This window comes from Leopardus geoffroyi, chromosome A1 (genome assembly GCF_018350155.1).
Source record: "Leopardus geoffroyi isolate Oge1 chromosome A1, O.geoffroyi_Oge1_pat1.0, whole genome shotgun sequence".
Classification (NCBI taxonomy): domain Eukaryota; kingdom Metazoa; phylum Chordata; class Mammalia; order Carnivora; family Felidae; genus Leopardus; species Leopardus geoffroyi.
The window spans coordinates 137,500,901-137,746,404 of record NC_059326.1 but is presented as its reverse complement, the minus strand read 5'-3'; the positions used below and the strand labels follow the sequence as shown (position 1 = coordinate 137,746,404).

Here is a 245,504-nt window from a genome sequence, read left to right as displayed (position 1 = left end):
CATCACGAGTTTTAGGTCATAGGCCCTTTGTGACTTTGATAAAAGTATAAACCTCACACCATAAAACAAAACTGCACATGCACAGAAGATTTTGCCCAATTTTGGAGGGTTCATGGAGCCCCCTGAAGCCTATCCAAGGACCTGTGGTTAAGAATGTCCATCCTGGGGGCACCTGGGTGGCTCAGTCAGGTAAGCGTCCAACTCTTGATGTCGGCTCAGGTCATGACCTCATGGTCATGAGATCAAGCCCTGGTTGAGCTCTGATCAAGCTCAGAGCCTGCTTGGGATTCTCTCTCTCTCTCTCTCTCTCTCTCTCTCCCTCTTTTTGACCCTCCTCTGCTTGTTCTCTCTCTCTCTCACAATAAATAAGTAAACATTTTTTTAAAAAGAGAATATCCACTCTAAAGGACATTCCCTAAGGGGAGTCCACAAACAGGCATGATGAGCTGGGTCCTCAAAAGCCTGAGTAAAGGCTTACAGGCCACTGTGGGATTTATGGGACTTCAGGGCACAAGGAGGGAAGCTGGGGATACAAGAAGGGAGGATGGAAACAGGTCCCGCTTCCAGTTTAGTTGGAAAGACATGACTGCGTAGGAAGAAAGATATGAGTTCAAGGCAGTTTATGGCAGGCCCACACAAGGGTCCAGGCCCTGCTGCAGTTCAGCGAGGTGAGGCTGTGGACTGTGGGAGCGCCAAGGGTGGGGAGGCGAGGGCTGAGCCTTGGAGGAGCCTGGCCTGAGCTCAGCAGGGAGGAGAGAATTCTAGGCAGGGGGAGCTTAGTGATGTTTGCGGGGGGGGGGGGGGGGGGCCGGAGGGGAGAGAGACGCACCCAAGGCAGAGACCAGGAAAACCAGTCCTTTAAAAAAAAAAAAAGAGGGGCGCCTGGGTGGCTCAGTCGGTTAAGCGTGGGACTTCGGCTCAGGTCATGATCTCACGGTCCGTGAGTTTGAGCCCCGCGTCGGGCTCTGGGCTGACAGCTCGGAGCCTGGAGCCTGTTTCCGATTCTGTGTCTCCCTCTCTCTCTCTGCCCCTCCCCCGTTCATGCTCTGTCTCTCTCGGTCTCAAAAATAAATAAAAAAAGTGAAAAAAAAAAAAAGATTCTGCTTTCTAAAAGATGAATTTCCCTCCCCACCCCTAAACAGGAAGGAAGAAAGAAAAGGATAAGAGAAAGATGTGCTTAACAGAGCGATAGCCCTTGTAATCATTTTAAAATATGTTACACTGAACAATTAAGCCCTTTAAACACAAAACGTAATGCTAGATTATTATGCTTTACAGTTACAGAAAAAATATAATTACAGAATAATTACATACTTTACTTAAACTATGTTAACTTACAGTTCCCCACAGATAATGTGGCCCAGGAACAGGACCTCAGATAAAGTTGCATGGGAACCTCTGTCCGTTTATCTCTGAGACTCTGCGCGTAGCACCATTTGCAGATTACGTCAGAAGTCTAAATTTGAGGCTCTTTGTAAAGGTGAAGTTTGAGCCAAAGGCATTCCTGCCCAGTGACAGACCCTTTCACAGTGTGCTTGAAAATCTGCAGGGAAAAGTGAGGCGAATAGGTATGTGTGGATCCCATTGGAGCAGCCCCGCTGAGTTTCCTCCTTTGTCCTGTAGGGGGCGCCGCCGCAGTTTTAAGGGAAGTAAGGTGGAGTCCCAGTAGGGCAGAGGGCAGAGGACTCTGGGTGTGGGAGAAACTGGAGGCTGGGAGACTAGCCAAGAAACAGGTGCAGAGAGGCAGATGCAAGGAGAAGAGCCTGGACAAGGGCCAGGGAAGGGCAGATTCCAAGAAGGCAGGATCATCTTCCCCAGCGGCCTGGAGGAGAAAGAGGAGGCAGAGAGGAGTTCTGGTTTTGCCTGCGAGTGACTGGGCAATGGTGGCTCCACAGACAGAACCAGGATTCACAGGGTCTGCAGTGTGAAGTTCTGGCAGGAGGCAGGGAGGCTCACCCCATAGATGATCTCACGTGTGCTTCCTCCCAGTAGGAATGTCCTGATAGTTCCTTAAAAGACAAATTCTGCAAGCGGGGTTCCCTGCTGGCCTGACACTGTGTTCCCTGAGGGGTGTGCCGATTCTGGGGAGCACTGCTTTCCGGCTTGGGAGGTCCCTCTGTTTGCTCTGCCCAGAACCTGACACCATAACGTGAGATTCGGGTTCTTTAAATAGACAAGGGATTTCAGCAACTCCAGGGCAAGATGCCTTGCAGGTATCTGCAGAACGTTTTAATGACAAATGGACATAGGAAAATTAATAATAAAAAACAAAGTCAAGAGTGAATCTGTAAGGTTAGGTGGAGGCAGAAATAGGGGAACGTGCAGGTTGAGATGGACATTTACTCTTGTGTAGTATCAGGAATTAACAGTGAACTAAAGCTTACAAGAAAGTAGAAGGAAGTGTGGAATCAGATAGCTATTTCCCACAGTGGTTCAGTTCTGTGCAAAGAACCATGGGTTTCAGAAATGTACGTTGCCACTGTCTGGGATAGTGAAATGATTTCTTAGACAAATAAAGTAGCTTCCTGCTTCTGAATGCAATTTCTTTGCATAACTACCAGCTTACTAAACACACCCAGAAATCGTTACAAGATTCTTTAACCCATTAAAAAAAAAAAAGATTGAAAACATGTTGGGAATCTGATTTCCCATGTTTAGACAAAGCCACACATGACTACTTTTAAAGAACAATTGCAACATAAAGATACATTTAGCTGTATTCTAATTTAAAAGCACCCCTTGCAGGGACACGTGACTAGTTATAGCCAACAAAATGTGAAATGTCTTCTCTCACCAGATACTGAATCTGCTGGTGCCATGATCTTGGACTTCCTGGCCTCCAGACTGGGGGAAACAAATGTTTGTTGTTTATAAGCCACCAAGTCTAAGGTCATTTCGGTATAGCAGCCAAAAGGGAGTAAGACAATGGATGTTTGCATTGTTTCTAGTTCTTCCCTGTTGTTTACAATGCTGTGGTTGACATCCCTTTGCACATAATGTCTTTGTGCTCCTGCCTCCGAGTTTCTTCCAAGAATATAGCAAGAAGTGGAGTTACTGAGTCATAGTGAATATCCATTTTCAGTGTTGCTTGATACTTGCCAAATGAATCTGAAAGAGGGTGGACCGGTTTGTGATGAGAGCAGCTATTTTTAGAGCTTACATTTTTTTTAATTCTATTTTTTTAATTAAAAAAAATGAAGTTTATTTCTTTATTTTTAGAGAGAGAGAGAGAGGGAGCACACATGAATGGGGAAGAGCCAGAGAGAGAGGGAGAGAGAGAAGCCCAGGCAGGCTCCGTGCTGTCAGTAAGGGGCCCTACACGGGGTTCCATCTCACAAACCATGAGATCGTGACCTGAGCAGAAATCAAGAGTCGAACGTTTACCTGACTGAGCCACCCAGGCGCCCGGAGAGCTTGCATTGTATGCTCGTATCTTTGCCCTGTGTCCTCAAACAGTGTCATGCATTCACGTTTAGAAATTTTCTAAACTAACCACTCTCCTCCTAGATAATTGCGTTTTACAACATTTTCAAGGTTTTTTTTGTATGTTTTTTGTTTTTTGTTTTTTAAGACCTATTCTTTCAGCGCCTGGGTAGCTCAGTTGGTTTAAGCCTCCGACTCTTGATTTTCACTCAGGTCGTGATCTCATGGTTGTGACACTGAGCCCCGCGTCGGGCTCTGTGCTGACAGCATGGAACCTGATTAAGATTCCCTCTTTCCCTCCCTCTTACCTTCCCTGGCGAGCACACGTGCACGCTCTCTCTCAAAAAAAACTAAATAAACAAAATAAAAAAGACATATTCATTGCAAAAAATTAAGACGATTTGTAAAGGTATAAAGGACAAGGTAATAATCACCTGAAATCCAAGCCCCCAAAGAAGACCACTATTAACATTTTGGTGAATATGCTTCCAAATATTTCTGGTTCAAATGGATATGTGCGCAACATTACAGAAATGAAATCAGGCGGGATGTTGATTGCCTGCCTTTTCACTCAACGGTCTGTTATGAACATCTCGAGACAGTTTTCCAAATCTGTAAAACTCCTTGATCTCCTCTGGCTTGGAGTTGCTTTGGGGTTAGCAGATGAGAGAAAGGGAAAAGAGGAGAGAGAGCTAAACATGGCCAAGGGCTGGGTACGTGCTGCGTCTGATTTCCCCGTCCCTACCATCCCGGGCAGTGACGGGCCTGTCACCCATTCCACGGATGGGGAAATTAAGGTCATAGCAACGGAAGCAGTGGAGTTGGAATTCAGTAAGGTCTCCCCCTTAGTCAACTGCATTTACTCCACCCACCTACCCCTCTCCATCTCCCACGGGGCTCCGCAGTTCTCCACAGGTGCAAAAGGTGAAAGGCACTTGAAGACCCAGAAGATGGGAGGCCGTCATCTCACCACAACCTTGGTGAAGACAACAGGGGTGAGAATATTCGAAACTTGCCTCAATGCGGTAAGCGTCTGTTTTCCCCTTTCCCACCTCAGGTGGAGGGGCAGCAGGCCTTCGGAGGGGCATTAATCTGGAAACATCTCAGAAGGGAGGGTGAAGAGCCATGCCTTGACTAGATGGAAGCAGCCAGATCTGGAGAAAGGGTTCTAACTTCTCCCAGGCTTGCAAGGGGTGGGAGGGTCGAGGAACATGGGGAGGCAGAGATTGGGTGGCTAGTGGATGCCAGGTCTGTGGTAAGGGAGGAGGAGAGCTCTGAGGTCCTCTCTGAGTTGCCGGGAGGGCCCAGAAGACAGATGGTGAGGGACTGGGATCAGCTGTAGCTTCATGTAGCCAGAGGAGCAGTGGTAAAGAGGGATACCACCAGGGCCCAAAGACACAGCCTCCCTTCCTACCCCTGCCACTGGGTAGTGCCATATAAGCCCACATTTCTTGTAGGCTCCCAGGATAGGGGAAGGGAGCACCCTAATTTTTTTGGCTGCTACATTTCATTTTGGAGAAATAAGGGAATGTGACATTCCTTGAATTCGATATGGTGGCCTGAAATGCAGGGCTAATGATATGGCTCTGTGACCTGTCCAGTCACCCAGGACCTCATACTTAAAAGAGCCCCCTGCACTTCAATGCCCTGCCGTCACCATCTTGAAACTCTTAATACGTTTTGGACGAGGAGCCCCCAGTTTCATTTTGCACTCACGTGCCGATTGTATAGCTGGTCCTGTGAAAATGCATGGCTGCCGCATCCCCATGTGGCAGACGCTTCAAAAGTCTTGCATCTTTAGGAGCACTCCTCGCCGAGGGCTGGGGAACTTACTGAGAATGCTTACCACCAGGCAAACCCACCGTACGTCCACATGCATCATGACCCCCTCATGCCTATTCATGCTGTTGTGTTTCTATAATGCTCATTCACCAAAGGAGTTGGTTACGTTCGTCTCTCCCGTGAAAGTAGGGCTAAATATAAACTTCATATGTATTATTATGACGCTATATATGGGTGCATAGAAGGGGTCGCCAAGATGAAAGCAAAGCTGCTGGGAGTGCGGGGTGGGGGGGGGCATTTTGTCAGCGGGTTCCAGTGGAGCAGGCTCGAAAGTCACATGTGTGTGTCAAGAGTCCCAGCCTAGTCCCAGGAATGAGGGCTTGCCTAGTGCTGACAGTTTGGAGTATTTCTCCCTGCACAGCCCCCTCTTGTTTTTCGGCCTGAAATTTGCACAGATCTTCAGAAGCTGTACATCAATCTGGACTCTTTGTATATATTTGGAGCTGAATAATGTGCTTTTGAAGCCATCAGATCCTGACGTTTATGATGTCTTCCAGTTGGTCCCCAGGATCTTGGGACTTAAATGGCTGCTTTATGGAGTGAGGACACTTTTTTCCAAGGTTCTGAAATTTGCACAGCTCTAGCCTGAGGTTTCCAGAAGGACCCGGCCACTACCTGGGTGTTTGTGGATGCTGGGCGGAAATGTCCCCCAGAGATGAGGGGTATGACCAGGGGCTAGGAGACTGGGGTGCAGCGCCCCTCTGACACAGACTCTTCCATGCCCTTACTCTCTCTCATTGCAGTCCGCTTTCTCTATAGTTAGCACAGGACAGCTGCCTCCATTTCCTTACAGGTAGCTTTAATCACCTGCCACGGGGGTATCAGGCACAGACCAAAGTGCTAAGGAGAAGGAGATGTTGTCAGGGGCTTCATGCCAGGTTTTATTACGGGCTTGCAGTGTTCTGGGCATTGCTCTAAGCCTCTCTCATGGGTGATTCTATTTAACTCTCAAAACTACTCAGTGAACCAGGCACTCTTATCATCTCCTTTTAGCAGCCAAGAAAAATGAGACATTGAGCGGACAAAGAAACTAAGGCAAGCTAGCAAGTGTTAGAGCCGGAACTCAAAGCCTGGTGAGCCTGCCAGTGGGATCCCATGCACGCTCACCCAGCAGGCTGGTAGAGGGAGGAGACTAATTACAACAAGGACCCCAGAGCAAAGGTGCGAGCTGACACCCCTGAGAAATGTGGGGTGTTTGAGCATGAGAGAGGCCAGGAGGCAGCAGCTTCATGGGGGAGATGGTGCTACCAAGCAGTGGAGAAGCAGGGCGCCCTTCGCTTACCAGACAGTGACCGGATACGGGGGGGGCCCCACCCCCATGGTGCCCAAGCCAAGCCAGTCACATAGGTGAGCAGTTGGTGAAGAGGGGCCGTTCTGAGTACTACCCGGTACAGGTAACTCAGATTGTCTTCGGGTGTGGTGTCCCCAAAGACACTTGGGCAGCCTCTACAGGAGAAGGTCTTGTCACCTGGAAGAAAGGCGAGGTTCAGTGAAAGACCTCGCCCACCAGAAGCTTGAGGGACGCCCAGAGGAAAGCTTGTTTTGCTTTGTGCCCTAATGAAGGAGCATGAGGCAGGCGGGTGGGTCTACTCCAGGCACTGGGAACAGCTGTCAGAGCTCAGCAGAGGAGCGGTCACATGGAATGCAAGAGTGGGAGTATTTGGGTGAACCTCAGGAAAATGCCACGGAAGTAGGTCAAAAACTGGAGAATATTGGCAATTTGATTTGTTAATTCTAATCCAACCCAGCCAGCAGCTAACTGTCAGCTATGGCCAGGAGAGGATAGGTGCTCACAGTGGACAAGTTAGTGCTGGGAGCAGCCAGCACGGAGAGGACAGACACACTGGGTCACAGAAGAGGACAGATGGGACACATGTGTGAGGCATCCAAGAGCACCCTGGAACCTGGAGACAGAAACTTGATGTGGCTGCCGAATTTCCACGAGCAGAAGCTGGAGGTGGGGGCCAATGTCCTGTGAATATCATTCAAACCCTGTTCTGAGCTGGTGTGGCCCAGGAATGAGGGTCACAGGCATACAGGCAGAGGTGGCCAGGCTGGCAGTGTCAGCTAAACATCACTGCCACCCATGGTCTGGGTGATCAAGGGAGGCTTCTTGGAGGAGGTGAACCTTGAGCTAATCCTTCAAGGGTGGGTGGGAATTAAAAACACGTGCGGAGAAGAGGAGACGGTGAAAAGTGGAGAGATCTAAACTTCAAAAGATATTTTAAAATGGGGAAAGTCACAAAATAGCATGGATGCTGTGATTCCTTTTTTTTGTTAATGTGAGGGAATATATACCTATATGCATATAGACACTCGTAAATATTCAACAAATGATATATGCAAGAGTATTTATTAAAATAATAACTATGCTACCATTATTGGGTGGTTTTTACTTCTTTTTGTTCACCTGTATTTTCAAATTGTTCTACGATAAGCATGTAGTACTCATGTAACATATAGAATGTAGGCTGCCTTAAGTCCTATCAATATGCAAATACCTCATGAAGGAAGCTCCACCTGACTGTAAGTTGCAATGCACTTACGGGCATGTACTCTGTGGGTTTGATTCTATCTCCACAACTTACTAGCTAGTGAAATGGAATAATGATAGTACCTACCTCCTAGGCTCTTCTTTTTTTTTTTTTTTTTAATATAATGTATTGTCAAGTTGGCTAACATACAGCATATACAGAGTGCTCTTGGTTTTGGGTGTAGATGCCCGTGATTCATCGCGGCAATACCCGGTGCTCATCCCAACAAGTGCCCTCCTCAATGCCCAGCCCCTATCTTCCCCCTTCCCCCACACCCCCCGTCCTAGGCTCTGTTTGAACTCAGTAAATGTTATCATTGGCTTTTCTCTCTCTCTCCTGAATACCACTTTCAACCATGCATGTGAAGGTGGTATAGACCGGAGGTGTAAGCCTAAGATTCTGCATTTCTAACAACCTCTAGGATGTCACATTGCTGACTCATGGACCACACTCTGAGGCATGAAGGTAAGGATGTGTTAATGTCTTTCTACAATGTCCAGGAACAAAATGCCCTTACGTGTGTTCAGATACTATCTGTCATATGGATTCTCTTTTCTCTTGGGCAGTGTTATGCTTTCTGTCCATCCGTAAACATAAACAACTACCTCTGTGTGTAAGACTCTGTGCTCAGTTCTGAGAAATATGGTATCTGTTACAGGACAGGGCCGCTGCCCTTAAAGAGCTTATATTTAACACCTAAACATCAAAACGTAGGCAGCCATGAAAAGAACCTATCCTGGGTGCTAAGTGAGGGCTACAAACAACGAATGAGAGCAAGGTTCCAAGGTCTATTTTAAATTCTGTAAAGAACTAAAGTCCAAATACTTACTTTGAAACGTTGAGGATTAACACATGTTCCAGATGCAGGATTGCGTGAATACGTCTTAACAGTTAATGTGAGTCGTGTCTCTCTATATAAATATGTGCTCCCATAGGATATGTGAGGTTGTGGTGTATTATTTGCATAGTTGCAAATCCTCCCCATTCCTTGTTGAATGGAAGAACCAGGGGTTGAGATATGGAAGTCATCTGGAACATAAATGCATAGGCTTGCGGCCACACCACACTATTGTATCCATTGTTTAAGGAACATGTTTGTCTCATTTGGCTGCATTTTGTGGGGCTTTCAGTTCCTGCTGTATTCCATTTGAAGATTATTACTTACTATGGAAACAGTGATGTCAAGTTGAATGTGGGTGGGGCTCAGGCCGTGAATAAACACAAAATAGTTCATCGCACAGGGTGCAAGTTATTCTTAGGTTTAGGAATAGCCAGTTTGTGCATGCACCCCTCCCAAGCCCCGTGTTGGCATGCAGCAGCCTGGCAGGCCGTGGGGTGGCGCGCTTGGGAGAAAGTGTCCATTAAAAAAAATTTTTTTTTCAACGTTTATTTATTTTTGGGACAGAGAGAGACAGAGCATGAACGGGGGAGGGGCAGAGAGAGAGGGAGACACAGAATCAGAAACAGGCTCCAGGCTCTGAGCCATCAGCCGAGAGCCCGACGTGGGGCTCAAACTCACGGACCGCGAGATCGTGACCTGGCTGAAGTCGGACGCTTAACCGACTGCGCCACCCAGGCGCCCCAGAAAGTGTCCATTTTAAATGGCACAAGTGTCTTGGAGTAAATATGTCGGCTCTGCTGAAACAGGACACAGTCCACCTACAGGAGCAATGGGAAAGAAGAGAGGTGACTTAATGGGGCACATCGAGGTACGTGATCCAATGTGGGAAGCGTTTCTTGAGTAATGATTGCCCTAGGAGGCAAGAACTCTATTTTTGACATAAGGAAGTTCTATCGGGGGGGACACTTTGGAGTGGGAACTCCTGGAAAACGGGGCTCTCTGGGAGTACTTGGAGTTAAGCAGGACTGAGGTTGGCAGAAACTGCTGTGGAAAGCCATGGGGCCAGAGAGCCATCAGCCTAGCTCGAGAGGTGCGAATAAGACTGATGGAAAATATCAGCTGCTTTTATCAGGTGCTAGTTATGTTCCAGACATTATATCCTTTGGTTCCCTCCATAAACCATATGTATGAATATGGTGGCTTCCATCTCATAGATGTGGAAACTGAGAGAGAGAGGGCAAGTACTTGTCACGGGTCAGAACAGAAGGATGGCACGAGATGAGCCCATTCTGACTCCAGAACGTACTTTTTTAAAACACTGTTCCAGATCCTTAAAGAAAAAGACCAAACCAGGGGCGCCTGGGTGGCTCAGTCAGTTGAGCGTCCGACCTCGGCTCAGGTCATGATCTCACAGTTTGTGAGTTCGAGCCCCGCGTCGGGCTCTGTGCCGACAGCTCAGAGCCTGGAGCCTGCTTCAGATTCTGTGTCTCCCTCTCCCTCTGCCCCTCCCCTGCTCATGCTGACCCTTTCTGTCTTTCAATAATAAATAAATGTTAAAAAAAGGAAAAAGACCACACCACAACCTTAGAGTTTACTGTCTTCTGCTGGAAGTGTTTTGTTATCAGTGGATCCATGAAACACACACCACGGCCTGGTGACAGAGCACCTTCAGATCAGGGGTAGGGTAGGGTAGCTGGAGGGTGACCAGTTCCCTCTGCTGACTTTCCCTGGTGAAGGCAATGAAATCTTAGACCCGAAGCCTGGGCAGGAATACCATTGCCTTCATTTACAAAGCTCCTACCGGGGCTCTGGGCACATGATAAGCACTGAGCTGGGCCTCATGGCCACACTAAGAGGCACAGACTATTCCACTCAACAGATACAGGGGGCAGAGGTATGACAATTTTCTCAGACATTCCCAAAGTTACTCGGCCAGTAAGGGGCCAAATCCTGTGACTCCAGGAGTCAGCCCTTGGCTGCTCTGCTCTACTGCATGTGGTCCAGAGACCTGGTGACTGCAGGTGAGTGCAAGGGCCCCCTGAGGTCCTGGATTCCCTGCTGGCTCACCAGGACAGTGTAGCAGGCCCCTTTGACTCACTGCCTTTGACAAGGCTGAGGGGAGGCCCTCAGCCAGATTCATAGCTATTTAGCACTCCCTTCTGCTGGTGATTGTCTCCCTCTCAGCACCCAGAACTTTCTTCTCCTAGCATGGTTTGTCCCTGCATTATTCACCTATGCCCATGTTCTACTAAGCACCACTGACTGTTTCCCATGTGCGAAACATGGGGCCTTTTGGTGGCGGGGAGGGGTCAGCGGGGCCACCTGATTTGAGGCCCCAGCCCGAGGGAGAAGTCTGGCGAGGATGAGGCTTCATCACAAGCGCTGATCTCCCTTGCAAAGTCCATCTTCTAAATCTTTCTGTAGGAATCATAAACTCGAAGAAGAAAACAAGAAGGGAAAAAAATTCCCAGCAGACAACGTAAGTGAAAAGCCTCTGTGTAGAGGCTGTCACACCCCTGCCCAGGGCTGTGATGTGAGTCTGTGCAAACTGTCCCCAGTATAGCTGCAGGGGACACCATTCGCATCAAAGTCTACGTGAGTCAGACCATTGGTTCTTAAACGTGGTTGCACATTGGAGTCACCTGGGAGGCTTTAAACGTTATTGGCATCTTGGTCCCTCCTCTAGTGTCTGATTTAGTTGGTCTGAGATGCAGCCTGGGCTTTGGAATTTTTCAAACTGTTCAGGTGGCTCTAATATGCAGCCATGTTTGAGAACCACTGACTTAGACTATGCTGTGAATGGCATCCACCGGGGGGGGGTGTGGGGTGTACAATCGGCTAGCCCTTCAAATCGGCCCTGCCCACACACATATGCCATCTTCAATGACCTTAACTTGCTAGTAGGGGAGATCACAGATGAAATACATACTTTTCTGCCTTTTGAGTCCCAGTTTCCCTTGGGTTGTGATTGAGGCTGAGGAGAGCATAAGTCTCTGCTCTCTGAGTCTTCGAAGGCTCTCTTATACTTCTTGCATCCTTCTGAGGGATGAGGGAGAGGCAGGGGTCTAATCCTGCTGAAAACAGGGAGTTTGTCAAGCCCAGTTTTGGAGGCTGCACAACTCTGGTGCTCTGCCCAGGGCAAGCATGCTGTTTTGATCGCCTGGCTGAGTGATTTAGGCCCTCGGAAGAATCTGGCTTATTTCCCCCGGTGCCTAGGTTATAAATCAGCCACCGTTAGCAGCTGCATTTTATTCTCTGGGGCCACAAGGAAACTGTAGTCATTTTTACTGAATTAGCAACTTAATTGCACTAAATATAGCTCTAATGCCCCAAAGAAGTTATGGCAGCTCCCAAAGGTGTCTGGCTTCCTACACTCTCCCCTCTCCCTCCCCACCACAAACTCAGGGAGCAAGTTAAACTCCGAAGAACTCAAGTCCTTAAATCCTAGCTTCTGGAATGAATGCACTTTGTTTTGATTATGTCAATACCATTAAATCCTGCCATGTGAATTTAATGTCCCTGTTTCCATAACAACTAATGTCCTTCAAATGTGAGGATAGGTTACACTGAAAATCCCACAAAAACTGAGAGAAATGAGACAAATATGTGACACAGCAAGTCCTTGGTGTTGTGGTTCAAAGCTTGCCTGTTGTACAACTTAGATGCTCTGTAACTCATTGATGCCTCCCTGCTGATGAGTTCATCTGTCGTTCTGAAATTATAAGTCAAGCTTCTTTGGCCGAAACCTTGCTTCTGGCATGTGTATTTATACTTGGCATTTCAAAGTTAATATTTTGGGTTCAGCAGAGGGATTCAAAACAAACATTTTCTGAAATGTTCCAAATTCTTGAGCAGATAGTTGAATCTAAACCGAAGCGAGTGAGCGAGAGAGAGAGAGAACCAAGTATGGAAGAGGCTGCAGTTGCTTGCCCAGTATCCATTCTACAAGTTTCCCCCTTGTAATAGAACAACAGTAACAGCGAACAGCTGTGTTTCCCAGAATTCCTTTACAGCTTGGGGAAGCCACAGGACCACATTCCGGTCAATGAGGTGAAGGTTTTAAGAGAATCGAATCAGGTGTGAGGTATGCCCTTTTTTCTTTTCTTTTTTTTTTTTTTATGTTTTGTTTTATATTTGAGAGAGAGAGAGAGAGAGAGACAGAGCGCAAGCAGGGGAGGGGCAGAGAGAGAGGGAGAGACAGAATCTGAAACAGGCTCCAGGCTCTGAGTCGTCAGCACGGAGCCCGACCTGGGGCTCGGACTCACTAGCAGTGAGATCATGACCTGAGCTGAAGTCAGACACGCAACTGACTCAGCCCCCCAGGTGCTGCCCCCCCCCTTCTTGTCTTTTTCTACTTCCTTCCACCTTCTAGGATGTAGACATAATGCCATGCTTCAGCAGCCATCTTGGACTATGGGATGACTGAAGAGGAAAGCTGGCTGGTGACTAAAGATGACAGAAAGATAGGAGTCTGGGACACTGATGATAGGGATCTGCCCTATACTACCTACCTTTGGGCTTTTCACATGGAGGAGAGAAATAAACTTACCTTGTTTAAAGTAATGTCATTTGGGGGATTTAGTTATATGAAAACACATCTAATTCTAAAGTGATAGATTATGGCAGGGAAAAATTAATAGAAAAGTCATTTCTCCAGCTATGTTAGCACATTTTGGTCTGTTTGTCCACCTCCTAGAATGAACAGCATTGTCTGAGAACACGTGCCTAAACGTGTTCTCTCACGCTCAGCGAGGTTAAGCAACTTGCCTAAAGTCACCTGGCTAGTAAGTGGCAGAGCTGGCGTTCTAGTTCAACCTAGGCTTTTAGTCCTCCCTGCTTTCCCCATCAGGTTAGCATGACTTACTAATTACAAGTCTGTGGACTTTGTTGTTTTTAATCAATAGTATCATCGTGTTTAATACTCAGCAGGCTGTGCAATGGTCAGGTCTGGACCCCAAACCCAAGGAGCCTGGAAGAATTTTGGTAACCATGAAGATGCTGTCTCCTCTGGAATCTTCCAGCCTTCATGAGTAAGGCTTTTGTATATCTCTTCTTTACCCAGTCCCCATCTGTAATGCTCCCAGTAAATGGTAATAGACTTTGTACAACTGGAGAGAAGAGACTGCTTTTAGGTTCCACAAAAAGTTACCTTTGCTTAGAAGAGTTTAGTAACAGGTGGTTCCTTGGCCACCTTTGTTGGCCTTCTACAACGGTATTTCAAATCAAGCCACTTACTATATCAACCGTGTAGCATGAGGGAGCACTCAATAACGGACATGGCTAATCTTGGAAATGAGATTTGTCAACCCATCAAAATTAAGGACAGGGGAGAAGGAAGCCTCTTTGTTTATTTGGGCCATTCTGGTTCAATGAGTGTGGGTGACAATGAAATTTACTCATGAGAATTTTAAGTCCTGCCCCAGAAACACCAATTAAGTGACAAGCTGTCTGCTTCTCTCTTCATATTGAGAATAGTCTTAACTTATCTTAACATGGGACCCACAGCAGAGCTGTGAGGGCAGTACCAGTTCCTGGAGGGTGGTGGCTCCCTCCCTGGACCACAAGAGCTCTGAGGGCATGTACACCCAGTGCCTGGCTCACTGCATGCCAATACGATGAGCCTCCAAATGTTTGTTGCTTAAAGGGTTGAATGAATTTCTGAGAGCCTACAATGCTAACCGTGACTAATGTTACCTTAATACAATGGTTGTCATGCGGATGAAACCCAATCTTAAAAATACATGAGAAATAGTTATAGAATCCATGTAAAGCTGGGTCCTTTGTGGCTAATCTTAGCACATTGTCACACTTAAAGAAACCAGTTAGGTTTCCCTACATGTAACCGTAAAGTCAAAATAATAGTGGCTTAAACAAGATTTAAAACTTTATTCTCTTTCATTTTAAAGAAATCTAGAGTAGACAAGCAGGCAGCACTGTAATAGTCACTAAAGACCCAACTTTTTTTTCTATCTTTCTCCTCTTTTTTTTTTTTTTTTTTAACATTTATTTATTATCAAGAGACAGAGAGAGACAGCATGAGCAGGAGAGGGGCAGTGGGAGGGGGAGACACAGAACCCAAAGCAGGCTCCAGGCTCTGAGCTGTCAGCACAGAGCCCAACGCAGGGCTCGAACTCACAAACCGTGAGACCGTTGGCCTGAGCCGAAGTCGGACGCTCAACCGACTGAGCCACCCAGGCGCCCTCTCCTCCATCTTTATAATAAGTAGCTTCTTTTCTCAGGGTCACCTCATGGTCCAAGCTGGCTGCTAGATCTGCTGTGATCACATGTAAGTTGTAGTCTTTCAGGATGAGTAAAAAGCAGGAAGTCAGAAAAGGAATTCCCCTATGTATTTTCCACATAGTCTTTCTGGACGTCCTATCCCAAAACTTCTGCTTACATCCAGTTAGCCAGAACTTAATCATATGCTCATACTTAGCTGCAAAGGAGGCTGGGAAATGTAGTGTTTTAGGAAGACGCGTTAACAGTCCTTCTTTTCTACCCCTGTAGTATAGGCCAGCTGTTCTCAACACTTAGGCTCTTGAAAACCTTTTATACCCTTAAAATATACGGAGGAACCCAAAGAATTTTTGATTATGTGATATATATTAGTATTTACCATATTAGAAATTAAAATAAGAAAATTAAATATTGTTTATTCATTATAAAATTAGTATATTTTATATCAAATATATTAATATATTAGTATATTGTATATCAAATCATCACATTGTACACTTTAAAATCTTATCATTTTACTTGTGAATTATACCTCAATAAAGCTAGAAAAAACTTAAAAGCGCTCCAGGGTCTTCAAAAAACTTAAAACATAAAGATAAAAATTACAGGGGCACCTGCCTGGCTCAGTTAGAAGGGCGTGTGACTCAGTCTTGGGACCGTGAGTTCAAGCCCCACGTTGGGTGTAGAGATTACTTAAATAAATAAATAAACAAATAAATAAACTTTTTAAAAAATTAAAAATAAATTAAAAATTAGTTTAATTTTTAATTTAATTAATTTTAAAATTAAAATAAATAAAAATTATAATTATATACCCTTTATGTGTTAAATAACATATTTTTTCCAAAGTGGAAAAGAAAGGTGAGAAGAATGGTATTTCTTTTCAATTTTGCAAATTTTTATAAAAGTATCCAACTGAACAGAAGACAGCCAGATTCTTGTATCTATTTCTGCATTGAATCTGTTGCAATGTGCTGTTTGGGTTGAATTATATGGAGAGAATCTGGTTTCACACAGATGTGTAAGTTGGAAATATAGAAATATTTCTAAAGCTTTTCAGATAATTGTAGATATTATTCTTTGACACGACACCAAAACTCACATGGCAGTTTCTTAAAGGCTAATTGCAATATGGAATCTGAAATCATATCCATGATTATTTTGCGGTCTATTCCATGAAAAGCCATTGGTCTATCTAGTGTGTTGAATGTATTTTTTACACGCACATGATTTTGTAATATCATGTAGTGCTCATGTGGAAAATATTCATTCACTGAGTTATGCTGACCTTTCAAATGTTAACATTTCATTATATAATAGAGTTTAAAATCATATTTTTAAATATTCTTTTATGTTTATTTTTTGAGAGAGAGAGAGAGAGAGAGAGAGGGAGAGAGAGAATCCCAAGCAGGCTCCACCCTGTCAGTGCAGAGCCCGACGTGGGGCTTGAACTCAGGAACTGTCAGATCATGACCTGAGCCGAAACCAAGAGTTGGACGCTTAACAGACTGAGCCACCCAGGTGCCCTTAAAATGACATTTTTAAATACCACTTTGATCTCAAAAATAAAGTCCAGTTTTAGGGAAGTTGTCAAACTCATGATGACAAATAAAATTTTCAGAAATTCTAATTTTCGCTTGACAGGTTCAATATTATCATTAGCACTAAATGCTGTCAGTTATTTCCCTTGAAGTGACAAACTGACTTTGTTCAGTTTTGAAAGAATATCCGCCAGGTACACAAGTCTAAGTAGCCATGGTGCCTCCTTCCACGGGCCTTTGAGAACCACAGAATAAGCTGGGAGGTCAGCCAGGGTGTCACTTATGCACAGGGACCAGAAAGGTGACCCCTGAAGGTGAGCCCCCAGTGACCTCTGAGGGGCCAAATGAGGCAGAGACACGCTCTAGTCTAAACCTGTTCTCTTTGGAGCTTTATAGACAGAGATTTTTGTTTTCCCTTTGCAGTCTCTTTGCCTTCTGAAAAATTCCAAGCATGTTTTCGTGGCTCCTGTTCAGACTGTTGAGGGATCAGGGAGTCCTTCCTGGCTGACGGGGCGATCAGACCAGCCCCAGAGGCCCAGAAGGAAAAGCCTCAGCTGGAATGCAGGAGGGACCAGGAGGGAAAGGGCCCGTGGCTGCTGCAGGCGTTGATGTCCTTGCACGGACCCATCCGGAGTGGGAAAGAGTAGGAAGGGGGGCACAGTTAATCCTACAGCTCCTTCTGATGAGGAAATCGGGTAGCTAGAGTTACTCTCAGTTTCATCCCCAAAGGTCCCAAGGTACGTGAATTGCTGCTGTGGTGAGCAGTTTTTCAAGGTGTGGAGGCAGAGGCTGGGTTGAGAAAACTATCAAAGAAAGAACCTGTGGAATCTGACTCATGACTCTCTGTGTGCCGTTGTTCCGTTGACATTGGTCACTGTTTACCTAACATTGAACATTAGCCAGCAGAGGACTTTAGCAACAACATATATGTGTGAAAAATCTTTCCCACACAGGGTGAGTGACGGACAATGGAACACTCTGTTCTCTCTCCCGGGACCTTATGTGTGTATGTCCATGTAAAAGTGTTATTCATATCACAGTATAAACATACCACATTTGCATCTATGTGCCTTGTGTGTATATCTGTTGCGTATATAAGCAGCGGTGGCAATGAAAATTATTTACTCTAGGACTCAAGAAGATGCTGTTAACAGTAAAAGTACATGGGGAAAGATCATTTCCTTCTCTTCTTCCTCTTTCTAAAAATAATTTTGTGAACAGATAGTAAATGAGCATGGTAAAAAAAAAAAAAATCCATTAGGGGCACCTGGGGTGGCTTTGTCGGTCGAGCGTCCAACTTTGGCTCCGGTCATGATCTCATGGCTCATGGGTTCTGTGCTGACAGCTCAGAGCCTGGAACCTGCTTCAGATTCTGTGTCTCCCTCTCTCTCTCTCTGCCCCTCCCCTGCTCATGCTCTGTCTCTCTCTTTCTCTCTCTCTCTCTCAAAATAAATAAACATTTTTAAAAAATCCATTGATTAGCATGGACTAAAGTGAAAAATGACCTTCCCATCCTCTGCTCCAGAAACAATTATTACCAGTCCTTATGTATTCATTAAGACATATTAAATCTATTTTAAAAACTGTAGGGGCGCCTGGGTGGCTCAGTCAGTTAAGCAGCCGACTTCACCTCAGGTCATGATCTCACGGTCCGTGAGTTTGAGCCCCGCGTCGGACTCTGTGCTGACGGCTCAGAGCCTGGAGCCCGTTTCAGATTCTGTGTCTCCCTCTTTCTCTGACCCTCCCCCGTTCATGCTCTGTCTCTCTCTGTCCCAAAAATAAATAAATTAAAAAAAAATTTTTTAAACTGTACACATACACACATTCCATCTTTTAAAAATTTTTTTAAACTAATAAATTGGAATATTCAAAGAGGAAAATCTCTGACTTCTTACACAAGCTTCACTTTCAGCCCATTGTGTGTAGACATATTTGTGTCTATGATTTACACACGTGTAGGTTTTGTGCTGGAGGACAAATTCTTTGTTCCAGAAGAAAACTTCTGGAACCCAGAAAACTGATTTCCTTCCCAGTTCATCTGGTTATTAATCTTCTTAAAAGCTCAAGGCAAATAAAATTCCCCTATCTGAGACCTTTGTGGTATCCCAAAGGCAGGTGAGAATCATTCCCATGGAGTTGTCTTCACTTTCTGATTTGTCATCAGTTCTTAAGAGCAATCCAGTAACGGTTTATTTAGTACGGCTCGCTGTTGATTTTATAACCAACTGCTGACTGCCTGGGACATAAAACTCTTGATGATTTACTAGTAGTAAATGGGCAAGAAATCCATAAATCACATTCTATAAGAGGGTATAGGTGAACACACACACAGACACACACACACACACACTTATCCACCTTCAAAGGAAGAGTTGTAGGCATGTCCAGAAAATATATTCATTTTTAACTTGAGGAGAATTGGGAACTCACTGGTGAGAGGTCCACAATCAATGACCTCTGCGAGTTAAATTGTACCAGGTAATATTTTAATGTTCAGCAAGAGGTTTTGCCAATTATTTCTTAAAGAGAGACTCTGGTTTCCACTTCTGAGATGTTCCAAGGAGTTTTTATGATTTCTGAAGGGAAGAACTTTTTTTTCCTAAAAAATTTTGCCTAACAAGTCAAAACTGCTAAAGGTTGCCAGAATTTTCAGATACTCTTGAAAATATTCAACAACTCATAATTATCAACAAAACATTCACTTAAAGATCGCTTTGTGTTTTCACGTATATATTTTTTCTAGGCCTATGTTTAGAAAAAATCTCTAATGTGCAAAAATTAGAAGAAATAAGTTTCTTCTTCCAGGGAAGTCTTAGAGTTTCAGGGAAGTGACAAAGGAGGAGATATAAAGTGAAAAATCTTGAAAAACATTTTTGGTTGGAAAGTGAGATTTAATAAATATGAATCTGCTACTATGAACAATTTTCTGGTTGTCTGCCTCCCAAAATACAGTATAAGGTAACTAGAAACTTAGGATGCATTTAGCAAAAAGCTAATCTCATTTGGTTTTTGAATGAAGCAAAATGAAGAGGTAAAAATAAAATAGAGAAGATTGGGAGTAAGTTGAGTAGTGATTTAGATATTTGATGACCTTAAGGAAGTGTACATTTTTTAGGTGTAATCATGGCATGACTCTTTTTTTGAGTCTTTACCTTTTAAAGATACACAATGAAATATTTTTAAGATGACGTGATTTACTTTTTAAAAATCCAGTTGGGGATGCCTGGGTGGCACAGTCAGTTAAGCATCGGACTCTTGATTTTGGCTCAGGGCATGGTCCCAGGATCATGGGATCAAGCCCTGCACTGAACATGGAGCCTATTTAAGATTTTCTCTCTCTCTCTCTCTCTCTCTCTCCCTCTCCCTCTACCCCTCCACACCTCACACTCTTCCTCTGTCAATCAGTCAATCAATCAATCAATCAATCAATAAAATATCCAGTTGGGTTATACAACTGCTAAATCATTATATTGTACACCTGAAACTAACATAATGTTAGATGTCAGTTATACCTCAATTAAAAAAAAATCTTTACAAAATGAAATAAAAAGATGAAAAACCCTGAAAAAAAAAAAAAATCCAGGTGGGGGGATTGTGGGTGGGGGTGTCAATGAAACAAGATCGGCCATGAGTTTTGAGGTTGGGTAATGGATGACCCCGCAGGGTTTCATGTACTATTCTCTCTACCCTTGTAGTTGTTTGAAATTTTTCACAATGTAGAAAACAGCAGAACAGCTAAGTTGAAGTGGTCATGTAATAGCCATTTGGAAAGCTCTTCATTTATTTATTTCATATTTGTTACTCAACAGGGGCCGGGTGTTGGTTGTGCAGAGGGCTCTGCATGAGGCCTTTGGTGAATGCCAAGTGGTGTGAGTTGCATTCTGCAGACAGCACCCTCGTTATCTCTACGGGCAGGGACACTACTGAGAACTAGGTGGGAAGCTTTCTTTGTTGATAAAAGGAGTATACCTGACAACGGTTACTGGTTACTATGAGGAGCTTCTGTTTGGGGGAGAAACATCAGCCGCCTGGGGTGCAGGGTTTCAGCCAGCCCTGCTCCAGGGATCCAACAGTAAACAAGGCCCATGAGGCGCTCCAGAGGTCAGAAGCTGAAAACAGACACCCACAACCAGCTCTTCACAAACAAGAGTCTTTATTTTTATGATGTACCCCGCCCTCTGTAAAAAAAAAAAAAAAAAAAAAAAAAAAAAAAAGTGGGGAGAGCATTATTTAAATGGCTGGTTTTGTAGCAAAGAGCTTGAAACTCAGATCGGTGCCCAGCACAGTGGAGCCAAAGGGAAAGGATTGATTGATCGCAGGCTCTGGGAAGCCCTCCACCTCTGCAGGACCCCTCCCTCTGGAGTTCTATAGAAGGGAGGAAACACACACCCAGATTGCACAAGAGATCCAGTCCTTGGTTGGCCCAAATGGATCAAGAAGAAGTCCCAGGAGCTCTGTGAAAGCTTCTTCCCCTTGGTGGCTGGGCCTCACTTCACAGGCCTAGATAATCCCTCTCCTGCCCTGTCAAGATCCTGAGGTGTTATCAGTCTCTCCAGCCAAAAGGCCCAGCATTACATTCTTCAGAAACCTGTCTCCTTTGATTAACAAGACCTTTTAGCTTTCTTTTGAATTCTATATAGATGGCCAGAACGCACCCACACACGGTGTCCCGCTAAAGGCTGAGGATGGAGAAGTGTCGTCTCCTGGTGTTGTGGTAACCTAGATCTGAGCTTTGCCAGCAAAGTCAATGTTACACCCTATGTGACACTGGGTTTACCTTAACTAGTAAGTGTTCAGAATCATATCACAGCTCCCTCCTCATTAAGAGCATTCAATGGCTTTCCAATTGCTCTGCCAAGACAGACTACAATGGCTGACAAGGTCCTAAAGGTTCTGGCCTGGGCACTGAAACTTTGAGCACGTTCCCAAAGCCAGGGCCACTTTGCACACTGATAATCTCAGGGTGGATAGCATAGCAGGGGCCGGACAGACTCTGATTCACTAGCCCCACATCACAGTCCTCCATTCATCCCTCATAAGATACTGACAGAAAGAATGATAAAAGGCAAATATCCAGATGACAAACTAAAAACTCTTCCAGTCAAAGAGACCGAGCACAGACTCAGTGTTGGAATCCAAAAGCCATTCAGTGGGCTTCCTATCATGCTGGCACCTGCAACCCCCGAGTGAAGACAGAGACCATGGTGTCTTGAAGCAAGAGAGCAGGTGGATGTAATTCTCGGGTAGCAGAAGGCCCCTCTATTTGGTGCCCTGCAGTAGCAGAGGAATACTGTTTACACAGCCTGTAAGGTGCCCCCTTAATACTGCCTCCCGCTTAGGGGGGATTGCCAGGCATCTCCCTCCTTCTCTTTGACTGGGTATCAGCTACTGTTCCCTCAGCTACCAGGACAGTCCTCAGAGGTCAAGAGACATCAGTCAAGAGACAGTCCTCAGAGGTCAAAAGACAAAGCTTTCCTGTGTGAACAGTGCTCCCTGGGGTTCTGCAAGGCAGGGGCCTTGACTTCACTTCCTCAAGCAAGCCCTCATGATCCTCCTGACCGGTCCAGAGCTATGAGACCCCTCCTGGATGTCAGAGAGTAGTTGATCAGATCTGTCTCCCCTCCTAGACTAGAAGCTCTGCTCTTCTGTTGGTTGGGTTTCTCACTGTTCTATCCCCACTTGGCCCATGTCCTACCAGGGAGTAGAAGTTGAATGAACAGCTTCTCATTTTCCCACCCCCTGACTATTCCAGGCCTGCCACCCACCTCGAGCTCCTGACACTCTGATGCACAGTCTTTGGAGGCATCGATGATCTCTGTGTTGGCACTTTTTCTCTTTCTTGGAACAGAGATGGTGCTGAGTAATTTTGTTGCCTAGAGCTAAAAACTCCCCAAGGCCACTTCCCTGCGTGTGGGACTCGTGGCATCACTGAGATAAATCGGCTTTCCTGCCTGGCCTGCTTCTACACATGGGCACCCTTTCCAAACATCTTTTTGTGATTTGACCTTCCCTTGATGCTCATTATAACTGAAATCCAGGAATATAGAGTTGTGGGATGGGGGAGGATGAGCAGAGCAAGGGGTGAGGGAAGCAGGCACGCAGGGCTCCAAGTGTCACTGCCAGTAGGCATGCCACAGGTGATGCTCAGCTGTGTCCCTGTCCCCAGACTTCCTCCCCAGAACCAGTGGCTCTCAGTTAGGAATCCAATATTTCATGACTATTGTTTCTGTAAACAGAATCACATTTTTCCATTACTTTCTATCATCACACATCAAAACAAATTCTCATATAAAAAGGTTTTGTTCCTAAGATATAATACAGATCAGAATAACAATAAACCAAGCATATTTTAATCATATCCTTGGAAAATGAGATGTTTTTGATAAAAATTAGTAAAAATCATGAACCTGGTACCAAAACTTTAAGGAATTGCTGAATCCTGTCTTCCTCTGGGATGAGCCTCCCTTATCTCGAGTGACAGGAAAATATTTTCTTTTAAAACTCAATGGTCGTAACTGTCTCTTCTAAAGTCTTCGATCCGTGGTGGTGGTTTATTACACAGTTCAGACTCAGGGAGATTAAAGCCACCAACTTCTTTTATATAGAAGATGAGCTTCTGTTGACCATAAAGATTGTTTCCATGATCCATGATTTTCCGGGTATGGACACGAGGCTCGATTTTGTCTAATTGAGCAGAACTCATCAACAGGTACTTATAGAAGCACCCATGTTCTGTTGGTCCCTGGGCCCAGGTGGCTTGTGTCCAGCAGAGATCCTAGCCTGGGTAGACACATCAAGCTTTAGCCTTGCCAGTAGTCCTTGTGACCCAGTGATAACTTAAGGATTTATTGACATCATTATCCTATTATTATTTATTTTGTATGGTTATTATTTTATTTTGTAGCCAGCTACCTAATACTTTTTGAACAGGAGACGTTATTTTACTTTATTCAGCTGTTAAAATGTTTTGCAGCCGTTAAGATACCCAGAGCCCTCAGGGGACACCAGATGGCAACCGAGTTGTTTGGGGATCTGCAAACCCCCTTTGAGGGGCTGAGAACCGGCACTGGGAAATCTCCAGGTGAGCCTATTTTCTCTTGCCCACCTGCTGCCCACCCCCCAGTCTCACTTCCATGGAAACTTCCAGAGTCCCAGCAGCCGTGATGTTTCCCTTGGCTTCTGGAGCTAAAATTGAGACACCAGTGCCTTCCTGGCAAAGGGTGGGTTGTGGACAAAGAAATAAAATTTCTGCCCATGAACCATATGCGGGGATGTCCAGCTGTACCAGAAGGAAATATCCCCCCACCCCGGGCCTAATTTTTACCAATCTGAGACATGTTGGTTCCCATTTCCCCTCCCACCGCACCCCCTTGAACGGTCTCCATCAGGCTGCCTAGGCTGTCCTACTGTCTAGACTCTGAAAGTCACGGCATCCGGCACCTCATTCGTCAGCAACGACTTAAATGCTGTTCCCTCAGCATCATGGTCTAGCGAGGAAGGGAGTATATTTCCTCATAGGGAGGAGGAGAGAAGCAGGTGGAGTCCTCTTCTCCCAGCTGTGTCTCTTCCAGCTGGTCAGCATCAGGGCCGGACCTGGCAGTGGGAGCAGAAAACACAGACCCATTACAGCCCACGACGCGTGTCTCAGAGCTGACGCCGCCATCCTGGGAAGAGGCCACACAGACCTTCGCATTCTCCTGACACCTCCCTTCTAGACCGGACAAAGCCACGGGCTGTGACTGTGACACCCGCAAGGGGAGCGTCCCCCCTCCACACCACATACCTGTCATTTCCACCAGCCACGATCAAAGAGTAGTCTTGCTCTCCAATAAACGTGGCGTTGTCTGGAGGGTAGATGGCGTAGTACTGAGGAGGACTTGGCGTGGCTGTCACCACCCCTCCAGGTGATATGAGACCACAGGTGTTCACCACTGGCTGCAGGTAGGCGGCGTTGATCCCAAGGGGCTCTTGAGAGCCATAGGGAGGAGGGATATATTGCACCACAGTGGCCCCATGGAAGGTGATGGGCTGGTTGATACCAGTGAAAACAAATGATTGTCCTCCTGCCGTCTGCTCCGAATCCATAGCCCTTTCCTCACTTTCTTTGCACACCTGGCAGGAGAGCATTTTGAACTTGCACACAGCAATCAGGATGAATGTCACTCCGACTGATAGCAGGATGGGCCCAAGGAGCTGGGTCCATTCAAAGTGAGAGACACCTTGGTATTTGATCCAGCCCATGATGGTGAACGTGATCCCTACTAGTCCCAGGAAGATGCCTGAGAAGAGCAAGGTGGCCCCTGCCTTGTCATCATCGGACACCTGGATGTCAGCGGTACTGGGTGTGTAAGGAGTGACCGAAAACATGTTGAGAGGGAAGTTGTCCAAGCGGCTGCGACCCTGCTCCATCGTCCACACGCAATCACCCCGCTTCCCAGAGGGGAAAGGGATTATGAGAGCTCCTCAGAGCACAGCAAAGCAATCACAGGCTCCGATTAGTTATGGAAGAACTTTGGGCCTCTGTGGTTAACAGAGTATAACAGGCAGAGGCCTGAACTTTGTTTAGAAGAGTAAAGGTCTGAGAAATGAAGCTTGAAGTTTTCTTATACATTGTCCACGATTGGCGGGCCTCTGTTTTACAATTCAATGACAAGCCCTTTCTCATTCACATTCATTCATTCATTCATTCATGAATTCAAAAAGTGTTTGAGCCTGTCCTTTTGTGCCACGAGGTGCTTTTCCAGATGCTAAAGGAACCACTCCCGGGCCCTGTTTACATCCTGCCAAAACCAGGATTCTAGAAATGGCAGAGGGACCTCCGGGGCCTCTGGCAGAGCAGGGGCCCTTGATGTACCCATCGCATGATCAGACACCTAACCCGCTTTTCCTGCTGGGTCAACTCACTGGAAGGGAACAGACACACATTTCTTGACTGTGTCATCCTTCCCACGTCAGGGGGCTCGACCTATGATGACCCTTAACCACCCACAGCCCTCACCGAGCTCTTAGGCGCTGCTGTCTTCTGGTCAGCCCATATGCCTTTTGCTTTCAGCCTTGGGGAACAGTTCCAACTAGGGGTGAGGAAGGACCCCCTAGGAAACCTTCCTATGCACCACATCAGTGGCAAAAGTTGAATGAGCATCAGGTATGACCTGGCATCTAGGGGACACCTGCTGCAGACCCTCCCTCTGTGGTGGCAGCACAGTCCCTGGTCTCCAAGGTGAAGTCAACACCGGCTCTTTTTTTAAAGGGAACATTTTTTTTTTATTAATTTTTTTTTTTGAGGGGAGGGGTAGAAGGAGAGAGAGAATCTCAAGCAGGCTCCATATTCGGTGGCTTTTTAAGCCTGCTGTGTTTGCAACCAAACTCAAGCTAATTCAGAGAAGAAAGCTTGACCTTTAATGACATTATTGGTCATTCATGATTGCAGAACTCGAAAGCGGCCCCATAAATTTGTTCCTCCACAGAATAGTAACTGTAATCCCCTTCCTTTCCTGGACAGGCCTTACCCAAACAGATGTGTCTCTTCAGTGGTTAAATATTATATTAGCTCCCTTTCCCATTAATAAGCAGAGGTCTGGGAAAAGAGTTGCCCTCTTGCCCTAGACAAGGCTTCCAAACTTTCCTAATGATACAAATCACCAGGGCCACTTTCTTTAAGGGCAAAATCTAAGTTCCTAACTCAGACCAACAGAATCAAAACTTCCAAGGAAGTGTGAATGCCCCGAGTGGCTTTTATCATCGGAATCTTTGTTAACCTACTCCAAGTTAATCCCAAGTGCTGCTGGAAGACCAGTGGACTTTGTTTCCCACCAAAAACACCTCCCCTCTGCTACAGGACAAGGCCTGTAATCTCTAACTTCATTTCCAGCTGGGAAAGCAAGAAGGTGACCCCCCTCGGATATCGTCCCAGATGTGTCCTTAAGCAGCCAGATGGGCTGGTGGTGCATTTGAAGCGCTCTGCCGCTTTTCCCACTGAGCTAGATCAAAGACCCAGAGAAGCCAGCTTTTCTCTCTAATCATAAAAATTCTGATCAGCTAGCCTGACATTCTTTTCATGCTCTTAATCCCTGAGTTAACAGTTGAAACAGTCCTTGGCATTTAGAAAAAGCTAGGCTCTCAAAATTCTTCTTCTAAATCACTCAGTTTATATTTTTCATTTGTCTGTAGCTATGTCCACTTGCAGCTAAGAGAGTAACTGGGAACACTGAAGGAGCAGGGCGGAGGGATCGCCTTTATGAAAATATCCCATGAGAGCAAAACTGGAATGACTTTCACAGCAGACAGTCCAGGAAATTCTCTTGTTACACTTTCAAGGTCACCTTGATTTAGCTTCTCCCTCCAAAAGCTCAAACTCTGTGTATATGGTAAATAACAATTAAAAAACAAAACAAAACAAACCCCTAACAAACTGAATTCAACAGCATATTAAAATGATTATGTGCTATGACAACCAAGTGGGATTTATTCTTGGAATGCAAGGATAGTTCAACATTCAAAAGCCAATCAATGTAATACATGAACAGAATGAAGGGGGAGGCGGGGAACCCAGTGCTAATATCCGTAAAAAAGTGTTAGGGTTCATTGGACATATTATGGACCAGGCATGATTCTGGATATTTAATATGCATGGTATCATTTCATCCTTTTAACAACCAGGTTATAGTCAATCAAGAAAATGATGCTGAGCTCCAGGGCCTGGGGTCACTTGCATATTTGACCACTGCAGCTTCATGGCAGCGGGGCCCTGGACACCCACGACCACAAAATAACATCTGACTCTGCTTTTCCCTCTAAAGTCATTTTGACTTTAGTCATTTCTTAGTTTAGATCCTACTTAATTAATGATGTGCTTAATTTAATTCTTATATATACATTATTTGCATATGTAGATAACGTCTAGAATTACGTATGGTGTTACGTTTACATTTGAGTAGATTGCCTGTTATTTCAGCCATTAATGTATTTCAGCATGGAAAGAGACATTTAAAACAATAAGATTATTTTAGGATGAGAAAAGAAAAGAACCCTATGCTGGTAATTAAGCTCCAAACCATCCTTAGGTACTCTGCTTTAGCGAAGACTCTACCAAGGAGATTTTTCCTTTGCCAGGTGGCTCCATGTTAGGCTCTGCCCATAGGGCGCACTGGAGAGAGACTGCAAGAGAAAGAAATTACTATTTCCTGTTTTCCTTGCTGTTACTGTCAGTAGATTTCATCATTCTGGCTGTGACAGTTCCAATTTCTAGGCGTCCCCCTGCAACACACCCAGACCAGCCTCACGGTGCCCCTTCAAAAATACCAGCAATGTATTGTATATTTGCAAGGTGCCAAGAGAGTACATCTTAAAAGTTCTCCTCACAAGAAAAATTATGTAACTATCCATGGTGATGGACAGTAACTATGCGGTATATGTGAAACTAATACAATGCATGTTGATTTAAAAAAAAAAAAGGCCAGCACCAGCCAGACAGTGCTTCCTCCCCAGAGGTTTTTGGTTGTTGGTTTCATTTACTAGATCACTGGTTTATTATGAAAGGATATAACACAGAAACAGGCAGATGGTGTGGGGAAAGGGCGGAGCTTCCACGCTCTCTCCCTCCAAATCTCCATGGGCTCACAATCCTGGATATGTGAACCTCTCCAGAGGTTCTTGGCCCAAGATCCTCAGATGCCAGCACTAGCTAAGCACCATTTTCTACTCAGAAAGCTGGGTCCCGATTCCATGGGGTCTCTTCTCCAAGCTTCTGCGTTGTAATATAATTCCAGCCTCTTCCCTTTGCCCCCCAACCTGCTACTACCTGAGTTACCTCAGTGCTCACTTTGTGCTTTTTCAGTCCCCCAATATCTGTTTAATTTCCTATATGAAATCTTTCTATTAAAATAGCTCATAAAGTTTCTGTTCCCCTAACTGGATCCTGACTGATACATAATATTAACAGTGGGGTTAGGAAACAGACCTACAAGAATGGGATTATGGGGTTGGTTTGGTCATTTCTTGGCCTCAAAGATAGTGCTGAGCTCCGTGTCGATGAAGAATGGGATGTTAGTAACCTATGGCATGCAGTAATATCAAAACTAATCAAAGCATCACTTGTAGTAGGCTGTGAGGAAGTTCCTGGTGAAGAAAGTGATGTAAGGACCAAGTGGCTGCTATATTTAACCACGGTAGTAGCAACAATGGACTATGAGGTCTGTGGGAGTAGGGTGGCTGCATTGGGGTGCCCTAGAATAGTTAAAAAGAAAATTAACGAGCTCAAGGCTTTAAACTCTCAGCTCAAGTAATGGTCAGGAAACCAAAGAGCTTCTACGGTGGCCCTAAAAGAATGTCTTTTTTTTTTTTCTAGTACCTGCAGGGCTGACCTCCCTAAAAATCAAACACACAACTCAAATATGCAGGTTACATAATTACGACAAAAGTTTAATTTGAAGCCTCATCAAGTATGTCATATGCAAGTTCAGGGGCTTGTGAAGGATTGAGCTCCTGAGATTTAGAAGGAGGACACCCATGGAAACTCAGATGAAGTTGATAATCTTGAGCCCCCAAGTCATTCTGAGCCATCCTTGTTAGCAGAAGCAACTGTGTCCTCTTACTCTTTTTGGAGACACTATGGTAACCTCAACTGAAGTAGCAAACGATGCCTCGTTTCCTCAAAATTCCTGCTAACCACCCCTCGTTGCCTCTGAACATAATGGATCAGTTTTCAGCACACTCTAGGGAAGTGGTACAAGGTTCTGACACAGGAGAAAAGATCTTACAGTCTCTGTGATCGAGGAAGTCTCTCCCTTCAATTTTAAAGTTTGATTTTCATTGCAGTGACATTATATGCAATGAAAACATCCAACTTCCACCTTGCAGCTGTTCAAGAATATTTAGCATTGAAACTTGACAAATACTTGGTGACTAAGCCAACTTTGTGAGCCTTTTGTCATTAAGGTGAGCAATTCATTCATTCATTTTGTACAAAATTTGACCCTTTGTAGGATATTTCTTATTCAATGACTAAAAATAAGAATAATTCATAAAGCAGTGGTTCTCAAAGCATGATCTCCAGATCACCAGCATCTAGCAGCTTGTGAGATGTTAGCAGCATCTAACCCCCCAGAAATGTGAATTCTTGGGGGTGCCTGGGTGGCTCAGTTGGTTAGGCAACTGACTCTTGATCTCAGCTCAGGTCTTTTTTAAAAATTTTTATTTTAGTTTTTTTTTTTTTTTTTTTTTTTTTGACAGAGAGAGAGAAAGAGAGATGGAGAGAATGCACAGGCAGTGGAGAGGAGCAGAGGGAGAGGGAGAGAATCTTGAGCAGCCCCATGCCTGACTTGGGGCTCTGTCCCACAAGCATGAGATCATGACCTGAGCCGAAATCAGGAGTCGGATGCTTAACCGGTTGAGTCACCCAGGTGCCCCCCCCCCTCAGGATCCCATCTTATCGAAAATTTCTGTGTCAGTTATTATCCGAGTACCTGGGACGTGTCCTCACAGACAACATTATAAACCCAAGCTGTCCCCCTATGGGTTACCCTCACTCTTCCCCTTGCTCTCCACTTGCAGCAGCTGTGGGATTAAACGAACCAGAGGCAAAATGACTTTCCTTAAGGTGCAGTTACAATTAAAAAAAAAAAAAAGTAAAAAGGGGCACCTGGGTGGCTCAGTCGGTTGAGTGTCCAACTTCCGCTCAGGTCGTGATCTCGCAGTTCGTGAGTTCGAGTCCCACATCAGGCTCCAGCTCGGAGCCTGGAGCGTGCTTCGGATTCTATGTCTCCCTCTCTCTCTCTCTATCCCCCACCCCGCACATGCTTTGTCTCTCTCTGTCTCAAAAATAAATATTAAAAAAAAATTTTTTTGAAGATGCAGTTACAACGAGAAAAGAAAGCTAATCAACTAAAACTACATACTTCCAAGAAACAACTAAGGTTAGTGAATCTGCCATTTAGCAAATTAGTTGTTTGGGAGATCAACCCAGATCCATGACTCTATGTAGAATAAAGACTCGGTACATCATCAACATCTATACTTGTGTCAAAACATTAAAAGTTGATCTCAGTCTTTTACTAATTGTTCAAATATGGCTTTTTAGCACATTAAAATGTATCTTTTGCGGCCCCTGAGTGGCTCAGTTGGTTAAGCTTGCAACTCTTGATCTCAGCTCAGGTCTTGATCTCAGGGTTGTGAGTGCCAGCCCCAAGTTGGGCTTCATGCTGGGTATGAAGCCTACTTCAAAAAAAAAAAAAGAAAAAAGTCTCGTTTGATAAAAGCACTCTTTTTGGTTTGGCTAACTCTTTCGACCTAAACTTTTTTCAGCCACATCTATAGACCAGACCCACCTTCTTCTGAGGCAGTCATGACACTGACCTTGCAGGAAATTTCAGGTAGTGTTTTATTTGCTCGTTTGGTTGTGGCTTATGATTTTATAGAAATGGAATCACGTTAATCTTTGGCTCTTTTTTTACCTAGCAGCTCATACCATCTTTCCCAAATCCATACAATTTATTTTTAATATTCTGACGAAAAGGACTGCTTGATACGGTTACAGCTGAGCATTTCTCCAACAAGATATATCAAGATATGAAATTGAGATCAAGGATTAACCTCATTTTTTGCCACAGTAATAAAATCCATAACCTGAATAAGAATCCAGGGTAAAAAAAAACATTTAAACTTTGGTAGAGGCACTGTTGTGGCAAGAGTGTGGGAAAACAGACAACTTTAAATTGTGAGAACCTAACTGGGTACAATGTCTTTTTTTTTTGGAACAGAGTGATTTGGCAATATCTATTACAATTGAAAATGCACATACAGTTGAATTCAAGAAGATGCAAGTGTTTTCTTCTAGGAATGTAACCTACATATATATTTTACACAAAAGAGTGTCTTAGCAGAATAGACAATGAATGTCTGCACTGTCGGTGCACAGCCTGCTTGGGATTCTCTCTCTCCCTTTCTCTCTGCCCCTCCCCACCCATCCCCCTCCCCACAAAAGAGCAAGCAGGTCTATAAGAACAGGTATGAGATGATCTTTAAGATGTGTTGTATACTGCTGTATAGTATATTTATTATGCTACCATTTGCAAGGGGAAAGTGGTATATGCTTGTCACTGAATGTATGTGCTTAAAATATCACTGAAAGGATACACAATAAATTGGGAAAGAGAAGTGGCTGGGGGTTCCAGTTATCTATGTATAACAAACAGTGATCTATATAACAAGCCACCCCCAAACATTGTGGCTTGAAACACAATTCCGTAGGTTGACTGAGTTTTGCTGGGCAGCCTGCTAGGAATGCAGCCATCTGTCAGCCCAAGACTTACAGACAGCTCAACATCCAAGATGGTTCACTCACACGGCTGGGAGTTCTGCTGGCTGTTGTTAGGAGCTCAGCAAGGTTGTTCACCAGAGCTCCTACCTGTGGTCTTTCCATGTGATTTTTCCCAGCACGGTGCCTGGCTCTCAAGAGGGAGTGTCCTAAGAGTGAGCATTCCATGGGTCCCAGGTGGAAGCTGCAAGGATCTTATGACCTAGCTTGGAAGTCTCAGAATATCACTTCCATTTCATTCTGTTGCTCAAGCAGACCACTAAGCCAAGCCAGATACAAAAGGAATGGAATTAGATTCTTCCTCTCTATGGGAAGAGTGTCAAGGACATAGTGCATGTGGAATAGGAGATAATATTGCCATCCTCTGGAAATACAATCTTCCATAGAGAGATACTTACTTTTTTACCGTTTAGTCTGTGATACTTCTTGAACTTCTGTCCACATGGACATCCAAGTGTGTTTCAAGATTTTAGATCAACCGCATTTGTAGTTGTTTATGGTCGGTTAGTAACCTCATCCTTCTTTACAGACAAGTTCTCGGGGGGACTCATGAGGGTTCCACTGTCACGGCCCTCAGTAACATCAAGTTCTGAATTGTCCTGAGTTTCTTGCACATTTTCACTGCTTGTCAGGCTTACCCATCAAACTTCCTGTTTTTAACCACCAACCCACGGTCTTAGTTAAAAATTGTAATTTTGAAATGATTATAGTTCAAAGAGATCAATGAAAAGTGACACTGAAACCACAAAAACAGAGTTATCAGAGAACTCTTGTGGGAAGTGAAACTAAGCATGGTCATGCATTTGTTACCAAAACATTTGATTTCAGCACATTGTGGTGGGAAGGAAACTGCTTTGTGGAAGCCTGTGAGTGTGTGTGTGTGTGTGTGTATGTGTGTGTGTGCATGAGATATCAAATGCCTAGAACATCACCCTTGAGAGAGAGGACTCTGCGCTTAAATAAATGTCAGGTGTCTATAAATCAGTTGGAGGTGGATATTTGAAGGAAATCTCAATATTAAGAATTATCTACTAGCCAACTTGTTTCATTTACTTGAATTTTGTCTGTGACCGCAGTTTATATTCCTCTTTTACAATAATAAAAAAAAAAAACCATGGTGGTTGAATCATAGCTATATAGTAGTCATGCAGAAAGTCAAAATTGTCCCTGTGTATTTTACTTTAAGAATCACCAAATATTTGGGGGGGCGGTGAGGATCGCTGTCGTATGGACTCTGAGCATTCATCCCAGCCTCTTGCTTGAGTTTCCTAATACCCATGTGAGGGGCACTGCCTCAGTTTTACAGGTGATTAATCTCAGCCACAGGAAAGGGTGTTATCTGACCAACCAGCAGGGCAGGAGGGCAACCTGTTTTCCTAAACTGTTTTTAAACCGCTCTTCCATGAAGGGCACGCGCCTGCTGACAAGCGATCCCTCTGTGTTCCTGAGCCAGGCTGCGTCTGCTGAGGGTCACTGGGACAGGCGGTTCTTAGGATGTTCTCTCCGACAACCTTTACATTTCTTTTTTCGACTGAACTGAATGTTACCTTGGTGATGCTAGAATGTAAGTCACAGCCACTGACATTTCCAGCAGGCAATAATAAGGGGCGGAGCTCGAGGCCTGAGGATCTTCTGAATGGGGTAGGTCTGCATCAGGCAGTAGCTCCCTTCCAAATTTGGAAATTTAGGTACTTGTGTTTACAGCCATAAGAAGTTCTGGGCTCTTAAGGGAGCCGTGTAATTAGATTACACTCACCTGGATAATCCCTTTTTGCATCAACTGTGTCATATAACATAATGTAGTCACAGGAATGATATCCCATTCACAGGTTCAGGGGGATAAAGGGTATGGAATCTCTTGTGGGAGCAGGTAGGGCATTTTTAGAATCCTGCCTACCACATTCTGGTTCTGCTGCTGGGAGTCAAGAGAGCATTTAAGAACAAGTGATCAGATGAGAATGACTCTCCTAGGGATATGTTTTCCCAGGCTTCGTTGGCATTAATTGCTAAGTAGGTTTAGATAACATTTGCAGTGGGTCTTATTGTCCTTAACGTGTACAATTTACCCTCATGCCATGGTTCTCACAGTATGGGCGCAGGACCAGCCTCATCAGCATCATCTGGGACCTTGTCAGAAATGCAAATTTGGGGTCGCGTCCCAAACCTACTCAATTAGATGCTCTGGGTTTGTGGTCCTGAGATGTGTGTCGTAACAGGTGATTCTGATGCTACTCAATTGAGAATTATTTTTCTAAAGTAAGTCCCCAGTTTCTTTCTTTCCTTCCTTCCTTCCTCCCTTCCTGCTTTCCTTCCTTCCTTCTTCTTTCCTCCTTCCTCTCTTCTTTCCTTCTTTCTTCCTTCTTCCTTCCTTCCTTCTTTCCTTCCTTTCTTCTTTCCTTCCTTCCTTCATCCTTCCTTTGTTCCTTCATTCCTTCCCTCTCATTTCTCTGTGTGTGTATGTGTGCATGTGCATAAATCAGGCCATCTCTAGTGACTTCCGTTTCCAACAATCTATGATTCTGTGAATGTTATTAAAATGATTACAGTGTATAAACCAAAAGGCACATGTGTGCGTCATCTGTGTGTGTGTGTGTGTGTGTGTGTGTGTGTGTGAGCTTACATACACACAGTGGCTGAGAGCACGGGGTCTAGAGGTTTTTCTGCAGTCAAATCCTGGCTCCACTAATTACTAGCTGCGTAGCTGGGGCGGCTGCTTAGATTCTCTGAGGCTCACTTTCCTCATTTATAAAAGAGGCTGCTAATAGTACCTACTTCGGAAGGGCACGAGGATCGAGTGAGATGACATGGAATGAGTCCAGAGCCTAGTAGCTCAGTGACTGTCAGCTGTAGTTATTTTATCTTGCTACATTTAAGTGTTCCCCTTGGGTTCTTGAGGAGCTGGGTCCCTAGTAGGGCTGGAGTACCAGGCCCAAGTCAGGAGGCCCTGAAACCACTGCTCGGATACTAAGGATTAGCTGAAGGTCAAGATGAAACTTCTCTGATTCTCAGGGTCAGTTTAAGTCATCCCACTACAAAGGGAGTCATTTGGGTAGAGTGTGTATGTAATCCTGTGGCTGCCTCAGTGTCCTCCCCTGGGAAGCTTGAAGAGATCACATAGCAACATAGAATCAGCTGAAATGTGGAGAAAAGAAGCTGCAAACAGTGGGCCTCTGTTATCTGTGTGTGTCTGTTTATATGTTTGTTTATTTTTGGTTTTTAATTTTCTTGTTGCTTTTCTTTGTTTTGCATCTTGAAAGGAGCAGAAATAGTTAAGGCCTGGAAGAGGGTCAGGATGTGCCTCTGTGAGGAAGTGTGTCAGGTGGGACACCCCTCATCCCCTCCCCCCCACCCGACTTCAAGGGACCCTCATCCCACCCCAACTTCACGGGCCTCACCAGTCAGGCTTCGAGGGATCTCCCCAGAGCTCGCAAAGAGGCCTGAATAAAGATGAAGACCTCGTTTAGCCAGACACAGGGAGAGAGAAGAGGCCCCTCAGCAGGGTCTGCTTCCTCCAAGGGGAGCTCCGCACTCCTCAACCTTCTGGGTCATCCTCCTGTGAGCTGATGTGGGAGGGAAAGCAGAGGCCACCCAGTGTGAATTGCTGCTGTCTGAAATGGAAGCCATTCTCCCATGCGTAGGCAGGCAGTGACATGAGGGGCTGAGCCCCACAGCTGCTCCCCACCCGCAGCCTGTTCCCAGGCACCACATGGCTCCTTTAAGCTTCGATGCCACCAAGAGAGTGGCCCAGCCTGGGAGACACTGCTCTGCTAACAACCGCTAATAACCACAGGAACTCTCCCGGTGGGATGCGGATGCTGGCCTGGTCCTCTTCAGCCCCAGGAAGAGGAGTTAGAGCTTGCCGATATGTGTGCTATTCGAGGTGGGTCTCTGGCTGAGGTCTTAAGCGGCTGCCATATGTCCACCAGTCTTATGCAGGAGGTGAGCTCCCCCAGTGAGAGCTCTTAGGACTGCAGACCGGCCAGGTTCCTGGAAGTCCTCACCATTCAGAGTTAGAGGCCCAAAGGTGCACTCATAACCGTTCTTGCCATCCAACACTTCTCGTATTCCCCATTAATGTGTCTGCATATTAATCCACTTGGTCCCCTTCATGCAGACCAAAGTTGGCCAATGTGGGGAGTGATTACAGATACTGCCTTCTCCCCTCTGTTGCTCCAGAAAGCCCGTCAATAATTTGATTCCAGTTAGCTGGAACCCTGGGTAACAGAACATTCTGCAACGCTAAACAATGTTTATAAAATGTTTATAAAAAAAATTTGGAAACCAACACCCAGCATCCTGAGGATATATTTTTTAACTGGTGCTGGGTAAAAAAGTGTTAGAAAAAAAAAAAATGAAGTCTGTAGCGCAATATAACATATGAAAATAAAAGATCCATACACAAAACAATACTCCTAAAACTACAATGATATTTTTCACATTGATGTGGTTGCCTGTTTGGAGTAAAGAGATTAGCGCTAGGAATGGAGAAAGCAGGGAGAGGGGAGGAGAGGGGGTGGAGCGGGGAGGAGGGGAGTGGGGGAGGAGGGCGCAAGGGAGGGAAGAGGAAAAGGGAGGGGGAAGGGGCGGGGGAGGGGAGGGGAAAAACTTGTAATGATGATAGCCAACTATGTCTCAAGGAGTATGAGTAACTCTATCCTCTAGAATGAAGTTACAAAACAAAAGGTAAGAGAAGCAAGCCCTCGACTTGTGATTTCACTTGACAGATGGAGAAACCAAGGCTCAGAAGCATGAATTCTTTGGCTCTGAGGTTTCACGGCCATCAGGGGCAGAAACCAGGTATTTTGACTCCCCCTTCACTGCTCTTTCTACTATGTCACACTGCTGCACAAGTATTTACAATACCTTGATTCTTGCCCTTCTAATGAGTAATTAATTCAGTTACAGTTTTAACAAGAGAGGTTGATCATCGCCGGTCCAACTCATACCTTCTCCTCCCGGAAGCTACCCCAGGCTGCACGAAGACAGTAGCCCTGCTGGCCACCAGACGACCTAGCCCTCCTCCTCTTGAGGTGGGCATCTGATGCAAGGACAGCCTTTCCACAGATAGGGGGAAGGCTGGCCAACCATTCTGGTTTGTGTTGGACTGGGGGGTTCCCAGAAGGCAGGACTTTCAGTGCTAATTCCAGAAAAGTCCTGAGCCAACTAGGACAAGTTGTTCACTCAGGCAGGAAGGGACTTATGACCTGTGAGCTCGGGTTCCAAACCACAGAATAGGCAATCAGGTTCTCAGAAACTGGGAAACTAAAAGACTGGGCCCGTCACCTGAAATAGAAGGGCCATGGTATAGAAAAAGGGCAAGGAGAGTTGAAGAGCTGCCGTGTTGATCACATGGAAACAAAACTTACGAGCAGAGACTATGAGCAAGGAGAGGACACTGACCGTATTTTAGGAAAACTGACTTTCAGTAGCTTCTTCCTTAAAAACCACCGTGGCCAATTGCAGATCCTTGTGGAGACTCTTTCCAGATGCTTCTGTCTGTCTGCTGCTGCTGCTGCTTCTGCTTTCATTGCCAAGGAAAGGGCTACAGCAGACTCTTCCGTATGAAAGCAAGTTCTCTCCCAATCATGCTGCTTATCTTCCGAATTGAAACGAAATGAGCAAAATCCAGCACACTTAGAAATTTCAAGTTGGGAAACCCCAGAGTGACTCTTCTTGACTCCCACCTCACATTTTTGGAGCTCAGTAAGCTCTTAATCAGCCAAAGCTGAGGTAGCAGACTGTTTTTCCCAAAGAGAGCCGTGACAACATTTCCCATCTCTCATCCTCTTCTTACACCGTCTTATTTGACACCTTGTGGCTACTATGAATGTTGGCTGCTGATGGCTCACAGCTGATCCCAGTCCAGAGACGTGCCCTTGGCCCATGGGAGCCTTCTCTCCCAGAGGAATATGCCGACCCCCAAGGGAACACCCAGCCCAAGCCAAGCTGACACAGGGGTACAAAAGGCCAGCCTCATTGCGTCACAGAGGACCAATCCAGTGGCACGATTCTTGCTTCACTACTTGTTGGGATCAGGCTGTTTCTCATCTCCAGCTGAGGCCACATCCTTGCTGAGCGTGCCCCCCACCTTGCACCCCTTTTTTCTTTCCTCTCTCCTTTCCCCGTGTAAGTACTTCCTTAACTAAGAATCCCCCACTCAAGGGTATTTCTGGAGATCCCAACCCAGGACACGCTTCCGGGGAAAGTAACAATTGTGCACTTTCGACTGAAATCTATGTGTGATTTTTTTGTGATTGGCTATTAGCTTCATTTAACAGCATTTATTGGCGACCCATGATACACATCAAGTGTGGAATAAGGCCTGGCTTTTACAGTCAAGGAATTTATATTGTAGTAGGGAGAACTTACAAGTAACCACAAACTCTATTCCAAGATAGAATTCAGTATGAACGACAACAAAGTTAAAAACCTAATTCTGGAATGTAGAGAAAGGGGTGCTTGATTTTGACCTGGAGAATCAGGAAAGAAATAGGCACGGGGAGGTGGCATTTCAACCGAGACTCCAAAGGCGGTAGCATCTTGGTAGCCAGAAGACACAAGGAAGGACATTCCAAAGGTGGGAACAGTGTGGAAAAGGCACACATTCCCGGGATGCATGCTGTGCTCTCTACACACCGGAGAAGCAGTCTGTCTGCTACAGTAAATTTGCTTATCTCTGTTCTGTCCAATACGTGTTGAGCCGATCTTTTTTTTTTTTTTTTTAAGTTTAACTCTCAGAAGGCAATATTATTTCTCTTATTTGTGTGTTTCTGGAAGGAAGCCCTATTACAGCCCCAAATATTGATAACCGAACCACGAGGTGTTACTTGCGGCAGCCACCAGAGGGACCCCCTAATGGTAAAAATGGCTCTACAGGGATGACCAGAGCCTTCTGCTGGCCTCATTACCCTTAAGTTAGCATCATCCATCGACAGGAGAAGCCCAGTCTGACGTCTACTCTAAAGCGCCTCCCTCCAGGTAATCACTACCTCTGAGCCCCAAACCGAATCTACTTGGACATCTGCCTTTGAGCCTGTCGGCCATACCCCACGGGAGCAAGACCCTGCTACAGCCTGCATCCAGGTACCATTTTGTCCCAGAGCCTTTCTTATTCATTTTCACGTATGCATGCGTACTAAGTTGGGGCTTTGCACAAAGGAATTCAAGTTGTAAAATGAAATTTTATCTCCCTGCTCTGCCAGTCTCTTCCCAACGAGAATGGATCCCAGTCAAGTTAGAAACTTTTCAAGCAGGTGTTCAGGACCAAAATACATGAGTTGGCTCCAATGGCTACAGGCCTGTGACTTCTTCACAGCCCTGCAAGGAGACCACAGCAAGAAACTGAAAAGACCCTAAAGGAGGGTATTATCTAGGAAAGTCGGCGATTCACCCAGAGGCACACTCCCAGTCTGCTTTGCCACAGAAGGGTCGGTGTGCGTGGACGACCTAACTGTCCATCTCTCCGGGAGATTTCATGTGATCTTCCTTGGTATCTTTCTCCGCTTTGCTACTTTTTCTATGCCTTTCAGTCATTTCGCGGCTTAACTTTATCCGCCATCTCAGACTCCTCTCTTTATTCCCTCCTCTTCAGACTTTCTTCCTGAATTAACTGACTAGAAGGAGGCCAAGATCCACATCTACGCGAAAATGAGGTTTAGGTTTTTTGCTTTTTTTATTGACGTATAATGGATCCACCACATTATATTCGTTTTCAGGCATGCCACATAATGATTTGACATTTGTGTACATTGCAAAACGGTCACCACAATAAGTGTACTTAATATCCATCACCATACATCGTTACAAATGTTTTTCTTGTGATGGATTTACTCCTAGCAACTTTCAAATATGCAGTACGATGTTACCAAAGAAGTCACTCAACTCCAAAGCTGGGAAAGTACCATGTGTGGTGGGCAACTGGCTGAGTGATGCTGGTATCTTACTATTTCAAAACACCCCATATCTTTGTCGCAGCTCCCCCACCCCCCACTGTTGCCTTCCCTCTATCTCAGAGAAGTCTCTTCTTGCTAAGCCCCTTTCCACCTGGGTTATAATCTTATCTCTTCCCTTAACTAGCCTGTCTCCCCCTACCTAGCCTCTCCCCACCGATCTCCAGACACTAAAACCCTCTCCTTTCTTCCCTACCTCATGCTGTCTTCCACAGCCATCCAACTATTGCCCCAAACTTCGCGAAAAATCGTTGGCACAGTGTGCCTCCATATCCTCCCTCCTGCATAATCCCTACACTACCCCCCCCCCCCCCCCACCATTCCAGGGGAAATTTCTCTGGCCCCGACAGTCTGATCCAGGGAACTTTCTACAGCCCTTAACTTCCGGCGGGGGGGGGGGGCGGGGGCGGTTCTGTAACATCTCACACCATCTATGGCACCTCAGCACCTGAGAAGGCACAGACTCCTCCCCTTGAGACTCTGCTCTCCTCTCTTCGCTGGCTCCTCCCCCTACTTGTGAAAGGCACGCTTTGCGGAGAAAGAGATTCCAGATTTCTTACCCTTCCCTCACCATCTCCAGGACCTCACTTGCCAAAGCCCTGGGCAGTGTGTCAGGGTAGGTCCGAGGGAGGCATTTTTATGCCGAAATGTAGCCTTTTGTAAGACGTGGGTAGCCTTATATAAGGTGCCGGTGTAAACCAGGTTTTCGCTGTTTAACAAACAGGGTCACCTGGGCCTTGTGTTCCTCGCCGCACATTTGCATTTGCTTTAAGACTTGCAGGGAGAGCCTCGTGCAGGCTCAGAGAAGGTTCACCAATGCAGGGTGGGTAACTAGTTAACCATTCAGCTCCCTCCTGCCAAGGCCAGCAGAGAGGTGGCCCCAGCCCTGGTGCTCCTGACACACGTTTTGAGAGTCTCCCTGCACCAGCGAGCAGCCAAAGAAGCCAGAAGGCAAACAGGTATTCGTAATGCTCTTTGTTGCTGGGATTCTGTTCAAAAACAAGCAGTTAGAAGAATTCAGAGAAAATCACGACTCTCGCCCTGTCCTCATAAGTATCTATCTGGGTCTAAGAAAAACTTGTAGACTTAAGAGGAAACCATAACACCTCAACATTAGCTTCCCCTGCCCCCCCCCCAACCCCCAGTGGTTGTTGTTATTGTTGTTATGATTATTGTTATGTAATGCTGAAAAGTCAGAAACGTCGTGTTCAAAGGTCAACTGTCTGTTAAAATGTTTGCCCTTTAAAACTTGGGTTATTTGTTACTGATGTGTGCCTAAGTGTAGTCACCAGCTGTCACCATACAGCCTTATTACAATATTGTTGACTCCCATATTCCCTATCCGGCACTTTTCATCTCCGTGCCTGATTTATTTTATACTGGAAGTTATAATCTCCTTCACCTGTTTCACCCACCCTCTCACCCCTCCTCCCCTCTGGCAACCACCAGTTTGGTCTCTGTATTTATTAGTCTGTTCCTATGTTTTGTCTGGGTTTGTTTTGTTTTTTAGAGTCCACATAGAAGTCATATATTTGTCTTTGTCTGACTGCTTTCTCTTAGCATTATAGCCTCAAGTTCCATCCCTGTTGCAAATGGCAAGATTTCATTCTTTTTAATGGCTGGATAATATTCCCTTGTGTGTGTATACCACATGTTTATCCACTCCTCTGTCAATGGACACTGGGATGCTTCCATATCTTGGCTATTGTAATTAATGCTACAGTAATCATCTGGGTGTATATATCTTTTCAAATTCGTGTTTCTGTTTTCTTTGGGCACATAGCCACTGGTGGAATTACTGGATCCTATGGTATTTCTATGTTGAATTTTTTGAGGAACCTCCATAGTTTTTCAGAGTGGCTGTATCAATTTACATTCCCACCAGCAGTGCTCGGATTTCCTTTTTCTCTACATCTTCACCAGCGCTTGTTATTTCTTGACTTTGTTATACGAGCTATTCTGACAGGTGGAAGGCGGTATCTCATTGTGGGTTTGGTTTGTATTTCCCTGATGATGAGTGATGTTGAGCATCTTTTCATATGTATGTTGGCCATTTGGATATCTTCTTTGAAAAGATGCCTGTTCAGATCCTCTGCTCATTTCTTCACTGGATTGTTTGGGGGGGTTTTGGTATTGAGTTGTGTAAGTTCTGTATATATTTTAGATGTTAACACCTTATCAGATGTGTCATCTGCAAATATCTTCTCCCCTTTAGTAGATTGCCTTTTCTTTTTGGTGATGGCTCCCTTCATCGTACAGAAGTTTTTTATTTTGATGTAGTCCCAATACCTTGCTTTTGTTTCCCTTGCCTGAGGAGATGGTGTTGCTCAGCAGATACCTGAGAGATTACTGCCTGTTTCCTTTTAGGGGTTTTATGGTTTCAGGTCTTACATTTGGGTCTTTAATCCATTTTGAGTTTATTTTTGTGTATTATGTAAGAAAGGGGTACGTGTGTTTGTTCTTACTGAACCATTGGCAAGTAAGTGGTAGCCGTCATGATATTTCGATCCTAAATACTTCAGCTAAGAATATACCTAAGAATAAGGACATGCTTCTCTCCAACCACAAAAACATGATCATACCTAAGAAGATTAACAATCATTCTGTAATATTTTCTAAGAGCCATGCCCTATTCAAAATTTCCCAATCATCCTAAGAATCTTTTATAGCTTTGTTTTCACCAAATTAGAATTCAGCTGAGATTGACACATTACAGTTTCTCATTATTTTTTTTAGTCTACTTTTTAAAAGTTTTTACTGATGTAAAATTAACGTAATTTTAACATATCCATTTTAAGTGTGCAGTTTGATGAGTTTTGGAATAAATATATATATTTTTTTTTTTTTTGAAATATATATGGGGCGCCTGGGTGGCTCAGTCATTTAAGCATCCAACTCTTGGTTTCGGCTCAGATCATGATCTCACAGTTCATGAGATCCAGCCATGCGTTGGGCTCTGTGCTGTTAGCACAGAGCCCGCTTGAAATTCTTTCTCTCCCTCCCTCTCTGCTCCTCCCCTGTTCATGAGCATGTACATGCGTTCTCTCTCCCTCTCTCAAAATAAATAAACATTTTTTTAAAAGAAATACACACACACACACACACACCTTCACAACATCCACTCCAAACAAAGTATAGAAAATGTTCCCTGGGGCACCTGGGTGGCTCAGTCAGTTGAGCGTCCGACTTCAGCTCGGGTCATGATCTCACGTTTCCTGAGTTCAAGCCTATGTCGGGCTCTGTGCTGACAGCTCGGAGCCTGGAGCCTGCTTCAGATTCTGTGTCTCCCTCTGTCTCTGCCCCTCCCCTGCTCATGCTCTCTCTCTGTCTCTCAAAAATAAATAAAGATTAAAAAAAATTTTTTAATAAAAAAAAAAGAAAATGTTCCCTCATGCCATCTTTGCAACCAATCACCCATTCCCACCCTGCCCCAGGCAACCACTGATCTGAATTTTATTACTGTAGATAGCTCTGCCTGATCAAGAACTTCAGAAGTCCAATAATACAGCTTATATTCTTGTGTATCTGACTTCTTTTGCTCAGCATAATATTTTTGAAATCTACCATATTGTTGGGTATATGAGTAGTTAGTACCTTTTTGTTGCAGAGTAATATTCCATTATATGAATATTACCCGTTTATCCATCCACCCATTGATGAACATCTGGGTTATTTTCAGTTTTAAGCTATTATGACTAGCTACTATGAACATTCATGTATGAGTCTTTTTGTCGACCTATGTCTTCATTTCTCTTGGGTGAAAATCTAGAGGTAGAACTGCTGGGTCATGTGGTTAATGAACGTTTAACTTTATAAGAAACTGCTGAAGTGTTTCCCAAAGTGTTTCAACATTTTACGCTCTTACTGGGAACATATGAGACTTCTAGTTTCTCTACATCCTCACCAGTGCTTAATACTATCTTTTGCTTTTTGGCATTTTATTGGGTGTGCAGTGATCTCAGGGTGGTTTAAAAATTTTTTTTAACATGTATTCATTTGTGAGAGTGAGAGAGACAGAGCATGAGTGGGGAAGGGGCAGAGAGAGAGGGAGACACAGAATCCGAAGCAGGCTCCAGGCTCTGAGCTGTCAGCCCAGAGCCTGACACAGGGCTCGAACTCACGGACTGCAAGATCATGACCTGAGCCGAAGTCGGACGCTCAACCGACTGAGCCACCCAGGCGCCCCCCTTTTTTTTTTCTTTAATTTTTTTTTTAAACATCAGCACGGTTTAATTTGTATGTCTCAGATCGCTAGGGAAGCTGGACATCTTCTCATGTGTCTATCGCTCATATATATAGTACAGCTGACCCTTGAACAACATGGGCTTGAAGTGGACAGGTCCACGTTTATGCAGATTTCTTACAATATAGTAAATGCATTTTCTCTTCCGTATGATTTTCCTAACATTTTCTTTTCTCTAGCTTACTGTATTATAAGAATACAGTACATAATACATATAACATACAAAATATGTGTTAATTGGCTGTTGATGTTATGGGTTAAAGCTTCGGGTCAACAACAATAAGCTATCGTAGTTAAGTTTTGGGGGAGTCAAATGCTATACACAGATTTTTGACCACACAGGGGATGGCGTCTCAGCCCCCATGTTGTTCAAAGGTCAACTGTCTGTTAAAATAGTTGCCCTTTAAAAATTGGGTTATTTGTTACTGATGTGCGCCTGTGCATTTTTGCCAGGTTTATTCATTATTATTTGTTTGTTTGTTTGAGAGAGAGAGTGGGAGTGCAAGCTAGGGAGAGGGGCAGAGACTTAGACAGAATCTCAAGCCGGCTCCATATTCAGCATGGAGCCCACTGCAGGGCTTGATCTCACAACTATGGGATCATAACCTGAGGCATAATCAAGAATCAGACACTCAACAGACTGAGCCACCCAGGCTCAGTTGTATGCATTATTGCCCCCTAAATGCCCCAGTTTTATGTGTGATTAATATTTTCCTCCATTGACTTGGGCTTTTCATTTTCTTAATGGTGTGTTTTGAGGAGAAGTTTTTATTTTTGATAAAGTCCAACTTATCAATATTTTCTTTTAAGATTGGTACTTTATTTATATCCTGTCTATGAAATCCTTGCCTACCCCAAGATTAGAACGATTTTCTTCTTTGTTTTTTTCTAGAAATATTGTAGTTTTAACTTTTACATGTAGCCCTATAATCCATTTAATTTTTATATATAGTGTAAGACAGGAGTTAGGATTTTTTTCATACATATATCCATATCTTCTAGCACCATTTCCATATATTCTAGCACCATTTGTTGAAAAGAATATATTTTTCCCATTGGATTACCTTAAAAAAATAAATTGGGGACACCTGGGTGGCATAGTCTGTTGAGCATCCGACTCTTGGCTTCAGCTCTGGTCATACTCCAAGGGTCATGGGATTGAGTCCCACATCAGGATGCCCATCAGCAGGAGCCTGCTTGGGTTTCTCCCTCCCTCCCTCCCTCCCTTTCTCCCTCCCTCCCTCCCTCTCTCCCTCTCTCCCTCTCTCTCCCCCTCTCTCTCCCTCTACCTCTCCCCCTCTCTCTCCCTCTACCTCTCCCCCTCTCTCTCCCTCTACCTCTCCCCCTCTCTCTCCCTCTACCTCTCCCCCTCTCTCCCCCTCTCTCCCCCTCTCTCCCCTTCTCTCCCCCTCTCTCCCCCTCTCCCTCCCTCTCTCTCCCTCTCCCTCCCTCTCCCTCCCTCTCCCTCCATCTCTCCATCCCTCTCCCTCCATCTCTCCATCCCTCCCTCTGCTCCTCTCCCCCACTCATGTTATCTCTCTCTCTCTCTCTCTCAAAAAGAAGAAAAATAACATGTAAAATAAGTAAGTTGACCATAGATATATGGATCTACTTCCGGACTCTAACCCGTTGTCTATCCCATGCCAATATCACAACAATTACCAAGGTGTTATAGTAGCTCTTGAAATCAACGTGTAAGCCTTCCATATTTGTTCTTTTCCAGAATTATTTTAAATCTTCTGGTCCTTTACATTTTCATATAAATTTTATAATAAGCTTCCTGGTTTTTATTTTTTTAAATGCCTGTTGAGATTGTAAGTGGGTTTACTTTGAATCTATAAATCACTGGAGAAAACTGACATTTTGCCAACATTGATTCTTTGAATCTCTGAACATGGAAAATCTGTCCATTCATTTAGAGCTTGTTCAATTTCAACAGTGTTTTGTTGTTTTCAGTACACTATGTGTGTGTGTACACATATATGCATTTATATATAAATTTATCTGAAACATTTTTTGACATTGTAAATAATACTTCATTTCCCACTTGTTTGTGCTGAAATACAGACATACAGTTGCTTACTGTATATTGACCTTGTGTTTTCCATCCTTACTAGATTCACTTTTTGGTTTTCATAGCTTTTCTATGAAATTCTGAGGGTTTTCTATGTTCACAACCATGTTTTACTTCTTCCTTTCCAATGTGTGGGCTCTTTCTTCCCTTGCCTGTTTGCCCTGGCTAGGACCACAGCAGAACGTTCACTAGAAATGGTGAAAGAAAACTTCCTTCCTTGTTTCTGATCTTAGGTGGGAGATATTCAGTCATTTACCAAAAAGTTTATTACAGAAAAAGAAAAGGATTCAGAAAAAATCATTTTACAAAACTCAAAAAATCCATTCATGATTAAAGTTCTTGGTAAACTTGGAATAAAGAGTCAAAGGTATCTATCCTTGTTGTCCTCTTTAAATACGGTTAAGTTTTGTTTTCATGGATAGTTAATTTATACATGGATTAACTTGATTCATTGAAGACCTACTTTTTTTTTTTTTTTAATTTTTTACTTTAGTTTTTGAGAGACAGACAGAGACAGACCGCAAGCAGGGGAGGGGTAGAGATAGAGGGAGATACAGAATCCAAAGTAGGTTCCAGGCTCTGAGCTGTCAGCACAGAGCCCAACGCGGGGCTCAAACACTGTGAGATCACGACCTGGGCTCAAGTCAGACGCTCAACCGACTGAGCCACCCAGGCACCCAGAAGACTTACTTTTAAGCTTCGTTGAGATAGATCTAGAGTAGCCTGTTAGTCCTAATCCTGAAGTGTGGCCTTTTTGATAGTCTACTCAAAGTCCTTGGTGTTCTGGGAGGCCTTTCCCCTCTGGCTGGTCAAAACTCAAGCATCTCCCAACTCTGTGTGAGCTCCAGGAGTTGTTATGTTTATGGCTCCACGGTACCCTTTCTTTCCTGGATGGTGGTTTTTTGGCCAGGCTGGTGCTGTCTCCCCCAGACACATGCACGACCTGGTATTTAGCCAAAGACTCAGAGAGGATCCTGTGGCCTGAAACCCCTTCTTTGGTTAGTTTCTTCCTCAAAAAATATTCACCGGTGGAAATTCCAGCTGCCTCAGCCTCCCCACTCTCCAATGATCTGTCTCGTCAGCTCTGTGAGAACTCTGTATTCTGTTTGTGTCCCCCTCCCTGGGTTGGGAAATGCAAATGCCTCTGGTAGAAAGCCTGGATGACTGTAGACTCACTTTGTTTGTTTCCTTTCTCAGAAAGCCCAGCCCTGTGCTGCCAATTATTTCACGTCTGAGAACAATTATTTAATATGTCTCATCTGCTGCTCTAATTCTGTGTGACAGAGTGGCTAGCCAGGACTACTTACTCTGTCATTGGTTGGAGTAGAAGAGTCACTGGTCTCTTAATTTAGAACAGGGGTCAGCTAACTTTTTCTGAAAGGGCAGAAGAGTAAACACTGTAGGTTTGTAGGCCACACTGTTTCTGTTGCAATCACTCAACTGTGTCACTAGCACAAAAGCAGCCACACACACTACGTAAGCTAATAAGCATGACAGCGTTCCAATAAAATTTTATTTACAAAAATAGACCGCTGACCTGTGGGTCATAGTTTGGCAGCCTTTGATCTAGAACAGGACCTTGGCCTGTTTTTCCCTCCATGACATAGACTCTTTCAAGTGTCCAAGCCAGTCATCTTATTGAATTCCCCCAATTCTGGGTGCATGTAGTTATTTTCTCAAGGTATTGTGTGACACATTCCTTCATCCCCTGTGTGTGTGTGTGTGTGTGTGTGTGTGTGTGTGTGTGTGTGTGTTTTAAATAAATTGTTAATAATTAGGTCAAGAAGCTTCATGAAAGGGTAAATGTTTTTTTGGCAAGAATTTGTCTTAGGTAATATTGGGAAGATTAACTTCTAAAAAAGCATCGTCAAAATCAGTACAACGGTGCTTCGATGAGTGATGAATTCCTCCACTCACCCATTCATCCTCCATCCATCAGAGATCCGTCGTGGGCTCACCCTTTGCCATGTGCATCTCTGAGTGCCCTGAAAGGTCCAGTGAGGTGGTCCAGCCTGCCCTCAGCGGGGTGGGGCAGGACAGGACTGTTGGGTGACAGAAACCACAGTGCTGAAAAGCCAATGCCTCACTCTGTCTTTCTGGGCCAGGGCCAAAGGGCTTGCTTGATCGGAAGTAGCTGTAAAAATTCACCAGCCCCTCAGACTCAGTGAAATAGAATCTCTTGGTGAGGTCCAACCTGCATTTTTAACCAGTTCCATTGTTAAAAATAGGTCAAAGGCAAGTAGATGTGATGAAAGTCCCTTCCTAAGGGGTGGGGAGCCATCCACCTGGGAGGTGGCTGCATTTCCCAGGACTTACCAGAAAGGCAGGCACGCCTTCCAGCCCAGGGGTCAGGCAGCCCTTTAGGTATGGGAGAAGAAGCCTCTTGGCCTCAGGGACAGTGGCGATTTAAAAATATGTCCACAAATTCTCTGAGACACCTCCCTTGAAAAGGTGGAGTTAATTCCTCTGTCCTTGAGTGTGGGCCGGCCCCAGTGACTTGCTTCTCACAGACAGAATGGGGCAGACATGACGATGTTTGGAGTCAAGACAAGATCCTGAAAAGCACTGAAGCTTCCTCCTGGCTTTCTCTGAAATCTCTTGCTCTGAGGGAAGGCAGGCATCACATTGCAAAGACACTCCAGCAGCCCTGTGGCTGTCCCCGTGGAGAGGAACTGAGGCCTCCTGACAACAGCCAGCATCAGCCCTATGAGAGACCATCTCAGAATTGGGTTCGTCAGCCCCTGTCAAGTCATGCCAGAGGCCTGTGACCCCGGCTGACATCTTGACTGCAACCTCAGGAGAGGCCATAGGCCCAAACAACTCAGCTGAACTGCTCCTGAATTTCTGACCCACCGAAACACGAGAGACAATATATTTTTATTGTCATGGTAAGCTTGTTGTCCTGGGGTAATTTGTTACGTGGCAACAGGTAACTATTACAGGGGCTTTGCACACAGTTCTGGACTGCTACTGAGTGAGCCCCACGTGCCACTCCGGTTGAGGCAGCCAGCTTGAAAACAACACCATGCAGGGTGGTGCATGCTGTCCCGTTTGATGCGTGTGTCTTCTCAACTGGCTGCTGACCTCACAGTGAAATTCCCAGGCAGAAACCTACACCGAGCTTCCAAAGAATCAGGAATTGGGGCATCCACTCCCCCGGGGGGACTATGTTTGGAGATGACGCCATTGCCCCTTCCTTACCCACAGAGTGTTCTTTTGAGACTTCTGTCTGAATGGAAGGCAGCTGGGCAGCCCCACTCCTGGCAGGGGAACAGCTTTTCTAAATGTAGAGCCGACGGCACATATGGGTATCAGAACCAGCACCTTTATTTCATTAACACCATGTTCCAACAGAATCAACTGACTGGCCATGATTTTGAAAAATAATGAAACGATGCTTTGGTGCCAAATTACCCCAGTCAACTCAACAGGAACTATGAGGACAGGTTAAAATGTAAGTGATCACTAGTACTTTTTGGATTAGCGTGAGTTTGGGAATGAGGGAGCAGAGGACAGTCCTAATGATGACTCCTTGTTGATGGAGTTTGTATCTGACATCTCTGTGGAAGGTAAGAATGAAAAGTGACTTTGCTCGAATCAACAAAGATTTGAGTTAAAAAAATTTTTTTCAGTTAGGCTAGAACCCAGGAAACAATGGGCAACGTACGGAAATAGTTCACAGAAAAGAAGATTCAAAAAGCTCTTGATATTTGAAACAATTCCCAATTCCACTCACAAAGAAATGTAAATTAGAACTGCCCTGAAATAGGATCTCTCACCTTTCAGATGGGCCAAAATCCAAAAGTTGGATTTGGGTAACACATTCTGGTGTTGAAGTGGAAACGAAATAGGCGCCTGTGTATGTTGCCGATCAGAGTATAGAAGGGCACACACCTCGTGGAGGAAAATGTGGCAGCATCTAACACAATGACCTACGCATTGACTGTTGAGAATGGCACCATTCCTCGAGGCTGGCACTGAAGACATACCTTCTCTGGTCACAAGCACTGTAAGCACAAGGTCATTCACTGTGATATTACCTCTAACATTAGAAGATTAGAAACCATCTAAATGTCCATAATTAGAGGAATGGTTGAATAAACTACAGTGTATTCACACACGAGGGGGCCATGTAGCTGTACCAAAAAAGGAGAAAGATCCCTACGTATGGAGTCATTGTCAGGAGACCTTGTTAGATGAAAAAAGCAAGATGCAGAGCAGCGTATGTTTGTGTGTGTGTGTGTTGTGTGTACATATATATATACACGTCTATAAAATTAGCATATCGTAAACTACATGCTATAGTATTTTATACCATATATATTGGTACATATTTTGCAATATGTATTAGTATTCATATATAAAACATATATATAAATATGTATTGCAAAATATATATCAACAACAACAACAACAGAAAACACTGGAGGGGCGCCTGGGTGGCTCAGTCGGTTAAGCATCCGACTTCAGCTCAGGTCATGATCTCGCGGTCCGTGAGTTCGAGCCCTGCATCAGGCTCTGTGCTGACAGCTCAGAGCCTGGAGCCAGCTTCAGATTCTGTGTCTCCCTCTCTCTCTGCCCCTCCCCTGCTCATGCACTGTCTCTGTCTCTCAAATATAATAAAGTTTAAAAAAAAACAAAAACTAACCCTAAATGTCAATGGAGATTAGTGACCCAAATTGTATATCAAATTAGTGATACAAAGAAAAATAATTATTTAAGTGACTTCCAATGTACTGCTCTAAATTTACATTTGTGCTTAGCGAAATCTATTTTAAGGATTTCAACGTTTATTTATTTTTGGGACAGAGAGAGACAGAGCATGAACGGGGGAGGGGCAGAGAGAGAGGGAGACACAGAATCGGAAACAGGCTCCAGGCTCTGAGCCATCAGCCCAGAGCCTGACGCGGGGCTCGAACTCACGGACCGCGAGATCGTGACCTGAGCTGAAGTCGGATGCTTAACCGACTGCGCCACTCAGGCGCCCCTCTATTTTAAGGATTTAAAAAACTTCAAAAATCTTTTAGTTTATTCATTAGTTTCATTAGTAGTAATACCGAATGACAATTCAAATGGAGAAAGAATCCCAAAGCCAGGAATCTACTATGGAAAGAGGAGACACTTCTAGGAGCTGGACTGCGATTCTAGTTCCCTTCTGGGGCTGAAGGGCACCCCCTGAAATGGGCCAGGGCGGGAACAGAGCAGTGACCAGCCGACGGCCACATATAACTGGGCATCAAGGTCCCTTTAGCAAAGGTGCACAGCCATAAAGGGCACAGGCGTCGTGAAGGACATCAGGCTCTGCCAGCCTGCACCGGCGGGACCTGAGGTAACCTGTTACTCCTCACAGGGTAGCAGGGAGCAGACACAGGAGGGAAGCAGCTTGGCCTGGCCTAGCACCTGTCAGACCCAGGCTTCTGCCCCAACCCTGCAGGTCCCCAGGAGAGAGCCGACGGTGGGGAGGCTCCTTCCTAGCAACTTTACTGCCTGAGCACCAGGAGGGAGGAGGAAAGTTCCAGAGCCTGAGAAGAGAATCTTGGAGGCACGTTAGTGCCTCACGGCCTTTAAGTAAGTGTCGTCTGAGTGGTTTGGCACACAACAGCAGTGGTGGCTCATCTACCCCCATTCACCCTGCCGAACTTCTGGCCCCTTCAGGCCCAAGCAGCCTCCAGAAAGCAGCCAGAGTGGTTAAATCACTGACCCCATCTCAGCCCTGGTGGGGCAGGGGCACTCCCCTGAGTGAGGTGGGGGACAGATGTCCTTTCCAAGCAGTCACATGCTTCACCCAGCTGGAATCTCCCCCATCCCCGCAAAGCATTTCCTACTAGGGGAAAGCTGCAGGCAAGCCTTCCACTCTGTTCTTGTTGTGGCCCTCAGGCTGGTGGCAGCATGCATGATGCTCCAGGAATCCAAGCTATGCAAGATCCCAGGAGCGCGCGTGGCATGAAGCAGACTGACCATGCATGGTTCCCCACCAACAGTCAGAGGACATTTCACCCCTCCGGCCCGCCCACCACCCCCACAGCATGCTTCCCAGCTCGTCTCTTCTTTGGAGAAGTTCCTACAGCAGAGGCTGGAAGATCAAGGTGTCCCATGTCCAGCGTGGCAGCAGGGCAGAGCCCAGCCTACCACACTGCCCGGGGAGCTCTCGTAACTGACCCATCAGAGGCCGGGAGGCCCCTCGAGGAAGCAAGACTCCTATTGTTCTCCTACTATTTCCCACTTGGACATTGTCGAGCATTTTCCATTTCAACCTGGCTACCTTTTACCTCCACTCTGCCTCATCTTGACAGACATCGTTGATGCTTGCAGTTGTAGGCACCCAGCAGTCCTGACTTCATCCAACACGAAGAAGCAAAGATAAACCCATGCCTTCCCTAATAAATGAGTCCAAGGTCCCCCAGTCTGGAACTACCGGAAGTCTCCCTACATGAAAGAAGCAAGGGCCTCTGACGTCGTCTCCCCACACCCTCGGGGTTGTCTCCCGAATCACTGGCTGGGCTGCCTAGAAGCCTGGGCTAGGGAGACCGTGTGCAGCCCCCGTCAACACTGGGGGGCTGATGGTAAACCCGCATCCTTCCCTTTTAGGACCCTCAGCACGGGGACGGGCTCTGTCAACAGGCCTCTCTGGAAGGCGTAGAAGTCACAGGGGCTCATAATCCCAGATAATCCGGCCCACTAGGTATTGTGTCTGCAGTTTCTGTGGTCCCCATGGGCAGTGTTTTCCAGATCCCGAGATGATAGATGTTACTCCCCTGGAGATTTGGATTTATTGGCCCAGTCTGGAATGGAACCCGGCTATTAACCTTTTCAATAGTTACAGGGGTTCTTATCCTTGTGGACCCTCATAGATCCCGCCAGACTACCGTGTCTCTTCTGCCTGCCTAAGGCCACCTTCCAAGGTTCCCTTCCTATCTCTAGATCCATTCCTTTACTATGACCTGCCCTGGAATGATATCCCCCTTCAGGGGATATCTACCACCCACATGGCAATAGTCCTCTGCCCAGCAACCAAATCAGAAGGCCAACAGTCACATGACACCTGTCCCAGGGGCCTCGCCCCACCCCACTGCCGCCTCTCGGTTATAAATTGGATGAGCACATCCTTGCTCCCCCCTCAGCTCTCATCCTCTGAAAAGCTGCTTCCCATGGCCTGCCTGCTGCATTCCTCCTTAGTTTGTAAAGTGAAGAAATAGCAAAGGGACCTTACCTAGTCCAAAATTTGCTTTAGTTTTAGTAGGGGTTAGTCCACTTAACTGACCCCCGGAGAAGATGAAGAATCCACAAGATGAGGTTTTCATGGCATGGAGGCAGCGTGGAAACAGTGTACCTTGTGTGGATCGTCCCACCTGAACTTGCAGAGCCCGTCACTGTTTGCCAGAGGGTGGCTTTCACACCTCCCGCCACCACAGGAGGGAGATCAGGAGTGAGATTTTCTGTGCCACTGATGATAACGTTTTGGTATTCAAAAACAAGTGACACCCTTGGAAAGATGTTCCATGTTATCGGTCACTGGAGAAATTCAAACGAAAACCGGAATGAGGTACCATTTCATACTAACCAGGGTGGCGATGATGATGATGGTGATAATAATAATAACAAAAAATAACAAGCGTGGGTGAGGACGTGGAAGAATTGGAACTCGCACACATTGCTGGTGGGAACAGAAAAGGTCCAGCCTCTGTGCGAAAAGGTTTTCATTTAAGTCAGCATGGTCCAGCAATTCCGTTCCTAGGTATATGACCAAAAGAATTCACACAGGCACTCCAATAGATGCTCGTACTGATACGGACGATGATGTGGATGAATCTGAAAAATATCATGAAATACCTAGAAAAGGTAACTCTACCAAGACCGAAGCAGATTGGTGGTTGCCGGGGGCTGGGGAAGAGGGAGGCAACGAGGAGTGACTGTTGCGTGGGGTTCCTTTTGGGGTAATAAAAATATTTTGGAGTGAGATAGAGGAGGTGACTATGGAACGGGTAAATGTACTAAATGCCACCGAACTGTTCACCTGAAAAATGGTTCGTTTCGTGTTATGTGAATTTTACCTCGATTTAAAACAATGTTGATACATACGCAGGAAAAAACGAAACAAGTAACAGTCCACTAGGTGGCTTTTCAGAAGCTGTAACCCTTTGCCAGAACCTGGATAGGCAAAGGATGTATCTTCCGTGACTCAATGATTAGCCCCAGCTCCACTGTGACGTCAGTCCTTCAATAAACATCTTCACCCCGGGGACCTGTCTCAATGCTCTGTCTTCTTCAGTCTCCACCTTCCTCAATGCCGCCGAGAACAACAGAGGTAGAAGAGACTTCCTAACTAGAAGGTCAGACTTACACCCAAGAATTTCTAACTGCATTTCAATCATATTAGCATAGAAAGGGAAAATACCCAGTTACAAACCCCAGCTTTGAGCCACTAAAAGGTCTTGGATATAAGGAGAACTCATACGTGTTCAGTATGAAGTCTACCTAGAAATTTCAGCTTAATCGTTTTAAACAAATAACAGCAGAAGGAAGTGGTCATAATCTACCCTTGGCTCTAATTTTAAAATGTGAATAATTAACCTTCCAGGAAAAAAAAAAAAAACACACGGAATTTTAAGAGTAGTTCAATAAACGTCCAATTCAAAAATAGATCGTTGCTGGTACCCATGATTTATGGTGGTGGCAATTCCCACGGAATCAGTCATGACTTCGGTTAAGCTACTGGAGCATTAACGCCCTTAAATTCTGCTTTCAGGCATCTCACTGCTGGGTAATATGGATTTTTTTTTAATGTTTTTTTTTTTTAACTTTTATTTATTTTTGAGACAGAGGGAGACAGAGCATGAACAGGGGAGGGGCAGAGAGGGAGACACAGAATCTGAAACAGGCTCCAGGCTCTGAGCTGTCAGCCCAGAGCCCGACGCGGGGCTCAAACTCAAGGACCGTGAGATCGTGACCTGAGCCGAAGTCGGACGCTTAACCGACTGAGCCACCCAGGCGCCCCATGGGTAATATGGATTTTTTATGGGGGTTAGGCTTGTGTAAAGGCATAAAAAGTTCACGTTTTTGTGTGATTTCATTATCACAACAGTGCTGTTACCACAGATTTTTATGTTCCAAAAGTCACTTTCTCCCGGGTAGAACTGCTAATACTTAGTGGTGATTTCTGGTTTATACCTAGAATGAAATACTTACCGTCGCACCCAACAGTACAAAAGCTGTTGTTCGTCAGTAGCCTTATAAGAATAAAAGCCAGTGGTCCAGGCAGCCTAGCACCAATACGTTGTGACTGAAAGGCAGGTCCTTCCACGGGCATCTAGCTACCACAGTAGCCCAAGAAATCTCTTTTCTGACGGTGTCATTCCACAATGAGGAGGCTTCAGGATATCAACGTGCTGGTCACTGTCCCGGTGTAAATGACCTAATCACCTTCTTGCCAAATGGAAGAAAGAAAAGAGGAATAGGAGGAGGAGGAAGAAGGAAGACAGGGAGAGGGAAGGCAAGAAGAGGAAGAAATAATAAAGAACTTAGGAGAGTCGTCTAGTTTCTCTGCTTCCGAAGCAGTTAACATTGGAAATAGAATGGGCCAGGCTAAACATTAACAGCTGCCTCCGGTCAGCCTTTGACAGAAACAGGGTAGCCACAGGCTGGCCTTCAGAACCCAGCTAGATGGGTTCAAAACCCAACCTCACCACTGAGAAGCAGTGTGACCCGGGGTCACTTAATTAGCCTCTTGGAACCTTTGCTTCTTCGTCTACCAGCTTGAATGTAGTAGGTCTAAATGGGAGAATCAGCTTATGGGCACTTTGCCTCTCCCGTGGTCCAGAGCGCTTAGTGCAGAACGTTCGCTATGGATGTTGATACTGAAAGGCCAGGGAAATCAGAACAGAGCCGATGCCACTGTATTTTTTTTTTTATTACAAAACAAATTATATAAAATAGTGATTGATTTTATGTACAATTGAACTGGAGTCACGGTGGGGAAGGCTCAGAAGATGGGGATAAGGATGTGGTTGCCGCGATTTCTTTTTCTTCGTATCTGGGAGGCAGTTCAGAGGAGAGATGCGGAGTGTATGAGATCCCAGCGGATGAAGGAGACCCAGAAATGGTGTATATAGATTCACAATCTCTCTCAGAGCCCACACCTTGGCCCCCAGGAGTTGGGGTCCTACTAAAAAGAAGGAAGGAGAACAGAAAGGAAGGAGAGAATAGTGACACACATTAAATATGAGGTTCTTTTCAAACGTTTAATTATATGCTTTTAGGAGCATTTGCAAGGGTCTCAGGAGTAATTTCTTCCATGTTGTATTTCTTATAGATATATCTCGATTCCTTACTCCCTATTTTCCTTACAGCTGATTGTAACATTAAGAGAATTTTACCCTGTTTCGTTTTCCTTGACATTGAGAAGACGCGAGGTAGGAACGTATAGGTGCCATCCAAAATGAGTATACACACACACACACACACACACACACAGGGTTATTACTCTTCTCTGCCTGACTCTTCTCTGTTTCGGTCTTCCGGGACAGCTAGCATAAGGCAGACAGACTGAGGCAAATAGAAAATTAAATCAAACCAAAAACTTGAAGGGAGGCAGTAAAGCATACTGGTTACTGGAGTGAGTTCTACCAGGCAGACCTGCCTCTGAATTTCCACTCCGCCGCTTTCCAGCCGTGTGATCGTGAGCAAGTTATTTAACCTCACTAAGCCTCGGCATCCTCATCTGTGAAATGGGGATGAGCAGAGTGCCTACTCTCCTACCCATGAGAATTACATGAGATAATGCAAGTAAAGCCAGACTGTGGCACACAGAAATCATGGTAGTAGCAAGTAGGAGTTGTTGTTGTCGTTTTTTAAGTTAATAGACATTTATTTAGGGCTTGGGGAGGTTCATCATTGGAGTAAAGAATAGAAAAATTCACTAACAGAATTCTACAAATGCCCGGAACGTAACCTCCCCTTCATCCCTGCAGGACGGTTCCTATATCCGTCTCTGGTTGGATCTCCAGCTCACCACCCAGTTTGAAGCACAACAAGAACATGGGCCTTAAAACACGAAGGACCAGGTAAGGCAGCACCCATCCCCAGCAGTGGGGGTTTCCAGACATCCCCGTGGCCATGAAAGTCAGCCTCCCAACCAGTCTGGCCGCCTCCAGCCTTTCCCCATTATGAGCTGCACCAACCACCGCTTGCATCCCATGGCCATGTCTCTAAAACCTTCAGCTGCGTCCCTCTGCAGGAAGGAAAGACACCTAGATTTATGTCGTTTAATCTAACCCCAGGTGTGCGTCCTAATTTGTGGCATATGGGGAGCAGGGCGGAGGGGAGTGTGAATCTTATATTTCTCTTCATTCAGTCTGAGAAGGTTCCGAGGCCCAGGGAACAACTGAATATTGAGAAGAGAAGCCAAACTTGGTCAGGTCAGGGTGCAAGCTGATTTTAGCCAGTCACCCAAGTACCTCCATGAGGTACTGAAAACCTGTGTACCTGTTGGAGGTCGCTAGGGGACTCCCCATGATCTAAAGCAGCAAAGCCTAACACAGGGGGCCTCGCAAGCCCTGTCCCAGGGCTCAGTCTGGCTGATGACGTGTTAAACATTTGGAGGCTCACCCATGCTAGGAACACATAAAGATACCTGGAGAAGGCTTCATATTAACCCGGCATAACCACTTTTACAATTTTTCACGTATGTGCTGCCTGCAGTTTCCTGAAAGGTACTGTTACTATTAAGGCAATAATTCTGATATCATGTCAGCAAAAAAGATCCTCCCACTCTAATGTTGATTCCTGTACCGCAGCCTTAAAACTAATTTGGCCTGAGCTGAGCCACAGACCCGAGAAGGTTAAACATGCTTACTCTTGAAGTGCAAACGCAAAGTCTTACCCATAGTTAAAAATACTGTAATACGAAGGTGGATTTTCATTTGGAAGCACACCGTTAGCCCCAGGACTTCGGGTTACTGCAGAAGCTGAAGATTCAGGAAAGTAAGGTGGTGGGGGAGGTGGGAATATGATCACGGCATCACCTGAGGAAAGACAGTATTTCGTTGAAAACAGGTGAGAAAGAAATGCAAGCACATCAGCAAGAGCGAAATAAGTTAATGTTACATTTGGCCCATGTATGTAAAAGGTCAAAACACCTCTGCCGACTCCAGGATTGAAAAGTGGGACTATCAAATTCACAGAGACCTAGGGTGGACGTAGCCAGGGGCTGGGACAAGGGGGAATTGGAATGAATGTTTAATGGGGGACAGTTTCTTCTTGATGATGAAAAACTTCTAGAACTTGGTAGTGGTTATGGTTCCAAACACCGCGGATGTACGTAATGCCTCTGTGCACTTAGAAACGCTTAAAATGGTACACTTCATGTGATCTATAGTTTACCACAGCTTTTTTCAAACAGTGGGCCACTATTTCCTAGCAAGTCTGAGCTAAAGCGTTTCTGTGGAGCACTCGCTTCCTGGGGTTGTCTCCTGCTGCAAAAGCTTACTCCTTCTCAATTTGAAATTGTGAGTCATCGACACTGAGCTGTTGGATGAGGCGCCTTGTTCCTTACGTGCGGTGTTAGCCTCTGAGCAAATGACAACAGGCTAGGCCACAGCCGCTCTTTCAACTGCCAAAGCTGTGCTGCGCGCCCTTCTACAGGCTTTTATTCACCCTTTCACCCAAGCTTTCCAAGAGAAAGTCACACTCCGGTTAAGCTTGTTTTTCTGTTTTCAGTTTTGGTTTCTGTGTCTGCCTTTCTGTTGCTGCTGTTCATTCCAGAACACATCCCGTGTTGTGGGGAGGAGACAGTGGAAACCAGATGCAAACTCTACCTTGTACTCCAAATCCAATACAGAACATCCCACGTGGGTTGTCCAGATCATTCTGGCTCTGCGGCAGCACCAGAGGTCTGCCGAAATAGAGGTCCGAGGGCAGCCTCTGATAAGCTGGCAGCACCAAATGACAGCTTAGGCAACATGCAGGAGAGAGGACTTTGATATACCACAGGGAGGCAACCGGTTTGTACGGGCAGCAGACCCGACACCCGTCTAGGTCAGGACAAGGTTCGTTACCGCTGCCAGGGTGCCATTTGCCAGTTACCAGCCCCGGGGGGGCCTGGGCTGTCACATCTGTGACCGGCAGGCCATCCCTAACTGCACCTGCCTCAGAGAACGGGCAGGAGGGCTGGGTTCTTGTGTGCTGGTCACACAGCAGACTGACTCAGCTCTAACACACCCGCGAAGGTGCTTAAAGCCCAGGCCGCCAGCAAGTGGCACCGATCCACGTGTCAGACAAAACACTCCCGGCTGGCCACTCTCCGCCGTATTACCTCAACTGCTTCCCCGAAGCGGACTTAGCCCTGCCAAAAATGTGTTAAGTCTTTCTCTCCCTCCGCGAGCACGTGGCGACTAGAGCTTAAAATGTACGTCGCTAACCTAAACTTGATAACATATAATGGTTATCTTGGGATCCTCATGTAGTTTTTTTCGCAAGTCTTGGTAGGTCAGAGGAAGTAAGGCTGACTGTGCACTTTAATTACACAGCGTGGAACAAAGGCCCCGGGAATAAGCCTCTAGAGCAGGCCGGTCACCTGTCCAATGCAAACAAGGAAGTGCTCAAAGCCACCAGCTGTCTCTGGGGCTTGTCCAAGCCTCTGCTTGTCCTCCCTCTGCAAGGGAGGCTCCCCGCCCTCCCCACCCTTGCAACCTGCTCTCCCTGAAAGCAGCCCTATCCCCCCTGGATTTCCCTTTCACTGTGTCCCCCAGGACCTGATGTCTTCTGGGAGGTGACAGCAGACATCCCTCAAGGGAGGCCTAGCTCATAGCCCTGCTTGTATATCCAGGACCCGGCACTGAGTGTGCCCACAACGGGGATATCTCGTGTGTCTGGGGAGGAGGGGCTTCCATTCCAGGAACAGCTGAATTCTGGGACTTGGCCAAGGACTGCCTCTTATCACCCCAGTCCTTCATAAGGCAGAACTGAGCATCAACAGACAATGTCTATGTGGAGTCTTAGCAATTACACCAAAAGGCATGGCTACGGAAAACGTAAACCCTATCCCATAATATCAAAGGAGAGAAAAACAAGGAGTTAGGCTGCCAGACTTTCACAGGGGTGATGGTACTGAAAGGGTTAAGCGGAAAAGCCAGCATCAGGATGAGATCATCCAGGAGTCACTGTGTCGCAGCACCAGCAGCCCTGCTTTCTGCTGCCCCTCAAGTCCAGCCACCAGGAGGGAGGCTGAGCCCCAAAGATCCCCCGATAGTAAACCCCAAGGGCATACCTTGAAACGCTCCCGAGTAAGTGGAAGACTGTAAGCATCAAACGCGTGTGTTTACTTAGACCCACCGTGTTCCCCAAAAGGACTGAGCACATCTACAACATGGGGTAAGCCCTTTAGCCATGTAACGGCTGCCCAGGACCCTAGGCGAAACCAGTGCTACGTGGGGGCCACGGTGTGTGCGTGGCTGCCTGCCTGGGTTGGGATCCTGGCTCTGCCACTTGCTGGTCTGTGCCCTCGGCAAGTTACTTGAGATCCCTATGCCTCGGTTTCTTCATCTCTAACGTGGAGATACTAAGAGTAGCTGCCTCATTGGGTGGTTGTAGGTGTGAAAGAATTTGACAGAGTAGGTCCTTGAAGAACACTTGGATGGGTATTTGGTCCCGGGATGAACCCTGCGTCTGTGTTAGCTGTTGTGAATGTATAACTGATATTGGTGTGGCCCCCATAAATACATAAATACACAAATAAGTAAGCCGGGAGCTTCAACCATGGCTCAAGGATGCGTCTGTAAACCCACGTGCCCTGCTCTCCAAGGCCGCGCCATGCGAAGCTGGCAGGCCAGGGCACCCCCCCCCCCCGCTGTGAATACCGCTGCTTCCACCAGACCCCGCCCCCCCCCCCCCCCCGCCCCGAACACGAGAAACATGCACCACACTCCTTCTCTGCTCCTGTCCCATAATGCTCTTTGCCGAGCCTTGCAGATGTCAAGGCTATGGCTTGAGAGCTTTTCCCTTTCCAAAGCAGGAGACTGAAAAAAGAAAAGAGCGATTGGCGAAACTGAACAGCAGTGGGGTTTTTCATTGGTCGTGTGAAACTGAGGCAAAAGCTACTGATGTTCTGTAGGGGGCCTACTCTGGGAGCTATTCCTCCATCTGTTCTGCAGAACCCAGAGAACTCAGAAGTCCTGGCTGGGCATTCCATGGGGGAAAGAAGTGACAGGTGCGATCACAGTTCAGTTTCATCGGTGCCACTATTTCCAAACTTCGCCTCCATCCTGAAGCCACGGATAAAATGACAGCAAACGAAGAACGATGTGAGAAACCTTGCAGAAAGCCGCCTCAAAACATCGAAGATGGCTGGCCTTGGGTCAGACAGGATCCTAGAATGTTAGTGCTGCAAGGAATCTCAGCAATGCAAGGCTCATTTTATAGATAGGTAAACTAAGGCCGGAAGAGGTTAAGGACTTCCCAAGGACAGCCAGCCAGTGATAGCCAGGGATGAGAGTCTGCATGGCCGGCACAAAGTGCCATGTCACTTGGCAGGTCTCTAACGTGACAGAAGGTTCCCAGGCTCTCCTTAGCAGTTTCTGTCACTTTCCTCTTAACTTGCTCTGTGACCTCAGTCAAGGTCACAACTTAATGTCCCAGTGCTTTTGCTAAATAATAAGGAATTGCTGGGAGGAGATGAGGTGTACAAGGATTCTTCCAGGGCTTAACACAGCAGCAGGACTGTGCACATGTGCGTATGCATGCACATGTGTGTTAAGAGAGAGACACAAAAAAGAGAGACTCTGGGCCAGACCCGAGGGCAGCCCGGTGAAGCCTTGATGCTACAGCCACTGTGCTATGAGCATGCATAGGAATGACAGCCACCTACCTACAGTGACCTGGACAGGCTCCGTGTTCTGGATCTGTCTGTCTTCAGCTTCAGAGGCCTCCTGGCCCACATTCAAGTTGTTTCTCTTCTTAACATGGGCAACCACAAAGAAACACAATCCCATGAGTACAATCAAGGGTCCCATGATCTGCAGGGATAGGAATCCACAGATCTGGGGCTCCACGTCGGCAGTGTCTGTCTCATTCAGGGGTTCCTGTGCCCAGTCGGAGCCACATCCAGGGACCCAAATGCCAAGTATGCTGATGAGCATGCCGCTTGTCAAGAACAGAAACCCAAAGATGAGGCACTGGGCAAACTGGCGGCTCTCTCCACAGAGGAAGGCTCTGTCGGGGTCCGCCTGACTGCCTCGCAGGTGCCCCTCCCGGAGCTGAAGCCGTGCCCGGGAGCGGGCCAGGATCACAGCCCCAAGCCCAACGGCGGCACAGGCAGGCCCAGCGACCTTCAGCACCATGCTGCAGTCTGGGAAGGTTTTGTATTGGCATGTCTGGAACCCAAAGATGGAGAGCAGGACTCCCACGCACAACAGGATGGCACCAAAGACGAAAAGGAAGAAAATGACTTTGCTGACACTCCTGTCTGGCTGGACCCCATCTGGCTCAGCAGCAGCTACAGGAGACATGGCCAGAAGAGGCCCCTTCCCCAGAACCAGGCAGAATGGATTTCCTTCCCTCCAGTGGTTGGTTTCAACAGCTCTGAAAATGTAACCAAACACCAAATTAAAGTGGGCACAGGTGTTCCTGACCCGCCCTGGCCATTTCAGAAATCACGCTAGGATGAAATCATAGGAACAGAACTTTATGCAAGGGATACACTGGGGAACAATGAGCTGGTTTATGAGTCAGAAGCACCGGCATTCAGAAACTCTTGAATATGTAATTTTATGAAGATACTCAAGAAGAGGAAATGGAATGAGCATGCACCTAAGAGTATCTTTAAAAAAACAAAACCCATACAATAAACGTAACTGGGTGTGGCTTTTCCTGTTATGAGTCTTACAAACTCACTTTCCCAAGCAAAAACAAAAACCAAAAAAACAAAAAAACAGTGGCGAGTGAGGGAAGAACTACTGGGATTATTTCTGATTTACAGACATCCCACGTTTCATCACAGCTGCTCCGAACATTTCTAAGTCAGTAAATTTTCGTTCAGTTACTAACTTTCCATTTCCTGTTTTAGACTGTGGCAATTTTCCATTCCCAGCCCTTTTCTAAGGCTGTCACATCTCCAGGAGGCCCAAGGTCAGCAGTTTCAATTGAATGGGAAGGCAGTTCAGGAACAGAGTGGATTTGGTGGATTTTAAGTGAACTGTGTCAAACTTCGTCCCTTGAGTTCTCAAACAGGCACTGGGGCTGCGCCGGCCTGGCTGACCGGGCTGGGATGACCCAGGGGTGTGTGGCACAGCGGGTCAGGCGAGGCCTTGCCTCCCAGGCGTGCAGATGGCCTCTCACTCACCCTCCTCCAAAGTGCCTCTCACTTCCACAAAAAAGGTGTAGGCTCAGTTAAAAATAAGCAGCCAATAAAACCACCAGTTACAGAGCCCTAAACAGCAAGAGAACTTGACTTTGGAAGAAGCGGGTCAGTGAAATCAAGTGGGAGAGTACCTTCCACAAGATTACCAAGCCTCGCGCTTACATTATCCTATATGAAGGGTACCCTATGCCGTTGTGAAAAAGTTGCCTAGTTTACTACGTTGACTTGATCGTCCGTCTAGTTATCTCTTCTTACTCTAATGAGTGGAATATTTTACCACGACCCTTCAAGTTGAGGCACTGGAAAAAGCAACCTAAACGTGAACACCATTTTTACTTGCTCAAGGAAAGAAAACTTATAATGCTTTGTGCCATTTGTATCCATGATCATATGAAGGAGATTGAGATTGAGGCTCTAAAGCCAAGGCCATCTTGATAGATCCAAATGACGCCCAAGGAGGGTCAGCTAATTTAGGTAACGAGAGCAAATAGCTGGTCTTACACTAGGAAGTACTTTTCCAGGAAAATGTGCACTGAAATCAGAAGGAAGTTGGGGCGAGAAGGAAATATTGGAGGGAAATACGTTTCCATTTTAGACCTAGACAAACTATATTTATGAAGATGCAATAAGCTGAGACAAACGCTTAAAGACAAGGTTGCACTAATTGAAGAAAAAGAAATCTAGATCATGTAATCTCTTTTGCTGGTTCCTGTGATAAGGGTGATTCTCTGTTACAAAGTCCTATCAGGAATTTCTGGTACCTTCAACTCTGAAGCGAGTCACAAGGCTTCAAATGACTTCAGGCAAATTCCCAAATACTAGGAAATAGAAGCCTAAAACTGGACTTGTAGCTCTTTTTCCATGGACTAGTGGACTAAACACCTGCCATATGTATTAATCCCTCATCCAAAATAGCGTGTGGGTAGTCTGTCTCGTATACATGCACTCACAAACGGACACAAAGACATCGACACTACCAGAAGAGTAAACCTTTTTTAAATACCAACCTACGTTTAATGTCCCCAAAGCCGAATCCACCTCCCCAACACAATTTTTCAAAGGACATTTCCAAATCATCGGCATCTCGCCCAGCCTAAAACTCGGGTGCATCTGGGGATCCAGGCAAGGGCAGCCAGAAGTCTTTTACAGGGAATAGTTTCGTGGGTTTTAAGGAGCCGGAGCGCAACAACAGCCCCGAGCGGTTCCGCCTGTGGCTCCCACCCTTGCAGGTTTAGCTCGGGATCTCCATCTCCCCCCAAGGCTTGGTCCCAAAAGCGCAGCGCCAGACCCCGCGCGGGAGTGCGGAGAAGCGCGGGGACCCGAGCCGCTTACCTGAAGCTTCGTCGGGCGTGCGCGCTGCCTGCGCCGGGGCGCGTCCCGGGAGCCTGGCCCGGGCCTGGGGGAACGCGCTCTGGGAGGCGGCGCTGGCCGTGGGCACCCGGCTGGGCGCGGCCTCCCTGTGGCGGCCGGCACCGCACGCTCCTACCTGCGCGTCCGGGCGCGGAGGGCTGGCCGCCACTGTATTTACAGAAGGAGGCGGTGCCAGAGGGGGCGCGGCGGGGCAGGGCCGACTGGCGGGAGCTGGCCGCCGCCGGGTGCTGCCCTTCGGGGCCGGAGACGCGCCCGGCGCGGCAGTGGAGGACGGGGGACGGCCTTGGAGCCTCGGGGCGGGCAGATCTGGCTGCTTCTACGCCCGTGACCGTGCGCGCAAGGAATCCAGGAAAAATGGGCACCCCCGCCACTTCGCTGGCCCACAGCCGTGGGAGGTAGGGGGCGGCGAGTTGAGGTTCTCCTCCCGGCTGTCCGAACTGCGCGCTGCGAGATCCAGGCAGCAGGAAGGGAGCCGGTTCCCTTCGGGGTCCTGGGCCCAGAGTTGGGGCAGGGGGAGACGCGGGAAGGGGACTCGCCCGCTGCCCTCTCCGATGTGCTGGTGGCCCAGGCAGGACGGGGCCCTGCGTTCCTGAGGCCGCGCTTTCGGCCACGACGCCGGTTAGGGCTAGTCTACCGAGCGGCGTGTGCCACTCCTGCCCCTCCGGAGACCTTGAGGGGGGGGGGGGGGGTCACTGGAGCAAGTCCCTCGCTGCAAGCTCCCCGACCAGAAAAGGGTTATGGAGACACCAGGTCCCTGAAACTTGCGCTCTATTAGAATGTGAGACAAGGGTCCTCCGTACCTGAGCCATCCAGGCAGGAGCTCCTAGCTCCAGTACTGAAGCAAGCCTTGGGCAGGTCAGCTCTGTCCCTTCCGCGCTCACACTTATGCTCCGTCCGCCTTACCACAGAACCCCCTTTCGGGTTCTTGATTGTTAATAGTCTGCCAGAATTAAACTGGTAACTTTCCCTGCCCTTGAACCAGTCCTTTCCTTTCGGGATGGGTTTGCCAATCCCCATGCTATTTGTAAACTGCCCGACGACACGTGACAGGGACCCAACCACGCCAGTTTCCACACCAGAGGTCAGGGCGCTGTGGAAGGTGAATCAAAGGCTCAGACCAAGTACAGCGGGGAGCCCTGGGGACTTTCCCCAGCTCCATTGCTTCTCCCCACTTCCTGTCCCCTTTGCCTGAAGCCCAGCCTGGAGTTAATGCCAATTGCTTTAAGCTTTTTAAAGTGTGAGCACTCTGCATATCTAATACAGCAAGTTGTTCTCTAGGTCTCACTCTGCTTAGCTGATTTCAAGGCATGAGAAGGAGGGGACAGAGGGAGGCAGAGGGAAGGCCGCTTCCCTGGGCTTTGAGTGAGGGACCCCTGGGTCGGAGACATGAGGCTTGGGGAGGAAGGCATACTGGACACTTTCCTGCGTTGGGACTTGCTGGGGACAGTTGTCCCGGTGGCCAGATGTCGCCTTTCTCCCAGCCAGAGTGCCTTAGCCTCTGAGAATCTCTGCCCTGACTGAACATCACTGATTGTCATGGCAATGCATAATACTGATGACACCACCACCCCTTGTTCTGTGCCAGGCCCTGCGTTACCCACTCTACCTGCAGCCTCCACTTGTTTAGTATGTCTCCAGCGCCACAGAGAAGGCTGGAGCCAAAGAGGATGGGGGGCTAAAAACCGGTCCGTTTGCAGTCGTGGAAACCAAGACCCAAGGGCAAAAATTGACCTCCCCAGCTGGCTCGTGTGGAGCAGGGACCTGAACCAGATGTTCTGGCTGTTCCTCCTAGGTACACCCGTCACCCAGAGGACACACAGTGCCATGAACTCAGAATGTGGCTTTTTATTACGTGGCTTTTTAATCAGTGTAATAATATAGACACCATATCCCAAGGACATTGCAGCAATCCGTGTCCCGGGTGGGGATCCTGGTCAAAGTGTCAGGATATTTCCAAGGTAGAGAGGCCTCAAAGTACACCTAGCTAACAAGCAGAGAGCCAGCAGGGGTGATTTCACAACAGCAGTGGACACGAAGCTTTCTAAGAACACAGGCCCTGAATACAGAAAGTGCTCTCCCTACGCAGGCCTGCTAACAGCTCTTTTTTGTACAAGGGGGTTTCCATCTGCTTTCCCCGCTCGTGCTTTCCTTCTCCTGTATTTGAAACTCAATCTCTGGTCACGTCGTGTGCGGACCTGCGAGGGTCCTGTTGACACAGCTGCCCCCCCGCCCCCCCCCCCCCGGTGCCACATGACTGCGGGCTGGCCACACATGACGGACTTGAATGTACTGGCACCAAGGACGATCAGATTAGCCTCCACTTGGGATATATCTGCCGCTTGGACTGTTTGTCTTTTGGAGCCTGTTTGACTAAATTAAAATCCTTAGAAACCGATCAGTACTCAAGTATGAAAGACATGACCACCAGCCTCCAAGGTGCTCGTTTTCGTAGCAGACCTACTTTCAGGAAAGAGGCTGGGTCACCTCCTGCCTGTGTAAAACCAGGTGGCCTTTTCCAGCTTGTGTGGTAGTGAAAAAAGACAAGACCAGACAGACTCCTTAGAAAAATAGCTGCAGAATGAACTATTAAAAACGGATGAATCTTGCATTCAGGAAGTGAATCTGGACAGCGAAGACGTGGCATGCGTTCATTCATTCATGCGGCAAATATTTAGTGAGTACTGAACACATGCCAATAAACAAGACACAAAATCCTTTGCCCTCCTGGAATTTCTATTTTAATAAGGAGGAGAAAGACAATTAAAAAAAAAAAAAAAAGACACGTACGCTATCCGGAGTATTAGGTGGCAGTAAGTGCTGTGGGGAGTAAGAAATCCCAGGAGGAGGCGGGGGACATTCCGCTTTCAGCAGGGTGGCTGAGGAAGACATCTCTGAGAAGGTGACACTGTGGCAGAAACTTGAAGGGAATGGGGAAGGGAGCATAGTGATGATCTATTATTGCCTAACAAATTACCCCAAAACTTAAAAGCTTAAAACAACAAAGATTTGTTACCTCTCACTGTTTCTGAGGGGCTAGAATCTCAGAACAGATGGGGGAGGGTGGTTCTGGCTGGGGACCTCCCATCAGGTTGTGGTCAAGCCATCTGAAGGTGACTGGGGCAGGTGGGTCTGCCTCCAGGGTGGCTCACCCATGGCTCTGGGCAGGAGGCTTCAGTTTCCAACCATGTAGACCTCTGCAGAGAGCCGCCTGATTGTCTTCATGACGTGGAAGCTGACTTCCCCTAGACTGCGTGATCCAAGAGAGAGCGAAGGAGGGGGAAGACGCAGTGCATTTCGTGATGTGGTCTCTAACGTCCTACACCATCACCTGGCTTTGCATTGTTCCTTCGAGTTGGGTCAAAGGGAGGGAAATTAGTCTCTACCTCTTGAACATATTATAAAACATATTATAAACATATTATAATATTTATAACATATTTATAACATATTATAAAACTATCACAGGGAACAATAGTGATATTTATTACTATTTATCACTATTTATAATAGTGATATTATAAAACTATCACAGGGAACAATAGTGATATTTTGGCAAAGGTGGGAAGAACACTTCAGACAAAGGAAAGAGCGGATGCAAAGGCCCTGAGGCAGAAGCAGGCATATTGGAGGAAGAACAAGAGGGAGGCGAAGGTGATGAGGTAAGCAAGGGGATGAGGAATAGGAGAGGAAGTCAGAGAGGAAAGGTGTGAGGTGAAGGGGGGGGGGGCACATGCACCAGATTACGAAAAGCTTTGTGGTGCTCTGAGTGACATGAGAAGTCTTTGGAAGCTTCTTTAGTGGAGTGTGTCGTAGTCTGACTTTTTTTTTTTTTTTTTAAAGGAAACAGTGGCTTCCAGGTGAGAGTCACATGAGGTTCTCCTCAGACTCAGGAAGGGTAGAAGGGAGACATTTAGGAGGCTAATAAAATAACCCAGGAGATAAATGACTGTAGCTTGTGTTTCGAGGTGATAAGGCAATTGGACTCTCTATATGCCAGGAAGAGAGAGTCAACGGGGTTTTCCTTGGACTGGATGTGGGTTTTGACTTTAAGCTTTTGGGCCTGGAGAACCAGAAGGATGGTTCTGGCATTGCCCCAAGATGGGGAAGAATGGGGGCACCTGGGTCGTTCAGTTGGTTGAGTGCCCGACTTCTGTTCAGGTCATGATCTCATGGTTCCTGGGCTCGAGCCCCACGTCGGGCTCTGTGCTGACAGCTCAGAGCCTGGAGCCTTTTCAGATTCCGTGTCTCCCTCTCTCTCTGCCCCCACCCTGCTCGTGCTGTGTCTCTCTCAAAACTAAATAGAAAAGAAAAGAAAGGATGGGAAGAATGAAGGCAGGACCAGTTTGAGAGGGAAGCTTTGGGGCCTGTTAACTTTGAGGTGCCCAGGAGACATCTGAGTGGAGACCTTGAGTAGGCAACTTTCCTGTGCTCTGTCGGTTTGTTGGTTAAATCAAGAGGCCTGGGGTCCCTCTCACACGTGCATACGTGGCTACACCCGCCGGGTAGCAATCAGTGCGACTGAGGGCCCCGAGCAGGCACGGAGCCGTGGGCAGTCTGGGGCTGACCGGTGCGGGGGTTCCAGTGTCTCCAGGGGCCGCCGGCAGCCAGCGTGGCCAGGAGGGAGCGCTTTCTGCCAGTGCGGCCACGTCCGCTGCTCTATTCCCAGAGCAGTGCCCTGGGGAACCCGTGTCCTCCACTCCCCCCCCACCACAGGCCACGTGACACTCCCTGGAGCACTGCCCCCCGCTGAGAAGCAGCTTGGGGCGGGCCAGCGGTGCAGATTGGCTTCTGGAGCTCAGTATCACAGTTTCGGGATTTACAAGACTGCAGAAGGACAGGGAAGCAGCCAAGTGTGCCACATTCTTGTTTCTCTCTTCTGCCCCAAATTAACCTCAGCAGCCCGAAGCATGCTTTTCTCTTTCCCATATCTGACGTTTCTCGGGACTCTGATGGAATTTGCTCTCGAGCACTTGGTCTCGGGTCCGTATTTCAGTGAGTGCTCCCAGGACAGCTGGTGACACCTCTGAACCTAGGTGGGTGTCCTACAGCTGCCGGCCCCGGCCAAGCTGCCGCGGTCAGGGGAGGCCGAGGCTCCCGGGGCATCTCCTTCCTCTGCGCCTCTGTGTGGGACTTAGAATAGGCCTGACAGGTATACCTGGGTAGGATGGACTGACTTGGCGGGCTTGAGCCGAGGGCTTTTATTTGGCCCCTTAGCTGACCCCCAGTGCAGACTGATCTTTTGCAGAGTCATTTTATTGCCTGGAATGGTTCTGTTGACTTTGACTGGCGATAACAGCTTGGCAGGAGTGCGGCGAGCTGAAGCCAGGGCTCCGGAACTTGAGGGGCTGTTTCGGAGAGAGTGAGTGAGGATTTGCAATGGTCTTGGCCTCCGACTGGCCAGAGAGAGAGGGCACTTCGATAGTGGTGGCAGCCTGCGGGCAGCGGGCTGGAGGACAGACCAACACACTGACAGCAAGAAGTTTCTGGACATGTGGCCGTTTCCTGGCACCTTGCCTTGCCTCCATCAAACACCTCGCGCTGACTGGCTGGCAAAGAACAGAGTGTTTCTCCCCAGCATGTAAAAGGGCGTGAGTGGACCACAGTTTAGATCCCGGCTTTGCCACCGAGTAGCTGTGTGACCTTGGGCAGGCAAACAACTTTTCTGTGCCTCAGTGTCCTCATTTGTAACACGGGGAATAAGCAGACCTACCTCAGACGATGTCTTGAAGAATAAACTTCTGGCACGTGACCGGCCACCAACGATGTATTTCTGGCTAGTCACCTCATCTTCCATCTGTGCCTCCTTCCTGGCCCATAATTTTCACAAGGCTGATCTGACCAATCCTTGGAGAAGGTTAAGGGACGAATGAGGACGGAGATCAGGAGCTCTCTCTCTCAGAGCAAAATGAATCGTGTCGACTTCTCTCGTGGAATTGCAATGGTCTGAACCGCTGCTAACTCAACGATAGCACATTTCCCAGTTATTTCTAGGGGTCCTCAAAAGTATTTATGATGTGATTTCAAAAACAGCCTGTCCAGATGGCCACCCTGTGTTGTCTGCCCTGTTGTTCCGCCTCTGCTCCACCACCATCCCCAGCCACCGAAGCTTCTGGAAGGGGCCTTGCCGCTGTTGGTGTCCCCGGAGGAATATGTGGGGACCCATGCAGGCTGCTCCCCCAGCCCGTCGGTGGCCGGGGTCCAGGGTTCTACCTGCCATCCTCTCCTGTTTCCACCTGTGCATCTTGGGCCCATCACTACACCCTCGGTTCTGGCCCTCCACTTCCTGGTTGCCCCCGATGATTCCAAAGAGGAGTCAGTTCAGCTTATAGTGCTCCAAAAATATGGCCAGGTGAAGTAGATATGAAAGTAAATGAGAAAAGGAAAGGAAAACGAAAGGTTGGGTGTATTTCCAACCTGATTCACACAGCTCGTGGTGATGGATGGTATGGTCTGGTGTGGATGCCAGGATCAGGTGTGGACGCTTGTCTGAGACACGTAGAGATGGCTCTCTGAATGGCTCCACCACCCAATGGAGCGGGCCACCCAATGGCGGAAGTGGCATCTGTGGGGACCCCAGCCCCCAGCTGGAGCCCCGAGGCAGGGTGCAGCGTCCCCGGTGGTCCCTCACAGCCACACACTCGAACCCTTGGCTTCTCCCATAGCGACTGTGGCCTAAAAACTGAAGCGGTAAGAACCTGAACACCTGAGAGCCGGGCATCTGAGAGATTAAAAGGCAGTTTGGCAGGAAGCCACCTCCTAAGTGCCCCAGATTTTAACAAAAGGCCCCTTGTCGCAGCAGCAGAATGCAGGTTAAGGCCAGGGCTTGAGGCGGTGTTGATCCAGAAAGAAGGAAAAGAAAACTGCTCTTTGGGGTTTTTTTCTTGTTAACCTATCTCACAGGCTTATTGAAAGGATGAAATGAATACAGAGAGAAAGACCTGCTGTAATTTAGGCTTGGATGCCATCCCCGAAGAAATAATTTCTCCTAAATAATAGTAATCGCTAACTCCCACATAAAACAGACTCTGTTTGTGGTGACGCACACACCTGACTCATTCGCACTTCCTGACAAGCCAATGACATAAGTATTGTTGTTCCCCATTTTACGTGTGCACGGAGGGGGTGAGCAGCCCCAACCTGAGCTTGCAGGGAAGCGGCAAGGCTGGATTCGAGGCCCCGTGCTTCTTCCCTCTCCTAAGTGAGCCTGAAGCTTGGCCCACGGCATCCTTTTTCATCGCCCACCGGAGGTAGCCGTGGCTCTTTTTCCGTGTCCCTTTTGAGTCACTCAAGGGCAAGCTCACAAACTCCCTTTCGTCTTTTAATTCGCCAATGAAATGCCGTTTCCCCAGATAGACCCTCCAGTCTAGATCAGCCCCGACTCCCCACACCCCCCCTTGTTATTTTCAGAACACCTGGTATTTTTTCATTCAGGGCACTTGTCACAAGCATAGTTTATTATCCCTCTGAGGCCACCCATCCCCCACCCTTGACTGTTGAAACCGCTGTGTCCCCCTCTCCCTTCTTGTCGCTGTCATCTGGGACCTCCCAGACCTCCCACCGTCCAGCTCAGGTTTTGGCCCCTGCTGCTCAGGTCCCTCCCACTTCAAATCCTGCCTCAATCCTGGGCACCTTAAACCTCACGTGAATGACCCCGGGGATGTCCAGGCCTCCACGCCCATCCACCTCAACCCACACCTCCCGCCAGCACCTTTCTAAGCCAGGACCTCTGTGGCCGCATGCTGCCGGTGAGAGACACAGCCCCAGAGTCAACCACCGTCTGCATAAATCAGTGTCCCCAAACGGAAGGGTCCTCGGCAACCCAACCCCATTTTGCTCCTAGACTCACTTCACTTTCCGCAAGACTGTGTCAGCAGGTGGCCCACAGCCCAGGGAGCCCTGTCCTCTGCTGTGGCGGTGCCGCTGATGGTCACGATCCCTGCCTGGCCATCATGGTTCTTCAAGGGCAAACAACCCTTGGCCGAGTGTGCCCCACCTACCATGCCCCTGGCTCAGGGTCCCGGGGTTACAGCCTCTTTAATTTGCTCTCAAGGGCCTACCTCTTAAAGCATAATGGCTTCTAGGCCCAGTCAGGCAGCCTTAGGTCTTAGCCTCCTGCTGTGCCAAAGCCAGTTCTCCTGTCGAGGTGACTTCACCCTGACATCGAATCCAAGTCACCATTCTAGGCTCCCCTCTAGAGCGACCTCTTCCGTGGGGGCTCTCGACACTTGTTGCCAAAGGTCTAAGTCAGAACCGCCTTCATCCATCACCAACGTATTGGAAAGATAATTTTCCCTCTACTCTTCTGAATTCTCAGCTGAAAACTTTCAATAAGAGACCAATTAACCAGAGACAAACAGAAATTTACTAACATGAACACCACGTATACCTGGGAGATACGGAGGAATGAGTAACTCCCCAAGGTGACCTAGAATTCAGGCTTAATACCATCCTAATAGGGAAGCAAGATGCCTGATGGCAGCCTCTTGGGGAGAGTAAATGACTTTTAGGAAAGATGAATGAGTCCTTAGAAGATGAGATGGAAGATGTAACATTTTGTGACCAAGCCTGGGTGTGGTATCAGCTTCTGCGTCACCTTCCAGCCTGCTTTCCTGTGGCAAGAGTTAACCTTCCCTGGTTGATGAGACCCCCAGGGAGGAGATTTGTGACAATAGGGTTCCTTTTGGAGAACTTGTCTTCAGGCAGACAAGGGGGGGTCAGAGGAAGGCTCTCTGCATTTGCTCTTTTTCAAGTGCCTGCAGCTCAAACGGTTTGCCAACGTGCCACATTTTGGGGTGTCGTATTCTGCTACCCTTCAAAGGCTTAAAATACAGTCGGTAAAAGAGCCAGAGATTATGTAGTTTAGGCTTGTAGGACATTTGGTCTTGACTGCACCTGCTCATCTCCACTGTCATAGCGGGAAGGCAGCCTTGGACACAGATAATATGTAAACAAATGAGTGTCACTGTGTTCCCATAAAACTTTACTTATGGACACTGAAACTTGAATGTCATACAGTTTTCATGTGTCACAAAGTATTCTTTAAAAATTTTTTCAACAGTTTAAAGCATAAAAATCAGGGGGGCCTGGGTGGCTCAGTCAGTTGAGCATCTGACTTTTGATTTTGGCTCAGGTCATGATCCCAAAGTCGTGGAATTGAGCCCTGAGTCAAGCTCCACACTGAACATGGAGTCTGCTTAAGACTCTCTCTCTCTCTCTCTCTCTCTCTCTCTCTCTCTCTCTCTCTCTCTCTGTCCCTCCCAACCCCCCATCCCTCTCTGCTGCTCATGCTCTCTCTCGGTCTAAAAAAAAAAAAAAAATGTTAATAAACCATGCTTAGTTCATGAGCCACACAAAAATAGGAGGCAGCCAGGGGCGCCTGGGTGGCTCAGTCGGTTGAGCGTCCGACTTCGCTCAGGTCACGATCTCACGGTCCGTGAGTTCGAGCCCCGCATCAGGCTCTATGCTCACAGCTCAGAGCCTGGAGCCTGCTTCAGATTCTGTGTCTCCCTCTCTCTCTGCCCCTCCCCCCATTCATGCTCTGTCTCTCTCTGTCTCAAAAATAAATAAATGTTAAAAAAAAAAATTTTTTTTTTAAAAATAAAAAAAAATAGGAGGCAGCCATATTTGTCCTGCGGGCTGTAGTTTGCTTATTCTGTGCCAAGGTGTTGACCCTGTCCTACTTTCTCTGAGCGTGCCCAGTTAACCTGGACAAGGGTAATGCTGAGATGGATCTAAGCAGGAGGCTTCCTGATGGCTCTGAGTTCAGGCCATCTTACCCCAGGTGCCGTGACTGGATGTTGTCACCTTTCCCAGTCGATGGTCCGTTGGGGTCACAAGGGGCCTTTTTATATATAGTTGAAATTCTTTTCCTCTGAACCACCCTCTCAACACTTTTTTGCAGCACAACTCCCTCCCCCAAACTCTGTCAGATTCATGTTAGAGCTATTATTTCTAGTAATAGTTTGCTTGTGTACTTAATGATTACCCATATTTCTAATATGCTCATATCTGATCAATTAGTGCTAATAATAATTGTGGTGATAGTCCAATCCAAAATCATTTTAATTCTTACGGTTATAGGAAACGAAAAACAGTTACATATGTGTATATTTTCTTGCAAAGCAAAATATATGTATCTTAGAGAAATGATATGGTTAATAAATGCTCTTGCATAAAAACATTACACTAGGGATAAAATTCTCTGGGGGGAGGTATACAGATTTAAAATTTTAACATAAAATTATGTAAAATGTATTAACGTTTTAAAAAAGCTGGCTAATTTGGGGGCTGCCTGGATGGCTCATTCGGTTAAGTGTCTGAATTTGGCTCAGGCCGTGATCCCACTGCTGTGAGTTCCAGCCCTGCATTGGGCTCTGTGCTGACAGCTCAGAACCTGGAGCCTGCTTCAGATTCTGTGTCTCCCTCTCTCTCTGCCCCTCCCCCACTTAAGCTCTGTCTCACTCTCTCTCTCAAAAATAAAGAAACATTAAAAAGAATTTTTTTTTAAAGCTGGTGAATTTTAAAAAATAGATTATGGTTGGGGTGCCCGGGGCAGCTCAGTCAGTTGAGCATCTGATTCTTGGTTTCGTCTTGGGTCATGATCTAGAGGTTCATGAGTTCAATCCCTGCGTCGGGTTCTGTGCTGACACTGGAGATCCTGCTTGGGATTCTCTCTCTCTCTCTGTCTCTCTGTCTCTCCCTGCCCCTTCCACTCTCACTCTCTCTCTCTGTCTCTCATAGTAAGTAAACTTAAAAAATAGATTATGGTTATGTCATGAACTAAGCTAAATCAACTTAATCATATAACACTGCCCATACTGTTTTCAGTAGCCTCCTAAAGATGTCTGAATTACCTGAAGGCTCGCTACTCCCACACAACCTCACCAATGTCTCAAAACCCTCACATCAGGTCTACTGGACATACAGACCTTTATTAAACATTTATTAACAAACTGGCACAAAGCAGTTAATATGGCTGTTCTGTTCCTTGAGCTTGATGACCTTGACTTGACTGGAGTCAGCCCCGTGACATTCCAGAGCCAGGTCTCTGTGGTACTCAGGATACACCAGGCCACCGGACATCTTTGTCACATCAGTGGCCGCTGACTGGCCTGTGAGGGGATGAGATGAGCCTCAGATGCCCTCCCAGTGGATGAATTAACCTTGCCCTGAGTTCATATGAGGGTAAGGGATAGTACCTTTAAAATCTGTTAGCCGACCCACATGTCTTAGATACCTCCAATACCCGCCAGAAAAAGCCTGCTGCTGCATTCCTTGTGCCACTTTCACTGCAGACCTTTATGCTAATTAGCAGAGGTCCAGGTATGGATGGTAGCACCTGTGGAAGCCCCTGGCCTGTGGCCTTTCTGACCTTAGCTCCCTTCCCAGGCTCTGTGGTCTTGGAATCCTAGCTGACCTGGTTTTAGTTTGACCTCAGTAGCACAATATCACACTTTGGCTGCAGAATTTAAAAAAAAAATTTTTTTAATGTTTATTTATTTTTGAGAGAGACAGAGCATGAGCAGGGGAGGGGCAGAGAGAGAGGGAGACACAGAATCCAAAACAGGCTCCAGGCTCTGAACTGTCAGCACAGAGTCTAACGTGGGGTTCGAACCCATGAACCATGAGATCATGACCTGAGCCAAAGTCAGACCTAACCGACTGAGCCACCCAGGTGCCCCTTGGCTACAGAAGTTTAAAGTATGGCCATTTAGCAGTGAGTGTCAAACCACTGATGTATTTTATTCCATTAGGCATCTTTAAAAATGACATAGGTTTTGTTTTTAAATGTCGGTACTTACAACATGCCACAAATACCGGTTCTTTCTATTTAAATTTACGATGGAAATTTTGAATGTCAACTTAATTTTTTTAGTTTATTTTTTATTTGTTTTACATGTCAACTTGCAAATGAACAAGAGGGTAAATAGTTTTTACAAGTCATTTCAGAGGTTACTCTCAGCAGAGCGGTCCTTGGTGGTGGGAGAGAATGTATCCTTGGTTCTTCGTGCACATTTGCTCACCTTCTTCCCAGAGCCCTCAGGGTGCTGCATTCCAAAGGATTAGGTGGAAGCCTTTACAACACAGCCAAGTTTCTGTGACACCTTCGCCCAGGGAAAGGGTGCCTTCTGGCCTTTTGGTTTATAGCTCAGTGAGGTCTTGGGAGATTCTTCCAGAATGAAGACGATTTGCCCCTAGGTGATTTGCTTATTCCACCTAAACTGAGAAGCACTAGGAACTTAACATCTTCTTTCTTTAAAATGAAATTTTACTTTATCAGCACCCTCTTCACAGCACAATTCTGTATTTATTTAAGGATTTGTGTGCCTTATTAGACTATAAGCACCATGAAAGTAGGGATATGCCTGACTTGCTTACTGCCATGACTCCTATGCCTGGCAGAGTCCCTGGCTGGCCCATGGTAGGTGCTCAGTAAATATTTGCTGAATGATGAGGTGAGATGAGATGAGATGAGACGAGACAAGACAAGATGCTGAGAGACGGAGACAAAACAGAACCAGAAGATGCCCTGTGTCAAAATTGAAGATGGAACAGGAGCTAGGCCATCAGTCAACCAAGAGGATACAGCAGTCCTAGTGAAACTGGAAAAAAGCTTCTAAGGATAAAAGACAGAAGACATAGACCAGCCAGGTCTGGATCCAAGTAAAGCAAGGCAAGAGTCCTGGGCTTCATAAGGCTGACCCTAGGTATGAATTTACATGACTGACCTATAACATAAATAATAATTTCACTTTATTTGTCCCTAGTTGCTCATGCGGGACCTTAACATTCCCTTCACTGCCTCGTTCCAATTCTTTCTTTAGCTCTGTCAGTTCATCTTTCATTTCCTACTTTCTTACTAGTCTTATCATGAGCTCTTGTTTGTCTTCATTATGCTCTTGTTTCGTGGAAGTAATTACTTCATGAAATTTTTAAATTCATGATTTTATATTTGGTCTCATTTTTCATCTCTTTCATGGAAAGATACTTCTCGTGAGTATATTTCATCTGCCATTTGTTTTTTCCTGTCATGTTTCTCAATCTTTTGTTCTTTCTCCTTTTTGCTTAACTGTTACTATACAGACATTTTAATTTTTTTTAACGCTTATTTATTATTGAGAAACAGAGACCGAGCATGAGCATGGGAGGGGCCTAGAGACGGGAGACAAAGAACATGAAGCAGGCTCCAGGCTCTGAGCTGTCAGCACAGAGCCCGGCGCAGGGCTCGAACTCACGAGCTGTGAGATCATGACCTGAGCCGAAGTTGGACACTTAACCGACTGAGCCACCCAGGTACTTTAAAATGACCCTTTTATACTGACATTTTAAAATGACCCTTCTTTGGATAAGATGAGTACTTCATGGGCAAGACACTTTTAGGAGTTGTGTGTGGGGAGAGGTCAGGCCTGTGTTCCAGACCATAACAGGAATTCTCCTATGACACGAGGTTAGGTGCATGACTAAGTTCTTTTAGACTTTACTTCTCCCAAGCCAACCAAGATTGCAACTATAGGGTTCTTCAGATGGACCATGTAAATATGGCTTAAACATGTGATTCCACATTTGGTCCTTCTTCCCTTGCATTATCTTGGAGACAAATGGGGTCCAGAGTAACTCCTGCTGCCAGGCACTTGCTTGTTCTCATTGCTAAAGAGGTTTTTATTTTTACCCCTCAGAATGGTCACCAACTTTTGGAGAACCGTGTATTATTGGTTTCAGTTTCATTTAGGACTCTCGCCAGCATTCCAAAAGGCACCCTTCTTACTTGAGATGTTTGCTTTTTCACCTGTTAATGAGGTGGGGGAGGGGGGAGGGAGTAGCTAGCCTACTCTCACTACAACCTTCAGTACTCTCAGGATCTTCTCATATTCTGTTTGCCATTGTGCAGACAGCTCTACATCATGTTTTGTGATTTTGCGACATAAAAATCTTCTAGTTGTGTCAAATAGGGAATTTGCATTTCTGTTTCTCATTGTCATGGTAGATCTTCGTGGGCAAAGATCAGAGATTTGAAGAGTGCTTTGGAAATAATTAACAGACTGATACAGGCTAAAATATTGAACGAGGTCAAGGGAAGTAGGAGGGAAATTTACCTGGAAAAGCCAGAAGGATGATAATTTTGAAATCCTTCAGTACCAGATTGGGAGGGTTTTACTCAGTTCTATGGACAAAGGAGAACCAATGAAAGTTCTCCAGTAGAGAATTAGCAAAGTCACAGCTTACGGGATAGGTGGCAAGTGGAGGGAGCCTCGGGCAGCAAAGAGAGCAGTGCTGACATTCAGAAGGGAGGTGTTGAGGAATCAAACTTAGGAACTTATAGTTTCCTTTATTTATTCACACACTGTATAGTTAAACTGGTGTACAAAGTACATAGAATCTAACCATATAAAGTGAAATAACAAATATCGTGCTCGAGTAGAACCCTGCCGACCTCCTCCACCTGATTCGAGTTCCTCCAAGGCCAGAGCAGTGTATTTTGTTGTCTTTCTCCTCCCTATAGAAGGAGGATGCATAAGAGTGAATAGAAGAAAGGAAGGACAGGTCTAAGGGGTGCTGCCAGCCATGTCTTTCCTGCACAGTCCTGGGACAGTAAGGTACGAGTTCTGCTACAAGCCATCAAGTAATTGGTTGCTTAGCAGCAGAGAGCTTGGCCGGGGTGGAGCTGTCTGGAAGCCCGAATGTTTCTACAGTCCAGGAAATTTAGGGAAAGTACCGGGGCGCCTGGGTGGCTCAGTCGGTTAAGCGTCCGATTTCGGCTCAGGTCATGATCTCGCGGTCCGTGAGTTCAAGCCCCGCGTCGGGCTCTGTGCTGACCGTTCAGAGCCTGGAGCCTGTTTCAGATTCTGTGTCTCCCTCTCTCTCTGACCCTCCCCCGGTTCATGCTCTGTCTCTCTCTGTCTCAAAAATAAATAAACGTTAAAAAAAAGAAAGAAAGAAAAAAAAGAAATTTAGGGAAAGTACCAGCCACAGCTGTACAGCCTCCTAGGCAGTCAGCTCAACCATCGTCTCTGTACAGAGTCTCCCAACGCTGGTCGACTGTGGCGATGAGCTCTCCATGGCCCTCGGGGGTCTAGTGCTCCTGATCCACTTCTGCTGGCTCAGCGAAGAGACTAGACCAGGTAGAAAACAGAATGGCCTCAGCTAGGAACATGCTCTGCTGATAGGCCAGGTGTGTGTCTATCAGATGATGTATCTCACTGGTCTGGAGACAGAATAATACAGTCAGTTCATACTTCTGATAGTCCTGCCTAGTCAGCTGTGCAGTTTATGACTCCAACAAGGAGGACTGCAAGAGGGAAAAAAAGCATCTTGGAAATAATTGTACAGCTTCACAGATCATTAGCAAACCTGACTTCCCATTACCAACTCGAGAGTTGTAGTGTGAGTTTTATTTTCATCCAACCTTTGGCTATTATTCAAAATGAAAAAATTTACCCTCTGATCTTTGTGCTCTTTGTAATCAAACCCATTTCTCTTAACGCCGAGAACTGGAAGATGTCAGAGAGAAGTACCCATTTAAAACATAAAGCATAAGTGAATTAAATATCCATATAGCCATCGTAAAAGAGAATATGTATGTATATGAAGGGGCATTCCCCATCAGGTACATTCTTAGAGATACAGTAGCTGGCCATTAGGTCATGTTTTCAACTCTCCAATATTCCTAGGGATTCTAATGAATATTAAATCACACTCCTCAGAATAGGCCATAACTATTTGTAATCTCAGCGTTATAAATAAAAGCTCACTAATTGGAGAAAAGAAAATCTATTCCTGGGAAGGCTGAATTAAAGGTTACATTAAACACACACACACACACGCACCTGGATGGCTCAGTCGGTTAAGCGTTCGATTCTTGGTTTCAGCTCAGGTCATGCATGAACTGACGGTTCATGAGTTCAAGCCTTGCGTTGGGCTCTGTGCTGCAGCATGGAGGCTGCTTGAGATTTTTTTCTCTCTCCTTCTCTGCCCTTCTCCTGTTTGCTCTCTCTCTTTCACTCAAAATAAATAAGGTTAAAAAAAAGTTTTCTTTTCCTCAACCAAGCAGTATTTATCGATTCAATCACTTGTTGACAAATACGTTTAATCCCTACATGCCAGGGCATGTTCTAGGTGCTTAGGGTGCAAAGGTGGCAGAGACAGATAGGTCCTGCCCTTGGGTAGCTCACCTTCTAGATGAGGAGGCAGAGCACAAACAGGCAAATCCACAAGTCTGTAATTTCCAGCGGAGATGAACACTACGAAGAAAACAATTGAGCCGTGTAATGGTGGCAAGGGCACTATTTCAGAAAGAGTGGTCCGGAACGGATTCGCTGAGGAGGTGACATTTGGACAGACATCCAAGTTAAGTGAGAGAGTGAGGTGTGCAGAGACCTGGAGGAGACGTCCAGGCAGAAGACAATGCCTGCAAAGGGACATGCACAGTGGGAATGTGCGTGGAGGGTGGGATATGCCCGGGGAACACCGAGAAGGCAAGTGCAGCAGGGGCAGAGCAAGGGAGGAGTGACAAGAAAGTAGGCACGAAACAGTCATCCCAAGAGAGCAAAAGAGGGGCTCCACTCTATAGGATGGTGCCCACATGGATGGGGCTACCGGTGGCTGGTGGTCATGAATGAAAAGCAGGCTGGGCAATGTGTGTCTCTTCTGTGGCGATCGGAGCAGATCAGAGCAGTGGGAAAGTAAGCTCCAACCAAGACTAGTGTTTTTTCATCCCAATAAGAGGGGTAACAGGGTTGAGAATATTGTAAGGAGTGGTCGTGATGGGCAATAGCATCCGAGGTGGGTAACAAGGGAATGGGGACCACAAGGAGTGGGGATCAGTAAATGGCGATAAGATCAATGGGGTTGAAGAATGTTGTGAGGTACCAGATGGAATGATCTGGAAAGACAGAAAGTGGTGGTTAGAGAGTGGGATGCCTAAGATTAAGATTATGGAGGGGTTGGAGTTGTCATGACAAAGTCTGGAGTATGATCATGGCGGTGAGTAGCTGACTGATGCGAGGTCAAGGAATGGAGAGGCCAGTATGCCGGCCAGACAGCTGACATGGCTGTTGAAATCAGCATGGCTGATGAGGAAACGCAGGCGGGAGAGAGAGAGGCAGCAATGAAGGGGTTAAAACCGGCAATGAGCAGAGTCATTGGGAGGGTAGTGAACAGTGGCAACAGGGGAGACTGTGTGTGTACATTCCAGGAGGTGGGTTTGCAAGGGCAGGAGGAGAGAAGGTCTGACAGTGGCTCTGGGGAGCATGGTCCTCTGGGAGGATGTGGGGAAAAGCAGCTGTATCATTCATCACATCCAAGTGAGCCCTTTCCAAGATGGCAAGATCTGACCGGATGGCTCTTTTCCCAGCATGTCTCTCTACAGTAAGTTCTCCCCTTGTTCCCTCAGGCAGAGCGAGCTGACTCTTCCTGTCCATCTTTCCTGTGCTAGTCCCATGATCATCTTCGGGATGTGCTGGGAAGCTGACCAGATACCTGAGAGCCAGGTCTGCCTGATGGGAGAGTCCATCCTCTGAGGCTGCGGGGTGGCTTCCTGAGCCTCTCCTGACAGGTGGGCCCACAGCACCAGGTGGGATGCTGGCTCCACCTGCAGACCTTGGAGAGGAAGTGGCTAACGCCACATCGGAGAGATTTGGCTTCATCTCCGGGAACATCTGTGCAAAGGGTAGGCCAAAGAAGGCCCACAGAAGCAATCTCTGAGGAAGGCAGTGGACTTTCCAAGAAGGGACTTTAGGATGGGGCAGTGGAGTCCCCATGACATCTCCAGGCCTGATGTCATAAGGACATTGCCCAGACTCATGAAAGCTGCTCTAGGAGTTGAGGGGAAGAGAGGCTTTGGACACTGAAATGCACGCTCAGCAAAGGGCAGCACACCTGATGATCATGGGGTAGGGATCCATCTCTGCCCTGGGCCCTGGCCAGCAGAAGGCATCCTCCCTTCTCTCTCTCTCTCTCTCTCTCTCTCTCATATAAGCAGATGAGTTTCATTTCAGACAGTATCTCTCTACCCCACCTGGTGAGTGTTTATCCCAATGGGGGTCGTCTCTCCTCAGCTGCGTCTTAACCTGCTTAGATCTTTCTGGCATCTTCAATTTGGGAGACCTTTTCTTTGCCCATGTGGCAAAGAACCCTTATGTGGGATGCCAGCTGGAGAACACCAGTGATACCTGGGGGAGTTCCCTTTGCGGCCAATAAAAGGAACACGGACAGGAACCATGAGACTGCGTCCTGTCTTGGCTTCGTGTCTCAGTTTCCCCTCCGGCTAGAGCCGGGACAGACAATAGTGCTAGGAAGGCGGAAATTAGGACGTCTCTGACAAATAGTGGTGTTTGGTACTGAGATCTAACTGGAGGTTTTATAGCAATAATTGGGGTAAAAAAAAAAGTTAATAGCACCTAAAACTGCATATCCACTTGATAAGTGTAGGAGAAAAAATAGGTCAACAGAAACGGCCACATGTGCTTGATTGCCAACTAAAAGTGGATCTCCTGCTGAGCCTGTCCCTGCCCTTGCTTCACATCCTCATGACACAAGTAGCGGTAGAAATGATGGTGGAAGACATCACACACTTACATTATTTATTCGGGGGAGCGCTGCTACATCAGGCGCTCCAATTAGCGGTGGAACTAGCCAGTTTTCAAGCTTTCCAATGATAATAGGTCTGTGAAAGAAAAGGACTACGAACGTGCAGGCGGTTACAGTTCCGTACCCTGTGCATTTGATCATCTCCTGGTGAAGCTCCAGGCTGACCTCGCTGGGTTTGGATGGAAAGGCTTAAGACAGTACCTATTCCAGCTCAGGTGCCCCAAACAGGTGTAGAGTGGCAAGATGTTTATGGTTTGTTGAGAATAATTGGTGGTTTATGAACATTGGTGAGATGGCTGAGCAAGCGCTAGATGGTAAATCTAAAGACAGAGGTTGAGTCTTCTTTTTACCAAGCCCTATAATGAATAACATTACAAATGGCAAATCCAAAGAAGCAGCTTCAATTCTGCTGGGGCTCCTCCCCACTTCAAAGCATATTGTGATTTTGAGGTTCAGTCTAACCAGAGAATTGAATATATGGCTGGGCTTGATACGGCTAATGTATATAGTCCATCCAGGTTTGTGTGGATTTTTGGATATGGTATGGGTAATGGAATTCGTATTGTTGGGGCCAAAGTGAGGGCTGGGATTGGTGCTGTAACAGATATTAATGACAATGGGTGTAATGGTTCTTTAACAAACAGCATGATGGCTTCAACAAGGGGATAGAGCAAACCCTGAGGTTTCACTTTGGTCCCGTAGGGAGTTGTATATACCCTTGTACTTCTCATTCAGTTAGTGTAATGAATGCTATGGTGAGTAGAAGTGGCATAATTAATACGAGAACGTTAATGATAAACATAGTTAAGGAAAGGAGTCGAACTCTGGAAAACTGTGGAGGTTCCTCAAAAAATTAAATATAGATTGACCCTACAACCCAGCAATAGCACTGCTAGGAATTTATTCAAAGGATACAGGAGTGCTGATCCATAGGGGCACATGTACCCCAATGTTCATAGCAGCACTATCAACAATAGCCAAATTACGGAAAAGAACCCAAATGTCCAGCAACTGATGAATGGGTAAAGAAGATGTGGTTTATATATACAATGGAATATTCCTTGGCAATGAGAAAGAATGAAATCCTGCCATTTTCAGCAAGGTAGATGGAACTGGAGGGTATTATGCTAAGTGAAATAAGTCAAGCAGAGAAAGACAGATATCATATGTTCTCATTCATCTGTGGAACTTGAGAAACTTAACAGATGACCATAGTGGAAGGGAAGGGGAAAAAACGGTTTCAAAGAGAGAGGGAGGCAAACCATAAGAGACTCTTAAATATAAAAAACAAACTGAGGGTTGATGCAGGGTGGGCAAGAGGGGAAAATGGGTGATGGGCATCGAGAAGGGCACTTGGGATGAGCACTGGGTATTGTATGTAAGTGATGAATCATGGGAATCTACTCCTGAAGCCAAGAGCACACTGTATACACGGTATGTTAGCTAACTTGACAATGAATTATATTTAAGAGAGAAATAGAAAGTTTTGAGTATAGATGTATCTACTGAGAAGTAAAAAAAAAAAAAAGAAAGAAAGAAAGAAAGAAAGAAAGAAAGAAAGAAAGAAAGAAAGAAAGAAAGAAAGAAAGAAAGAAAGAAATTTAGGTGTGCTTGGGTGGCTCAGTCGGTTAAGCATCAACTCTTGATTTTGGCTCAGGTCATGATCTCCTGGTTCATGGGCTTGAGCCCTATGTAGGGCTCTGCACTGACCATGGGAAGATTGCTTGAGATGTATGCACTTTTTTTTTTAATGTTTTATTTATTTTTGAGATAGAGGCAGAGTGTGAGCAGGGGAGGTGCAGAGAGAGAGAGGGAGACACAGAATCCGAAGCAGGCTCCAGGCTCTGAGCTGTCAGCACAGAGCCCGACACGGGGCTCAAACTCACCACGAGATCATGACCTGAGCCGAAGTCGGTCGCTTAACCGAGCCACCCAGGCGACCCGAGATGTATGCACTTTTTAAAAAAGAGTGTGTCTGGGGCGCCTGGGTGGCGCAGTCGGTTAAGCGTCCGACTTCAGCCAGGTCACGATCTCGCGGTCCGTGAGTTCGAGCCCCGTGTCGGGCTCTGGGCTGATGGCTCAGAGCCTGGAGCCTGTTTCCGATTCTGTGTCTCCCTCTCTCTCTGCCCCTCCCCCATTCATGCTCTGTCTCTCTCTGTCCCAAAAATAAATAAACGTTGAAAAAAAAAATTAAAAAAAAAAAAAAAAAAGAGTGTGTCTTACATTTTACTTTCTAATATCAAAGCATTATTTCTATCTCCATAACTACAAATCTTCAAGATTATTTTTAATACCTACATAGTATCTCACCAAGTGCAAGTAATCCATTTAACCAGTCCTCCCAATTTTTCATATTATAAATAATGTTGCAACAAACATCTTTGTGTATACACCGTTGGTTACTTCTCTGATTATTTTCTTAGGACAAATTATCCAAAGTGATGAATTACTAAGTTAAACAACAGATGAAAAAAAATTTTTTTACTTTATTTTTAATTTTATTTTTTTTAATTTACATCCAAACTAGTTAGCATATAGTGCAGCAATGATTTCAGGAGTAGTTTCCTTAATGCCCCTTACCCATTTAGCCCATCCCCCCTCTCACAACCCCTTCAGTAACCCTCTGTTTGTTCTCCATATTTAAGAGTCTTTTATGTTTTTGTCCCCCTCCCAGTTTTTATATTATTTTTGTTTCCTTTTCCTCATGTTCATCTGTTTTAACTCTTAAAGTCCTTATATGAGTGAAGTCATATGATATTTGTCTTTCTCTGACCGACTACTTTCACTTAGTATAACAGCCTCTAGTTCCATCCACGTAGTTGCAAATGGCAAGATTTCATTCTCTTTGATTGCCGAGTAGTACTCCATTGTGTGTGTGTGTGTGTGTATATATATATATATATATATATGTATATATATATATACACACACCACCTCTTCTTTGACCATTCATCCATCGATGGACATTTGGGCTCTTTACATACTTTGGCTATTGTTGATAGCACTGCTATAAACATTGGGGGTGCATGTGCCCCTTCGAAACAGCACACCTGTATCCCTTGGATAAATGCCTAGTAGTGCAATTGCTGGGTCATAGGGTAGTTCTATTTTTATTTTTTTGAGGAACCTCCCTACTGTTTTCCATAGTGGCTGCACCAGCTTGCATTCCCACCAGGAATGCAAAGAGATGCTCTTTCTCTGCATCCTCGCCAACATCTGTTGTTGCCTGAGTTGTTAATGTTAGCCGTTCTGACAGGTGTGAGGTGGTATCTCATTGTGGTTTTGATTTGTATTTCCCTGATGATGAGTGATGTGAAGCGTTTTCTCATGTGTCGACCATCTGGATGTCTTCTTTGGAGAAGTGTCTATTCATGTCTTTTGCCCATTTCTTCACTGGCTTATTTGTTTTTTGGGTGTTGAGTTTGATAAGTTCTTTAAAGATTTTGGATACTAACCCTTTATCTGATATGTCATTTGCAAATATCTTCTCCAATTCTGTCAGTTGCCTTTTAGTTTTGCTGATTGTTTCCTTCGCTGTGCAGAAGCTTTTTATTTCGATGAGGTCCCAATAGTTCGTTTTTGCTTTTGTTTCCCTTGCGTCCGGAGACGTGTTGAGTAAGAAGTCGCTGCGGCCAAGATCAAAGAGGTTTTTGCCTGCTTTCTCCTCGAGGCTTTTGATGGCTTCCTGTCTTACATTTAGGTCTTTCATCCATTTTGAGTTTATTTTTGTGTATGGTGTAAGAAAGTGGTCCAGGTAAATTCTTCTGTATGTCGCTGTCCAGTTTTCCCAGCACCACTTGCTGAAGAGACTGTCTTTATTCCATTGGACATTCTTTCCTGCTTTGTCAAAGATTAATTGGCCATACGTTTGCGGGTCCATTTCTGGGTTATCTATTCTGTTCCATTGATCTGAGTGTCTGTTCTTGTGCCAGTACCATACTGACTTGATGATTACAGCTTTGTAGTATAGCTTAAAGTCTGGGATTATGATGCTTCCTAATTTGGTTTTCTTTTTCAAGATCGCTTTGGCTATTCGGGGTCTTTTCTGGTTCCATACAAATTTTAGGATTATTTGTTCTAGCTCTGTGAAGAATGCTGGTGTTACTTTGATAGGGATTGCGTTGAACATGTAGACTGATTTGGGTAGTATCGACATTTTAACAATATTTGCTCTTCCTCTCCAGGAGCATGTAATCTTTGTCCATTTTTCTGTGTCTTCTTCAATTTCTTTCATAAGCTTTCTATAGTTTTCAGTGTATAGATTTTTCACCTCTTTGGTTAGATTTATTCCTAGGTATTTTATGGGTTTTGATGCAATTATAAATGGGATCAATTGCTTGATTTCTCTTTCTGTTGCTTCATTGTTGGTGAATAGGAATGCAACCAATTTGTGTGCATTGATTTTATATGCTGCAACTTTGCTGAATTCATGAATCAGTTCTAGCAGTTTTTTGGTGGACTCTTTAGGGTTTTCCATATAGAATATCATGTCATCTGCGAAGAGTGAAAGTTTGACCTCCTCCTGGCCAATTTGGATGCCTTTTATTTCTTTGTGTTGTCTGATTGCAGAGGCTAAGACTTCCAATATTATGTTGAATAACAGTGGCGAGAGTGGACATCCCTGTCTTGTTCCTGACCTTAGGGGGAAAGGTCTCAGTTTTCCCCCCTTGAGGATGATATTTGCGTTGGGTCTTTCATATATGGTTTTTATGATTTCCAGGTATGCTCCATCCCTACTTTCTTGAGGGTTTTTATCAAGAAAGGATGCTGTATTTTGTAAAATGCTTTCTCTGCATCTATTGAGAGGATCATATGGTTCTTGTCCTTTCTTTCATTGATGCAATGAATCATGTTAATTGTTTTGCAGATATTGAACCAGCCCTGCATCCCAGTTATAAATCCCACTTGGTCATGGTAATTTTTTTAATGTATTGTTGGATCCGATTGGCTAATATCTTTTTGAGGATTTTTGCATCCATGTTCATCAGGGAAATTGGTCTATAGTTCTCCTTTTTAGTGGGGTCTCTGTCTGGTTTTGGAATCAAGGTAATGCTGGTTTCATGGAAGGAGTTTGGAAGTTTTCCTCCCATTTCTATTTTTTGAAACAGCTTCGAGCAAATAGGTGTTAACTCTTCCTTAAATGTTTGGTAGAATTCCCCTGGAAAGCCATCTGGTCCTGGACTCTTGTTTTTTGGCAGATTTTTGATTACTGATTCGATTTCCTTACTGGTTATGGGTCTGCTCAAATTTTCTTCCTTCCTGTTTCAGTTTTGGTGGTGTATATGTTTCTAGGAATTTATCCATTTCTTTCAGATTGCCCATTTTATTGGCATATAATTGTTCATAATATTCTCTTATTATTTTTATTTCTGCTGTGTTGGTTGTGATCTCTCCTCTTTCATTCTTGATTTCATTTATTTGGGTCCTTTCCTTTTTCTTTTTGATTAAACTGGCTAATGGTTTATCAATTTTGTTAATTCTTTCAAAGAACCAGCTTCTGGTTTCATTGATCTGTTCTACTGTTTTTTCGGTTTCAATAGCATTGATTTCTGCTCTAATCTTTCTTATTTCCTGTCTTCTACTGGCTTTGGGTTTTATTTGCTGTTCTTTTTCCAGCATAAGGTTAGGTTGTGTATCTGAGATCTTTCTTCCTTCTTTAGGAAGACCTGGATTGCTATATACTTTCCTCTTATGACTGCCTTTCTGTGTCCCAGAGGTTTTGGGTTGTGGTGTTATCATTTTCATTGGCTTCCATGTGCTTTTTAATTTCCTCTTTACCTTCTTGGTTAGCCCATTCATTCTTTAGTAGGATGTTCTTCAGTCTCCAAGTATTTGTTATCTTTCCAAATTTTTTCTTGTGGTTGATTTCAAGTTTCATAGTATTGTGGTCTGAAAATATGCACAGTATGATCTCGATCTTTTTGTACTTGCTGAGGGCTGATTTGTGTCCCAGTATGTGGTCTATTCTGGAGAACATTCCACATGCGCTGGAGAAGAATATATATTCTGCTGCTTTAGGATGAAATGTTCTGAATATATCTGTTAAGTTCATGTGGTCAGTGTGTTATTCAAAGCCATTGTTTCCTTGCTGATTTTTTTTATTAGATGATCTGTCCAATGTGAGTGGGTGTAGAAGTCTCCTACTATTATGGTATTACTGTCAATGAGTTTCTTTATGTTTGTGATTAACTGATTTATGTATTTGGGTGCTTCCACATTTGGCACATAAATGTTCACAATTATTAGGTCTTCTTGGTGGATAGACCCCTTGATTATGATATAATGCCCTTATGTATCTCTTGATACAGTCTTTATTTTAAAGTCTAGATTGTGTGATATCAGTATGGCTACTCCAGCTTTCTTTTGTTGACCATTAGCAAGATAGATGGTTCTCCATCCCCTTATTTTCAATCTGAAGGTGTCTTTAGGTCTAAAGTAGGTCTCTTGTAAACAGCATATAGATGGATCTCGTTTTCTTATCTATTCTGTTACCCTATGTCTTTTGATTGGAGCATTGAGTCCATTGACGTTTAGAGTGAGTACTGACAGATATGAATTTATTGCCATTCTGTTGCTTGTAGAGTTGGAGTTTCTGGTAGTGTTCTCTGGTCCTTTATAATTTTTGTTACTTTTGGTATTTGTTTATTTATTTGTATTTTCATCTTTTCTCCCCTCAGTCCCCCTTAAAATTTCTTGCACGGCTGGTTTAGTAGTCACAAACTCCTTTAATTTGGGGAAAACTTTTTATCTCTCCTTCTATTTTGAATGACAGCCTTGCTGGATAAAGAATTCTTGGCTGTATATTTTTCTGATTCAGCACATTGAATATACCCTGCCACTCCTTTCTGGCCTGCCACGTTTCTGTGGATAGGTCTGCTGCAAACCTGATCTGTTTTCCCTTGTAGGTTAAGGACTTTTTTTCCCTTGCTGCTTTCATGATTCTCTCCTTGCCTGAGTGTTTTGGGAATTTGACTATGATATGCCTTGTTGATGGTAGATTTTTGTTGAATCTAATGGGAGTCCTCTCTGCTACCTGGATTTTGATGTCTGTGTCTTTCCCCGGGTCAAGAAAGTTTTCTGCTATGATTTGCTCACATAACCCTTCTACCCCTATTTCTCTCTCTTCCTCTTCTGGGACCCTTATGATTCTGACGTTCCTTTTTAATGAGTCACTGATTTCTCTCATTCTTAAATCGTACTCTTTTGCCTTAATCTCCCTCTTTTTTTCTGCTTCATTATTTTCTGTTGGTCCTCTATATTACTGATTATCTGTTCTGCCTCATCCATCCTTGCCACCGCAGCATCCATCCATGATTGCAGCTCAGTTATAGCATTTTTTATTTCACCCAGGCTAGCTTTTGCTTCTTTTATCTCCACAGAAAGGGATTCTAATCTGTTTTCAAGAACTCCAGCTAGTATTCTTATTATCGTGATTCTAAATTCTGGTTCAGGTATCTCACTTGTATCTGTGTTGGTTAAGTCCCTGGCTGTCGTTTCTTCCTGCTCTTTCTTTTGGGGTGAATTCCTTCATTTTATCATTTTGAAGGGAGAGAAGGAATTAATGAGGTAGAAAAATTAAAATAAAATTAAAAATATTAAAATTAAAAAATTACACACACACACACACACAAAATAAATGATGCTAGATCCTAGGTGTGTTTTGGTCTGGATGTTGAAAGTGGCTTGATAGATTAGAAAAAAAAGGGGGAGAAAAAGAAAAAAAAAAAAGGAAATTGTTTGAAAATTTGAAAAAATGAATACACTGAAGTAGACTAAAACTAAATGATGGAAGTAAAATAGAATTTTATTATTTTTTTTTTTAATTTTTTTTTTCAACGTTTATTTATTTTTTTTGGGACAGAGAGAGACAGAGCATGAACGGGGGAGGGGCAGAGAGAGAGGGAGACACAGAATCGGAAATAGGCTCCAGACTCTGAGCCATCAGCCCAGAGCCCGACGCGGGGCTCGAACTCATGGACCGCGAGATCGTGACCTGGCTGAAGTCGGACGCTTAACCGACTGCGCCACCCAGGCGCCCCTATTATTATCATTTTTTAATGTTTATTTCTGAGACAGAGACAGAGCACGAGTGGGGGAGGGGCAGAGAGAGAGGAAGACACAGAATCCGATGCAGACTCCAAGCTCCGAGCTGTCAGCACAGAGTCGGACACGGGGCTCGAATTCACAAACTGTGAGCTCGTGACCTGAGCTGAAGTTGGTCGCTCAACCAACTGAGCCACCCAGGCGCCCCTAAAATAGAATTTTAAAAGATTTACCCAAAAGTAAAAAGTATAGTAGAAAAAATATTTTAATAAAAATTGAAAATAAAAATGAATTTTTTCTCTTTCTGTAAGAAAAAGAGAAGAGAAAAAAAAGAAAATTGAATAGTTGGGCCGGTTAACAGACTGAAATACTACTGAAATTACTTCGTTTTCCCCTGGAAGTCAAACTATGAAGTGCTTTATAGTCCATAAACTAAGGCAGTGAGACTTGTGTTCTTGAAGACTGAGGTTGGCCCCGTTGGATAGGGTTTAGTGTAATGGTTCCGTTCTCCACTAGATGGCACTGCTAAGCCTACTTGGGGGATTGTTGGTGCGTTCGTAGGTGCATGAGCACATGCGTGGGAGTGGTGAAAATGGAGTCACCCAGCTACCCAGTCTCTAGTATCAGAACTCTGTTCTCCCTGATCAGCAATCACGCACCCATTCTTCGTCTTCAGCTTCTGTCCACTGCCTGCTTCCACACGGTCCGTGACCAAGCCCCAGGCAGTACCTCTCTCCCGAGTTTTGTCTCAGATGTGACTGTTTTCCCTGCCCCCCCCCCCCCCCCACTTCTGAGGGACTGGGGCTTTGACCCGTTCTGCCCCTCTGCTGAGGGTCTCACGGAGCAAACGGCTGAAAGCCGGCTGCACCCAGGAACATTTGTGGGACCGTGCTGCTGCCGATGCCTGGAGACTGCAGGCAGGTACCAGCCTGCCCCAGAAAAAGTTCGCAAGCAGCGTTTCAGGGATTATGGAAAAGCACAACACATCTGGCACTAAGCTTCAACCCCAATGACCTCGATCCAGCACCAGCAAATGTGGCCGTTCTCTGGGGTGTGCTGGGCACAGGTGGCCTCATAGCCTCTACCAAATGTCCTCCCAGCAATGGAACTGCTTCTCCCCGTGTGGCCCAAGAACCTTCCGGACCCCGCTCTGCTCCTGGAGATTTGCCCTTCTTACCAGGGCACTGCCAGGTATCAAGCTGCGGAGTTTCCGACTGCGCTCCCCATTTACGGTCGTAATGGAATTTAAGCCCTCTCCTTTCTCCCTTTTTAGTTTAGTCCCTGCGGCTGTTTCCAATTTTCCACTGTCTCTCCAGCTGCTTTTGGGGAGGGGTGCTTTTCCTATAATCTCCCCCCCATCTCCATCCTCTCTCCTGATGCAAAAGTGGCTCCCTGTCCTCCGCTGCTTCTCTCTCCCCAAGTTCACCTCTCCGCGTGTACCTGCTCAATTCTGTGGTTCACGTTGTGCAGATTGTTGTGTTAATCCTCAGATCAGTTTTCTAGGTGTGCAGGATGGTTTAGTGTTGGGCTGGCTGTATTTCATGGGTGCAAGACGCACAAAAAACTTCCATGCTGTTCTGCCATCTTGGGTCCTCTCCAGATTTTTTTTTTTTTTTTTAAGGCTTTGGTTTCTTTTAATTCCAGTTTAGTGAACATACAGTGTTAAAGGCTTTGGTTTCAAAGTACTCAATACAAAGGTTATACTGATACACTCTTACTAAAGATAAAAACAAAAGATTTTCAAGTTTTCCCTGCTCACTGCTGAATTTATTTTTAAAAACGGGTGGGCGGGGGGTGGGGGGGTGGGTTGGGGTCTGTCTGTATCAGTCAGAAAAATCTGTGGCTGACTTACTGGCCAGCTCACCTTCAGCCATTGCCAGCCTCTTCTCCTTTGGCCACTTCTATTATAAAGGCTACTTGCTTTGTTTGCTTCTCACACACAATTCTGGAAGACAGGATAGAAGCACAAATGTGGTGAAAGCTTCCGGAAAAGCTTTTACTCTCCTGACAGAAAGGACAGATAAACCAGGAACTGCCCCTTCCCCAGCTTTGGATGTAAACATACATTCTGGACCTGCAACAGCCATACTGTAGCATAAGGAAAAGGCCAAAAACCCCACTTGTTCTGACCAATACCAGCAACAAATGAAGAGTAGGGTTGCTAAGCAGCTATCTGGAGGAAAGTCTTTGGTAGAGCTTGACATCAATTTAAATATATTTAGAAACCATACGTGAGAAAGTGTATTTAAATATGTTTAAAAATCACTTTCAAAAAATTTCTGCATCTTGGGGTTATAATGCAAATGAAGTTTTCCTATATAACCAGTTGAACTAAATTAACAGAGCAATCTGTATGCCTGTCAAAATGGTGATACCATGTTCAAAACCATGTCCTAACCATAGCTATTACTATCAATAGGGGTACAAAGACACATAAACCAACTGATAAATTATATATTACATGTTTATTAAGGGCACAACTTTTATGTAAAATTTACATTTTATGAAAAAATCAAAAATATTTACAAAATTGTGTAAGATAGATTTGCATTGTTCTAATTACAACTCAAAGTAGTAAATAACATTTCTTAAAAACTCACATTTGTTAGAGTTCTTTGTTTACAAATTCTTGGTTAAAGAGGCAGCTACAAAGTTTATCACTATACAGCAGCAAGAACCAGCTTGCTAAATACATTTCCCATTGAAAATCTACTGGTCTTTTTTACACCATTAGTGGATTTTTAAATGAAAAAAAAAATCAATATAAACTCATATGGCTTCAAAATTGTAGCCTGCGCCTAATACAAATGTAGGTATTGACACTTGGCATGAAGACTGTGGTAATCAGAAAGTGCAGAAGTTTAACCATTTTACTAATCTGTACATGTTTTAGGTAATACTTGATTCGAAACAAACCTGGTGAGTGTAACTGTGTCTGAAGTCCAGTAATAAAGTATTAACTGCCCACAGAAAGCAGTGTAATTGCAAAGCAGTTACATTTAAGATTCCAGTAAGAGATTGTAATTGGCATTTAAAAGAGCACAACATAAGAGTTAGAAATTCCCATTTTGCTATTTAGTGAAGATGAACATTTCAGCAAATTGTCTTAATATGCTGCTTTAGTCAAATCTAAATGTCGAATTGGGCTAATACTGAATATACTTAAAAAGCACATACTGTGTTCTATGTATTGCTAATAAGTAGATTTTCTGCTGTATTTAGTAGAACAAGATGTTACATAAATGTCTAGTAGTAGGGGTTTTAATGTTCTGTAAAGCTTAACAGAATAATTAGTGGTTTTATATAAATTATCATATATAACAATTTATCACTTCTACGTAAAAGGCAGGACATTGGTATTTATAAATAAAATTCCCACTTGTAAATTATGAAACTGTCCAAAACATTTTAAGTCCTTCAATTAGGATTCGCTATAAAGTTAGGTTTTTTTACTATTTAATATTAGTAGTTCAAGAAATGCTTAACCCAATCCATCACTTCAAATCCTCTCCCAATTTCTAGCAGTTGGCAATTAACCAATAACATACAAATTGGTAACTGTCCCAATTGTTGAAATGAAAACAAACGGCAGTACTTCTCCAATGCCAAAACTAATCTTCTCTAAAATGTGTTCCTCACGAAATACAAAACTCATGCCCCCAACACATTCATTAAATGTATAAATTTCCAATGATAAATAGAATGAAAGGAAGTGTCAAATTGAGGATTAAAATAGCAGTTACCAAGTTACCTTTAGTTTTTCATATTGGTTTTATGATTTACGTACTTAGGTGGAATATCTGAAGGTAACTTTTCTTCCCCTGTAAACATAGGCGATTAGGTGTATTTCTCTTTCTATCGGCTACAGTGTATCACTAAAGAAGTGAGCCAGGATTTTTAGGTACAAATTAACCTTTAGTTACTCTGAATTCCCTTCCCAATTGAGGTCAAGATATTTACAAAATGGCAATTATCTTGTAAAAATGCTTGACCACTCTAACACTGAATAGAAGAGCCAGACTGTGAAGGGAAAAAAAGTGAGGCACATTAACGAACACAAACCTGGATAGGCACATTTCTGGCTTTTGTTATTGTTTTAAAAGGCACACATTATGCAATCCATATAAAAATAAATTAAATCTACAGCATTAATTCTTAAAAACAATCACAAATTCTATAAAGTTAACTAACTGCAGAAGTAAATTTCTCTGCTGTCTTTTGCAAGCTTATTTTAAAACACATTGCACTTGAGAATTAAAAAAATCATATAAAACACCATTTACACTTTATTAATGTTTCTATGAGATTCAAATTATACATTTTTTGCGTACACCTTGGACTCTGGTCTGATTACTTTATGGCACATAACTCAATTTGATTGAGTGTTCAGAATTAACGTTATCCAAAACTTAGAATTCACGTTCTGTCTCCATTCAATATCAAGCTTAGGAAATTTCAAACCTATCTCTGACTCTAAAAATTTATGGAAAGCTGAATTATTTGGTGCTTGCTCTCCTGAAATTTTAGGTCTGATAATACACTATATAACTCAACATAGACACTGAAGACAATATGAAATTTCAGCCTAGGAAAACTTCATTTTACTGAGAATCTCTACAAATGTGCTTCTGGAATATTGCAGTTGATCATTAACAGCGATGAAAATCATTTCAGTGCTATTGCTTTTGATGACTCACTTCAAAAGTGCAATTTAATGTTTGTAATCAGTTCTCAAATGTGTGTACGTTCAAAGGACCTAAAAGAAGATAGAATCGTGTTGGAAAGAACAGACAATGCAGGATGTCAGACTTGTGCTTCTGTCTCGAGCCAACCCGTTTCCCAGGTCCATCAGCAATCTGCCAGGTATCGTCCTGAAAAACACCAAGCAGACCCATGCAATTACAATTTCAAATGAACTCAAAGGACGACATTTTCACTGTGGTTTCAGACACAAAACCCTAGTTCCCATCTGCTGTTTATGACACATGAGAATCCGATCACAGGTGTCCATGTATACTGACCACAGTTATTCTCTCCCAGGTGTGTCTCTACCTGGCACTTTGTACCAAACGTCGAAGAAGAAATTTTCCATGACTAGATGATAAACTGCTTGACAGTTTATAAAATAGTTGCTTAGCAGCACACTGTTAGAATGTTCCCAGGTACACTAAAAACAAAATCTCTCAACTTACCAGTGGCAAACCGCTTCTTTACTAAGGAAAGCCTATAGCCAGTGCCTACAAGTTCAATATCTACTCCCGAGAGGGTACTTCCCTCGCTGAGGAACTGCACTGCAAGTGTTGTGGGTTTACTAGGTCCTTCTGAAAGATCAAATTTTGCTCTGAGGGACCCAGAACCTACAAGGAAAAGAATAAAGAACTTACCCAGGGCAACATAAAATTAACAGAAAAAACAAATAAGATAAACTATGTTCTATGCCAAATGCATAAAATGTATATAGTAAACACATCAATGTCCTGTGTTCAAATCAGACTTGATTCAAAGAATCTGAATTAAGTCGTCTTTTTTTAATTGATTTTTTTAATGTTTATTTATTTTTGAGAGAGACAGAGGATGAGTGGGGAGAGAGGGAGACGGAATCCAAAGCAGGCTCCAGGTTCTGAGTTGTCAGCACAGAGCCCAATGTAGGACTCAATCTCACCAACTGTAAGATCATGACCTGAGCCAAAGTGGGATGCTTAACTGAGCCACCTAGGCACCAGTGAATTAAAAGTACTCTTAATCCTTGCTTTTCTTTGACTTAAAACACCCCTGTAGATCTGTATTGAGATTCAACATGATACAGACACATGTTGAAGTAAAAAAAAAAGTCAATGTGGGCAGTTCAGAGGAAAGAGCTTAGAGTAGTAGTGCGAGTAGGAATAAAGTCCAAAAACAATGATGACAGTCAACTACCATATTACAGGGATGGGAGAAGTAAAGAAGGAAAGATAGCTAAGATTAGGAAAGCTGTATCAATATTATTATTTTCTTTTCCCCTTCTTAAAATTTAACTTGCCTATCATGCCAAATACAGCTGACCTTTGAGCAACATGGGTTTGAACTCTATGGGTTCACTTTAACAGAGATTTTTTTCATTCGGTGCAGTGCTCTTAAGTGTATTTTTTGTTTTTTCTGATTTTATTTCCTTTTATCTAGTTTATTTTAACAGTACAGTATATAACACATAAAACCTACAAAATACCTGTTCATTGACTGTTTATGTTACCGGTAGAGCTTCTGGGTAACAGCAGGCTGTTAGTAATTAAGTTTGGGGTGGGGGGGCAAAGTCATACATGGATTTTTGACTACACAGGTCCACCAGGGTGAGTGGTGTGCGGGGGCTTGGCACTTCTAACCCCTGCATTGTTCAAGGGTCAACTAGATATTTGAGATGTCTTCTTTTCAGTCTAACCATTTATTCTACATACCTCAGTCTAACAGTATGCCAGAAACTGTAAAGCAAAAAATTGTGATGAATATGAGAAATGCTACAAAAGTGCTCTGAATTGCTATGGGCACAAAAGCACATAAAATGATGGTGGAGAGGACAGTGTGAATTGAAGGCAGGGGTAACTACAGGTAGAGAGGGGAGAGAATACAGTGCCTTTAAGGGAACTGCATGCATATCAGAAGACCTAGAGGATAGGATACAAGAGGGGCAGAAGACTAGAATGGTAGGAAGGAACAAGCTCCAAGTATCTTTACATGCCACGATAAAAAATAATCATAGGAAGTCACTAAAGATAAAGAAGACAAAAACAATTCAGATTAGGGTCTTAAAAGGGGACAGAGGTACAAGGTGCCAGGTAGGGAAACCAACTGAAAGTCAATAAAATAGTGTAGGATTCTAGGTGACAGTTGAAGTGGATCTCAATCAGGCTAAGGGAAAGGAAAGAAGAAAATGCATTTGAAAAATATTTCAGAGTTGGAATCGAGAGGGGGAAAGGAGGAGGAGTCTCAGAGTGTGCCCAGGTTTCCAGTCAAGGAAAACAGAACCGCTAGGTAGCAGGAGCAATATTCTAGGATACACAGAAGTAGAACAGCACAGCATAACCCTGATCCATCCTGCACTACTGTGCCTCATGGCACAGATCGGCTGGGAGGATGAAATGCTGCCTAATTCTTAACCACCGTCCAAGCCCAAGTCCTCCTTAGACTTGCACAATTCTCTTGATAGGCAATTCAATTCTGTGAAAGTTCTACAGGCCAAGAGCAGCCACCTTGGCAAATCTTAAACTTGAAAATTATTTCCTGTCCCTCTTCTGGGCATAAAGCCAGAGCAGAAACAATTTCTATTGTACAGTATCCTAATTTGCATATTTCTTTTTAAAGGTTAACCAAATCAGAACATTTATAGTATTTTTCCATTTCCTCACATAGATATCCTGATTCCTGAACAGCAGAGGAAAAGTATTCATCTATCTGATTAGAAAATTTGTACCCTGTTTTTGAGGAAACAATTTCCCTTGTTAGTACTTACAATAGTATAGTTTCATTAAGTAGGGGGAAATATGTATTCTCATTTTCCTGCTAGCTGGTTACATAAGCCCTCAGTTCAAACAGGATTTCTGGTTTACTTCCAGATTTAACTAGGAATTTCAGTTTTGTCCCCCCAGAAGCGATACAGCTCAAGCAGAAGTCAGCACCTCTGGCACATGAAAATAGGCAACAAAGGAACTGTAGATCAGCTTGGTTATTTCACCAAATAGGTGGTTCTCTAGTAAAAGAGTGATTCAGCATGACATGTATAAACAGCCACTATAGATATATTCCTGCTACTTGATACAGAAATACATAGGAGAAAAACCAGGGATATGATTTATGTTTTGATCACATTACGCTTAAAGTGTTCAAAGAGAAAAAGCTAAGCAAAATTTGAAAAGCTAAAAAAAAAAAAAAGTCCTACTTAGTAATAGGAAAAGTTATTGGAGGTTAAGTAGGCATCCAAAAAAGAGCAAGAGAATTCTCTTATTTTTTTTTTTAATTTTTTTTAATGTTTATTTATTTTTGACAGAGAGAGAAAAAAAAGCACGAGCGAGGGAGGAGCAGAGAGCGAGGGAGACACAGAATCCGAAGCAGGCTCCAGGCTCTGAGCTGTCAGCACAGAGTCCGATGCGGGGCTCAAACTCAGACTGCGAGATCATAACCTGAGCTGAAGTCAGAAGCTCAACCGACTGAGCTCCCCAGGTGCCCCAGGAGAATTCTCTTAAGAGAAAATAGGAATAATTAATGTTAAAGACTTGATTGTCCTGGAAATTACATTCTAAACTGAGTTAGGGAAGACAAGACAGAGACCAGCCAGCAGAGATTTTTCCTTTGCCTTGTGAGCACAAACAGATACAGACTTGGTGGGAGTAAGCAATTAACTTGTTTCTCCTTAAAATAATTAGCAGAGAAGTAAAGGCTGTTGATGGTTAGTTTTACTAAGGAGAAATGACCAGGAAAAGTTCTCTTGGAAAGTGAAGTAGGCAAACAAAGAGGCTTTTGAAAGCCTGCAAGCTTCTACATGATTTCTGGGAGGACAGGAGGACCCCAGGAACAGAATGAGCTAAATGGTATATTAAATCAGTTTCAGTTATCAGGTCACTTGAAAATACCTAATAATATTCTCATGTGAATGTATGCATTTACATAGTATTTATAAAGTTAGAGCAAAACAAATCATTTTTCTTACAGAGAAAGCATATTCAATCTAGAGGGGAAAAATGGGTTCTGAATGTCAACTGGTCCACTCTTATTTAAGGTATTAACTTCCATCTAGTGGTCAATTCTAGAACTGAAGGCATGAAAATCTAGGAAAAAACTGTCCATAAAAATGCCTCAAAAATCAATTTTCATGGACACTGAATTACAAACAAAAAGGCATACACACACACTTACCTCCATTTTCTGATTTTTCTGAAATACCAGACAGTTTCCAAAAGGCTTTCATTTGTTCTGCATTCCTATAAGAACAAATATCTTCTGATTAAGTGTCTAGTATAGGGGCTTAAAAATGGATGGGCTGTCAATAAATGAATACATTGTAAGTATTTCACCAAAACAACTATAGGGCTAAATTTACTTTCAGTAGTATCACCAGGTGATAATGTGTTTACGATGTAAGTAAATATAATGCTATATCTTAATGGAAGTTTACTAAATTACATAATTCTTCTAGTCAGAAAAAGGAACACTGAAAATATATGTGGTTCAGTACCTTTATTACTGAAGGACAACAAACTTTTATTAAACAGTGAAGAATCTAGAGTGTTAGTCTATACTAATTCAGGGAACAAGAGAGGTAGTTAAGAGATGAGAATTCCTAAACTATTAAGACAGGTGTTCTTACAGAGATGATAGATGCTATATTTACCCCTCTAAAATAATAAGTATTATTTTTTAGAAAACTAAAGTTGATGGAGGTTAAGTGATTTACCTAAAGGCAAAGTTTACTGAGTCATTCAAGCCTGGGTGGTGAACGCAAACTTACTTTTGGATTGAGGCTATTGTGATTTGACTAGTAAGATGAACAGCATCTTTTACACCACAGTTTTTATGGTAAAATGCACGAATACTTTTCAAGCTTACAACTTTGAAAATGGGTTCTACGAGTTGGAGCTTGCAGCAAAATTTAGCACGAATTCAGAAAACTCAAATTTACCATATTGCAGGGGGAAGGGACTGCATATTTGTGACTCCTCCATCCACTGGTACCACCACCTGTATGTTTGAAAGCACGCTCGGTGCCACCATAGCTTCTGGGTTGTACTTATAATCCACTCTAAGATCTGTGGTGCCAGCACTACACTTCCAATATGTTGCAAGATTTAGAGGAGTGGACTGAATACCATTTGATGATACCTTTAAAGAGAAAAAGAAAAAAGTTAGTTTTTGCCCAAAAAGTAAACAAGTCATGCTGAAGACATGTATGCTTGAACACAACGAGTTCTCAGAATCAAAAATAATGATGGAAATATCATTAGGCAGAAGAAAGCAGGCTTATCTCCGAGGAGTAAGAGCCAGTCTCACAGTGTGGATCTAGGACTACCCACATCAAAATGTCCATGACAGTTGTGCAAAATACACATTCCTATAGGTCCAAATGCAGAAAATCTGACTCAACTGCTTAGGTGCTAGGTCCAGAAAGAAGTATGTCATCAGGTGATTCTTCTTTATGCATGTTAACTTAAGAATCCCTTTCAACATCCAACACAGAATTCAATTCTAAGATTCCTTACGAATTAGAAGAATTTAAATTAAAAAAAAAAAAAAAAAGGATAAGTCACCAGGCAATACTGCAAGTCTGGAATTAGAATACTTCCGTACTTCAAGTGTTTAATTTTAATCACATGACCCCTAGTAAATGGTGCAATTCCTTCCCATTCTTTAGATCCTTGCTCAAGTTAACTCCTTTTTAATGAGACCTACCCTGATCACCCTGTTTAAATGTACACTAACATTGCATTTCCAGTTTTCCTTATTGTTTAACCAACTGAGCCACCCAGGAACCCCTCAGTTTTCCTTATTGTGAACACTATGCCTTTTTTCCAGATAACAAAACATACATACATACTACCTCTCATGCTATTCCTGGCAATTAGCAAGCACTGAATAATAAATGTTTACTGAATTAAGAATAATGAATACCCGGAATAAACTCTAAGCCTACTTAAGTCGCACCACTTTCTATTCCTTATTTATTTCCCAAAAACGTAAGCCATATTAATACAATTACTCTATTAAAATTTCACATAATACATTAAGTATATGAATTAGGAAATTTATCCCTTAGCATTCTTACTCCCCATTGTTAACACTGTAGGCACGCATGCACAGATCTCATTATTTCTTTTTTTTAATTTTTTTTTAACGTTTATTTTTGAGAGAGAGAGAGACAGAGCATGAACGGGGGAGGGTCAGAGAGAGAGGGAGACACAGAATCTGAAACAGGCTCCAGGCTCTGAGCAGTCAGCACAGAGCCTGACGCGGGGCTTGAACTCACAGACCGCGAGATCATGACCTGAGCCGAAGTCGGACGCTTAACCGACTGAGCCACCCAGGCGCCCCTAATTATTTCTAATGGCTGTAGTAATTCATTTAATCATTGTCTTCTATAGATGTGTGCTCACATGGTTTCCATACAGTGCTGCAGTGAAAATCCTTTGCACCTTATCTTCTTTTTTTCCTCCCATGTGTGCTATTTTTGACAAACTGATTTCTTGAAGTGGAATTAAAGGTTTGACTATTCAGCAGTTTAATCCAACAGCTATTCAACAATCTAACAGAACTGCTTTCTAAGAAGTTCGATTAATTTGTATGCCTACTAACAAGTGGTCACAGCTCTCTTAATACAGTCTTTCCCATTTTTGTTAATCTGATGAGCTAAAACTGCTATCTCATTGTCACCTTAGTATCCACTGCTCTGATTACTATAGATATGAAACATCTTTCATAAGTTACCTATCTTGAGTTAACCATCTTTTATTTAAATTTTTTTTTTCCAACGTTTATTTATTTTTGGTACAGATAGAGACAGAGCATGAACGGGGGAGGGTCAGAGAGAGAGGGAGACACAGAATCGGAAACAGGCTCCAGGCTCTGAGCCATCAGCCCAGAGCCTGACGAGGGGCTCGAACTCACGGACTGCGAGATCGTGACCTGGCTGAAGTCGGATGCTTAACCGACTGCGCCACCCAGGCGCCCCAACCATCTTTTATTTAAAAGAGCTCTTCAGAGTAAGCCTTTTGGTCTGTCTTATTATATTATGAAAACTTTTCCCTCAGATTAGATACCAATTCTGTTTAAGACTTTGTTTTAACAAAGAATTTATACACATTTATTTATTGTCAAATATCCCTCTCATACCATGGCTACTGGGTTCTGTATTACACTTAAAAAGGTCTTGACACTTCAAGATCAAAATATGTAAAAACATATACATATTAAAAATATACATATATACACACACACTTGCACACTTTATATTCATCCATGACTTTACCCCATTAAAACTAAAACATTACTCCACATTACCATTTAAAACATTTTTACTCCAAGCTTTATTCTTCCGGAAAACTTGAAAATGACTGTCCAAACACCAATATATACACACTTCCACTGGATTTCTGATCAGGATCGCATTAAATTTCTAAGTTAATTTAGAAACACCTAAGCTTTTTACAACATGACTCTTCATCTGAATAAAATATACCTTTATAACTATATTCAACTCATTAGAAATAGTGTTAGGTTTCTTCCTAATTAGTTTTTATTATGTGTTCATTGTGATTACAGGAAAGGATAGTTTAACATGTTTTTTAAATTTTACTGCGGTATAATTGACATGAGTTTCAGGTGGACTACATAAAGGTTCAATATTTTATATACTGCAAAATAATCACAACTACTTTTTCTCGTGATGAGGATTGAGATTTACTCTTTTAGCACCTCTGAAATATGCAATATGGTTTTACTAACCTTAGTCATGATGCTGTATCTTCCATCCTCATGACTTATTACTGGAAGTATATACTTTTGAATCCTTTCACCCACTTTGTCTACCTCCCTCCAAACCCTATATCTGGAAACAGTATGTTCTCTGTTGCCTCTGAGCTTGGCATTTTGTTTTTTAGATTCCACATAGAAGTGGAATTATACGGTATTTCTCTTTCACTGTCTTAGTTCACTTAGCATAATGGAATTGCTGCCTCCTCTTCTATTTTTTTTTTTTTTTTTTGGAAAAGTTTGAGAACGATTGGTAATAATTCTTTGCTGCAAATTGGGTAGAATTCACCAGTGAGACAGTGTAGTCCTGGATTTCTGTTCCTGGAAGGTTTTTGATTACTGATACAGTCTCTTTACTAGTAACTGGTCTATTGAGATTTTCTACTTTATCAGGATTCAGTCTTAGAAGGCTGTTTCTAAAAATTTATTTCTTCTAGGCTGTTCAATTGTTGGCATAAAATTGTTCGTGGTGGTTTCTCATGACCCTTTGTATTTGCATAGTATCAGTTGTAAGGTCTCCTCTCTTATTTCTGACTTTATTTGCACCCTCTTTGCTGTTTTCTTGGTAAATCTGATTAAAAGTTTATCACTTTTATCTTTTCAAAGAACCAGCTTAGTTTTTTCTATTGTATTTTTAATTTGTATTTGATTTCTGCTCTTGGTTACTTCGTCCATTCCACTAACTGTGGCTTTATTCTTCATTTTCTTAGTTCTCCGAGGTGTAAAGGGAGTTTGAGATTTTTGTTTGCTGGGTAGGCATTTATTGACAGGAACATCCTTCTTAGCACTGTTTTTGCTACATCCAGTAATTTTGGCATATGTCCATTTTCATTGGTCTCAAGATAATTTTTCATTTCTCTTTTGATTTATTCATTGACCGAATGGTTGAGTAGCATATTGTTTAATTTCCACACATTTTTTTAATTTTCCAGTCTTCTTCCCATAATTGATTTCTAGTTTCGTATCATTTTGGTCAGAAAAGATGCTTAACAGGATTTCTATCTTTTCAAATTTATTAATACTTGTTTTGTGGCCTAACCTATGATCTTCTCTAGAGATGTCCCATGTGCACTTGAAAAGAAGGTATATACCGCTTTGGGATGGAATGTTCTGTATATATCTTTTAAGTCTATCTGGTCTATCATGTCATTTAAGAAAAACGTTTTCTTATTGATGTCTGTCTAGATGACGTAAATAGGGTATTCCCCTTTTGTATTGCTCTCAATTTCTCCCTTTAAGGTCTCTTAAAAGGTAGATTTAGGTGCTCCACTGTTGGGTGCATAAATATTTACAAATATGACATCATCTTGGTGGAGTGACACCTTTATCACTATATAATGCCCTTTTTTCTTAATGCCTCTAATTTTAAAGTCTATTTTGTCTATTAACCTACCCCAGATTTTTTTTTTTTTTTTAATATTTATTTTTGAGACAATGCGAGAGACAGAGTGCAATCAATGGAGGGGCAGACAGAGGCAGACACAGAATCTGAAGCGGGCTCCAGGCACTGAGCTGTCAGCCCAGAGCCCGACACAGGGCTCGAATGCACAAACCCCAAGATCATGACCTGAGCTGAAGTTGGATGCTTAACCGACTGGGCCACTCAGGCACCCCTAACCTACCCCAGCTTTTGATTTCTATTTGTAAGGAGTACCTTTTCCATCCCTTCATTTTAACTCTGTCCTTTTTAAAATTTTTTTTAATGTTTTATTTATTTTTGAGAGAGAGAGCATGAGCAGGGGAGGGGCAGAAAGACAGGGAGACACAGAAACCGAAGCAGGCTCCAGGCTCTGAGCTGTCAGCACAGAGTCCGATACGGGGCTCGAACTCACGAAATGTGAGATCATGACCTGAGCCCAAGTCGGACGCTTAACCGACTGAGCCACCCAGGCGCCCCATTAACTCTGTCCTTCTATATGAAGTGAGTCTCTTATGCACAGCATTATACATGGGTGATACTTTTAACCCACTCATCCATTCTCTTTTGACTGGATAATTTAGTCCATTCATAGTTAATTATTGACAGGTATGTACTTACTGGCATCTTCTTAACTGTTTTCTGGCTGTTTTTGTAGTTCATCTTTTTTTTTTTCCCACCTGTGCTCTTCCTTTGTGGTTTGATGACATTATTTACTGATATGCTTAAATTCCTTTTCATTTTTTATGTATTTACTATACATTTTTATTTTATAGTTACCATGAGGCTTACATATAACAACCTATATTTATAAGTATTTTAAGTTGAGAACTGAAAATTGAACATATTCTAAAGCTCTACATCATTTTTAGTCTCCCTCCACTGCACATTTTATGTTTTTAATGTTACATTAAAACAATCATTTTAATGTTTATTTTTGAGAGACGGCACGAGCCAGGGGGAAGAGGGAGAGGGAGAGGGAGGGGGGGAGAGAGAGAGAGAGAGAGAGAGAATCCAAAGCAGGTTCCAGTCTCCAAGCTGTCAGCACAGAGCCTGACACAGGGCTCTAACCCACAAACCAGAGACCATGACCTGAAGCCAAAGTCAGATGCTCAACCGAGCCACCCAGGTGCCCCTGAGATCACATTTTATATCTTTTTATCTAGCGTATCCCTTAACTGATTATTGTAGTTAATTTTACCACTCTTGTCTTTTAACCTTCATCCTACCTTTTATGAGTAATTAATCCATTCCACCTTTACCATATGTTTACCTTTACCAGTGAGATTTATACTTTAATTAGTGCCCTTTACAGCTTAAAAAAGTTCCTTTAACATTTCTTGTGCGGCTTGTTTATTTGTAATAAACTTGTTTAGCTTTTGCTTTTCCAGAAAACTCTTTCTCTCTCCTTCAATTCTGAATGAAAACTTTCCAGGGTAGAGTATTCTTGGTTGGAGATTGTTTTCTTTGAGCACTTTGAATGTATCCTGATCTCCCCTTTCTGGCCTACAAGGTTTGTGCCAAAAAAAATCTGATAGCCTCAGCAGATATATAACAAGTGGTTTTTCTCTTGCTACTTTTAAGACCTCTTTACCTTTGACTTTTGAAATTTTAATTATGTCTTGCAGAAGTCTCATTAAGATCATCTAATTTGGAACTGTCTGGGCTTCCTGGATCTTGATGTCTGTTTCCTTCCCCAGGTTAGGGAAGTTTTCAGCTATTAGGTCTTCAAGTTGTCTGTGCTTTTCTCTATCCTCTCCTTCTGGAACACCTGATGCAAAAGTTAGTCTGCTTGAGGTTGCCCCTTTAAGTCCCTTGAGCTTTCCTCACTTTTTTCATTCTTTTTGCAGCTCTGATTGGGTGAGTTACACTGTTCTGTCATCAAGTTCACCAATCTCTTCTGCTTCATCTAACCTGCTGTTGAACATCACTAGTTTTTCAGTCATATATTATATTCTTTGGCACTGTAACTTCTATTTGATACTTTCTTATATTTTCTGTTTCTTTGTTAAAATTCTCACTGGGTTCATCCACTGTTATCCTGAGTTGAATGAGCATCTTTATGGCCATTACTTTCAATGTTCTATCAGGTAAATTACTTACCTCCACTTCATTAAGGCTTTTTTGTGAGGTTTTATCTTGTTCTTTGATTAGGAACATATTTTGTTCCTTTATTTTGTTTGACCCTGTTTGCTTCTATGTATTAGATGAAACAGCCACCTCTCCCACTTTTGAAAAGTGGCCTCATGCACATGACCCTTTATCATTCAACCTTGCCTTAGATGTTGCTTGTCTTTTGAAACTTTGTGATTACCAAAGAAGCCTATTCTTTAATAGCTCCCAATTGTTGAGGGTGTGCCAAGACCTGTCAGCACCTAGACTGAGACTGACTGGAAGCCAAACCATCAGGCAGCAACTTTTAAAGAATGCAAATATAACTGGTCTTGCAAGACCACAAGCATGAGCCCTGCTGGCCACCAGACCAGGCAATCTAGAGGTGTCCCGCTAGGCAACAGTTGAAAAAAATCAGGGCTCCAGACAAGTGTATAAGCTCCCTTCTGGGAGATACCACAAGCTGCAGCAAGGCAGGAGAGCACAAAAAATGACTCAGCCTATGTTCCCTGGATCATAAAAATGGCACCCTTTTAAAGAAAAAACAAAATCTGGAGTTAATATATAATATATAAATTATTTTAATATACATATTAAAAATCTGGGGGGGGGGGTGTGTGTGCGTGTGTGTGTATGGCACCTGCCAGCTTTGGGCACTAAAGTGCTGCCTACTAGCTCCTCTATCCCTGGAGAGTATCTCAGTAGGCCTCTGCCTCACTGGTTCACACTTTATGATAAGCCAAATGACTCTCTTTTCTTATATAATGTGGTCACCTTTTGATTGGCTGCTTCTGCATTGGTCCCTAGACTGAGTGAGTCTGTGTGAGAATCCTCTAGAAGGTGTTTTTCAGATCACCATAGCCCTTGGGTATCATGGCCATGGGCTCTGGTGCTTTTCAAAGCCAGAAGTTTTGGGGGCTCTTCTCTCAGGTACAGATCTTAAAAGGTGGGATGCCTGATATGAGGTATGAACTTTTCACTTGGGAATTAGCTCCAGGTTTGTGAGTTCCCTTCTGACTGTGGGTCACAGTGCTGGTGGTGGAGTTTGTGGGGAGAATGGGTCTCACCCCTCCTGCATGCTTCCACGTGACCCTCTGCTTGTTTGCTAATGTGATGGAGCTGTTCAGGTGGTTTTCAGGTCTTTTTCAGAGGAAACTGTTCCAGAGTAGCTGTAGCTTTGGTGTGTCCATAGGAGGAGGAGAGTTCCAGATCTTCCTATATTGCCATCTTCTAGCACCTCTCCAAGTCTGATAAGTTTGTCAAAATTTTTCTGCATTAATATTCCTAACTGGATATTTAGAAAGCTACTAATCTTTGCATTAATTTTTAAACTCACCTCTTTATTAAAAACCCCTACAGCAAATAGTTTTTCAGTTCATTCTTAGGTTTCCAGGACTATAACATCACCTGTAAGTAACAGTAATTTGGGTTCCTCCTTCCACTATTACTGCTTTATTCTCTTGTGTAACTGTACTAACACATCCAGAAAAATCTCTTACAGTTAATAACAGATGTCTTTGCTACTCCAGACTTTAACTGCTTTGTGTGTTTCATTATTAAGACTGATGTTGCTGGTCTTTTCAGGTTAAGGACATATTCATGTATATTTACTCAGTATTTGAATCAGGAATAGTGAATTTGATCATCAATTTCCTTTGGTTTCAATGAGTTTCCTTGAATTCCTGGAATAAAACTCATGAGTCCATAACACATTACTCATTTAATCTATGAGAATCTATTAATATTTTAATTTATGATTTTTACAAGGATAGAACACTTACCTGATACTTTAATACATCTACATTATAATAAGAAGCAGCTGGATTTTGCTCTGATAGCTTCTTGAGGTAGACAGTAACAGCTTGCATGTTCATCCAAAAATCTTTTGTGTTAGAATCACACTGTGATGGATCACTGTATGCATAAGAAATATTTTTGTTATTTTATTTAACTTAGCTTCATCCTTTGCCTCTGTATTGTCACTTGGTGACCTGGGAAAGACTAGTAGAAATAAACCAAAAGGTGGGATGAGGGAAAACTAAGGGGGATAAAGAATAAAACATAGCAGAAACTTGTTTGAAAAATGAGGTAACAGAAGAGAAGGACTTAACAAATACCATCACCAGCAAAAGCACAGAGGGCAGAAGGCTGTTTAATCTTAACTTCTGTATTGTCATCCAACTGAATTATTGCTTCAATGAAGCAGGAAAAATTTAACTTCACCTTCAAAACAAGAGTACACGAACCTGAACACAAGTTGAGCATTTGGAAGAATTTGCTCTAGTCTGCTGATGTGTTTCACCCTGAAACACAGCACAGCTGGAGATGGATTGCTAGTGAAGACTTTAATAATTCCACTCGGAAACGATATTGTCATGTCACCAGTGATCTTCACAATACACCTGAAATTAGGGATTTGGAAAATTTTAAGTGGTTTAAATAAGGCGCTTTAATAATTAAACTCCAAACACAAATGTAAGAGTAAAGATCACATCTCTTCACTTGTTTAGAAAAACCACCCCCTGGCTGTCCCTTAAGGAGACTGCTTCCCTGGTAACACCATCCTCAGTTGGAGCTATTTTTCACTGAAACCCTACTAAATACAAGGCCTGAGTGGCAGTGGGAGATGTCTTCCTAGTTCCTCATTGCCTCTTCCAACTCTATATTCCTACATCCTTCCTAAAAACCTCCAGCCTCCTATCTAACTCAATATACTACTTGCTACTCCATCCCTTTCAACACTGTTTGATTTTTCTGAAAATGTTAGCTCTTTGCCTGCTGTCAGTCTGTCTCTGTATCATTACTCCTATCACAATCTGTAGTGATTTCAATATCCACACAGACAATGCTCTTGATATTTTGGGCACCTAGTTCTCAGCCCCTTGTCTCCAAACAATCCTGTCTTCCAGCCTACTTCGGTCACACAGCAGCCCCTCCATAATCTTGATTTCAGCCTCCCCATTCCTCTATTGGCCACTTCCTCTTTTCCCAACTTACTCTGTCTAGTACCACATCTCCAACAATTCTCATCAAAGCCTCCACAATCCATTGTTCCTACTACCTTTTCACTCCACTCATTCCTTCAAACCCTCCTTTCCTCCTAGGATTTCCTGGTCTATCATGCAATTCTACCTCTTCTCATACCTTCCTTCTTCTCCAGTCTGAAATATTCCTTCCCTCTACTCGCAGCCATCGACTTTAAATTTTACTGAGGAAATAAAATCAGTAAAGAACTTCCTTACAGTCTCACAGGTGAACTCCTACTTGACTCTGTATCCATACCTTTCCTCCTGTTTCAAGAGATCAGTCTATGCACGTAAGGCCGATCTCACTGCTTCTGCACTGAAGCTCATCTGTTACATACCAGAGACTTCTCTAATGCAACTACCCTGTTTCCTGAAATTTCCTACCCAATTTTTTCCAAAAATATTGGATCTTCCCCATTAGTGTATAGACATGCTGAAATGTGTATCTTTAAAAAACTCACACTAAAATTAATAAAAACTTCCTCTGACTCTATCATTTCTCTATCACTACACCTCTCTGCTTTCACTTAGAGCAAAACATCCTAAATTTTTCTATACTTGCTCCTTCCAAATACAGTTGTATCTGCATCATCTCCTACTCTTGTTTTAGTTTTTATGTTTTATATTTGAGGGAGACAGAGCACGAGCAGGGGAGGGGCAGAGAGAGAGGGACACACAGAATCTGAAGCAGGCTCCAGGCTCTGAACTGTCAGCACAGAGTCTGATGAGGGGCTCAAACTCAAGAGCAGGGAGATCATGACCTGAGCAGAAGTCAGATGCTTAACTGACTGAGCCACCCACATGCCCCCTCTTCTCCCACTCTTGAAAGCATGCTTAGAGGGAGTTCATCTCTACCACTTGACAAACTGCTCTTGTGAAGGTCACCAATGACCTCCATAATGTCAAAATTCAATTTTTCTTGACGAATCAGAAGCATCTGATACAGCTTCACACCATCCTTCACAAAAGGGTTTTATTCACTTCGTTTTGGTACACTGCTCTTCTGATTCTCTCCTCACCTCTCTTGTTGCTTGCAGTTTCAAACTCCTTTACCCAATCATTTTGTCTTTCTGTTTTCTAACCACTGAAAGGAGCCACAATTCTCATCAGATCTCTTCCTAGGCCTTGTGGTTTTAAGTATTGTATACAAGTTAATGACTACTAAGTATTTCATCTCTAGCCTATGACCTAGGCCCTGAAATCCAGTATCATGTATTCAGTTGTCTTTTTTTTTTGTTTTAGAGCGAGAAGGCACAAGTGAGCGAGAGGTAGAGGGAGAGAGAAGTGGGGCTTGAGCTCACCTGAAGCAGGGCTCAAGTCCCCCCAGTATGGGACTTAAACTCATGAACAAGGAGATCATGACGTGAGCCAAAGTCAAATGCTTAATGAGTGAGCCACCCAGGCACCCTGTATTCATTTGTTACCAACCGACTCCCTTAGCAAATCTTGACAACTGTTTTCAAAATGAATTCAATATCTCACTATTACTCATGACTTCCTCAGTTAATCACCTTATATAGGCCACCATCACCTCTCACCTGGACTGCTGCAGTTAACCTTCTCTCTCTCTCTGCTTGTACTCTGGCTCATTCTAGTTTATTCTCCATATGGCAGCCAGAGTACTCCTTCAAAACACTTATAAGTAACTTTCTCTGCTCGAAGACCTTCACTGGTTCCCACCCTGCTCAGAATAAACTCCACACTCTTTACCATGGTCTCTAATTCCCAACCTGATCTGGCCCCTCAAAGGACTCCTCTTTGACCACTCCCCTCCTTGCTAACTCCAACTTAGTGACATAGTTCTCTTTCCTTTGAATATGTCAAGCACGCTTCTACCTCAGTCTTTTACACTCACTGGAATGCTCTTCCCTCAGACATCTGCATGGTTGGCTCCTCAATGTCTTTGAAATATCTGCTTAAACTTAACATCAGAAACGCTTTCTCAGGGCACCTGTGTGGCTCAGTGGGTTAAGAGACTGACTTTGGCTCAGGTCACAATTTCTCAGTTCATGAATTCGAGCCCCACATCAGGCTCACTACTGTCAGTGCAGAGCCTGCTTCGGATCCTCTGTACCCTGTCTCTCTCTGTCCATCCCGTGCTCGTGCTCTCTCAAAAATATTTTTTTTCTAGGGGCACCTGGGTGGCTCAATAAGTTGAGCATCCGACCTCCACTCAGGTCATGATCTCACATTTCCTGAGTTTGAGCCCCGCGTCGGGCTCTGTGCTGACAGCTCAGGACCTGGTTCCTGCTTCAGATCCCGTGACTCCCTCTCTCTCTGCCCCTCCCCCCCTCACACTCTGTCTCTCTCTCAAAAATAAAAAAACATTAACAAAAATTTAAAAATATATTTTTTCAAAAAGAAAGGCTTTCTCTGATCATAAAAAGAAAAAAGAAATTAGTTTGGTGCCTGGGTGGCTCAGTCCATTAAGCTTGACTCTTGATTTTGGCTCAGGACATGATCTCACAGCTTGTAGGTTCAAGTCCTGTGTTGGGCTCTGCGCTGACAATGTGGAGACTGCTTGGGATTCTCTCTCCCTCTCTCTCTCTGCTCTTCCCCTGCTCATGCACACTCTAAATAAACTGGGGGTGGGGGGGAACCCCACCAAAACACTTTCTTAAAAGAAGGAGGTTAAACCAATTCTACAAGAGTCTCATAAATGAAACATACATTTTAGGTCTCTCCTACAAACATTACACATTCCCCAAAGATACACATTAAGCCAATAGTCAAAGTTCTACCCCACTTCTAGGTCAGCTGCCATCATCCTGATCTTACAGATATATCACACAGCAGATGGCGCACAAAGCTTGGGCAAGAATGTAAATAAATTGGGGAGAAAAGCCATCACCACTGCTGATTATAGTGATTTGTTTTGTTTTGTTTGGAAAGACAATTGCTAAATGACTATATTTGATAGCAAAAAAAACCAGGTAAATAAATAATAGAAAACTCTAACCTATAGAGAATCAAAATGTAACTCTGCAAATATATTACCAAGCCCCCTCCCCACCAAACACACACACACACACACTTTTTTAAAACTAACTTGGTAGGGTCTGCTCCTTTAAAGTAGGCATTAACAGATTCTGTAAGGGCAACTGCCACAGGTAAGGTGTCCTGATTTCCAAGGCTGACAGGGCTGGGACCTCGTGACACACCTAGAATACATATGCAATTTATTTGTTAAATCCTATAGAAAGAGCTTTATAAAATATCAAGACAGGTAAAGTCACAAGGTTAGCTTGTCACAAATGCTATTTGACACAAATGACTCTATTATTGGTTCCATTGATGGCCCAGGTATAAATCTGGAGGTTAAAAAATAGGGCAGAAAACAAATTGAAACATAATACAGAGGACAAAAAAAATCACGAAAACATGTTATACTGACTTTTCTTTTAAATGAAATGACACTAAACGCTTGGGTTAAGGAGTGTCAGAAGGAAAAAGCCCTTCACCTGAAGAACAAAACTACTAAAATATGTTTTCACAACCATTCAGATGCTAAATTGTTTCAAGTTCTACCAGTCAAATACTTCAGGGCATTAAGCTGGATTTTTGTGTTTCAGCTATTTCCATCCGTCAGCTATTTCTAACTGAATAACATAATGTTTCGGACACTACTCACTAGAATTCTTTTACCTCTTTGTCTAATGCATACATTATATTCCCATATATTCCCATTATCTTGATAAATAGGACAAATAATGTTAATTTTAAACATTCCTGACACAAAGTTCACTTAGATAACACACCTTTAGAGTTAAATAATATAAACATCAGTTATTTTAAAGCATAATAAAATGTAAACAAATTTTTTTTTTCAACGTTTATTTTTTTGGGGGGGACAGAGAGAGACAGAGCATGAACAGGGGAGGGGCAGAGAGAGAGGGAGACACAGAATCAGAAACAGGCTCCAGGCTCTGAGCCATCAGCCCAGAGCCCGACGCGGGGCTCGAACTCACGGACCGCGAGATGGTGACCTGGCTGAAGTCGGACGCTTAACCGACTGCGCCACCCAGGCGCCCCTAAACAAATTTAATCTATGCATGTATTCAGGTTTTTTTAACCTAAGCAAACTTTCTAGTTTATTTCATTATAGAAAAGTCCCTCAAAGCAGTTCATTGTCTTTCTTGACAAATGTACTCTTCCCACTCTTCTCATGTGGTAAGGTTACCACAATGGCTACTGACTGGAAAGTGGAGCATTTTATTTAATATACAATAAATGATGCAATTTTATATTTTAAAAAAGGCCAATAGCATAGATTATTCAGATTTTCTCATAAGAATAAATAATCTAGGTCAACGTAGCTCTGAAATTTGAAAGTATGCTTTTCTGTAAATATTACACAATGCTCATAGCCACCAGATAGTTCTATTTCAGCTAAGATTACCTATAGTGAAAGGGTGAGTTACTTTTGAAATACCTAAGATACTAAGCCTGACAAAAATCAGTACTAGTTCTCTCTGCCTCACAAGTAAGCCCGAGATTCTACACACAGTGAGAAAAAGCTTTTGTTAGCTGTAAAGGCCAGGAAGATTTTGTGGTATTTAATATTTTGAAGAATTCTGACTTGGAAGGTTCTTCACAGTTAGAAAAATAGCTCAGGGATTAAAAGTACATGGAAACAAGAACTGCTGCGAGGCCAAAGGGAAAAGTAAGTGCTCCCTCTGACTGCAAAAAAACTTAAAATTTCATACGAAAATTTAAAACTCAATAAATATAAAAATTTATTCAGAAAATCACAACAGCTACTATTTACTAATTCCAACAAATGTCTAGTACTGACCTAAGGAGGCATGAAAAAAATGCTGCCTTTTGGAGCCACAAGTAGTTTTGCAAAGCGGGAACATACTTAGTGGGTAAGGGATGGCTGGAAAGATGAGAGGACATGAAAATCTGTCTAGAGAAAAGTTTAAGGCCCAGATCATAGCACAGGGGACATTTAATTTTATCTCTGTGGCACTAAAAACTACTAAAAATGTTCAAGAGAAACATGGTTACATTTTTCATTTCGTGAGATCACTCTGAACACAGTGGATCCTAGAATGAAGAGAAAAATGTCTGTTGTCAGGGATTCAAATTTGGATCAGGGGACAGATGATGAAGTGAAAGATAAGGGGCTGACCAAGAGGCAGAAGACTCATGTATATGCATAAGAAAATGTTAAGTGAAAAAAGCAGACTAAGTAGAGATTAACTGAATATATCTATGCTGACACATGTTTGCACAATGGGAAAATTTCACTGTATGTGTGAATTAGTTCAGTGAATTTTTAAAAAAAATATATTGTTCTATATAGAGACTCACTAGAAAATCATAAAAGCATATGTTTTCTTGGGGAAGATGAAAGCTATAATACTCTTTATTAAAGAAAACTATATTCTCAATTATGAAATTAACCTTTCCCCTTAAACCACCTACGATAAATGGATATTTACACACAGTCATGGGTAACACTAATATCTGCTTCTACTGTGACATTAAAAATCAAAAGAAGCCTACATGTTACTGTTTTCACTTATCCAACTGGGCATATAAAATGAGAATTCTTGAAATAATCTGTATGAATTGTTAAGCCCATTACTGAAATACTGGCAAGAAGAAAAAAGTAGTGAATAGGAGGGGGGGAAAAACTCAAAATCCACTTAATATTTTGGCATATGTCCTTGCGTATTTTCTATTCTTGTTTTCAAGATTATATTGTACATACATAGTTCAAAAAAATGTTTGCATATTTCCTGTATCGAGTCCTTAAACTAAGTATAAAAGTCTAAATTTATAATGTATTATTCCAAATACATAATTTCTTAGAAATAAAAAAATCACCTGTATTTATAAGAATATTATGTGTTCTAATTTTGGTTTAATTGTTCTACATTTAAACAACCGTATGTTCTGAAAATGCAGAGCTTATAAAGTTGAAGAAAGAGGTACCTTCCTGTAATAATCAATGGATATTTTTGTAGAATTATTTACAGCCAGGAGTAAAAAACACTCCCAACTATTTGATACCTTTTTGCCTCTAACTTCACCTCACTATATGGATGGCTTTCTTAGGAGAGCATTTGCTCTGGTAAGTTAGGTATTTAAACTAACATAGTCTTTCTGCTGCTTTTCTAACCACTTTTTCTCTGATTCTGACAACTTTAGGGGTAAGATTTATGGACATTTATTAATGTTGAGAAGGGAAAAAAAGCAAGGAGATGAAGAAAATGCAAAAATACTGTTTTTATAATTGGGGATTTGATATCAATAAATCCTATACAGCAACTGGACATAATTAGTACAAACTGAGAAAGTTAAACCTTAGAGTTATTCTTGACTTCTGAGACACCATACATTGCTGAAAAAGGAAAAAAATGAGATAACAAAGTATTTTAGATACACTTTAGGATCATTAGTCAACACACATATATTGCTTTTGATACAATACCTTGTGAAGTGTCACAGTGCTTTTCAATTTCAGAGAGTGTCCCAATCAAATTATCATCTTCTATCATATTTAAATAAAACAAAATATTGTAGGAAAAGAAAATATTTGCAAGAAATAAGAAGGATCAAAAACTTAAAGAGAGCTGAATAAGCATCATAATTTTTAAAAAGGGAACTTTTATGGTAGATTTAAAGTATCTTTGTTGCACAAGATCCACATTATATCCAGCCTGCCTGTTTCCTCCCTCACCTGTGGTTCTACTATTGCCTGCCCTGGCCCAGACTAAAAACAAGTATGTACCTACTCAATCAAAAATATATTCTATTAAATTCAAATCCCTTTAAATAATTTAGAGAAAATGGGAGACCTAAAGCTAACTCTGTTTACTCAGACCACATGTCTGACTTCTAAAAAGATTCATCTATGTTTTTTATGACTAAAATACAGAGTTTGCAAAAACCAAAATTAACAAAATCACATATACAAACAAAACACAAGAATAAAGTGCTCATTATAGCTTTTTTGTTATACTAACAGTGGGTGAGAAAAGTAATAAGAATTTGTAGAAATTAGATAAAAGTGAAGATAAAAAAATGTCTTGAGCAAAATCTAGATGTAATAAAATAATGGACTTACTTGCTAGGGTTTAGGTTTATATACCTATGTCCTAATATCTACTACTTTTAAATCTTTAGGTTTAGGTTTACATACCTATGTCCTGGTATCTACTACTTTTAAATCTTGAGGATTTAAATTCTTATAGAAATATATAATTGCAAGCACAAAACTCCTTCCTTAAATTGAATAGTTATTAAAAGCTCTTAGGAGTATAAGCATCACTTCACATTAGAAAGGCCTGCATTATATACAGCCTTCAATTATTTATACTGGTCAGTAGTTTATAAATTTGATGCATTCTTAACAGTGTTAGAAAATTCTCCTATTCAGATAGGGAAAATGTGGCTAGTTTGACAATGCCAGGTGTGTCTACAGAAAACTGAAGTTTCTTAATGTTAAATTTTTCACGAGCTCATTAAAAAACAAAATTCAGCCTGATCATACTTTGGATGCTAACTTTCACATATAATCTATGATAATCACTTACCTACTGTTGGAGTATTGGCAGCACTTAATGAAGCCGAAGAGGAGATAGAGGAAGAACTTTCCGCCCGGGCTAAAGGAGCTGCAGGAGGTGGGCTGGTATTGGAAGTTACAGGTGGGCTGAATGGCCTGGGCTTAAAAACAAAAAGTTATTTACCAGAATGGTAAAACAATTCCTCTGTTATTAGAAAAGATATTTAGGTATGTTAAGATTAATTTTAATATAATCAACCAAATTTATTTTCTATTAACTAAAAAGTTAAAAGTGTTTCTTTTAACTAAAAATAGAGATGGCATAAGTCAAATCATTTTCAAGAATATGTTAAAGGCGGAGAAGGCTATTTTAAAATAATGCTGTCAAGAGAACCTTTATACATTAAACATTTTCTCTATTTCAATAAGTATACTTAAGCCAGAGTTTCAGAGGTTAAATTATAAGCTTAAACACCATGAAGGCTTTTCTTTCATACATACTGCCAAACTGCTTCCCAAAAGGATTATTCACTTTACTCCTATAAATAGAATATTTCTCTGCACCTTTGTCAGCAATGAATGGATGAGCCTTAGATGGAAAAATAATCTTAAAATAGATAAAAATAAGATGGGCATTTTACCTTTTAGGAGTTGTCTTTGTTGGCTTTGTCTAATTTAGTTTCGGGGGAGCTTAATATTACCTGAGCTTTCACTAACCCTTTGCTTTATCTGCTGCAAACACTTTGTCCCTAAATCTTGCTTGCCCTTTATTTTTGGTGTTTACAAATCTGTCCACATTTCCCTTTATAATTCCTTGTAACGCTTTCTCATTGAGACAGTTCACTCAAAAAAGACGTTTGAGGAAATCTTAATTCTATTGCCTTCCCACTTTTCTAAACATAAAAATACATATGAAAATTTGAACTTCTGTTCATTTCTTTTACTTGGGTGAATGGATTTTTTTTCCTTCCACATTCCTAAGTGTTCCAATAATACATGAGCAACACTTCCTAAAGGGTTTCATTTTTTTAAATAAGGCATATTTAACTTAGTTAAAAATAACATTTTCCTGCTTGTGAAAGTATTACGTAAATGAATATAATACTTATTCAATGCCTACTATGTGTCACTATGGGCCAAGCCATGGGTTAGATACACTAGATACAAAGCAGTGAACAAGAAAGATCCTGTTCCTGTCTTCAATTATTTGAGGAATATGAAAAACTAAAGACAAAAAAAACAAAAACAAAACACCCTATAAGCACTCCTACACTAAAATTAGTCAACTCTCTATTGTATGAATATAAATTTACAGATAGACACATAAAAATTAGGTACCATCCCAAGTGTTTTATACCAAGTAACCTCCCACTCCCTCAATTAACTATTTTTGAACTATTAGTTCCAGGGAATAGCTTTTTGATGACTGATTATAATAACTACTAGATTTAAAAAATATAGCAAGGCATAAAAATGCAGCTCTGTATACAGATGGAAGTGGTGCAAGGCATGAAGTCAAACACATATTAAACTCAACAGCTATGTGAAATCTATAAGCTTAGAAAAAATCTTGACCATGTACTGTGGGAGAAATTTCTCCTGTAGCAACATGGCCTCATGACCATACCATGTGGCTACATTTTTACAATTTACAGTTTAGAATGCACATTTTATAACTTTCTAGGAAAAGACAAAAACAGCTCTTAAGTGGTTTTCTGATTTTGGAATGGCACTGTCCAGTACAGTAGCCACAGCACTTGAAATGTGGCTAGTTCAAATTTGAGATGAGTTCTAAGTATAAAACAGACAGATTTTGAAGACTTAGCACACACAGAAAAGAAACTCTCCATCTTTACAGTGATTGCACTGTAAAATGTTTTTTTTTTAATATACTGAGTAAAATCAGTTAATTTTACTGTTTTTAATGTGGCTACTAGAAAAACTTCAGTATCTGCTGCGTTATATTTCTGTTGAACAGCACTACTTAAAAACAGCAGTTCTTAAACATGCATCAGAATCACTTGGAGGGCCACTTCCCAGAATTTCTGATTTGTCTGGGATGGAGACAGAGAAACTACATTTCTCCCAATCCTAGGTGATGGTAATGCTGCTAGTCTGGGGACCAAACTTTGAAAACCACTGCTCTAAACAATGAGGCAATCCCAACAGGAATGTGAAAAGGGTGTGTGATTATAGACCCTTTGAGCATCTAGTGAAAGGTAGGTGCCCTCTCCCCAAAAAAGTGCACATCCAAGCAGGCAAGGAAAAGGGCACTTCGATGTACAGCTGGAGAGAATTAAAATCAGCATAAACTTTCTGGTGGGCAATACAGTAATAATCATCAAGAGTCTTAAAAAAGGTGCATACCCTTTAGTTCATGAATTTCACTTTAAAATTTACTAAACATAAAGTCTGCGAAGAACAAAAGGATATTAAGACATTGTTTATAATGAAATCATTAAGACAGTGCTGACTAATGAAAACTTGGAAATAAACTAAATGTCAAATCACGTCTCTAAAAACCTTTGGAAATTTAATGCTGACAGTGGTGTTACAAGATACAGCATTTATGCTCTGCAGCGGTTTCAAATGGTGCTCCCTGAAGCCCTCAAAGGGTGGTTTCTTGAAGGCTCTCAAGGCTGCGGTGGGAGTAAAGGATGAAAGATTCAAGTATAAAAGTCCCAATTTTACTTATTTAATACACTTGCAACTTAAGATTATTTGACAAAAGATTCTACCACTTGAAATAAGTTTGAAATCTAAAGAGTAATTCATGAAATTGAAAGGTGTTCCCAAAATATTTTCAAGTGAAGAATAAAAAGTATGTATGACATTAAAAATGTACACATATCATTCACAGTAACTTTTCTGAGCAATTACTTCCACTCCACAATGTTCTAAGTATCTAACACACAGTAACTCACTGAAGTCTCATACCACCTGTTATCTTTATACTTCTTTACCTATAAGGAAATAAGAGACTCCAAGTACATAACTTGACTAATGTCGCTCAGGTAACTATTGACTAATAAGCTTGTGCTTTTAACAACTATATTTTACTGAGTCTGAATATTTAAGCACTCAAAACTTAATGAAAGGATATATATAAAAGTGTTAACTGCATATCTTTGAGTCATGAAATATGGAAGGGATTTTAATTTTGTTTTCTCTATTTCCCAAATTTCACATGATCATGTACTGCTTTTGTAATCAGGAAAAAATCCCATGTTATTAAGAGGTAGTCATTTTTATATTCTATGAAAAATAATTATCTCCTTACCAGCTTGTATCTAGTCTTTGATCTCATTTCCTTAAGTCTGTTCGTTAGGGTAACAAAAGAAAGAGGTCACTATTTCAGGACTTGGTGCTGAAGCCTTTTAGATTTTTCATGAAACATCTCCTATGTGACAGGCATTATGCAAAGTACTAACATGGCAAAGGCATAGTCCAGTGAGGGGAACACACACAAAGAAAGTATATACAATGTAATTTGTGCACTAAGAGAAATATGAGCAAAGTACATGGGTGGGTATAAGGAAGAGAGTGATTAAATCCACTTGGGGAGAAGTAATGATCAAAGAGGGATTTAGCTAGATGGTATTTAGCTGGATCTTAAAAAAAAAAAAAAAAAAAAAGAGGGCAGTTTCCTATATAAACAACTGAGGGGCATTTCTGTAAAGGCTGCAAAGTAAGACGTGGCTACATAAAAGAGCATGATGTGTTTGGGGACCAGTGGAAAGTTTCAAATGGCTAGAACGTTAAGTTGCAAAGAGGAGAAAGTTGGACAGTTAGTCTGGTAATAATGCAGGTTGTTAAGGCACCTTTTTAAAGAACCTTGTACATTCAGCTAAAACATTCAACCACATGGACTACAGACAACCAATGGAGAGGTCTATCTAGAGAAAAAGAAGATTAAGCTTGACTTTCAGAAATTTAATAGTGGCAATTAGTGTAAAACATGACACACAGTAGGTAAGAAGCAAGAAGACTCGTTTGGGAAAGTCTCTCTCTGAATATAACTCATACATTTTCTTTTGTTATCTGACAACTTTTGTAGACCAATGTTTTTTTCTTTAAGCAACATGTACTTTCACAAGCCAGTTAAGTAACATCACCTCCAGTCTCTTTATACATAAAATAAAGCTGGACTAGATTCCCTCCAGGATTCTCCTGGCAGTACACTTCTAAATCCTAGGAAAAGGTCACCATCTCTTCCATAATATTTGACTTACAGCAGAATTATATGAAAATTGCTTCTTAATTGTGAAAGAATGGGTACTAAATGGTTATTCTTATAATGTGCTAACTTTCTTCTAATCTCCTAATCTCTCTTTCTAATCTCCTTTCTTCCCGAACAATGTCTTGCTCCATGTAACATGAGGAAGTAAAGGAAGTGTTGGCTAGAAAAATTTTCCTATAATTTGAAGACTCAAGTAGGTAATTCCAAGCATTTAATGGTAAAGGGCTATATAGAAAAATATTTGCATCTTAAATCAAACAGTTATAATTAAAAAAAAAACAAAAACAAAAACCTGAGTACATACTATTTCATTAATCCCACTGAGTTTGCCTGAAGTAAGCTTTGGTCTGGAAGCAGGCCTTGGAGGTGGGACAATGGTGCCTACAGAAAGAGGAGTTGTGGGCCTGGCTGGTAGGGGGAAAAAGAGAATTTGAAGAAAACCATTAGTATGTAACAAACCTTACATAAATACATTCTATTATAGAGGAATTCTTAGGACTCAAAGCTAATTTTTCAGGAGTTTTGTAATATACATATTATATATCTATAATATAATTATAGATACTTGTTGAAATACTGGAAGTCTATCAAATATGCTTTTCTTGAAGCTAACAATATTCCTAAAAAACAAAAACATTGACTTTTCAGTAGAATTGACACACGATATAAAGTGTATTCCTGTTTCAATTCTTTACACGTATAAAAAGATAAAATGATAAATTAGCTAGTAAAAATACACCAATTTCAGGCCTAAGGTCTTTAGTTTATTGCCAATACATCTACTTACAGAAATGCAAGACCAAGCCTTTGAAGCAACACCTTCACATGAACTCTAAATAAAACACTTACCTTAATTAAACTTAAAGGTCAAATTACAAGTTGAACTACACTGTAAAGTTTCTGGTGATAATTAAAAGTATTAAAAATACCTTATTTATGAAAAAATTCCTGTTCCTAAATCCTACATAAATTTAATGTTCACTGTTTTTCAATGCCATTTACAAATTTTGCCATTTTATAAATCAGATACTAACCAGAGTATTTCTCATTAAAAATAACTCCATCATAGTAGAAATTAATGAAATTCAAGTGTACATCATCACAATTCACAAATGTATTAGCATAATCAAAACGAAAGTGAAGAATGGAAGCTGATATGTTTAAATCATGGTATTTTAAATGATTTTCAAATCCCTTTGCTTCAATCTAAAAGATGGGACTGTAATTCAAACTGAAGAAGAGAATATGGATGGGAAGAATATAATTCATTAAGTTAAGTTTGCAGATGTGCAAAGTTAAAAATATATGAATGGGCCTAAGTATATCCATGGAGAAACAAAAGGCTGAGGATCCATGGTCACTGTCAGAGGAATGCAGGTGTGAAAGGAAGGAGAATAGAGGTGACAGGAAAAGAGCTAAAGAAAAAGGCAGTCACACAGGAGTGAAAGTAAAGGCATGAGGGATATGGAATCATTCAGAAAGCACATACAATGAAGGGATAATAGATACAAGCATAGTTCAAGCTGCTTGACGAAAACAATAAAAAGCTGCTAAGAACCCCTATGTAGATTCCAAGGCTGTTGCCTTCTTCCAGTGAACACTACTTTTTTTTTTAATGTTTTTTTAAATTTATTTCTGAGACAGAGAGAGACAGAGCATGAGCAGGGGAGGAGCAGAGAGAGAGGGAGACAATCTGAAACAGGCTGCAGGCTCTGAGCTGTCAGCGCAGAGCCTGATGTGGGGCTTGAACTCGTGGACTGTGAGATCATGACCTGAGCCGAAGTTGGAGGCTCAACCGACTGAGCCACCCAGGTGCCCCATGACATACTTACTTTAAAGACAGGTTCGTTATCAATGAAACCAGCACTCATCACTACTCAAGGCATTTCAAGCTTATGAGAATGTAACATAGTAGAGATAGGTATATATACCTGAGCTTCATCACTGACAAATGGATTGTCAATGTATTAAGACTGACTCAAACCAAGCCGGGTAGAACTGTTAACATTCAGCTCTTTTAAATAACCACAATTTGCTTTTTCAAAGTCCAAAAACATGCTGGTTTCAAGGAAAGATTCAATTACCATACACTCAAATCAGTGGGAGACAAAGAGTTTGTGTTGCGTTCTTTCTAAGTTCAGTGGAAGAAGGAGAAAGCAGTTGAAAACCAGAAGCAACAGGAAAATTCTAGAACAAAAATATGAATCTACATAGCCAAATAGTTTTCTCATTTCAGGCTAATGTTATTTTAGTCCCTCAAAACTAGAAAAATATAGTAATACAGGAACAAAAGCAGGAGCTCAAACTTTCTATTAACCGAGGAAATTAAGTATGAGCATAAGAAACTTAAAGAACATAAGAGTAAAACTCAAGGTCAAAAATATATAAAGCCACAATTATTCCTGTTTGCCCAGAGAAGTAAAAGGTAACTCTTAACAGCTGGTAAAAGTATAAATATTTATATATAAACAAACCCCTCCTCTGATAAACCTTACTATAGACTATGTCTTCTCTGCCTGTAGATTAATTGAGCTCTGGTGCTCAGCAAAAATCCCTGAAAATAACGTTTTGAAAAATATTACGCTTTTTTTTTTTTTTTAAGGCTGGTTTTTTGTATTAACTCCAAAACTGATTTAGTCTATCTTACCTCCTAACATGTTGGGAGTTTTACTACTAGCCAGTTAGGCACTTGTTGAGTAACACAGCACTATCACCTTTACACCTTTTTAGACTTGTATCATCATCTCTTTTCAACACGACTAACATTCCCTGAAAGGCAAAGTAATTTGACATCATTTTTCAGACTATATAGAAAGGTTTAAAAATGCATACGAAAGTGAACTTAAAAAGTAGCAAACGGTTAATAAATGTTTTATTTCCTAGCTACTGCACATCAAATGGCCACTAAATGAAAATGAATCCTTTTTGTCTGAAATTAAAAGTAATGGAGGTGAAACATTCTTCAGACAGTTAGCAAGAGGAAAAGAGAACTTTTTTGAAAAGTAAGAAACTGTGTTAAAGAAAAAGAGAGGGGTGCCTGGGTGGCTCAGTCGCTTGAGCGTCTGACTTTGGCTCAGGTCATGATCTCGCCGTCTGTGAGTTCGAGCCTCGCATCGGGCTCTGTGCTGACAGTTCAGATCCTGGAGCCTGCTTCGGATTCTGTGTCTCCTCTCTCTCTGCCCCTCCCCCACTCATGCTCTGTCACTCTGTCTCAGAAATAAACATTAAAAAAAATTTTTTTTAAAAAAAGAGAAACTAAGGGCAGAGTTAGGAAGAAATTTCTGTATCATTAAAGCCTCTGATTTTCAATGTGAAAATTTTCATTAAGGATTCTGAAAAATAATTCATAAAAGTGTATTAACAAAATTAAAATACACTACTTATGACCTTCTTCATTCTAAATACAAAACACCATTCTGACATTTTTACTAAACAAAAACAAGACCTAGGGGTGCCTGGGTGGCTCAGTTGGTTGAGCGTCCGACTTCACCTCAGGTCATGATCTCACGGTCTGTGAGTTTGAGCCCCGCATCGGGCTCTGTGCTGACAGCTCAGAGCCTGGAGCGTGTTTCAGATTCTGTGTCTCCCTCTCTCTTTGACCCCCCCACCCCCGTTCATGCTCTGTCTCTGCCTCAAAAATAAATAAACATTAATAAATAAATAAATAAACAAAAAAGAGACCTTCATGACAACTTCAGTTTTGCCTGTACAATTAACCTTCCTTATATAATCTATTAAGTTTAGTTTTATAAAACTACTAACTGAGGAAGGCTGTAATGCCACTTCAGAATATGTTCAACTGTCTTTTGTTCTTTCTTGCTATTTTACAAAGTATTAGATACAGAGCACTTTCCCTTCAAAATTCCAAATTGGAGTTAAGGTTGCCTAAAATCTACAATTTCTTTTAAAAATTGGTTTATAAATAATCTAATTTTAAATACTAGTGTTTATTTCATTAGTAGTAAAATGGTTCAGCATGGATTATTGTTTAGTTAATATGTCAGAGTGCAATGAACAAAGACTTTCTAATTATAAGATCCAGATTTGATCAGATGCTTCATCATTTCCAATTTATATGCTCTTACAGAAGTTCCTGATCGTCTTCGAGCTTTACGTTTTTTCATCTACAAAATAGGGACAATAAAATGGACTTCATGGAGCAGTTAATGAACTTAAATAGACGATATGCAGCTCCTAGCAGAGCAACATGACAGGAACTCAGTCAATTCAAGTTCTCTCCAACCATTCTACCACTCTCCTAACCTCAAATACTGAATGGCATTTCTGAAATCCCAGAGAAGGCAGAAGATCAACTTAAAGTGAATTTTGTTTTATTTTTTTGCTTTGAACAAGCAGTGGTTTTATTCAACAAGCATTTGGATGCTTGCTTTGATTGTTGGCTAATCGGATTTTATATTTTGAAGAAAAGAGAACACATTCTTGTCAAAACACCAACTAAAAAGCATTCATCAAGTTCTTTTATATATTGCTTGGGAAGCACTAACACCTTTCTGGAAAGCAGTTTGGCAATAAATATCAATGGGTATATCTTGGGATTCAAACGTTGTACTGATAAATTATAAGGATATTATGAAACATGTACACAAAATGTGTTCTATTCATGGATGTTCACAACAGTAGAAAATTGGATGCAATTCAAATGTCCAATAAAAAAGGACTGGTTACATTAATGCACATTCATGCAGTGGAATTATCTATAAACATGTTGTGGGGTGCCTGAATGGCTCTGTGGTTGGAGCATGCAAGTCTTAATCTTGGGGTTGTGGGTTTGAGCCCCATGCTGGAAGTAGAGATTACTTAAGAAAATAAAATATTGGGGAAAAAAATTATTTGGGCACAGATAAGGGAATGATGCATAGAAATAAATACATGAATGAAAAAAAAAAAACTGGTTTGATGTATTTTTGTTTAAGCCATAGGGTCTTTCAGCTAAGTTAAGAGAACCAGTACAAAATCACTTTTACCTGGCAATATGCGAGGACAAGTTAAAAATATTTTTGATTGTTAAGAACAACACACAAGTAATGAACAAATTAGGAAAAAAGTAACTAATGCATTCCTCACTTTAAATATATATATATACATATATATATATATACATATATATTTATAGACATTTACCTGATGATGACGACGAAGTTAGTGAAGTAGAAGAAGATGAATCAAGAGATGGTCCAAACAGGGGATCCCAAGCAAGTAAATCGCTGGTCCCCTTCCTACCATAACATTTAAAAAACAGATTTAATTAAGGAATATTTTATTAGTATAAAATCTAGTCACTTATTTTTATATCACAGAATTGGAATAGCTAAATATATATGATTTAAAAGTTGGGCATTCTACCAATGGAATATGTGAGGAAAGTTTAAATTAAAATTTTATATTAATAAATAATTCGTTAACTGCTATAAGCAGACCCTCCAATAACATTATGTGAAATCGCTAGGGTGGAATAGAGAAGATTAACTCCCATCAATCACACCTTGTTATACTCTAGCAATCTTTGGGGTTCTAAGAACAGAAATCATTTCAGCTTTACAAGAAAAGCAATAAAAGGGTCTAAAACAGCTGCCTAAGGACAGAAAGGTACTTCTTAATTAATCCTACAATAGTGTCCTAGCCCCAAGTCATGGATAGAAAATTTCTTTAAGTGATAGGAAATCAGGTACAAATTTTATAAGGTCATATTTAAGTACTTTTTAAAAAATCTTTAGGGGCGCCTGGGTGGCTCAGTCGCTTAAGCATCCAACTCTTGATATTGGTTCAGGTCATGACCTCATGGTTTGGTTCCTGAGTTCAAGTCCTGCATTGAGCTCTGAGATGACAGCGCGATTTCTTTCTCTCCCTTCCATCCCCAAAAATAATTTTAAAAAATATCTATTTATCCTTTTCTTTCAAGTACAGAAATAAGCCCAACAGCTTACTTGATATAACCCTGATATAACCTTCAAAGGCCTGATTATTATAGTAGATCATGCAAGGGCAGGACTTCTCCCTGGGCAATCCACAGCCTGGGTCACTGAGGCAGTCTAGTGAAATGTTTGGGTCACTCAGGTCTTTTTATGAAAGGTAACCAAGACTATGGACAAAAGCATCAAGAACACCAAAATTCAAGTTTCAAAAAAGTCAACATGCTGCATAACCAAAGATTTCCCTCTACTGACCCCTTGAAATCCACTGGCCTAGTTACTCTCAAGATTGAACTTGCAGCTCTTTACTTTAATAAAAACTTTTAAATCAATGTTTCTTTTTTTTCATTTTAGTCATACACCTTTTAAGATGTCTCATCTCTAAGATCCTATAGTACCTGAACTTTGCCACTACCTCTTTTTTAAATTTTTTTTCCAGCTTTACAGAGATATGACTGACAAGTAAAAATTATATATAAGATGTAAAAAAAAAAAAAATTAATCCCATTAAAACAGTATTTTAACGTATCAAACAGCCATTAATTTTTAACATTATGTTCTCACATCTTAGAAAACAGGCTCATTACAATAAAAATGGTACAGTTATCTATAAGCACATATCTAGTACCTCAACACGCACTTACATGGAAGCATACCACACCTTGTATTTAAAACCTAGGATCACAACTGCATAAATTACTGAAAATAAAATTTTAAAACACTGAACTTTACCTTTTAAAATGATAAATGAATACCACCACTGTGCTCATTAATGCCTAACTTTAAAAGTATTAAATAATTTTAAACTCTCCATTTAATGAAGACTAATTTTACTTACACAAAAGAAAAAAAACATTAAAAGAATATATTCTTACTGACAAAAGAAATGAAAAAAAAAAAAAACGCATGAAAGAAACACTGGCTTAAAGTATTTTTTCCTTTTTAAAAAAAGCTAGCAACATGGTTTCTAGCCCTCTCCTTTTTTAACTTGAGACATCTTCTTGTTGAAGTTCATTAAAAGTGCAGTATATTTTACACGGTTACAGCCAATAATTGAAGGAAAAAAATGAGAAAATTTCCATGAGAATAACTAGTTAAAATACAGACATATATGAACTTGGGACACTACCATTTATTTAGAAGTAGTAAAGCCACCAAGGCCAAATGCAGTTAAATGGATTTTTTTAAAAATTATAAAAAATAGTGTCAAGTGAGAAATAATTTAAAACAACCAGAAACCCCAAAGAACAATTCATAGCTTAGAGGATGATAAACAACACTGTACTCTAATTGAAACTGCAAAGATAGTAAAATTTTCTAGGAAAAAAGTATAAAAGAATGATATCTAAACACATTAAAGAGGGAAGGATGAATAGGTGGAGGGCACAGTTAAACTATTCTGTATGACACTATAATGTATGGAGACACACGTCCTTGCCCATTTGTCAAAACTCATAGGACATACAAGACCAAGAGTGAATCTTAATGTAAACCAAAGACTTTGGGTGACAATGATGTGTCAGGGTAGGCTCAAAAATTTTAACAAATGTTTCATTCTAATGGGGGATTATGATAGTGAAGGAGGCTGGGTATATGTGGGAGCAGAGAATATACATGCAAAAACTGTAACCTCGCCTCAATTTTGTTATGAACCTAGAATTGCTCTAAATATAGTCTATTTAAAAATTTTAAAATGTGAAACTTACTCATTAGATCCAGCACATGGCTTCGATTTTGTTAGCTCTTCACCTAATTAAAATCAAAATATGAAACAATTCATAATCTGAGTAATAAAATACTTAAATGGAAAGAGACACTAATATATCTCATTACTATGAACAATTTAAAAATTATGGAATTGATAACATAAATCGAATTTTTTTAATTATGAAGAAAAGGAAAATAAGCCTTTAGCAAGTTTTCTAACAGACTTAAGAATATCAAAATAATAACTGAACTTCTGCTATATCTTCATTTCTTTTAACACCTCTGGTAAGAAATTACTTAAGTCAACTAAACTGTCATAATCATGAAAATAAAATTGGTGTTCAGATGAAAAAAATATGGGCTAGAACTTTAAAAATTAGAACGTATGTTCAAATACTTAAGTATTACTCAAAAATGATAAGTGATGATTCATGAAAGCATTTTTCAAGCTGTAAGAATATTATTAATGATTATACTGACCAAAAGTAGTTAATTCTTGAAGGATGTCGTATCTCGGAAAATTAAAATTTTTATAGCACTCTAAAGCAACAGTCTTTATAAAATAGTCTGTTTTGCTCCCTTTTGCATTAGTAATGTGAACCATTTCATTAGCAACTATTGTACAAAGAGGAAAGCACCAGTAATATGCAAAAGTCATGTTAGTTCATAAGCAAATTTCCCTGTACTTTGATGTCTTGAATCACCAACATGTAGTTGATGAATGCAAAATGTATCAACATAGGTAACTGCAGCAAACTACAAGGAATACCACACTGTATATGATGCCCCTTCATGTCACATTGTCCCATCTGGCTCAATGTGGCCCTTTTTTTGGTCTCAAAGTACTTACTGTGCTGTTCTCCTCCATGTTTCTACAATTTGCCCTTATCTCCATAACTCCATAAAAGGAGCCCACTTTTATCCTCATTTTCCCCACATCCCCTATCATCAAGCTACTCACCATTTTTTTTTTTAAAGTAAAATCCTACTTTTAGTTTGATATAATGCATTTAATAGGTCTTTTTCATTGTGCTAGAATTTTTAATAGGATTGATGTTACGGTTTATATTAACCATTGTGTTTACAAATTGCATAACTTTTGAGTAGGAGGCCTTAACTCCATTTTTCTCACCTTTGTTATTTTAATGCATGACTCTGCATAAGATGTTAACAACCCCCTAAATTTTTTTAGTATAATTAAGTTACTATACTAAAAACCATGGAAATAGGGTGGCTCCATAGCTCAGAGGTTAGATCAATGGTCTTGTAAAAACCATGGAAGAGAAACTGCAATTGTGATAGGACAAATAAGTAAAGCTAAAGCTTACTCATTCTCATAGTCCCTTCTGGCTCATGAGGCTGAGTTATGTAGGTTACATTCTCAAACAGAAGCTACTATCTGGCTTTGTTGATTTCTGAAAAATGTTGTAGCCAAGTATTAAATTTAAAGGCATGTCTAAATGCTAAAATAAATAGTATACTTAAGTTGTCTCCTGTTTAAAGTAAGTATCCATCTAGTCTGTTGCTAACAGTCATGATGAGAACAAAGCATTTATTTCTATAACTATAACAACTATAACTATAACTATAACTATAACTATAACTATAACTATATATATATATATATATATATATATATATGGCTACAATAAGCTCAGCAAATTGCCTGATAAATTTTAATAGATATAAAATAATCAATTTAAACGTCAAACTTACTAGATGAATTCCTATTCATCTGCACCTAAAAGAGAAAAGCAAAAACTAAAAGTTGTTAAACAAATAATTTAATTTGGTAATGAAATACTTCATAAAAATTTTTCTTAATATATTTTTTATTTTTTAAGTAGGCTCCACACCCAACACAGGGCTTGAACTCACAATGCAGAGCAAGAGTTGCATGCTCTGGCTGAGCCAGCCAGGAGCCTACTTCAAAAAATATTACTGGGAACCTAACTTTAAGTTGTTTTCAGTATATCTGCTCAACTCTAAACTACATAAAAATTGTTAAAAATGCAATATTTTTTATAGTAAAAGATAATACATGTATCTTTAAAACTCAAAAGTTTTAAAATATGAAAATGTTAGTGCCTACAGCAAGATACTTTGATCTGCAAATTTAAAAAACTTAACACAAGTATTCTGAAAATCAATGTTCGAACATTAAAATGATTTTTTTAAGACCATAGGTAATAATATAAAATCTTGCACTTACTGGGCTGTGTCTCTAGTAGTACATGGAAAGAAAAAGAAAGACATAGTGTACATTTTAGAATTTAAAACAGCTTATTTTCTTGGTTTCATAATTTGTCTATTACCTTCTAAGCCATACCTAAAAATCTATACACCTTAAAACACATACAGAGCATCGTTTGGGGTAGGGGACATGAGCTAGATGAGCACACTGCTCAATAAAATATACTCAAAATATCCTCTTTTCAAACCCAACATTAACTATTAAACTGTTCTCATTATTATTTATTTTCTCAGTATGAAACTAGAATGTTCAGCTTTTTAAAAAATAGAAGAGAGAGAAAAGTACAAAGAAAATTTAAAACCACTAATGCTTTCACTAACAAGAGCAAGGTGCTTAACATTCTGGTATATATTCCTCTAGGCTTTTGTTTTATTTACACCTATTTTTAAAATTAGTTGTATTCTTATATAATAAAAATTTTTAGTCATTTCATAGCTTCCTACTTCATATATATATGTGTGTAGATATATATGTATGTGTATACATATATGTATATATGTGTAGATATATGTACACATATACATGTATATATGTGTACATATATATATCATAATTTAATTTGGCTGTTAATCTTAAGGTTAAATAGCAATGGGAGAATAAAACCTCACTTCAGAAATCAGTCTTTTTTGTACAAAAAAATAAATTCTAAAAGTGCATGACTGAGAGAAAAAAACTTTTTCCCAAATACAGACTTCTTAAAATATATAATAACAATATATAATAAAAAAATATGAAATGGGTAATACTTATTCTGTATTATCAAGGACAACAGGTATAGTATCAGTTATGATGAGCATATACAAATAGACTAAACTGTCATTCTAAGACATGCTTTTCTCTCATTGTTTAACATTCCTGAATTTAGACTATGACATCAATGGAAAGATTAGTTATGGTGATTTTTTTTCTCCTCCAAAAGCCGTTAAATATGGGATCTTAGAATTGAGGAACTAACCATTATCACTAAGAATTCTTATATTTGCCTTTTTTAATAAAAAGTATGAAAAAACAAATATTGCAGTTGCAAAAGCATGCAGACACATAACTTAATGTTTAAATCCATTTTTACTGAATTCCTGTTCATATAAAGTTCATAAAATATGGATGAAAAACTTTAAAATTGGATGAGGAAAAGATTAATACTGCCAGTTCAAATTTCTGAAACATACAGACTGGAAAATAAAATAAATGGCAGAAATAGATTTTCTACATTTTTGTTTCCCAGTAAAACTTTCAAAAGGAAACAAAACTAAGCCAAACTCAAATTCATTTGCCTATATAAAAATCAGACACTGGAGACCTCAATAAAACTGACGACAAATTATAAAATATCTTCTTATCCAATATGCTTAATTAACTATTCCTAATGATATTTTATTTTATTATTCCTAAAATTAAGCAGATGCAAGTAGATAAGGTTAAAAAAAAAATAAGGCTTCTACATGAAGAGTACGAACTTGCTCTTATTCTTACTTACAGATATTGCTGGGGACAGTGTGATATTTCCTATAGATACTTTTAATTCATCCAAGGAAGCCATTGTGTGATGTGAGTTATTTGGATGCACAGGTTTGATTTCTATCCGGTATTTCTTTGGTTCTTCATCTTCAGAATCAGAATCACTAGATGAGTAGAAATGGTTCTCTTTGGTATGTGAGTATCAGTTAAAGAATTCAGTTCTTAAGTGATTTTAATGCATAACCAGTTTTCATACATTTACAAAAAGGAATATAAAACCTTTAAGAGATATGGTAGACTTTCACAGAAACAGAACTACTAACTCATTAGTAAAAACATGTCAAACTATTATGGAGTCACATTTTATTATAATTAAAAATTTGAAGTTTTTATTAAACAACAGGTCATTTTGTTATAACTGTCTACTTATATGCCAACACAATCCATAGGAATATCCAAATGATGAAAGGATATCATTCTGATTTGCTTCTGGTTTTATACTATAGCCTTCTTCATCTACATCAGGAATGTTCTATGGGAAGAAAAATAAAAACTATAATCATGGATCCTACTACAGAAATACAAAAGATTAGCAAAATAGCTTCAACTATTATAGGGGCTCTGTCATTTATCAAATACCAACAGGCTCATACAATAATTAAGTGGAAAAGTTACATCTTTTTGGTTAAGTTAGCTTCAGATCACACTTTATGCTTCAGATGTCTGAAAGAGAAAAGCACTATAAAATTACGTAGGAGAAGCACTAAAAGGAAGAGAATAGGTGTTTGAGCAGGAACACCAACAGTTCTGTAGATAACCAAATTTTCATCCCAGTCTTCAAAGTGGGAATGAGAGATGATGAAATCAGAGGGCTGACAGTCTCAATAAATGGAAATATTTATCAAAAATACAGAAAAAAACAGAAATTAAAGATGACCAAGAAAATTAAAACTATACTAAAATAATCATCTTACCCATGAGCCAGGCAAAATTTCAAAAGCTTGAAAATACATTCTGTTGGCATAACTGTGGGAAAATGTACTCTTAGGCTTTGCTGGTATAGATAAAAAATAGTACAATCTCTAGAGAAAGAAATTTAGCATTATCTAACAAAAGTAGAAACATATTTACTCTCCCACCCAGGAATTCAATTTCTAAAAATTTACCCTGAAGATACACCTCCAACAATTTAAAAATATGTATATAACAGATCAAAGATGATCTGTAACTCAGAACTGCTGGAGAGCATCTAATGTCCAAGCATAGTTGAATAAACTACAGTACACACAGAAAACAGAGTACTATATATCTATTAAAAAAATCAGAAGTTTTGGGGTGCCTGGGTGGCTCAGTCGGTTAAGCATCCGACTTCGGCTCAGGTCATGATCTCACAGTTCGTGAGTTCGAGCCCCGCGTCGGGCTCTGTGCTGACAGCTCAGAGCCTGGAGCCTGCTTCACATTCTGTGTCTCCCTCTCTCTCTCTGCCCCTTCCCTGCTCATGCTGTGTCTCTCTCTGTCTCAAAAATAAATTAACATTAAAAACAATTTTAAATAAAAAAAAAAATCAGAAGTTTCTATGAACTCATAGCGAATAACTTCCAGGAAAAACTGCTAACTGAAAAAAGCATATAAAGGAACATATATATCGTTTACGTAAGAAAGAAGGGAAATTTTAAGAACACAGATCTCTTCTTTATGGGGGAATAAAAGCCACTGGAAGGATCAATCAGAATATAATAAAGTTGGTTACCTACAAGGGAGGGTGATGAAGTATAAGAGATAAAGGATGGAGGAACACTTCTCTAAGTATGCTATGTTAAGAGAATAATCCCATTTTTAAGAAATACACATTTAGGAAGTTAGGGATGAAGGACCGTAATGTATAGAATTTATACTAAAATGATCAGAAAAAGAATTATATACACATACATAAACACATGTGTGTAGGGAGAATGCAAATAACTTCTTACTTACAAAAAATATACAAGAATAAAATAGTTCCAAAATAATCTTTATATGAAAAAAAAAAAGATCGCCAAGAAATGCCAGTTGGAACTGGACAGCCAATATTCTTGTACTGGTAAAGTTTACTATTCTTCATCCATTCACTTACTAAGGCTCAGCAAGAACAGTATGAAAGATGATCTCAGTCACAGCATAAGGTCAAGGAGAACAAAGAGCAGAATTAACATGGCTATAGCTTCCAAACTGAATAAAAAGCCTACTGTAGCCAGCAGTGAGTTAACAGACTGGCTAAAATCTAGAAATGAAAAATCTAATACAGAGTGAAGAGTAGATTCTATAGATTAAAAGATGAAAAGGGGTATGTGGGTGGCTCAGTATGTTAAGCATTGGACTCTCAATTTTGACTCGGGTCAAGATCTCACGGTTTGAGAGGGCGAGGCTCCAAGCTATCAACATGGAGATTATCTCACTCCCTTTCTACCCCAACCCTGCTTGTGTGCTAGGGCCCTCTCTCTCTCCAATAAACATTAAAAGAAAATGATGACAAGTGATACACTTATAACCCCTAGAAATAGAGCACTTTAAGTTCTGCATATTGTTTGCTAATATGTAAATAATACTTTAAAATACTTTAAGCTTTACCAAATTGGATCCATTAGAAATTAGAAAGTTTTTATAAAATACTTTATTCTTATTCCCAGTACCCTAAAAACATACAGATATGTAATGTCCTAGAAGTTGTAAGAATTTGTTGATACCACTTTTAAATTTGTTTACAATACACTATACAGTATGATGTAATAATTTAAAATAATGCCGAGCTGTTTTCTACAGTACTGAGTAAGCTGCTTCTGGACTGACCTCTTAAAGATTACAACTATAAATTCTGGCTAGAGAAGCTACCGGGGGGCACCTGGGTGGCTCAGTTGAACATCCAACTCTTAGTTTTGGCTCAGGTCACGATCCCAGGGCTGTGGGATAAAGCCCCGCATCGGGTTTTGTGCTAAGCATGAAGTCTGCTTAAGATTCTCTCTCCCTTCTGCCCCTCTCCCCAGTTTGTGCTCTCTAAAAAATTAAAATTTAATTTAAAATTAATTTAAAAATTAAAAAAAAAAACTATCTGAAGATAGTGAAGAGTGAAAACAGAGCCATATGTTCAAAAACTTTATAAATAAATCATAATGCAGTTCTAAAAAAGGTTCAAATAACCCTCAGGGAAGGCAGGAAAAAGAAAACAAAATGAAAACCAAAGATAAAATGACACACATAAGCCCTGTTATGTCAATAATTATGGTAAGCAGTCTCTATCAAAATAATACCAGCATTCTTCACAGAGCTAGAATACCAATATTTGTATGGAACCAGAAAAGACCCCATATAGCCAAAGCAATTCTGAAAAAGAATACCGAAGCTGGAGGCATCACAATCCCAGACATCAAGATGTATTACAAAGCTGTAATCATCAAGACAGTATGGTACTGGCACAAAAACACTCAGATCAGTGGAACAGAATAGACAACACAGAAATGGACCCACAAACGTATGGCCAACTAATCTCTGACAAAGCAGAAGAGAATAGCCAGTGGAATAAAGACAGTCTCTTCAGCAAATGGTGCTGGGAAAACTGGACAGCAACATGCAGAAGAATGAACCTGGACCACTTTCTTACACCAAACACAAAAATAAACTCAAAATGGGTTAAAGACCTAAATGTTAAATGGGAAGCCATCAAAATCCTAGAGGAGAAAGCAGGCAAAAACCTATTTGACCTTGGCCACAGCAACTTGTTACTCAACACCTCTCCGGAGGCAAGGGAAACAAAAGTAAAAATAAACTACTGGGACCTCATCAAAATAAAAAGCTTCTGCACAGCGAAGGAAACAATCAGCAAAACTAAAAGGCAACCTGCGGAATGGGAGAAGATATTTGCAAACGACATATCAGATAAAGGGTTAGTATCCAAAGAACTTATCAAACTCAACACCCAAAAAAACAAACAGTCCAGTGAAGAAATGGGCCAAAGAAGACATCCAGATGGCGAACAGACACATGAAAAAATGCTCAAATCACTCATCATCAGAGAAATAGAAATGAAAACCACAATGAAATACCACCTTACTCCAGTCAGAACAGCTAAAATTACCGACTCAGGCAATGACAGATGTTGGTGAGGATGCAGAGAAAGAGGATCTCTTTTGCATTGCTGGTAGGAATGCAAACTGGTGCAGCCACTCTGGAAAACGGTATGGAGGTTCTTCAAAAAACTGTAAATAACCCTAGGACCCAGCAATTGCACTACTAGGTATTTACCCAAGGGATACAAGTGTGCTGTTTTGAAGGGGCACATGCCCCTACAGCAGCACTATCAACAATAGCCAAAGTATGGAAAGAGCCCAAATGTCCATTGACGGATGAATGGATAAAGAAGATGTGGTGTGTATGTATGTATGTATGTATGTACACACACACACACACACACACCACACACACACACACACACACAGTGGAGTATTACTCAGCAATCAAAAAGAATGAAATCTTGCCACTGGCAACTATGTGGATGGAACTAAAGGTATTATGCTAAGCAAAATAAGAGAAAGACAAATATCGTATGACTGCACTCATATGAGGAATTTAAGATACAAACAGATAAACGTAAGAGTAGGTAAGGAGAAATAATATAAAAACAGGGAGGGGAACAAAACATAAGAGTCTTAACATATAGAGAAGAGAGGGTTGCTGGAGGGGTTGTAGGAGGGGGGATGGGCTAAATAGGTAAGAGGCATTAAGGAATCTACTTCTGAAATCATTGCTGCAGTATATGCTAACTTGGATGTAAATTTAAAAAATAAATAAATAAATAAATAAATAAATAAATAAATAAATAAATAAAAAACTGCCCAAAGATAACAAAAGACAGATTGGTAGAATGGATTAAAAAACATGACCTAACTAACTATATGCTGTCTATAAGAAATTCACTTCATATATAACACCATAGATGGGGGAAAGTAAAAAAAAAAATAGAAAAAATATACCATATAAAAGTTAATTAAAAAAAAAAAAGATGGGCAACTGAGTGGCTCAGTGGATTAAGCATCCAACTCTTGGTTTCGACTCAGATCATGATCTCACAGTTCATGAGTTCAAGCCCAGGCTGGGCTCTAAACTGAAAGTGTGGAATCAGCTTGGAATTCTCTCTCAGCCCTCTGCCCCTTCCCCAGCTCATGCACACTCTCTCTTAAAATAAATAAACTTTAAAATAAAAAAATTAGGGCAGAATGACTGTCTTGTTAGATAAAACCAGACTTCAGAAAGAAAATTACCAGGGTCAGAGGGGACATTGTGTCCATAGAAAAACCTGTACATGATTGTTCAAAGCACTTTTCTCTAATAGCCAAAAACTGGAAACAACTAAAGGTCCTATGATAGGTGAATGGTTAAAACAAATTTTAGTGCATCTAAACCATGGAATACTACTACTTAACAAGAAAAAGGAATAAACTATTCATACATGCAAGAACCTGGGTGGAACTCAAGAGAACTGTGCTGAATAAAAAAAAAAAAAAAAAATCTGAAAAGGTTATGGTAGGATTCTAATGTTATTTAAAACATTCTTGAATTGACAGAATTATAGAAATGGAGAAAAGATTATTGGTTGCCAGAGGCTAAGGAGGGTGGTGATGGAAGAAAAGTGGCTGTAAAAGGGCAATCAGCACAAAAGACCAAAAGATCCTTGTGGTCATGGAAATGCTCGGACTGCATTAATGTCATCATCCCAGTCATGATACTGTATTTCTGCAAGAAATTATGAGGAGAAAACAGGTGAAAGGCACACGGGACTGCTCTGTACTATCTTTGCAACTTGCTGTAAATTAATTCTTTCAAAATAAATTAGGATTCTCAGTATATTAGATATTCAATGTTGAAACTATTCATAGAAACTTGGGATTAAGAAAAATTTAGACACTACCTGTTTACAATCTTTGTTCATTCAATCCATGATTTCTATATTATGGCCCCACACTGTTGGAGCAAAGCATTAGGCCAAAGTAATATGAAAAAAAGAGCAGATAACTTAACCCACTAATCTTAAAAGACAGGTTTGGATAGTGGTGGTAGTGATTTTAAAAAAATATATTGGAATAATTAATTAATTGGAGGGGCACCTGGGTGGCTCAGTCAGCTAAGCATCCAACTCTTGATTTCTGCTCAGGTCATGATCTCATGGGTTGGAGCCACACATTCCAGCTCCCAGCTGGCAGTGTGGAGCCTGCTTGGGATTCTTTCTCTCCTATCTCTCTGCCCCTGCCCCCACACGCTCACTCTCTCTCTCTCTCTCTCTCTCTCTCTCAAAATAAAGAAACGTTAAAAAAGGTTAAAAAAAAGAAAAACTAAAGATGTAGTCTCTCAAAAGAATTTAATTACACAGACCATTTAGAAACGGAACAGAAATTAAATGGTAATTTCCCTACCAAGACGTCTAGACCATGGATGCTTTTTAAAGAAATCATTAAGAGTACCATAGGGCACCTGGCTGGCTCAGTCAGTAGGGCATGCAACTTTCGATCTCAGGGTCATGAGTTCAAGGCCCATGATGGGCATAGAGCCTACTTAAAAAACAAAACACAACAACAACAAAAGACTAGCCATAAAAAAGTCATAAATAGGCCATAAATAAATAATAATAGGCTATAAATAAAACAACAAAAGAAAGCCTCTTCTCCCTGCTGACCACCACTGTAATGCTGCTCTCCAAAACTAACCACAATTAAGTGTCCAGTAATACATTCTCTAAAAAACAAAACAAAAAACACCCAAAGATATCTGCTCATTTATATTTTTAAAACAGCAGTTACTTAAAAATCATACTTGCTGCGTCTCTTTCCATATCAGCAGGCACGACAACCTAATTCTGTAACATGTGACTATTAGAGTGAATGTTTAATAATTTTTTTAACCAATCTCCATTTTGATGGATGTTTCCAGTTTTTTGTTAATATAAACAATGTTGGAATAAACATGTCTCTACTTCTCTCTCCCTCCCCCTCTACATACAGTAGTCCCCCTTATCCATTGAGGATACATTCCTACACCCCAGTGGATGCCTGAAACCAAGGACAGTAATGAACCCTATGTATACTAGGTTTTTCCCTATACATACATACCTATGATAAAGTTTAATTTATAAATTAGATACAATAAGAGATTTTTTTAGACACCATAACATTAACAACAATAATAACAAGAATTACAACATACTATAATAAAAGTTACGTGGATGTGCTCTCTCACTCGCTCTAAATATCTTACTTTACTGTACTCAACCATCTTCTTTTGATGATGTGACATAATAAAATACCTATATGATAAGATGACATGAGGTGAATGATGTAAGCACTGTGACGTAGTGTCAGGCTACTAATGACCTTCTAATGATATATCAGAAAGAGGATCATCTGCTTCTGAACCACAATCAACCGTAAGTACCTTAAATCATGGAAAGAGAAACAGCAGATGGTGGGGAGGGCTACTATATGCATATATCTTGACCAAGTACATATAAAACCCTAACAGTAAGTGGCAAGCAGTAGGAATAGGGAGTCAAAAAGAACATGCATTTCTTATTTGAGAAGATAGTGCCAAACTATCCACAAGACAGACTGTACCAATTTACATTCCTGTTAATACAAGTAAACCAAAACTTTTGCCAATATGATAGATAAATAATTTTAATTTGCATCAGAATGAGACTACCATTCTGAGCAACATTTCTATGGTTATTTACCACTTTTATTTCTTTTTATGGAAACAGCCTGTTTTTATCATAATGCCCCTTTCCTACTGAGATGCTTGCTCACCTTTAAAAATGATCTGTATAAGAATTGATGGTACAGTATTACATGATTCTTACTATGATGAAGTTAAAGCTCTGTTGCTGAATTCTGAATTCTAATAGGGAATTCAAACTCCAGGTGTCCTCAGCTGGAATTCTAATGTTACTATATACATGCTTATGTCTCCCTCTTCCTCAGCACATGAGGCTTTTCTAATCACATAGTGAATGTCATGAATGGTTTTAATTTGTGAGTTAGATATTTTCTAATTACCACAGTAAATGTTAAACTGGTTCCTTATTGATGAAATTAAAAATATTCAAGATACATGGATTGGTGTGCTTCTTATACTTGTTCATCCTTTTGAGAACGGTATGTAAGAATTCAGCAAGGTGTAGACTCTTTATTCTTAGAGATGATGACCGAGCTCAGTAGTATATAATCACCTTAGTTTCAGAATCCATGAACATTTATTGAAAATTCCCTGAGTATATATTATGAAATTGAAAGTAAAATTAAAATATTTATTAATTTAAAAATAGTGATAAAAGTATTGTGTTAAACATAAATATTTGTGAAAAATAAATTTATTTTTAAAATAAAAAAATGGGAAGAGTAGCATTGTTTAACATTTTTGAAAATCTTTTTAGTGTCGAGTTTAGAAGAGGACATGATTCTCACATATTTCTGCTTTCAATCTGTGAGATATTTTGTTTTGGTGGAAACATATAAAGAAAACATGACTTCATAACTCATCTCACTTATTAAACTGAAAAAAAAAAGTAGTTTAAAATTTCTGCAGATACAGTAAAACCTTGGTTTGTGAGCATAATTCATTCCAGAAACACATTTGTAATCCAAAGCACTTGTATATCAAAGCAAATTTCCCCTTAAGAAATAATGGAAACTCAGATGATTTATTCCACAACCCAAAAATATTCATATAAAAATGATTGTAATATAATATAATAAATAAAATGCAAAATATAAAGAAAAAGAAACAAATTAATCTGTATTTACCTTTAAAAACCTTCATGGCTGGTTTGAGGGAGACAAGAGGGAGGAGGGTGATTGTGTAGGACGACTTTCAATATCACTAACGGAATCACTGTTATCTATTGGTTCAATGGAATCTTTTTCTGCATGGGGGCCATTATATATGCTCACAGGGATGTTGACTACAGTGCATATTAATAAACTCTTGTCATATACTGTACTTAATGTAACTGACAATAAGACAGTGGAGGGGAGGATCTGTATCTGCAGGCAGCCTAATCTAGAGTGAAGCAAAGCATCCCTAAGCTTACTCTTGTATGGAAAAGCAAAGGACTGTCCGTTGGTGCCTTGAAGTGACAAAAAATACACTAGGGCCAGTTGTGAGCACCTTCCAATGTTCTGAAAAATCACTGGTTTGTGCCAAACACCACAGCCTGAGACCAAGCATCTGAGAATGGGAGATGATCACCCACAATCCCGTAGTGAGAGAGACAGAGACAGAGAGAGAAGAAGAGAAGAACCACTGGCTCAGTTGTGATCATGTGACATTCAGCATCATGTACTACTCCTATTGCAAGACATTGCTTGTTTATCAAGTTAAAATTTATTAGAAATCTTTGCTTGTCTTGCAGAACACTTGCAGAACAAGTTACTCACAGTCCAAGGCTTTACTGTAATTTGGATATATATTTTTGGTACTAAATCACAGCATAAGAAGTGACGGTTTATTGAAATTCATTGCAGTGTGGAATCTGAAATAAAATCCGTTAACATTAAAAAAAAATGATCTATATAGAAATTTTACAAAGGAAATTAATTAGCCCCTTGTTATATGTCTTACAAACATACTCTGCCAATTTATCTTTACTGGTTCATATTCTTCTAAAATTTTTTTTGGTAATTAAAATGACAAAACATACTGTTTTTGTTTTCTTTCAACACAAATTTATGAATCATTTCTTATATGACATTAGACTTATGCATCCTTTTTATAAGTGCTTTTCTAATTCCAGACAAGTACTGACAACAGTTCAAAATTGGTTAACACTGATCATTACAGAACAGTATCAATTAGCTGAGATTTTAACCCTGGATGACACTAGAAATCTATTTCTTTCTTTTCACTCTACATTTATCAACAAATCATAATCTTCTTATTTTAAAGTTGAAATAGACAGCAAAAATACTAATTTTATTTTAGTTAAGTTACATAAAACACAGTGTTTCACAAAATATCTTTATCTTGGTATATACACCATTATGCTGTAAAAGATCAAAAGGTTTTTGGGCCAAAAAAAAGAGTAATTATGCAAGCAAGAACAATAAGCAAAGGAGACAGGCAGCTTGATCCTACTGCACTTAGCAACATGACCACTGCCTAATGAACAACTTGAAAAGTGTGTCTGTCTACACAATACTTATACCATTTGGTAAATCTACTCTCCCACTGTAACCACAAGGAGCTCCATTTAATGTCTTCTTTAATTACATATAAAGAAATATATTTAAATACGAAATATAAACAAACTTTCTTCAGAACAAAAAGCACAGAGAAGTACTAACCATGATTATTACTGCTATGTTTTCTAAAATGATAACCTCTAAACAAAACTCAAATACTTGAATAAAATTTTAATAATCAGGAACACATTTTTATTTTTTTTTTTAATTTTTTTTTTTCAACGTTTATTTATTTTGGGGACAGAGAGAGACAGAGCATGAACGGGGGAGGGGCAGAGAGAGAGGGAGACACAGAATCGGAAACAGGCTCCAGGCTCTGAGCCATCAGCCCAGAGCCTGATGCGGGGCTCGAACTCACGGACCGCGAGATCGTGACCTGGCTGAAGTCGGACGCTTAACCGACTGCGCCACCCAGGCGCCCCAACACATTTTTATTTTTAATGCTTACTTATTTTTGAGAGAGCATGAGCAAGAGGAGAATGGATAGAGAGAGGGTGAGGGAGAGAGAGCAACTAAAGCAGGCTCTGCACTGACAGCAGAGAGCCCCTTGTGGGGCTCGAACTCAAGAACCATGAGATCATGACCTGAGCCAAAGTCAGACACTTAACCAACTGAGCTAGCCAGGTGCCCCAGGAATACACAATTAAGAGCATCACGTTTTAAAGTATGCAGATTTGAGATCTGGCATATTTCTCAAGAAAAAGCAATATGGTAGGGTACCATTCAAATTTTTAAACTAAAATGTCCACTTTTCAAAGGTAGGTAGAACTACCTTTTATTTAATATAAAAGCATCTAGTAATATAAGGCCAAAATTTTATCTGTAACTTTAATAGTGAATTTACAATAAACTGGTTAGTATTTTTCTTAGAAAGATTTGTGAACAACTCAACCCAAATATGCTGGGTATTTCCTAATCAAAATAGCTGATTTACATGGTTTATATCAAAGTAAAATCTACTTACAAGTGAATCTGCATCAGGGCATTCCCTATTAAAATAAACAAAATATTATAAATACTCAATTATTACAACTATCCAATAATAACTGTATACTGAAAGTGATCATCTTGGTATTTAAATGTAACTTTTATTTAAACTTAACAAAAATATTTAGAAAAAATCAAATCATGAAGATTAAAATATACTAAATGATTTTAAAATTCAAAAGAAAGCATTCCTATATCCATAATACATGACAAAATGAAACTCACACAGCTTACAATTATTTTAAAAACTTGTACTTCACAAGTACTTCTTTTCCATTAACACACACACAAAACTTATAAAGGAAGCTATCAGTCCTACAAGGATTTCTTAGTAGCTTTTAATTCTTTAGGCAGAGAAAGCTAAAAAAATTTCTAAGAGGAAAGCTCGACTTTTTTTTTTTAAGTCTGTACTTGTATTAATTGGTAAATACTAGTAAATAACATTTTACAATATATTTTTGTTAAAACTTCAGTTTCACTTGAAGTACATTCCATAGCTAGCATATAAACAAAAGCCAAAAAAGCTATTTTTCTCCATATATGTTAAATGAGTAGCCAGACTTCCACTTGAAAAGCTTTCTAGTCTACTAAGTTGTTGAAAATTGTTAATTTTATCACTTATTTAACTGATAAATATTAATTTGGACATAAACTAGCAAAAATATATTTTATTTATTTTTTTAAGTGAGCGGGAAGCAAGAACTTTATCAGAGTATAAAATTAGAAAGTAAGAATAGTAAGAAAGCTCTCTTTACAGAGAGGGGCATTCGAAAGTGAATGCCCCCCCCAAAAAGTATTTTATATGCAAAACCAAAACATAAAGAAGATCAACCTTCTCAAATAATCAAATAAAGACTTAAACATATAAAATTAAAGACATTGAGGCCATGAAGAATACGGTTAGAAGAATTTCTGTGTACATATTCTAGATCAAATTCACAAAAATCAGAGTGCATACTGAAAACATATCTAGATTAGTTGCATAATTCTTTGACTTTAGACAGTTAATGCACGCAGTATCAGAATCTGCCACTTTAATAACAGACTAAAAACATACACATTAGGTATACCTTAATGCCCAATGGACAATAAAAAGTACTATATTAATATACAGGATAAGCAGGTCATCTCTATCTACCCAAAGACTAAGCACAAATCAGAAAAATCTACAGAGTGAAGAATTCTGTTAGGGGAAGACAAAATGGAACAGACTGAAATAACGGAAAAAGAGGGAGATGACTACACTGCTCTTAATCCAAACTCCAGCACCAAAGCAGGTAAATGCAAACCTCTTGTGTTTTTATAGCCATTTAAATGTCACTTAAGATTGCCAATTTTGAAAAAAGAGCTCCCTTATTACTGATATATGAGGGGTATTTATCAAAAATCCTACTGCATACTCTGAGGAAATGTTCCAGAAAAGACAATATAATCATGAATTCAATTCCTCTACAGAATCATTTAAAATGTTAGAGCACTTCTACTTTCTTCTTTTTTTAAAGATAAAGTTTAAATATCAAAGTGTCAAAGTTCCAAACAGTTTATTCTCTGGCTTTAAGCCAGAACTGTCCAGTCTTTGTGGGAAAGCACTCATCTGTTTGCTTTCACAGTGGGCTGTAATGAGACCTGCAGATGAAGCCCCAGGAAGAGCAAGCTCTGAGCAGGACTCCTCTTCCACAATCACTGGCATTTCAAAAGCCTTCAGGCTGTTTAAGAAGCAGCATGCCAAGAGCCTTGGGCATTTCAAACAAAGAGGTGTCTAATATTTTTCCTGCCTGAAAGTGTTGAAAGAAGACAATCATGATGCAGTTGTTTAAAGCACTGATTTTCTGCCCTAGTATTCTCAGTGGTGAAAAATATTCCAATATCCAAGTGGCCTAACGATGGTACTGGGAAATTACTGATCATGCAAAACAATTCTAAAAACACAGAATACACAAAAATATTATAAGCTCCCTGAATTACCAGCTGTGAAAACCACATATTATAAAAATAATTGAATTTAAGGCCTTTCGGTCTATAATATACTAACAAAGTGGCTACATTTCTAATTTCATGTATGAATCAACTGTTTAGACTTCCTTAAGTATTTCCAACGTTACAAAAATAGTTTTGATTCCATCTCCTTAGCAAAATACTCCCTTCATAAAGCTGAAAAGACATCTGCAGATGAGATGGTAACCACAGATATAAATCACTTCCCAATCAGTCTTAATTTGTTAACCAAGTGAAACTAAACTTGGGAGGGGGTTAGAAACAGACATTTAGAATGGTAGAAACTCAGATAAAATGAATTTAACTAGATAGAAGGTAAGAACACCCAAAGCACAAATCGTTCTCTTACATTGAAAATATGAGTGGCCATGAAAGTTCTGCTAATTATGCTGGAGAAGCAGGGATTTTAAATAAATTTCAAGCCAGTGTTACTGGCTTAACAAATCATTTAAGACTTGATTAGCGTCTTGTCAATCTATATAGGTTGAATAATTACAGAAACAAAGATTCCTTTAATTCCAGTTTGTGTCTGGTAAATCATAGCTCTTAAGAGCTTCTCAACCCCAGGTGTATATGAGGAATGACAGAGGCTGCTTAAAAGCAAACCAAACTAAACAAAACAAAAATTATGCTGTGTCTCACACCCTGCAAATCTGTAATAATTGGTCTGAGGTGGGGCCTGGCATAGATATATTTATGTTAATTTTCCACGTAGTTCTAATGTGTAGCCAAGACAGAAAATTTCACTTACCCATTATCTGTTGAATTTACTATATGCTAATTATATATTCTTTGTATCCTAACTTAATTTTTTTTAAAGGTAAATCAGATTTATATTCCATCCTCTAGCAAAAGCTGATGACCTAGCATAAATGTTTAAAACATGTTAGGGCTTTTGTTCTTCCCCATTTTGTTTACGGATGCATATATCGCTATGAGCCTATATGTTTAGAGTTGTCTAGAAGGATTTTCATCAAATTGTTGACCATGGGTTTTTTCTTAGGCATTAAGATTTAGAAGAATTTTTAGTTTCCTTTGCACTTTTTTTTAAATATGCATGTATCATTTTGTAAAAAGAATGTCTTTAAAGTTTAAATTTCAAAACATAGAAGCCTTTATCTTAATATTTTAAAATAGTAAGAAATCTAATACTTTTAACTTAACCCAGAGGAGCTGGCAAATGTATTCAGAAAAGTGTATTTTTTACACCTCAGACATACATACATTGAGTTATTTCTGAAGAAATTTTTCTTTTCACATTCAAAACAACAGTCTTATTCTTAGTTACTTAATAACAAAGAATTGTGACAATATTTAATATACTTACACAGACTCTGCATCCTTTTCCTTTTTAATTATTCCTGGCAAACCAAAAGTCTTTCTTTTCCGTGGTTTTATACCTTAAAATAAATGTATATTGTCACAGAAACATAACTGCTGCTGATAAATATATTACACTTGTATCCTGACACATAATTTGCTTATGTCAATACTAAATCTGGATGAAAGAAATAAAAGTATCAATTGGTAAACTCTAATGTTTAAATCATAGTCATAGTCTGTTTAGATTTTTCTTATGTTAATTTAATAAAGATTTATCACTTGATTAATAAAATTCTCTTTTCCTCTAAGTCTTTCCTAAATTACCTCAGACAACATAAACATTTGGAGAATCTTAAAACTTCAAAGAAGGGACATTATTCACTATATTACATTTTCTTATAAATCCAAGTCAAATCATGTTTCCTGTCTGGAAGATCAAAAAATACGAATGCGGTGTTTTAAATAAAAAGATGACACAACAGATCCATTAACAGTAAACACAGAAAACTTATGGCATTCTTTTGCACACATATTATCTTTAATATAATGAATGTTGTAAGTTGATTGTACCATAAATGAGTATCATCTTTATTCTGCCTAATATGGCAGTTCTTCCTCCTCTTCCTTCATGACAAATTATTTCTTAGAAATCAGCCATACTATTAATTGTTGCTGGAATTCAGCACAAAGCTTAGCTGCTTACTCGGACAACTATAGAGCATACCTAAAATAACCTCTCACCATATAGATGAGTAAACTCAAGGGTATTTTTTGGTTTTGTTTTTTTATCTCAGTATTATCCAGCTACTAAATACTATAGCCAGGATTAGAAACCAGCTGTTTTAGAACAAGGTACTTGCTTCCATGCAAAACTAAACCATACATTTGTACAGCATGTTATATCAAATACATTTTTTTCTCACAGAGTATTACTTACTATCCACATTTTACAATAAAGAAAGCTAAAGAACAGAGAACTTGCATAGTTACTGCTCTCAAACAGCTAGTAACTGTAAGAAATCTAGGCACGAGAGCCTGACTCCTCCAATGATAGCTTTACACACAACAGTAAACCTTTTCTCTGAATTCTCACATAAATGTTGAGAGAAAAATAAATAGAAAAGATTGCTTCCCAAATTATTTCTAGTAGCTCACAAAGTACTTAAACAGGAAGGTAGGTGCCTGGCTGGTTCAGTCTGTGGAACATGTGACTCTAATCTTGGGGTTGTGAATTTGAGTCCCACATTGGGTGCAGAGATTACTTAAAAATAGAATATTTAAATAAACAAACATGAAGGGTTGTAGACCCTTTCTCCAAGTCACATCATCACTCCTCCTGAATGAGGGGAATATTAATATCAATATATAACCTTCATTAATTACTGAAATGTTTCTCACTTTAAAATAAATCTTATACATTAACGTGTAGCAATGATTTTCATATTTATGACATGAGAATGTTTAAAGATGGATGTCAATAAAGAAAACAATCTCGATGTGTATTTGAAAATAAATACATGTTATATTTAATCTTTTAAGATATATATTCTAACACACTAATATTCCTTTGGGCAAACCTACTGTTTACTTATTAAGTAAAGATTAAAAATCTATAGGCCTTCAAACTACATTCAGATTTTTTATATCACTCCACAAACATGCTGACATCAATGGATAATAGCCACTCTTTATTTGTTCAATAAACAGAAGATATTAGCTAGTTACCACACATTACAACTAGTCAACTTACCTTCAACTGCACTAGCAGGGTCACATTCTTCAAATTCAATAAGGCCTAAAACAAAACAAAACAGATGAACAGCTCTTAGTAAAAAAAAAAAAAAAAAAAAATTTAAAGCTGATGGAAAACAATCAGATCAAATCACATTACATCTTTTTAATCGACCTGACATGTGTTCCAGTGTTATCTGATAGTGTTATTTAAAATATCAATAATTTTAAAAACCAAATAACCCTAACACTGACAAAAACTGACACTAGTCTATTATTATGATCACAGTTAACTGAAAACCCTTTATATATGATACTGTAGAACTGGAGACACCTACTGTGTACTTTCTGTTTTCAAGGAGCTTGCAGGATACTAAAGAAAAAAATAAGCACAATAAAAGGCAGGTGCTGAATCCCTGGTTGTGTTCATGGGGAGGATGGGGGACCAACATAGTAAATACTACTAGAATGTCAGCTTGGGAACTTGTCCCTCTCGTAGACCACTGTGAACTGGCAAACAATAGGTCTTTAACAAATATTTGCTGAACAAATAAATGCATTAATTACATCGTAGCTAAGTGGTGATCCTCTAACTGTAAAGCAGGTCAAGGAATCTGAACTTTTAGTTTGCAGGTAATGGGAAGAGTTTTCATGAGAGGTGATACATACGTGCCCCTATAAAGTGGTCTTAAAAGAAAATTAGCACTGGTATGAGGGATAGACTACAGAAAGAGAGGAAGAAGATAAAATAGAAATCAGTTGAAAAACATTTTAAGTAGCTCTAAAATGACAGATCTGCTAAGACTAGCCTTAAATGTCATAAAATAGATTTCATGTACATGGGATACTAAACTATTTAGGTAGTAAAGAAACTAGCAAAAGCATGAATCACTGTTCTGCTAAAATGTCCCCAAAAGTAAATATCAGACTAAAAAATATCTTCTATTAAACAGTCATTTCACCCCTGTTTTATAATACTTAAATGTATGCAAGTTCAGCATTTTTGTGAAATAAATTTTTATTAATAGTAATAGTTTCAACATGCTATTTCAAAAAATTTAAAAATCAGCCTTGGGGGCACCTGGGTGACTCAGTTAAGTGTCCAACTCTTGATTTCAGCTCAGGTCATGATCTCACGGTTTGTGAGATGGACCCCCACGTTGGGCTCTGTGCTGACAGCTTGGGGCCTGCTTGGGATTCTCTCTCCTTCTCTCTTTGCCTCTCCCCTACTTGTTCTCACTCTCTCTCTCTTTTAAAACAAATAAACATAAAAAAATTAAAAAAATAAAAACAAAGCTTGAAGAGTGGAAAACAGAAGATTTCATTACTGGTTCTTCTGAGACATTAAGCTAAACTAAAACTATGAATAAGTTCATCATCAGAGTTCTCACTGATCGTCTAATTATAAAAGAAAGCCACTAATTAGTAAGAAATATTTCTCTACAAGAAAGAACATCTAAAAATATTGGTGGATCAGTCAGTTGAACGTCTGACCCTTAATTTCAGTTCAGGTCATGATTCTAGGGTTGTGGGATCAAGCCCCACGTCAGGCTCCATGCTGAGCAGAGAGCCTACTTAGGGCTTGCTTGCTCTCTCTCTCTCTCTCTCTCTCTCTGCCCCTCTCCAACACTCATGTGCTCTCTCTCTAAAAAAAAAACAAAACCAAAAAAAAAACAAAAACAAACGATTGGCTAAAATGTCCTTCTTAACCCCAAATCTAAGATCTACTTTTTCAGTTCTGGTTTCTATTCAAATAGAGTACATTAACATTTAGTGATAAGCAAAATAACAACAACAACTGAAAAAAAAAAAAAAAAAAACTCATAAAAGTGAGTTGATAAACAAGGTCCTAATTAATTAGTGATACCTTTCTAAGTATTCTTATAATACACATGTGACTAAAAAAAATAAAATACATTTACTACTTCCACCCCAAAAAGCCTTGAAATCAGAAAATGACCCAATTAAAAATTTAAAAGACTTCAAGTTCGGTTTGCAAATCTGGAAGCTAAAAATTCATTAAATGAAAGGGTAATGAACTCATTGTTAGAATTCTTTAGAGGCATGCATTAACAGTTTACAAAGAGATTAGAAATGAAAGATCAAGAAAGGTAAAGAATTTTAGTATGTGCATCTAATAATTAACAACTACTTGGTGTAAAAGAATGAAAAATTTCCACCGAAATTACCAATAGTTTATTATGTATCATTAGCTTTATAACTTACTAATAAACCTTAAGAGACTATGACCACCTGTCAAATAAATCTGAGAGTTCCTACAGCTATACATGGCATAATCTGTGCTCAGTAACTTTTCACATAATCTCAAATAATCAAGCTATGGGCTTAGAGAGGAAAAACAAAACATCAATGCCAAACAAACTGCAGGATTTTAAAATACATAAAAATAGAGTATCTAAGAAGACTTCTGTAACATCACCTTAGCAAATATGTTATTCTTTTAAGATCTTTGGATCCTTCATATATGTGAAAATACCAAAGGCATCCCTTAACTCTACAAAAATTCCCTCTCAAACCAAGTTCTACATTTTTTTCTCTCAAAATCTTTTTCCTATACCAGACATACCTCTATTGCTTTTCCCTTTCCCTTTTCTAAACATCCTCTTAACATCTATTTGAAACAGGAAAATGTCCAATAAAAACAAACTATTCAAAATCACACTTTTGAAACCGAAGATGCCAGATCCTTTCAAACTGTAAAATATATCTAAAAATTTTAAAGTGAATACCTTCAGCACATAAGCTTTTCTATTAAAGACAGAAATATCAACAGTTTCTGGTATAATAAAACTAAATATGCCCTTTAAGAAGAAACATTATTAACTCATGCATGAAAAAGATTTCCAAATGGCATATGCTCCACACGCCACTTCCCATGGCAAAGCTTTGCGTGCCTGGCTGTGTGCCAGTTGACAGCTCAGCTGGATATCAGTGCACACTGTGACCCCCTTGCATCACGTCACTTCTGAAATGTTTCACAAGTAGAAAGTTTATTCAGCATCTTCCTCAAATGCAGTCCACTGCCCATCATTCTGCTATTTAATCCTAAGACAAGTTACTTTTTTTGACAGTCCCAAAGCCAGGGTAAGAGTCAGAAAGAATAGTTTGCTACAACTGGAATTTCAACTGTTTTAGGCTCAATTAATTCTGTTGTCAAAATAAATAACTGCTCTTAGCGCTTAGATTTTATACTGGGCCACAAGGGCAATTTAATTTGTATAAAAGCAAGAAAGACCATTTTGGCTCTGTCTCCTGATGCTCTTTTACACATTATATAAAAATGCCATCATGAGTTCAAAAAGCAGAAGAAATTAAAGGCAGACCCTCCAAGAGGTCAACAATAAAGTAAAACGATTCTTACAGAGGATGCTTTCTTTAATCATCAGGTAGGAATAAATTATTGCTGAAAGAAAAGAAAACAAAGAAAGAGAAAGAGAAAAAGAAAGAAAAAGAAAGAGAAAGAGAAAGAGTCAACAACGTAAAGAATTCTACTTTGAATCAAAACTTTTAGGAAATGCTACAGGAAGAAAGACAATTTAATAGCAATATTTAATCAACACATTCTGTGGTTGAAGTACAGTATTAAAAAATATAAAACATTTAATAGTTGCCATCATTGTGAATCAATTCTAAATCTCAGGCCACCAACAGGGCAAATCTGCAACTTAGTCTAGTTAAGAAGTGGCCTCAAAACTGAAATAGTAAGTCTGGGCCACGCAAATCAAGCCTATCTCTGTATTTACCCAACTCAAAGAACAGAACACTTGGTTCTAATTAAAAGCCAAAATAAAACATATGAACATGCCCAGATCCCAAAGTCTAACAAAAAGAATGGTGATAACTGGGGAGAGTGGAGGGGTGGGGGTAATGACACAGGAAAGAGGGAGGGAAGGAGCGGAGGAGAAGGGGGTAATGACTCATAACAATGGAAGTCAATGACTACATTTTCAAGCTTGCTCCTGGGCAACACAGCCACATTCCTGGGTGTCTGGGATGGTGAACCAGGCAAGCTAACATGAAAAAGAACATCAAACTCCAGCCTGTAGTAATGAGCAAAGGGCATGCAGGCTCAAGTTCTGGTTTTGCCACTTGCTTGCTGGCTAATTACTTTAATCTAGTTACCTTCTCTACTTGAACCTAAGTCATATCATTTTTATAAATATGCTATGGCAGAACAAAACCTTTTGCCATACCTGCTTTCCCTTTCTCTACAAATACCCATACACACATACAGTTCTTTCTTTTTTAGTTTGCTAAATCATTTGAAAGTAAGTTGCAACGTCAATGCTACTTCACTTCAGGGGTACTTATTTTAATAAAGGGCTTGAAGATAGAACTCTCTCAATCCAATGGTTCCAAATCCCAGTGCCTAGCTGAATCTCCTAGTGCAATGCTTCCTGCTTAAGAATCATCTGGAGAGGGGCGCCTGTGTGGCTCAGTGCGTTAAGCATCAGACTTGAGCTCAGGTCATGATCTCACAGTTCATGAGTTCAAGCCCTGCATTGGGCTCTGTGCTGACAGCTCAGAGCCTAGAGCCTGTTTTGGATTCTGTGTCTCCCTCTCTCTCTCTCTCTCTGCCCTCCCCCACGCATACTCTGTCTCTCTGTCTCTCAAGAATGAATAAACGTTAAAAAAAATTTTTTTTGAAGAATCATCTGGAGAGCTCATTAAACCACAAATCACTGGGCCCCAGCCCCAGAGTGTCCTATACAGAAGGTCTAGGTTGGTGCTCAGGAATGTGCATTTTTCACAAACTCTCAGGTGACTGCAGATGGTCCTGGGATCATACTTGGAGAACCACACTCTTAGGGAACTCCTGGGTCCACTGCCAGATACTCACTAATTCTACTCTACATACAATTTTTTACTCTACATACCATTTTACTCTACATACAAACTGCCTAGGTGTGAGAAGTGAGATGGTTCATTTTCAGGAAAACCAAACAAAAGCTGTGCTAATTAACAATGGGTTTATAACCTATTGGAAATATGTACGAAGCCCCCTTACCATGATGGAGTACCAAACCCTAAGACACATCACTTCCTGGTTCTTCCTCCCCTCTCCATTTCGCAGGCTTATTTTTTGCAGGCTTTGCAATAAGCATGCGCCAAAGAACTGAAGTCTCTGTGTCACCTCAAGGAATGTACATTTGTTCCAATCAGACTACTTTTTCCCTTACATGAGCAAAGGCAACCTCCTGGTAAGGCTGTAACCTCTTAGTACTCAGTCAATGAGCAATCAGGGGAAGGACTTCCATACTATGAGATAAACTGCCTGCTGTAACTGCCCATCAGACACCCGCTCTTGCAAGGACGTTGAGTAAAGCCTAGTTTCACTGTGCTCCAAGTCTCCATCACTCCTTTGACCGGGTCAGTGGGCTTATTTCTCACACTAGAATCTTATTAAAATGCAGATTCTTAAAGGGGTGCCTGGCTGGCTCTGTAAGAAGAGCATGCTACTCTTGATCTCAGTTCAAGCCTCACATTGGGCAGTAGAGATTACTTAAATAATTTTTTAAATGCAGATTCTTAAAGCTAAACAAATACAAAAAATGCAGATTCTATTTCGGTAGGCCTAGGGTAGAGTTTGAGATCCTGCATTTATAACAAGCATCCAGTGATAAAATGCTCTAGTTACTGAACAATGGCTGTACCTAAGACTCAGATGAGGAGTTTTAAAATATAGTGGTACTGAGGAACCACCCTAGACCACTGCAGTCAGAATTTCTGGGACAGGGAACTGTCTGTACATTTTTTAGAAAAGAGATAGAGAGGCAGGGAGGGGGAAGAAGGGAAGAGAGAGTAAAAGAGAGGGAGAAAGAAAGAGAAAGGGAGGGAGAGAGAGAGGAAGGAAGGAATGGAGGAAGAAGAGAAGGGAAGAGAAATGAAGAGAAATGAAAGGGAAAGAGAATAAAATTTCTACTGCTGATTCTTATATATATCCAAGGCTTGAGAATCAGTGATGAGGCAAACTTAGGAACCATGCTCTTAAATGAAAAAAGCAGGGGCGCCTGGGTGGCGCAGTCGGTTAAGCGTCCGACTTCAGCCAGGTCACGATCTCGCGGTCCGTGAGTTCGAGCCCTGCGTCAGGCTCTGGGCTGATGGCTCAGAGCCTGGAGCCTGTTTCTGATTCTGTGTCTCCCTCTCTCTCTGCCCCTCCCCCGTTCATGCTCTGTCTCTCTCTGTCCCAAAAATAAATAAACGTTGAAAAAAAAAATTTAAAAATGAAAAAAGCAGGTTTTTCACTATGAAATTTCAATCACTGTAAAACTTCAAAGTCCAAAATTTCATTTAGTTCTCCAAACAAAGAATCTTAAACATTGACGTATAATCACCTACATCCAAAATCTGACACTACCTCTATACTTCCAGATTGAGTCATTTTTTCACCCTCTGTGATACTGATAAAACCTTACGTGATTATACCCAATTCACTAAATCTCTTTTCGCTGGGAACTTCCCTCTTCACCACCAGTGGTGAAGAAGCCTGTTTATACTACGTGATCTAGTCAGAAATGACTAGATTAGAAAGATTACCTGGACCAGATTCTTTCTCCGAGAAATTTGTAAAGAGAACAAAACCTGGGTTAATTCTGAGCTGTGGCTTCAATTAAAGAACCAGTAAAAATACCTAGAAATTACAGAGAGGTCACCTTATGTCCTATGCCTGGAAAAGCAAAGAAACCATTGTGCAATAATAATAATAATAATAATAATAATAATAATAATAATAAAGCAGTAGAAATAGATCAAATGAAGGAAAACTTATTCCTAGTATTACTACAGGTTTGAGTTTCCCTCTGCAGCCTGGCTACACTCCTGATTTTGGATCCTTGGGATAACTGTTTCTTTCTAATCTCCTTTTAGTTCAAACTGGTTTAAGTTAGCTTCTTTTACATACTGCAGAAAAAGCTAAAACTCTGTTCTTGTTATTATGCACATGTAAAAATTATAATCAGCTTACTTTACTTTTTTACCTCTATTCTGCTGTGTTATACATTTAACATTTTTAACGGCTACTTCAAATTAATGGAATAAGTTGTCCTTAGACAAAGCCTGCTCAAAACAGCTTAATTTTTACTTCGTAATTTAGGATTATTATTATGAGAATCAGTTACTATGCTGTGATATGACTGCAGATGTAGTTAGGGCAGGGTGTCAGAATAAATTTTTTCTGAACCGAAGAAGAGCAGAACCAGCTTTTGAAGAAAGATTACATACTATCGTGGGACACACAATTCTCATGAACTATATGACATACCCGCTACTATACTACCCAGGAAGTATATTTTCTAACAGTTCTGTAAAGAGTAAAACAGTAAACATATTAGATTTTGTGGGCCCTAAGTCCTGTCACAACTACTGACCTCTGCTCCTGTGGTACAAAAAGTACTATAGACAATACATAAGTAAACATGACTGTTCAAAACAACTTGCATCAACAATGACATCTGAATTTTCTAATTTTTGTGTATCATAAAATGCTACTTTTCTTTTGATTTTTTTTCCCCCAATCGTTAAAAAATGTAAACCCAGGGGCACCTGGGTGGCTTAGTCAGTTAAGCATCGACTTCAGTTCAGGTCATAATTTCACAGTTCATGGATTCGAGCCCACGTCGGGTTCTGCGGTGACAGCTCAGCCTGCTTCAGATTCTCCTCTCTCTCTGTCCCTCCCCCACTCGTGCTCTGTCTCTCTCTCAAAAATAAATAAACATTAATTAATTAAAACTGTAAACCCAGTCTTTGCTTGTAGGCCTCTACAAGCTGCTATAACCCAACTTAAAAATAAGCAGAGCTAAACTTGACTCAATGGCCATAGTTTGCTGATTCTTGCTCTAAAAAATATAGAAGAGGAGCAGTATCAGGTTCCATGTACATCCCATAGGGCTGAGTTTTATGTCACTGCAACTGAGTGACTAGGATACAACAGGTAAAGCTGTACTTCTTCACGTATAACCTTTTCTTTGTTACTTTTTTGGAGAGCTCTCCTCTTTTACTTTCTATTTGTGCTAATCTACATTATCCTCTTCCCTAATCATCATCCTGAAAGGTCAGTTGCTTTTGCTATCAAATAGAAAAACCAAGAAATCACAGCTGGTGTAGTTTATGAGTCTATGTCTCTTCTCGGCTTTTTAAATTTTGCTTTTGACACTAGGGTTTCTTCTCTGATTCAAAAAAAAAACAAAAAAACAAAAAAACAAACTTTGGTAGGGAGGAGTGGTAGGAAGCTCTATTTGTGCATTTGACATTATTCCAAATCCTTGAAAGCTCTAGAAACATGATTTTAGATTTTTAAAAAATTATTTGTTTTACCCTACACTTCAAAATAATACACATAGGGGCGCCTGGGTGGCTCAGTCAGTTAAGCGTCTGACTTCAGCTCAGGTCATGATCTCACAGCTCATGAGTTTGAGCCCCGCATCGGGCTCTGTGCTGACAGCTTAAGAGCCTGGAGCCTGCTTCAAATTCTATGTCTCCCTCTCTCTCTCTGCTCCTCCCCTGCTCATGCTCTGTCTCTCCTTCAAAAATAAATAAAAACATTAAAAAATTTTAAAAATAAAATAAAAAATAAAATAATACACATAATGTAGAAGCTAAAAATTTCCAAATATCCAATCAATTTCATTTAGGCAGTATGACCATAAGAATCTTAGTTTTCCTTTTTCCTTTGTGGCTGATTGTTTTTCATGTGTACCTTTCTCAAGATTTTCATATTTTTATCTTTAAACACAGTATAATCCCTGGAAGTCCTCAAATGAAAGCTATAAACCTATATTATCATATAATTAAAATACAGCTAAGTTTTATTTAAACATATTATATACTGGCCTACCAACTTTTTAGGTTATTTATCCTTTTGTTTCTTATAAAAAGAAACTTAACTTTTATGAATTATAAAAAGTATACAGCAAAATCAGCAGAATGACTGTAAAACAGGGAACTCCAAATATGGTTATAATCTCCTTTGGCAATTAAAATACATGAGAATTGACAGGAATACTAGGATGTTATTTGAACACAGAAAGATATTCACAGTTAGAAAACACCTGTTTATTCATAACCCTTTCAGACCACAGGTGCTTTGATATTCAAAGCATCTGCTTACAGTGGTGACTCCAATTCCAGAAAAGTCAAGCAGTATAACACTCAAAAAGTAATGATAGTAAGAGTATAGAGGTTCCTCAAAAATTTAAAAATACAACTACCATATGATCCAGCAATTCCACTTCTGGATATTTATCTGAAGAAAACAAAATCACTATCTCAAAAAGATATCTACATGCCCAAGTTCACTGCAGCCTTATTTACAATAACCAAGATGGGGTAACAACCTAAGTGTCCACTGATGAATGAATGGATAAAGAAAATGTGTTGTATATATACAATGGAATATTATTCAGCCATTAAAAGAAAGAAAGAAACCCTGCCATCTGCAACAACATGAATGGACCTTGAGGATATTATGCTGAATGAAATAAGTCAGAAAAAGACAAATACTACGTGCCCTCACTTATATGTGGAATCTAAAGAAAACCAAACTCATAAATACAAATAAAAGATTGGTGGTTGCCAAAGGTAGGGGTTGGGAGTGAAGGGTAGGTGAAATGGTTAAAGATGGCAAAAGGTACAAACTTCTACTTATAAGATAAGTAAGTCCTGGAAATGTAATACACAGCATGATGACTATAGTTAACAACACTATGCCATATATTTGAAAGCCACTAAGAAAGAGTTCTTAAAAGTTCTCATCACAAGGGGTGGATGCTAACTAAACTTATTTGGTAATCGTTTCTTATATACATATATCAAATCATTATGTTGCACATCTAAAAATAATACTATATGTCGATCATATCTTAATTTTTAAAAAGGTAATGACAAAAAAAGCCACTTCATATAATAAGTAGTATAAAATAGTCTCAATGAATGGTGAAAAAGTTGTAATGCTCTCAGTGCTGATTTACATAGGATAATTGGACACAAAGTTAGAGGTTGTATCTTTGAACAGGTAACTGCTAAAGGAAAAAAAGGTCATTTTTCAGCACAACAATAACAGGTTAATTTTTAGATATACAAAATTTTTACAAAACTGGGCCTCTTGTTTTCTTTTTAAAATAATATATCACATAGGACAAAAACTAGTTTAAGAAGGAATTCATCCACCAGAGGGGGCCCTTACAAAACAGGAAAAATAAAATGTTAACAACAATCAGCAGTATATACAATTCAAGGTTAGAATACATCTCACAGATATCTATGAATTCCATACAATCACATGCAAATTTTTTGAGTACACTATTTTTCTGAGAAACACAAAATTTTTATCATTGCAATGGGCCCCCAGGCTCATTTGTTCAGGTGCCCGTAAGCTGCACAAATACACAGAAAGAGCTGTGACTAGTCACCCATAGCAAGCCAACTAGAGAAGTAATATTTATCTCATCCACTCCACTCCGACACCATTCTTTTTTTTTTTTTTTTTTTATAGTTAGCTCTAGGACCACTTTTTTGAAAGTTAGTCATTTATAGTCACTGTCAACCCTAGAACTGTCACCTAACTCTGGACTTAGTGATTATTCCTAGGAAAGCCCATGTCATCACCATGATGTGGCCTCTGTTTTACCTCCTACACTTTAGCTACATAGGAATTTTCTACATGTCATAGTATATCTTAAGACCAGAAAATTTAAATTTAAAAGGAAACAATATTCATTAGTAGCCACACACTAATCAGAAATGTATTAATTTTTTAACGTAACATTTATTAAGTACTCAACAAATGTTACATTATCTTATGTAACCCTCGCTCACAACAACCTCATGAAGCAAATACTATTATAATCCCTACTTTACAGATGACGGCAATAAGGCTTAAAAATCTCGCTGCTGGTAAAGAACCACCACAAACTACAGGGCTAAGTACTGCGCTATATCACAGATAAGAAAATAACTGAAATTTTTACTGAGATAATTGCAGATTCACATACAGTTGTTAAAAAAAAACAAAACAAAAACAGTTAAAGGGAGACTCCTGGTATACTTTGCCCAATTTCCTGTCATGATAACATTTTGCAAAACTACAATGTAACATCGCAAACAGGATACTGATAATAGTACAATTTACCAATCTTGTTTAGTGTTCTAAGGCACTTTTAACCAGCCAATACATCTTTGCTTTTATCTATCAATACTTCTAAATGTTCTATATAAAAACTGTATTTGTTCTCCAATTGTTTTTAACCTCTCTTAACTGATCTTCCCTCTAATTTAATCTCTTTATAAAGAATTTTATAGTTTCATACTTTTCTGTAGTTATATGTCTCAACATCCTCATTCTCTTTATATTTGTAAACGTGCTCAGTTCTAGTCTATTTTCTCCAAAGCATGGGCCCTGGGGTCAAGAATTCTGGTATTTTAGTATCAGCTCTACCATGTACTAGCTTAGACAAATCATTTAACCTCTCAACATTTCCCTCATCTTTAAAATGAGAATAATAGTACCCACTTCAACAGTTGCTAAAGATCAAAGTTTTCCTGCAAAGTGTTTGGCTCGGTACATGGCAGAGAGTAAGGCACTACATTTTAACCATTATTTACTATTCCTCACCAAGACTTTTCTAACAGCAAATTCATTCCCTGCAACCTCCTTAACATCCTTTACTAGTATATGTCCATTTGTTCATTCACTCAACAAAAATGTACTATTACACATAAACAAGATAAACAGATGAATCAAATATAGAGCTTTTCTTCACATTTGCACAATTACTAAAATTTAAGGTAGACAACAATGCCAAAAAAAAGGAGGAAAAAAAGTACAGTTAAAGTTCTATGGCACTTTCGATGGAGGAAGTAGCAAATATCCTGGGTCTTTAAGAGTTCATTCACTCGACAAATAAATGGAAAGATACGGGGAAAGACAGGAAAGAAGTAGGATATAGCATTTCCTAGAATAAGAACATAAGGACAACTAAAGCACCAAGGGGAAAAGGGACATGTATAGGAAACAGAAAGCAGTTCCAGCTGACAGCAGTGGAGGGTAATAAAGGTAAAAAAGACTAAAGACTAGTCAGGGCCAGATCCTGAAAAGCTCTGAATCTAAATCCGGAGTCTAAATTTCATTCTGTCTATAATGAAAAGTCAAAGATTTATGAGTAATGCATGTAAAAAGGATTTGAGCAGAAATGTCTACTGTGCCAGTATTTAGAAATCTGCTGCAATTGATCAGGTAGGTAGAGAAGCATGAAAAGAAGGTATGAAGGGGAAAATACTAACATATGTGGACCAATGATTTCAAAGTTAATAAAATGTAAAAGAAAAAGTGAAGAAGATTTAGGTTACAAGCCTTAATTCTGGTAAATGCACTAAAGAATACCAGCTCCCAGACTTCCCTACAAATCACTTATCCATTCTCCTGAATTCCAAGCCACATTTTCTTTAGTAGATTGAATTATTTTTACCTATAGAGTAAAACAAATATCTTACAAGAACATGGTATGGTAACTAATAAACAAAATCAAGAAATCTGGAAGACTCTATGCTGAGCAGGGCAAGAGAATGGGCTACTGACTACATGTGACATATCATAACGTTAATGCTTATTAAAAGTAAGATTCAGGATACTATAATTATTCATTCATAAGACAAAAACCAGAATTCCTGTATTCATTTGTTCAGGGATATAACCTCAATGTCTAAAACACTGTCTGAAATACTTTTAGCAGCTACAAATACATTTGTTGAACATGTATGTCAATAAGAAAATTTTTAAAGCTATTACATTTTACAAAAGGTTTTCTGTTGGTCTCAATGCTCTGAGGGCTCAATATTCTCTCCTATTTGTCCTCTTACTAAGATGGCCTTCTGTTCATAGAGAAAATAGACAATGATATTGTAATAGCATTGTATGGCAATAGATGGTAGCTATGCTTGTGGTGAGCACAGCAAAAACCATAAAGAAGGTGAATCACCATGCTGCATACCTGAAACTAACATTATGTGTCAATGACCATGATACTCAAAAAACTTTAATTAAAAATAAAAAATAAAAATAAGCTGTTACTCTTTGAAAAATGCAAATAAACTGCAGCATATTAATTTACTAAAGGTTATAATAACCATTTTAATATTAAATTATTAACCACTAAAGACCAGAATAAAAATATCAACTTAATATATTATCAGACACAAAACAAATGCTATCTAATATTCTACACATATTTTTAGATACCTTGCAAGCTACATTTTGCAGGCTGGGAATTCAAAAGCAAATATATTTGTTCCTAGATGGGAAATTTGAATACATTTCCTTACAGAGTTTTATTATCTTACCAGGTCTTTCCTTCCCAGTGCCTTTTGACTCAGCAAATTTTTGTATCAAGCTTTCAACTGTAGTGTTAGCCATGTTATTTATAAATTCTTCATGGACCTATTAAAATGAAATAAAGAAATTTTTTTTCCACTAAAAATTCTTACTATACTTCAGACAAAACTTCCACAAAGAAATTAATATTCATTACACCAAAATATGTGTTTTTTTTCGATCCAAAGCCATTGAGAACTTTCATTTACCTAGCATGCTCTTTTACCTCACAGTGTTAGTAAACCCGTGGGTACCAACCACTGTTTACATGAATCCCTCAAGATATAGCCTCCCAACCTTAGAAGTCCAGGGAGTTTCCTGTTCTCATCTTTGAATGTTTTAGACACATAATTCCTAAGACTAAAACTTATACAGATCTCTAATAATTTTTAGATCTTTAATAAAAAATAACAGACTTCATCCTTCCCTATTTCAATGCACTCCAAACTGTCATCATTAAACTGCTTTCATATTTTTGGAAAAAAAATTTTTTTCTTAAAGATTTTCTTAAGTAATCTCTACACCCAATTTGGTCCTTAAAATCACAACCCTGAGATTAAGAACCGAATACTCCCCCAACTGAGCCAGACAGGCATCCCTATTTTTAGAAAATTTCTAAGCACAAGTTCTATAATTTATTGCTGCTCTAAATTATAAAACAGCAAAACCTAAAAAAAAAAATTTTTTTTAAACTGGTAACTTCAGAGTTTTAATGTAAAAGACTGAGCTACAGTTAATCTTTTTTAATGTTTACATATTTCTGAAAGAGAGAGCGCGAACAGGGAAGGGGCAAACAGAGAGGGACAGGATCTTAAGCAGGCTTTGTGAGAGCCCGATGCAGGGCTCAAATTCATGAATCATGAGATCATGACCTAAGCCAAAGTAGGACACTCAACCAACTGAGCTGCCCAGGTGCCCCAGAGCTATAATTAATTTTAACAATTAATTTGAATTATCATCCTTGGTAGCCAATCAAAAATCCATTTTATTTTATATTTAACACATGTAAGTACATATTCTTTATATGCAATAAGTCAGTATCATATTGAGTTTTGCATTTTTTAAAGAGTCCTATATGAACATAAAATTTTCATGAATCTGTTCAACAAAAGGAAAAACTTACCTGGCCTATTTGCAAATGAATTTCCTTTATAGCATTTGACAAGGATTCTATAATTTCCTTTATGTGAATGACATGAGCTTCTTCAATATCTTGAAATTTCTGGGTAACAAATATGAAAAGTTATATATATACACACACACACACACACACACACACACACACACACACACACACACATATATATATACACACACATAAAAGAAATATACACTCTCTCTGAAATCAAAGAACTTTTTTTATATAATTTATTTTTTTAAGTACTCTCTATACCCAATGTGGGGCTTGACTGAACTCATGACCCCACAACCCCAAGATCAAGAGTCACATGCTCTACCAACTGACCCTGAAATCAAAACACCTTTTAAGTCATCTTAATAGAGCTAACCAAATTTAGTGAGTTACCATTATTACATAATGTTTAACAATACTTCTAGACAAATGGGTCTAGTAAACATAATGAAATGTTTAACTTTTTATTATGTTAATTTTTTGTTATGTCATTTCTCAGGCACATATGAACTTGATTTTGAAGATACCACAAATTAAAATCTAAAATCATGGTCAGAAAATTAGAAGGAGACCTAAATGAGAAGTGTCACAACAGCCAAGCCAAGGTAGAAGTGTTTCAAACCAAAGAGCAATTAGGTGACAGAGCAAAAACTACCGTCTACTTCTGAAGACTTTACAATCTAACCCAAAGACTCTAACAGTATGTTTTTAATCCTTGAAATGTTAACATGTAGCCTTCAAAAGAAGTAATTCATGGTCAAAGAAATGTGGAAAAGCCTGTATACTCGATCTCAGCAGTTCTAAACTGAAGGTGGGGATATATCCAATCACCTGGAAAATGTTTTTAAACTACAGAACACATAGATTTTCTACAACTACCCACAGAAGGGAAGTGCAAAAAGATGAAAATGTTGTTTGGAAAAATTCCCCGGGTCATTCTGAGTATTTATTCCCCAGGAAGAAAACTTGGCTAGACTTGGCTTCCAACACACAGATTAAAAACCCCGAGAAATACTGAAATAAAACATGTTTTCATTTTGCTTAACCCAGTGTTTTCTAAATTTCTTTGACCACACAACCCTTTTTGTTTTTCTTCTTCTCTTAATATCTATTAATATCTCAAAGAACAATAATAATCCTCAAAACAGGATTTGGGAAATGCTGAACTAGCTTTCTTCAAACAAAATATATTTGTCATTTCTACTGCACAAACCTGATTACCCTTGTTTTTTTGTGGGTTTGTGTGTGTGTGTGTGTGTGTGTGTGTGTGTGTGTTTTGCCAAATTAAATCAGTTCTAAGAAATAGGCCTAAATGCCATGTCATTTTTCTCTGGTTAGTTTAGCAAATTAAATTCCCTTACCCTATATTTAATATAAAATTTTCTTCAGCAGTGAGTCATAGGACCAGAAAATCACTAAGCCAAATGATCATACATATAAAGGGTCTGAACTTCTCTAAAAAGAATCAATAATGGCGAAATTATAGTTTTGGCAATAAGGCAACCCAAATTCACAAACTTAAATCAAGTTTATTCATAAAAATGGCAGAGTTAAAATGTCTTATCTTGACTAATTCTGACCAAATCAATGAGAATTACAGTATTTCAAAACTGAATTACTCTCTTAGGAAGTAAGGAATATTCAGCAGAAGCATGATTCTTGTTTATGTTCATATTCTAAGAATTTGCCCTGAGCTTAATATTCTGCAATTAATCAGAAATTTTCTCCTTAAGACAGACCCAAATCCAGAAAACCTACGTCAAACATCCACGAGTTTCATATGGATAATCTCTAATTGCAAGAAAAGTATGCCACCTTCTCAGCTACACTGAATAAGACATATCCTTAATGACTTAAAAATATCTTGACGTCACACAAAAACTCAAAAGTATGATTCACATTTAGATATTGTGCTGGTTTTTTTTTTTTAGTGGGTGGGGAATGTGCTAAATATCGCAACGGCTCAGAATTAGTGACTACTAAACTCAGAGTAATGCAGCAATGGGACTCCTTTCTATAAGGAAACGTAAACCCTACTAGAGCCTGCTCCTTGCCTATCTCTTTAACCTCACTTCTTACCACTATCTCTCTTCACTTAGTTTTATTAAGCACTCTTTGCTTTCTACAATGTGACAGCTCTTTCATACTTCTGGGTCTTATACCCATGGGTCCCCAATGCCTGGAACACTCATGCCCTGGAATACATCCCTTTACTCATTCAAGTCTCAGTTTTAAATCCCACTTCTCCAAAAAGGCCTTTCCTAACTCCCAAATCCAAATTAGGTTGCTCCTATTATTCTATCTCATAGAATCCTTCTTTTCCTTGTAATAGGTATAATAGCTCGTAACTTTATATTTAACCATGTATTTAATGTTTGCCTCCCTCCTCTATATTGTACACTCCACCCAGAGCAGGGAGTTACTCGTTTCGTTTACATATATACCGTATACACCAGCAATTAGCACAGTGCCTACAATATCGCAAGACAGATGCACATATGCCTGCACACAAGCATGAAAGTCTTTTGATTTCTGATATGTCTATCAATCATCTCTCCAAGCAGGAAGACTCCCTAGAATCCAAAAAGGCAGATTAATATAAAGTCCTTCTTCACACTTACTGAAGGCCTACCAAGCACTGGGAAGTATTCTAAATGCTAAGGAAATAATAAATCAATCCCTTTTACCATAGAACTTATCCTTTAGTGGAGGAAGATGAACAATAAAAAAAATATAGGTAGAAGAACTAGTGTGCTTCACTACATTCAAATATGATGACTAAGAATAACGTTCTAAGAAGAGGTTCCTTGGGGCGCCTGGGTGGTTCAGTCAATTAAGCATCTGACTTTGGATTTCGGCTCAGGTCATGATTTCATGGTTCATGGGTTCAAGCCCCACATCTGGCTCTATGCTGACAGCATGAAGTCTGCTTGAGATTCCATCTCCCTCTCTCTCTGCCCCTCCCCCACTTGTTTGCTCACTCTCAAAATAATAAACAAAAATAAAAAATAAAAACTACATTTAAAAAAAAAGCTCACCAGCTTCAATACCAGAGTGAAGAAGACACAGAACAGCTACCACCAGCCCATGATGAGTAAGAACATAACAAATAAACCCTTGCCACTGTAAGCACTGAGATGTGGGTTTTTGTCATCTCAGCATACCCAGCCTATCCTGACAAAGTGCTTAGGAGCAAAACAAAACAAGAAAAGAGTACGAGAGAGTGGGAATAGAAGTTTTAGGTATGATTCATAAAAGGCGCCCATCTTAAACCTAGGCTTTTAATTAAGGTTCTAAGAACATCGAATAGGGTATAAATTATCCCAAGTTTATGGGAGACTTTTTTTTTAATGGTCTGTTTTCCTCAACTAAAATGGAAGTTCTATGAGAGCAGGGATTCTTGATTCTTTTGTTAACGGCTATATTCTCAGCGGTGAATCATTTCCAGTTCTCTTAAGCAGAAGTCAATTTTAAAATTCATACATGAGGCTAACAATCAGCACTGTCTTCATCATCTACCAATTTCCTCACTTTCCCCAGTTCTCTGTAAACAGCCTTTTCTGCTGTATCTGAATAACCCCTTATCATGTCATAATTATTGCATAATTGCCATAATCATTGGTCCTCGATCTCCAAAATAAGATGTGTATCTTTAAAACAGCATTAAAAAAACATACAGATTGTGTATTTTAACATTTCTAATACTAGAAAATTATATGGCACAAAAATCATTTATTTATATCAGTAAATGAAATATCCTGTTTTAGATTTAAAGCTTAAAAATACCAACCTGAGCTGTTTCTGTCATTTTCTGTTCAAAATCAGCTTTCGCTAATGCATATTTTTCCACATAAAGTTTATAGGTATCTGTAGCTTTCTTAGATTTAACAGCTGCCTGTAATAAAACAAAAACATTTTTAACTATACAATGACCTGTTTTCTTTCCTGATGTAAGTTCATATGAAATAACTATTTAAATGCATTTTAAGGGGTGAGGCCTATGGTGAGTTCAATAGGACATAAAATAACTTTAATACCTTTTTTCAAGTCCTCATTGGCAATATTTTTTGTTTAGTCACAGAATAACACAGAAATTAAACACTGATTCTCCTTTCTGTCTGACAGAATGGGCTTTGAAAAGTTAAAATACTCTTATTACATAACTTAGGGTAAGATCATATAACCACATTCTAATGTGTTAATAAGAATTCAATGAACAAAATGTGACAATACCATCAGAATATGCTTGACTCTTCCACACCTGTGAGTCTTCCTTCCTCCCACAATACACACATATCCCATCTAATGTCTAATTAATAACTAAAAACATAGCTCAAAAGTTGAGAAAATCAATTTTCTTTGTTTCTCAGTTTCCATTATGCTCTAACAAATCTACAAACTTGTTTTTAATCACTGCCCATTTTTCAAGATTTCTATTTTTTTGAGGGGGGGTGGGGGGGCAGAGGGAGAGAGAGAATCTTAAGCAGGCTCCAGGTCCAGCATGGAGCCTGACATGAGGCTCAATCTCACAAACTGTGAGATCATGACCTGAGACAAAATCAAGAGATGGATGCTTGGGGCGCCTGGGTGGCGCAGTCGGTTAAGCGTCCGACTTCAGCCAGGTCACCATCTCGCGGTCCGTGAGTTCGAGCCCCGCGTCAGGCTCTGGGCTGATGGCTCAGAGCCTGGAGCCTGTTTCCAATTCTGTGTCTCCCTCTCTCTCTGCCCCTCCCCCGTTCATGCTCTGTCTCTGTCCCAAAAATAAATAAACATTGAAAAAAAAAAAAAGAGATGGATGCTTAACGGACTGAGCCACCCAGACACCCCTTAAGATTTCTATTTCTAAAAAGTTGTTATTACATTATTATAGCTCTAGTTTTATCAAAGTTACTTACTCAATAAAAACTTGATATATTAAATATTAGTGAAGAATATGAAGATAAATTACACAGGGATCTTTTCCTCAAGGACTTCATAAAAGTAGTAGAACCTATTTTTACCTAGAAATCAGTAGAAAGCAACAAAGCCACAGAAGTAAAGATAAATGCTATAGAAGACAGACATTCAGGAAAAAGAAAGATTATGTATAACTTGTAGGGTGGAGCAGACATATGGCTATCAAGAAACAACCATTCTCAAAGGACTGATCAATTTGGATATGGGAAGTTTGGGAGAAGATCAAAAAAGGAGAAGATAAGGATTTCAAGATAGAAATATCTTGATGAATTTTCTTGATGAATTAAGAGATTGTCTGTTAAGAGGAGGAACTGAGGCACCTGGTTGGCTCATTCTGTTGAGCGTCTGACTCTTGATTTCAGCTCAGGTCATGATCCCAGGGTTATGGGATCAAGCCCTGCATCGGGCTCTGCACTGAGTACGGAGCCTGCTTAAGACTCTCTCTCTCCTGCTGTTCCTCTCCCCCATTGGCACGCTCTCTCTAAATAAAATTTTTAAAAATTTTTTCAAAAAAAAAAAAAAAGAGCGGGGAAAAGTAGAGTAGGATACGGCTGAGAGCTTTAAGAAAACAAACAAACAAACAAATTCAAACCAGGGTTGTGGAAGATACAACAGGTAATAACTAGATGAGTACAAGTATTACTAAGAGCCACTGAGGGCTAAGCAAAGCTGGAAAACATGGAATTTGTATGAAGCTAATCTGAATCAATATGAAATTATCTCCTACTATGTTCAAGAATAAGGATTAGAAACAGAAAGTTTACCTGGAGGTTTGGGACTGCCAAGAGATGTAAACAGTCCTACTCTCTAAAAAGGGCCCAATGCGCCTGGGTGGCGCAGTCGGTTAAGTGTCCGACTTCAGCCAGGTCACGATCTCGCGGTCCGTGAGTTCGAGCCCCGCGTCAGGCTCTGGGCTGATGGCTCAGAGCCTGGAGCCTGTTTCTGATTCTGTGTCTCCCTCTCTCTCTGCCCCTCCCCCGTTCATGCTCTGTCTCTCTCTGTCCTAAAAATAAATAAACGTTGAAAAAAAAAAAATTTAAAAAGGGCCCAATGTATACTCCTTAAATTATGGCATCATACATTATATTAAAGACAGATGCTCCATGCTTTCCTGCATTCTTAAATAAATAATATAGGATGCCACTTTATCTTGTAGCATACAGAAAACTGGTTTTGGAGCCAGAAGACTCTGTCTTGGAGCTTTATATAGTTCTCTCATTCCTAAAATGGGAAGAATACCACCTAGTTTTTAAAGCTTTGGCAGTGATGAAATGTAACTTATGTAAAATGAGTGGGACAGGGTCTGGCATATAGTTAAATCTACAAAATAAACAGTATTTGCTATTATTATGATTTCTAAAAGTAATACCAGTAGGAAGATATATCATTGTAAATTTTATGGTTATTGTATCTAATAGTTGTACTTAGTTCTCCACCCCTAGAGTAAGTAGTTAAAGCCTATAATGATTTTCTAGTTGGCTTTATGAGTGTTGTGTTTTTTTTTTTTGTTTTTTTGTTTTGTTTTGTTTTGTTTTGCCCTTTTCCCATTGTCTCAGGCCATTTGACATTAATTATACTATGGTCAGTATAGTTGCTGTAACATCCTGGCCTTGCTCAAACACGTAACAATTAAATGACATAGATATTTAAAATTTACTAAGTATGTTTACAGGAAGCCCAGATTTAAGAAAACATTTCAATGGTGTGATTATCCGAGTTTCCTTTGGATCTTTTTAATACCAACAGACTTCTGTCTCTTCTTCCAGCTACCTAAAGTTTCAGTCTGTGCAAGAATAATGAGCAACTTACAGTCCGTGGAGTGATTTTCAATGACAGAGTTTAGCAAAATAATGTAGCCTCATTGGCAGCCCCTTCTTCTTTGCTTGTTCCTTATCCTAACACCTATTCCTATTTTCTGTTGCCTATTAAGTTACTGCCTAACAATTTATGTGCTAGCTACACAGAAAGACCTGAGTTGTGATCACTCCTAGAGATATATGCAATTTGAAAAAACAAATCATAAAAATGGAAAATTTCTCCAAATATGACTACAATGATTGTGTCTATACTTTTAAAAAGTAATTTATTTCATGAGATCTTCCTGTTTTCTTTTTTACAGGTCCTGTACAAAATAGGTCACTCTGCCCTTTCTAAACTTACCATTAAAACCTCTAACCTCTTGCTCTGCACTATTCAATATGTTTTGGCTCCCCCAAAAGAAGGAAGTTTCATGAATACAGAAGGAGGGAATATGTATTTTAGCCTTTAATAAACTTCATAACATCTAGCATAATGACAGGCACATGGTAGGAACTAAAACATTTACCTAAAACATTACCTACCCACTGCACGCATATTATCACTTTATAATGCAACAATCAGAAAAATTTGAGGGGCGCCTGTGTGGCTCAATGGGTTAAGCGTCTGACTTTGGCTCAGGTCATAAACTCAAAGTTCCTGAGTTCAAGGCCAGCATCGGGCTCCCTGCTGCCAGTGCAGAGCTCACTTTGGATCCTCTGTCTCCCTCTCTCTCTGCCCCTCCCCAGCATGCACGCTGTCTCTCTCTCAAAAATAAATGAACATTAAAAATATATACATGTATTTGAATAAGCCACTTAAAAAGCCAAGAACCTAATCTTCAGCCTGTATTTAAAATAAAATAAACTTTATTGTATTAAGAACAGGAAAAATTCAAATAATATTTTGCTATAATGATTATTTTTCCAAGTAAACATATATGCTGTGTTGCAAAAATATAATGATAGTGTCTCACACACAAGAAATTTATAATCTAACAGAAATAAAAGATCACTGCATGGGGGTCAATTCCTGCTTATAGAAGATCTATCATATTTCTACAATGTAAAGAAAGCAATTATTTTACATTATTCATTACACTTATAGGACTTTAAGAGATGGAAAGAAGTTCCTGGAGCATCATTTCCTCTTCCTAAACTCAGTTTCCAGAATTCAAACTAGTTTTGGTACTCAAATTTTTTACTGAGTCGACAGAGTTAGCAATAATTAATTTTAAAAGTTTAAACCATCATACTTAACTTTCTTTTTTCCTCCCAGAATATTCTCACTGTAAATCTTGGTCTAGCTATTCAACTCAGCATACTAACTTCTTTGTCCATTATTTCCAACCATAATATTATTATCTTCATCTCAAAAGTTCAGAGCAGGATCTAATTCAGGATGTAAACAGATAAGTCTTTTGGAGCCTACTTTCTGATACCAGGAAGCTGTGTAAAATTTCACTTCTCTTATTTGGAGGCATGAAGGAAGAGAGAAGATAGCCTTTAAAGTTCTAACTTTTTTTTTTTACATCAGCCCTCACTCTTCAAAGGTAAAAATAATATACCACAATCTTAAGGAAATTATATACCAACTTAAAGAAGTATCCCGGAAAACTAACAAAAGCAGTACTTAATCATAAAGGAATAAAATGAAAAAAGAAACTGTTGACTCATAAAGTATTTTAAGTAATGACAAAAACAAATTTAAAGAAAAATAAGGGTATTATATAAAAATATGTAGAAGCAATTTTAGAATGTAATTGTACTAGGAACACCTTATTGTTTTTAAATTTTTTTTAATGTTTATTCATTTTTGAGAGACAGACAGAGAGACAGAGCATGAATGGAGCAAGGGCAGAGAGAGAGAGACACACACACACAGAATCTGAAGCAGGCTCCAGGCTCTGAGCTGTCAGCAAAGAGCCCGAGGCGGGGCTTGAACCCAGAAGCTGTGAGATCATGACCTGAACCGAAGTCAACACCTAACAACTGAGCCACCCAGGTGCCTCTTTACTTTTTTTTTTTTAAAGCAAGAAAGAGTACTCATAGGAAACAACTATATAGCAGTATGTAGTTAAGTCAAAACAACTTTCTAAATAGTATATATATATATAGTTAAAAATGCTGTAAATTCTAGGGTAGAATTATAAAAACTGAGTATCCTAGTAGTAATGAACTTGACAAGTTTCATAAAGTCATTATTAAAAAGGGAAGTTGGAACATTTACTCTTAAATGAGGAAATTATGCTTTAAAAAAAACAGCTACATTTCTTCTAACAAATAAAAGATTGGCTTTAACACATTACCTATTGATAATAAAACAAATCCTACATTGTATTGATTTCCTTAGCATTATAAATTTACTGATATACTACAAGAAATATTTAAGTGCCTATAATTTTTATAGTAAAATCCTAAGAAGCAAACATACACATATGAATTAAGTCATATTTAGTCATAGTCCACAAATGAGTGCCTTCTAAATAGTGTTTTATAAAAAATTAAGAGCTTTTAAGTGAAAATCAGAAGCATACTATGTCATAATAGCCATAAGTATTTGTTTTCAAATTTATTAAAGGAAAATGGTTCAAAGATTTAGGTTTTTAAAAATCTATATTCATGTTAATAAAAAGCTTTTTATTACAGGTCAAAATTAATGATTTACTTAAACTTGGATTTGAACATATATAAATCAGACACCCACTAACACATTTAGTACCACAAGCAAAGATACCACCTCTGAGCAAAACAATGAGAAAACGGCACCCCTTCTCTGTGGGTCCGTGCCACCAACTCACAACCCTTGGACACAACTGTATGCTACCATATGTTAATCAAAAAGAAATCTTTTAATTTAATCTAAATCATTACCTTATATGAGGCCTTTTTTGGTTTATATCAAAAGATTCAGACAATCATTTCTTTAAGCATAATCTCTAGTTACCATACATTTTTCAAGTGGTCAGTACACACTAGGTACTATGTTAAATCCACTGGGTTTCATAAAAAAAAAAAAAAAAAAAAAAAAAAAAAGCAAAGAGCAGTATTTAGCCTAGGAGTACCTTAACCCTCTGGAAAATTTCAACTAACTGAGATAGTACACTTTTGCATTAATTATATGGAATCCGTACCAATTTACTGACCTGTATGTTATAGTACGTACTGTAAGGAACTATTCCTATAGCTCACATTTTAAAAACTAATTATCTTAGGGGCACCTGGGTGGCTCAGTTGGTTGAGCGTCCAACTTTGGCTCAGGTCATGATCACATGGGCTGTGAGTTCGAGCCCTGCGTTGGCTCTGTGCTGACAGTTCAGAGCCTGGAGCCTGCTTCTGATTCTGTCTCCCCACTCTCTACCCCTCCACCACTCATGCTCTGTCTCTCTCAAAATCTAAATAAACATAAAAAAAAATAAAAAAAATAAAAAATAACTCTTTTAGTTTGAACTACAGTTGGCTTGGGGTACCTGGGTAGCTTAGTGGTTAAGCATCTGCCTCTGGATTTCGGCTCAGGTCATGATCTTATAGTCCTGAGATCAAGCCCCATGTCCAGCTCTATGCTAACAGTGCAGAACCTGCTTAAGATTCTCCCTCCCTCCCTCCCTCTCTCTCTGCTCCACCCCTCCTCACTCTCACTCTCTCAAAATAAACAAACTTAAAAAAAATAAAATGAAATGAAATATAATTCGCTTTATACTGTCTTTGTTCCTATCTTTTTTATTTTTTGGAAAAAAATTAATTATTACATAGACAAAGGGAGCCCCCTGCCCTTACCAAGCCCATTCCCCACTTGCTCTGCAAAGGTAACTCCCAATATGTGGCACAGTGTTTACTGTCCCTATGTATGTCCCTAATATAGTTAATTATACTTCAAGGCTTGTTTGTTTCTTTTTTGTTTCGGGTTTTTTTTTTTTTTTTTTTGGTTTTTGGGGTTTTTTTTTTTTTTGCAGAAAATTAAAGACTATGTAAAAGGCATCAAAATATACATATTCTTCTGGAACTTTGCTTTTCTTGCTCAATATTATACTTTTTAGATTCACCCAAGTCAATGTTAATTCATGTCATTCTAGCTCACTTTTTTTTTCTTTTTGGCTTTTATGATAAACATTTTAGAGCACACAAAAGAAGTGTAATGTACTCCATTAACCTATCACATAACTTCAAGATTCCATCCATTCTTCCCCCTCCAACATTTTTTTTTTGCTAGAATATTTTAAATCCCAGATCTACTATTTTACTCTATATAATTTACTTGAACTGAATAGTCCCATTATATTAAAAAGTCTTCTGTTGCTAAACACTAACAGTGTTTTACATAATAATTTTTTTCAATTTGAAAATCAAACTATTATTAGAAGTCTAATTCATTTATACATATTATGGTTTAGGTATATTTGACCTTCTTCCAACTTATGTTGATCTTTCTGCCTACCATTCTTTTTTTCCCTATATCCTCCTTCCTTTCCTTATCAATAAATTTTAATATCTTTTCTTTTTGCCATTTTTAAAAGATTTAAAATATACTTCAGTCCTTTTAGGAGTTATGTTTAATGTACACAGTCAATTACTACTAACTCTAACAGACCATTAACTTATAAAATACATCATCCTCTTGTGTACCATTAAAATAGAAAAATGCTATCAACTAAAGCATAAAATAATGCTTTCTTATCACTTAAAATTCTAATTTTATGTTTCAAGACAGAGTGCACCCGAGCAAGTAGGGGAGAAACAGAGGAAGAGAGAGAAAGAATCCCAAGCAGGCTCCACATGCAGCACAGAGCCTGATGGGGTGCTCAATCCCACAAATGTGATATCATGACCTGAGCCAAAATCAAGAGCTGGACGCTCAACTGACTGAGCCAACCAGGCACCCCTAATTTTATGCTTTTAAAAGAGCTCTTTTAGACTTACTTAGGGGTACATTTTTATTCTATTACCACTCCTATGTGATACAGAATAAAAAGGAAGGCAAAAAGAATTCTCTTGACATACTCCTAAATCTTCCTCATATTCAGATTTTGACCCTTCTCACTTGCTTTCCACTTGGGAGATTGCTGAGGTCTGTTTTTTCCCCATACAACATTATCCTCAATATCATCAAGATCATTATTGATATAGCACTTCTTAAAAATGCTCCATTATTATCTCCCAGTTTCTTCTAAACACTGGTGCTCACATTTTCTTAATCTTACCAGGTCTCAACAAATGATTTTCAGTCAATACCAGAACAATTCCTTCCTCAAATGGTCTTAAGATATTCATCATCTTAAGTTGTACTTAAGTTGTACATCAAAATATTGCAGTTGTCCAATCATGCCACCAGGTACTATAACCAAGTTCACATAGGCAATAAAACTACACACAAAAGCCACCTCACCAACAGCAATTATATGATATCATCAACTGAAGATGTATTCTGACTTCAAAGATGTGAGAAAACAAGAAATACCTGGTAGCTTTTTTTTTAGTGCCTAGGTCTGCACAGACCTTTATGTAACCTGCTTAATACCAAGAATGTACTTTCAATCTGGGGACTCTTTTTTTTTTTCTTTATATTTATACAGGCACATTTATTTTTTGTAAGTTTTTAATTCCAATTAACATGCAGTATTATATTAATCTGGGACTGCTGAATTTCTTCAGGTGTGAGAAACTCTGAGCTATTAACTCTTCAAATATTACTAGACCACCATTCTTTCCATTTTTCTCCTGGAATTCACATTAGATGAATGTTGGTAACCTTTACTTCTCTGTATTATCGTCAGTTCCCTCAGTACCATCTTCCAAATTCAGTCTCTGACTATATCAAGTTTAAAATCTGTCTTCTCTAGTACTTTTTTTCAATAACCATATTCACTTTCAAGTTTTGTAATTAGCGGTTTTCCTATCTAGTAAATCTTATTCCATTATGACTCTATATTTCTTAATCTTATTTAATATTTTATATTCACTTTTCTCACTGAACATCCTCAACCACATAACATTTTGTTCTTTTGTTTTATAAATTTAAATTGTATCTGCAGAGAATTCTTTTTTCTAATTGTTAAATTTATTGCTGTCTTAGTGTCAGATTTCTTACATGGGCTTTAGAATTTTGGTTATTCGTTCATTTCCTTTTCTCTTTTTCTCTCTCCCTCCACAAGTGCTGTGTGACAGTTCCAGAGAATACAATGCATATGTTACCACCTAGAATTGTGTTATGTTCTATCCTTTGTGCCCACCCATCCCCACCAACAGTTTTCAGATTACCTCATGCCAGCTCTCCAAGGGCCCAATTTAGTCTTATCAAGTCTTACTTCCTTGGAAGAATATTGGGAATATGGCTAAAATAGTCATTAAATGGTTCCTTAGCTTGATTCGCACTCAAAATTGTGTCCATAAGTTCCCATCTTCCAATAAAGCTTTAGCCCTAGCCAGCAGCCCAAGAGTCTTCTTTTTTCCTACCTATATAGCTTCACCCAGTGAGTGGGCTCCTTGTGCTTTACTGCAAATGGGGAACACACAGTCCCCTTTAGCACACAAGAGCTTGAAGTGCAACAAACCTGCAAAATCAATCTCTACAGGCCATTTTGGGTATCTGTCCCATTTCTGGTTCATAGAGATATTATTCTTCTTTTTTGGACCCTGTTTTGTTTTCCCTTCTTGTATTTTATTCGTAATTGCTGTCGTCTGGAATGGTCTTTTAAACTAGTAACTTATTCTTATCGCCCTCCCAATTTTTATTTATTACACATACATTAAAGGAAATCAGTTATGCCAAATTCCATCAACTGTTTTGATTTTTCCATATTCTCTTCTAGTTTCTGCCCATGTATGTACACTTTTATAATTATTATAATTGCTATAATATAGTTACAATTTGGTTTTCTTTTTTTACTGGATATTTCAAATACTTTAAAAAGCTTTCAAAATTATCACTCCCTATGGCTCATTCCTAAATGAGATACAACACATCAAACAAGTGAATGGTTAAACTGTTTTGAAAGGGGGAAAAATCTACTTTCAATTAAAATGCGAGTGGGGGAAAGGGTTGTGGTTTACCGCACTACCTCATAAATGTCTTCAAAGTCAGCAATAAATCACCCACAACACATATTTTAAAGCTTATCTTCAAGTATCTATGCCTTTCTAAATATACCACTCTTGCCTCAAAAAAAATTTTACCTCACTGTTAAACCTGACACCAAGCAGTATCTTATCAATTATCTTATAAAAATATCTTACAAATGTCAATGACATAGATATCATTCCTTTTTAAGTATTTGCTAATCTATTTACTATACACAACATATTCTGCAAACCCAGTTCTGTTTCACTTAGGTAAATCACTAACACTCAGTGTCACAGTGTCTTCATCTTTAATATGAGGTCATTCTTAAGTGTCTGAAGATCAAATGCAGTCTTATGTTTGAAAGTGCTTTGAAACCACAGAGATATTATTTTTTATTACAATTACCTTTTCTATTTCTCTTTGTGTAGCTCCTTCCTTTTTCAAACGTTCTTGTTCTACACACTTGGCATTGTAATTTTCCTTGGATTTCTGAAGGGCCTGAGTTATGCTCTGAATGGCTTGAACAGCTTCCAGAGTTCCTGCAACCTCTTCTTTAGTCTGTATGGTATGAAATGATTCATCAAAATGATCAAACTGTAAAGCATTCAATATCTGATCGATCAATCCTTTAGCAGGAAAAAAGTGATACCTTTTTATGAGATTTTACTTGTTCTTCTCCATACTTCTGAACTTCCTTTATTAATTCTTGTAATTTTCTAACAAGATCCAAGTGACAGTTTGCTAATTTCTCTGTAGATGTTTTGAACACATCCCACACTGGTGCAAATGTTCTAAGGGAAAGAAAGTACAGGAATTATTTAATAAAAGAAAAAAAAAGTTTAAGGCTCCAAAACAGAACCAATAGAAACAATATTATGCTCAGCAATTTTAATTATGCAAAATAGGAAATTAAAATAAATCATAAATGAAATGATTGGCAGACTGATGCTGATTTTTTAATCCGTGGTTAATTAAAATATTTTTGGACCTCAGTCGGGTACACTGAAATCAGTTAAATATTTATCAGAGGTCTGGCCATGGCTCTCTATTAACCATATCATACTATTTTCTCAGTTGATTTGGTTAGACTTGTCTATTATAAAATTAACTTGTTTCCAAATTTTAATTTTTGACTACTTAGTGTTCATCTAAAATGTCTCATCAAAAATAAAAGTTCCTCTGGGACACCTAGGTGGCTCAGTTGGTTAAGCGTCTGACTTCAGCTCAGGTCATGATCTCACCTATTATGGATTCGGGCCCCATGTCAGGCTCTGTGCTGACAGCTCAGAGCCTGAAGCCTGCTTCGGATTCTGTGTCTCCCTCTCTCTGTGCCCCTTCCCCATTTGTGCTGTTTCTCTCTCACACACACAAATAAACATTAATAAAAAAAATTTTAATAAACAAAAGTTCCTTTGATTTCAAACACGCAAAAGTCAAATTCACAGGATTTTTTAAGATTAGTCACCCTTAATAATCATTTGAAAATATTTTAGAACTGTTAACCTGAAATCTTATTTCAGATAATTTTATCTGCATACTTTAAAAAACACTAACACAGTCCCTTTCTAGTACAGGATACGTGATGCAAGACATACTTTCCTACCACTTTTTCTCAATACTGAGAATTTAGTATTTTCAGTACATTCAAGTATGTCCAAAAGTTACTACATTATTGCATTCTGGATGGTACAGTATTTAGGATGTCAATGGTTAGCTTAAACCAATTTAGTCAATAAGGAATGATCTACAGATAATTTTACCCTATGTTTTCCTCAAGTACTTCCTAAGATATTTTCAACAGCACCTGTTCTACTCTATGACAAAACTTCTAGAAAACAAATAGCAGCACACAGCAAGAGGGTAAAGAAATAAATTACTTATCCTATTATGTACATTTCCTACCAATTATTACATTTCAAATTATTACATTTCCTACCCAGTAGGAATGCTAACACATAATGATCATTTTAAGCAATAATAAAGAAGTTCAAACAGGAAAATTAACATGCTTAGAATAAGGCTGTTCCGATTAGATTTCAACTTAAACTTTAAAATCTAATCAGCTGGCAAGGAGTTAAAAGGAGGAGTTTGAGAATAAAAATAGACAACTGAAAATTATCCACTCACTACAGCACCAAAATACATATATATCACTTCATGTAAACCTGATACATGGTAGTCCGGACTGGACAAAGCAGAAAGATGGGAGTGTACCTTTACCAAAGGATTCTTTACACTGTAAAGGGGTTCAACATAAGATTTCTTTAAATACAGGTTTCCTTAAGGAATGTCAAATTTCTTTACAGTTTAAAAGTTTGATATACAAACCTTTTTTTCTGGTCAAGTAATATATATTAATATATAATAAGCAGTAAGAAAGAAAACTGACAAGTCCAAAGTATTTTTAAATGCAAAAAAAAAATAAAGAGAAAATTCAATTGCTTAAATATCCATCAGTAAAATATTAATATTTAAAATATTTATGATCTTAAGTAATGACACTAACACATAAAATATCATCTATTATTTATGAGAAGCATACATTCCAAAGACAGAAATGTTGTCAATATCTTATCCAGAAACACAGTTGATGTTAATTCATGTTTTTTGTATCTCCCACCTGACAACTAAAAATAGGGTAGAATTTCCTATAATAAAACCACAACCAACTGTTTAAAGACAGCTTCTGCTATTCCAGTTACTTTCTAGCCCTTCTACAATGGTAAATAAATAAATAATGTTTTAGAAGCATGTCAACATAAAGGCTTTAGAAAAAGGAAGCTGCCAGAAAAGTGATGTATCAAGGGAGTGGGGGGTGGGAGAAAGAATTGAAAGACAACTGGAAGAAAAACAACACTAGATGGTCATCAACTAACAGTCCCCACTCTCCTCTGGGTGAAAAAGGTAGCAGCTCCCCAGCCTTCCCAGCCATAGTACAGGGCTACAGAAGGTCCTCTTAGCTGCAACTATCAACACTTAATATAATGGACAGTGTCACCATGATGAGGATGAACTGAGAGTACAACTCTCTACCTAGGCCACAATTTAGCAAGATTTTCATTTAAACTCATTCAACCACACAAAAGAATATTTTCATTCTTAACCAGTTTTTTGGTTCAGGGAACCGTTTGTGAATCTAATAGATGGTATAAACCCTCTTCATCAAGCAGTGGGTGTTGTATGGAAACCAATTTGACAATAAATATCATATATTGAAAAAAAAACCCTCTTCATCAAAAATATGAACTAATACCTATTAAAATTTCAGGGGATTCACAGGTGAATTACTTGTTAAATTATCTTAAAGTATAGCCTTTCCCCAATTCTTAGATAATTAAAAAAGATTAAATATTCCTCCCAGGGTTTTTGTGGTATAAATTATACAATATCTCCTCCCAGAACTACTAAAGCCATGTAGCATATCTTATTTACAATAAATTCTTATTTTATTTTTTTTTAAGTTTATTTATTTTTGAGAGAGAGAGAGAGAGAGAGAGAGAGAGAGCGCACAAGCAGGGGAAGGGCAGAAAGAGAGAGAGACACAGAATTTGAAGCAGGACCCAGGCTGCGAGCTGTCAGCAAAGAGCCTGACACAGGGCTTGAACTCACGAAATGTGAGATCATGACCTGAGCCATAGTCGGGACTTAACTGATTGAGCCACCTATGCACCCCTAAAATGTATTCTTAATATTCATTTTTCAAAGAACACATTTTCTCACCACAAATTTTTAAGAGAAATATTTAATAGTCTATAAAATCATGAGACCTTTTTAATACATTTCAGTCAAGTTTAAGTGAGTTTGTAAAGATCGCTATTCAACATAATTTAAGTGAACTTACAGAAAACTAGAATAACCATGCACAATACATAACATGTATGATCTCAAAATTACACTACCAAATGACTAGGTAGTTAAATAAGGGGGGAAAATGGGTTTCATTTACTCAGACTGCATTAACTGATTAGTTCAATTCTATTTTCTATTAAGTCAAGAATATATTCATATATAAAAACATTTTTCAGTACATTATATATTATTATATTTACCAACAATTAATCTTCAATAAGAACCTAACATTCTCAAGAACTGTACCTAAATCAACACTGAAAAAGAGTTTTTCAAAGACATTAACTCACCCAAGCTGTGAATAGTTGCTTGCGGATTTTGCTAGTTTTGTCATTGACCTGGAGTATGCTTCTTCTATTGTAGCTCTGTTAAATCAAATTTCCGTATGATAAGAGCTCTCAAACACAGAAAAATTATCAAAATACAATTAAAACTGTATAAACAAAAAACTCAAATATATATTAAAAATAAGTAGGTACTGGAGCACCTGGGTGGCTCAGTCGGTAGAATATTCTATTCCTGATCTTGGGGTTGTGAGTTCAAGCCCCATGTTGGGCACAGAGTTTACTTAAAAATAAACAAATACGTGGTCATAAATTTCAGGCCTATCCTTAAATGCCCTTTGAGCACATTTATTTAAAGAACTGGTCTGGTATAGAACTAAAAAAATTTGTATCCCAAAAATTAAATGAAATCATTACTCTTTTTATTTTAACGTATCAGTGGTTATTTGAACGACAAGTACAACAGCACTGCTTCTTGACTGTCTCTCTTTATTTCTCTGTAAACTAATTCAGTGTGAAAGTCATTTGCACTTAATACTTCTCTAGTATAGTTAATATAGATTTATTATTCTTTAATACTGTGATTTCACTATTATGCACATTTAATAGAACAAAAGATTGATGATTGTCATTTGGACAAGCCAAACATAAGTTATCAAGGCTTAATCTATTTTGTGATTAGATCTAAAACACTAATAAATAAGTATTTCACGCTAAAAAACTGTGTTTTATGGGGCACCTGGGTGGCTCAGACAGTTAAGCGTCTGACTTCGGCTCAGGTCATTATCTCCAGTTCATGAGTTCAAGCCCCATGTCAGGCTCTGTGCTGACAGCTGGATCCTGGGGCCTGCTTCAGATTTTGTGTCTCCCCCTCTCTCTGCCCCTCTCACACTCTGTCTCTGCCTCTCAATAATAAATAAACGTGAAAAAAATTGTTTTAAAAACTGTGTTTTATATAACCACTAATTTAGCATATAGGATTTTAGGCTTTAAAAAACATCAACCAAACCATTAAATATGGAAGAAAACAATTATTCCCTTAAACACATAATCTCAAATACAAAATATGAGACTGTATTGGCCTTCTTAACACTAGAAAAGTTAAGTTTTGTCTTATCTCTCCCACAATTACCCTGTCCCTTCTCTATCTGTGCAACCTGTAACAGTGAAATAATCTACAAAACACCAAAGACCTTCCATCTACTTTGACAGGTTCAACTAACTTTTTTTTTTAAATGTTTATTTACTTTGAGAGAGAGAGTGAAAGCAGGGAAGGGACAGAGAGAGGAGAGAATCTCAAGCGAGTTCTGCCCCATCAGTGCAGAGCTTGACATGCAGCTTGAACTCACAAACTGTGAGATCTTGACCTGAGCTGAAACTAAAAGTCAGTCACTTAACCGAATGAGTTGCCCAGGTGCCCTGAAACTTTCTGCTTTTAATGTCCAAATCCAGATCTCCACACTGTTCTTACATCAAACCATCAATTTAATATCTAAATGTCTCAAGCATAACCCTACTTAGGTACCTTAATCCCCTCAAACTCAGAATATTCAAACTAAGCTTACCTTCAAACTCCTCCCCAGCGCCCTGCTCACAAAAACCAGCTAACAAAAAGGAACTATTATTAGTAATTGCCTCTCACTGATGGGACTGTGATTTTTTTTTTTTTTCCTTTACACTTCTGTGTGTCTTTTTAATATACTATATCACAGGGGCGGTACTTTGATCATCTAAAAAGAGTTAATACAGAAAAAAAAATATTACTATCTCAATGGATAAGTTCAACAGCACAAAAGAGTGATTCAATCTCCAGCAATAGTAAACTGATAGAAAAAAACCTCCTGATGAGGAAAGCCAGAAAAATATGGAGAAAGGGGGCTAAAAGGCAACAGAAGCTAAGGAGGCAGTTAAGACTGAGTAAGCCAATAGGGCCCCTGGGTGGCTCAGTCAGTTAAGCATCCAACTTTGGTTCAGGTCATGATCTCATGGTTTGTCGAGGTCGAGCCCCCTGCGTCGGGCTCTGTGCTGACAGCTCAGAGCCTGAAGCCTGCTTCAGATTCTGTGTCTCCCTCTCTCTCTGCCCCTCCCCGCTCACACTTTCTCTCTCTCTCCCTAAAATAAATAAACATTTAAAAAAAAAAAAAAAGAGGGGCGCCTGGGTGGCGCAGTCGGTTAAGCGTCCGACTTCAGCCAGGTCACAATCTCGCGGTCCGTGAGTTCGAGCCCCGCGTCAGGCTCTGGGCTGATGGCTCAGAGCCTGGAGCCTGTTTCCGATTCTGTCTCCCTCTCTCTCTGCCCCTCCCCCGTTCATGCTCTGTCTCTCTCTGTCCCAAAAATAAATAATAAACGTTGAAAAAAAAAATTAAAAAAATTAAAAAAAAAAAAAAAAGAGCAATGAGTAAGCCAAGATTTAAGAGAAGGCTATCCGGAAAAGTAAGTTAGATATGTCGGTCAGCTTTTCCCTGGGGGGCATCTAGAAGCAGCAGCTGAGACTGAGAACTGGAGCAGAGTTGAAAAACTCTCACAGAGCAAGGGAGACAAAACTAGATTGAGACTCCCCAAAGATGTTAAGCATGGGAAATCCCATACCCTTTGAGACTCAAAGAGTAAGGATGAATGTTTAGTAGGCAAGTTCTCAAAGGGACTGCAAACCATACCTTTTCAAACCTTGATATTGGATCCTGTATGGATGTCTTAACATACATTCATAAAACCATCAGGCAAATATGACAAATGAACGAAAACCAGGAGGAACAAATGAGCAATGTTTCAAATGCTGAGATTACAAAGCTTGGACTTTATGAGTTTATGTATTATGTTCAAGGAGACAGTACATTAAATCAAAAGTTTCAATAGAGAAACGGAAATCATTTTTAAAAAGTAAAGGAAATCATAGCAAATTTAAAAAAAGATACAAATTCTATATCTGAAAAATGTAATATCAAAAATTAGTATCTCAATGGATGGGGTTAAACAGCAGATTCAATACACTATAATGAGTATAAATAAACCAGAAGAGGGATGAGAAGACTCTATCTTGGTATAAAGCTCAGAGAGACAAAAGAATGGAAAATAGAAGGACAAAGGACAAAGTAAAAAACTCTAACATATGTGTAAAGGGGGAAAAATGGGTCAGAAGAAATTATTTTCAGAGATAATAACGGACAATTTTCCAAAACTGACAAAAGGTTTCAAACCACAGATCCAAGTAGCCCAACAAACCCTAAGAGGATAAATAAAAAGATACGTACATCTCATCACATAGTAAAACTACATCTACACCTAGTCATAGTAAAACTGCTGAAAATTAAAGACTAAAAGATTTTAAAAGCAGCTAAACACTTCCAAACACTGAATGTTACCTCAAAAGAAGCAATAATCACTGATAGCTGACATCTCAACAGTAGATACTAGAATGATCTTCAATTTTTTTTTAAATCCAGTGAAACACAAAACTGAAACTCCTAGGAAAAGCATAAGAAAACCTAAGAAGACCTTGGGTATGATGTCTTAGGTACTGTCTTTTATTAGATAAACAAAGATAAAATCTATGACAGAAATCAATGATAAGGTGGACTTCATTAAAATTAAAAACTTTTGCTCTGTGAAAGACAATGTCAAGAGAAAGAAGTCATAGGCTGGGAGAAACTATTGGCAAAAGACACCATGTGAAAAAGGACTGTTATCTCAAATACACAAAGAACTCTTAGAATAACATGGTTAAAAAATGGGCCACAGACCTTAACAGACATCTCCCTAAAAAAAGATACACAGTTGGCAAATAAGCATATGAAAATATGCTAGAGATCACGTCATCAGGAAAATATAAATTAAAACAAGATATGACTACATACCTATTAGAAGGACTGAAGTCTGAACCACTGAGAAAACCAAATACTGGCAAGGATGTGGAGCAAAGGAATTCTCATTCATTGCTGACAGAAATGCAAAATGATACAGCCACTTTGGAAGACAGTTTGAGGGTTACTTATGAAACTTAACATACTCTTACTATATAATCCAGCAATGGAGTTCCTTGGTATCCACCCAAAGGAGTTGGAAACTTAAGTTTACACACAAAACCCGCACACAGATGCTTACAGCAGCTTTATTCATTACTGCCAAAACTTGGAAGCAAACAAGACGTCCTTTAGTGGGTAAATGGATAAACTATGATACATCCAAACAATGGAATATTATGCAGTACTAAAGAGAAATGAGCTACTAAGCCATGAAAAGACAGAGGCACTTTAAATGCATATTCCTAAGTGAAAGAAGCCAATCTGAAAAGTCTATTACACACTGTCTGATTTCAACTATATAACATCTGGAAAAGGCCAAACTATGAAAACAATACAAAAGAATGCAAAGAATTCTTAGCAAAGTCATAAATTCACAAATTCTACATAATACTGTAATGATGGATCTATGCCATTATCATGTGTCCAACCCATATAATGTACAATACCAAGAGTGAACCCCAAGGTAAAACAATGGACTTTGGGTGATTATGATGTGTCAATACAGGTTCATCCTTGGTAAAAAATGTACCATTCTAGGGGATGGTGGGGAAATGGAGAAAACAGGTGAAGGGGAGTAAGAGGTACAAACTTCCAGTCATAAAATAAAAAGGTTATGGGTATGAGAAGTACAGCATAGGGAACAAGAGTCAACAATACTGGAAAAACTCTGTATGGTGATAGCCTGTAACCACACTTACAGTGGTGAGCTTTTTGTAATGTATGTAATTGTCAATTCACTATATTGTATGCCTGAAAGTAATACAAATTCATATGTCAACTATATTTCAATTAAAAATTTTAGAAGTCTTTTAAGGGGTGTCTGTGTGGCTCAGTCAGTTAAGCGCTCAACTCTTCATTTCAGCTCAGGTCATGATCTCACGGTTCATGGGTTCAAGCCCTGCAATGAGCTCTGTGATGACAATGCAGAGCCTGTTTGGGATTCTCTCTCTCTGTTCCTCCCCTGCTCACTCTCTCTCTCAAAAATAAATAATTTTTTTAAAAAAATCTTTTAAATATACCATTCTGGTAAATGATGTTGATGACAGGGGAGGCTATTTATGCATAAGTTAGGGCAGGGAACAAATGGGAAATCTCCATATTTCCTCTCAATTTTGTTGTAATCCTAAAGCTGCTCTAAGAAAAAAAAACTTTACCAAAAAAAAAACCTGCCAACTAGAATCCAATATCTGGCAAAAACATGACTGGAAATAAAAAACATTAATGAAATCATGGATCTAGGTGACAATCAATACTTACTAACATAATAAAACAGATATAACCAGATAATTATATGACTCCAGTGAAGTACACAACTCCACCTATGAAGTATTCTTGTCAAAATACTGAACTCAGTCTGATCAAGCTGCTAGGTTTAAACGACAATTTATAGGAAATGAGCAAAGAAAAATACTGAATAAAACTATGGATATGCAATTAGCATATTCCAGGATAGTGGACACTCTATAGAACAAAAAAATAAATCTGGTTTCTAAAATGAAATTAAAAATTATGAAGGTGGTGGAGAGATAGACCTACAGATTAGCATTTGAAAAATCTCAAAAATCCTATCAACCAAACAAAATGTGTAAATCTTCGTGGGATCCTAACTGGAGGAAATCAACCACATGTACTGTGTATATAAGACAACTGAGGAAAACAAAGCACTGACTGGATATTTGCTGATATTAAGAAGTTAATATATAATTTTAGATAACATATTGTGGTTGTGTTTTTTAAAAAGCTCTTTTTATTTTTTCTAAATACTAATGGATGAAATGTAATGTTTCTGAATCTGAGATTTGCTTCATATTTCTACAGATTTTTTCTACAGATACATATGAAATACTAATGGATGTAACGTAAGGTTTCTGAATCTGAGATTTGCTTCACTACAACTCAGTGGTATAAAACAGATGAAACAAGACTGGTTGTGTTTTGCTAAGTATTCATGCTCAGTGATTACAACATGGAAGCTCATTACATTAAGTTCATGACTTCTGAGTAAAGTTTTATATGTGTTTGAAGTTGTCGATAATAAAAAGTTTTTAAAATGAAGATAAAGATATGATCAGACTAATAAAAACTGAGAATTCATTAACAGAAAATACTCATTAAAAGAAATATTTAAGGGGCGCCTGGGTGGCTCAGTCGGTTGAGCGTCCGACTTTGGCTCAGGTCATGATCTCACAGTTTGTGGGTTCGAGCCCTGCACCAGTCACTGTGCTGACCGCTTGCTCAGAGCCTGCAGTCTGCTTCAGATTCTGTATCTCCTTCTCTCTTTGCCCCTGCCCCACTCACGCTTTGTCTCACTTTGTTTCTCAAAAATAAATAAATGTAAAAAAAAATTTTTAAAGAAATATTTAAAATGTTTAAAAAAAATTTTTTTTTTACTGTTTATTTTTTATTTTTGAGACAGAGACAGAGCATGAACAGGGGAGGGGCAGAGAGAGAGAGGAGACACAGAATCTGAAACAGGCTCCAGGTTCCGAGCTGTCAGAAGAGAGCCCGACATGGGGCTCAAACCCATGAACTGTGAGATCATGACCTGAGCCGAAGTCGGACGCCCAACCGACGGAGCCACCCAGGCGCCCCTAAGATGGTTTTAAAACAGAAGTGAAGGGGCGCCTGGGTGGCTCCGTCGGATGGGCGGCCGACTTCGGCTCAGGTCATGATCTCACGGTCCGTGAGTTCGAGCCCCGCGTCGGGCTCTGTGCTGACAGCTCGGAGCCTGGAGCCTGTTTCAGATTCTGTGTCTCCCTCTCTCTGACCCTCCCCCATGCATGCTCTGTCTCTCCCTGTCTCAAAAATAAATTAAACGTTAAAAAAAAAAATTTAAACAGAAGTGAAAAAAGAGAAAAAGGACAAATTATCAGAGAAAAGTAAATAATTGTAATAAATCTAAATAATGACCATCCAAAATACTAAGAATACAGAAGAATAAAATATGTAACAATCTGATTTGAATAAATCAGCTGGATGAGATATTAGAAAATATTTTCTAAGTTACAGCTAATTTTATTAGATGACTAATAATATCATTCTTCATTAAGTCCTTAGGTATTAGAGATACATATAAAAAAAAGTATCCATGAACATAACAATTTGATGCTAGGGAAATGCTTTAAGCAAGACTAGCAAAATAGCAAAAATTGCTGACACTATATTAGAGTTCATTATTTAGTGGTTTATATATTTAATGCATTTTGTACTAAGTTTGAATTTTTCCATAATAAAAAGTTAAAGAAATGTATTTCCACAATAAAAAAAAAAGTTTTTAATGGAAAACTTCCAATATTCATAGGACAAAGTTAAACACATACACACAAATGTCCTATGAGGCATTAAGTCAGGACGTGATAGTATTCTAAGGTTCCGACATTTTCAGAAAGAGGGTAAAAGGATCAATTATTCTTGTAAGTTAACAGCTCAATTAAGTATGTTATAATCTCTAGGATAACTAATAAAAGAACAGTAGAAGAGGGTTTTACTTCTAAGCTAATAAAAAAAAACAAGAATTAAAAAAAAAAAAAAAAAAACAGGCCAAAAGGCAAGAAAGAGGAGGAAAAAATACCAAACAAGTAACACAAATAGCAAATACTAAAATAACACAGAGTTTGGCAATCTACAAGACCATCAACCAAATATGGCCCATTTTTGTCCCCATAAAGTTTATTAGCACAGCCAAGCACATTTATTTACATGTTGGCTATGACTACTTTTGTACTAAAACGGCAGAGCCGAATACCTGCAACAGAGATCAGATGACACACAAAGCCTAAAATAGTGACTTTCTGGACCTCTACATAAAAAGTATGACAACTTCTGGGACAACAGATTTGAACCCAACTATATCTGCAATTCTACTGTACGTTACAGACTAAATGCTCCAATTAAAATAAAGACTGTCAAAGTGCCTTCAAAAATAAGAAACACAACTACACCACAAGAAAACAGCAAAGAAAAGACATATATCATGCAAACACTCACCAAAAGCGAACTGATGACCCTACAAAAACAAAGTAAACTTCAAGGCAAAAAACAATGTCACAGATATAAAGGACATTTCATAATGATAAAAAGTGCAGTTCATCCTGAAGATGTAATAGTTTTAAATTTGTACCAACCCAGAAAATCTAAAGACATTTTTTCAAAGAAGACATACAGATGACCCACAGACAAATGAAAAGACGCTCAATACTAGAAATCATGAGAGAAATGCAAATCAAAATCACAGTAAGACACTACCTCAAATCAGTCAGAATAGGTAATATCAAAAACAAAAAATAAACAAAAAAACAAGAAACACGTGTTAGCGAAGATGTGGAGAAAAAGAAATCCTAATGCACTGTTGGTAGGAATGTAAATTCATGCAGTCCCTGTGGAAAATATTATAGAGGTTCCTCAAAAAATAAAATACCATACAATCCAGTAATTCTACTACTGGGTATCTACCCAAAGAAAATGAAAACACTAACTTGAAACACTAACTTGAAAAGATATATGTACCCTTATGTTTACTGCAGCATTATTTACAATAGCCAATATATGGAAGCAACCTAAATGTCCACTGATAGATAAAATGGATAAAGAAAATGTGGGAAGGAAGGAAGGAAGGAAGGAAGGAAGGAAGGAAGGAAGGAAAAGATAATTACTCAGAATGAGTAATCTTGCCATCTGCAACAACATGCATGGACCTAGAGGGTATTACACTAAGTGAAATAGGTCAGACAAATACCATATGGTTTCACTTATATGTAGAATCTAAAGAACAAAACAAAGAACAAGCAAACAAAAACAAAAACGGACCTATAAATACAAAGAACAAACTGATGGCTGCTGGAGGGAAGGGATGGGGAAGAATATGGGTGAAGGGGAGCGGGAGGTACAGGCTTCCAGTTATGGAATGAATAAGTCATGGGGATGAAAGGTACAGCATAGGAAATATAATCAACAGTACAGTAATAGCACTGTATAATGATAGATGGTAGCTAAACTTGTAGGCATAGCATAAAGTACACAGTTGTGAAATACCTATGCTATACACCTGAGGCTAATGTTAACATTGTGTGTCAACTATACTTCAATAAAAAAAAAGAATTTGGAGGCGTCTGGGTGGCTCTGTCAGTTAAGCATCTGACTTTGGTTCTGGTCATGATTTCAAGGTTCCGTGAGTTCAAGCTCCACATCGGCTCTCTGCTGTCAGTGCAGAGCCCACTTTGGATCCTATCTTCCTCTCTCTGCTCTTCCCCAGCTCACATGAACATGCTATCTCCCAAAAAAAAACATTAAAAAAAAAAAAAAAAAAGAATGGGGCGCCTGGGTGGCTCAGTAGGTTAAGCGTCCAACTTCAGCTCAGGTCATGATCTCAGTCCGTTGAGTTCAAGCCCCATGTCAGGCTCTGTGCTGACAGCTCAGAGCCTGGAGCCTGCTTCAGATTCTGTGACTCCTCTCTCTCTGCCTCTCCGCCTCTCACACTCTGTCTCGCTCTCTCAAAAATAAACATTTAAAAAAATAAAAAAATTAAAAAAAGATTTTGTAGCCCCCTACTAACATGCCTCAAACACATTAAGCAAAAATTGACAAAACTATATGAATACACAGAAATATCACAATCAGAATGAGATTTTCCATATAACTCTCTCAGAAATTGATAAAACAAGCAGGATAAAAAAATAAAAACCAATAGGGATGTATTACAGTTGAACAACAGAATGCACAAACTTACCCTAACAAATACATATAGACAACAAATGCAAAATACAGTCTTTTCAGGTACATGCAGATATTTACCAATACCGACTCTATCCTGGTCCATAACCCAAGTGTGAACAAATTTCCAAATGGTGAAATCATACAAAGTATGTTTTCTAACCACATGTAATTAAGCATGAGCTAGACTATACCTTTAAAATCATCACATATTTGGAAATTTAAAAACATACTTCTAGTGGTGCCTGGGTGGCTCAGTTAGTTAAGAATCTGACTCTTGATTTCAGCAGAGGTCATGATTTCATGATCATGAGATTGAGACCCATGTTGGGCTCCATGCTGGGTGTGGAGCCTGCTTAAGAATCTCTCTCCCTTTCCCTCTCCAGTGCTCAAGCTGTCTCTCAAAAACAAAAATAGTAACAAAAACAAACAATATAAATATATATATCACATACATATTTATTCGTATATTTACTTCTAAATAACCCAGGGAGGCAACGAAGAAAGCACATTATCTTTAAATTCTTTAATCTTTAAAATATCTTTAAATTAAATATAATGAAAATCCTATTACTCAAAACTTGTGAAGCATAACAAAGCAATGCTTCAGGGAAATTTACAGATTTAAATGACTATATCAGAAATGAAAAAAGGTTGGGGCACCTGGCTGGCTCAGTCAGTGGAGCATGGGAGTCTTGATCTCGGGGTTCGGAGTCTAAGCCCCACATTAAGTGAAGAGATTATCTAAAAAAATTAAATCTTGGGGCACCTGGGTGGCTCACTCAGTTAAGCGTCCAAATCGGCTCAGGTCATGAACTCGCGGTTCGTGAGTTTGAGCCCCACGATGGGCTCTGTGCTGACAGCTGAGAGCCTGGAGCCTGCTTCAGATTCTGTATCTCCCTCTCTCTGTCCCTCCCTGGCTCATGCTCTATCTGTCTGTCTGTCTCTCTCTCTCTCTCTCTCTCAGGAATAGACATTTAAAAAATAATCTTAAAAAAAGTAAAAATGGTTGAAAATCATTAAGTCACACATCTATGTCAAAGTTAGAAAAAGAACAGCAAACTGAATACAAAGTCAAAAGAGATAAGGAACACAAAGTTAATGAAATAAAAAACAAATATTCAAAAAGGATCAACAAAACTAATAGTTGCTTCTTTATAAAAACTTTTAAAACCAACAAGTGACAAAGGAGACTGATAAAATCCAGAGAAGGTACAAATAACTGATGTCAGGAATGAAAAGGGGACATCTAGTACAGATCCATCAGATATTTAAAAGGTTTACAAAACAGGGGGCCTGGCTGGCTCAGTTAAGTGGCCAACTCTTGATTTCTGCTCAAGTCATGATCTCGCAGTTCATGAGACCAAGCCCCACAGCAGGCTCTGTGATGAAAGCATGGAACCTGTTTGGGATTCTCCCTCTCCCTCTCTCTCTGTCCGTCCCTTGCTCATGGTCTTTCTCAAAATAAATAAGCATTTTTTAAAAAAACAAAAATAAAACAGTTCATAAAAGGATATTAAGAATAAGGTTTTGGGGCACCTGGGTGGCTCAGTCACAGTTAAGCATCCAACATCAACTCAGGTCATGATCTTGCAGTTTATGAGTTCCAGCCCCACGTCAGGCTCTGTGTTGACAGCACAGAGCCTAGAGCCTGCTTTGGATTCTGTGTCTCCCTCTCTCTCTGCCCCTCCCCTGCTCATACCTCTGTCTCTCTCTCTTTCTCTCAAAAGTAAATAAACATAAAAAAAAAAAGAGTAAGTTTTTGCCTATAAATTTGAAAGCATAAATGAAAAAAATTCCTTAAAAATATAACTTATCAAACTCACAGAAGAACTAGAATATCCAAAGAGTCCTGTAACTATTCAAGAAATTACATATGTAATTGAAACCTTCCTATAAAGGTGATTTCAAGTCCCAGTGGGTCTACCAGCAAAGTTAATGAAACACATAAAGAAGAAACCATAATCTGCCACATATTTTTTTCGGGAAAAAAAAAAAGGATGTATACTCCCCAACTCATTTTATAAGGCCAACAAATCTTGATACCAAAACCTAAGAAAGATAATTAGATAAAGGGAATTTTTCAGGCCAAATTCAATCACAAATATAGATGATAAAATCCTAAATAAAATAGCAAACTGAACCACCAATATACAAAAATGATAATACATCTCCACCTAGTTGAGTTTATATGAGGAATGAAAAGATAGTCTAACATTCAAAATTCAATGTGGGGCGCCTGGGTGGCTCGGTCAGGAGAGCATGCAACTCTTAATGTTGGGGTTGTGAGTTTGAGTCCCATGCTGGGTATAGAGATTACTTTAAAAAAATAAAATAGGGGTGTCTGGGTAGTTCAATTGGTTGAACGTCTGACTCTTGGTTTTGGCTCAGGTCACAATCTCACAATTTTGTGAATTCAAGATCTGTGCAAAGCTCTACACTGGCAGCACAGAGCCTGCTTAGGATTTTCTGTCTCCCCCTCTCTCTGCACCTCCCCTACTCGCCCTATCTCTGTCTCTCTAGAAAATAAATAAATAAAAATTTAAAAATAAAATAAAATCTTAAAAAAAAATTCAATGTTAATTCAGATTTTAACAAGAGAGGGAAAGAAAGAAAGAAGAAAAACATACCGCATCAATGGATACCGGAAAAGTATCTGACCAAATTCAACATCCATGCAGAATTAAAAAAAAAAGAAAGAAAGAAAAACCTTACAAAACAATATAAACAAGGAAATTCCTATAATCTGATTAACAGTAGAGAAAAAAACAGAATAAATATATCATATTTAAGAATGAAATGTGAGACTGGGAATAATAAGACAAGGACACCTGCCATTTCCATTTCTATTCAGCATTATACCTAAAGTATTAGCCAGTACGAGAAGTCAAGAAAAATAAAAAAAGGTATAAGGATTGGAAAGGGAGATGTAAAACTGTCATTTGTACAAGATGACTGACTGTACACATAGAAAATCCAAAACAATCTACAGATAAATTATCAGAATAAGCAAGAACTACCAGGTTACTAGACACAAAATCAATATATAAAAATCAAGGGCATTTATATATAAATTTGTAACACCTTACCAACAAACTGCATCGCCCCCAAAATATATAAAAATTCCTTCAATTTATTTTTTAAAAGGGGAAAAACTAAAAAGATATACAAGTCATGAACAGGGACTTCATAAAAGAAAATGCAAATGACCAGTGAACATATGAAAGGATGCCAAGGATAAACCACAGTAAGATACAGGTATCCCTCACTATCCAAAAGTAAAGCCTTCTGAGGAAACGTTTCATAAGCCAAATGGCATAAAGCTAAGAAACAATTACCATTAATTTATATGGAAATTATTCTGAGCTTTCCCAGACCCCAAAAATAACCTCTCTTAGGCTTTTCTGATACTATAGGACACATCTTGCTAACAGACGCACAAAATAAATTGAAATAAAGTACAGATGCTCAAAGACACAGTTCAACACTATGGCAGCTTGATGCTGAGATGCTGAGTAAAGGTCCCGGGAAAGGAGCTTGGCAGTGCCACCCTCACTGTGCACACTGCTTCCTTATGGAAGGAAGGACTCACTGCAAAACAAACACCGAACGCTATGTTCGCATTTTGCCATTTTTTGTAACAGCAAAAATCCTCTTCGAATTTTTCTTGGGTTAGCAAAAACAGGTACTAACGTACGTCTTTCATAAAAGCCAACTGGCATAACACAAGCTTCTGAAAAGTGGGGGATACCTGTACTACTACTTATCCAATGATTCAAATTAAAAGACTGGCAATACCAAGTGGTGATGAGGACATGGAACAACTAGAACTCTGAAACAAGGCCGCTGCTGTTGTAAACTAGTACAACCACCTGGGAAAATTCTTTGGCATTACCTATTACAGTTAAACATACACATTACTCTATCACCTGGCAATTCTATTCCAGAGTATATACTTAATATAAATATATGTATATGTATACCAAGACACATGTGCCAGAATATTCAAAGCAATATCACTTGTAATAGCAAAAAGAACTGGAAACATCCCAAATTTCTGTCAATGGTAGTAGATACATTTTGGCATATTTAATACTACATGGCATTGCAAATGAATTAAACTAAACTCAGTAGAAATTAATCTCATAAACATGCCGAGTGAACAGAAGACAAAATAACTACTATATGATTAAACTGATATAATTAATACAAAGTTCAAAAGATAGGTGCAACTTCCTTTGACAGATGAATGGATAAATTGTGATATCTATAAATGGAGTACTACTCAACAGTAGCAAGGTATGAATGCAACTACATGGATCAATCTCAACATAATTATACTGAGTGGAAGTACTGGATAACAGACTATACCCTGTATGATTACATTCATATAAAATTCTAGAAATGGCAAACTAACCTAAATGTCAGAAGCAAATGAGTGGGTGTTTAGCAATGAGGGGGAGAGACAGGGGCAAGGAATTACAAAGGAGATGATGAATATGTTCACTACCTTGGTTGTAGTGATGGGTTTCATGAGTATGTGTATATGTCATAATTTATCAAACTATACACTTCAAATATGCAGCATACTGTATGTCAATTATACTCCAATAAAGCTGTTGGAAAGAAGAGAGGAAGGACGAGGGTAGTAAGGGAGGAAGACAGGAAAGGAAGAAAGGAGCAAAGAGGAATACAAGAGGGAAGAAGGGAGCAAACCAGTAGGGAGGAGGGGCTGAGGGGAGGAGAGAAACTGAATGATTGACTTAGGAAATCAAACTTTCTGGGCCCCGATTTTCTTATCTCTAAAATGGAAGTGAAACTTTTGATAGTGAAAGGAGGTAACTAATGTATGCAAAATCCATAGTGTACAGTATATGTTTATGTGTCTATCTTTTCTTCCTTCCTTTCTCGTTCACTCCTTCAAGAAATATGAGTATCTAATTATGCCAGGCTCTGTACTAGGCACCAGGGTAAAGAAGAATACTACATACTTTTCCCTTTATAGGGAAACACAGAGACAAATTAAAAAATGAATCATTATAAAATGTTATAGATACTGCAAAGAGATATATGATGTTGAGAAATACTATAATAGGTATTTCTGACCTAGTCAGGGAAATGAGGAAAAGCATCTCTGGAGAAGTGACCACATTGCTCAGCTCTAAAGAACAGGTGTTAATTAGGCAAAAACAGGAATAAGCATGTATAAAGCCTGGACTGGAAGACGTCTTTCAATAAATGGCCAATGTCTCTGGAAAGGAAAGAATAAGGATTCTGGCATGAACTAAAGCTTGAAAGGTAGCTTGGGATCAGACCAAGATGTTGGCAGACTTACCTTAAGAGTAATGGGAAGATTTCTAAATGACTCAAACCAGAAAGGTAACAAACCTCATTGCAGTTTAGAAAAAGCACTCCAATTACAGTACAAAGAATAAGTTGCAGGGGAATAAGAACGAATGTAGACAGGTCAAAGAGGAGCTACTGTTGGGGCGCCTGGGTGGCTCAGTCAGTTAAGTGCCCAAGTCTTGATTTCGGCTCAGGTCATGATCTCAACAGTTTGTGAGATTGAGCCCTGCGTTGGGCTCTGTACTGACGGCATAAGCCTGCTTGGGATTCTCTGTCTCTGCTCTTCCCCTGCTCATGCTCCCTCTCAAAATAAATAAATAAACTTAAAGAAGAGGAGAAAAAAAAAAAAAAAAGAGGAGCTACTGTTGCAGTTCAGGCAACAATGACAGCTTGGATCAGGGCAGTAAAGTCAGAGATTTATTCTGTCAAAAAATCCTTACTTAGGGCCTACTAAGAGCCAAGCACTCTCCCAAGCTCAAGAGATGGAGTAATAAGCAAAAACAAAAAACAAAACAAAACAAAACCCCTGCCCTTGTGCCTTGTGGGATTTATATTCCAGAGGGGAGAGACAAATAATTAAGTAAAATATCACACACCTCATGGTTTTAAGTGCTATGAAGAAAACATTAAAGTAGGGAACTAGTGGAAAGAAGGGTTGGTTGTCTCACTGCCCAAAGAATCATAAAGGGATTAAATTCTGGACAAGAAATGGTAGATTCTGGACATCTTATGGTAACTGACATAAATAGGCTAAAAGGCCTGATGACAACTGCCTTGAATGTCTCAAAGTAGTTATAGTAGTGATGCAAATGTTGGGGGAAAAGGAAGGCCAGAGGACATGCCAGGAGATGCAGCATTCTGAGGCCTCTTCTTTACTCCTGCCAGTGATGTTGCAGAAGCTAGTGAAGGACAGTTTTATCCATAGCACTTAGAGCTTCTAGATTCTCTCTTACCTCCAAAAGAGAAGTGAAAGCCAGAAGAGGACTGGTCTTACATAAAATAGTTTGTTCCCCAATTCCTATCAGTTGGTAAACTCTATGACAGCAAAAGCTATGTCTTTACCCCTATATTCTCAGAATCCAGACAAGTGCCTGGCACACAGCAAACATGGAATATATATTACTGGAAGAAGAAATGAATGGAGTATTGTTTGTTTATTTTTTTTAAGTAACCTCTATACCCAATGTGGGAGTTGAATGCACAACCCCGAGACTGAGAGTCACATGCTCCATCCACTGAGCCAGCCAGAAACCCCAATGAATGGAGTATTATATCAAAAGGCAAAATATTGGGGCACCTGGCTGGCTCAGTGGGTGGAGCATGTGACTCTTGATCTCAGGGTTGTGTGGTCAAGCTCCATGTTGGGTGTAGAGATTATTTAAAAAATAAAAGCTTTAAAAACAAACAAACAAATGAATAAATAATGGCAAAATAGCCCCATATTACTAAGATAAAGACTTTATTTTTTTTTTTTTTTTCAACGTTTATTTATTTTTGGGACAGAGAGAGACAGAGCATGAACGGGGGAGGGGCAGAGAGAGAGGGAGACACAGAATCGGAAACAGGCTCCAGGCTCTGAGCCATCAGCCCAGAGCCCGACGCGGGGCTCGAACTCACGGACCGCGAGATCGTGACCTGGCTGAAGTCGGACGCTTAACCAACTGCGCCACCCAGGCGCCCCTAGAGATAAAGATTTTAAATGTGCTCATATAGGGGCACTGGAGTCACTCTGTCACTTGAGCGTCGGACTATTGATTTCGGCGCAGGTCACGATCGCAGGCCCGTGGGATTGAGACCCATGTCAGACTCTATACTAAGCACGGAGCCTGCTTAATATTCTCTCTCTCCCTCTGACCCTCTCCCTGCTTGCACTCTCTCTCTCTCTCAAATAAAAAAATAAAAAACAAAAACACGTGCTCGTATAAAAATCACAAACTGGGCCTAGCCACAAAATAGCTTTAATCAAACCAAAATACATTGATTGTAACAGTTTTTAAAGTATTATATTCTAAGAGTCTTAAAGAAAATCACATTTTACAAATTTACAGAATGGAAAAATATATACTTATATTTTTTTAAAATAAAATTACAGGAGCACCTGGCTGGCTCAATAAGTAGAGCATCGGACTGTTGATCTCTCAGTGTTATGAGTTCAAGCCCCATGTCGGGCATGGAGCCTACTTAAAATCTAAATAAATAAACAAATGTTTTAAAAGTTATAATAATACATAATTAAACTACAAATTCAGAAAAGTTTTCAATTTATTTTAGTATGTTTAATGACATGTTTGTTTAAAGAAATGATAATATTTTATCCCACAAAATTTCTCAATTTTTCTATTGTACCACCTTGCTAGCTCTTTCAACGAAAAACAGGTATATATATTCAAGCAGTGATTTGCAAACCAGGAGTGTAGCAATATTATTTGGAGCCACTATTTAGCCCTCAGCATGTAGATGCCAGGTAACTACTACTTTAAAATATAACTATAAAAGTGTACTTGATTATTTTAATGCAAATCTAACTAAAATTTTCCCATCTCTATTCTAAAATTTAATTTGATGATGAATTGTTAAATGACTTACTAAAAAAATACATACCTTTCTCTCACAAAATCTGCTAGTTCTTTCGTTGATATCTGTCCATGTTTCATATTATGGTAAAGGACATCAAAGCCACTATTTTTTTCCCCCTGAAATCGAAAAAGATTTTTAGTTTAACAAACAAAAAAGATCAAAATGACCAAAACGACTTACGAATAACCCTCCATTAACTAATATGCAATGCTAATGCTCAGGTGAGCTATTTCTTCCTAAATGAACCATTACCGCTCCTTGTATGACTTCAAGTTATATGAAAGGAAAACTCTACACTTTGATGAAGTTTACAATTTATTATACATATACACACATTAAACACACATGCACACATTGTATAATCACTCAAAAAAGTATATTAAATGAAATTAAGTCTGAAATTTTAAGAAATAACATGCAGCCTAATTTAGAAAAGATAACCATGTATCTTTTTAAATACATCACCAAATCCCATTTCAATTCCCTTAATACATACTAAGGGATTCCTGATTATGTAACAAAGAGTCCCTGTTTTAAAACAACTAAATCCTGGGACACCTTGGTGGCCCAGTTGGTTGAGTGCCTGACTCGATGTCAGCTCAGGTGGGATGGAGCCCCGGGTTAGGCTCAGTGCTGAGTGCAGAGATTCTCTCTCCCTCTCTCTATCCCTCTGCCCCTGTCCCCTGCTCACAATCTCTCTCTCTCCCTAAAATGAATAAATTTTAAAAATTAAAAATTAAAAAATAAATAACTAAACTTGACTTCTGGGTCAAGATAGCCTATTACTAATCACATAACCATTCAATACCACAAAATACTTTATAATCACTAACGTAAATCTTTCAGTAAACTTAAACAACTTGAGAGGTGAGAAATTTTAAAATTTTAATAAAAGAGTAGTAACACTCATTGGCTAGTCCTCTACTAATGGGAAATTAGCAGAACCAGACCACTACACAATCCTAGAAAACCTTTACTGCCAATTAATCCAATAAATGCTAAATCAGCAAGTCACAGCAAAGAAAACATTAGAAATACCAATTTTATAGATGAAACAAAAGACTCAATAAACTTAGCTCAACAACTCTCTTTACAATTAGTTTTTATTTTGCTCCACTGAAAATAAAATAATAAAGAACTGACTATATTTGTTGGAAATAGAAAGCAATACAGTAAGCAAGAATTACACAATATGAAACCTAATTTTTGTACAGCTCACTGAAAACAGGAAACTGGAATTCCTGTTATACTGAAATGATCCCTACCAAAGTTGTAAACTAATACAGAAAGTAATTATTTTGCCACATATACAATAAAATGTCCTATTTATAATGAGATAATATAAACAATACACTTGGGACGCCTGGGTGGCTCAGTTGGTTAGGCGTCCAACTTTGGCTCAAGTCATGATATGGTCTGTGAGTTCGAGCCCCAGGTCGGGCTCTGTGCTGACAGCTTGAAGCCTGGAACCTGCTTCAGATACTGTCTCCCTCTCTTTCTGCCCTTCTCCCACTTGTACTCTGTCTCTCTCTCTCTCAAAAATAAACATTAAAAAAATTAATTATAAAAAAATAAAAAACAATATACTCAACATTTTGAACATCAATTTCTTTTTACAAGTAAGAATATAACATAAAACCAATATCTTTAATGAATCCAAAGATACCCATTTGGTTTCTATAATTTTTTATGTTTAATATAAAGAAAAAAGTTATTATCTAACTTTGGCTTTTTACTTTCCATGGGTTTTTCATGCAAATTTATTCTAACCAAAAGAAGAATATTCTCTGACATAACCATTATCCCTAGTTTATGGCAAGCAAAAATAACATCATCATGCAGATTAGTAAGTACAATTGCAGACAAAATAATGAAGGACCTGAATCCTCAAAGGGATTCATTTGATTACTTGAATGCATAAATTACACATAATTACCTATCCACCAACTTCCAAAATATAGTCATGAACTCTAAAAACAAAATGAAACTTAAATTCTAAAACCATAAAATCAAAAGTCTGAAGTTCTCATGCCCCAAAGTTCTCAGTAGACATCTACTACTTATCATTTGCATATAAATCTAACAAGTCAGGTTACCTGGGTTCCCAATATGCATTATGCATATTCATTATCATATTCAAATTGGAAGCGAATTAGGAGTAAAAGGCTATTCAAACAGACACACAGACTATTAGAAATACTCTACCAGTTGGGAGAGAGCCAAAGCATAAGAGACTCTTAAAAACTGAGAACAAACTGAGGGTTGATGGGAGGTGGGAGGGAGGGGAGGGTAGCTGATGGGTATTGAAGAGGGCATCTTTTGGGATGAGCACTGGGTGTTGTATGGAAACCAATTTGACAATAAACTTCATATATTAAAAATAAATAAACAAACAAACAAACAAACAAAGAAACTCTACCAGGATTACAAGGTAAAAAAAACAAAACAAAACTTTTTTTTAAAAGAGATAAGAAACTGGACACCATCTAGTAACTGGGGCAACAAGGTCCTGAGCGTTTTGCCTCACTGGAACAGTATTTTTTTATGTTTATTTATTTATTTATTTTTGAGGGAGAGAAAGGTAAGAGACTGGCAGAGAGAAAGGGAGACAGAATCCCAGCACACAGCCTGACACAGGGCCCAAACCCACGAACTGTGAGACCACGACCTGAGCCAAAACCAAGAGTCACTTAACTAGAAGTCACTTCACCAAGGATGTATAACTGACTACGCCACCCAGGCACCCCTCACTGTTATAGTATTATAAACATTTAGGAATCAAGTAAAGGTTAAATTACATTTGGAAATTTGGGTTTTAATCAAAAAGTCCTTTAAAGAGTAAGCTCTTTTTTGGGAACTTCAGATATCCAAATAGCCTACTAGTTAAAAATCCTAATAGAGGAAATTATGAATATTAATCTATTTAATACGCAATACAATATTAATACAGTATCAATAATATACCTTAAGAACAGTACTAACTACTCCATCCCTCAGGTCTTCACTTGGAAAGATAAGGAAAATTCATTCTAATAAGGATGTGATACAGAAGAACCCTGCCTCAAAATGCACTAACAACTGGGGCGCCTGGGTGGCGCAGTCGGTTAAGCGTCCGACTTCAGCCAGGTCACGATCTCGCGGTCCGTGAGTTCGAGCCCCGCGTCAGGCTCTGGGCTGATGGCTCAGAACCTGGAGCCTGTTTCCGATTCTGTGTCTCCCTCTCTCTCTGCCCCTCCCCCGTTCATGCTCTGTCTCTCTCTGTCCCAAAAATAAATAAACGTTGAAAAAAAAAAAAATTAAAAAAAAAAATGCACTAACAACTAAATATAAACATATATTCACATATAATGAATATGCATAAACACATGATTACAAATCCATTTGTCATTTCTTCTTATTTTCGGATTTTTCATTTATTGAGGTCAGAAAACATGAGTCTAACTCCAGGCACTATTCATTAACAATTTCACAAGCCTATTAACACAAATATTTATTACTCATGAACTTTAGCACAAACTAAACAAAAATTTTACTACTTCAAATGGCGCTAGTGTGTAGGGTGATCTCTCTCACTCCACACACACACTTAAATACAAATAGACCTTTTTTCTAAAAAAAAAAAAAAAATTTCAACGTGTCTGACAACCCAAATTGTATTGTCCCTTGCCAAAAACTTACTTTACAGCTTTGATAACAGATGACTAAATAAATACTAAATACATAGACATTTATATGTCAAAAAATACAGCAGAAGACAAGACCCCCGGAGCTGAGGTCTAGGCCCATTTGGCTTCAGTGTCTTCACCTGCACAAAACTGAAAATTCTGGTGAAACGGGGAGAGACCACTCTTGAAAAAGATAATTGTAACTCATTGTAATTCTGCCACCATTTAAGATCACCCCAATTTTTTTTAACCAGAAGTACCTCCACACAGGTTCTGAAATTTTATATTAGTCACCAACGTTTTTAGTAGATGGCTCTAATTCAAAGAAAAGTAAAATAAGAAGTATTTCTGAACTGCATATCCATTTTATCACCTTAGACCTTGAAGTGGATATGTTCTTCTCATTTTCAATACAAATTTTTTTTTCTTAACAAAATCTGTTAAGCAAGCAGAACTGGCTTTTCCTTGACTACAAATACATGAATGTACAAATAATTTGACAACAGACTTTTATTATCAAATAGAATTATGTCTAAAGATGTCTTCTTATCTTCAATATTTTACTAAAACCGTAAATATTCATGCCCTTTGATTCAGCAATCCCACTTTTAGAAATCTATACTACAGAAACACACACACACAAAGATACATGTGGAAGAATATTTACTGAAGTACTATTTATAATAGGGAAAAATGGAAAAAACTCAAAGACACCCATTAATATTACTGGTTATGTAGGGGCACCTGGGTGGCCCAGTCAGCTAAGAGTCCGACTCTCAACTTTGGCTCAGGTCATGATCTCACGGTTCACAAGATCAAGCCCCGCATCAGGCTCTGTGCTGACAGCATACAGCCTGCTTGGGATTCTCTCTCTCCCTCTCTCTCTGCCTCTCCTCACTCGTGCATGCTCACTCTCTCTCTCTCTGGCAAAATGAATAAAACTTAAAAGATATAAAACTGGTTAAGTAGATGACAGTATATCCTACAATAAAATACGGTATTTTTTAAAAGACTACAGTAAAAAAAAAATTGCAGATTTTTAAAATTCTTAAAACGGACAGATACACTGTCAATGGAAAAAAGCAAGACACAATCACCATGACAGCCCAAAATAACCTAATGTAAGGAACAACTTAAATGTCCAGCAACCAGTGAATAAAAAGACAAAATAAGGTACATCCATACAACGGAATATAATTCAGCAATAAAAGAAACAAACACTGATGCATGTGACTTTATGAATATATAATCATCTTAAAGAAATCAGACACGACACCATAAATTCTATGACTCCATTTATATGAAATGTCTAGAATAAGCAAATCTGCTGAGATAGAAAGATTTAGTGAGTTGTTGGGAAGGGGAGGTTGTGAAGTAGGAGGTGAAAAGAGGTACAGGTTTTCTTTGTGATGTAATGAAAATGTTGTAAAATTGACTGTGATGAGGACTACATGTCAAAAAGCACTGAACTGTACACTTTAAATAAGTGAACTATACAGTAAATAAAATATATCACAATAAAGCCATCAAAAAGCTTAGGCAAATATTTTTATCCATTTCAATCAAATTCTTGCAGAGAAATTTTCAGTATTAAGTGACAAAAGCAACTATTAACACTATTACTGATACAAGGAAGACAATTCTTTTGAATATTTACGCTAAGATAGGATCTTTTTTAATCTGCTGGTCTCAATGCACTTTACAAAGAGGTGGCATATTCATAAAAGTCTAATGACTGTGCCCTGGGGCAAACAAAATCTTGTTATAATCTGGTATAAACAAGTGTTAAAAACCTTTGAATTAATTCTTAACATGAAGAAGAAGGAAAAAAGTTTTATTACCCTTTGAAGATGTTTAGTCCAGAGTCATACAAGTCCTTTAAGAAACCACAAACTTCTGGGGAACCTCGGTGGCTCAATCGGTTTAGCTTCAGACTCTTGACTTCGGCTCACGGCATGATCTCATAGTTCCTGGGTTTGAGCCCCACGTCAGGCTCTGTACTGACAGCTGGGGCCTGGAGCCTGCCTGAGATTGTGTCTCCCTCTTCGTCTGCCCCTCCCCTGCTCATGCTCTGTCTTCCTCTCTCTCTCTCTCTCAAAAATAAATAAACATTAAAAAAAAAAAAAAGAAAGAAAGAAAGAAAAGAGAAAGAAAACACAAACTTCCGGAGTGCCTGGGTGGCTCAGTGGGTTGAGTGACCGACTCTTGATTTTGGCTCAGGTCATGATCTCACAGTTAGTGGGTTTGAGCCCCATACTGGGATCTGCACTTACAGTGTGGAGCCTGTTTGGATTCTCTCTCTTCCTCTCTCTCTCTGCCCCTCCCCAACTCATGCTCTCTTTCTTTCTTTCTCTCTCAAAATAAGTTAACTTAAAAAAACAAAAAAGATGGGGCGCCTGGGTGGCGCAGTCAGTTAAGCATCCGACTTCAGCCAGGTCACGATCTCGCGGTCCGTGAGTTCGAGCCCCGCGTCGGGCTCTGGGCTGATGGCTCAGAGCCTGGAGCCTGTTTCCGATTCTGTGTCTCCCTCTCTCTCTGCCCCTCCCCCGTTCATGCTCTGTCTCTCTCTGTCCCAAAAATAAATAAACGTCAAAAAAAAAAAAAAAAAAAACAAAAAAAAACAAAAACCACAAATTTCTCAGAATCTATTGTCTCTTCTTACCACTCTGACTACAGTTAACAGTTTATCAGTCCAGATTCCTTTTCCCATACATATAGTAACATGTTACTTTTTTTTTAAGTTTATTTATTTTGAGAGAAAGAGAGAAAGAGTATGGGGGGGGGGGTCAAAGAGAGAGAAAGAGAGACAGAATCCCTAGCAGACCCTGACACGGGGCTTGATCTCATGAACCAAGAAATCACAACCTGAGCAGAAATCAAGAATCAGACGCTTAACTGACTGAGCTACCCAGGGGCCCCATGTTACTTTTTAACATGAAAATGAGATCACATTATGCATAGTTTTGCACTTAAGGTCACCAAGTCACTGGAAATATTTAGGTTTTTTTCTAGTCTAATTTAGAATCTACAAGTGAGACATACTTGAAATTTCAAGTTAAAAAGTTTGAATACGTCATCAAACCTACTTTGGAAACTCAAAGACATCTTTTTCTGGTTGAATTTATAACATCACTTTATACTTTAAAATTTTTTTAAAGAGATATGAAATACAATCTAACATCTTTCCACTTGAAGAAAAAATAGAACTATTAATGTACCTGGGTTTTTAAGATCCATGAACAGCAATAGTGGAAAAGTACAAAGCTATATAAGTCCTATAGATTTTAGCTAATGGTTTGAAACTTCTCCTTCAAAGAACTTTTAAGAGCAGCAGTAAATTAATAACTAAAAACAAAAAAACTGGATTATCTCTCACTTTTGATGACTCCAAGATCTGGAAAACAGGCAGAAGATGGGGTGCCTGAGTGGCTCAGTCAGTTGAGCATCCGACTTCAGCTCAGGTCATGGTCTCGCAGTTCTTGAGTTTGAGCCTCACGTCGGGCTCTGTGCTAACAAACAGCTCAGAGCCTGGAGCCTGCTTCGGATTCTGTATCTCTCTCTCTCTCCCTCTCCCCTGCTCATGCTCTGCCTCTCTCTATCTCTCAAAAATAAATAAATGTTAAAAAAAATTTTTTTGAAAAAAAAAACAGGCAGAAGATAGTGTATAATCAGGCTATTGATTAAAAAGCTGATTTTACCTAGTTCCTTTTTATTAAAAAAAAAAAAAAATTGGAAGGGGATGAAAGGGTCAGGAGGTGCTATCATGTGAATAGCAAATAACAGGCCTAACCTTCCTCTCAACCTCAAACCGCTTCAAAAGTAATAAATAAATATCATCACTTCCTACCACTCTACATTTTCCTTTTGCACTAGCTCTTATGTAAGCAGTTTTTCTATAAGTAAATAGCACATTTAACCACAAGTTACAAACTCTTTTAGTCAACCTTCTATTTATACATTGAAATTTTCACACATGATCATCAGAACTATTCTACAGAACTACTGGTAAGATGTTTTTAAAGCAGAAAACAGTGATTAAAGATGTAAAATGAGCACTGCTCAGCAGTCAGAGCAGGCAGGTACAAAAGTCACTCAAACACATCTGTTGGTTGGCTGAAGGAAATAAATCTTATTATATTAAAAAAATTATTTTCTAACTCCTCAGATACTCCCTAAACTTTTCAGTTATAATTCACCTTTTCCAGTTAGTTAAATCCTTAAAGCCATCTAATAGATATTATAGGGATTCAACAAAAATAACAAAAGCAAACAGTTGTGAGATAATTTTTTTAGAATTTTCAAATTCTCTGTAATATTCTTTAAAGAATGTAATTTTAATTACCCTCAACATGAAAAAATAAAACAATTTCAGGTTTCTCAAAAACTCTTCAATCTGTGCATTCGAAGGCATTCTTAAAATGACATCTCTCGTTCATGTTGTTAAATCTTCAGTCCTCATAATTCATAAATGAAAAAAAAACTGAAAATAACCTAAATATTCAAAGTGGGAGTAGTTTTAAAAATTACCTATGCATTCCATGAAAACCTATGAAAGTCACCACAAAGTATTTTCAAAGAATACTTAATCGTATGAGAAAAATACTTGATACTTGTTTTCATCTGAAAACACCAAGCTACAGAACAATACAGCAGAACCTATTGTGAATGTATGTATGTATGTATGTATGTATGTGTATATATATATATGTATTTTTTTTTTTTTTTTAGATTTATTTTTGAGACAGTGCAAGCAAGGAAGGGGTGGGCGGCGGGTGGGGGGTGAGGAACAGAAGATCTGAAGTGGGCTCTGCGCTAACAGCAGTGAGCCCGATGTGAGGCTCAAACTCATGAGCTGGGAGATCATGACCTGAGCCGAACGAAGTCTGAAACTCAACCGACTGAGCCACCCAGGCACCCAATGAATGTTGTATTTGGAAAGAAAATCTTAGAGGATACAGGGAACAGCGATACATAATTTTAATTTTCTTCTGTATTCTGTGTCCTACCTATCCCATAATAATGGTCATATAATTAAAAAGGAAAACTATCTTCACTGGTTCTTGTTTCAACCAAATAAAAATTAACACTTAGTAGTTTTAAGATCCAGCATCACCAATTTGCTTTACATATACTGTACCTTCCTATCTTTTCCCTGAAGTCAAGCAAATATGCTTGTCATATCTTTCATAACTTTTACTTCTGCAGTTCCATCAAGGAGCATGTGCCTGACAGAACTGATGGACTTGTATGCCTCAACTTCAACACACAGTTCACTAATCATTTCTCAATTTAATCCTCTCAATCTGGCTATCCCAGCAATCTTCTTTAGCAACTTTACCAATAGTTACCATTTTAGGCCTCAGTTGCTGTTGTACTGTTTTTGTACGCCCCCCCCCCCCCCGAATCTGGCCAATTTATGCTTATCTGGTGACCAAACTGCTACTAACATTCTTCCAACTCTAGTATTCTTTCATTTTTCCACACTAGATAGAGTGAAAACCAAACTTTTATTCCCTTTAAGTCTCCATGGCACCATATTCCTATATGGATTTTTTAGGGTGCTTCTGTTAAATGTTTTAGAATTGTGAAACCAGGATGGAGAATCTCAAGAAAAAGAACTCAAAAACTACTTACACGGGGTTTATGCTAACCAAATATGCATGATGATAAAAAAAAATACCTGTTCTCCCATGCTTTCGCCTAAACAAGTAGTACTGAAAGGATTAGAGCATTTAGGATTTAGTGTGCAGTGTTAGAAAAGAATCCAGACAGCAAAATTTTATCCTTTCCATGTCAATGTTCTAAAATCTTTCCCCTGAACGGAACTTATACAGACTAAATCAGTAAATTTCTCACTTTCAAATTTCTCCAACAATTAAGGCAAAAATACAGACCACTGCACCCCCTAAAATTCTAAGTGCCTCACAATAAAATTTAATGTCATCTAAAATACTATGATTTTATAATGTCTACCTGTCAGGTCTACTTAAACCAAGTTAGATGAATCTGTATTTTGCATTTTCATAGCTTGTTGCAGCTGAAAACAATTTGGGCATGGCTAACTGGCTAACAATTATACAATAACACATTTTAACTTAGTATATGTAATTTGCTTGTGTATATACAGAGATCATCTCTGGAAAGCAACAGAAGAAATTGGTTAACAGTGACTGCCTTTGTGGAGATCTTGCTGGCTGGGAAAAAAGAAATTTTATACTGTATTCCTTTTGGTACCTTTTGAAAATTTACTGAACCATGTAAATTTTGCAAATCTGTTAATTAATCTATACATAAATATGCATACACATACACTTCTTAAATTTCAGTATATCACCAAATGGAATCATATCCCAAGGAGATATCACAAATTACAGTATTTGGAAATTTCAAGTAATAAAAACAAAGTCTTTATTCTGGGTTTCTACAATCACCTCAACTAATTTTCAAAAACATATATGCTTAAATTTGCATATGGATATAACCCACCAAAATACGTGTGTGGGCACATGTATAGTTGGTAGTCTCTCATCTAGGATACTAAATTTAGATTAAATAATCAAGCAAAAATATAACGTTTTGCATTCCAAAGTCCTATTAATAGCAATTCCAGGTTTTTAAAAAACATTTTAATCCTTCTAGTTTATCCATGTAATGACAGATCAAATTTTGGATGTATAATTAAGCACTCCAATTTTATTTAAAAGTAAAGCATGACAATACCAGGGAAATCAAGAGATAAATGGAATGAGACTTCTGTACTGGTTAAATAATGAAAGAAATAAGGACAAGAAATACTTCAAAATAAAAACACCCAAGATAATTATTTCATTCTTGATGTGCTGACTGGAAATAATCTTTGCAAAGGGTCACCTAACTAAAAACGTTAGTTCATTACAATGTGATATATGCTACAGGATACTTGACGTCTTTGGGAGAATGCTTCATATTTTACAGAAATTAGGAATGTTACGCAAAATGAGGTTTATAAAGATTTAAATCAGGTTGTGTTTAATTTTTCCCCTTAAATAATTATCACTAATGAAATCCATTCTTAAAAAAAAATTTCAGGGGGTTAGTACCCAAAATATACAAAAACTTATACAACTCACTACCAAAAAACAAACAAACAATCCAATTAAAAAATGAGAAGACATGAACAGACATTTCTCCAGTAGACATACAGATGGCCACAGACACGTAAAAAAAATGCTCAACATCACTCATCATTAGAGAAATGCAAATCAGAACCACAGTGAGATATCTTATACCAGTCAGAATGCTAAAATCAAAAACATAAGAAACAAGAAGTGTTGACAAAGATGTGGAGAATGAGGAACACTCAGGCCCTATTGATGGGAATGCAACCTGGTGGAGCCACTATGGAAAACACTATGGAGATTCCTCAAAAAGTTAAAATTAGGATTACCATATAATCCAGTAATTCCACTACTGGGTATTTACTCAAAGAATATAAAAAAACTAACTCAAAAAGACGCATGCACCCCTATGCTTATTACAGCATTATTTTTTTAAGTTTACTTATTTTGAGAGAGAGAGCACATGTGCACGCATGCAGGAGCAGGACAGAGGCAGAGAGAGAGGGACAGAGACAATCCCAAGCAGGCTCCACGCTGTCAACACAGAGCCTGAGGTGAGGCTCAAGCTCATGAACCATGAAACCATGACCTGAGCCTAAATCAAGAGTTGGACACTTAACCACCTGAGCCCCGCAGCAATATTTACAATAGCCAAAATATGGAAAGAACCCAAAGGTCCATCTATATAGATGAGTAGACAAAGAAGAGTAGCGCACACACACACACACACACACACACACACACACACACACAGGAATATTACTCAGCCATAAAAAAGAATGAAATCTTGCCACTTGCAACAACATGGATAGAGCTAGGGAGTATAATGCTAAATGAAATAACTCAGAGAAAGAAAAGTACCATATGATTTCACTCATACGTGGAATTCAAGAAACAAAAAAAGAGACAAGCCAAAAACAGACCCGTAATTATAGAGAACGAACTGATGGTTACCACAGGAGAGGCAGGTGGAAGGATGGGTGAAACAGGTGAAGGGGATTAGAGAGTACGGTCACCATGATGAGTACTGAGTAAGGTATAGGACTGGTTTTTTAAAATTATTTTTTAATGTTTGTTTATTTTTGAGAGAGAGAGACAAAGACAGAACATGAGAGGGGTATGGACAGAGAGACGGAGACAGAGAATCTAAAGCAGGTTCTAGGCTCTAAGCTGTCAACCCAGAGCCCAACGCAGGGCTCAAACTCACAACCTGTGAGATCATGACCTGAGCTGAAGTTGGATGTTTAATGGACTGAGCCACCCAGGAACCCCTGTAGAGAACTGTTGAATCACTACACTGTACACCTGAAACTAAAAAACACTGTATGCTAATTATACTGGAATTTAAAAAAAACGTTAAAAATTTAAATCCTGAATTAAATAATCTGGGTTTATATAAAAATATAAAGCCATTTTAATTACTACAGAGCAATCAATGGTGACAGAGACTATCTCAAAAGTATTATAAATTTTACTCTTACTCTGAAAAAGCAGTGTACATAAACATTTCCTCACTATAATATTTGCAATAACTCTTTAAACTGACATTATCTTTTGAAAGGTTAACAACTGTTTTTATATATTAAGGCAATGGTGTGGATTTCTGCTATCAAAATTAATTTTGTTATCCAATTTTAATGGAAAAGAAAAACATTTTCAACTTGATTATCAAAGGCACTATACTTCGTGGCAAAAAATGACTAATCAGCAACAAAACACCTGTTCTGTAGGAACTTTTAAATACATTTTCTCTTCAAAGTAAAAAATTAAGTAATCCGTAACATAGGATACAGTTTTAGTTAAGAAAAACTACACTTTAAAGAAAAAGGCAGGATGTGCTGCTTTCGAAAGGGCTTGAAAATAGTTTGAATGATTCAAACTTTCCTCTAACAAATGCCACAACAAAAAGGTTTGTCTTTTTCTTTGTAGGGAAAACAATAATTAATAGGTTGTTTGATTAGAAACTTAAAAATTCAGAGTTTCCCATTACCTCACTTTGACAAGTTTCATTTATTCTGACAGTGCCACTTTAAATACTAGGGGAGAAAAGTGAAATTAATATTACAATTTCTCTATTTTAAGAAATTATAAATGGTCCTAAAATATGTACATTTTTGAGTTGTCTTAGACAACTATCAAATTCTCAGAAGTGATTTAGTGTCTGTTCCTAGTCTTGCCCAGTTCATCTAGTCCTCCTTTGGAGCTTTTTAAAGTTCCAGTTTAGAGCTTTCAGCCCCAATTCCAGGCTTGAAGGTAAAATAAAATGCAATCTTTTTTTACTATTTGTATTCAACAGTGGAAGTGAAGGCAAAGACAAAACCATAAATTAAACTAGGAATTCTGTCTAAATTTCATATATCCAAATTTATTCCTGTCCCTTCCTTACGAGGGACAAACAGGGGCACCCAAAAACCAATACAAAGAATGTTCACAGAAAGCATTATTCTTAATAGCCAAAAACATCAGACAAGGCTATGTTCAAAGCTCAATTAACAGAAACAAAAAATAACTTTAAAATGTTAATGTACAATTTGCAGTAAACTATAATTTTTTTTTTAAATCTTAATGAACAATTTGGAATTAAGTCAGCAAGCTTCAAGAACACATTCACCTATCAAAAACCATGCAAAACATTCAAGAATGTCCAATTTTAAATGATCCTCACAATAGTTTTATAAATTGCCACTGTAAAACCTAAAGTCTAAAATTGACAGGTTATACATATCAACTAAAATTAAGTAACTAATTAATTAAATTGATAGGCTAAACTTAAAATTCATGAAAAAACGCAAAGGACCCAGAATAGGCAGAAAAATCTTGCTAAAGACCAAAGCTGGAAGACTCTCACTTCTTGATTCTAAACTTGCTGCAAAGCTATAATAATCAAAACAGTGTAGAACTAGTATAAGGATGGACAATGGAATACAAGTGAAAGTCAAGAAATAAACCCATACTCCTATGGTCAACTGATTTTTGACAAGGGAGCCACGACTATTTAACTAAAAGAGAAGAGCCTTTCAACAAATGGCACTGGGACTAGATATCCACAGACAAAAGAATGAAGCTGAACCTCCTTCTGACACCACACACAAAAAAAGACCTCAAATGGATCACAGGCCTAAATGTAAGAGCTAAAACTATAAAACTCATAGAAGAAAACATTCGTGTATACACTCTTTGTGACTGTGGGTTAGGAAAAACTTCTTAAATAAAACAATAAAAGCATAAATGATTACAAATAAATTAAGCTGGACTTCATCAAAATTAAAAACTTCAATGCTCTGGGGCGCCTGGGTGGCGCAGTCGGTTAAGCGTCCGACTTCAGCCAGGTCACGGTCTCGCGGTCCGTGAGTTCGAGCCCCGCGTCAGGCTCTGGGCTGATGGCTCAGAGCCTGGAGCCTGTTTCCGATTCTGTGTCTCCCTCTCTCTCTGCCCCTCCCCCATTCATGCTCTGTCTCTCTCTGTCCCAAAAATGAATAAACGTTGAAAAAAAATTTAAAAAAAAAAACAAAAAAAAAAACTTCAATGCTTCAAAGGGTAGTATCAAGCTACCTCACACCAGATGGAACGGCGATTATCAAAAACACAAGACACAAAAAGTGTTGGCAAGGACATGGAGAAAAAGGAACAGTCGCATACTGTTGGTAGGAATGTGTACTTGTGTGCAGCCACTGTGGAAACACTATTCATCAAAAAATGAAAAAAACAAATACCATACAATCCAGTAATTCCACCTCTGGGTGCATACCTGAGAAAATGAAAACATGAATTCAAAAAGATATATGAACACCTATGTTTACTACAGCATGATTTATAATAGCCAAGATATGGAAGGAACCCAAGTGTCCATCCATAGATGAATAAAGAAAATGTGGTATGTATACACAATGAACTATTACTCAGCCATTAAAAAAGAATGAAATCTTGCCATTTGTGATATGGATGGATCTAAGGTACATTATGCTAAGTGAAACAAGTCAGACAAACACAAATACCATATGATTTCACTTACATGTGGAACCTAAAAACAACTGAAGAAAAAGAAACAGAAAACACTGGTAAATCCAGAGAAAAATCTGGTGGTAGCAAGAAACGAGGGGGGTGGGAGATAGGTGAAATAGATGATTAAGAGGTACAAACTTACAGTTAAAAAGTAAGTCACGAGGATGAAAAGTACACCTTAGGAAATCTATCAATAATACTGCAACACTGTAAGACAGTAAAAGCACTTAACTGGTGAGCATTTCATAATACATGTAATTATCAAATACTGTACACCTGAAACTAATATGTCAACTATACTTCAATTAAAAATAATTTTTAAAAACAAATAAATACATGTTTAAAACAGGCACCTTCAAGAAAATGAAGACAGCCCACAAAATAGAAAATATTAACAAAATCATCTATCTGATAAAAGACTAACCACAATATAAAAAGAACTCTTACAACTCAATGATAAAAACACAAATAACCGAATCTAAAAATGGGCAGTGAGTCGACGGATACTCCTCCAAATAAAATATATAAATAAGCACATGAATAGATGTTCAACATTATTAGCCACCAGAGAATTGGAAATCAAAACCACAATGAGATACTACTTCACACCCATCCACTATAATAAAAACAGACAGCATTCCCCAGCATACAGAAAAACTGGAACATCAAACGCTGGGACTGTAAAAACGTGCACCCACTTTGGAGAACAGGTTGGCAATTCCTCAAAATGTTAAAGAGTAACCATATGACCCAGCCATTCTATTCCCAAAAGAAATAAAGACATATTTCCACACAAAAACTTGTACCAAAAAATAGCAGTATTATTCAAAATAGCAAAAAAAAAGTGGAAACAACCAAACGTCCATCACTGATGAAGAGATCAAATGTGGTATATACATACAATGGAACGTTTGGCCATAAAATGGAATTAAGTGCTGATACATGCTATACCATGGATGAACTTTGGAAACATGCTTAGGAAAGAAGCCAGTCACACAGAACAACACATATGATCCCAGTTATATGACATGTCCAAAAGAGACAAATCTACAGAGGTAGAAATTTATAGATTAATAAGTTGCCTAGGGCTAAGTTAGGGGGGAAAGAGGTAATGACTGCTAATGGATACAGGGATTCTTTCTCAGGTGATGAAATTGTTCTAAACTGATGGTGATGTAACTGGACATATGAAAAACCCTGAATTGTACACTTAAATGAGTGCACTGTATATATAGTATGTGCATTGTAACTTAATGCTTTTTTTTTTAAAGAAAACCCTGTCTAGTGTTTATATCACTTGCAGAAAACAAGGAATATTCAAAACAAATAACTCTGAACTGATTTGATTACTAAGTCTATGTGAGACACTTAAAAATAAGAATTTAAGACACACCTCCTAGTCACTGAAAGATTATTCCTTTAGATATTCACAAATTTTAACTAAAATGGAACTGTAGTATTTGCAAATGTTAGGACATAAAATGAAATTCACCCAAGATACCTGAGTAAACATGTTACTTTCCTGTACACGGCCGAACTGCACTTCCCATTACAACAAACAATAACTGCAGAAAAACATTCCACACGGAGCCGGGGAAGTCATTCTCAAAGAACCACCTAATAATACTGAGTTAAGAGGAGGGGTGTGGAAAGAATGAGGAAGGGGAAAGAGCACAGGGCACAAGGGGAAGTCTTTCGTGCACTTAAGCCCAAGGAATTCAGTTACATTAAATTCAACTTTTATACGCTTTGTGAACAGGCCCAGAGGCAAAGTCCTGGGCGCAGACCGAAGAGCGGAGCTGCGAGGCCGAGAGGAAGTGCTGATCCAGGCCAAGCCCGCAAAGGATTTCGCATGGAAATGGTGGGGGGCAAAAGGGCTAAGATGGGGGCTGCGGTGCGGGAAGGAAGCGAGCACCCCCCCACCGCCCGGCTCGGGCTGGCGCTCGCCGGCAGCGCGCAGCGGGAGGCGGCCGCGCCACGGGCCCGGCGTCCGCGTCCGAGCGGCTGGGCGCGCCCGGCGCCCAGAGCCTCCGGCGGGGCTGGGTCCCGTCTCCCGCCCCATCCGGCGCTTTGTCCCAGAGCGGGCGGCGAGCGGCCCCTTGGCGCCCCCACCGTGGGCTGAGGGGCCGCGCTGACAGTCCTCGCCCCCGCAAGCGCTGGGAGCCTGTGAGACCCGGCGTCCGGCGGCCCGTCGCCCGCCTGGCTTCATCCAGGCGGGACCCAGCCGGCAGCGGTACGAGGACGCTAGCCCTTCCCGCGAAGCCTTAGCCGCCACCGCCGCCGCCGCCGCAGCCGCCGCCCGGAGCGCACACAGGCCGACGTCAGGCGCAGAAAGTCTCACACCCCAAAACGCACACAATTTCCAACCTCCCTCTCTTACCCAAAAATTCTCGACGAAATGCGCCATGACCATCCTGCCGCCACCGCGCCGGGTTCCGCGTCCGCGTCCGCCCGCCGCTGTGTAAACACGGGCCCGGCCCCCACGGCGCCCCCGCCTTTCCCCGCCGCCGCCGCCGCCGCCGCCGCCGCCGCCTTCTTCCCGGAGACCAGCCCGCACCCTCCAGGGCGCATGCGCCACCTAGCGGCTGCCGTCGCGGGCGAGCTCTTGAACGCCACCGCCTTGGTTGCGCATGCGCCCCGCGTCCCATTCCTGGGATTTGGTCACCTTCCTTTTTATCCCGCGCGAGCGCGGGCTGGGCCAAATTGAGTATTCTCTTGGGAATGGTGGAGAACCGGGTTCTTGAGGAGTCACCTGGGAGACTGCCCGCACCCTTTGTGGTACAATAGGTACTGGCCCAGGAACGGAGCGAAAAAATGAGCTGGCCAATGGCATTGGGTACGACAGACTGGCTGCCTGCTCTCTTCCTCTTCTCAAGACTTGCTTCCCCGGCCTTCGAGGATCTTGAAGGGACCCAAGTCTGGTCGAGCTGGGATAGGAGAAACTTGGCGTCTAGCCACCGGGAGGAGACAGGGAAACCTTTGGTCAACAGGGTGCCTTTCCTTAACAAGGAACTAAGAACCAAAACAAAACGTTCCGTGGCCGGAAAAGGAGGAGACGCCCAGTGTCGCCTGACAGTCGCTGGTGCTGCGGGAGACCCAAGCACGAAGTCCCCTGCCCAAACCGCTGACCTCTAGCACGCCAGGAGCAAACCAGCCAGTCCGGGTGACAGCAGGAACGTGGCCCCGAAGGAAGGAATTTCCCTGATCCAGGCAGTTAAAAAAAAAGTCTCTTCCAGGACTTGTTCATTTAAGCCCCTAGTTCTCTTAGCAACTTGTACATTTTGGAAAAAGAAACAAGTTTAAACACGTCCTGGCATAACATAAACTAAATCCCTTTCCCACACCTTGCTTTCCAGAGGTTAGGGGAAAAAATGAAATCCTCGTGGATAGGCCTCAAGTTCAGTGTCACCAGGTCAGCTAGATGCAAAGTCTACAGTTCTTGAAGCCAAACCCCACTAATAGATTTAGTGTAGTTTTAACTATATACATATATTACACCTCCTCAGATCTTGCGATTGAAACATAATGAACACTACAACAGTGTTTTTTCAACCTCAAAAGCAAACACCACGGTGCCAGGATGGCTCAGTTGCTTGAGTGTCAGACTGTTGAGTTCGGCTCAGGTCATGATCCCAGGCTGGTGGGACAGAGACCCACTTCAGGCTTAGTGCTGAGCGTGGACCCGGCTTGGAATTTTCCCTCTCCCTCCCCACCAACCCCCCCCCACCCCACCCCACCTCGTGCTCTCTCTCTCTCTCTCTCTGTCCCTCTGCCCTATTCCCCAACTTGCACTCTCTCTCTCAAATAAAAAAAAATGATAACAAAAAAATAAAAAAGCAAAAATCACATAGCGCCTTGCACCTGGGTGAACCTGTAAAGTATTTGTTGAATTGGGAATAATTGGATATTGAATAATAATTGGGGATAATTCTTTTAGAAATATATAGGATGTAATGATAACACATCTAGGATTTGCTTTAAAATAACCATGAGGGGGATCCCTGTGGCTCAGTCGGTTGACCGTCTGATTTTGGCTTAGGTCATGATCTCACGGTTTGTGAGTTTGAGCCCTGTGAGGGGCTCTGTGCTGACAGCTGGGAGCCTGGAGTCTGCTTCAAATTCTGGGTCTCCCTCTCTCTCTGTCCCTCTCCCCTTCATGCTTTCTCTCTCTCTCTCTCTCTCTCTCTCTCTCAAAAATAAACATTAAAAAAATTTTTTTAAATAACCATGAAGAAGAAACAACGAATAGGAGTATTGATGAAACAGGATTGACCACGAGTTGATAATTGTTGAGAGCTAGGTAATGGAAATATGGTGGTTCACTATACAGTACTATACTCTTTTTGTATATGTTTGCTATTTCCTTTTCTTTAAAAAGTCTTCATGAAACTATCATTTGCATCTAACTTAAGTCTAACATAAGTCTAACTTAGAAATTTGCTACAATTCTCTAAACCATTAGTCTAGCACTCTTTCTTCATCCTGAAGAAATTCTAAAAATATATACAACCATCTAGATCACTCTACAAGGAGGCATGGCATTAAAATCCTAGGCACTACCCAGCTTAGACCTGGGGAGGAGAAGTCTTATCTTGGACCCATACTTTAAAAGACCTTACATATTACTAACATATTATTTATTAAAAAACTAATAGGTGCCTCTGACACTCTCGAGCTGAGGCTGAACTCTGGCCCATAACTACATATACCCTCTCCCATGACCAACACTATTCAGGCCCGTGAGAAACACTTCTCCGTAGCCCTTGCGCTGTGTCTTCAAAACAAAAGGTAGAACTCCAAGATACTGTGAAAATCTGTGGGTGGGATAGCTGCGCATATCACAGAGAGACTGCTTTGGAGTTCAGACAGAATCTGAGCAACAGAAGTGCTTAAAAGACAAATTAGTTAACTTGTTGAATTATTCCTCCCAACATGAATGCAATAGATTCTTGCATAACAAAGTACCGTTTTACATAACAAAGTGGTATCAAGCACAGATTTTCCTTTTTTTAGTGTTGCAACGCTGACAATTTAGCACAGTACTCAAATAACTGCGCATGGTACGCTAGTCTCCGTTTGTACTCCTACCTCTGGTCCCATAAATATTAGAGGCAGGCTTACCACAAAGATAAATATTCTGGGTATTTTAGGTACTTACAAGGTTCATTGGGGCCAAAACACCATACCTAAAACACCAAAATGCCATAATTGCCTGATATTTAAATTGTGGAAATTTATTGTAAACAGTGACTAAGGTGACTAAATTTCAGACAAGACGGTGAAGTAGAAGAAAAATGTGGGTGGTATTAGCTACATTCTGTTCTCTCGAGTGAAGCTTCCTGGGATGCACATACAATCTGGCAGAACATAGATAAAACCCTGAGAGGGTAGCTCACTTATATGCGCCATTAAGTATTTGTGACCCAAACACTTAGTCCTTACTCATCCAAACACATTCCAAAACTATTAAAAACTGACACAGGAGTGCCTGGGTGGCTTAGTCAGTTGAGCATCTGACTCTTGATTTCAGCTCAGGTCATGATCGCACAGTTTCATGAGTTTGAGCCCACATCAAGCTCTGCACTGACAACGTGGATCCTGCTTGAGATCCTCTCTCTCTCTCTCTCTCTCTCTCTCTCTCTCTCCTCTTCCTCCTCCTCCTCCTCCCCCACTTGCACCCTCTCTGTCTCTCTCAAAATAAATAAACTTAAAAAAAAAAAACTGACACAAATAACAGTGTTCCACTCCTTGCCTGGCACTTAAGAGTCACTCAATAAATGGCAAAACAATGGATGAATGATTGAACCTATCACAGAAATGTCAAGATGGATAAGACTTTGAATATGCAGTAACCCCATTCATCTGTTACTCATACTCTTAATTGCATATGGTGCTAGATCTTAGAGCTTATAAAAATAGCATTATTGACGTTCTACTTGAGTTAATTTTCTCACATTATTTTAAATATTTTTGAAAGAATTCTTTGGGGCTTGAGTATACTTGAGTATACTTCTTAAAGGATAAGCTGCCTTTTGTAATAAAAATAAAATTAAATTGAGATAATAAAGTCAAGATTGGCTCCCAGAGGAGATCTCCTCTTGCGAAGGGCCTCTAAACAAGTTGGCCTTCAACTTTTGGGTGTCCCCACCACCAGATTCATCTTCCTCGTAGGATCTCTCTCTATACTTCCTATCAACATGCTTCCAGGGGACGCTGTTGGTCGGCATTAAACTCTGCCCCAAACATGTATGCTATAATCCAAAGCTATAACATAACAGCTATAATATAATTTGACAAGCGGTAGCAAATAAGACAGGAGAAATTAACACAAAATAAATCTACATTCTCTGGTTTACACAAATATGACTTTGTCTCCAACATTTGAGGACAAGATACTCAGAGAATATCCCCTTTTCATTCCTTAGCTTGATCTCTTATTTCCCATCTTGGTTTCACAGCTCATACCCCCTTAATCAACAGTTAGTTATAAAGGCCGCTTTCTCATTACTTCATTTAAACTAGTTCTGTTCTAGGGGTGCCTGGGTGCCTCTGTCAGTTAAGTGTCTGCCTTTGGCTCAGGTCACGACCTCATGGTTCATGAGTTAAGACCCACATCAGCCTCTGTGCTGACAGCTCAGAGCCTGGAGCCTGCTTCAGATTCTGTGTATCTCTCTCTCTCCCGCTGGTGCTCTAGCTCACTCTCTCTCAAAAATAAACATTAAAAAAAATTTTTTTTTAATAAATAAATAAAACTAGTTCTGTTTCAGAAGAGTTGCCTATAAAGTAAAACACATTTTTCCCATTTTGCAAATGAGAAGCTTTTATAAACCTCTCCTATTTCCTAACTTCTTGAAAGGGGAGCATCCTGTGTCAGATGCGGTAGTCCTCCGTACTTACCTTGTACTTGATGATAACAAGCTGCAAAAGGACTGAGGATCATTAAAAAGCAGAAGAGAAAGAAGTAGATCCCTCAAATCTGGTGTTCTTTTGGTTTTCCTTACTCAAGAGCAGCATACTGAAAGCAAAAACTTTACGCAAAACGGAAAGAAACGCAAAAGCTTGGCAGATGGTATCCAGGCAGGCTGCTATACAAGGGCCAGGAGACAGAAACATGCTAATCAAAAGTGCAGAATGAAGCTAAATATCACCCTGCACACACTCTTCTCATTTCAGAGCGGCTTGCTAGGCACACCCTTCTTCTCTCCTGAGTGTACCTGGCATTGACTGCCTGCTCTTTGATGTGGCATCATCTCTTCCTCCAGAATGAGATGTACTTCCCAGTGGACTCTTCTTATCATGCTGTCTGTGAAAGAAACATAAAACACCTGACAGGTTGTTCAGAGGTTTACAGTGCTAGTGATCACAGGGAACCCAAACAGTTTTCAAAAGAAGAGACAGGGGACGCATTTCTTGATCTCGAGGTCATGAGTTTGAGCCCCTCATTGGGTGTAGAGATTACCTAAAAAAATTTTTTTTAATGTTTGTTTATTTCTGAGACAGAGAGAGAGACAGAGCATGAGTGGGGGAGGGGCAGAGAGAGAGAAGGAGACACAGAATCAGAAGCAGGCTCCAGGCTCTGAGCTGTCAGCACAGAGCCGGACGCGGGGCTCGAACTCACAAACCGTGAGATCATGACCTGAGCCGAAGTCAGTCGCTCAACCGACTGAGCCACCCAGGCGCCTGTTTAAATTTTTATAAAGTAAGAAAAGAGAAATGGGTAAATTACAGAAAGTCATAAATGTACAAAGTATGATAATGTAAAAACATAAATATGTTTGTCCTTAATAAGTGGAAAGGCAGAAGATGACATGGGAAACACATTAAAGTTATGTGTATAAAAAACTATGAGTGCAAATGGACAAAAATCAAAAGCAAGCATGAAAACTGTGTGTGTTAGGGTGGTGAGATTATGACAATTACTAAACATCTAAACTTATTTTAATGTAATAACATAGTACAATTTAAAGAGCAATCACTGTTCTTTGTTTTCATTTGAATATAGATGTAATTGGGCCAAATCTGCCCTAAGTCTTTCACTAACTCTCTCCTCTCATTTATTCAGGCAATAGACAATTATCGGGCACTTAATACAATGAAAAGACTACCTCTGCTTTTAAGAAATTCACAATCTAATATAGACTCATAAGAAAGAAAACAATAGAGACAATGACACTTGCAAAATAATGCACCTAGAAGAGTGCCTGGCATATAGCTGAAAACCAATAAACATTTATTAAATGAATACATGAACTGTTTGTTCTGAACCTCTCAAAGAAATTCAATTTTTTCCTTTTCCTTTTTCTTTTTCTATTTCTCTCTCCCCCTACCCCCTCTTTGTCTCTGTCTCTTTCGGTCTTTTCAAGAAAAGTGACAAGAGGGGTGCCTGGGTGGCTCAGGTCCATGGCTTAAGCATCCAACTCTTGATTTCTGCTCAGGTCGTGATCTCGTGGTTCATGAGTTCAAAGTCCCACATCAGGATCTGTGCTGACGGCAGGGAGCCTGCTTGGGTTTCTGTCTCCCTCTCTCATGGCCCCTGCCCACTTGTTCTCTCTCTCTCTCAAAAAAAAAAAAAAAAAAAAAAAAAAAAAAAAAAAAAAAAAGACACCCCTGTCTTTTCTTACTTCTGAAAACTGTGTTGGGTTCCCTGTGATCACTAGCAATGTAAACCCTTCAACAACCTGTCAGGTGTTTTATGTTTCTTTCACAGACAGCATGATAAGAGAGTCCACTGGAAAGTACATCTCATTCTGGAGGAAGAGATGATGCCACGTCAAAGAACAGGCAGGAAACTGACCTCGATTCACAGGATGTTTCTTCCATTAGCACAGAGGTCTTTGGGTCCCTGGGGGAATAGATTCCAGAGCCACTTATAAAACTCAGGGCTTCTGGGAGCAGCTAGCCCCCTAGGAGCTGGCTATGTATGGGAACTGGGAGAACAGAGCACTAGGGATTATAACCATAGGAGCCCAAGAGAAGAGGCACCTTCGGGTGAGCTAAGAATATAGGGGGGTGGGCTTGGTCTCCCTTGAAGATTTGCTGAGGCCTGAGCAGAGACCTCAGGGCAGCTCGTGCAACTGTGTAGCACTAGATATCAGCAGTAACACAGTGTACTGGTAAGAAGGATAGTCCCTGAGTTTCTTGGACAAATGAGGGGAAGGAAGAGTAACAAACATTCACCGTACACATATAGGCCCTCTTCCAAATACTGGGCAGTCCAATAGTAAAAGAGACAAACAACTTCATTATTCTCATGGCACTAAGTGTGGGAAGACAGGCCCTAAGGATAGTGATACATACTATGACATATAATTGGGATAGATTGAGGCAGGGAGCGGGGACTTCTTCTCCACCTGGAGTGGCATCTCTAAGGAAGCAACATTTGAGCAGCAAACTGAATGAACCAAAGGAAACAGCTATGCAAATGTCGGCAGAGAGGTCCACGTGGAAGGATCAAATAATGCAAAGGCCCAGAGTTAGCAATGAGCTTGATGTGTTCAAGTAAGTGGAAAGGAGGCCAGCATAGTTGGAGTGGTGGTCAAATGGGAAATGATAAGAGATGAAAGCAGAGTCAAGGACGGAGAGACTGGTTCATAGTCTAAGTGGCATAGGAAGCCAATGGAGGGTTTTAAAGCTGCAGAGATTCCTGGTTTATGTTTTAAAAGATCACATTGACTGCTCTGGGTGAAAGGATGAGGGGGTGGTAACTGGGAGGCCACTCAAAACATAGATGCAATAGTCCTGACAAGAGAGGACACGCAGGAACTAGCTGACAGCAGTGAAAGTGAAAAGAAGAAGCAGTCAAGCTTAAGATCTATTTTGATTGTGAAGCTAACAGAATTTGCTAATGGATTGGGCATGGGGTATGAAGGGAAGAAAGAAATCAAGGATGATCTAGCAGTTATGCCTGAGAAGTAGGTGTAAAATGGTGCCACAAAGGTGGAAAAGATAGGAAGAGCTGCTGTTCTGGAGAAAGGAAGGAGGACCCAAGTGTTCTGATTGGCCAGGTTAGGCTGAGGTGTCTATTGGAAATCCAAGTGGAAATGTCCATCAGGCACCTGGATGTGTGATTTGGGAGCTCAGGACAGAGGCTGCATTGAAGACAACATTGAGGATCATCAACAAATATAGATGAGATCACAGAGAGAGAAGAGAGGAGGGGGCACCGAACAAAAAGCTCTGGGGCACTTCTACACTTTCAGGTCAGGGGAAGTAGCTGAGCCTGCAATAGAGATTAAGGAAGAGAAGCAAAGTAGAAGAAAGGTCAGGAAAAAAAGGGATGACGGGGCGCCTGGGTGGGTCAGTCGGTTAAGCGTCCAACTTTAGCTCAAGTCATGATCTCACGGTTCGTGAGTTCACACCCCATGTCCATTTCTCTGCCGTCAGCACAGAGCCCACTTTGAGTCCTCTCTCTCCCTCTCTGTGCCCCTCCCCTGCTAGCATTCTTTCTATCTCTAAAAAATAAATAAACATAAAAAATTTATAACAATGTAAGAAAAAAAAAAAGAAAAAAAAAGAGAAAAAAGGGATGACGTTGAAGCCAGGAAAATGTTTTAAGAGCTGGTCAGAGGAGGACAAACACTGAGAAATGACCAATGGAGAGAGCCTTGGCAAGTGGTGGAGATATAAATATGGTGAGAAGGGGTTGAAGGGAGAAGGGGAAGTAAAGACCACAAGTAAAGACAGCTCGTTCAAGAAGTTTTGCTGTGAACAGTGATGAAAGCGGGGCGTGTTAAGATGAGCAGTGCGAAGTCATGCTGGGATGCCACAAGGTTGAGCCAAAGTGATAGAAAGGGAAGATAATGGTAGAAATGTGGTCCTTAACTAGAGGAAAGGACATGAGATGGAGAGTACAACTGGAGCTACAGAAGAGTGCTTCTGGATTAGACCTGTCTAGGTCTAATAGGATCTTAATCACTTAGTTGGAAAAAACAACCCTAACTGCATGTGCAGTCATAGCTTTGCACCAGAAAGGCCCCTTTCATGAATCTCCCTCACTGAATCCTCACATCAAGCCTATGATGCCATTACTATTATTGTCCCAATTTTACAGATGAGAAAATATGCTCCAGAAAATTAAATCAATTGCCAAGGTCAAAAAATCTAGCAAGTGGTAAACTACTGTTAACTTGTGGAAAACTTATTCACAGTGGTAAACTACTGTTCATAGAAGCATGAAGAAAGTGTTAGGAAGGAAGGTAGGTGAGGCCACAAGAAACAGAAGAGGTCAAAAAAGGTGATTGGTCAAGGGTGGAAGTTAAATTCATCGAATCAGAGCTTTTATTTTTATTATTTGTTTTTAATATTTATTTACTTTGAGGAGACTGTGAGAGGGGGAGGCGCAGAGAGGGGGGGCACAGAGGATCCAAAGTAGGGTCTGTGCCGACAGGCCGACAGCAGCGGGGCCGATGTGGGTAGGGCTAGAACTCATGAATCTCAAGATCATGACCTGAGCTAAAGTCAACCACTCAACCAACTGAACCACCCAGGTGGCTCTATGGTTGTTTGTTTGTTTTTTTAACTCATGATCTGGTGTTCATCAGACAGTTCCTTGGTTACTGTCTTTCTAACCCAGGTGCTCTGAATGAATATGAATGCTAACTAATAAGGATCCCATAAAAATTTCAAACAAATATATTTCCATCTTATTCTTTTAAAAAAACCTTTTCTGTCCTCACCGTCAGTTCTGAAACATGCAAACAATGTAATTGTCCAAAAACTCAGATTCTAATCAAAACCTAAAGCTGTCCCACCCCAAACAGGATGTCTGACAAATGTATCAAAAACCAGCCACTTTTCAAAAGACGTGAATAGACACTTCTCTAAAGAAGACATCCAGGGGCGCCTTGGTGGCGCAGTCGGTTGAGCGTCCGACTTCAACCAGGTCACGATCTTGTGGTCCGTGAGTTCGAGCCCCGCGTTGGGCTCTGGGCTGATGGCTCAGAGCCTGGAGCCTGTTTCCGATTCTGTGTCTCCCTCTCTCTCTGCCCCTCCCCCGTTCATGCTCTGTCTCTCTCTGTCCCAAAAATAAATAAACGTTGAAAAAAAAAAATTAAAAAAAAAAAAAAAAAAAAAAGAAGACATCCAGATGGCCAACCGACACATGAAAAAATGCTCAACATCACTTATCATCAGGGAAATACAAATCAAAATCACAGTGAGATATCACCTCACACCTGTCAGAATGGCTAACATTAACAACTCAGGCGACAACAGATGTTGGCGAGGATGCGGAGAAAGAGGATGTCTTTTGCAGTGCTGGTGGGAATGCAAGCTGGTGCAGCCACTCTGGAAAACAGTATGGAGGTTCCTCAAAAAACTAAAAATAGAACTACCCTACAACCCAGCAATTGCACTACTAGGCATTTATCCACGGGATACACGTGTGCTGTTTCGAAGGGACACATGCACCCCCATGTTTATAGCAGAACTATCAACAATAGCCAAAGTACGGAAAGAGCCCAAATGTCCATCTGTGGATGAATGGATAAAGAAGATGTGGTATATATATGCAATGGAGTATTACTCGGCAATCAAAAAGAATGACATCTTGCCATTTGCAACTATGTGGATGGAACTGGAGGGTATTATGCTAAGTGAAATTAGTCAGAGAAAGACAAAAATCATATGACTTCACTCATATGAGGACTTTGAGACAAAACAGATGAACATAAGGGAAGGGAAACAAAAAGAATATAAAAACAGGGAGGGGGACAAAACAGAAGAGACTCATAAATATGGAGAACAAACTGAGGGTTACTGGAGGGGTTGTGGGAGGGGGAATAGGCTAAATGGGTAAGAGGCACTAAGGAATCTACTCCTGAAATCATTGTTTCCCCATATGCTAACTAATTTGGATGTAAATTAAAAAAAATAAAAATAAAATAAAACAAGTTAAAAAAAATAGCCACTTTTGCGCACCTTGGTGGCTCAGTGGTTTAAGTGTCCAACTTTGGCTCAGGTCATGATCTCTCTGTTCGTGAGTTGGAGGACAGCATCGGGCTCTGTGCTGACAGCTTGGAGCCTGGAGCCTGCTTCGGATTCTGTGTCTCCCTCTCTCTTGGCCTCTCCCCCGCTTGTGCTCTCTTTATCAAAAATAAATAAATATATTTTTAAAAAGTCACTTTTGATGGGCAGAGGGAACAGCAACCAAAGGAGTCTATAGATAAGACTGCAATGTTCTCTAGCAAATCCTTAAGAAAAACCACTCAATCCTGATGAAGTATTTGCAGGGAGGCAACTGGACTGGCCAAACTGGCCAGATCCAAAGGTGACACAACAAATTTCATTTCTAGCCTTACAACTCCACCGGATGACATCTGCCTTAATATGCTTTTTTAAAAATACTGTTTCAAGAACAAACTGTCACCAAGTAGTTTTTTTTTTTCCATTTAAATCCAGAAAATGTATGTTTTTTTTTTTCTTCCCACTTCCCATATGCTGGCTAAAACCACCCCTTTCTTCAAGCTGTCTTCAAGCACAACTCCTCCAAAAAAAGAAAACTGCTAAACCATTACCTTCTGGGTAATCTCACTTATATTGCATCTTTCCTCCATGTATTCACAGATCTATTCTTTAGATTAAGTAGTTTATATCTTGGGGGTGCCAGGGTGGCTCAGTTGGTTAAGCATCCAACTCTTGATTGCAGCTCAGGTCATGATCTCATGGTTCATGAGTTCGAGCCCTGAGTCAGGCTGTGCTGGCAGTGTGGAGCCTGCTTGGGATTCTCTCTCTGCGTCTCACACTGTCCCTCCCTCTTTCTCTCTCTCTAACATAATAAACATAAAGAGAGAGAGAGAGAGAGAGAGAGAGAGAGAGAGAGACCTGGATTTTACAACTTTTGAGTTTTGTTGCATGCGAATGTACTACTTATTTTAAAAAAGATGAGAACTCACAGGGTGCCTGGCTAGCTTAGTTGGTAGTGCATGTGACTCTTAATCTCGGGGTTCTGATTTGGAGCCCCATGTGGGACATAGAAGAAATAAATAAAATAAAAATAGATTAAAAACTTAAACATTAAAAAGAAAGAAAGAAATCGAAATAATTTTCCCCAGATGTTAAAAAATGGTAGTGAAACTAGGTTTGGGGGTTAGGGCACCAGTCAAAGTTACAGAAACCAATTGGACGTTTGGGAGCAAAAAACACAGACATTTTACCACCGAAGGTACGAGTATGTAAAACAGAACAAAAGTAAAATGTTCCATTAATTTTTCACTTCAGTGACTACTTGACTGCTTCAGTTGCGTAAAATTATTGTGTCCGACTTGATTTTCTCAATTTTATGGGACTGTTCTACTGTCTCCTACAAGTAAATATCCCATAGAGAAGTCTGAAGTAAGCCTGAATTAGTTTTCCTTTTTTACATCATTTTTTCAATCTGTCTGTTCAAAAGGTTATCTGTTTTTGTTTGAAGTTAAAGAAATTTATTACAATATATCTTATTGGAGATGTTCCACATTCATTTTGTCTGTGACTCTGTTAGGATAGGCTAGATTACTATAATAGATCCGAAATAAAATGAAATGGCCGTAACGAAATAAAGTTTATTTCTCCCTAGGGTAACTGTCTACACTAGGTCTTCCAGATCATAGAACAACTCTCCTCCACACAGTGATGCAGGGACTCCAGCCATGCCCAGCTCTTTGGAAGAAGGGAAAAACAAATTTTGGTATCTGGTAAGCAGATTTGGCCAATGATATGTGGTGTCTCTTTGATCAGTTGGTATAAGTCTTTTGTTACTGGAATATCCTTTTTTTTTTTAAACTTGTTTTTAATGTTTATTTATTTTTGAGAGAGAGAGAAAGAAAGAAAGAAAGAGAGACAGAGCATGAGCGGGGAGGGGCAAAGAGAGAGGGAGACATAGAATCCGAAGCAGGCTCCAGGCTGTGAGCTGTCAGAGCCCGTCGCGAGGCTTGAACTCACGAACTCTGAGATCATGACCTGAGCCAAAGCTGGACGCTCAACTGCTCAACGGACTGAGCCACCCAGGTGCCTCTGGAATGTCCTTTTGAATTATATCTTAAATGCTTCTTAAATGTTCATTTAAATGTTATCTTAACTATCTTATTGCAGTGTTTAAGCCTGACAGACACCAATCGTGCATACATAGATTTGTTATCCCTTGTTTTCCAAAATTCTTATTTTTCTCTCTGATCCTTTTAAATTTTAAAAAATTTTCATTTTGTTTTGTTCTTTTTTTTTAAAACCTGTCCTCTGTGGACCTACCTCACTGTGTTTTCAGTAATACCTATTTTCCTTTGTGCTGCTTCCTTTTCTTTTAATTTTTTAAAAGTTTATTTATTTATTATTTTGAAAGACAGAGAGCACAAGTGGTCGAGGGGCAGAGAGAGAGAGAGGGAGAGAAAGAGAATCCCAAGCATGCTCCACACTATCAGCTGCTTTTTTTCCCCCAATTTTTAAAAAAAGTAATCACTACACCCAGCCTGGGGCTCCAACTCAGGACTCTGAGATCAGGAATCACATGCTCTACTGACTGATCCAGCCAGGCCCCCCTTTGCAATTTTTATTTTCTTTTCATTTCTCCATGAGCCCAACTGTCTCGTGTCATCAATATAAAGAAAACTTATCTCCTTGTTTTCATGTTATGTTCCCTTAAATCTTATATATCTGCTTTATGCTCTTGTTTTATACAGATTAATAAAGATAAAATTTTAGGGGCTCCTAGGTGGCTCAGTTGGTTAAGCATCCGACTTCAGCTCAGGTCATGATCTCGTGGTTCACGAGTTCGAGGCCCATGTCAGGCTCTGTGTGGACAGCTCAGAGCCTGGAACCTGCATCAGATTCCGTGTTTCCCTCTCTCTCTGCCCCTCTGCAGCTCACACTCTGTCTCTCTCTCAAAAATAAATAAGCATTAAACAAAAATGAGATAAAAATTTAAAACTTAATTTGTTTGGCCTCAGTTTTTATCTGCTCCGTGGTGAAAATTCTTCATCTGTCATTTGTTTTGCCTGTCCACCCCCTCCCCTTCTTTCTTGTCTCTTTCTGTAGCTCTATGCTAGCTCTTTTTTTTTTTTTTTTCCTTAACTTATGCAGCTTTACATGAACTATTAAGACAGCAATTTACTGGAATTTTGTGTGAGAGATGCCAGGACACATTCATAGTCAGAAGAAACTCTCCCCATAACACATGGTTGATTTTGTGTGTGTATCAGTTCCTTTGGATTTTGCTTCTCTGTAGCCTATTTAAGGTCTGCACCAAAGGGATGACACAAGGCAGTCTCCCCCTTTCCCTCCTCCCTCAACAACTTCCTGAAAAATATGATTAGTCTATGATATTTCTTCCTTAAATCAACTTCCTTAGCTTTTTCTCAGTAACAAACTGATTCCAGAGAAGTTTTCACCACCTCCATTGTTACAAAAGAGGGACTATTAATTTTCACCCTAAGCAATGCACTTTACTTTAGAGTCATGGTTTAACTGGCTTTTTCTCAGATATGCAGCTCTGGGTTCCATGCTTCCCTGACCTCTGTTTGACCTTTGCCAGGTTGGCAGTATTTCTTCCTATTTTAGCTTTAGATGCCTTCTAGTTTCATCAGATATGGAGTTGGCAAAATTCTTCCGATTACTTATGGGTGGTTTCTAAAAACAGAGGAAGGAGGAGCGCCTGGGTGGCTCAGTTGGTTGGTTGTCTGACTTGGGCTCGGGTCATGATCTCACAGTTTGTGATTTTGAGCCCCTCATTGATTGGGCTCTGAGCTGACAGCTCAGAACCTGGAGCTGGCTTCAGATTCTGTATCTCCCTCTCTCTCTTTGCCCCTCCCCTGCTTGTGCTCTCTCTCTCTCTCTCTCTCAAAAATAAACATTAAAATTTTTTAAAAAAATAATAGAGGGGCACCTGGGTGGCTCGATCCATTAAGCGTCCCACTTAGGCTCAGGTCATGATCTCACGGTCCGTGAGTTCGAGCCCCGCATTGGGCTCTGTGCTGACCACTCAAAGCCTGGAGCCTGTTTCAGATTCTGTGTCTCCCTCTCTCTCTGCCCCTCCCCTGTTCATGCTCTGTCTCTCTCTGTCTCAAAAATAAATAAACGTTAAAAAAAATTTTTTTTTAAATAATAGAAACAGAGGAAGGAAAGACTTTTCATTGTCATGTTAGTTAATACTTGGGTATCTTTAGAAGATAATTTTGCATTAATTCTGCTTGGCATATAATAAGCCTCTTCTGTCCAAGTCCTTCTTTAGTTTTGGGAAATGCTTTTTTCTTATTTCTTTAATAATTTCTTCCTTTGCATTCTCACAGTACTATACCTACAATTTTTGTTGTACTTCTCTTCCAAGTCTCTTAACATTACTTTTTTCTTTTTTTCTTCTGTTCTGTTTCTTTCTTTCTTTCTTTTTTCTCTTTCTCTCTCTATCCCATCTTTCCTTCATTTTCTCTCTCCCTTTCTTTCTTTTTTCTTTTCATTTTTTGGCATACCATTTTGGAATAATTTTTGCAACTCAGTTTTCCAACTCATTTGTTGCATATTCACCCCAACTATTATGTTTAACAATCGTATTATTTATTTATTTATTTATTTTTCAACGTTTATTTATTTTTGGGACAGAGAGAGACAGAGCATGAACGGGGGAGGGGCAGAGAGAGAGGGAGACACAGAATCGGAAACAGGCTCCAGGCTCTGAGCCATCAGCCCAGAGCCCGACGCGGGGCTCGAACTCACGGACCGCGAGATCGTGACCTGGCTGAAGTCGGACGCTTAACCGACTGCGCCACCCAGGCGCCCCAACAATCATATTTTTAATTTTTCATCAATTCTGGTTGTGTTTCATAGCAGCTCTTTCAGCTTACTCTGAGGATATTAACTATGTTTAATCTGTTTCCATTAACTCTGTATTTTTATTCCTAGGCTAGTTCTGTTTGTTGAATTTGCTACTCTCTTTCATGATCTTGGTTTTCCCAAAATGTTTGTTGAATCCAAAATTCCTATTTGTTGGTGCAGGTCTAAACTGAACTTCTTTCATAATTGGAATGCATTTGCTCACTTCAAATAAGAACTCCTGTTTACCTGGCAGTGAATGCATGTTTTGATTACAGGAATCTGCCTCATCGGATTGTGGAGGGATAGGCAGGCTATGTGGGTAACTTCTCTTCTTAGCATAGTTTCTCTGACCCTCCGGGCATTGTCCTTTTTCTCTAATCTTAGCTTACACTGGAGCAGTGATATGCTGGTAAATGTTTAACAACCATCTCTAGAGTGAAGGGAGCACACCTTGATTTGTAGCATTTGCTGATTTCCAGGTTATAAATCTTCCTTCCCCAGCCAATTTCAAGCTAGTGATATAATAAATATCTGGGAGTTGGAAAAAGATGTGCACATAGACTTCCAAGAGCCTTGGTCTGCTGTGATAAATAATTACTTCAGAAAACTATACCTATGGCCTTCAGGTGACCCATGCAAAGGACTTAGCTGCTGCAGGAGCAGCTCCAGGAGTTGGTGAATTGGCAGGGTTTTAGAAGTATGGCTCAACTCTTTATTTCATTAACTGCTCCAGTGCCCTGTTCTCTGTTTTAGGTTCTTCTGCTCTGCTAGATTTGTCTGTCAATCAATTCCCATTTCCTTTATTCTTTTTTCTTAAAAAATGTTTATTATTTTTTTAATTTTATTTTTTAGTTTTTAAAATTTACATCCAAATTAGTTAGCATATAGTGAAACAATGATTTCAGGAGTAGATTCCTTAGTGCCCCTTACCCATTTGGCCCATCCCCCCTCTCACAACCCCTCCTGTAACCCTCTGTTTGTTCTCCATATTTGCGAGTCTCTTGTGTTCTGTCCCCCTCCCTGTTTTTATATTATTTTTGCTTCCCTTCCCTTATGTTCATCTGTTCTGTGTCTTAAAGTCCTCATATGAGTGAAGTCATATGATATTTGTGTTTCTCTGACTGACTAATTTCACTTAGCATAATACCCTCTAGTTCCATGCACGAAATGTTTATTTTTAAAAAAAATTTTTTTTTAACGTTTATTTATTTTTGAGACAGAGAGAGAGCATGAATGGGGGAGGGTCAGAGAGAGGGAGACACAGAATCTGAAACAGGCTCCAGGCTCCAAGCTGTCAGCACAGAGCCCGACGCGGGGCTCGAACTCACGGACCGCAAGATCATGCATGACCTGAGCCAAAGTCGGCCGCCCAACTGACTGAGCCACCCAGGCGCCCCAATGTTTATTTATTTTTGAGGCGGGGGGAGAGGCACAGAGAGGGAAACAGAGAATTGGATGTGGGCTCCACACTGACAGCAGTGAGCCCAAGGTGAGGCCCAAACTCACAAGCCACAAGATCATGACCTGAGCTGAAGTTGGGCGCTCAGCCAACTGAGCCACCCTGGTGCCCCTCCTTTATTCTTTTCCAAAGTTCCTTACTATATTGGTCTGCTAGAAGCACCCTGGTTTTCCTGTGTTGCTTTGAATTTCTTTCTTTTTTCCTTTTTTTTTTTTTTTTAATTTATTTTTCTATTTCTTTGCTACTTAATTGGGATTTGAAAAAGAGGTGACAAAGCAGAAGTCCCTCTCCTATTTTCATCATGTCTTGTCTTGTTTTCATTAGAAGTCACGTCCTCTTATTTCAGGTTGATTCTGATCTGCTATGATCACTGGTTTTCCTGTAAGCTCATTGCCCTGAATGATGGTTTGACTAACCAGGGCCACTGGCTGCTGGAAAGTTTTAAGGAACAGGGGTAATTGATTGAGGCGATCTGCCTCTCCGCGTGGGCTCCCAATGAGGAGCACAATGCTGTGCTCATAGAGGCCGTTCTCAATGGCCAGAGAGGAGAAGTTTAGCAGGTGTCTTACCTCCAGGGTGGAGGACAGCTAGTGGCTTGGAGTGGCAGGTGGCTTCCAAAGGTGGCCAGAGCAGAAGGATCCAGGTGAACATTTTCCATGCTTACAGGCCAAATGAGATGGCTGCCCAGATTTATTCAGAAGGTAGTCAGTCCCAGATCTCCTCCATGTGACTCTTTGGTCGATGCACCTGGGACCCCAACACTTGGAAGGCCCGCTCTGGCCAGGAACAACTTTTACTTCACCTGGAAACATGGGCAGGTGGGCATAGAACAGAGTGAGTCTGTCCCTGGGGTACAATCTCCTTCAGGTTATCTATATGGCAGTCACTGTTCTAAGCCTTTATATGAGTTAACTCATTTAATTGTCATGACAAACTTCTAAAGTAGGCATTATTATTATTCTGAATTTACAGATGGAGCAACTGAGACACAGAAAGGTCACACAGTCAGTAAGTGGTTGAGGCATGATTCAACCCGGGAAGTCTTATGACAGCTGTGGTGAGTCAGTGGTGGTGGATTCCAGGTAGGTGTGGGTATGGGTAGGTATGTTGTGGTTTCCCCTCTGATGGAAAACTCCCGAAGCACTGAACCAAAGAGGTGGCAGCAGGTCCCAGATCCTTCTCAGGTGTGCAGGCTCACCCAGGAGCTCAGCAGGCTAAATCCCAGGTCACATTAAAGAGGCAGGCTGGGGCACCTAGGTGGCTCAGTCAGTTGAGTGTCCAACTCTTGACTTGAGCTCAGGTTGTGATCTCATGCTTCGGGAGATCCAGTTCTGTCCGGTTCTGTGCCGACAGTGGAGCTGGCTTGGGATTTTCTCCCCCTCCTTCTCTCTCTGGCCCTCCCTCTCTCACGCACTCTCTCTCTCTCTCAAAATAAATAAATAAATTTTAAAAAAATCCTTAAGGGGCGCCTGGGTGGCGCAGTCGGTTAAGCGTCCGACTTCAGCCAGGTCACGATCTCGCGGTCCGTGAGTTCGAGCCCCGCGTCGGGCTCTGGGCTGACGGCTCAGAGCCTGGAGCCTGTTTCCGATTCTGTGTCTCCCTCTCTCTCTGCCCCTCCCCCGTTCATGCTCTGTCTCTCTCTGTCCCAAAAATAAATAAACGTTGAAAAAAATTAAAAAAAAAAATCTTTAAAAAAGAGGCAGGTTTACAACCAGTCTATCTCCTTGTGATTTATGATTTTAGACAAAAGATTTGAGATACAAAAAGAAATTAAAAAAAGAAAAAAAAGAGAGAGGAGCCTGGGTGGCTCAGTCAGTTAAGCGTCCCACTTCAGCTCAGGTCATGATCTTGCAGTCCGTGAGTTCGAGCCCCGCCTCAGGCTCTGTGCTGACACCTCAGAACCTGGAGCCTGCTTTGGATTCTGTGTCTCTTTCTCTCTTTGCCCCGCCCCTGCTCATGCTCTGTCTCAAAAATAAATAGAAACATTAAAAAAAAATGAACATAAGGGAAGGGAAACAAAAATAATATAAAACAGGGAGGGGGACAAAACAGAAGAGACTCATAAATATGGAGAACAAAGAGAGGGTTGCTGGAGGGGTTGCGGGAGGGGGATGGGCTGAATGGGTAAGGGGCACTAAGGAATCTACTCCTGAAATCATTGTTGCACTATATGCTAACTAATTTGGATGTAAATTTTAAAAAATAAAAAATTAAATTAAATAAATAAATAAAAACCAAGAAGAAAAAAACAAAGAGCAAGAACTAAAGTAATATTCAATAATGGCACCTAAATGGGACAGAGTGATGACCAAAGTTACAATATCCTAATGTCCTGGTGCTGAACCCCCCTCCACCAAAAAAAAAAAAAAAAAAAAAGATACTGGCTAACTGTAGACAGCACTGACTGCATATTAGGAATGCATGTTAAAATAGCTGAGATCACCATAAAAGAATATAACTTTCAAACTAATAGGGAAAAAATGAGATTAAAGAAAGAAGAAACAAGTTTAATCAATCCCTCCAAAAAAGATAAGAAGAGAAAAGTTGGGATATAGAGATAAATCCATACACAGTAGTAATCATCATATATGTAAAAGAACTAAACTTTTTTACTTATAAGACAAAAACTGTCAGACTGGATTTGAAAAGCAAATCCAATTATGCTTTCTAATTACCATTTTTAAGTAATGCGCATAAAGAAATGTAGGGGAAAAAAAGATGGAAAATATACATTAAGCAATACCAGCCAAAAGAAAGCTGGTGTCATTAACACATTTATTTATTTATTCATTTAACAATGTAATTTGTCTAAATTTATTAAAATGATAAGAATTTAATTCTCTGGGAAGTTATAATGACTTATAATTTATATGTAGGTAACAACCGTTCTTCGATGTGTGTCAAGCAAATATCGACAGAACTACAAAGGGCAATAGGCAAGTCTGCAATCACGGTGAGGGATATTAGTTCTCCCTCGGTATTTGATGGGTCAAACAGTAGGCCCAACGGATCCATATACCTACCAGAGTTACCTTTCCAGATTTTGAGTTCAAATCAACATACTTGAGAGCATCGAAAGAAGCAACTGAACTGTCTGAATGATCCTCTGAATGATCTTCTGAATGGATCATCTGAATGGCCAAATTACCCCTTCCGGCTCCAGCTGTTTAGCAGCAGTCCTACCTCCTGATGATTATCAGGGCCAATCACGCCTACCAGTGAGATAAGTCCCGCTTTTTGCCTGCCGGTCTGCTGGTATGCAAAGCTCTAAGTGACAAGCAGCTTCTAAGTGTGGCAAGACTCTTCCTGTGATCCCTGCAGAAGCATCTTTCCTCCGGGAAACAGTATCTCTAGACCCACAGAGCCTAAAATTGTGGGAACAGGAAGCACAAACTCCCCAGGTGGGTCATTGGGAGTGATGTGTATGTGGCTGCTCCAATGGATTCTAGGCAGTGCCCAGCAGCCAAGGGCAATGTGCAGGAGGAGCATGCAGCTGTGGGCTGCTGTCAGCCTACCTTTCGCCAGCTAGGGGATGGTTGGCTCATGGACTCTGGAAAGAGAATCTGGAGGGGCACGAACAATGTCTACTAAACTGAGCACTGAGTATAGCATCAGAAAAGATTCTGTTCACCTCATCAGCTAAAGAGCACAAACACACTCAGGTACTGGCTGAGAGTAAGAAAACATGGAATGAGTAGAGGGGGGAAGGATGTTATACGTCTCAACTAGTGCTCTGACTAGTTGAAGAAGAAAAAAAAGATTGTAGCAGCTATCATGGCCTCTCCCTTGCCTTGTTATTAATGTATCATAAATAGTGACCGATTTTCTCCACCCTCCCCTTTTCACTGCTATTCAATACAAGATAAATCAGTAGTAGATACTTTCAACATTTTGTCCTTGGGATAACAACATATGAAGTTACGGTTGATAGCGTGGGTTAAAAAAAAAAAAATCTGTTCAGAAATCCAATTGGATTTTTTGTTCACTCTAGTTCTTTCAGCCCATCTCTGAAGTGAAAAGATTCCACACACACACGAATGCCCACTGAGGCTCTGAACTTTATGTGTGGGGAGAGGGGAAAGGAGAGAGAAGAGAGGAGAAAGGAAAAGCCTATGCTTAGTATTACCAAATTTTATACTGACACAAGTATAAAGTCAAAGTTCTTTATTTTTTTTTGTTTATTTATTTATTTGAGAGAGAGAGACAGAAAGCACGAGTGGGGGAGGGGCAGAGGGAGAGGAGAGAGAGAGAGTCCCAAGCAGGCTCTGCACTGTCAGCACAGAGACTGATGCAGGGTTAGAACTCACAAACTATGAGATCATGACCTGAGCTGAAGTCAGCGGCTCAACCGAGCCACCCTGGTGCCCTTAAAGTCAAAGTTCTTTAACATCCATTTAATCATACTGATATAAATGAATAGTGACAAAGGAAAGCCGTCTCTTATAACAGAATGCCACCTAAAAAATGTGGAAAAACACAATAGTAACAATTGACTCAAGCAAGAATAATCAATAAATGCTGAGATGAATGAGTGAAAGTTTAAAGAGAAACAGAATATTTGCCTAATTTTAAGGTATTAGCCTGCAAAATACTTACCAGTTACAAAGAAGAAATTAGTGATTTTACATTTGAGAAATGTGGTAGACAGGGCCTTAATTAAGAGATCAAAGTTGCCATCACTATAACAGCACAAATTGACATATGCCTCTTGCTCTAACAGTGTTTCTGTCAAAAAATGCATATTTCTGAATCCAAAAGTTAGAAAACAGCACATAAACCCAAATTGAAGGACATTTTACAAAATAATTGGCTTATCCTCTTCAAAAATGTCAGTATCATGAAAGACAATGACTGAGGAATCTTTCCAGAATAAAGGATAAAAAGAGACACATACCTGCCTGAACAAAATGAGGATATGAACATTTCATTTTGTTATAAATGACATTATTGGGGCAATGAGTAAAATTTGAATAAGCATACAAATTAGATTCTAATTGTGATCTCTCTGTGTGATCACACAAGAGAGTATTTTATGAAATACATACTAAAGTATTTATGGGCAAAGCCACATCTGCAACTAACTTACTCTCAAATGGTTAAGAGAAACAAGAGTTTTAGTTATCTATTTCTCCGGGACAAATTACCCCCAAACTTAAAGATTTAAGACAACAATACTTACCCATTAATATTTACCCAAGGAATACCTTTTGTACACCCCAAAGCTTGAATGTGCAGGTTTATAGCAGCATCATTCCTAATTTCCAAAGAAGGAAACAACCAAGATGTTCTTCAACAAATGAAAGAATAAATTATCTAGGGTATCATACAATGGAATACTACTTAGCAACGAAAAGAAACGAGTCACTGATTCATGCAGTATGGATGAATCTTAAAAGCATTTTGCTAAGTAAAAGAAGCCAGATTCAAGAGGCTATATACTGTATGATTCCGTTTATATGATATTACTGCAAAGGCAAAAACAAAAGAATGGAAAACACATCAGTGGCTGCTACGGGTTGGACAAAGGGAGAGTAGTTGACTAGAAGGGAATTGCATGAGGAAATCATTTTAGGTATTGAGCTGTTCTGTGTTGGTTCTCAAGTGGTGGAGAAATGATTGGTTACATTTGTCAAAACCCAGAGAACTTTTACTGGAAGCTGATTTTAAGAAATGAACCAAAAAGATGGGGGAGATAGAGATTCAAAGTATGAAATGCAGACTGATACAAGTGAATCTAACTGTATGTATATCTAAGCGTAGGGTTAAAAAAGCTGAGCTAAGCAAGGTGAAAGGGAGAACTGTACCTGGGCAGCGTGCCCTAGGTGGCAAATTTGTTTCTTACCGTGGTTCTGGTCAATAATTCTGAAACTGCTTTACTTTTATTGGAGTCGAACAAATAAGTAAATAAATAACCATCGAAGATAAGTGGTGTCAGCTTATTATTTTCTGAGGAAGAAGTTCTAAATCAACAAGGTAGGGGCAGAAGGGAAGACTAGAATGGATTAGAGTTGGAAATACCGGTATAAATTGGTGTTCATTTTTACATACTGGTACAGAAATAAGTGCAGGTGTGTGGGTGTACATGGGTTAGTCTATATATATATACATTCATTTCCTTGCTCTGTCCAGTAAGAGGATGTAAGGACAGTTATACTCCAGCAGCAGTTAGTACCTCCAGCACCCAGATCTTGGTTTTTCAGTTCTGTTCTCCAATAAAAGGAAGCAGGGCTCAGAAAATAGCTGAGTCTAGGCCTGGAGCAGGGAATACACAAGATGAGCCTGGAGCATTACTTAGTGCCAGAGAGTAAGCAAGTGCTAAAAATAAAAATAAAGAAGGATGGGGACATGTCAAGAGTACACAGAAACCAACCTGAAAGTGTCGCCAGTAATCAAAGCTGGAAAAATCTGAGCAAGAAATAGTGATGTTATTAGGCTATAACTCAAAGAATAAAACAAATATCGTTGAGTTCATACTCATATAAACAAACAAATAAATAAGGGAGAAGGGACACATCTTTAGAGAGGAATTCCAAATAATCTACGTAGGTACTCCCCCTTCTAGGGGGTGAGGTTTAATTCCCTTCTGTCTGAGTATGGGCTGGTTTTAAAGATTTGCTTCCAAAAAGAAGGGCGTATGGAAATGGAAAACCAGTAACATCACTCCGGAGGGACCTGACTGATCATACCTTAACAAAGTGATCCATGTGAATGTCACCAGTGAAAGCTCGTATTGATGTTACGATGCAGTGAGAAGGGTGCCTCACTTCTGCCGTACTCTTCAAAAAAAAACCAACCCCCCCCCCAAAAAAAAACAAAAAAACCATAACCCCAGTTTAAAATGAAAAAAGCAGACAATCCAGAATTTGAGAAATATAAAATAAGATTCTATAAGACACCAAATACTCCTCAAAATTGTCGAGGTCAGGAAGAAGAAGGAAAGACTGAGAAACTCCAAGCTTGGAGGAGATTCAAAGAGACATGATGAACTAAACCAGTGATGAAGAAAAATAAAACCGAGATAAATAAAAACAGATAATGACTTGGGACTTGCAGGTTAGACTGCGTGATGAGGAAAGGCCCCCTGTGGGGAGGTGATATTCAATCTAAAATATGAATGACCAAAAGGACCAGCCATGTGAATCAAAAGGGAGGAGATGTAGGAAATAGAGGGTGTGAAGGCTGTAAGGTTTCCCTCACCTCACATGTCTGAGAACAACGAGGTAGGTGTGGCAGGAGCTTCAAGACAGACATGAATGTGAACTGGGAAATGTAGCAAGAGCCAGAGGACACAGAAAATTGTGAAAATTTGATTTGGCCCCTAAGAACCACAGGAAGAAAACAATTTTAATAGAGTAAGTACTTCTTCAAAGTACTGAGTTAGGATAGTTATTCATTGTCGGAGAGAAGACTGGAGCAGTGATGGGACCTTTGGACCACAGGGAACAAAAACATCCAAAATAGGGAAAGGTTTTATAGAAATTTGAATTTATACAGGCTCTGCCATTTATGTGTCCTAAGATAAGCGCTTACTGATATGTTTCTGATATGTGGGTCTTTATAAACTGCTTAATAAATATGGTTTTACTGGGATATTAATTCAAGGTAAAATGCAAAGCTGCAGAAATTTTAAGTTTCAACCGGAAAGCACATAAAATAGAATTTGCTGTAGGAAATTTGTTCAAGTAGTAGTGAACGAACTTAATTAGTACAACCCAGCCCACAACTACTTAAATAATGAGTGACTTCTGGTCGATCTGTCTCCTTTTTGCCAGGTTTGCAAACGAGATCAAAGATTAGAAGACTAGAAAATAAGAAAAAATAACAATATAAAGTAAAAGTTTCTTCTGGTGACATGATATAATTGCATTAACAATTCCCAAAAGAAGCCAGAGATGACCCAACACAGAATCCCGGCTCAGCAAGACACCTGCAAGATAGATGTTAAATGACTCCCATGTGCCTGGATACCAGTTGGCACTTAGGGAGTCCCTATTGGTCATGTGCAATTTGCGATCATTATTCATTCTTTCGGTCAATGAAACTAAAACTACGAGACTTAACCAAATTAGCTAATGGGGTAAGGACTGGTGGCATTCTGTTCCTTTGCGAACCCAGAGTGGGTCTTAGTTGAATGTCTATTTCTTTCCCACCCCAATCTGTAAGCCAACTCAGAAAGTGGGGAAATGGTGTGCACAATGATAACATACAGTCTTGACTCCCATTGTTGGGATTCTATGTAGTAGCACGGCCCCCCAATCTGGCAGGAACAAGTGACCATAAAGTGATACATTACAAAGCCTTTGGACAGTAAGTGCCTGTATCACTTTGGGACTTTGTCTCTTTGTTGGTGATGGGTTACCTAAAAATGAGTGGCAACATAGTATTTTTGTCAAAAACACGGGCTCCAGAGCCAGACTGACAAGTTCAACCATGTATTGGAGTTCAAATCCTGGTTCCACTACATACGGCTTTAATTTCCTTGTCTGTGAATAAAAACTGACTTCATAGACTGTCAAGATTAAATGAGTCATCGCACAAAAAACACTTAAGATCTTGCCTTCATTCATTCAAGAAACATTTATTGGACAGCTAATTTTGTTTCAGGAATTACTCAAGTAATTGTGAACAAAATACTTAAAGTCCTACCCTTTTGTAAAGTTTACATACATGTTAACTGTTTATTCTCTTATGTCATAAGGGAACTTCAGGTTCCCAAGAACTCTCTAGGTTCTTGGTACTCCAAAGTAAGGTCCATAAACTAGCACCACGGCAACATTTGGGGATCTATTAGAAATGTACATACAATCTTGGGGCACCTCGGTGGCTCAGTCGGTTAAGTGTCTGACTGACTTTGGCTCAGGTTCTCATATCTCATGGTTCATGGGTTCGAGCTCATGGTTCATCGGGCTGTGCTGACAGCTCAGAGCCTGGAGCTTGTTTTGGATTCTGTGTCTCTCTGTCCCCCTCCACTCACGCTTTCTCTCAAAAAAGAAAAAAAAAAAAAAAGAAAAGAAAAGAAAAAGAAATGTAGAATCTTGGCCCCCACCCAGACTTACCAAATCAGGTTCTGCACCTCAACAAGACTGTCAAGTAACATGCATGCATGCTAAACTTTGAGATGTCCTGCCTAGACCATAAACTCTGTAGTTGAACTTAAGGAAACATCTTGAAGTTTCCCTGTGTTCTACGAGAGAGTAACATTGAAATTTAAAAATCGCAATCAGGAAAAAAAATTTTGGGATTATTTTAATGTAAAAATGACATTTTGGGGGTGAGCCTAAGGGGTGGAAATCTCTATGTATGTGCCTTAGGCTCCTACAAAATATTGTACTTACAGTCCAGAGTTAATCTAGGTAAATGGCTCCATCTAGTGGAAATGTTTTGACTTAGACATATAGTACTTGGGTATAGTTTAAGCTAGTCTTAGATCTCAAGAAAATTAAAATTCGTGTTAAGAACCTTAAAGAAAATGTGCATGCCCACAAATGACAAAAAGGATGAGGCTCACCACAAATTCTTGTCAAATTCCAAAGTTCATGGAAGAAAGGCTTAGTAACCGTTAATTTCTTCCTTCCCTCATATAAAGAGGCTTTTGAACATGAGTTAAATTTTTGAAAGTCTAAGTTGTGATAAGGAAATTAGTGTTAAGAAGACATCTTTTTTTTTTTTTTTTTTTTTTTTTGCTTTTTTTAAGTAGGCTTCATGCCCAGCTCAGAGGCTAACGCGGGGCCTGAACTCACAACCTGGGTATCAAGAGTTGGACTTTTAACTGACGGAACCACCCAATTGCCTCAAGAAGACAACATTTTAAATGAACTTTCTTATTTGGGAAAATGTGTTTCAAAGTGAAAATGTAAAAATAAAATACTTAGAAAAAACTTCTCAGTAAAGATGCCAGAAAGGTGAATAGAGAAGTGTATTACCTGGCCTTGTTACAAAGTATTGAGTACCTCAGAAGCTTAACAAAATTCTCATCTTTAGTTCCTAAGTATACTAGATTGAAATGACTTTGAGCTAACCCACGAAGTGTTACCAGAAGAAACTTGCCTTCAGGTCTGATTATAAAAGATGACCTTGTTATTAAATTTTGTGTGAAACATACATGAGTACATATTTATGTACCATTTAAAGCTTTAGCATAAAATGTAGCCACAACTCACTCATTGCACCTTCAGCTCTCCAAGATGTAAACATCTTAATTTTGTATTATACATGTATTTTGCACTATACACGTATGCATTCCTACTCATGTATTTTTCAGTTTCATGTTTTTGAATTTTATATAAATGGTTTTTCTATAGGTATTCTACCAAAACCCTAGCTTATTTTGCTCAGGACTCTTTCTTAATTTTTTTTTAATGTTTATTTTTGAGACAGAGAGAGACAGAGCATGAACGGGGATGGGTCAGAGAGGGAGACCCAGAACCCAAAGCAGGCTCCAGGCTCTGAGCTGTCAGCACAGAGCCTGACATGGGGCTCAAACTCAAAGTACAAGATCATGACCTGAGCCGAAGTCAGACGCTTAACCAACTGAGCCAACCGGGCACCCCTCAGCACTCTTTTTTAAATGTTTACTTGAGAGATAGAGAGTGAAGAGGGGCAGAGAGAGGAGAGAGAGAATCCTAAGTAGGCTCTGAGCTGTCAGCGCAGAGCTGGATGTGAGGCTTGAACCTACGAATCATGGGATCATGACTTGGGCAGACTGAGCCACCCAGTAGCCCCAGTACCACTTTAAAAAAAAAAAAAAAAAAAAGAGATTTTAAGTAATCTCTACATCCTATGTGGGGCTCGAACTTAAAATCCTGAGATAAAGAGCCACATGCTCTACAGACTGAACCACCCAGGCACCCCTGCTCAGTACTACTTTTAAAATTCATCCATTGTGTGGAACATTTCGACTGTTCCTTTTTTAACTTTTAAAATTACAAAGCTGATATGTAGATCTTTGTAGGTTTCCTAGCACATACATGGAGTTATTCTAAGGGATAGTCGTAGAGTTGTTGAGTCTTAGCATCTACAAATGTTCAACTTTACTAGGTAATGGCAAATTGTTTTGCAAAGTAGTTGTATTAAATCAGTATTGTGAGAGTTCCTGTTCCTCTGTTGTGGTATTTTCAATTTTTGCTCATTTAGGAATGTGAAAAGACGTGTGGCATCTTGCCATTATGGGCTATCATCTAAGTTAAATACTTAGGGGAGGATTTATAGGCCAAAGGATATACATATTTAAAATTTTGATATTTCTAAATTGCCCTTCATATCCTATGAATTTCACTCCTGCTAGCAGTGCACGAATTCCTGTTTCCGTACTCCACAGGGAAGAGTGCACCGTCACCACGGCTTTCTAACTTTCGTCAATGTGAGAGCAACTCAAGTATGAATTTCAGTTGACGGAGTTGAATATATGTATAAAACTGTATTTAGCCTTCTGTGAACTATTAATATCCTACTGAGCTGCCTCACTGACTTGTCTTTATAAGTTAAGGAAATTCACCATTTTCTGTGAAAGGAGCTGCAAACTTTCCTCCAGGTTTTTACTTTGCCATGCAGAATTTTTAGGCTTGTTAAAGAACCTCCTCTTTCAAGACTTTTGAGGTATCATAC

General features: G+C 40.1%; 3 protein-coding genes and 1 long non-coding RNA gene across 6 annotated transcripts; 1 reads left to right on the top strand and 3 right to left on the bottom strand.

Annotated features, from left to right (window-relative positions):
• Nucleotides 1–22,750: 22,750 nt before the first annotated feature.
• Nucleotides 22,751–24,943, bottom strand: TMEM174 (transmembrane protein 174). The gene is made up of 2 exons (XM_045495268.1): nucleotides 24,202–24,943; nucleotides 22,751–24,011 (listed from the first exon to the last, which is right to left on the bottom strand). Exons 1-2 carry the CDS (start codon nucleotides 24,825–24,827, stop codon nucleotides 23,906–23,908), a joined length of 732 nt encoding a protein of 243 aa, XP_045351224.1. The 5' UTR covers nucleotides 24,828–24,943; the 3' UTR covers nucleotides 22,751–23,905.
• Nucleotides 24,944–34,985: 10,042 nt separating this feature from the next.
• Nucleotides 34,986–37,990, top strand: LOC123606671. Its single transcript, XR_006716424.1, has 4 exons — nucleotides 34,986–35,050; nucleotides 35,522–35,611; nucleotides 36,456–36,528; nucleotides 36,637–37,990. It is a non-coding gene; the product is annotated as an uncharacterized LOC123606671 (long non-coding RNA).
• A 17,893-nt stretch (nucleotides 37,991–55,883) lies between these two features.
• TMEM171 (transmembrane protein 171) lies at nucleotides 55,884–65,702 on the bottom strand. Of its 3 annotated transcripts, none has more exons than XM_045495243.1 (4): nucleotides 65,519–65,702; nucleotides 61,857–62,569; nucleotides 57,876–58,017; nucleotides 55,884–56,159 (listed from the first exon to the last, which is right to left on the bottom strand). In XM_045495243.1, the coding sequence occupies exons 2-4, from the start codon at nucleotides 62,494–62,496 to the stop codon at nucleotides 55,961–55,963; spliced, it is 981 nt and encodes a 326-aa protein (XP_045351199.1). In that variant the 5' UTR covers nucleotides 62,497–62,569; nucleotides 65,519–65,702; the 3' UTR covers nucleotides 55,884–55,960. The 3 variants fall into 3 exon arrangements, with proteins under 3 accessions (XP_045351199.1, XP_045351189.1, XP_045351208.1); XM_045495233.1 differs by lacking the exon at nucleotides 65,519–65,702 and adding an exon at nucleotides 64,680–64,856; XM_045495252.1 differs by lacking the exon at nucleotides 65,519–65,702 and adding an exon at nucleotides 64,680–64,856 and having other exon boundaries at nucleotides 55,884–56,156.
• Nucleotides 65,703–93,792: 28,090 nt separating this feature from the next.
• Nucleotides 93,793–217,314, bottom strand: FCHO2 (FCH and mu domain containing endocytic adaptor 2). The gene is given in 27 exon segments (XM_045495220.1): nucleotides 93,793–96,217; nucleotides 96,539–96,703; nucleotides 100,230–100,294; nucleotides 100,993–101,192; nucleotides 109,146–109,278; nucleotides 109,611–109,766; nucleotides 113,440–113,551; nucleotides 117,938–118,067; nucleotides 122,451–122,554; nucleotides 127,289–127,383; nucleotides 129,783–129,825; nucleotides 131,500–131,524; nucleotides 131,996–132,007; nucleotides 133,515–133,690; nucleotides 133,970–134,027; nucleotides 144,719–144,743; nucleotides 148,064–148,136; nucleotides 149,810–149,854; nucleotides 163,144–163,240; nucleotides 164,298–164,396; nucleotides 168,097–168,201; nucleotides 178,521–178,673; nucleotides 178,765–178,906; nucleotides 182,255–182,329; nucleotides 199,927–200,018; nucleotides 217,047–217,139; nucleotides 217,141–217,314. Coding segments are annotated over 27 exon segments (2,670 nt in total). The 3' UTR covers nucleotides 93,793–96,194.
• Nucleotides 217,315–245,504: the final 28,190 nt, after the last annotated feature.

Excerpts from the sequence above, each read along its gene's own strand:
- TMEM171 (XM_045495243.1), bottom strand. The coding sequence starts at position 62,496 with ATGTCTCCTGTAGCTGCTGCTGAGCCAGATGGGGTCCAGCCAGACAGG. Across the intron at positions 58,018-61,856 it reads GCCTGTCCAGGTCACTGTAG|GTGATGCCGTGATCATATTC; the intron begins GTAGGTGGCTGT and ends GTCTTTCCTCAG. Across the intron at positions 56,160-57,875 it reads TACAGTATTTTTAACTATGG|TAGGACCCCAACTCCTGGGG; the intron begins GTAAGACTTTGC and ends CCTTCTTTTTAG.
- TMEM174 (XM_045495268.1), bottom strand. The coding sequence starts at position 24,827 with ATGGAGCAGGGTCGCAGCCGCTTGGACAACTTCCCTCTCAACATGTTT. Across the intron at positions 24,012-24,201 it reads GTGGCTGGTGGAAATGACAG|GTCCGGCCCTGATGCTGACC; the intron begins GTATGTGGTGTG and ends TCCCACTGCCAG.